Source organism: Microcebus murinus, chromosome 31 (assembly GCF_040939455.1).
Source record: "Microcebus murinus isolate Inina chromosome 31, M.murinus_Inina_mat1.0, whole genome shotgun sequence".
In the NCBI taxonomy this organism is placed as follows: Eukaryota; Metazoa; Chordata; class Mammalia; order Primates; family Cheirogaleidae; genus Microcebus; species Microcebus murinus.
This window is the reverse complement of record NC_134134.1, coordinates 4,033,356-4,321,713: the sequence shown is the minus strand read 5'-3', so window position 1 is coordinate 4,321,713 and position 288,358 is coordinate 4,033,356. Positions and strand designations below refer to the sequence as shown.

Sequence of the window (288,358 nt, the reverse complement as noted above, 5' to 3'; positions counted from 1 at the left end):
TAATGTAGAGTGCTGACAATACCTTTAGTTATAATAGACATCTTATTGGACATGGGGGAACTTACACTGAAAGAAATGCTCCAATATTTTCTCAAACATTGTTCAACATCACAGAAAGTTTAAAGAATAGAAACCTTACAAATATAATGAATGTGAAAAATATTTATACAAACGATACACCTTAGACAACAAAGAATTGATAATTAAAGCTCCTCTACAGATATAATAAGTTTCGGAACGCATTTAATGAAGAATCAAGTCTAAACAGATAGAGTTCTCACAGGGCAATGCACTGAGTCACTAACACATTCCAACATTTCTTTAAACCAGGTTTTTGATTATAGAGAACAACCCAGTTAAAATAGTTAGTTGATTTATTTGTTGTCAGCTTTAAAAAGACAGAGATTTTTTAGAGTTATAATTACATGTAAAACACACTTTTTGTCAGGATAGGGTGAAAATGTAATAAAGTAAAATTTTTTGCTATTTTTGACATGCAAATACTGATGTTATTCAACTTTATATACAGTAGATGGTATTCTTTCATTCTTAGCGTGTATGTGAATATGTGTGTGGTTAATGATAGCTACATCACATTTATTAGAAGCCTTTCTGTATTAAGCGGGCATTATACATATTCTTTTCCATGGAAAATTAAAAACACCGAAATGTAAGATTTATGAGATGGAGAGGTACTATGGAGTTTTCTTATAAAAAAGAGTAATTTAAGTGATGTATGATGTAGGTATACAGACTAATATTCTTCTCATTATAATCGGAATGAAAAAATTACAATATTAAAAATAACTTGTGTTAGTATTGCACATTATGATAATAAAATAGAATGAAATTAGGAATATTTTTAGACTACATGTAAACTTAATTTGTTTCATTAAATTAAAAATAATTTTAATGTGTCAAAAATGTTGTAGATTGAATGAACTGTTATTTTGCACCAACTTTAACCTATCCCATGTTACTCAAAGTTGGAGGAAATCAATTGTAAAAATGTACTGTTGGGTTACACAGTGAAATGACATCATTTGTGATCCTTTTTATCAGTGGCTCTACTTTGAAGAATAATGTTCCCAGTGCTTTTTAAAATTACATTTATAATTACATTGTTACTGTAATGCTTATAATAAAGATTTTGAACTTAATGAAAAGCTATACATTTCTGAACACAGAATGACTAGTGATTACATTCTATCCTACATTTTTCTTTCAACATCCAACCTGCCTGGCCAGTGAAACAGAAATAAGCATCTTTTTTATTTCTATTGAATCAAATATACAAATACATCACAGTTAAGTTGAACTATAGTTGTAGTATATTTACAGACTAAGGAATTATGTTTGTGTGAATGTGGATGTATACTTATTTTGAACAAAAAAGAAGAAATGTTAGTAAAAATAGGTAATTTAAATGTGTTGAGAATTTACTAGCAAATTAGAAACTTCAACGATTCTGAAAGGAAATAGTTTGTTTGCTTTACGTTGAATTAATTGTTTAAAAACCTAAAGCTTCTGAATTGGAACCTGCCCATGCCTATCCTCTGTTCTTAAATGCTTATTATTCTTGCTAGGCCTAGTATGTTATTTTATTATTTCAAAGTTCATTTAGTATCATTTATATGACCAGATCTGCAATTACAACAAGGATTATTATAAAACTTAATGGTGCCCATAAAATTATCTGAAGGTATGAGTAATTCCACATTGCAGTAATTTCACTTTACTTAGTACATTGTATGTTTTCATACTAATTTGGGAAGCATATTGAAAGCACTTTTTGGTTACTGTTTCTTTTACTTTTGGTGCTCGAACCAATTGATTTCTTGACATTATCAGGCTACTTTGTTCAGGTAAATACTAAGAAGGATTTATAAATTATGGAGTTTTTATATTTAAATAGAAGAAATAAGTACAGGACAGTGTTAGATATGTAATAGATGCTTTATAATTAGCAATCAATATTTCTGTGGGAGTGAGCTTGTGGCTCCAGATAAGAGATTGAAAATATCCAGTGTAAAAAAAGTCACTGATTTTGTATGTGGAGCGAAGGGACCTGCAGAACAACCAACTCTGGGAATTTATAAGTGGAAATTCTGCTTCTTTCATTGCATAATTACCTCTAGTTCTTTGCCATTTTTTATCTTCATTCCCTTCTACAACTGTATCTAAGCCTTTCTTCTTTCCACCTGTGCTTGGGCTACAATATTTTCACTGTTGTACTCACCTCCGACCAGTTCACATAGTACTTTAAATGTTCTGATGAGAAGTGTAGAATTTTTTTCATTTGGTGAAAAAAAATTTTAACTAGAGAGCTTGAGGCCATTCATAGGGTATACTTATAGCATTCTGATTACTTAATTAAGATTAGAGCATCAGTGTCCTAAAGTTAAATTAAGAACCTTAAAGGCCAAAAAAGATAAACAATTCTGAGTGCCAGAGGATTAAATCAAAAACACAGTGTTGTTTGCTTTGTATAAGCAAAATGTTAATAGATCCTAACATATAATGTCATAAATATGAAAATAAGTAAGTAAAGCATTAATAAGTGTGTGATGCATATGGTAAGTACTATATAAAGAAACATGAGAATCTGGCAATCTCTCAATAGGGATTTCAGGTACATAAAGAGGATTGAATTTAATTTTCTATGAATTACTTACAGTACAACATATGCATCCATCTAGAATCTACTTATGAGTGTGTATTTTCAGTGTTAGAATATAATAGAATGATTTCTCTGGATTGAAAATATTTGGAATAATCTTTCTTTATCTGATATTTCAATCTTAGAGAATTTATTTTACATAACTTTATCTTCCTTAATTTTAGTAGGTGCAGGGCACAGTACACAGTTCTCATTTTTAGTCATCTAACTGTGGGCAACACTTTGTTCATTCTCCCTAATGGAATCTCAGGGGTCATGGCCACTTCTTATTGAAAATTGCATTAGTGATTTTGGATGCAGTCCTGTTTTTTATGTCTCAGTAGCCAGAGTTGAGACAGTGAGCACCACATATCTCTGTAGTCTCTTCCATAACATAATCATCAACACCAGGAAGTCCAGGTGTCTTTAGCTTCAAATAAAATCGTTAAAGCCCCTTTCATGTTCTGTGCTGCATTATGAACCTGCTGGTTAATATCAGAGTTCCCTTGCTTACCACTGACAAATGGAATGACAAAAGCAGCACTCTCACTCTGTTGCCTTGGTTATAGTGCCATGGCCTCAGCCTAGCTCACAGCAACCTCAAACTCTTGGGCTCAAGCAATCCTTCTCCCTCAGCCTCCCTGGTAGATGGGACTACAGGCATATGCCACAATGCCCTGCTTATTTTTCTATACATTTTTATTTGGCCGATTAATTTCTTTTTATTTTTAGTAGAGACACAGTCTCATTCTTGCTCAGGCTGGTTTCAAACTCCTTGAGTGATCCTCCTGCCTTGGCCTCCCAGAGTGCCAGGATTACAGGTGTGAGCCACTGCTACCAGCCATGACAAACTGTCATTACACAAAGAGCTCGATTAAATAATTGGCTCAATTAGAACTGTTAATCCCTTGCGATTGGAAATCTTTTGTACAAACAGTTATATCTTCACATAAATTTTTATAGTTCACCACTTGGTGCAGGGAAAAGATCCATCAGCAACCCTAGCTAAATGGGTCTACAGACCCACGAATAAAATTTTCTGACTCAAATTATGGGCCAGGAATATTGGTTTGACATTAATGCACAATTAAAATATGATCAGGCTATTTCTGAAATTCAACAGTGCTGTATTAAAGTAGGGAAAAGATAGCTTCTATTAGGCTGTATCTTTCTATATAAATGTTAAACAAAACATTAATGAAACTTACATAGATTTAATTGCTAAATTGCAAGAAATATCAGGTTCAAGAAATAGTAAGTCCTCCTAATTTAAGCAATATCACTTTACATATACTGACTTTTAATAATGTTAATTCTAAATGCCAGCAGCTTTATGCCCAGCAAAATTAAGCAGCATGGTGCCACCGCTGCCATGGCTGCTGAGCCACCCAGGCCGTGGCTGTGCTCAGCCAGGCAGCCCAGCACCAGCTCCCCACCACCACACCCCAGTGGCACCTTATGGCCCAAGGGGAGCACCTGGCTGTGGAATGAACTTTTAAGAAATTGCTAAAAGGTCTGATCAGACATTTAAAATGCAACTTTGGCTGAGACTCTTGCCCCAAAAGGTAATTTCAGAGAACAAAGATCATCTTGTGACAATGGACTCTTAACACCATCTACTGAGATTTATATAACTATAGATATATGTGGCCTGATCCTACAAGCACATTAATATTAGTTAATAATTTGGTCATATCTCTGTTACATTAAAAAGAGTAATAATACATTTAGATATAATTGATTCAGCTTATTCGAATGAAATTTCCGTTATGATGAGTTTCACTTCCAATTTTGTAATTCAGGCTAGAGACTGTATTGCACAACTTCTGCTATTAATATGCAAATTTAAAAATCTAATGTTTTAAGACAAGGAGGTTCTGGAAGTACTGCAATGAAAGTATATTGGCAAACTTTATTAATGACCAAAAACCTCATTTAGAAATTAAGCTAAATGACAAATTTTTTGTTGGACTTATAAATACTGGAACTGATATTAAAATTTACCTAAAGGTTTTTGGCTAAGGATTGGCATATTATAATAATGGATTTAAAAAACAGTTTTTACTATCCTTTTGCAAATATCTGATAGAAAAAAATTTGCCTTCACCATACCTGCTTTAAACCATCAACAGCCAACTAAACAGTATCAATGGAATGAAAGGGAAACAATCTATACAAAAATTTTTAATAAAAATGTTTTAAAACAAAAGTATTAGTTTTATTAAAAGATAATTTTGTTTAATTTATTGATTTTTTTAAAACCACTTGGTTTATTTAATGATATAAGCAGAAGAATAAAAGTACAGTGCAGACTTGTCACACACACAGTCAGCCAGCACACATTTACCCAACACACACATCTCCGTACTGTGTCAGGCATTAGTAATGCAGAGATTGATCAGATATATTTGTTGATTTTAAGTAACTTACATATAAAAATACATTTAGTAAAGTACCTATAGATTTCAGGTAGAGCATAGCACAAATAAACATAAAAATGTGGGCCATAAAGTCTGGAAAAAATTGTTAGATGGTCTCCAGACAGATTGTAAAAATGGGAGGGAGGAAGCTTTCAGGTAAAAGAGCAGGAGGTAATAAGGGAGGAATTATGGAGTACATTGTTGGACTTTTAAAACTGCAGAAATGTCTACAGAGCTCATATGTTCAACACTGTGTTTTGCAGTCCTAAACACATTCTACAACACATTGCTACTGAATTAAGAAATGAATGAATAAAAATACAGTGAGTAAAATCACAGGCTTTAAAGTCAGTATTTAGGTATTTAATAAAACCAGGGTTCCTTCTTTCTCTCTGCTGGAGATACTTTTGTTATTGTCTGTTTAAAAAATAAACTATGCTATACAAAGTATCTAGAAGAATCAAATTCATAGAAGCAAAAAGTAAAATGGTTGTGCCAGGGACTGGAAGAATGGAAAAATGGAGTTATGTTTAATTGTTGTTCGGGGAAAAAAAGTTCTCAAAATTTCTTTCACATAGTGTAAATATGCTTCACACTACTGTACTGCATACCTAACAAGTGTAAGATGGTAAATATTATATTGGGTGTATTTTATCAAAATTTCAAATTTTAAATGACCTATATAGTCACCAAGTGATTTAGAATAGAACAGGGTTATTCTGTTCATATGATCACATTGGTGATATTGGCCACATTGTCCAGAATGTTCTCTCAGCCATGAACCCCCATTTTTGTTTTCATTTTTGCTTTTTGTCAGATAGTCCTAGAGGTTTTTTATTCTATGTATGTACTTAAAAGTGGGAGAGGTTTTAGACCTCTTCAAAATCTTTTTTAGAAAATAGATATCCAAGCTGAGGTCCAATATTATGTCCATTACCTTGTGGGTTTGCCCTCCACAGCAAGCCCTTTCCTGGCAGTATCTATGGGCAGCTCTAGTAACAAGGCAGGTCCTCAGAAGCCAGGGCATGTGAGTGGAGTAAGAAGAGAGTGGAGCATGAAATAAGATCCTGAGAGGTGAAAACATGGTGGAATGGATGCAGACAGGAAAATGGGTTGCCTGAGTGAGCTCTACCCCAGCAGGGGAGTAGCACAGGAATGCTTTTTTTCTCAGGACAGCAAAAGAACCTGGACCAGGCCAACTGTCAGAGAGTACTGAGAGAGCCCTGGACTGGATCAAGCAGTGGCAAGGCCACCATGGCACACCAGAGGGAGAAGGTGATCTAAGATGATATTCATCAGAACTATATTGATCGCATGTCGGGAGGATGAGAGGATGGAGGAGGGGATGGGTATATACACACCTAATGGTTGCAGTGCTCACTGTCTGGGGGATGGACACACTTGAAGCTCTGACTCATGTGGAGCAAAGGCCATATACATAACCTAAACACTTTTACACCTGTAATATGCTGAAAAAATATTAAAAGATAACTAAATCTTGTGGGACAAGTACCACAAGGAGCTACTTGTGGTTTCTAACCCAGAAAATCTAAACTCAGCATTACAGAAATCACCTCCCAAAGTGAGAGATGTAGTGATTGGTACAATGGGTAAGAGTGGGGAGGGTACCCCAAGAAGGAGGCATCAGGGGCTGAGGGATGGGGTTGCAGGTGACAGTGAAAGAGAAGACACCTTTTTGCACACCCCAACCGCTTTCATAGACTTCAAAAATAATAAATTTGGAAGGGGCCCTCATTCCACATTACATTACACACATTAGCATTATTAAAATTCATCCACAATGTGATTCAATAATATTGTTGTAGGAAAAAAACAGAATGGCTTTGATACTATTTCTTTGCAAATAATTATATTTTGCAAGGTTTTTATGTTTTTTTGTGTGTGTATTTTGGTTTCTTTTTAACAACCTAGAGGTTTTACATCAGGCTTCTGATATTGTTTTAGATCTTTGAAAGCTCACAGGTAGTAACTTTTTGAGGTGCATTGCTCCCCAGATTAAAAAAAAAAACAACTTACCCTCCACTCTTCACTGTGCACACTCATTGGGCAATTTTATCTAGTCCTGTCACTTCAGCTTCCCCTAAATGCTACAAGTGCTAAAATGCAGCTTCAGGTCCACATGCTAAACTACCACCCAAAGGTGGTTGCCTTCCCTGGGCAACCCATACTCACACTTAGCAGGTGGAAAGCTAGGCTCACTCTGTTTTTTCTTTCACAACTCCATGTGGTACTTCAGAACATCTTGTCTCAGGAGAAGACACCACAATGATTCATCCTCTGAATTTGTAAGCCCAAGAGTCATTATGAAGCCATATCCTTCACTTGATATTCTTAACCACTTCGGTACTGTGCTTACTGGCCCTTAAACCTTGGCCTCTGCCAACACTCATACTCTGCCCGATAGTTTGTGCTATACATTGATGACAAATCCGTTTTGCTCTTGTGTGATGAGGAAAGCTTTAAAGCACTGAAAGGTTGCTTTAAATTATAGGCAGCTTTAGGAAAATAATTATAATCACTCATAGTAAGGACTTGTTAAAAGGTCACAGATTTGTAGTAACTTATTTGCTGAACATACACACTGCAACTACAGAGATAAAAGCTGTAAAAGTAAAAGCTTTTGACTGTCGCCTAAAGTCTACCTCAGCTGTGCACCTTCATATCAGGGCTGTTGGCTAAAGTCAATACTCAGCTGTCCGTTTTCCTCTGTGACTGTTGACTATAGTCGATGCTCCTATAGAAGTGGTAAGTAGGCTTAAGTCCCATTGATTCCTTAATATTTCTCTTACCTGCTTCATATGTTCCTACCTCAGTAAAAAATACCATCGTGCACTTCATCTCACCTCTAATAGTACCTGAAACTATCTCTCTCCTTCATCAATGCCAAAGCCTCAGCAGGGCCCTAGTCACTGCCACCTTGATTGGTCTGATGGGTTCCCAACTATGCTTTCCCTCTGAAAGTTGGCCCCTCCAACCCATCTTCTACACCTCTACTAGCTAGAGGGATGCTAAAGGCCAGTTTTATCACATCAATCCCTCCGCAAAATTCTTCAGAGCCTCCACAGATTCTGCTCTATCAGAATCAATATATAAAGCTCCTTTGTATTGAACTCTAATTCCTGATAGTTTCCTTCCATACTCTCCTTCATCACTCCACCTGTGTTATTTTCATAAATGTTTAAGTATCTACTATGCAGCAGCCACTGCTGAAGAATCCTACACATGACCCATGCTGTCTCACCATTTACAAATAAATGGATTTCCTAATTACACCATGCCATTTTCTACTACTTTACCTATGCAAACATTGTTTTTTTTTTCTTCCTGAACTCCTTCTCCAACTCCTCCTGTGCCTAATTAACTACAGTCCATAGAAGCCTGACTACAAAGATAAAATGTAATGTGTTTTCTTTATTTATAACTTACCTGGTTTCCTTTAGGAGCCCTTGTCACAAATTTCAGGAAAAAACTTAAGTCCAATTCCCACTTTACAAATGAGAAATCTGAAAGTCAGTAAGAATAAAGAACTTGTTCAAAGTTATACAGCAAGTAGAGGAGCTTGATTTGCCCAAAAGTGGTACTTATAAGTATGCTATACAGCTTCTTTCGAATGGATTGATTATGGAAGTTTTTGCACTGCTTACAGGAGCATTCTGCTGTGAAGAAGCTTTGCTATATGTTGAGTGGAAAAAATTTGGTCAATTGAACCAATTTAATTAATCTCTTATGGCAATTTTAAGACTTTATAAGGAAGCACAATCTCTCACTTAATATCCCTTAGGTAAATGATACATTGAGGTAAAGTGAGAGACTACTAGAACTTGGATTGATGTTTACTTTTATCCTTAAATGTAGTGATGATGCTTTGCTAATATACTGATAATAGTAAATAAAGACTCTCTATATGCATGAATTAGGGATGCATGCCCCAAAGATGTTTACTGATACTAGTTTGAGATAAACAGTATAGGGATTCCTGTTGTCTACTGACCTCTGCTCACTTCCTTCTACTCTCCACCAAGCTCAATCCACTTGAGCCACAACTCACCAAGCTCACACTCAGGTTCTATCCACATATCCTCACACAGTGCACTCACTACCTTCATCCAGGCCCCTGCTCAAATGGATCTCCCTAGGGGAACATCGCCCACACCCCACCCCACCATCAACTCTCCCTCCATTACCCTGCTTTACTCCTCTCCATCACAGTTACATTTACCAGCCATTATATATTTGTGTGAATCACAACAAACAGAATGAAAGCTCAGGGATCCTGGGAGCCTTCTCTGTTTTGTTTCCAGCCTTTTCTCCAGTGCAGTAGGAATTATGACCTGAATGGATGAATGTAGATTTTGCTCTTCTGTTACCATGTTCACTCCTGAGTGTAGATCATTTTTTGGCTAAACTTGTTTGGCTGCCTTGTGGGTTTGTCTTATCTATAGGCCAGTACAGTCTCTTCCTGTGGTTGGTTTCTGCTTGGCATCTAAGAGAACATTCTTCAATACTGAATATATTCTGTATCCATGCTGTAGTATAAGTTGTAGCCTTTAACTACATGTTGCTCTTTAGCACTTGAAAAGTGTCTAGTGTAACTAAGCACTGAATTTTTTATTGTATTTATTTCTTCAGAATGTTTACTGTAATTATGAGAGGATTTCAATTTCTAGAACTTTACTTAAGGAAAAAATATTTCAAAAGTACATGTTCAAATTCAACAGTGATTATGATCTCTCAATTTGGCAAGTGTCATATTCTAGAACTCTTTCATGATTCCTTAGTAAATGATGGTGAAATGCAAATGTTATTATTTACTGAAACTAAAGGCAAAGGGCATGACAAAAATGAAATGAACGGGAACCTCTTCGGATCCCTCAGGATTCTTCTTAGAAAATAGGGAATATACCATATTTAAATTTCCACTGAAAATCCAAATCTAAAACAAGGAAACATATTCATTGAAATGGTGGGATTTACCATATAGAGAGAGACATATTCATATGCATTTAACTATACAGCCAGATATTTTGAAGAACAGATCATATATAGAAACAAATGATCCTGTCTTGAAAGTTGGCATGTAAATGGGTCATTTTCTTCCTTTTATTCATTTGTGTATTTGTACTCCAATAGAATATATTTGGAATGTGGCTTATTTGTGAGCTATATCAAATATCCATTTCTTATTCCTGTGCAATCATCTCATTTTGTCATTGTTATTTATTTTGCTATATTTTTGTTTTGAATTGACAAATAATTGTATATGTATATGTCAGACACAGTGTGATGATTTTATCTAGGCCTACTTGGGGAAAGATATGATAAAACTAATTGACATTTCTCAAAAGACAGAAATGAATTGTCAACAGATATATGTCAAAATGCTCAACCTATCTAATCATCATGGAAATGAAAGTTGAAGCCATAATGAGCTATTACCTCACACCTGTGAGAATGCCTACTCTCAATATGTGAGAATACTAAGTGCTGCTGAGGATGAGGGGAAAAGGAAACACTTGAATATTGTTGCTGTGAATATAAATTACGGCAGCCAAATTTATCTGTATTTCAATAAATTTAGGGGGTACCAGTAGAGTTTTTTTTTTGATGAATGTATGAATTATATAGTGTTAAATTCAGGACATTGAGTGTATCATTCACTCAACAAATATAGGTTTCACCCAGTAGGTAAGATTTGATTGAACAATCCCAATCACCCTCCTCCCTTCTGAGTCTTAAAAATCTATTTTCTCATTACAGCCAATGTAGAAAATAGTATAGAGATTCCTCAAAAATGAAAATTGAGTTACCATATGATCCATCACTCCCATATCTTCATGCATATTCAATTGAAGCAAAACCAGTATGTAGAAGACATATCTGTCCTTCCATATTCATTACAACAATATTCATTCTAGTCTAGGTATAGAAGCAGCTTAAGTGTCCACCAGCACATGAATGGATAAAGAAAATGAGCTGCATTTACACAATGAGCCTTCAAATGGAATGAAATTCTGTCATTTGTGACAACATGTTTTGAACTGGAGGACATGATGCTAAGTAAAGTAAACCAAGCAAAGAAAGACAAATACAGTATGATCTCACTTATATGTAGAATCTAAAGGAAGCTGATTTCATAGTGGGAAGTGTGGTGAACACAGAGAGTGGGATTAGGAAAGTGAAAATCAAAGGGTACAAAGTATCAGTTTGTGCCATTTTTAAAATTCATAGACCTCTAAATAGAAGAACCATGCTATCTTTACATAATTATCTCTATTAAAATGTAGTAATCTTCCAATGGTACCATTATAGACAATATAATAATTTATATTTTTTAATGTACAATTTTTCCTAAATTATAAATTTACCCTAAAGTCACCATAACCCTAACTTCCTGGCATAAAATTACTAAATCAAAATTTATTGATATATTTATAATTTTTAAATAAGCTTGAAATTTTACCTGAAGTTACTTTGAAATGATTACTTAATTGACCTTTGTATTTGCTTTGTGACTCAATATTGGGTATTTTTATGAAGTTTAGGAAAGATGTATGGTTTTTATTTTTATTTTTTTCTTTCAAGAAAATATGAGAGTATAAACATTTTAGTCGCATTATATATATTTGCCTCTCCCTAGCAAAGGTTAGAGGTATGCTATTCTGCTCCATGATGATCAAGGCGTCTTTCAGATGTGGGTCTATCCCCAAACATCTAAATTCCTGGTGAACACTACCACCATTTGTGCACTGTAGTGTTAATCATTCAGTACCAATTTCATGGTGAGTACATGTGCAGTCCATTCTTCTGATCTTGTGTTACTTCACTACTGATAAAGGACTCACTGAATCCACAAAAATATAAGCAGTGTTAGCTCACTGTCATTTGTTAAAATTGAGTAATATTTCATTGTATACATATACCAAATGTTAATAATCCACTCATGAGTTGACGGGTTCTTGGGTAGTTTTAATTTTTTAAATTTAAAATGGTAACATGCTCATTAATTTTATTTCATCAGACTTTATATCTTTAGGGGTGTAGGTTCTTTTCAAATATTCAAAAGGTGTCCTGAAAATTTCATCACACTATGGGATATCCCGCTAAGAAAGCTCATGGTGGAGGGTGAACTGCAATGCAGATTAAAGCTAATGACATATTAATTACCCTTAGGATACCCTAGGTCACCTTGAAAATCTTATTATGCCTTGGCTAGGGAAATGCTAGATTGATAAAGCATTCCCTCCTTCCTTAGGTGTAGAAGTGGCTCAGGGTTGAATTAAGGGTGGAGCAGCACTGAAATCGAATGGCAGCCTTATCCATCTCCCCAGGTGGAGCAATTGCTGCGAACAGCACCAAAACAGGGCACCATTGAACCAAGAAGAGCCAGAGATCCTAACTATTTGCCTAAGACTTGTAAATACTTTTTAAAGATTTTAAAATGTTTTTTAAAGAAATGCTTTATCTGAAATTAAAACATCTCTTCAAAATGAAATATCAAGGAAGATAGTTCCCTATCCCACAATTTCCATATGAAAATGGGATCATAATTTCATTGAGCACCTAGCTTTAAGTTGCAAAATTATCTCCTCCTGCATTGATTTAAGACACTTGATTTTTATTTGAATTTAACCAATTACCAAAACAAAGAGAGTCTCACTAATTACCAAGTAAGTTTACGGTGCACCCGTTATGACAAATAGGGCTGTCTAGTCTTTTTTTTTCTTTCTTGAAAGCTAATTATTATTTATCTAGACAACATGTATGTAAAGTTATGATTTGCTTAGCTATGTTAAGTAACGACTTTATGTGTGCCTTTGACATCTCTCAGTGGATTGGCACTGTGCACATCACATACTGCTTTAATTCAGTAATAAAAGTGTTTTCTTTTAATTCCCTTTTAAGTTTGTGGAGAGGTTTTCTTATTTGGAGACTCTTGACTTTTAATATTTTGGAAACACTTTCCAGAATTAAAATTATTCCATAAAATTCAATCCTTATAAGGAAACACTTTATATTGTTAAAGCTAGTACAGGAATGTGGTTACCTATTAAATGAATAGAATTTGGCAGTAAACCCCAGCAATACATGGTTTGGATAAACCCACATTCTTAATTGTACAAAAAGATTTATTGGACTATTGATAGCAGCTACTTTGGGAATTATTGTTTTCACTGCATCTGCCACCAGGGCTGGTGTAGCATTACACCAAATAGCTAATAAGTACTTCTTTCTCTAAATGCATCTCACATCTTTAGCACTGAAATGGATTCAGTGACCATAGGGCTCAGACACAAATGGGAACAAGATAATGCACTCTGGGTTGGACACATAAACTCCCTTTCTGCCTTCTCTTCTTGCCCAAATGCCAGGAAATGTGCAGTGAGTTTTACTGAATCCATGCCTCTCTAGAGACCTAACTCTGAAGCACTGAATTCAGAATCCAAAGTCTGTGTTTCCTCAGAAAGCATTAAAGCATGATCCAAAAAGGAATTTCTCTTCCTGTTTTGCTTCCCTCTATTTAAATCCAAAGAATAAAAAAGTTCAATCCAAACTAGACCTGGCCTCAACCTGGAATTCACAAGACAGGGACATACTTTGGATTGAGTATGTATTAAAAACTCAGGGGAGACATGTGCTGCAGTGTAAGAGATCAACATGGACTTGTAAGTTGACTTTTAAAGGACCTTTTTGGGGTGAGTGTAAACAATTTCTAGATCTTGTCTAGTGTTGTATTATAGTAGTGTGAGAAGAAAAGAAAGGCTGGCACTGCATCTAAAATTTTCTGTAAATTTTGGGACACTTACTACTAACCTTTTCTGGTATGAAGAGGATTACATCACACAATGTAAAGGCTTCTTCACAGTGCAACAAACCATACTTCTGAGCACATAGCACATGCTCAGTAGACATTGCATTATGGTTCACTTCACTTTGGAAATTAAGTATATGTTGTGATGAGTGTTGGGCAAAAGGCAGTATGTATGCTGTGCTTGCTGTCTCTACCTGAGTGCTACTAATAATGGATCTAGGTTGAGCAACATCAGCACTAAAAGGTGCCCTGACAAAGAACCCAATTAATGTACCCCTTCCACAACAGCAGACATTTCTTAGAATGAGGCCCACAGTACCACATGATTTATATTCACAGTGATGTTTCTGAGACAATTTTAAGGTAATTACCTCTGAGCCCAGGCTTTCAATTAGGATAACCTGGCTAGATTGAAGAAACACCATCATCTGCCTGCTGGGCTGGGTGGGAACATCCATGTGGTTTTAATTGTGCTCCAAATAATTCTAATTTGATACCAGGGTCAAGTATTAGCACTCCTGCATATATTCATGAAAATTGAGTTTAACCTTTGTTCTCAAGGAAAGTCACAGGTTCTGCTCTCTAAGGTTTGGTAGAGGCAGATCAGTGTGGCCCAGATTCCAATTCCTGTAGCAGAAACTATTGGCACCTGTAGCCGGAGAAGGTAACCAGAAGAAAAGACAGGAGAACCTCTCATTTTGGTCTCCCTGAATGAGCAGATCATAGCTGATTCTTTCCTGTGACCAAGAATAAGTGAGTGTAGTCCTTCTGCATTTTATGTTCCTCCTACTTGTGAGTGTTGTGGAAAAAGGAAAGAAATTGTGCTGACTCCATTAAGGGAAGTCTCAAGATTTAATTTTAATTGTTCCACACAATCTCACCTGCTAAGACATTTCAGAGTAGGAGAAGAGAAAGAAGAAATGGCTGGTTTTCAGGTACGTGTATCCCAGATTAGGGGTTGTGTCCACTATTTCTTCCAGAAAGCCTTGTAGAAGTTTAATTTTTTGAACTTGTAAACCTTTCCTTCTTTACTTTTGATGTTTATGCCTAATAAGTTTTGTAACTACATTTTTTTTTCTTCTTATGGTAGTCAAGGTTCTCTGGGAAATCCTTCCTCCCTATATAAGAGAGCCTGCTGTATATTCTCTCCCACAAGCTTGTTACTACAATAACCATGTTTCATAAGAAATATATGACATGTAATATTAAAAATGTTTCCATCGTGACAGGTCAAGATAGCATAGTGTGAATTTGTGAGATTCCCATTGGGAATAGGATAGAGTTTTTGGATTTGAGTGAGGAAAGGAAACAAGTACTCTCAAAGTTTGAACTGGATGCTTCATCATCTCTACGTAATATATTATTAGGAAAGTTCAGAAAGAAGAAAGCATTGATTGCCTAAGATAACCAGAAAATTATGGAAAAACTATAAAAGACTTGCTCCGTATGATGCTAAAGTGTTTACATACATTATTAAAGATAACAAAACATGGGAAGTATCTGTATCTGAAATTTGCATAAATCTGATGATTCTTCATGGTTACATATTGTTGGCCATCCATCCCAGCAGTGATTTTGTATCCTCCTCTTTGCAACAATGCCTAACACGAATTCATTCTGCTAAAGTTATGCTAATTTCATTCACTTGCTTAACATGCTTTCTGACAGATTCATCCAATATAAAGTTAATTGTTTTTTTGTTTATCATTAAGGGTCTTGTGGAGATTTACTTTCTGATGTGCATGAGCCATCACATTTAATCTAGAAGCTCTAATTTCTTCTTATAGCTTGCTTTGAAAACTGAGGGATATTATCTGTGTTCTGTTCAGATGAACTGAGATATATTCAAAGTCTACCACTTACTGGATATTGACAAAATACTCTCCTTAGGCAAGAAGCATTGTTATCAGTAGTTATATTATGTGAAATGCAGAGATTCAGACCCCACCCCAGATCGCCTGAATCAGAAGCTGTATTTTAACAAAATCTCCAGTTCTTTACTGTACTTGTAAAAATTACGTGATACCTTCTAACTCTCTATGATCCTGTATGTGAGAAATATGCACAATTTATTGATGTGATATAAATATAACACCCAAAAATTTATATTACTGTAGTAGGGCCCTTAATTTTGTATTAAATACTTTATCATCCATAGCAGAATCATATGCACACAGATTCATACATCTTTTTTGATCCTCATTCCAGCGGATAAGAGAATATGTTCAAGAATATCAATGTGCTAGAGAATATCTTATTGGATAATTCCAGTACTTCATGTGTCAGAAACAGTTCTCATAACTCATTTTCCTTGTAGTCAAGTGAATAACTCTCTCTATGGCCACTTGGGAAATATGTGTCTTTTTACAGGAGATGGTGACATTTCAGGACGTGGCTGTAGAATTCTCTCCAGAGGAGTGGGCAAGACTTGACAATGATCAGCGGAATTTGTATAGGGATGTGATGTTAGAGAACTATGGAAACCTGGTCTCCCTTGGTGAGGATCACTTATATACAGAATTTCTATTCCACATTAAGGCCATTCTTTTTTTATTAATAGTTTCTTAAAAGTTTCTACTTTACATGAATAAATTTTATTTTATTTTATTTATTTATATTTTAGCATGTTATGGGGATACAAGTGTTAAGGTCACTTATATTGCCCATGCCCCCCTCCCCCCTGAAATAAGAGCTTCAAACATGTCCAATCCCCAAACGTTGCACATCTTACACATTGTCGTTGTATATACCTATCCCCTCCTCCCCCCTCCCACCATCCCAACACCAGATAAATGTTACTCCTATATGTCCACTTAAGTGTTGATCCATTAATACCAATTTGCTGGTGAGTACATGTGGTGCTGGTTTTTCCATTCTTGAGATACTTCACTTAGTAGAATGGGTTCCAGCTGTATCCAGGAATATACGAGAGGTGCTATATCATCATTGTTTCTTAAAAGTGAGTAGTATTCCATGGTAGACATATACCTCATTTTATTAATCCATTCATGAATTGATGAGCACTTGGGTTGTTTCCATAGCTTCACAATTGTGAATTGTGCTGCTATAAACATTCGAGTGCAGATGTCTTTTCATAAAATGACTTTTGATCTTTTGGGTAGATGCTCAGTAATTGAATTGCTGGATCAAATGGTAGATCTACTTGTATCGCTTTGAGGTTTCTCCATATTGCTTTCCACAGAGGCCGAATCAGTTTGCAGTCCCACTAGCAGTGTTGGAGTGTTTCTATCTCCAAATCTATGCCAATATTTATTGTTAGGGGACTTTTTACTGGAAGGTCATTCTTACTGGAGATAAGTGATACTTCATTGCAGTATGTTCAACATCTCTGATCATCAGTGAAATGCAAATCATTTTATTCTTTCTGTATTTTTATTTTCTGATCTGTTCTATGTCTATTTTGTATAATATTAGAATCCAAGGTGCAGAATAACATGGCAGCATTTCAATTTCTCTACATTCTCAACATATGTATGTATGTATGTATGTGTATATATATTTACTTATTTAAAAGTTCTCAATGTAGTCAAAAAGTCCCCAAACAGCAAATGCTGGCATGGATGCAGAGACAGAAGAACACTCCTACACTGCTGGTGGGACTGCAAACTAGTTCAACCTCTGTGGAAAGCAACGTGAATGAATTTCATATCCATATTTTAAAGAAAATTTGAAGATTTTGGTGCATAACATGAGACATCTAATGATTTTATTTTATCTTGAACCTTTCCCTTTGTTGGGATTTCACACTAGATTAGTGGTTACTCTAGAAATCAGGGTATAAAATTGTTGTCTGCACCTTGGAGTAGAATTTCCAACTCTTATTTATTTGGTGCTAGTGGGAATTGGTGCTCTAGTCATAAATTAGATCAGTTTTTTATCATTCTACAGGGTTTGTGAGAAAGCAATATGTCGCAAAGGAATTTTCTAGATTTTTCACTAATGTTCTCTCTACTAAGGATAGTACTGCATTAGTAATTGGAAACTCTTCAGCAAGAGTCATGTGAAATTTCTGTAATGAAACAGGTCTTGCCAAGTCAAAGCCAGAGCTGATCACATGCCTGGAGCGAAGGATAGAACCCTGGATTATGAAGAAAGAGGAAACAACAGCTAAATATCCAGGTAGGTGAGATTCAGTGAAGCAGATTAACAAGCGTTAGAGAACCAAAACTCAAGGAGGAAGGCAGATATTAAAAAGTGGGTTTGAATATTCTGCTCTTTGGAAATGATTTTTAGAAGGACATCTTCTGTCCCACGCTCTTAAACTCTCTAAGAACTCTACCCATGCAGTGATCTTCCTCAGAATTCAGTGAGAGCCAAACTTCTTGTCATGGCTTATAAGGGAATACATTATCTATTAGCATTTCTATTGGTTAGGAGTTAAATGACTATCTGTGCATATTTTGAAGACCATGACATTAAACCATCTTTTGATAGCCTTTCACTCTCCTGCTCTTTCTGGAGTACAGTGGCTGATCATAGCTCACTGCAACCTCAAACCTATGGGCTCCAGAGATCCTACAACCTCTGTCTTCCAAGTAACTAGATCTATGGGCATGAGCTACCATTTTGTTATTATTATTTTCTTATAAAAATGGAGTCTCCTCGTGTTGCTAGGGCTGGTATCAAGATCCTGGCTTCCTTCTTGCTTGGTCTTCCAAAGTGCTGGGATTATAAGGGTGATCCTCCATGACCAAGTCCATCTTTTAAGTACCTTTTGATGCCTCATTTCTGAAATGTGTAAAGGGGAATAGTGAAGATGTTGGGATTTGTTTCCGGAATGCAAGAAACACTAGGGAAAGATATTTATATTTTCTGCATCATGATTTCCAATTCTACGTTTTCAGAGGCAATCCTACAGAAAGTCAGATTCACTAATTTTGTACAAATGCATATCCTCTTCCTAAATGTAAAAATATCTAATGTTATTTGACTTAAAATAATCTTTTTCTAGTATAAAATGAGAGTAAAATTTCAACTTTATTATACCCAAATACCCAAACTATAATATAGTTTATTTTCTCTGTTCACCTTATATAATTATAATTCTTAAATACACTGTCTCATTCAGTGCTTCAAATAACTGAATATATTTATACTCCCAATTGATATATAATACTTTGATAACTTATGTTCTATAATTTCCTCCTATTTAGTAGTATCAGAAATGTGTCACTCATATGTGTGTGTGTGCATATATTTCTGTGTGTGGGGTGCTTAATGGGTGGAAGTCTCCACAAATAATATTTGTATAACTGCATAAATTTATTGTACACACTGTAGTGATCTGATGTGTGTATGAATGGTAAAACAATATAATTAAGGTAATAAACATATCCATCATCTCACATATTTATCATTTAATTATAGTGAGAACATTTATTAATAGTGAGTTCTATGGTCTTAAAAATTTTAAGCATATAAAAAATTATTAATAACTCTAATCATGTTGCCATACAATAGATCTCCAAGATCTATTCATCTTATAACTAAAAGATTTTACCCTTAAAATCTCCTCATTTTTCCTTACTCTACACCCTGGAAACCACTGTTGTACTCTTTACTTTTGTAAATTCAGCTTTAAAAGAATTATCCATAGCAGTATTTATCTTTCTGGGAATGGCTGATTTTACTTAGCATAATGCCTCCTATGACCATCCATGTTGTTGAAATGGCAGGATATTTATCATTTTCATGGCTTAGTAATAGTATATGGTATGTGTTTGTACAGTCATTTTTTATTCTATTCATCAAAGGAGGCATTTAGTTTGTTTCCATTTTCTTGGCTAATGTGCATAATGCTGCAATATACATGGGGGTGCAGAATCTTCTTCAGATACTGATTTTACATGAATATACTCATAGGTAGAATTGGTGAATGATGAGGCAGTTGTATTATTTACATTTTTTAACAAATCTGTATGATGACACTATCCATTTATAATCAATAACAGTCTACAGGTATGGATTTCCTGCACACCCTTGTCCTCACTTATTATGTCTCTTGTTTTGGACATTAGCCATTTTAAAAGTCTACAAATGTGAAGAATGTGGCAAAGCCTTTACCCAGTGCACACACCTTACTGAACATAAAAGAATTCATACAGGAGAGAAATCCTACAAATGTGAAGAATATGGCAAAGCCTTTAACCAGTGCACATACCTTACTCAACATAAAAGAATCCATAGTGGAGAGAAACCCTACAAATGTGAAGAATGTGGCAAAACCTTTACACGGTGCACACACCTTACTCGACATAAAAGAATCCATAGTGGAGAGAAACCCTACAAATGTGAAGAATGTGGCAAAGCCTTTTCCCAGTCCTCAATCCTTATTCAACATAAAAGAATACATACTGGAGAGAAACCCTACAAATGTGAAGAATGTGGCAAAACCTTTACACAGTGCCCACACCTTACTCGACATAAAAGAATCCATAATGGAGAGAAACCCTACAAATGTGAAGAATGTGGCAAAGCCTTTTCCCAGTCCTCAATCCTTATTCAACATAAAAGAATACATACTGGAGAGAAACCCTACAAATGTGAAGAATGTGGCAAAACCTTTACACGGTGCACATACCTTACTCAACATAAAAGAATGCATAATGTAGAGAAACCCTACAAATGTGAAGAATGTGGTAAAGCCTTCACCCAGTGTACAAAACTTACTCTACATAAAAGAAAGAATTCATATGGGTGAGAAACAATACAAATGCGAGGAATGTGGCAAAGCCTTTACCTGGTCCACAAACCTTACTCAACATAAAAGAATTCATACAGGAGAGAAACCCTACAAATGTGAAGAATGTGGCAAAGCCTTTATCCATTCCTCAATCCTTACTCGACATAAAAGAATCCACACTGGAGAGAAACCCTACAAATGTGAGGAATGTGTCAAAGCCTTTACCCTGTGCACAAACCTTACTCGACATAAAAGGATTCATACTGGAGAGAAACCCTACAAATGTGAAGAATGTGGCAAAGCCTTTACTTGGTGCACACACCTTACTCAACATAAAAGAATTCATACTGGAGAGAAACCCTAGAAAAGTATAGAATCTGGCAAAGCCTTTATCCAGCTAAAAGGCCTCACTCTACATAAATGAATCCATAGAGCAGAGAAACCATACAAATGTGAGGAATGTGGCAAAGCATTTTCCCAGTGCTCACACCTTAATCTACATAAAAGAATTCCTATCACTGAAAAATTTTACGAATGTGAGATTTGTGGCAAAGTCTTTAATATTTGTTCACATCTTATTCAACATCAAAGAAATCATACTAGATAAAAGTTAGATAAATGTAATGAGTATGTAAGTGCTTTACCAATGTATTTGCCTTAAAATGCACAACAGTACTGAAACTTAAATATAGTGATGTAGACTGCTGACAATACCTTTAGTTATAACAGATCTTACCGGATATGGGAGAACTTACACTGAAAGGAATGCTCCAATATATTCTCAAATATTGCTCAACATCAGAAAAATATTAAAGAATAGAAACCTTACAAATATAATGAGTGTGAAAAAATATTTATGCAAAAGATATACCTTAGAGAACACAAAAACAGTTGATACTTAAAACTACTTTAATAAATTTCAGAATGCAATTAATCAAGAATCAAGTATAAACATATATCTGATGACTTGCAGTACAATACACTAATGCACTAACACATTCAAACATTTATTTAAACCAGGTTGTTCATTATAAAGAACTACCCAGTTAAAATAGTTAGTTGATTTATTTGTATGTTAGCTTTAAAACGAGAGATATTTTCTGAGTTATAATTACATGTAAAATATACTTTCTTGTCAGTGTGGGGTGAAATTGTAATAAAGTATAATTTTGTTTTGCTATTTGTGACAAGCAAATACTGATATTATTCAACTTTAAATACAATCGATGGTATGCTTTCATTCTTAGCGTGCATGTGAATGTGTGTGGTTAATGATAGCTACATCACATTTATTAGAGGTCTTTCTATATTAGTAGGCATTATTCATGTACTTTTCTATGAAAAATTAAAAACACTGAAATGTAAGATTTACTAAATTGAGAGGTACTATGGAGTTTTCTTATAACAAACAGTATTTTAAGTGATGTATGATGTAGGTATACAGACTAATATTCTCCTCATTATAATCAGAATGAAAAAATTACAATATGAAAATAACTTGTTTTAATATTGCACATTACGATAATAAAATAGCATGAAATTTGGAATGTTTTTATATTGCATGTGAACTTAATTTGTTTCATTAAATTAAAAATATTTTTAATATGTCAAACATGTTGTAGATAGAATGAAGTGTTATTTTGCACCAACATTAATCTATCCCGTGTTACTCAAAGTTGGAGGTAATGGATTGTAAAAATGTACTTTTGGGTTACACAGTACAAAGACATCATTTGTGATCCTTTTTATTAGTTGCTCTACTTTGAAGAATATTGTTCCCAAAGCTTTTTTAATTATATTTATAATTATCTTGTTGCTGTAATGCTTATAATAAAGATTTTGCACTTAATGAAAAGCCATACATTCCTGAACATGGAATGACTAGTTGTTACATTTTATCCTACATTTTTCTTTCAACATGCAACCTGCCTGTCCAGTGAAACAGAAATAAGCATAATTTTTATTTACATTGAATCAAATATACAAATACATCACAGTTAAGTTGAACTATAGTTGTAGTATATTTACAGAGTAAGTAATTATGTTTGTATGACTGTGGATGTGTACTTATTTGGAACAGAAAAGAAGAAATATTAGACAAAATGGGTAATTTCAAAAGCATTGAAAATTTACTAGCAAACTAGAAACTTCAAAGATTCTGAAAGAAAATATTTTGTTTCCTTTATATTAAATTAATTGTTTAAAATCGTAAAGCTTCTGAATCAAAACCTGCCTATACCAATCCCCTGTTCTTACATGCTTGTTACCCATGCTAGGCCTACTATATTATTATTTCAAAGCTCGTTTAATATTGTTTATATGACCTGATCTGCAATTACAACAAGGATTGTTATAAAACTTAATGGTGCTCATAAAATTACATGAAGGTATGAGTAAATTCACAGTGTATTAATTTAATTTTACTTAGTACATTCCATATTGTAATCTTGAGGAATGTAATTTGATCATGGACACAAAGGTTTATTTTAGGGTTCTCCACTGTGTTCTTTCATCTCATTATTTGTTTTTGTGCCGGGACCATGTTGCTTTTATTCCTATAGATTTGTTTTCAAATCAAGAAGTGCAATGTCTGTGTTTGTATTTTCTAAAACCGTCTCAGTATTTATTGTTCCAACACACTTTAGAATTTATTTTTATATACCTCCAAAACAAGTATTAATGGAATATTATAGACATTGCATTAAATTTGTATATTACTGTGGATAGTATTGACATCTTAACAATTTTAAATTATCTGACCATTGAGCATGAATAACTTGAAGAGTGTATTTAATTTTGACATATTTTTCTATTAGCCAGTTTATGTTTTGCTTTTGATTTCTAGTTCCACTTTATTTTTGTCACAAAATATATGTTGTATATTTTTAGTCTTCTTCAATTTGATAAGACTTAAGTGTCCTAATAGCATTTGCCATGTATGATTGAAACTATTGTGTATTCTGCCTCTGTGGACTGAAGAGCTCTGAAAATGTCTTTTACATCTAAATGGTCTATAATGTTTTTCTCATTATCTGTTTTCTTATTGATCTTCTATCAAATCTTTGTACTTATTATTGAAAGTGAGATCTTGCAGTCTCCTATACCTATGTCTGATAGGGTTTTCCGAACATCTTCTTCTAGGATTCTTAAGGTTGCATGCCTTAGGTTTAAATCTGTTGTCCATCTTGAGTGGATATTTTGTGAGAGGTGAGAGGTAGGAAACCTGATTCAATCTTGTCCATGTAGCTATCCAGTTTTCCCAGAACCATTTATTGAAGAAAGAGTATTTTCGTCATTGCATATTTTTGTCTGCTTTATCAAAGATGAGGTTACTGTACACAGATGGTTTCATCCCTCAGTTGTATTCCAAATATTGATGATTCTGTTCTTGTGCCAGTGCCAGGCTGATTTAACTATTATTGCTTTATAGTACATCTTGATGTCAGGAAGACTGATGCCTCCAAGTTTGTTCTTTTTACTAAAGATTCTTTGGCTATAGAAGGTTTTTCTGGTTCCATAGAAAGTGAAGAATTATTTTTTCTAGATTAGTAAACCACGATGGTGGTACTTTGATGAGGATTGCATTAATTCTGTAGATCACTTTAGGTAATATTGACATTTTAACAATATTGATTCTACAATTCCTGAACAAGGTAGATTTTTCCATCTGTTTACATGTTCTACAATTTCCTTCTTTAGTGTCTCACAGTTCTCCTTATATAAGTCTTTCATATCTTTCATTAAATATACTCCTAGATACTTAATTTCCTTTGGGGCTATAGTAAAAGGTATTGTGCTTTTGATTTGAGTTTCTGCTTGATGGTTCTTCACATATATGAATGCTTCTGATTTGTATATATTGATTTTGTAACCTGAAACTTTTCCAAATTTATTTATCAAATCCCGGAGTCTCTTGGATGAATACATGGGGTTGCCTGGGTATAATGTATCATTGGTGAAGAGCAATAGTTTGATCTCATCTGCTCCCATTTGGATGCCCTTAATACCCCACTCTTGCCTGATTGCTATGGCTAGGACTTTGAGCACTATGTTCAATCGAAGAGGAGATAGTCAACATCCTTGTCTAGTTCCTGTTCAAAGAGGGAATGGTTTCAATTTTTCCCCATTCAGAATTATATTGGCAATGGGTTTGTCATAAATGGACTTGATCAATTTGAGGTATGAGAAGCCTATGTCTATTTTGTTAAGAGTATGTATCACAAAGGCGTGTTGGACTTTGTCACATATACTCCAAAGAGCATAAGACATTCTGTTATAAAGACATCTGCACTTGAATGTTTATGGTAGCACAATTCACTATTGTAAGTATATGGAAACAACCCAAGTGCCCATCAATTCATGAGTGAATAATTAAACTTTGGTATATATTTACAATGGGATATTACTCAATTCTAGGAAATGACAGAGAGCTAGAACCGCTTATACTATCCTGGATTAAGCTTAAGCCCATTATCCCAAGTGAGTTGACAAAAGATTAGGAAAATGGGTTCCACATGTACTTGCCATCAAAATGGTACTGACTGATAAATATTATGGTGCTCAAATTGTGATAGTGTTTACCAGGGATTCGGGGGGGGGTGGACCCACCTCTTAGGGATGTGGTTAGCATTTTGAAGGGCATACCTCTAACTCCTTCTAGGGAGAGGCAAAGATATAACATGTAAGAAAAAAGTAAAAAAAAAATGAAATATTTATTGGGTGTGAGGCAGGAGGGAGGAGAGGATGAGTGTGTACTTACATCATAAGTGCAACGCACACCACCGGGAGGTTGGAAGTGCTAGAAGGTCTGACTCGGCAGGGAGTGGGTGGTAAAGGCAATGTATCTAACCTTAACAATATTTGTATCCCAATAATATGATGAAATTAAAAAAAAAAAACTAAGACACACAAAAAATCAAATTCCCCTGGTCTTTAAAAAAATAATCTATTATGAATAAGTTGGTTTCATTCCAGAGATGTAGGCATGATTGAACGTAGGAAAATCTATAAATGTAACTATATACATAAAGGGGAAGTAAAAACAAAGACCATATAATCCTCTCAGAGACACAGAAAAAGAATTTGACAAAATCAGGCCTCTTTTGTGTAAGAATGCTTAACAAGATGGGCATTGAGGGGACTTACCTCAAAATGATAAAATTTTTATATCACAAACCCACAGTCAATCTCACACTGAACAGGGAAAAATTGAAAGCATTCCTGCTTATAAACAGATAATATATCCCTCTAAGTTCTTTTCAACATAGTACTGGAAATCTTAGCCAGAGCATCTGGCAAGAGAAGGAAATTAAGGGAATCTTGATCAGAATAGAAAAGGTCAAACCATCACTCTTTACAGATTAATGATCTTAGCAACACCAAAGATTCTGCCAAAAGCTACTGGAGTTGATAAATAAGTTCAGCAAAGTCTCAGCTTACAAAATCAATGTACACACAGATCAGTAACTTTCACATAGGTCAACAGCTGTGAAACTGAGAACCAAATCAAAGATGCATACCTTTGATAATTGTAACAAAGTAAATGAAATACATAGGAATATATTTACTAAGGATGAGAAGGACTTCTACAGGGAGAATTACAAAACACTGGGGAAGGAAATAGAAGAGAATAGAAACATACGGAAAGGAATTCCATGGTCATAGATAGGCAGAATCAACATTGTTAAAATGTATATACTACCCAAAGTAATCTACAGATTCAATACAATCCGTGTTAAAATAATAACATCATTTTTTTCAGATTTAGTAAAAGTAATTCTATAATTCATAGAACAGAGAAGACACAATAAAACAAAAACAACATTAAGGGAAATGAACAAATTAAGAGGCATCCGTTTACCAGACTTTAAGCTGTAGTAAAGACTATCATAACCAAAACAACATGGCACTGTCAAAGAACAGGACATAGAACAAAGGAACAGAACTGAGATCCCAGACATAAAACCATTCTCATATCACCATGTAATAGAAGACAAGAATGTGTATTGGGGAAAGGAATCCCTTTTGAATCAATGGTTCAGTGAAAATTGGATAGCCACATGTAGAAGAGTGAAACAGGATCCACACCTCTTATTTCTCACAAAAATCAACTCACAATGGATGAAAGACTTAATCCTATGGCATGAAACCATAAAGAATTCTAGAAGAAAATGTTGAAAATATTTTTACATACTTCAGCCTAGACAAAGAATTTATGAAGAATACCCCAAAGCAATCACATCACCAACAAAAATAAATAAATCAGGACTCCTCAAACTAAAAAGCTTCTACACAGCCATTAAAAGTATAACTAGAGCAAACAGACAACCTAGAGTATGGGAGAAAATATTTGCATGCTATATATCCAATAAATTGCTAATAACTAGAATGTATACATAAATCAAGAAAATCAGGAAGATAAAATCAAATAACCTGATTAAAAGTGTGCCAATATATGAACAGAAAGTTTTAAAAAGGACATGTACAATGGCCAAGATGCATATGAAAAAGTGTGAACATTTCTAATGAACAGGGAAGTGCAAATGAAAACCAAAGTGAGATATCCCTTACTCCAGTGGAGATGGCTTTTATTAATTAGCCCAAAGTAAGTGTAGGTGTGGATGTAGACAGGTAGGAACTAGTGGGACTGTAGACTGGTACAATCTCTCTGGAAAGTTATATGGAGACACATGGAAGTACTAAATTTAGAACTACCATTTAATCCAGAAATCGTACTGCTTGGTATCTAACCAATGTAAAAACGTCATCCTATAATAAATACATCAGCACTTGAATGTTTATAAGATCCAAATTTACAATTGCAAAGAGGTAGACACAACCTAGGTACTTATAAATACAATCATATAAATATATCTATAAATACATATAAAAGGTGATCTATGTATACCATGCAGTACTACTGAGCCTCAAATTCAGTGGCTAAATAACACCCTTTGTATTATCCTTGATTGTTCTAGAGGCCATTCTTTGAAGTAAACTATCACAAGAATGGAAAAACAAACACCACAAATAGTCACTATCAAATTGTCACTAATGGATCAACACATATGTGAACAAGTGGAAGTAAAATTCAGTGGGTATTGGGCAGTTGGAAGGAGGTGGAGGTGTTGGGAAAATTAACTCCTAATGGGTGTGGCGCATACGATTTGTGGATGGGCACAGTTGTAGCTTTGATCAGTTGGTGCAAAAGCAATATACGTAATCTAAATGATTTACTCTCATAATATTTTGAAATGAAAAAAAAATGTTGTAATCTGTAAGAAAGTTTTGAAAAGATCACTGCGTATCTCTTTAAGATATTAATTTTATATTAATTATTGTAAAATCACAAAAGTAGCAATCTTAATTACCTTTAGTTATTCACATCAGTCATGTTAGCTATATTTACAACATCATGCAATATATGTGTAGAATGTATGTATGAAGTAAAACTAAAATTCAGTACACCTGGGAAAAGTACCCATTTTGTCAATTGCCTAACTGCTGACAAAAAGCATTATGTTTTCTGTTCCTAGGAGCATAACAGCTTAGAAATATCCTATAAATATAATAAAAATACATCTGACTTATTGTGACTGACATTTCATTAAGCATAAAGTCATCAAGGTTTACCTATACTGTGGATGTTATCAGAGAATCTGTTTTATTAAGCTGAGAAATCATCCATTATTTCTACATTTCAAATTGTATTTATCTGTTCATTTGGCAAAGGCAGTTTATGTTGCTTTCATCTACAGACTTTTGTAAACGATGGTGAAATAAATATGCATATGAAGATAACTATTTATTTTACAATATATTCAAGAGTTTGTGTTTCTTTCTCATTCATTGGTCCAGATGTCTGTCTTTCTGCCATTAGATAACTTCATTGACTAATATATCTTTTTTTTTTCTATTTTTATTTCCGCATATCATGGGGGTAGAAATGTTTAGGTTAAGTGTGTTGCCTTCACCCCCGGAGTCAGAGTTTTAAGCGTGTCCATGCCCTGATGGTGCACATCACACTCATTATGTTTGTATATCCCCAACCCCTCCTCCCCCTTCCACCTGCCCGACATGCGATGAATGTTATTCCTATATGTTTACTTAGGTGTTGATCAGTGAAACCAATTTGCTGGTCAGTACATGTGGTGCTTATTTTTCCATTCTTGGGATATTTCACTTAGGATAATGGGGTTCAGCACTATCCAGGATATTACAAGAGGTGCTATACCATTGTTATTTCTTATAGCTGAATAGTACTCCAAAGTATACATTTTTAATGTTTTAAAATGGGTAAGCATGGGACCTATAGCATTGCTTCTCTTTGTGATGACTGCTCACATCTTTGTGGTCTCTTGAGATTTCATATTAGTTTTGGGTTTGCTATTTCTATTTTTGAAAAAATGAAATTGAGAATTTGAAAGGAATTGTATTTAATCAGTAGATCACTTTGGACATCTTCACAACATTAGGTCTTCTTCCCTTGAACAAGAAAGTGTTCAAGAGTGTGTTGTTTATTTTCCTATGCTTTTGAATTTCTCTGTGTTTTTTGTGTCACTTATCTACAGTTTCATTTCATTCTGATCAGAAATTGTGTAAAATTTCAATTTTCAAAAATTGGTTAAGACATGTTTTGTGTCTGAACAGGTAGATTTTGTAGGAAGAATTTTTATGAGCTATCAAGAATATTGTATATTCTGTTATTATTTAGCAGAGTGTTCTCTATATATGTGTGAGGTCTTGTTGCTCTCTAGTGTTTTCAAATCTCCTGTTTTCTTACTAGTAATTTGACTGTCTTTATTAGTATTGAAAGTGGAATACCATGCTATCCTATTATTTTTATGTCCATTTCTTCCTTCAATTGTGTCAATGCTTTTTATATATTTGAGAACATTTATGCGAGAAATAGATAGATATCAGATATATCTATTATATTTAAAGGGTTCACAATGAATGGCCTCTTTTTATATTAAATGTCCTTGTTTATCTCGTGTGGCAGTTTTGACTTAAAGTATATTTTATAAACTATAACATTTTGCGCTTCAAAAGTCATGTGCCTAATATAATTTTGAACTCCACTGTTCTTGTATGCTGAGCATTTTCATGGTATGTCTTGTTATTTCCTGTCACTTTTTGTCTATTGCTTTCACCAGGTATGAAGTCAAGTCTCTTTAGAGAGAATAGAGTTGGACTTTTTAATTTCTTTATTTAACTGTGTCTTCTGAGTAGAAATACTAGTACATAAATATTTGCATAATTGTCTAAAAGGGACGGATTCAAAATAGCCCTAATATTAATTGTTTATTTAACTTCTGTCACTATTTAGTCTTTCTTTCCACTCCTTTTCTCCTCATTCCACCTCACTGATTTTTAGTGATATATTTTGTTTCTGTGGCCACCTTCATTTGTGTATTGCTTTAAACATTTTTCTGGTGTTCACTGTGAGAATTACCTAAAATCTTTTGAAGTTGCAACTTATGTTAAACTCGTGACTACTTAACTTCAATTGTACATAAAAATTCATAATATTTATATCTGCCCTCAACTTCATGATATAGATGTCAGTAATTATGTCTCTTTACATTATGTCAATTAACATGTGGGAATGATCATTTTTACTTTGTCTTTCAAATTTGATAGCATAATTAAATGTTTTTGCACCATCAATATAATACTGCAGAATTTTATTTTTGATATGTGCATATCTTTCCCAGAATGTTATGTAATTGTCTTGGAAGATTGAAACCAGACATTCAAAGGCCATCAAAAACCAGATGTATGGACACATGTGCCATTGGTTTGAGTCTCTTTTGAAAGGGAATCCAGGAAATGGAATTTTACTGCTAAAGTGAGAACTCTGTATCAGTGGGGAGGAAGAGTTTTGCTGGGTAAATATAACAAATGTTCCTTCCCCTTCCATATGGTTCTTGGTGTCATACTCATCTGGGGTGCCATGAAATATTGTCACTTATGACTTCTCAATGAATCATGTTTGCAAATATATTTTGAAGGTCATACATCTATGATGGAAGTAAGACTATGGTATTCTATTGCACTTTCTTGCTAATGTGCTTGTTATAGTTTTGTATATTAAAATTATGAAGTATATTTACCTAAGTATAACTAGTGAGATACTTTGTTATTTTCATTTCTTTCAGAAATCTCTTCCCATTGCACTGAAGACCCAATGCCAGAGCAGGGCATAAAACATTCATTCCAGATATCAATAATAAGACTATACGGAAGCTCTGACCAGGAAAATGTACTTTTAAGAAAAGACTGGGAGTGTGTTGATGAGTGTAAGAGGCAGAAAATAGGTTATGATGGTCTTATCCAATGTTTGTCGGGTAACAATAGGAAAATCTTGAAAGGTTATAAATGTATAAAAATGTTTAGCAAGCCCTCAAATCTAAATAAACCTAAGATAAGACATACTGGAGAGAAAAGTTTCAAACATAATGAATATGGCAAACCTTTTATGCACAGCTCAAAAGTTCTTGGACATAGGAAATTTCACACTATAGACAAACCCAGCAAGTGTGAAGAATGTGGAAAACCCTTTAACTGCTACACAAATCTCGCTATACATAGGAGAATTCACAAAGGAGAGAACCCCTACAAATGTGAAGAATGTAGCAAAGCTTTTACCCATTGCTCAATCCTTACTCAACATAAAAGAATTCATAATGGAGAGAAAACATACAAATGTGAAGAATGTGGCAAAGCCTTTACCCAGAGCACACACCTTACTCAACATAAAAGAATTCATAGTGGAGAGAAACCCTACAAATGCGAAGAATGTGGCAAAGCCTTTATCAAGATTGGAGACCTCAATCGACATAAACGAATTCATACAGGAGACAAACCCTACAAATGTGAAGAATGTGGCAAAGCCTTTACCTGGTGCTCAACCCTAACTCTACATAAAATAATTCATACTGGAGAGAAACCCTACAAATGTGAAGAATGTGGCAAGGCCTTTACCCAGTGCACAAAACTTACACAACATAAAAGAATTCATAGTGGAGAGAAACCCTACAAATGTGAGGAATGTGGCAAAGCCTTTAACAACATTGGACATGTCCATCGACATAAACGAATTCATACAGGAGAGAAACCCTACAAATGTGAAGAATGTGGCAAAGCCTTTACCCAGTGCTCAACCCTTACTCTACACAAAAGAATTCATACTGGAGAGAAACCCTACAAATGTGAAGAATGTGGCAAAGCCTTTAACAAGATTGGACATGTCCATCGACATAAACGAATTCACACAGGAGAGAAACCCTACAAATGTGAGTTATGTAGCAAAGCCTTTACCTGGTGCTCAACCCTTACTCTACACAAAAGAATTCATAGTGGAGAGAAACCCCACAAATGTGAAGAATGTGGCAAAGCCTTTATCCACAGCACACACCTTACTGAACATAAAAGGATTCATAGTGGAGAGAAACCATTCCAGTGTGAAGAATGTGGCAAAGCCTTTATCAAGAATGGAGACCTCAATCGACATAAACGAATTCATAGTGGAGAGAAACCCTACAAATGTGAGGAATGTGGCAAAGCCTTTACCCGGTGCAGAGAACTTACACAACATAAAAGAATTCATAGTGAAGAGAACCCCTACAAATGTGAAGAATGTGGCAAAGCCTTTACCCAGAGCACACACCTTACTGAACATAAAAGAATTCACAGTGGAGAGAAACCCTACAAATGTGAAGAATGTGGCAAAGCCTTTAACAAGATTGGACATGTCAATCGACATAAACGAATTCATACAGGAGAGAAACCCTACAAATGTGAGGAATGTGGCAAAGCCTTTACCCGGTGCTCAACACTTACTCTTCATAAAAGAAATCATAATGGCGAGAAGCCCTACAAATTTAAGGATTGTGGCAAAGCTTCTATCCATTGCTCACACCTTAATCTATATGAAAGAGTTCATAACAGAAAAAAATTGTATAAATGAAAATTGTGACAGTCTTTAATAACTGCTCCAATCTTACTCATCATCAAAGAAATCATACTAGATATAAGTGAGATAAATGCAATGACTTTGGAAGTACTTTCCCAAAATATTAGCTTTAAAATGCACAACAGTACTTATATAAACAATAATAATGTAGAGTGCCAACAATATCTTGAGTTATGACAGAGATTTTATTAGACATGGGAGAACTTTCACTGAAATTAATTCTCCAATATTTTCTGAAACATTGCTCAACATCACAAAAATTTTCATAGATAGAAACCTTACAAATATAATGAATGTGAACAAATATTTATGAAAAAGGTATACCTTAGAGAACAACAAAGAACTGATACTTAAAACTCCTTTACAGATATAATAAATTTCAGAACACATATAATCAATATTAAGTCTAAACAGATATCAGAGGACTCACAGGAAAATGTGCTGAGGCACTAACACATTTAACATTTCTTTAAACCAGGTTGTTGAGTATAGAGAATAACTCTGTTAAAATAGTTAGATAAATTATTTTTATATCAGTTTTAAAAATGAGAGATTTTTTGAAAATTATAATGATGTGTAAAATATACTTTCTCATCAGGGTGATATGCAAATGCAATAAATTATAATTTTTTTGCAACCTTTGACAAGGAAATACTGATGTTATTCAACTTTAAAAACAGTAGATGCTATGCTTCATTTTTAGTGTGTATGTGAATGTCTACGGTTAATGATAGCTACATCACAGTTATTAGAAGTCTTTGTGTATTAAGTACATATCATTCATATACTTTTCCATAGAAAACTAAAATCACTGAAATGTAAGATGTATGAAATGGAGAGGTGCTGTGTGGTAGACTTCTAACAAACAGTATTTCAAGTGATATATGATGTAGGTATACAGATTAATATCCTTCTCATTAAAATCAGAATAAAACAATGACAATATTACAAATAATTTGTTTTACTAATTGTACATTCGAATAATGAAACAGTGAATTTTTAAATATTTTTAGATTACATGTAAACCTAATTTGTTTTATTAAATTAAGAAAGGTTTTTGTTGTGTCAAACGTGTTGTAGATTGAATGAACTGTTAGTTTGTTACCAACATTAACCTATTCCATGTTACTCAAAGTTGGAGGCAATGGATTGTAAAAATGTACTATTGGGTTACACAGTAAAATTAAATCGTTTGTGATCTTTTTTTCAGTGGCTTCAAATTTCTAATTCTTTGAAGAATAATGTTCCCACAAGTTTTATTTTTTATTATTTTTATAATTCATTGTCACTGTAATGCTTATAATAAAGTTTGTCCACTTAATGAAAAGCCATATATTTCTGAACACTGAATGAGTACTTGTTACATTTTATGGTACGTTTTTCTTTAACATGTTTAACATGCCACCCGTCTGGCCAGTTAAACAGAAATAAACACACTTTTTTATTTATACTGAATCAAATACACAAATACATCACGTATAAGATGAACTTTGGTTGCAGTAGATTTATAGAGTAAGTAATTATGTTTGTGTGAATATGGATGTATACTTATTTTGAAAAGAAAAGTAGAAATATTGAGAAAAATAGTTAATTTCATAATTGTTCAGAATACACTAGCAAACTCCACAGACTCTGAGAGCAATTTTTTTTGCTTTATGTTGAATGAATTTGTTTAAAATTCTAAAGTCTCTAATTCAGAACCTGCCCATGCCTATCTTCTGTTCTTACACAGTTATTACTCATGCTAGGCTTAATATATTATTTTATTAATTGAAAGTTTGTATTTATTGTATATATGACCTACTCTGCAATTATAAGAATGATTTTTATAAAATTTAATTGCGGCTCCAGGTAAGAGATTGAAATGTCCAGGGTGAAAAATGTCACTGATTTTCATGTGGAGTGATAAGACCTGCAGAACAAACAACTCTCAGAATTTATCAGTGGGAATTCAGCTTCTTTCATTTCTTAATTATTTCCAGTGGTTTTTTTTTTTTTTTTTTTTTGGTCTCTTTTTATCTTCATTTCCTTCTACAAATGTATCTATGCCATTCTTTTTTCTGCCTGCACTTGGGCTACAATATTCTCACTGTTGTACTCACCTGCTGAGAGTTCACATAATACTTTAAATGTTCTGATGAGAATTGTAGAATTAATTTAATTTGGTGAAAAACATTTAACTATAGAATTTGAGGGAATTTATTGGCTATACATGCAGTATTCTGATTACTTAATTAAGATTAGAGAGATTCAGAATCCTAAGCTTAAAGTAAGAGCCTTAAGAACAAAGACAGATATACAATTCTGAATGCCAGAGGATTAAATCAAGAACTCAGTGTTGTTTGCTTTGTAAAAGCAAACTGTTATTAGATCCTAACATATAATGCCATAAATATGAAAATAATTTCAATAAGTAAAGCATAAATAAGTGTGTGATGCATACAGTAAGTACTATATAAAGAAACATGAGAATCTGGCAATCTCTTAATAGAGAGTTTGGGTAAATAAAGAAGTTTGAATTTAATTTTCTATAAAGTACTTATAGTACAACATATGCATCCATCTAGAATCTACTTATGAGTGTGTATTTTCAGGGTTAGAATATAATAGAATTATTTCTGTGTATTTAAAATATTTGGAATACTATTTATCTGATATTTCAATCTAGAGAATTTATTTTACATGACTTTATCTTCCTTTATTTTCGTGGGTGTAGTACACAGTGCACAGTTCTCATTTTTAGTCATCTAACTTTGACAAACGATTCGGTCATTCTCTCTAGAGGAATCTCATGGATCATAGCTGCTTTTTGATTGAAAATTTCATTAGTGATTTTGGATGCAATCCTGCTTTCTATGTTCACAGTGGCCAGAGGGGAGACAGTGAGCACCACATACATCTTTAGTCTCTTTCATAACATAATCATCAGCACCAGGAAGTCCAGGCATCTTTAGCTTCAAATAAAATTGTTAAAGCCCCTTTCCTCTTCTGTGCTGCATTATTAATCTGTTGGTAAATATCAGAGTTCCTTTGTTTATGAATGACAGGTGGAATGACAAAAACAGCACACTTACTCTGTTGCCCAGGCTAGAGTGCCATGGCATCAGCCTAGCTCACAGCAACCTCAAACTCTTGGGCTCAAGCAATCCTTCTGCCTTAGCTTCCCTAGTAGCTGGGATTACAGCCATATGCCACAATGCCCTGCTGATTTATCTACATATTTTTATTTGGCTGATTAATTTCTTTCTACTTTTAGTCCAGACACAGTCTTGCTCTTGCTCAGGCTGGTTTCAAACTCCTGACCTTGAGTGATCCTCCTGCCTTAGCTTCCCAGAGTGCTAGGATTACAGGTGTGAGCCACTGCACCCGGTCAGCACAAACTCTTTACACCACTAACTCGTTTAAAGAATTGGCTCAAATGGAAAGAATAATTCCTTGGGTTTGGAAATCTCTTGTGCGAACCATTATATCTCCGTGTAAATTTTTAAAGTTCACCACTTAGTGCAGGGATTAGATATGTCAGAAACCCTAGCTAAATGAGTCCACGGACCCACCAGTAAAAATTGATGGCACAAATGATGGGACAGGAAATTTGGTTTGATATTAATGCTTAACTAAAATATGATGATCAAGCTATTTCTCAAATTCAACAGTGCTGTATTAAAGAATGGAAAAAGATAGCTGCTCTTAGACTGTAGCTTCGTATATAAATGTTAAACAAAATGTTAATGAAACTCATGTAGATTTTATTGCTAGATTGTAAGAAACATATGGTGCAAGAAATGGTTAGTCCTCCTAATTTAAGAAATATGGTTTGACATATATTGGCTTTTAATAATGTTAAATCTAAATGCCAGCGGCTTTATGCCCAGCAAAATTAAAGTGCATGGTGCCACCGCTGCCATGGCTGCTGAGCCACCAATGCTGTGGCTGTGCTCAGCCAGGCAGCCCGGCACCAGCTCCCCACCACCGCACCCCAATGACACCTTATGGAGGAAGGGGATCACCTGGCTGCTGAAAAAACTTTTAAGAATTTGCCATTATTTGTCCTGGTCCAACAGGCACATTAATATTAATAATTTGGTCATATTTTTGTTACATGAAAAGGAGTATTAATACATTTAGGTGTAATTGATTCAGCTTATTCAAAAGAAATTTCAGTTATCAAGGAAAATAGCTCCCTATCCCACAATTTCCATCTGAAGATGGGATCCAAAGTGCAGTGAGCACCTACCTTTAAGTTGCAAAATTATCTCCTCCTGTATTAATTTCAGAAGCTTGTTTTTTTATTGGAATTTAACCAATTATCAAAAAAAGAGAGTCTCACTAATTACCCAGTAAGTTTATGGTGCACTGTTTAGGACAAATAGGGCTGTCTAGACTTCTTTCTTCAAAGCTAATTATTATTCATCTAGATAACATTTATGTAAAAGTTAGGATATGCTTAGTTATGTACAGGAACAACTTTATGTGTCCCTTTGCAATCTCTCAGTGTATTGGCACTGTGCACATCACATTGTGATTTGAGTAATAAAAGGGTTTCTTTTAATTCTCTTTTACCTTTGTGGAGTGGTTTTCTTAGTTTGATACTCTTTACTATTAATACTTCCTGAACACTTTCCAGAATTAAAACTGCAACATAAACATAAAATGTGCCCACCACTTCTAAATTAGAAGGGCTTTGAACACTAGATTCCTTCTTGAGCTTCCAGTCTGTAACCAGCAAGTCTGCAGCAGAGAGCTTCACTGTCCCCACATCTGAACACAGTGAGTTCTCTAGACCTCTTTGGTGTCTACTGTCCCTCTGGAGTATAGTTAGACCAGATTCCCGTGAATACACTCCCATAGGATAATAATTAGTAGTTCTATCCTTTCTGTAAATGCATCTCACATCTTTAGAACTTATATGGATTCAGATACCATCGGCCTCAAACACAAATGGGAATAATATTATGCACACTGAATTGGACACATAAACTCCCTTTCTGCCTTCAATTCTTGCCCAAATGCAAGGAAATGGGCAGTGAGCCCTACTGAATTCATGCCTCTCTAGAGACCTAAATCTGCAGCTCTGAACTCTGAATCCAAGGTCTCAGTTTCCTCAGGATGCATTAGAGCAGCTTCCAAAGAGGAATTTCTCTTCCTGTTTTCCTTCCCCCTCTGTAAAAGCGAAGAATACACAAATTTGATCCAAACTAAACCTGGCCTCAACCTGGAATTTGCAAGAAAGGGACACGCTTTGGACTGAGGATGGATCAAAATCTCCGGGGAGAAATATGCTGCAGTGTAAGAGATCAACATGGACTTGTAAGCAGACGTTGAAAAGACCTATTAGGGATAAGTGTAAACAATCTTCCAGATCTTGTGTAGTGTCATATTATAGTTGCATGAGGAGAAAAGAAAGGCTGGCACCACATCTAAATTTTTCTGTAAATTATTGAACACTTATTACTCACCTTTTCTTGTATAATGAGGATTAAATCACACAATGTAAAGGCTTCTTCACAGTGCAACAAACCATACTTCTGAGCACATAGCACATGCTCAGTAGACATTGCATTATGCTGCTCTTCATATGGATATTAAGTATATGTTGTGATGAGTGTTGGGCAAAAGGCAGTATGCATGCTGTGCTTGCTGTCTCTACTGAGTGCTCCCAATAATGGATCTATGTTGAGCAACATCAGCACTAAAAGGGACATGGCTAAGAACCCAATTAATGTGCCCCTTCCACACCAGCAGACCACAATTCTTAGAGTGAGGCCTACAGTACCACATGATTTATATTCACATTGATGTTTCAGACACAAATTTAAGGTAATTACCTTTCAGCTAGGCTTTCAATTAGGATAACCTGGCTAGATTGAAGAAACACCATCACCTGCCTGTTGGGCTGGATGGGAACATCCATGTGGTTTTAATTGTGCCCCAACTAATTCTAATTTGATAACAGGTCAAGCATTAGGATTCCTGCATATATTCATGAGAATTGGGTTTAGCCTTTGTTGTAGAGGAAAGTCACAGGTTCTGCTCTCTTGGGCTTGTTAGAGGCAGATCACTGTGGTCAGATTCCCATTCCTGTAGCAGAAACTCCTGGCACCTGTAGCAGGGGAAGGTAACCAGAATAAAAAACAGAAGAACCTCACATTTCCGTCTCCATGAATGAGCTGATCATAGCTGACTCTTTACTGTGAGCAAGAGTAATTGAGTGTAGCCCTTCTGCATTTTATGTTCCTCCTGCTTGTGAATGTGGTGGAAACAAGGGATGAAATGTGCTCACTGCTTTAAGTGCAGTCTCAACATTTACTTCTAATTGTTCTACAAAATCTCAGCTGAAAAGAAATTTCAGAGTAGAAGAAGAGGAAGAAGAAATGGCTGGTTTTCAGGTAAGTGTGTCCCAGATTAGAGGTTGTGTCCACTGTTTCTCCTAGAAAGTCATGTAGAACTTCAGTTCTTTGAACTTGTAAACCTTTAATTTTTACTTCTGTTGTGTATGCCTAAGAAGTTTGTAAGTACATTTTTTTTTCTTACTTCTTATGATAGTCAAGAAGCTCTGGAAAATCCTTCCTTCCTATATAACAGAGCCTGCTCTACATTCTCGCCCAGAAGCTTCCTAATACAATAACCAAATTTTATAAGAACTGTATGATATGTAATATGAAAATGTGCCCATTGTGACAGGTCAAGATAGAATAGTGTGGATGTCTGAAATTCCTGTTGGGCATTGGATATAGTCTTTGAATTTGAGTGAAGAGGGGAAACATGTACTCTCAAAGATTTATCTGGTTGCTTTATCAGCTATACATAAAATATCATTAGGAGAATTTAGGAAGATGATAGCATTGATTGTGTAGGATAACCAGAAAATTATGGAAAAAAAGGAAAATAGAAGACTTACTCTGTGTGATGCTAAAGTATTTACATACATTATTAAAGATAACAAAACATGGGAAACATCTGTATCTGAAATTTGCATACAACTGATGAATTTTCATGGTTACATATTGTTGGCCACTACTATCCCAGCGGTGATTTTGTATTCTACTCTTTGCAATGATGCCTAACAACAATTTGTCCCACTAAAGTGATATTAATTACATTCACTTGCTTAAGATGCTCTCTGAGAGATTGTTCCCATATAAAGTTAATTGTTTTTTTTCTCTTTATCATTAAGTGTCTCATGGAGATTTACTGAGTGATGTGCATGAAGGATCATATTTAATCTGGAAGCTCCCCTTTCTTCTTGTAGCTTGCTTTGAAAAATGAAGGCTATCATCTGTGTTCTGTTCTGATGAACTGAGATAAATTCTACCTTTTACTGGATGTTGACAACATACTCTCCTTAGGCAAGAAGCATTGATATCAGCAGTTATATCATGTGCCATGCAGAGATTCAGACCCCACCCCAGATCTCCTGAATCAGAATCTGTATTTTAACAAAATCTCTAGTTCTTCATTGTACTCGTAAAAATTAGGTGATACCTTCTAACTCACTATGTTTCTCTATGTGAGAAATATGCACAATTTATCAATGTTTTGTAAACATAACACCCATATATTTATATTACTGTTGTAAGGCTCTTAATTTTGTATTCAGTGATTTATCATCCAAAGCATAATCATATGCACACTTTTTCATACATCTTTTGTGATCCTCATTCCAGCGGATAAGAGAATATGTTCAAGAATATCAATGTGCTAAAAATTATCTTATTGGATAATTGCAGTCACTCATATGTCAGAAACAGTTCTCATAACTCATTTTGCTTGCAGTCAAATTAAGAACTCTCTCTATGACCACTTGGGAAATATGTGTCTTTTTACAGGAGCTGGTGACATTCAGGGATGTGGCTGTAGAATTCTCTCCAGAAGAGTGGGCATGCCTTGACAATGCTCAGCGGAATTTGTATAGGGATGTGATGTTAGAGAACTATGGAAACCTGGTCTCCCTTGGTGAGGATCACTTATGTACAGAATTCCTGTTTCACATTAAGGCTATTATTATTTTATTGATAGTTTCTTAAAGGTTTCTACTTTACATGAATGAATTTTTTTTATTTTTATTTTAGTGTATTATGGGGGTACAAGTGTTAAGGTTACTTATATTGCCCATGCCCCCCTGCCCCCTTGAGTAAGAGCTTCAAGCATGTCCATCCCCCAAACATTGCACATCTTACTCCTTGCGGTTGTATACACCCATCCCCTCCTCCTCCCTCCCACCCTCCTGACATCTGATAAATGTTACTCATATGTGTCCCCTTAGGTGTTGATCCGTTAATACTAATTTGCTGGTGAGTATATGTGGTGCTGGTTTTTCCATTCTTGAGATACTTCACTTAGTAGAATGTGTTCCAGCTGTATCCAGGAATATATGAGAGGTGCTATATCACCATTGTTTCTTAAAGCTGAGTAGTATCCCATGGTATTACATATACCACATTTTATTAATCCACTCATGAATTAATGGGCTCTTGGGTTCTTTCCATAGCTTCACAATTGTAAATTGTGCTGCTATAAACATTGGAGTGCAGATGTCTTTTTCATAAAGTGACTTTTGATCTTATGGGTACATGCCCAGTAGTGGGATTGCTGGATCCAATGGTAGATCTACTTGTATCTCTTTGAGGTATCTCCATATTGCTTTCTACAGAGGCTGAACCAGTTTGCAGTCCCAATAGCAGTGTAGAAATGTTCCTATCTCTCCACATCTGTGCCAATATTTTTTGTTAGGGGACTTTTTACTGGAAGGTCATTCTTACTGGAGATAAGTGATATCTCATTGCAGTATGTTCAACATCTCTGATCATCAGGGAAATGCAAATTATTTTATTCTTTCTGTATTTTTAATTTCTGATCTGTTCTATGTCTATTTTGTATAATATTAGAATCCAAGGTTCAGAATAACATTACAGCATTTCAATTCCTCTACATTCTCAACATATGTATGTATGTATGTATGTGTATATATATTTACTTATTTAAAAGTTCTCAATGTAATCAAAAAGTCCCCAAACAGCAAATGCTGGCATGGATGCAGAGACAGAGGAACACTCCTACACTGCTGGTGGGACTGCAAACTAGTTCAACCTCTGTGGAAAGCAACATGAATGAATTTTATATCCGTGCTTTTAAAGAAAATTTGAAGATTTTGGTGCATAAAATAAAATCATTAGATGTCTCATGTTATCTTGAAACTTTCCCTTTTTTGGGATTTCACACTAGATCAGTGGTTACTCTAAAAATCAGGATATGTAATTGTTGTCTGCACCTTGGAATAGAATTTCCCACTCTTATTTATTGGTGCTAGTGGGAATTCGTGCTTTAGTCACAAATTAGATCAATTTTTTATCATTCTAAAGGGTCTGTGAGAAAGCAATATGTTGCAAAGGAATTTTCTACATTCTTCTCTAATGTTCTCTCTACTAAGGATAGTACTGCATTAGTAATTGGAAAGTCTTCCGCAAGAGTCATGTGAAATTTTTCCAATGAAACAGGTCTTGCTGAGTCAAAGCCAGAGCTGATCACATGCCTGGAGCAAAGTATGGAACCCTGGATTATGAAGAAAGAGGAAGCAACAGCTAAATATCCAGGTAGGTGAGATTCACTGAAGCAGATTAACAGATGTTAGAGAGCCAAAACTCAAGGAGGAAGGCAGATATTAAAAAGTGCGTTTGAATATTCTGCTCTTTTGGAAATGATTTTTAGAAGCCTGTGTCTCACAGAATTATTTATCTCACAGAAGGACATCTTCTGTCCCACCCTCTTAAACTCTCTAAGAACTCTACCCATGCAGTGATCTTCCTTAGAATTCAGTGAGAGCCAAACTTCTTGTCATGGCTTATAAGGGACTACATTATCTATTAGCATTTCTATTGGTTAGGAGTTAAGGGACTGTCTGTGCATATTTTGAAGACCATGACATTAAACCATCATTTGACAGCCTTTCGCTCTCCTGCCCTTTCTGGGGTACAGTAGCTGATCATAGCTCACTGCAACCTCAAATATAGGGGCTCCAGGGATCCTACTACCTCTGTCTTCCAAGTAGCTAGAACTATGGGCATGAGCTACCATGGCCAACCATTTTTTTATTATTATTATTTTCTTGTAAAAATGGAGTCTCCTTATGTTGCTAGGGCTGGTATAAGATCCTGGCCTCAAGTGATCCTTCTTGCTTGGCCTCCAAAAGTGCTGGGATTATAGGTGTGCTCCTCCATGCCCTGCTCCCTGTTTTAAGTTCCTATTGATGCCTCATTTCTGAAATGTATAAAGGGGAACAGTGGAGATATTTGGATTTTTTTCAGTAATACCAGAAACACTAGGGATAGATAGTCATATTTTATGCATCATGATTTCCAATTCTGTTTTCAGAGGCAATTCTACAGAAAGTCAGGCTCATTAATTTTGTACAAATGCATAGCCTCTGCCTAAATGTAAGAAAATCTAATGTTATTTCACTTCTAAGGAATCTTTTTCTAGTATAGAATAAGAGTAAATTTTCAACTTTGTTATACCGAAATACCAAAATTATAATATAGTTTATTTGCCCTGCTCACCTTATAGAAATCCTAATTATACTGTCTCATTCAGTGCTTCACATACATGAATATATTTATACTCCCAATTGATTAATAATATTTTGATAACTTATATTCCATAATTTCCCCTATTTGGTAGCATCAGAATCATGTCATTTTTATGTGTGTATGTGTGCATATATTTCTGTATGGGGGGTGTTTAATGGGTGGAAGTTTCCACAAATAAGAATTGTATCACTCTATATATTTATTGTATACACTGTAGTGATCTGATATGTGTATAAATGGTAAAACAATATAATTAAAGAAATAAACTGTTCCATCATCTCACATATTTACCATATGATTATAGTGAGAACATTTATTAATAGTAAGGTCTATGGTCTTAACCAATTTTAAGCATATACAATATTATTAATAACCCTAGTCATGTTGCCATACAACAGATCTCCAAGATCTATTCATCTTACAACTAAAAGATTTTACCCTTAAACATCTCCTCATTTTTCCTGACTCTACACCCTGGTAACCACTGTTGTACTCTTTATTTTTGTAAATTCAACTCTTTAAAAATAATTATCCATAGCAATATTTATCTTTCTGGGAATGGCTGATTTTACTTAGCATAATGCCTACTATGTCCATCCATGTTGTTGAAATGGCAGGATATTCATCATTTTCATGGCTTAGTAATATTCTATGGTATATGTTTCTGCAGTCATTTTTTAATCTATTCATCAAATCAGGCATTTAGTTTGTTTCCATTTTCTTGGCATATGTGCATAATGCTGCGATATATATGGCTGTGCAGAATCTTCTTAAGATACTGATTTTACATGGATATACTCATAGGTAGAATTGGTGAATGATTCACCAGTTGTGTTATTTATATTTTTAACAAATCTCTATGATGAAACTATCCATTTACAATCAATAACAGTGTACAGGGATTGCTTTCCTGCACACTCTTGTCCACACTTGTTATGTCTCTTCTTTTGGACATTGGCCATTTTAACAGTTGGGAGGTGAAACCTTACACTTTTCATTTATATTTACATGATGTTTTGGTGATGCTGAGTTACTCTTTGTGTTTCCTGTTGTAAACTGGTATGTTGTCTTTGAAAATAATCTCCATAAAATTTGCTTATTTTTAAGTGGGTGAAGACATTGTTTTGCATTTGAAAAATATGAGTTTCCTACATATTTTGTGTGTTAACGTATTATACAATATGAAATTGAAAATATTTTCTCCCATGCTATATGTTTTCTTATTTTGTTTTTCCCTTGCTGTGCAGAGGATTTTAAGTTTGATGCAGGCCAAATTGTTTATATTTTGTTCCAGTGCTTATTTAGTCATATAAAAAAAAAAAAAGAAAAAAGAATATTGCCAGTCGTAGGTCAAGGTTTTCCCATATTTCTTCTTTTCTTTATACTTTTATGGTTTTTTTAGAAATATTACAGTTTTATGTCTCCCATTTAAATCCTTATTACATCTAGAGTTAGTTTTTGGGTATCATATAAGAAAAAATAGTCTGCTTTTATTCATTTGTTTTTGGGTATTTAGTTTTCCAGCACCAAGCATTGAAGAGCCACACTTTCTGTATTGTGCATTGCTAGTGCCTAGATAAATGTTACTTGACCTTATATGTTTCGGTTTATTTCTGATGTCTCCATTATCTTCCACTGTTATTTCTTTTGGTTTTTAGGCACATATTTTGCTGTTTTTATTACTCCTGCCTTAAAATTTACTTTGAAATCTGAATGTGTGATGCTGGTTTTCTTCTTTCTCATTATTGCATAGGGCTCCTCAAAGATATTTCTGATATCATAGAAATATTAGGAATTTTTTGGTTAATACTGTCAAGTAATGCCCATGGAATATTTATAGGAATTGCATTGAATGTATATATTTTTTGGATAATATCTTTCTATTTACTCATGTCATCTTCAATTTCTTTTATTAATATATTATAGTACTCAGTGTAGAGGGTTTTTTTTTAACGTTTGGTTAAATTTTTTTCTTAGAAATCTGTTATCTTGATGGTATTGTACATGAGAATGTTTTCCTTTTTTATTGTCTACTTTATTGGTGTATAGAAAAGCAACTGATATCTGTATGTAAATTTTACATCCTGTGACTTAACTGGGGGGTTTTATTACTTTATAAAGCTTTCTTCCTATCTTCTTTATGGGTTTTGATATATAAGATAATGTCATCTGCAAATGGTGTTATTTTTACTTTTTGCTTTCTAATTTGAGTGGATCTTGTCATGTTCTTGCCAAAGTTTTCTGCTTAGGTCTTGTAGTAATATGATAAAATACTAGTATTTTCAGTGGTTGCACATTATGCTTATGGTGGTATGTGTGCATATGAAGGATTAAATACCTTTCTCAGTTTTTATAAACTGGTTTAGAAAGGTAAAGATTTTTTTTTCTTTTGAGTAGTTGGGCTAAAGGTATCTCTACTGAGTTTTCAATGAAGTTTCCGTAGCTAGGTCACAAGACTGCCGCTTGCTCTGCAGTGGAGTCTGCATCTGGTGGGCAAGTTCCAAAGGGCTTGGATGGTTTCCAATCCTCTCTTGTTTCTGGGTAAACTGGTTGCCTTCAGGGTTTGCATGTGTATGACACATACTAGGCCATGGTTGTTCATTTCAGTCTGCATATTTTAGGGCCAATACCATAAGTGTGTGTGGGCGTGTCTCCCAATGAGTACCTTGGAAGTGTCCCTGCAGGTCACTGTGTGGATCTATGCCCTAAAAGAACTGGATATGGACTGTAGTTCAGACTGCTTTAGCAGTCACAGTCTGCTTTACAGATGATAGCAAGACCAAGGTATTCAGGTCTGCCTCCATGGCTGCAGATAGCTGTGTCTCTCCCAAAGTCTCTGGATGAGCAGCACCACTCCCACTTTGCCAAAGGGAACCACTGGAGACTCTGTGTATCCAAGATAATGACCCATGTTGCAGTCTGTATTCAGGACAATGGGTCCTTAAGTTTGTCACCTAGATGGGAGCCTGAATATTCTAAATGACCCTTCCAGAACTATGGTTCCACTAGAGTTTAATGCCCTCCATTTAATTCTTCAAATTCAGATAATTGTAATTTTCCTTGGATGCCTGCCAAATTTTTGTTGTTCTTTGGGAAAGAAAAAAAAAAAAAACAAGTGGATCCTTCCCCTCCCACCATATAGCTGATTTGTTCTCCTTATATATTTTAAATTTGTGATCTGTTATAATTTAATTTTTATAAATTTTAGACTCAAAAGTTCAGAATAACATAACAGCATTTCAAATTCTCTACATTCTCACCATATGTATGTGACGGCTTATGGTTTTATTTATTTAAAAGTTCTCAATGTAATGGATATGAGGTGATATCTCATTGTGATTTTTTTTTTGTATTTTTCTAAAGATTAACAATTTTTAGGATGCTTTCATTTTATGTTTGGCCATTAGCATATCTTATTTTAAGAAATGCCGGATCAATCTATTGTCCATTTGTTAGTCAAGTTGTTCACATTTGTTTTTGAATTTTAATCATTGTTCATATATTCACGATTTTAAATTCTAACAAATATGTGATTTGCATCTATTTTTACCCATTTTGTAGGAGGCATTTTTACTCCACTAAGTTTTCATTTCTGCAAAACATTTGAAGTGTGATACATTCCCATTTTTCTTCTCTTCCTTTTTCTTGATTATGCATTTGATGTTACATCTACTAAAACAGTGCCAGGACCAATATCATGATGTTTCCCTTATATTTTTTCTAAGACTTTTATACATGTATTTCTTATGTTTTAATATTTAATTTACTTGAGGTATATTCTAAATAGTGCAAGGGAAGGTACCAACATCATTTTTTTTCTATCACAAATATTCAGTTTTCTACAACATTTGTTGAAGTGACTCTTCTTTTTCATTGCATGGTCATTGCAATCTTGATTAACATAATTTTGGTTATGGACACAAAGGTTTATTTCTGGGATCTCCATTCTGTTGTTTCATCTCATTGTTTGTTATTGTGCCAGTAGATTGTTTTGTTATTCCTGTAGATTTGTTTTGAAATCAAGAAGTGCTATGCCTCCTTGTTTGTATTTCTAAAACAGTCTGGCTATTTATTGTTCCAATACGCTTTAGAATTTAGTTTTATATATCTTCAAAAGAAGTATGATAGGACTATTATAGACATTGATTCAATTTGTATATCACTGTGGAGTATTGACATCTTAATTTTTTAAATCATCTGACCATTGAGCTGAATGCATTAAAAAGTGTGTTTAATTTTGACTTATTTTTGTATTAGCAAGTTTGTGTTGTGCTTTTGATTTCTAGTTCCATTTCATTCATGTCAAAAAATATATGTTGTATGTTTTTAGGATTCTTCGACTTGATAAGACTTAAGTGTCCTAACAGCATTTATCATTTATGATTGAAACCATAGTGTATTCTGCTGCTTTTGACTGAAGAGCTCTGTAAATATCTTTTACGTTCAACTGGTCTATAATGTCTTACCCATTTTCTGTTTTCTTATTTATGTCCTGTCAAATTTTTGTATTCATCATTGAATGTGAGGTCTTACAGTCTCCTATAACTAGTGTGTTGCTAGGTATTTCTTGCAATACTTCTGTCCATAATTTTGTGCATATTTTCTTAATATGTTTAGAAACCCAGTTATATAATATATATTTAAAAATATATATGCAACAATATGTACATTACATGTATATCATCTATGTGTATTCTGTGCCATAGATTTCTCCTAAATGACCCATTTTTTCATTATAAAAGTCTTTGTGTCTTCTGATGGTTTTTGACTTAAAGTATATTTTCTTTAATTATGGCCACAATATCGTCCTCTTATTATTTATGTAGATTTTTTTTTTACAATTACTTCCAACCAGTTTGACTTTTTAGAGCTAAAGGAAGGCTTTTGTAGGTGGCATATTGTAGGGTTCTCTTTGTTTTTTATTCATACATTTATCTTATTTTTCATTAGAGAATCTAAACCATTTATATTTAATGAAACTCCTGAAGGAAGAGTGTGTTGTTTCCATTATTCAAAAACTGAAATTGAGAATTTGAAAGAATTGCATTTAATCTGTAGACCAATCTGGACATCTTCACAACATTAGGTCTTCTTCCCTTGAAGAAGAATGTATTCAAGAGTGTGTTGTTTATTTTCCTATATTTGTGAATTTTTCTGTGTTTCTTCTATTATTTATTTTCAGTTTCATTCCATTCTAGTCAAAAATTAAAGGTAGTAAAATTTCAATTTTCTAAAATTGGTTAAGACTTGTGGCTGAACAGGTAGTTTTTTAGGAAGAATGTTTTATGAGCTATCAAGGAGATTGTGTGTTCTACTATTATTCTGTAGAGTGTTTCTAATATATCTGTTAGATCTAACTGCTATGTAGTGTTTTCAAATCTTTTGTTTTCTTATTAATAATTTGACTGGTTTTATTATTATTGAAAGTGGAATAGAATATCAAAGTATCGTATTATTTTGATGTCCATTTCTTGCTTCATTTCTGTCAATGCTTTTTAAAAATATATTTGAGAACCTTGATGTGAGATAAAGATAGATATCATATAAATGTATTATTTTCAAGGCCCTCCATGAATGACCACTTTTTATATTTATTGCCCTTTTTGTCTCTTGTGACAGTTTTGACTTAAAGTATATTTTAAAAATTATAACGTTTTTCACTTTAAAATGATGTGCCTAATATAATTTTGAACTCCACTGCTCTTTGATGCTAAATGTTTTTCTGATATATCTTGCTATATCCTGCCAGTTGTAGTCTATTGTTCTCACCAGGTTTGAAGTCAAGTCGCTTTAGATAGAATATAGTTGGATTTTTTTTAACTATTTAACTGTGCCTTCTGACTGGAAACAGTAGTACATAAATATTTCCATAATTTTATCAAAGGAAGGAGTTACAATTTCTCTTATGTTAATTATTTTATATAACTTTTGTCACTGTATTTTCTTTCTTTCTTCTCCTTCTGTCCTGCATTGTGCCTCACTGATTTTTAGTGACATATTTTGATTCTTTGCCTACCTTTATTTTATCTCTATAAACATTTTTTTTCTGATGTTCACTGTGAGAACTACATAAAATCTTTGAACTTACCACTTATGTTAAATGAATAACTACTTCAGTTGCATATAAAAATTCTTAATCTTTACATCTGCCCTCACCTTTATGATATCGATGTCAATAATTATGTCTTTTTATATTGTATAGAAATTAACACATGGCAATGATCCTTTTTTTATTTTGCCTTTCAAATTTTATAGCATAATTAAATATTTTGCACCATCATTATGATAATGCAGAATTTTATTCTTAATGTGTGCATATTTTTCTCAGAGAGTTATGTAGTTGTCAAGGGAGGTGGAAACCAGCCTTTGGAAAGGCCACAAAAAACACATGTGGGGACATATGCCCATAGTTTCATTCTCTTTTGAAAGGGAATCCAGGAGATGGGATTTTACTACTAAAGTGATAACTCAGTGTCAGCATGGAGGAAGGGCTATGGTGGGTAAATGCAACAAAGTTTCCTTCCCCTTCCTGTGGTTCTTGGTATTTTTCTCAATTGGGGTGCTATGAACTATTAGCAGTTATGATTTCTAAAAGAATCATGGTTGCAAGTATATTTTTAAGATCATACATCTATGATGCAAGTAAGGCCATGGTATTCTATTGTGCTTTCTTGCTAATGTGCTTTCTATAGTTTTATATATTCAAATTGTGAGGTATATTCACCTGAATCTGGTTAGTGAGATACATTGTTATTTTCATTTCTTTCAGAACTATCTCACTATTGCACCAAAGACCTATTACCAGAGCAGGGCACAAAAGACCCCTTTAAGAAATCAATAACGAGACTATATGGAAGCTGTGTCCTTGAAAATATATACTTAAGAAGAGATGGGGAGTGTGTGGCTGAGTGTAAAAAGCAGAAAGTATGTTCTGATGGTCTTACCCAAAGTTTGTCAACTTGCCGTAGAAAAATCTTCAAAAGTGACAAATGTATAAAAGTCTTTAGCAAATCATCAAGTCTAAATAGACACAAGACAAGACATACTGGAGAGAAAAGTTTCAAACTTAAAGAATGTAGCAAAACATTTAACCACAGCTCTAATGTTTCTGGACATAGGAAAATACATACCACACAGAAATCCTACAAGTGTGAAGAATGTGGAAAACCCTTTAACTGTTGCTCAAAACTTATTATACATAGGAGAATTCACACTGGAAAGAAACCCTACAAATGTGAAGAATGTGGCAAACCCTTTACCCAGTGCATACACCTTACTCAACATAAAAGAATCCATACTGGAGAGAAACCCTACAAATGTGAAGAATGTGGCAAGGCCTTTACCTGTTGCACAAACCTTACTCTACATAAAAGAATTCATAAGGGAGTGAAACCCTACAAATGTGAAGAATGTGACAAAGCCTTTAACCGGTCCTCAATCCTTACTCAACATAAAAGAATTCATACTGGAGAGAAACCCTACAAATGTAGAGAATGTGGCAAAGCCTTTACCTGGTGCACAAACCTTACTGTACATAAAAGAATTCATACTGGAGAGAAACCCTACAAATGTGAAGAATGTGGCAAAGCCTTTAACCAGTCCTCAATCCTTACTCGACATAAAAAAATTCATACTGGAGAGAAACCCTACAAATGTGAAGAATTTGGCAAAGCCTTTAACCAGTCCTCAGTCCTTACTCTACATAAAATAATTCATACTGGAGAGAAACCCTACAAATGTGAAGAATGTGGCAAAGCCTTTACCCAGTGGTCAAGCCTTACTCAACATAAAAGAATTCATGCTGAAGGTAAACCCTAAAATGTTGTAGTATGTGGCAAAGTCTTTTACCAGCTCAGAGATGTCACTCTACATAAATGAATCCATACAGGAGAGAAACCATACAAATGTGAGGAATGTGGCAAAGCATTTTCCCAGTGCTCACACCTTAATATTCATAAAACAATGCATAACAGAGAAAAATTCTATGAATGTGAGAATTGTGGCAAAGTCTTTAATAACTGCTCGCATTTTATTCAACACCAAATACATTATACTATATAAAAGTGAGATAAATATAATGAGTATGGAAGTGCTTTCCCTAAGTATTAGCTTTAAAATGCACAACAGTACTTAAACTTAAAGTAAACAATCATAATGTGGAGTGCTGACAATACCTTTAGTTACAACAGAGATCTTACTGGACATGGGAGAACTTACATTGAAAAAAATGCTCCAATATATTCTCCAACATTGCTCAACATCACAAAAATTTTAAGAGACAGACACCTTACAAATATAATGAATGTGAAAAAATATTTATGCAAAAGATATACCTTAGAGAACCACACAGAATTGATAGTTAAAATTACTCTACAGATATAATGAATTTCAGAACACATTTCATGAAGAATCAAGTCTAAGCAAATATCAGAGGACTAACAGTGTAATACACTAATGCACTAACACATTCACAAATTTCTTTAAACAAGGTTGTTGATTATAGAGTACCACCCAGTTAAAATAGTTAGTTGATTTACTTGTATGTCAGCTTTAAAAAGAGAGAGATTTTGTGAGAGTTATAATTACATGTAAAATATACTTTCTGGTCAGGGTAGGGTAAAAATATAAAAGGTATAATTTTTTTTTTCCTTTTTGACAAGCAAATACTAATGTTATTCAACTTTAAATACAGTAGATGGTATGTTTTCATTCTAAGCGTGTATGTGAATGTGTGTGGTTAATGATAGCTACATCTCATTTATTAGTAGTCTTTGTGTATTCAGTAGGCATTATTCATGTACTTTTCCATGGGAAATTAAAATCACTGAAATGTAAGATTTATGAAATGGAGAGGTACTATGGATATTTTTTATAATGAACAGTATTTCAAGTGATGTATGATGTAGGTATACAGACTAATATTCCTCTCATTATAATCAGAATGAAAAATTAGAATATTAGAAATAACTTGTTTTAATATTGTCTATTATGATAGATAATAAAATCGAATGAAATTTGGAATATTTTTAGATTACATGTAAACTTAATTTCTTTCATTAGATTAAAAATAATTTTAATGTGTCAAACATGTTGTAGATTGAATGAAGTGTTATTTTTGCACCAACTTTAACCTATCCAATGTTACTCAAAGTTGGAGATAATGGATTGTAAAAATGTACTGTGGGGTTACAGAGTAAAAAGACATCACTTGCGATCCTTTTTATCAGTGTCTCTACTTGGAAGAATAATGTTCCCAAAGCTCTTTTTCATTATATTTATAATTACATTGTTACTATAATGCTTATAATAAAGATTTTGTACTTAATGAAAAGCCATACATTTCTTAACACACCATGACTACTTATTACATTCTATCCTGCATTTTTCTTTAAGTTGCAAAATTATCTCCTCCTGCAATAACTTCACAGGCATGTATTTTATTTGAAATTAACCAATTACCAAAAAAAGAAAGTCTCACTGATAACCAAGTAAGTTTAGGGTGCACCGTTTATGACAAATAGGGCTGTCCAGGCTTCTTTCTTCTTTGTTCACAGAAAATTATTATCTAGATAACATGTATGTAAAAGGATTTGCCTAGCTATGTCCAGTAACAACTTTATGTTGTACCTTTGAAATGTCTCAGTGGATTGGCACTGTGCACATCACATTCTGCTTTAATTGAGTGATAGGAGGGTTTTTTTTTTCAATTCTCTTTTAACTTTGTGGATAGGTTTTCTGAGTTGGAGACTCTTTACTTTTAATATCTCCTGAACACTTTCCAGAATTAAAAATGCAACATAAACATAAAATGTGCCCACCACTTCTAAATTAGAAGGGCTTTGGACACTAGATTCCTTCTTGGGCTTCCAGTCTGTAACCTGCAAGTCTGCAACACAGAGCTTCACTGTCCCCACATCTGCAAACAGTAAGTTCTCTAGGCCTCTTTGGTGTCTACTGTCCCTCCAGAGCATACTTAGACCAGATTCCTGTGAATACCCTCTCACAGGATAAAAATCAGTAGTTATATCCTTTCTCTAAATGCATCTCACATCTTTAGAACTGAAATGGATTCAGAGGCCATGGGGCTCAGACAGAAATGGGAACAAGATACAGTGCACTGTGTGTGACACGTAAACTCCCTTTCTGCTTTCTGTATTGCCCAAATGCCAGGAAGTGTGCATGAGTGCTACTGAATCCATGCCTCTTTAGAGACCTAAATCTGCAGATTTGAATTCTGAATGAAAGGTCTAAGGTTCCTCAAGATGCATTAGACAGGTTCCAAAGAGGAAATTCTCTTCCTGTTTTCCTTCCCTCTCTGTAAAAGCAAAGGATACACAAGTGTGTACACACGTTGTATACACATGTTGTGTATCCATTGCTTTTACAGAGGGAAGGAAACTAGACTTGGCCTCAACCGAGAATTCGCAACACAGGGACATACTCTGGAATAAGGATGTACCAAAAACTCAGGGAAGACATATGCTGCAGTGTTAGAGATCAACATGGACTTGTAAGTTGAGTTTGAAAAAACCTTTTTGGGGTGAGTGTAGACAATTTTCTAGATCTTCTGTAATGTCGTATTATAATGTCTTATAATGTCTTGTATTATAATGTCTTGTGTAATGTCATATTATAATTGTGTTAGAGGAATAGAAAGGCTGGCACCACATCTAAATTTTTCTGTAAATTATTGGGCACTTACTACTCACCTTTTCTGGCACAGCAAGGATGAAATCACACAATGTAAAGCCTTCTTTACAGTGCAACATACTATACTTCTGAGCACATAGCACGTGCTCAGTAGACATTGCATTATGCTGCTCTTCACTTTGGAAATTAAGCATATGTTGTGATGAGTGTAGGGCAAAAGGCAGTATGTATGCTGTGCTTGCTGTCTCTACCTGAGTTCTAATAATAATGGATCTAGATTGAACAACATCACCACTAAAAGGGGACATGTCAAAGAACTCAATTAATGTACCCCTTCCACACCACCAGACCACATTTCTTAGAGTGAGGCCCACAGTACCACATGATTTATATTCACAGTGATGTTTCAGAGACAATTTTAAGATAATTACCTCTGAGCCCAGGCTTTCAGTTAGGATAACCTGGCCAGATTGAAGAAACACCATCACCTGCCTGTTGGACTGGGTGGGAACATCCATGTGGTTTTAATTGTGCCCCACTAAATTCTAATTTGATACCAGCGTCAAGCATTAGGACTTCTGCATATATTCATGTGAATTGAGTTTAGCCTTTGTTTTAGAGGGAAGTCACAGGTTCTGCTCTCTTGGGTTTGGTAGAGGCAGATCAGTTTGGTACAGATTCCCATTCCTGTAGCAGAATCTCCTGGCACCTGTAGCTAGAGGAGGTAACCAGAAGAAAAGACAGAAGACCCTCACTTTTTGGTCTCCATAAAGGAGCTTATCATAGCTGAATTTTTTTATGACTAAGAACAAGTGAGTGTAGCCTTTCTGCATTTTATGTTCCTCTTGCTTGTGAATATTGTGGAAACAAGGGAACAAATTCTGCTGACTCCTTTAAGCGTAGTCTGAAGATTTAATTATAATTGTTCTACACAATCTCACCTGAAAAGGAATTTCAGAGTAGGAGAAGAGGAAGAAGAAATGGCTGGTTTTCAGGTAAGTGTGTCCTAATTTAGGGGTTGTGTCTACTCTTTCTCCTAGAAAGTCATGTAGAACTTTAGTTTTTTGAACTTGTAAAATTTACTTCTTTACTTCTGATATATATGCCTAAAAAGTTTTGTAACTACATGTTTTTCTTTATTCTTATGATAGTCAAGGAGCTCTGGAAAATCCTTCCTCCCTATATAGCAGAACCTGCTCTATATTCTCTCCCACAAGCTTCTTACTACAATAACCAAGTTTCATAAGAACTGTATGACATGTAATATTGAAAATGTTCCCATTGTGACAGGTCAAGATGGAATAGTGTGAATGTCTGAGATTTGTCCTGAGGATGGGATAGAGGCTTTGGATTTGAGTGAGGAAGGGAAACATGTACTCTCAATGTTTGATCTGGATGCTTCATTAGCTCTGCATAAAATATCATTAGGACAATTTAGAAAGAGGATAGCATTGATTGAAAAGAATAATTATGGAGAAAAGAGAAAATAGAAGACTTGCTCTGCATGATGCTAAAGTATTTACATACATTATTAAAGATAACAAAATATAGGAAATATCTGTATCTGAAATTTGCATAAATTGATGATTCTTCATGGTTACATATTGTTGGCCACTACCATCCCAGCAGTGATTTGTGTCCTCCTCTTTGCAACGATGCCTAACACCAATTTGTGCAGCTAAAGTTATGTTAATTTCATTCACTTGCATAAGATGCTCTCTGACAGATTCATCCAATATAAAGTTAATTGTTTTTTTTCTTTATTGTTAAGAGTCTTGTGGAGATTTACTGACTGATGTGCATGAGGCATCACATTAAATCCAGAAGCTCTAATTTATTCTTATACATTGCTTTGAAAAATGAAGGCTATTATCTGTGTTCTGTTCAGATGAACTGAGATAAATTCAAAGTCTACCACTTATTGGATATTGACAATATACCCTCCTTAGGCAAGCAGCATTGTTATCAGTAGTTGTATTATGTGGCAGGCAGAGATTCAGACTACACCCCAGATCTACTGAATCAGAGCCTGCATTTAAAAAAAAAATCTCCAGGTCTTTATTGTACTGATCAAAATTATGTGATACTTTCTAAATCTCTATGTTTCCCTATGTGAGAAATATGCACAATTTACTGCTATGATGTAAATATAACACCTATAAATTTATATTACTGTACTGAGGCCTTTAATTTTGTATTAAATACTTTATCCTCTAAAGCAGAATCATATGCACACAGTTTCATACATCTTTTCTGATCCTCATTCCTGTGAATAAGAGAATATGTTCAAGAATATCAATATGCTAAAAAATATCACATTGGATAATTCTAGTCACTCATATGTCAGAAAAAGTTCTCATAACTTATTTTCCTTATAGTCAAATGAATAACTCTCTCTATGGCCACTTGGGAAATATGTGTCTTTTTACAGGAGATGGTGACATTTCAGGATGTGGCTGTAGAATTCTCTCCAGAAGAGTGGGCATGCCTTGACAATGCTCAGAGGAATTTGTATAGGGATGTGATGTTGGAGAACTATGGAAACCTGAACTCACTTGGTGAGGATCACTTAAGTACAGAATTCCTATTCCACATTAAGGCCATTAGTATATTTTGTATATAGTTCCTTAAAAGTATCTACTTTACATGAATGAATTTTATATCCATGCTTTTACAGAAAATTTGAAGAATGTTGTTGTGTAAAATAAAATCATTAGATGTCTCATGTTATGTTGAACCTTACCCTTTCTTGGAATGATATGTATATTTCACACTAGATTAGTAGTTACACTAGAAATCAGGGTATATAATTGTTGCCTGCACCTTAGAATAGAATTTCCACCTTTATTTATTTAGTGCTAGTGGGAATTGGTGCTCTAGTCATAAATTAGAAATAATTTTTTATCATTCTACAGGGTCTGTGAGAAAACAATATGTTTCAAAGGAAGTTTATAGAATCTCCTGTAATGTTGTGTTTACTAAGGATAATACTGCATTAGTAATTGGAAAGTCTTCAGTAAGAGTCATGTAAAATTTTTCTAATGAAACAGGTCTTGCTGTCTCAAAGCCAGAGCTGATTGCATGTCTGGAGCAAAGGATAGAGCCCTGGATTATGAAGAAAGAGGAAACAACAGTTAAATATCCAGGTAGGTGAGATTCAGTGAAGCACATAACAAATGTTAGAGAGGTATATCTCAAAGAGGAAGGCAGATATTAAAACGTGGCTTGGAATATTCTGTTCAGTTGGAAATGATTTTTAGAAGGCTGTGTAAGGTGCTCTTTATCTTCCAGAAGGACATCTTTTGTCCCAGGCTCTTAAACTCTCTAAGAATTCTACCCATGCAGTGATCATCCTTAGAAGTCAGTGAGAGCCATACTTCTTGTGATAGCTTATAAAGGACTACATTATCTATTAGCATTTCTATTGTTTAGGAGTTATGGGACTATTCTGTGCATATTTTGAAGACCACTACATTAAACCATCCTTTAACAGGGTTTTGCTCTCCTGCCATTTCTTAAGTACAGTGGCTGATCATAGCTCACTGCAAACTCAAACATCTGGGCTCCAGGGATCCTAAAACCTCTGTCTTCCAAGTAGCTAGAACTATGGGCATGAGCTACCATGGCCAGCCATTATTTTTCATTATTATTATTATCTGGTAAAAATGGAATCTCCTTATGTTGCTAGGGCTGGTATAAAATCCTGGCCTCAAGTGATCCTTCTTGCTTGGCCTCCAAAAGTGCTGGGATTATAGGTGTGATCCTCCATGCCTAGCTCCATGTTTTAAGTTCCTTTTGATGTGTCATTTCTGAAATGTGTAAAGGGGAATAGTGGAGATATTTGGATTTGTTTCTGTAATACCAGAAACCCTAGGGACAGATAGTCATATTTTCTGCATCATGATTTCCAATTCTAAGTTTTCAGAGGCAAGTCTACAGAAAGTGAGGCTCACTAACTTTGTACAAATGCATAGCCTCTGCCTAAATGTAAGAAAATCTAATGTTATTTCACTTCTAAGTAATCTTTTTCTAGTATAAGTAAGAGTAAATTTTCAACTTTATTATAGCCAAATACCAAAACTATAATATAGTTTATTTTGCGCTCTCACCCTATAAAATTCCAAAATAATCTGTCTCATTCAGTGCTTCACATACATGAATATATTTATATTCCCAATTGATTCACACTATTTTGATAACTTATATTCCATAATTTCCCCCTGTTTAGTAGCATCAGAATTGTGCCATTCATATGTGTGTATGTGTGCATATATTTCTGTGTATGGGATGTTTAATGGGTGGAAGTTTCCACAAATAAGAATTGTATAACTGTATATATTTATTGTACACACTGTAGTGATCAGATGTGTGTATAAATAGTAAAACAATATATTAAAGGGCATAAACTATTCCATCATCTCACATATTTACCATTTAATTATACTGAGAAAATTTATTAATAGAGAGGTCTATGGTCTTAACAAATTTTAAGCATATAAAACATTATTAATAACCCTAATCATGTTGCCATACAATAGATCTCCAAGATCTATTCATCTTATAACTAAAAGATTTTACTCTTAAACATCTCCTCATTTTTCCTGACTCTACACCCTGGAAACCACTGTTGTACTCTTTATTTTTGTAAATTCAACTTTTTAAAAATAATTATCCATAGCAGTATTTATCTTTCTGGGAATGGCTGATTTTACTTAACATAATGCCTACTATGTCCATCTATGTTGTTGAAATGGCAGGATATTTATCATTTTCATGTCTTAGTAATATTATATGGTATGTGTTTGTGCAGTCATTTTTTAATCTATTCATCAAAGCAGGCATTTAGTTTGTTTCCATTTTCTTTGAAAATGTGCATAATGGTGCGATATATATGGGGTGCAAAATCTTCTTCAGATACTGATATTACATGGTTATAGGTAGAATTGGTGAATGATAAGGCAGTTGTGTTATTTATATTTTTAACAAATCTCTATGACAACACTATCCATTTACAATCAGTAACAGTCTATAGGGATTGATTTCCTGCACACTCTTGTCCTCACATGTTATGTCTCTTGTTTCAAACATTAGCCATTTAACACTTGTGCGGTGATCCCTTATCATAGTTTTCATTTGTGTTTACAAGATGTTTTGGTTATGCTGTGTTACTCTTCATGTTTCCTGTTGAAAACTGGTATGTTTTCTTTGAAAATAATCTACATAAACTTTTGCTTATTTTTAAGTGGGTGATGACATTGTTTTGCATTTGAAAAATATGAGTTTCCTATATATTTTGGGTGTTAACATTTTATTCAATATAAACATTGAAAATATTTTCCCCCATCCTATATATTTTCTTATTTTGTTTTTTTCCTTGCTGTGCAGAGGATTTTAAGTTTGATGCAGCCAAAATTGTTCATATTTTGGTCCAGTGCTTATTGTGTCATATCCAAAAAAAAGATAATTGCAAGTCTTAGGTCAAGGTTTTCTCATATTTCTCCTTTTCTTTATACAATTTTTCTAAGATACATTACAGTTTTATATCTTCCATTTAAATCTTTATTACATATGGAGTTACATTTTGGGTGTCATATAAGAAAAAAATAGTCTGCTTTTATTCATTAGTTTTTGGGTATCCAGTTTTCAAGCACCAAGCATTGAAGAGCCATACTTTCTGCATTGTGCATTACTAGTGCCCACATAAATGTTACTTGACCTTATATGTTTTGGTTTATTTCTGAGTTCTCCAATCTCTCCCATTGTTATTTGTGTTGGATTTTAGGCACATATTTAGCTGTTTTTATTACTCCCACCTTAAAATTTATTTTGAAATCTGAAAGTGTGATGCTGGAACCTTTTTTCTTCTTTCTAATTATGTATAGGGTTCATTAATGGTGTTTGTGAGATCATATAAATATTAGAATTTTTGGTTAATACTGTCAAGTAATGCCCCTGGAATTTTGATAGGGAGTGCATTGAATGTATACATTCTTTTGGATAATATATTTCTATTTCCTCATGTCATCTTCAATTTCTTTTATTAATATCATAGAGTAGTCAGTGTAAGAGGTTTTTTTAACCAAATGTTAATTTTTTTTCTCAGAAATCTATTATCTTGATGGTATTGTACATGAGAGTATTTTCCTTTTTTATTGTGTACTTTATTGGTGTATAGAAAAGAAACTGATATCTGTATGTAAATTTTACATCCCGTGACTTAAGTGGGGGTTTTATTACTTTTAAAGCTTTCTTCCTATCTTCTTTATTGTTCTTCATATATATGATAATGTCATCTGCAAATAGTGTTATTTTTATTTTTTCCTTTCTAATTTGAGTGGATCTGGTCATGTTATTGCCTAATTTTTCTGCTTAGGTCTTGTAGTAATTTGATAAAATAGAAGCATTAAGAGAGGTTACACATTAACCTTATATTGGTATCTGTGCATATGAAGGATTAAATAGCTTTCCCAGATTTTATAAACTGGTTTTGGAAGGTAAAGATTTTTTTCTTTTGAGTATTTGGGCTAAAGGAATCTCCACTGGGTTTACAATGAAGAGTTTCTGTAGCTAGGTCACAAGGCTGCCCCTTGCTCTGCAGTGGAGTCTGCATCTGGTGGGCCAGTTCCAAAGGGCTTGGATAGTTTCCAATCCTCTCTTGTTTCTGGGTAAACTGGTTGCCTTCAGGATTAGGATGTGTATGCCACATACTAGGGTATGGTTGTGCATTTCAGTCTGCATATTTTAGGGCTGATACTATATGTGTGGCTGAGTGTGGCTCCCAACGAGTACCTTGGAAGAGTCCCTGCAGGTCGCTGTGTGGATCTATGCACTGAAAGAACTGGACATGGACTATAGTTCAGACTGCTGTAACAGAGTCACAGTTCTGCTTTACAGATGATAGCAAGACCAAGTTATTCAAGTCTGCCTCCATGGCTGCAGATAGCTGTGTCTCTCCCAAAGTCTCTGGATGAGCAGCACCACTCCAACTTTGTCACAGGGAACCATTGGAGACTGCATATCTAAGATGGTTGACCCATGTTGCAGTCTGTATTCAGGACAATGGGTCCTTAAGTTTGTCAGCTGGATGAGAGCCTGAATATTCTAAATCACCTTCCCAGATCTATGGTTCCACTAGAGTTTAATGACCTTCCATTTAAGTCTCCAAATTCAGATAATTGTAATTTTCCATGGATGGCTGTCAAATTTTTTTGTTCTTTGGGGGAAAAACAAGTGCATCCTTCTTTACCCACCATAGAGCTGATTTTGATTCCTCATATATTTTAAATTTGTGATCTGTTCTATTTCAATTTTTTTTGTAATTTTTAGAATCAAAGGCTCAGAATAACATGGCAGCATTTCCCTTTCTATACATTCTCACCATATGTATGTATTTGCATAGGCTTTTATTTACTTTTAAGTTCTCAATGTAATGCATGTGAGATGGTAAATCATTGTGATATTGTTTTGATTTCTCTATAGTTTAATAATTTTTAGGATGCTTTCAAATTATGTTTGTCCATTAGTATATCTTCCTTGCAGAAATGCCAGAAGAATCTATTGTCCATTTATTAGTCAAACTATTCACCATTGTTTTTGAATTTTAATCATTTTTTACTTATTCACCATGTTAACTTCAATCAAATATTTGATTTGCATCTATTTTTACCCATTTAAAAGGAGGCATTTTTACTCTACTAAGTTTTTCCTTTCTGCAAAAAAATTTGAAGTGTGATACAATCCCATTTTTCTTCTCTTCCTTTTTCTTTATTATGCATTTCATGTTACATCTACTAAAACAGTGTCAGGATCTTAACAATTTTAAATCATCTGACCATTGAGCATGAGTGCATTAAAGAATGTGTTTAATTTTGACATATTTTTGTATTAGCCAGTTTATATTGTGCTTTTGATTTCTAGTTCCACTTCAATTTTGTCAAAAAATATATGTTGTATGATTTTAGGGTTCTTCAACTTGATAAGACTTAAGTGTCCTAATAGCATTTACCATGTATGATTGAAACCATAGTGTATTCTGCTGCTTTTGACTGCAGACCTCTTTAAATGTCTTTTACATCTAACTAGTCTATAATGTCTTTCCCATTATCTGTTTTCTTATTTATCTTCTGTCAAATTTTTGTATTCATCATTGAAATCATATATATGAGGCATAGTCTTATATATTCATCATTGAAATAATCACATATCATGCAAAGCCCTGATATATAATATATATTTAAAAAATATCTAACCTAAAATGTGTACATTACATGTATATCATCTGTCTATGTGTGTTCTGTGCTATAGATTTCTCCTAAATGACCGATTTTGTCATTATAAAAGTCTTTGTCTCTTCTGATGGTTTTTGACTTAAAGTGTATTTTCTTTAATTATGGCCACAATATCGTCTTCCTATTATTTATGTAGTGTTTTTTACATTACTTTCAACCATTTGACTTTTTAGAGCTTTTAAAGGAAGGATTTTGTAGGTGGCATATTGTAGAGTTCTGTTTGTTTTTATACATACATTCATCTTATTTTTCATTTGAGAGACTAAACCATTTACATTTAATGAAACTTCTGAAGGAAAAGTTTGCTGTTTCTATTATTCAAAAACTGAAATTGAGAATTTGAAAGGAATTGCATTTAATCTGTAGATCAATCTGGATATCTTCACAACATTAGGTCTTCTTCTGTTGAAGAAGAACGTATTCAAGAGTGTGTTGTTTATTTTCCTATATTTGTAAATTTTTCTGTGTTTCTTCTATTATTTATTTTCAGTTTCATTCCATTCTAGTCAAAAATTAAAGTGAGTAAAATTTCAATTTTCTAAAATTGGTTAAGACATGTGGCTGAACAGGTAGTTTTTTAGGAAGAACGTTTTATGAGCTATCAATGAGATTGTATATTCTACTATTATTCTGTAGAGTGTTTCCAATATATCTGTTAGGTCTAATTGCTCTGTAGTGTTTTCAAATCTTTTGTTTTCTTATTAATAATTGACTGGTTTTATTATTATTGAAAGTGGAATAGAATATCAAAGTATCGTATTACTTTGTTGTCCATTTCTTGCTTCATTTCTGTCAATGCTTTTTAAAAATATATTTGATAACCTTGATGTGAGATAAAGATAGATATCATATAAATGTATTATTTTCATAGGCCCTCCATGAATGACCACTTTTTATATTTATTGCCTTTTTTTTCTCTTGTGACAGTTTTGACTTAAAGTATATTTTAAAAATTATAACGTTTTTTACTTCAAAATAATGTGCCTAATATAATTTTGAACTCCACTGCTCTTAGATGCTAAATGTTTTTCTGATATATCTTGCTATATCCTTCTAGTTGTAGTCTATTGTTCTCACCAGGAATTAAGTCAAGTCGCTTTAGATAGAATATAGTTGGATTTTTTTTAACTCTTTCTTTAACTGTGCCTCTGACTGGAAACACTACTACATAAAATTTACGTAATTTTCTCAAAGGAAGGACTTACAATTTCTCTTATGTTAATTGTTTTATATAACTTTTGTCACTGTCTTTTCTTTCTTTCTCTCCTTCTGTCCTGCATTGTGCCTCACTGATTTTTAGTGACATATTTTGTTTCTTTGCCTAGCTTTCTTTTATCTCTATAAACATTTTTTCTGATGTTCACTGTAAGAACTACTTAAAATCTTTGAACTTACTGCTTATGTTAAATGAATAACTACTTCAGTTGCATATAAAAATTTTTAATCTTTACATCTGCCCTCACCTTTATGATATCAATGTCAATAATTATGTCCTTTAATATAGTATAGAAATTAACACATGGCAATGATCTTTTTTTATTTTGCCTTTCAAATTTTATAGCATAATTAAATATTTTGCCCAACATCATTATGATATTCCAGAATTTTATTCTTAATATGTGGATATTTTTCTCAGAGAGTTATGTAGTTGTCAAGGGAGGTGGAAACCAGCCTTTGGAAAGGCCACAAAAAACACATGTGTGGACATGTGCCCATAGTTTCATTCTCTTTTGAAAGGGAATCCAGGAGATGGGATTTTACTACTAAAGTGATAACTCAGTGTCAGCATGGAGGAAGGGCTTTGGTGGGTAAATGCAACAAAGTTTCCTTCCCTTCCTGTGGTTCTTGGTGTTTTTCTCAGTTGGGGTGCTATGAACTATTAGCAGTTATGATTTGTAAAAGAATCATGGTTGTAAGTATGTTTTTAAGGTCATACATCTATGATGGAAGTAAGACCATGGTATTCTATTGTGCTTTCTTGCTAACGTGCTATGTATAGTTTTATATATTCAAATTGTGAAGTATATTAACCTGAGTCTGGTTAGTGAGATACTTTGTTATTTTCATTTCTTTCAGAGCTGTCTCACTATTGCACCAAAGACCAATTACCAGAGCAGGGCATTAAAGACCCCTTTCAGAAATCAATAATGAGACTATATGGAAGCCGTGGCCTTGAAAATATACACTTAAGAAGAGACTGGGAGTGTGTGGCTGAGTGTAAGAAGCAGAAAGTATGTTCTGATGGTCTTACCCAATGTTTGTCAACTTGCCATAGAAAAATCGTCCAATGTAATAAATGTATAAATGTCTTTAGCAAATCATCAAATCTAAATAACCACAAGACAAGACATACTGGAGAGAAAAGTTTCAAACTTAAAGAATGTAGCAAAACTTTTAACCAGAGTTCTAATGTTTCTGGACATAGAAAAATTCATACCACAGAGAAATCCTACAAGTGTGAAGAATGTGGAAAACCCTTTAACTGTTGCTCAAAACTTATTATACATAGGAGAATTCACACTGGAGAGAAACCCTACAAATGTGAAGAATGTGGCAAAGCCTTTACCTGTTGCACAAACCTTACTATACATAAAAGAATTCATACTGGACAGAAACCCTACAAATGTGAAGAATGTGGCAAAGCCTTTAACCAGTTCTCAATCCTTACTCATCATAAAAGAATCCATACTGGAGAGAAACCCTACAAATGTGATGAATGTGACAAAGCTTTTAACCTGTTCTCAAGCCTTACTCAACATAAAAGAATTCATACTGGAGAGAAACCCTACAAATGTGAAGAATGTGGCAAAGCCTTTACCTGTTGCACAAACCTTACTGTACATAAAAGAATTCATACTGGAGAGAAACCCTACAAATGTGAAGAATGTGGCAAAGCCTTTAACCGGTCCTCAATCCTTACCCTACATAAAAGAATCCATACTGGAGAGAAACCCTACAAATGTGAAAAATGTGACAAAGCCTTTATCCAGTTCTCAAGCCTTAGTCAACATAAAAGAATTCATACTGGCGAGAAACCCTACAAATGTGAAGAATGTGGCAAAGCCTTTAACTCGTCCTCAACCCTTATTCTACATAAAAGAATTCATACTGCAGAGAAACCCTACAAATGTGAAGAATGTGGCAAAGCCTTTAACCAGTCTTCAAACCTTACTCAACATAAAAGAATTCATACTGGAGAGAAACCCTACAAATGTGAAGAATGTGGCAAAGCATTTACCCAGTGTTCAGGCCTTACTCAACATAAAAGAATTCATACTGGAGGTAAACCCTAAAATGTTGTAGAATGTGGCAAAGTCTTTTACCAGCTCAGAGACTTCACTCTACATAAATGAATCCATACAGGAGAGAAACCATACAAATGTGAGGAATGTGGCGAAGCATTTTCCCAGTCCTCACACCTTAATCTTCATAAAAAAAGGCATAACAGAGAAAAATTCCATGAATGTGAGAATTGTGGCAAAGTCTTTAATAACTGCTCACATTTTATTCAACACCAAATACATTATACTTGATAAAAGTGAGATAAATGTAATCAGTATGGAAGTGCTTTCCCTAAGTATTAGCTTTAAAATGCACAACAGTACTTATACTTAAAGTAAACAATCATAATGTGGAGTGCTGACAATACTTTTAGTTACAACAGAGATCTTACTGGACATGGGAGAACTTACACTGAAAAAAATGCTCCAAAATTTCTCCAACATTCCTCAACATCACAAAAATTTTAAGAGACAGACATCTTAGAAATACAATGAATGTGAAAAAATATTTATGCAAAAGATATACTTTAGAGAACCACAAAGAATTGATAGTTAAAATTACTCTACAGATATAATGAATTTCAGAACACATTTCATGAAGAATCAAGTCTAAACAAATATCAGAGGACTCACAGTGTAATACACTAATGCACTAACACATTCAAAAATTTCTTTAAACCAGGTTGTTGATTACAGAGTACCACCCAGTTAAAATAGTTAGTTGATTTACTTGTATGTCAGTTTTAAAAAGAGAGAGATTTTGTGAGAGTTATAATTACATGTAAAATATACTTTCTGGTCAGGGTAGGGTAAAAATATAAAAGGCATAATTTTTTTTCCTTATTGACAAGCAAATACTAGTGTTATTCAACTTTAAATACAGTAGATGGTATGTTTTCATTCTAACCGTGTATGTGAATGTGTGTAGTTAATGATAGCTACATCGCATTTATTAGTAGTCTTTGTGTATTCAGTAGGCATTATTCATGTACTTTTCCATGGGAAATTAAAATCACTGAAATGTAAGATTTATGAAGTGGAGAGGTACTATGGATTTTTCTTATAACAAACAGTATCTCAAGTGATGTATGATGTGGGTATACAGGCTAATATTCTTCTCATTATAATCAGAATGAAAAATTACAATATTAGAAATAACTTGTTTTAATATTATACATTATGATAGATAATAAAATCAAATGAAATTTGGAATATTTTTAGATTACATGAAAACTTAATTTGTTTCATTAGATTAAAAATAATTTTAATGTGTCAAACATGTTGTAGATTCAACAAAGTGTTATTTTTGCACCAACTTTAACCTATCCAATGTTACTCAAAGTTGGAGATAATGTGTTGTAAAAATGTACTGTGGGGTTACAGAGTAAAAATACATCACTTGTGATCCATTTTATCAGTGTCTCTACTTTGAAGAATAATGTTCCCAAAGCTCTTTTTCATTTTATGTATAATTACATTGTTACTATAATGCTTATAATAAAGATTTTGTACTTAATGAAAAGCCATACATTTCTTAACACACCATGACTACATATTACATTCTATCCTGCATTTTTCTTTAAGTTGCAAAATTATCTTCTCCTGCAATAACTTCACACCCATGTATTTTATTTGAAATTAACCAATTACCAAAAAAAGAAAGTCTCACTGATAACCAAGTAAGTTTAGGGTGTACCGTTTATGACAAATAGGGCTTTCCAGTCTTTTTTCTTCTTTGTTCACAGAAAATTATTATCTAGATAACATGTATGTAAAAGGATTTGCCTAGCTATGTCCAGTAACAACTTTATATTGTGCCTTTGAAATGTCTCAGTGGATTGGTACTGTGCATATCACATTCTGCTTTAATTGAGAGATAAAAGGGTTTTCTTTCAATTCTCTTTTAACTTTGTGGATAGGTTTTCTGAGTTGGAGACTCTTTACTTTTAATATTTCCTGAACACTTTCCAGAATTAAAAATGCAACATAAACATAAAATGTGCCCACCACTTCTAAATTAGAAGGGCTTTGAACACTAGATTCCTTCTTGAGCTTCCAGTCTGTAACCTGCAAGTCTGCAGCACAGAGCTTCACTGTCCCCACATCTGCACACAGTAAGTTCTCTAGGCCTCTTTGATGTCTACTGTCCCTCCGGAGCATACTTAGACCAGATTCCTGTGAATACCCCCTCATAGGATAAAAATCAGTAGTTTCGTCCTTTCTCTAAATGCATCTCACATCTTTAGAACTGAAATGGATTCAGAGACCATGGGGCTCAGACAGAAATGGGAACAAGATACTGTGCACTGTGTGTGACACATAAACTCCCTTTCTGCTTTCTGTTTTGCCCAAATGCCAGGAAGTGTGTATGAGTGCTACTGAATCCATGCCTCTTTAGAGACCTAAATCTGCAGATTTGAATTCTGAATGAAAGGTCTAAGGTTCCTCAAGATGCATTAGACAGGTTGCAAAGAGGAATTTCTCTTCCTGTTTTCCTTCCCTCTCTGTAAAAGCAAAGGATACACAAGTGTATACACATGTATACACACGTTGTATACACATGTTGTGTATCCTTTGCTTTTACAGAGAGGGAAGGAAACTAGCCCTGCCTCAACCTAGAATTCGCAAGACAGGGACATAATCTGGAATAGGGATGTACCAAAAACTCAGGGGAGACATATGCTGCAGTGTTAGAGATCAACATGGACTTGTAAGTTGAGTTTGAAAAAACCTTTTTGGGGTGAGTGTAGACAATTTTCTAGATCTTCTGTAATGTCGTATTATAATGTCTTATAATGTTTTGTATTATAATGTCTTGTGTAATGTCGTATTATAATTGTGTTAGAAGAATAGAAAGGCTGACACCACATCTAAAATTTTCTGTAAATTATTGGACACTTAGTACTCACCTTTTCTGGCACAGCAAGGATTAAATCACACAATGTAAAGGCTTCTTTACAGTGCAACATACTATACTTCTGAGCACATAGCACATGCTCAGTAGACATTGCATTATGCTGCTCTTCACTTTGGAAATTAAGTATATGTTGTTATGAGTGTAGGGCAAAAGACAGTATGTATGCTGTGCTTGCTGCCTTTACCTGAGTTCCAATAATAATGGATCTAGATTGAACAACATAACCACTAAAAGAGGACATGTCAAAGAACCCAATTAATGTCCCCCTTCCACACCACCAGACCACATTTCTTAGAGTGAGGCCCACAGTACCACATGATTTATATTCACAGTGATGTGTCAGAGACAATTTTAAGATAATTACCTCTCAGCCCAGGCTTTCAGTTAGGATAACCTGGCTAGATGAAGAAACACCATCACCTGCCTGTTGGGCTGGGTGGGAACATCCATGTGGTTTTAATTGTGCCCCACAAACTCTAATTTGATATCAGCGTCAAGCATTAGCACTTCTGCATATATTCATGTGAATTGAGTTTAGCCTTTGTTCTAGAGGGAAGTCACAGGTTCTGCTCTCTTGGGTTTGGTAGAGGCAGCTCAGTTTGGTCCAGATTCCCATTCCTGTAGCAGAATCTCCTGGCACCTGTAGCAGGGGGAGGTAACCGGAAGAAAATACAGAAGAACCTCACATTTTGGTCTCCATAAAGGAGCTGATCATAGCTGAATCTTTTCTATGACTAAGAACAAGTGAGTGTAGCCTTTCTGCATTTTATGTTCCTCCTGCTTGTGAATATTGTGGAAACAAGGGAACAAATTGTGCTGACTCCTTTAAGCGTAGTCTGAAGATTTGATTATAATCATTCTACACAATCTCACCAGAAACGGAATTTCAGAGTAGGAGAAGAGGGAAAAGAAATGGCTGGTTTTCAGGTAAGTGTGTCCCAATTTAGGGGTTGTGTCCACTCTTTCTCCTAGAAAGTCATGTAGAACTTCAATTTTTTGAACTTGTAAACCTTTACTTCTTTACTTCTGATGTATATGCCTAAAAAGTTTTGTAACTACATTTTTTTCTTTCTTCTTATGATAGTCAAGGAGCTCTGGAAAATCCTTCCTCCCTATATAACAGAACCTGCTCTATATTCTCTCCCACAAGCTTCTTACTACAATAACCAAGTTTCATAAGAACTGTATGACATGTAATATTGAAAATGTTCCCATTGTGACAGGTCAAGATAGAATAGTGGGAATGTCTGAGATTCATCCTGGGGATGGGATAGAGTCTTTGGATTTGAGTGAGGAAGAGAAACATGTACTCTCAATGTTTGATCTGGATGCTTCATTAGCTCTACATAAATGTCATTAGGACAATTTAGAAAGAGGATAGCATTGATTGAAAAGAATAACCAGAAAATTATGGAGAAAAGAGAAAATAGAAGACTTGCTCTGTATGATGGTAAAGTATTTACATACATTATTAAAGATAACAGCCGGGCGGGGTGGCTCACACCTGTAATCCTAGCTCTCTGGGAGGCCGAGGTGGGTGGATTGCTCAAGGTCAGTAGTTCAAAACCATCCTGAGCAAGAGCGAGACCCCGTCTCTACTATAAATAGAAAGAAATTAATTGGCCAACTGATTATATATATATATATATATATATATATATATATATAGCCGGGCATGGTGGCGCATGCCTGTAGTCCCAGCTACTCAGGAGGCTGAGGCAGAAGGATCACTCGAGCCCAGGAGTTTGAGGTTGCTGTGAGCTAGGCTGACGCCACAGCACTCACTCTAGCCTGGATAACAAAGCGAGACTCTGTCTCAAAAAAAAAAAAAAAGATAACAAAATATAGGAAGTATCTGTATCTGAAATTTGCATAAATTGATGATTCTTCATGGTTACATATTGTTGGCAATTACCATCTCAGCAGTGATTTGTATTCTCCTCTTTGCAATGGTGCCTAACACCAATTGGTGCAGCTAAAGTTACGTTAATTTCATTCACTTGCTTAAGATGCTCTCTGACAGATTCATCCAATATAAAGTTGATTTTTTTTTCTTTAATGTTAAGTGTCCTGTAGAGATTTACTGACTGATGTGCATGAGCCATCACATTAAATCCGGAAGCTCTAATTTGTTCTTATACATTGCTTTGAAAAATGAGGGCTATTATCTGTGTTCTGTTCAGGTGAACTGAGATAAATTCAAAGTCTACCACTTACTGGATATTGACAATATACTCTCCTTAGGCAAGAAGCATTGTTATCAGTAGTTATATTATGTGACATGCTGAGATTCAGACCACACCCCAGATCTACTGAATCAGAGTCTGTATTTAAAAAAAAATCTCCAGTTCTTTATTGTACTGATCAAAATTAGGTGATACTTTCTAAATCTCTGTTTCCCTATGTGAGAAATATGCACAATTTATTGATATGATGTAAATATAACACCCATAAATTTATATTACTGTAGTGAGGCCCTTAATTTTGTATTAAATACTTTATAATCCAAATCAGAATCATATGCACGCAGTTTCATACATCTTTTCTGATCCTCATTCCTCTGAATAAGAGAATATGTTCAAGAATATCAATATGCTAAAAAATATCTTATTGGATAATTCTAGTCACTCATACGTCAGAAACAGTTCTCATAACTTATTTTCCTTGTAGTGAAATGAATAACTGTCTCTATGGCCACTTGGAAAATATGTGTCTTTTTTACAGGAGATGGTGACATTCAGGGATGTGGCTGTAGAATTCTCTCCAGAGGAGTGGGCATGCCTTGACAATGCTCAGCAGAATTTGTATAGGGATGTGATGTTAGAGAACTACAGAAACCTGGTCTCCCTTGGTGAGGATCACTTATATACACCATTCCTATTCCACATTAAAGCCATTAATTTATTTTTGTAGATAGTTTCTTAAAAAGTTTCTACTTTACATGAATGAATTGTATATCAATGCTTTTAAAGAAAATTTGACGATTTTTGGTGTACAAAATGAACTCATTAGATGTCTCATGTTATCTTGAACATTTCCTTTTTTTGGGCTGATATGTATATTTCAAACTAGATTAGGGGTTACTCTAGAAATCAGGGTATGTAATTGTTGCCCATACCTTAGAATAGAATTTCCACCTCTTATTTATTTAGTGCTAGTGGGAATTAATGCTCTAGTCACAAATTAGAAATAATTTTTTATCATCCTACAAGGTCTATGAGAAAACAATGTCTTGCAAAGGAATGTCTATAATATTCTATAATGTTCTCTCTGCTAAGGATAGTACTGCATTAATAATTGGAAAGACTTCAGCAAGAGTCATGTTAATTTGTTTTTGTTTTTTTTTTTTTTATAAAACAGGTCTTGTTGTCTCAAAACCAGAGCTGATCACATGTCTGGAGCAAAGCATAGAGCCCTGGATTATGAAGAAAGAGGAAACAACAGCCAAATATCCAGGTAGGTGTGATTCAGTGAAGCAGATAACAAATGTTTGAGAGGTAAAGCTCAAGGAGGAAGGCAGATATTAAAAAGTGGCTTGGAATATTCTGCTGTGTTGGCAATGATTTTTAGAAGCCTGTGTATGTTTCTCTTTAACTTACAGAAGGACATCTTCTGTCCCATGCTCTTAAACTCTCTACAAAGTCTACCCATGCACTGATTTTCCTTAGAATTCAGTAAGAGCCAAACTTCTTGTCATGGCTTATAAGGGACTCTATTATCTGTCTCTATTTCTATTGCATGTGGGGATATGAGAATATCTGTACATATTTTGAAGACCTCTACATTAAATCATCTTTTGACAGAGTTTTGCTCTGTTGCCCCTTCTGGAGTATAGTGGCTGATCATAGCTCACTGCAACCTCAAACTTCTGTGCTCCAGGGATCCTACTACTTTAGTCTTCTAAGTAGCTAGGACTAACTATGTTCAGGAGTTACCATTGCAAGCTATTTTTTGTTAGTAATAGTTTTTTTTAAAAAAAATGGAGTCTCCTTATGTTGCTTGGGCTGGTTTCAAGATTCTGGCCTCAAGTGTTCCTCTTTCCTTGGCCTCCCAAAGTGCTGGGATTATAAGTGTGATCCACCATACCCAGCTCCATGTTTTAAGTTCCTTTTGTTGCCTCATAACTGTAATTTATAAAGTGGAATATTAGAGATATTAGGATTTGTTTCAGTCATGCTAGAAACACTAGGGACAGATGTTCATATTGTCTGCATCATAATTTCCAATTCCAAGGTTTCAGAGGCAATCCTACAGAAATTCAGACTCATTAATTTTATACAAATACATAGCGTCTTCCTAAACATAAGAACACCTAATGTTATTTCACTTCTAAATATCCTTTTTTCTAGTAGAAAATAAGAGTAAAATTACAACTTTTTTAGACCATAGTTTCCAAGCAGTAATATAGTTTATTTTGCATACTCACCTCATAGAATTCTTAAACATACTGTCCCATTGAGTGCTTCAAATTGCTAAATATGTTTATAATCACAATTGATACATAATATTTTGATAACTTATATTTTGTAATTTTCCCCTAATTAGTACCATCAGGAATGTGTGATTCCTATGTGCATATGTGTGCGTATATATGTGTGTGTGTGTGTATTTGTGTGGTGTGTGTGTCTAACAGGTGTACTTTTACACAAATAAGAATTGTATAACTGTATACATTTATTTTTTATGCAGTAATGATTTGATGTGTGTATACATTGTAAAATAATAGAGTTAAAGTGATAAACATATCCATCATCTCTCACATTTATAATTTATTTATAGTGAGAACATTTACTTATAGTGAGGTCTATGTTATTAACAAGTTTCATGTATATAAATTATTTTTAATAACTGTAACCATGATGCTGTGCATTAGTTCTCCAAGAATTATAACTAAAAGTTATTTCCCTTAAACATCTGCCCACTTTTCTTGCCTCTGCACTCTGGAAACCAATGTTGTACTATTTATTTTTATAAGTTCAACTTTTTTATATTACCTATAGCAGTATTTATGTTTCTGGGAATGGCTTATTTTACTTAGCATAATCCCTACCATGTCCATACATGTTGTTGAAATGGCAGGATATTTATCATTTTTATGACTTAATAATATTCTATTGTATGTGTTTGTATACTCATTGTTTAGCTTTTTCATCATAAACAGTCATTTAGTTTGTTTCCATTTTATTGGCACATGTGCATAATGCTGTGATATACATGGAGGTGCAGAATCTTCCTAAGATACTGATTTTACATCTTTGGTTATACTCATAAGTAGAATTGATGGATGATAAGGCTATTCTCTTTTTTACAATTGTTAATGAATCTCTATGATGACAGTACCAACTTACAATCAATAACAGTGTACAGGGATTGCTTTCCTGCACACTCTTGCCCACACTTGTTATATCTCTTCTTTTGGACATTACCCATATTAACAGTTGGGAGGGGATACCTTAAAAAAATTTTGATTTGTGTTTGCATGACGTTGTAGTGATGCTGAGTTTTTCTTCATGTTGCTTGTTGTAAACTTGTAGGTTTTCTGTGAGAAAAATCTACACAATATTTTTCTTGTTTTTGATTGGGTAATGATGTTGAAGATAATATTGTTTTTGCTTTTGATTAATAGGAGTTTCCTTTATATTTTGGGCATTAACATATTATAGAATATAAAGTGTGAAAATATTTTCTCCTATCTTAAGTTTTCTTATTTTTTTCTTTTCCTTGCTGTACAGAGGATTTGAACTTTGATGCAGCTCATATTTTTTATATTTTTTCCAGTGCTTATTTTGTCATATATATCCCCCCCAAAGAAAAACAAAAAACAAAATTTCAAGACATATATCATGGTTGTCCCATATTTCTTCTTTTCACTTATGCTTTTTTTTTAAAGAAACATTACAGTTTTAAGTGTACCATTTAAATATTTAATACATCTCAAGTTAGTTTTGGCGTATCATGTAAGAAAAAATAGTCTACTTTTATTAATTTGTTTGTGGGTATCCAGTTTTCCAGCACCAAGCATTGAAGACACCATACTTCCTACATTCACATTGCTAGTGCCATAGATAAAGATTAGTTACCTTATATGTTTCCGTTAATTTCTGAGCTCTCCATTCTCTTCCTTTTTGTGCTTTTTAAATACTCATATTTTGTTGTTTTTATTACTGTCATCTTGACATACACTTAAAAATCATAAAGTGTGATGCTAGAACCTTTTCTCTTCTTTCTAAACATTGTTTTGGCTCATCAAAGTATTTGTGATATGGTACAAATATTAGGAATTTCTTTGTTGATACTATGTGTAATACCACTAGAATTTTGATAGGGAGTGGATTGAACGTATGCATTGTTTTGGATAATATCTTTCTATTTACTCATGTCTTATTCAATTTCCTTTATTAATATCTTCTAGTAGTGAGTGCAAATGATCTTTTTTACCACTTGGTTAAATTTATATCTTAGAAATCTATTATCTAGATGCTATTGTAATTGACAGTGTTTTCTTTACTTAATGGATAGTTTGCTAGTGTATAGAAAAACAACTGATATTTGTATGTAAATTTTATGTCCTGTGAATAGCTGAGTTGTTTTACTACTTTATAATTTTTTTTCTATCTTCTTTATGGTTTTTGATATATAAGATAATGTCATCTGCAAACAGTGTTAGTTTTACTCTTCTGTTTATAATTTGAGTGGATTCTTCTTATGTTGTTGCCTAAAATTTCTGATTAGATCTTGTAGTAATATGATAAAATAGATGTGTTAAGAGTCGTTGCATATTATCTTTATATTGGTATCTGTGCATGTGAAGGATTACTTTTCCAGTTTTTATAAAGTGATTTTGGAAGGTAAAGATGTTTTCTTTAGGGTTCTGGGTTTTCAATGGATAGTTGCTGTAGCTCGGTAACAAGACTGCCCCTTGCTCTGCAGTGGAGTCTGCGTTTGGTGTGCTAGTTCTGAAGCACTTGGGCCACTTTCAATCCTCTCTTGTTTCTGGGTAAACTGCATTCCTTCAGGAGTTTGATCTGTATGACACCAATTAGGGCCTGGTTGTATAGTGACTCTGCATATGGTGGGGCTGATACCAGCTGTGTGGGTGGGTGTGGCTACTAATGAGTACCTTGGAAGTTACCCTTCAGTTCACCATGTGGATCTACATACTAAGAAAACTGGACATGGACTGTAGTTGAGACTGCTGTAGCATAGTCACAGGTCTGCTTCACAGATGATAGCAAGACCAAGTAATACAGGCCTGCCTTCATGGCTGCACATAGGTGTGTCTCTCCTAAAGTCACTGGATGAGCAGTACCACTCCAACTTTGTCACAGGGAACCATTGGAACCTCTGCACATTCCTGTTGGTTGACTCATGTTATAGTCTGTAGTGAGGACAAGGAATCCTTAATTTTGCCAACTGGATGAGAACCTGAATATTGAAAATGACTTCCTAGATCTGTGGTACCTCTATGGTTTAATGACCATCCATTTAAGTCCCCAAATTCACATAAATGTAATTTTCCGTGGATAGCTGCCAAATTTTTGTTTTTTGGGATAAAACAACTGGATATTTTCCACCCGACCATATTGCTCATTTGATTCTTTTTTTTTTTTTATTTTGGCATATTATGGGGGTACAGATTTTAAGGTTTCAATAAATGCCCACTTCCCCCCCTCCCCCCAAAAGTCTGAATCTCCATCATGACCATCCCCCAGATGGTGCACATCTCACTCATTATGTATGTATATACCCGCCCCCATCCCCCCTCCCCCTTCCCACCTGCCCAATACCCTATTACTGTAGTACCTATGTGTCCACTTAGGTGCTACTCAGTTAATACCAGTTTGCTGGAGAATATATCTGGTGCTTGTTTTTCCATTCTTGAGATACTTCACTTAGTAGTATGGGTTCCAGCTCTAACCAGGAAAATATAAGATGTGCTATATCACCATTGTTTCTTAGAGCTGAATAGTACTCCATGATATACATATACCACATTTTATTAATCCATTCTTGGATTGATGGGCACTTGGGCTGTTTCCACAGCCTTGCAATTATGAATTGTGCTGCTATAAACATTCAAGTGCAGGTGTCTTTTTTGTAGAGTGTCATTGGATCTTTTCGGTAGATGCCCAGCAATGGGATTGCTGGATCAAATGGTAGATTCACTTGTATTGCTTTAAGGTATCTCCATATTGCTTTCCACAGAGGTTGAACTAGTTTGCAGTCCCACCAGCAGTGTAGGAGTGTTCCTCTCTCTCCGCAACCACGCCAGCATTTATTGTTTGGAGATTTTTTGAGAAAGGCCATTCTCGCTGGGTTTAAGTGATAGCTCATTGTGGTTTTGATTTGCATTTCCCTAATGATTAGGGATGTTGAGCATTTTTTCATATGTTTGTTAGCCATTCTTCTATCTTCTTTAGAAAAATTTCTGTTCAAGTCCTTTGCCCACTTTTTAATGGGGTTATTTGATTTTTCCTTCCTGATTTTCATGAGTTTTAAGTATATTCTAGTTATCAGTCCCTTATCGGATGCATAGGATGCAAAAATTTTCTCCCATTCTGTAGGTTGTCTGTTTACTTTCATGATTCTTTATGTATTTTTAAGTTCTGATCTGTTCCATGTCTATGTCTTATAATATTAGAATCCAAGGTTGAGAAAAACATGGGAGCATTTCAATTTCTCTACATTGTCAACCTATGTATGTATGTGTATATATATTTACTTATTTAAAACTTCTCAATGTAATGGATGTGAGGTAATATCCCATTGTGATTTTGCTTGCATTTCTCTAAAGATTAATAATTTTGAGGACCATTTCAAATTCTGTTTGGCCATTTGTATATCTGCTTTTCAGAAATGCCAGATCAATCCATTGTCCATTATTTAATCAAGTCATTCATTTTTGTTGTTGAGTTGTAGTCATTTTTATATATTGAGGATGTAATCTATTATGGTTAAGTGGGCTTTATCCGAGAGATGTAGGCATGGTTAAACATAGGCAAATACATAAATGTAATTATATACATAAAAGGAAAGTAAAAACAAAGACCATATAATCCTCTCAAGAGATACAGAAAAAGCATTTAACAAAATCAGGCCTCTTTGGTGTAAGAATGCTTAACAAGATAGGCATTGAGGGGACTTACCTCAAAATGATAAAGGTCGTATATGACAAACCCCCAGTCAATCTCACACTGAACAGAGAAAATTTGAAAGCATTCCTGCTTATAAACAGATAATATATCCCTTTAAGTTATTGTAAACATAGTACTGGAAATCATTGCCAGAGCTTCTGGCAAGGGAAAGAAACTAAGGGAGTCTCAATCAGAGCAGAAGAGGTCAAACCATCACACTTTACAGATTAATGATCTCAGAAAACACCAAAGAGTCTGCCAAAAGCTACTGGAGTTGATACATAAGTTCAGCAAAGTCTCAGGTTACAAAGTCAATGTACACAAATCAGGAACTTTCTCATAGGCCAACAACTGTGAAACTGAGAACCAAATCAAAGATGAATGCCTTTCATAATTGAAACAAAGCAAATGAAATACTTAGGAATATATTTACTAAGGATGAGAAGGACTTCTACAGGGAGAATTATAAAACACTGAGGAAGGAAATAGAAGAGAATAGAAACATATGGAAAAGCATCCCATGGTCAAAGATAGGCAAAATCAACATTGTTAGAATATCTATACTACCCAAAGTAATCTACAGATTGAATACAATTTGTGTTAAACTAATAACATCATTGTTTACAGATTTAGAAATGTAATTCTATACTTTATATGGTACAAGAGAAGGCCCCATAAAACAAAAACAACACTGAGGAACATGAACAAATTGAGAGGCATCTGTTTACTAGACTTTCAGCTATAGTACAAGGCTATCGTAACCAAAACAGCATGGCATTGTCACAAGAACAGGAAATAGAACAAAGGAACAGAACTGAGATCACAGATATAAAACCATCATCATATAGCCATGGAATAGCAGACAAGAGCGTGTACAGGGGAAAGAAATCCCTTTTGAATAAATGGTCCAGTGAAAATTGGATAGCCACATGTAGAAGAGTGAAACAGGATCCACACCTCTCATCTCTCACAAAAATCAACTCACAATGGATGAAAGACTTTATCCTATGGCATAAAACCATAGAATTTTAGAAGAAACTGTTGAAAATGCTCTTACATACTTAAGCCTAGACAAAAAATTTAGGAAGAATACCCCCAAATCAATCACACCACCAACAAAAATAAATAAATCAGGCCTCATCATACTAAAAAGTTCCTACACAGCCATTAAAAGTATAACTAGAGCAAGCAGACAACCTTGAGAATGGGAGAAAATATTTGCATGCTATATATTCAATATATTGCTAATAGCTAGAATTTATACATAAGTCCAGGAACTCAGTAAGATAAAATCAAACAACCTGATTAAAAGCGTGCCAATATATGAACAGAAAGTTTTAAAAAGGACATGTACTATGGCCAAGAAGCATATGAAAAAAGTGTGTACATCTCTATTCATCAAGGAAATGCAAATGAAAACCAAAGCGAGATATCTCTTTACTCCAGTGAAAATGGCTTTTATCAATAAGCCCAAAGTAAGTGTAGGTGTGGATGTAGAGAGGTAGGAAGACTTATATACTACTAGTGGGACTGCAAACTGGTACAATCTCTCTGGAAAGTTATATGGAGACACAGGAAAGTACTAAATTTAGAACATCCATTTGATCCAGAAATCCCACTACTTGCTATCTAACCAATGTAAAAACATCATCCTATAATAAATACATCTGCACTTGAATGTTTATAACATCAAAATTTACAATTGCAAAGAGGTAGAAACATCCTTAGTACTTATAAATACATTAATATAAATATATCTATAAATAAATATAAAATGTGATATATGTATACCATGGAGTACTACGGAGCCTCAAATTCAGTGGCTAAATGACACCCTTCTATATTATCCTTGATTGTGCTAGAGGCCTTTCTTTAAAGTAAACTATCACAAGAATGGAAAAACAAGCACCCCAAATAGTCCCTATCAAATTGTTACCAATCGATCAACACATATGTGAACAAATGGAAGTAAATTTCAGTGGGTATTGGGCTGTTGAAAGGGGAAGAAGGTGTTGGGAAAATCCACTCCTAATGAGTGTGGTGCACACGATCTGTGGATGGGCACAGTTGTAGCTCTGATCAGTCGATGCAAAAGCAATATACATATTCTAAATGATTTACTCCCATAATATTTTGAAATTAAAAAAACAATTTTGTAATATGTAAGAAAGTTTTGAAAAGTTCATCTCTGTATCTCTTTAAGATATTCTTTTTATTTTAATTATTGTAAAATCACAAAAATTGAAAGCTTATTTACTTTTAGTTGTTAACATCAGTCATGTGAGCTATATTTACATCATCATGTACCATATTGTCTGGAATGTATGTACTAAGTAAATGTGAATTTCAGTACACATGAGAAAACTACCTGTTTTGCCCATTGCCTAACTGCTGACAAAAAGCATTATGTTTTCTGTTCCTAGCAGTGTAACAGCTTAGAAATATCCTATACATACAATCAAAATACATCTGTCTTATTGTGATTGAGGTTTCATTAAGCATATTGTCATCGAGGTTTATCTATATTGTGGATGTTATTAGAGAATCTGTTTTTTCTTAAACTGAGAAATACTCCATTATTTCTACATTTCAAATAGTATTTATCTGTTCATTTGGCAAAGGCACTTTGGGTTGCTATCATCCACTGGCTTTTGTGAATTATGGTGAAATAAATATGCATATGAATATAACTCTTTATTTTACAATATATGCAAGAGCTTATTTGTGTTTCTTTCTCGTTCATTGGTCCAGTTGTCTCTTCCATTAGATAACTTCTTTGACTACTGTATCTTTTTTTTTTATTTTTCTATTTTTATTTCAGCATATCATGGGGGTAGAAATGTTTAGGTTATGTGTGTTGCCTTCACCCCGGAGTCAGAGTTTTAAGTGTGTCCATGCCCAGATGGTGCACATCAAACTCGTTATGTTTGTATATACCCATCCCCTCCTCCCCCTCCTACGTGCCTGACACCCAATAAATGTTATTCCTATATGTCCACTTAGGTGTTGATCAGTGAAACCAATTTGCTGGTGAGTACATGTGGTGCTTATTTTTTCATTCTTGGGATACTTCACTTAGGATAATGGGGTTCAGTTCTATCCAGGATATTACAAGAGGTGCTATATTAGTGTTGTTTCTTATAGCTGAATACTCCAAAGTACTCCAAAGTATACATTTTTAAAGTTTTAAAATGGGTAAGTGTGGTACCTATAGCATTGCTTCTCTTTTTGGTGATTGTTCACATCTTTGTGGTCTCTTGAGATTTCATATTATTTTGGGGTTTGCTATTTCTATTTTTGAAAAAATGAAATTGAGAATTTGAAAGGAATTGTATTTAATGTGTAGATCACTTTGGACATCTTCACAACATTAGGTCGTCTTCCCTTGAACAAGAACATGTACAAGAGTATGTTGTTTATTTTCCTATGCTTTTGAATTTCTCTGTGTTTTTTGTGTCACTTATCTACAGTTTCATTTCATTCTGATCAGAAATTGTGTAAAATTTCAATTTTCAAATATTGGTTAAGACATGTTTTGTGTCTGAACAGGTAGATATTGTAGGAAGAATTTTTATGAGCTATCAAGAATATTGTATATTCTGTTATTATTTTGCAGAGTGTTCTCTATATATGTGTGAGGTCTTGTTGCTCTCTAGTGTTTTCAAATCTCCTGTTTTCTTACTAGTAATTTGACTGTCTTTATTAGTATTGAGAGTGGAATACCATGCTATCCTATTATTTTTATGTCCATTTCTTGCTTTAATTGTGTCAATGCTTTTTATATATTTGAGAACCTTTATGTGAGATATAGATAGATATCAGATATATCTATTATATTTAAAGGGTTCTCAGTGAAAGGCCTATTTTTATATTAAATGTCCTTGTTTATCTCTTATGGCAGTTTTGACTTAAAGTATATTTTATAAACTATAACATTTTGCACTTCAAAAGTCATGTGCCTAATATAATTTTGAACTCCACTGCTCTTGTATGCTGAGCATTTTCATGGTATGTCTTGTTATTTCCTGTCACTTTTTGTCTATTGCTTTCACCAGATATGAAGTCAAGTCTCTTTAGAGAGAATAGAGTTGGACTTTTTAATTTCTTTATTTAACTGTGTCTTCTGAGTAGAAATACTAGTACATAAATATTTGCATAATTGTCTAAAAGGGACGGATTCAAAATAGCCCTAATATTAATTGTTTATGTAACTTTTGTCACTATTTAGTCTTTCTTTCCACTCCTTTTCTCCTCATTCCACCTCACTGATTTTTAGTGATATATTTTGCTTCTGTGGCCACCTTCATTTGTGTATTGCTTTAAACATTTTTCTGGTGTTCACTGTGAGAATTACCTAAAATTTTTGAAGTTGCAACTTATGTTAAACTCGTGACTACTTAACTTCAATTGTACATAAAAATTCATAATATTTATATCTGCCCTCAACTTCATGATATAGATGTCAGTAATTACGTCTCTTTACATTATGTCAATTAACATGTGGGAATGATCATTTTTACTTTGTCTTTCAAATTTGATAGCATAATTAAATGTTTTTGCACCATCAATATAATACAGCAGAATTTTATTTTTGATATGTGCATATCTTTCCCTGAATGTTATGTAATTGTCTTGGAAGACAGAAACCAGACATTCAAAGGCCATCAAAAACCAGATGTATGGACACATGTGCCATTGGTTTGACTCTCTTTTGAAAGGGAATCCAGAAAATGGAATTTTACTGCTAAAGTGAGAACTCTGTATGAGTGGGGAGGAAGAGTTTTGCTGCGTAAATATAACAAATGTTCCTTTCCCTTCCATATGGTTCTTGGTGTCATACTCATCTGGGGTGCCATGAAATATTATCACTTATGACTTCTCAATGAATCATGTTTGCAAATATATTTTGAAGGTAATACATCTATGATGGAAGTAAGACTATGGTATTCTATTGCACTTTCTTGCTAATGTGCTTGTCATAGTTTTGTATATTAAAATTATGAAGTATATTTACATAAGTATAACTAGTGAGATACTTTGTTATTTTCATTTCTTTCAGAAATCTCTTCCCATTGCACTGAAGACCCAATGCCAGAGCAGGGCATAAAACATTCATTCCAAATATCAATAATAAGACTATGCGGAAGCTCTGACCAGGAAAATGTACTTTTAAGAAAAGACTGGGAGTGTGTTGATGAGTGTAAGAGGCAGAAAGTAGGTTATGATGGTCTTATCCAATGTTTGTCAGGTAACAATAGGAAAATCTTGAAAGGTTATAAATGTATAAAAATGTTTAGCAAGTCCTCAAATCTAAATAAACCTAAGATAAGACATACTGGAGAGAAAAGTTTCAAACATAATGAATGTGGCAAACCTTTTATGCACAGCTCAAAAGTTCTTGGACATAGGAAATTTCACACTATAGACAAACCCAGCAAGTGTGAAGAATGTGGAAAACCCTTTAACTGCTACACAAATCTCACTATACATAGGAGAATTCACAAAGGAGAGAACCCCTACAAATGTGAAGAATGTAGCAAAGCTTTTACCCATTGCTCAATCCTTACTCAACATAAAAGAATTCATAACGGAGAGAAAACATACAAATGTGAAGAATGTGGCAAAGCCTTTACCCAGAGCACACACCTTACTCAACATAAAAGAATTCATAGTGGAGAGAAACCCTACAAATGCGAAGAATGTGGCAAAGCCTTTATCAAGATTGGAGACCTCAATCGACATAAACGAATTCATACAGGAGACAAACCCTACAAATGTGAAGAATGTGGCAAAGCCTTTACCTGGTGGTCAACCCTAACTCGACATAAAATAATTCATACTGGAGAGAAACCATACAAATGTGAAGAATGTGGCAAGGCCTTTACCCAGTGCACAAAACTTACACAACATAAAAGAATTCATAGTGGAGAGAAACCCTACAAATGTGAAGAATGTGGCAAGGCCTTTACCCAGAGCACATATCTTACTGAACACAAAAGAATTCATAGTGGAGAGAAACCCTACAAATGTGAGGAATGTGGCAAAGCCTTTAACAACATTGGACATGTCCATCGACATAAACGAATTCATACAGGAGAGAAACCCTACAAATGTGAAGAATGTGGCAAAGCCTTTACCTGGTGCTCAACCCTTACTCTACACAAAAGAATTCATACTGGAGAGAAACCCTACAAATGTGAAGAATGTGGCAAAGCCTTTAACAAGATTGGACATGTCCATCGACATAAACGAATTCACACAGGAGAGAAACCCTACAAATGTGAGTTATGTAGCAAAGCCTTTACCTGGTGCTCAACCCTTACTCTACACAAAAGAATTCATAGTGGAGAGAAACCCCACAAATGTGAAGAATGTGGCAAAGCCTTTATCCACAGCACACACCTTACTGAACATAAAAGGATTCATAGTGGAGAGAAACCATTCCAATGTGAAGAATGTGGCAAAGCCTTTACCCAGAGCACACACCTTACTGAACATAAAAGAATTCACAGTGGAGAGAAACCCTACAAATGTGAAGAATGTGGCAAAGCCTTTAACAAGATTGGACATGTCAATCGACATAAACGAATTCATACAGGAGAGAAACCCTACAAATGTGAGGAATGTGGCAAAGCCTTTTCCCGGTGCTCAACACTTACTCTTCATAAAAGAAATCATAATGGCGAGAAGCCCTACAAATTTGAGGATTGTGGCAAAGCTTCTATCCAGTGCTCACACCTTAATCTATATGAAAGAGTTCATAACACAAAAAAATTGTATAAATGAAAATTGTGACAGTCTTTAATAACTGCTCCAATCTTACTCATCATCAAAGAAATCATACTAGATATAAGGGAGATAAATGCAATGACTTTGGAAGTACTTTCCCAAAATATTAGCTTTAAAATTCACAACAGTACTTATATAAACAATAATAATGTAGAGTGCCAACAATATCTTGAGTTATGACAGAGATTTTATTAGACATGGGAGAACTTTCAATGAAATTAATTCTCCAATATTTTCTGAAACATTGCTCAACATCACAAAAATTTTCATAGATAGAAACCTTACAAATATAATGAATGTGAACAAATATTTATGAAAAAGGTATACCTTAGAGAACAACAAAGAACTGATACTTAAACCTCCTTTACAGATATAATAAATTTCAGAACACATATAATCAATATTAAGTCTAAAGAGATATCAGAGGACTCACAGGAAAATGTGCTGAGGCACTAACACATTTAAACATTTCTTTAAACCAGGTTGTTGAGTATAGAGAATAACTCTGTTAAAATAGTTAGATAAATTATTTTTATATCAGTTTTAAAAATGAGAGATTTTTTGAAAATTATAATGATGTGTAAAATATACTTTCTCATCAGGGTGATATGCAAATGCAATAAATTATAATTTTTTTGCAACCTTTGACAAGGAAATACTGATGTTATTCAACTTTAAAAACAGTAGATGCTATGCTTCATTTTTAGTGTGTATGTGAATGTCTACGGTTAATGATAGCTACATCACAGTTATTAGAAGTCTTTGTGTATTAAGTACATATCATTCATATACTTTTCCATAGAAAACTAAAATCACTGAAATGTAAGATGTATGAAATGGAGAGGTGCTGTGTGGTAGACTTCTAACAGTATTTCAAGTGATATATGATGTAGGTATACAGATTAATATCCTCATTAAAATCAGAATAAAACAATGACAATATTACAAGTAATTTGTTTTACTAATTGTACATTCGAATAATGAAACAGTGAATTTTTAAATATTTTTAGATTACATGTAAACCTAATTTGTTTTATTAAATTAAAAAAGGTTTTTGTTGTGTCAAACGTGTTGTAGATTGAATGAACTGTTAGTTTGTTACCAACATTAACCTATTCCATGTTACTGAAAGTTGGAGGCAATGGATTGCAAAAATGTACTATTGGGTTACACAGTAAAATTGAATCGTTTGTGATCTTTTTTTCAGTGGCTTCAAATTTCTAATTCTTTGAAGAATAATGTTCCCACAAGTTTTATTTTTTATTATTTTTATAATTCATTGTCACTGTAATGCTTATAATAAAGTTTGTCCACTTAATGAAAAGCCATATATTTCTGAACACTGAATGAGTACTTGTTACATTTTATGCTACGTTTTTCTTTCAACATGCCACCCGTCTGGCCAGTTAAACAGAAAAAAACACACTTTTTTATTTATACTGAATCAAATACACAAATGCATCACGTATAAGATGAACTTTGGTTGCAGTAGATTTATAGAGTAAGTAATTATGTTTGTGTGAATATGGATGTATACTTATTTTGAAAAGAAAAGTAGAAATATTGAGAAAAATAGTTAATTTCATAATTGTTCAGAATACACTAGCAAACTCCACAGACTCTGAGAGCAATTTTTTTTGCTTTATGTTGAATGAATTTGTTTAAAATTCTAAAGTCTCTAATTCAGAACCTGCCCATGCCTATCTTCTGTTCTTACACGGTTATTACTCATGCTAGGCTTAATATATTATTTTATTAATTGAAAGTTTGTATTTATTGTATATATGACCTACTCTGCAATTATAAGAATGATTTTTATAAAATTTAATTGCGGCTCCAGGTAAGAGATTGAAATGTCCAGGGTGAAAAATGTCACTGATTTTCATGTGGAGTGATGAGACCTGCAGAACAAACAACTCTCAGAATTTATCAGTGGGAATTCAGCTTCTTTCATTTCTTAATTATTTCTAGTGGTTTTTTTTTTTTTGGTCTCTTTTTATCTTCATTTCCTTCTACAAATGTATCTATGCCATTCTTTTTTCTGCCTGCACTTGGGCTACAATATTCTCAATGTTGTACTCACCTGCTGAGAGTTCACATAATACTTTAAATGTTCTGATGAGAATTGTAGAATTAATTTAATTTGGTGAAAAACATTTAACTATAGAATTTGAGGGAATTTATTGGCTATACATGCAGTATTCTGATTACTTAATTAAGATTAGAGAGATTCAGAATCCTAAGCTTAAAGTAAGAGCCTTAAGAACAAAGACAGATATACAATTCTGAATGCCAGAGGATTAAATCAAGAACTCAGTATTGTTTGCTTTGTAAAAGCAAACTGTTATTAGATCCTAACATATAATGCCATAAATATGAAAATAATTTCAATAAGTAAAGCATAAATAAGTGTGTGATGCATACAGTAAGTACTATATAAAGAAACATGAGAATCTGGCAATCTCTTAATAGAGAGTTTGGGTAAATAAAGAAGTTTGAATTTAATTTTCTATAAAGTACTTATAATACAACATATGAATCCATCTAGAATCTACTTATGAGTGTGTATTTTCAGGGTTAGTATATAATAGAATTATTTCTGTGTATTTAAAATATTTGGAATACTATTTATCTGATATTTCAATCTAGAGAATTTATTTTACATGACTTTATTTTCCTTTATTTTAGTGAGTGAAGTAAACAGTGCACAGTTCTCATTTTTAGTCATCTAACTTTGACAAACGATTCGGTCATTCTCTCTAGAGGAATCTCATGGATCATAGCTGCTTTTTGATTGAAAATTTCATTAGTGATTTTGGATGCAATCCTGCTTCCTATGTTCCCAGTGGCCAGAGAAGAGACAGTGAGCACCACATACATCTTTAGTCTCTTTCATAACATAATCATCAGCACCAGGAAGAACAGGCGTCTTTAGCTTCAAATAAAATTGTTAAAGCCCCTTTCCTCTTCTGTGCTGCATTATTAATCTGTTGGTAAATATCAGAGTTCCCTTGTTTATGAATGACAGGTGGAATGACAAAAACAGCACTCTCACTCTGTTGCCCAGTCTAGAGTGCCATGGCATCAGCCTAGCTCACAGCAACCTCAAACTCTTGGGCTCAAGCAATCCTTCTGCCTTAGCTTCCCTAGTAGCTGGGATTACAGCCATATGCCACAATGCCCTGCTGATTTATCTATATATTTTTATTTGGCTGATTAATTTCTTTCTACTTTTAGTCCAGACACAGTCTTGCTCTTGCTCAGGCTGGTTTCAAACTCCTGACCTTGAGTGATCCTCCTGCCTTAGCTTCCCAGAGTGCTAGGATTACAGGTGTGAGCCACTGCACCCGGTCAGCACAAACTCTTTACACCACTAACTCGTTTAAAGAATTGGCTCAAATGGAAAGAATAATTCCTTGGGTTTGGAAATCTCTTGTGCGAACCATTATATCTCCGTGTAAATTTTTAAAGTTCACCACTTAGTGCAGGGATTAGATATGTCAGAAACCCTAGCTAAATGAGTCCACGGACCCACCAGTAAAAATTGATGGCACAAATGATGGGACAGGAAATTTGGTTTGATATTAATGCTTAACTAAAATATGATGATCAAGCTATTTCTCAAATTCAACAGTGCTGTATTAAAGAATGGAAAAAGATAGCTTCTCTTAGACTGTAGCTTCCTATATAAATGTTAAACAAAATGTTAATGAAACTCATGTAGATTTTATTGCTAGATTGTAAGAAACATATGGTGCAAGAAATGATTAGTCCTCCTAATTTAAGAAATATAGTTTGACATATATTGGCTTTTAATAATGTTAAATCTAAATGCCAGCGGCTTTATGCCCAGCAAAATTAAAGTGCATGGTGCCACCGCTGCCATGGCTGCTGAGCCACCAATGCTGTGGCTGTGCTCAGCCAGGCAGCCCGGCACCAGCTCCCCACCACCGCACCCCAATGACACCTTATGGAGGAAGGGGATCACCTGGCTGCTGAAAAAACTTTTAAGAATTTGCCATTATTTGTCCTGGTCCAACAGGCACATTAATATTAATAATTTGGTCATATTTTTGTTACATGAAAAGGAGTATTAATACATTTAGGTGTAATTGATTCAGCTTATTCAAAAGAAATTTCAGTTATCAAGGAAAATAGCTCCCTATCCCACAATTTTCATCTGAAGATGGGATCCAAAGTGCAGTGAGCACCTACCTTTAAGTTGCAAAATTATCTCCTCCTGTATTAATTTCAGAAGCTTGTTTTTTTATTGGAATTTAACCAATTATCTAAAAAAGAGAGTCTCACTAATTACCCAGTAAGTTTATGGTGCACTGTTTAGGACAAATAGGGCTGTCTAGACTTCTTTCTTCAAAGCTAATTATTATTCATCTAGATAACATTTATGTAAAAGTTAGGATATGCTTAGTTATGTACAGGAACAACTTTATGTGTCCCTTTGCAATCTCTCAGTGTATTGGCACTGTGCACATCACATTGTGATTTGAGTAATAAAAGGGTTTCTTTTAATTCTCTTTTACCTTTGTGGAGTGGTTTTCTTAGTTTGATACTCTTTACTATTAATACTTCCTGAACACTTTCCAGAATTAAAACTGCAACATAAACATAAAATGTGCCCACCACTTCTAAATTAGAAGGGCTTTGAACACTAGATTCCTTCTTGAGCTTCCAGTCTGTAACCAGCAAGTCTGCAGCAGAGAGCTTCACTGTCCCCACATCTGAACACAGTGAGTTCTCTAGACCTCTTTGGTGTCTACTGTCCCTCTGGAGTATAGTTAGACCAGATTCCCGTGAATACACTCTCATAGGATAATAATTAGTAGTTCTATCCTTTCTGTAAATGCATCTCACATCTTTAGAACTTATATGGATTCAGATACCATCGGCCTCAAGCACAAATGGGAACAATATTATGCACACTGAATTGGACACATAAACTCCCTTTCTGCCTTCAATTCTTGCCCAAATGCAAGGAAATGGGCAGTGAGCCCTACTGAATTCATGCCTCTCTAGAGACATAAATCTGCAGCTCTGAACTCGGAATCCAAGGTCTGAGGTTCCTCAGGATGCATTAGAGCAGCTTCCAAAGAGGAATTTCTCTTCCTGTTTTCCTTCCCTCTCTGTAAAAGCAAAGAATACACAAATTTGATCCAAACTAAACCTGGCCTCAACCTGGAATTTGCAAGACAGGGACACGCTTTGGACTGAGGATGGATCAAAATCTCCGGGCAGAAATATGCTGCAGTGTAAGAGATCAACATGGACTTGTAAGCGGACGTTGAAAAGACCTATTAGGGATAACTGTAAACAATCTTCCAGATCTTGTGTAGTGTCATATTATAGTTGCATGAGGAGAAAAGAAAGGCTGGCACCACATCTAAATTTTTCTGTAAATTATTGAACACTTATTACTCACCTTTTCTTGTATAATGAGGATTAAATCACACAATGTAAAGGCTTCTTCACAGTGCAACAAACCATACTTCTGAGCACATAGGACATGCTCAGTAGACATTGCATTATGCTGCTCTTCATATGCATATTAAGTATATGCTGTGATGAGTGTTGGGCAAAAGGCAGTATGCATGCTGTGCTTGCTGTCTCTACTGAGTGCTACCAATAATGGATCTATGTTGAGCAACATCAGCACTAAAAGGGACATGGCTAAGAACCCAATTAATGTGCCCCTTCCACCCCAGGAGACCACAATTCTTAGAATGAGGCCTACAGTACCACATGATTTATATTCACATTGATGTTTCAGACACAAATTTAAGGTAATTACCTTTCAGCTAGGCTTTCAATTAGAATAACCTGGCTAGATTGAAGAAACACCATCACCTGCCTGTTGGGCTGGATGGGAACATCCATGTGGTTTTAATTGTGCCCCAACTAATTCTAATTTGATAACAGGTCAAGCATTAGTATTCCTGCATATATTCATGAGAATTGGGTTTAGCCTTTGTTGTAGAGGAAAGTCACAGGTTCTGCTCTCTAGGGCTTGTTAGAGGCAGATCACTGTGGTCAGATTCCCATTCCTGTAGCAGAAACTCCTGGCACCTGTAGCCGGGGAAGGTAACCAGAATAAAAAACAGGAGAACCTCACATTTTGGTCTCCATGAATGAGCTGATCATAGCTGACTCTTTACTGTGAGCAAGAGTAATTGAGTGTAGCCCTTCTGCATTTTATGTTCCTCCTGCTTGTCAATGTGGTGGAAACAAGGGATGAAATTGTGCTCACTCCTTTAAGTGCAGTCTCAACATTTAATTCTAATTGTTTTACAAAATCTCAGCTGAAAAGAAATTTCAGAGTAGGAGAAGAAGAAGAAGAAATGGCTGGTTTTCAGGTAAGTGTGTCCCAGATTAGAGGTTGTGTCCACTGTTTCTCCTAGAAAGTCATGTAGAACTTCAGTTTTTTGAACTTGTAAACCTTTAATTTTTTACTTTTGTTGTGTATGCCTAAGAAGTTTGTAAGTACATTTTTTTTTCTTTCTTCTTATGATAGTCAAGAAGCTCTGGAAAATCCTTCCTTCCTATATAACAGAGCCTGCTCTACATTCTCGTCCAGAAGCTTCCTAATACAATAACCCGATTTTATAAGAACTGTATGATATGTAATATGAAAATGTTCCCATTGTGACAGGTCAAGATAGAATAGTGTGGATGTCTGAAATTCCTGTTGGGCATTGGATATAGTCTTTGAATTTGAGTGAAGAGGGGGAACATGTACTCTCAAAGTTTTATCTGGTTGCTTTATCAGCTATACATAAAATATCATTAGGAGAATTTGGGAAGAGGATAGCATTGATTGTGTAGGATAACCAGAAAATTATGGAAAAAAAGGAAAATAGAAGACTTACTCTGTGTGATGCTGAAGTATTTACATACATTATTAAAGATAACAAAACATGGGAAACATCTGTATCTGAAATTTGCATACAACTGATGAATTTTCATGGTTACATATTGTTGGCCACTACTATCCCAGCAGTGATTTTGTATTCTACTCTTTGCAATGATGCCTAACAACAATTTGTCCCACTAAAGTGATATTAACTACATTCACTTGCTTAAGATGCTCTCTGAGAGATTGTTCCCATATAAAGTTAATTGTTTTTTTTTCTCTTTATCATTAAGTGTCTCATGGAGATTTACTGAGTGATGTGCATGAAGGATCATATTTAATCTGGAAGCTCCCCTTTCTTCTTATAGCTTGCTTTGAAAAATGAGGGCTATCATCTGTGTTCTGTTCTGATGAACTGAGATAAATTCTACCTTTTACTGGATGTTGACAACATACTCTCCTTAGGCAAGAAGCATTGATATCAGCAGTTATATCATGTGCCATGCAGAGATTCAGACCCCACCCCAGATCTCCTGAATCAGAATATGTATTTTAACAAAATCTCTAGTTCTTCATTGTACTCATAAAAATTAGGTGATACTTTCTAACTCACTATGTTTCTCTATGTGAGAAATATGCACAATTTATCAATGTGATGTAAATATAACACCCATAAATTTATATTACTGTTGTAAGGCCCTTAATTGTGTATTCAATGATTTATCATCCAAAGCATAATCATGTGCACACTTTTTCATACATCTTTTGTGATCCTCATTCCAGCGGATAAGAGAATATGTTCAAGAATATCAATGTGCTAAAAATTATCTTATTGGATAATTGCAGTCACTCATATGTCAAAAACAGTTCTCATAACTCATTTTGCTTGCAGTCAAATTAAGAACTCTCTCTATGACCACTTGGGAAATATGTGTCTTTTTATAGGAGCTGGTGACATTCAGGGATGTGGCTGTAGAATTCTCTCCAGAGGAGTGGGCATGCCTTGACAATGCTCAGAGGAATTTGTATAGAAATGTAATGTTGGAGAACTATGGAAATCTGGTCTCCCTTGGTGAGGATCACTTATATACAGAATTCATATTCCACATTAAGGCCATTACTTTTTTATTGATAGTTTCTTAAAGGTTTCTACTTTACATGAATGAATTTTATTTATTTTATTTTTATTTTAGTGTATTATGGGGGTACAAGTCTTAAGGTTACTTATATTGCCCATGCCCCCCTCCCCACTTGAGTAAGAGTTTCAATCATGTCCATCCTCCAAACATTGCACATCTTATTCGTTGTGGTTGTATACACCCATCCCCTCCTCCTCCCTCCCACCCTCCTGACACCTGATAAATGTTACTCATATGTGTCCCCTTAGGTGTTGATCCGTTAATACTAATTTGCTGGTGAGTACATGTGGTGCTGGTTTTTCCATTCTTGAGATACTTCACTTAGTAGAATGGGTTCCAGCTGTATCCAGGAATATATGAGAGGTGCTATAGCACCATTGTTTCTTAAAGCTTAATAGTATCCCATGGTATACATATACCACATTATATTAATCCACTCATAAATTGATGGGCACTTGGGTTGTTTCCATAGCTTCACAATTGTGAATTGTGCTGCTATAAACATTCGAGTGCAGATGTCTTTTTCATAAAGTGACTTTTGATCTTATGGGTAGATGCCCAGTAGTGGAATTGCTGGATCAAATGGTAGATCTACGTGTATTGCTTTGAAGTATCTCTATATTGCTTTCCACAGAAGCTGAACCAGTTTGCAGTCCCACTAGCAGTGTAGAAGTGTTCCTATCTCTCCACATCTATGCCAATATTTATTGTTTGGGGACTTTTTACTGGAAGGTCATTCTTACTAGAGATAAATGATATCTTATTGCACTATGCTCAACATCTCTGATCATCAGGGAAATGCAAATCATTTTATTCTTAATGTCTTTTTAATTTTTGATCTGTTCTATGTCTATGTTGTATAATATTAGAATCCAAGGTTCAGAATAACATGGCAGCATTTCAATTTCTCTACATTCTCAACATATTTATGTATGTATGTATGTATGTGTATATACATTTACTTATTTAAAAGTTCTCAATGTAATCCAAACGTTCCCAGACAGCAAATGTTGGTGTGGATGCAGAGAGAGAGGAATGCTCCTACACTGCTGGTGGGACTGCAAACTAGTTCAACCTCTGTGGAAAGCAACATGAATGAATATTATATCCATGCTTTTAAAGAAAATTTGAAGATTTTGGTCCATAAAATAAAATCATTAGATGTCTCATGTATCTTGAACCTTTCCCTTTGTTGGGATTTCACACTAGATTAGTGGTTACTCTAGAAATCAGGGTATATAATTGTTGTCTGCACCTTGGAATAGAATTTCCACCTCTTATTTATTTGGTGCTAGTGGGAATTGGTGCTCTAGTCATAAATTAGATCAATTTTTTATTATTCTATAGGGTCTGTGAGAAAGCAATATGTTGGAAAGGAATTTTCTAGAATCTTCTCTAATGTTCTCTCTACTAAGGATAGTACTGCATTAGTAATTGGAAAGTCTTCAACTAGAGTCATGTAAAACTTTTCTAATGAAACAGGTCTTGCTGAGTCAAAGCCAGAGCTGATCACATGCCTGGAGCAAAGGATAGAGCCCTGGATTATGAATAAAGAGGAAACAACAGCTAAATATCCAGGTAGGTGAGATTCAGTGAAGCAGATTAACGAATGTTGGAGAGTCAAAGGTCAAGGAAGAAGGCAGATATTAAAAAATGTCTTGGAATATTCTGCCCTGTTAGAAATGATTTTTAAAAGCCTGTGTATGTTGCTCTTTATTTTCCAGAAGGACATCTTTTGTCCCAGGCTCTTAAACTCTCAAAGAACTCTACCCATGAAGTGATCACTCTTAGAAGTCAGTGAGAACCAAACTTCTTGTCATGGCTTATAAGGGACTCCATTATCTATCAGCATTTCTATTGTTTAGGAGTTATGGGACTATCTGTGCATATTTTGAAGACCACTACATCGAACCATCTTTTGACAGGGTTTTGCTCTCCTGCCATCGCTTGAGTACAGGGACTGATCATAGCTCACTGCAAACTCAAACATCTGGGCTCCAGGGATCCTAAAACCTCTGTCTACCAAGTAGCTATAACTATGGGCATGAGCTACCATGGCCAGCCATTTATTATTATTATTATTATTTTCTGGTAAAAATGGAATCTCCTTATGTTCCTAGGGCTGGTATTAAGATCCTGGCCTCAAGTGATCCTTCTTGCTTGGCCTCAAATTGCTGGGATTATAGGTGTGATCCTCCATCCCCAGCTCCATGTTTTAAGTTCCTTCTGATGCCTCATTTCTGAAATGTGTAAAGGGGAACTGTGGAGATATTTAGATTTGTTTCTGTAATACCAGAAACACTAGGGACAGATAGTCATATTTTATGCATCATGATTTCCAATTCTAAGTTTTCAGAGACAATTCTACAGAAAGTCAGGCTCACTAATTTTGTGCAAATGCATAACCTCTGCCTAAAATTAAAAATTCTAATGTTATTTCACTTCTAAATAATTTTTTCTAGTATAAATAAGAGTACATTTTCAACTTTATTATAGCCAAATACCAAAACTATAATATAGTTTATTTTGCATGCTCCCTTATAGAATTCCTAAATATACTGTTTCATTCAGTGCTTCATATACATGAATATACTTATGCTCCCAATTGATTCATAATATTTTGATAACTTATATTCCATAATTTCCCCCTGTTTAGTAGCATCAGAATTGTGTCATTCATATGTGTGTATGTGTGTATACATTTCTCTGTGTGGGGTGTTTAATGGGTGGAAGTTTCCACAAATAATAATCATATAACTGTATATATTTATTGTACACACTGTAGTGATCTGATATGTGTATAAATAGTAAAACAATATAATTAAGGTAATAAACTGTTCCATCATCTCACATATTTACCATTTAATTATAGTGAGAACATTTATTAATAGTGAGGTCTATGGTCTTAACAAATTTTAAGCATATACATTATTAATAACTCTAATCATGTTGCCATACAATAGATCTCCAAGATCTATTCATCTTATAACTAAAAGATTTTACCCTTAAACATCTCCTCATTTTTTCTGACTCTATATCCTGGAAACCACTGTTGTACTCTTTATTTTTGTAAATTCATCTTTTTAAAAATAATTATCCAGAGCAGTATTTATCTTTCTGGGAATGGCTGATTTTACTTAGCATAATGCCTACCATGTCCATCCATGTTGTTGAAATGGCAGGATATTTATAATTTTCATGGCTTAGTAATGGTATATGGTATGTTTGTACAGGCATTTTTAAATCTATTAATCAAAGCAGGCATTTAGTTTGTTTTTATTTTCTTGGCAAATGTGCATAATGCTGCGATATATATAGGGGCGCACAATCTTCTTGAGATACTGATTTTACGTGGTTATACTCATAGGTAGAATTGGTGAATAATAAGGCAGTTGTATTATTTACATTTTTTGACAAATCTCTATGATGACACTATCCATTTACAATCAATAACAGTCTACAGGGATTGATTTCCTGCACATTCTTGTCCTCACTTGTTATGTCTCTTGTTTTGGACACTAGCCATTTTAGCACTTGTGAGGTCATACCTTATCATAGTTTTCATTTGTGTTTATATGATGTTTTGGTGATGCTGAGTTACTCTAGGTGTTTCCTGTTGTAAACTGGTATGTTTTCTTTGAAAATAATCTACATAAACTTTTGCTTATATTTAAGTGTGTGATGACATTGTTTTGCATTTGAAAAATATGAGTTTCCTATATATTTTGGATATTAAAATATTATACAATATAAACTTTGAAAATATATTCTCCCATCGTATATGCTTTCTATTTTTTTTCTTGCTGTACAGAGGATTTTAAGTTTGATGCAGGCCAAATCTTTCCAATTTTGTTCCAGTGCACATTGTTTCATATCCAAAAAAAAAAAAAAAATTGCAAGTCTTATGTCAAGGCTTTCCCATATTTCTTCTTTTCTTTATACTATTTTTTTAGAAACATTACAGTTTTATGTCTTCCATTTAAATCTTTATTACATTTGGAGTTAGTTTGTGGGTGCCATATAAGAAACAATAGTCTTCTTTTATTCATTTGTTTTTGGGTATCCAGTTTTCCAGCACCAAACATTGAAGAGCCATACTTTCTGCATTGTGCATTGCTAGTGCCTAGATAAATGTTACTTGATCTTGTAAGTTTTGGTTTATTTCTGAGCTCTCCATTCTCCTCCATTGTTATTTGTGATGGTTTTTATGCACATATTTTGCTGATTTTATTACTGCCACCTTAAAATTTAGTTTGAAATCAGAAAGTGTGATGCTGGAACCTTTTTCTTCTTTCTCATTATTGTATAGGGCTCATCAATGGTATTTGAGAGATCATACAAATATTAGAAGTTTTTGGTTAATACTGTCAAGTAATGCCCCTGGAATTTGGATAGGGAGTGCATTGAATGTATACATTGTTTTGGATAATATCATTCTATTCACTCATGCCATCTTCAATTTCTTTTTTTAATATCTTATGGTAGTCAGGGTAAAGGGTTTTTTTTAAGCACTTTAGTTAAATTTATTTCTTAGACATCTATTTTCTTGATGATATTATAAATGAGTGTTTTCCTTTTTCATTGTCTGCTTTATTAGTGTATAGAAAAACAACTGCTATCTATATGTAAATTTTATATCCTGTGACTTAACTGAGAGGTTTTATTACTTTTATAGCTTTCTTCCTTTCTTCTTTATGGTTTTTGATCTATAAGATAATGTCATCTGTAAACAGTGTTATTTTTAGTTTTTCTTTTCTAATTTGAGTGGATCTTGTCATGTTCTTGCCAAACATTTCTACTTTGGTGGTGTAGTCACATGATAAAATAGTAGCATTAACAGTGGTTGCACATTATACTTATGGTGGTATGTGTGCATATGAAGGATTAAATACCTTTCCCAGGTTTTATAAACTGGATTTGGAAGGTAAAGATTTTTTTCTTTTGAGTACTTAGACTAAAGGTATGTCCACTGGGTTTTCAATGAAGAGTGGCTGTAGCTAGGACACAAGTCTACCCCTAGTTCTGCAGTGGAGTCTGCATCTGGTGGGCCAGTTCCAAAGAGCTTGGGTGGTTTCAATACTCTCTTGTTTCTGGGTAAATTGGTTGCCTTCAGGATTTGGATGTGTATGACACATACTAGGGTATGGTTGTTCATTTCAGTCTGCATATTTTAGGGCTAATACCATAAGCATGGGTGGGCGTGGCTCCCAATGAGTACCTTGGAAGAGTCCCTGCAGGTTGCTGTGTGGATCTATGCACTGAAAGAACTGGACATGGACTATAGTTGAGACAGCTGTAGCAGAGTCACAGTTCTGCTTTACAGATGATAGCAAGCCCAAGTTATTCAGGTCTGCCTCCATGGCTGCAGATAGCTGTGTCTATCCCAAAGTCTCTGGATGAGCAGCACCACTCCCACTTTGTCACAGGGAACCATCGGAGACTCTGTGTATCCAAGATGGTTGACCCATGTTGCAGTCTGTATTCAGGACAATAGGTCCTTAAGTTTGTCAGCTGGATGAGAGCCTGAATATTCTAAATGACCCCCCCAGATCTATGGTTCCACTATAGTTTAATAACCTTCCATTTAAGTCCCCAAATTTTCCGTGGAAGGCTGCCAAATTTTTGTTGATCTTTGGGAAAGAGTAAAATAAAACAAGTGGATCCTTCCCCTCCTACCATATAGCTGATTTCCTCTCCTTATATATTTTAAATTTATGATGTGTTGTATTTCAATTTTTATAATTTTTAGAATCAAAGGTTCAGAATGACATAGCAGCATTTTAGTTTCTCTATATTCTCACCATATGTATGTACCTGCATATGCTTTTACTTATTTAAAAGTTCTCAATGTAATGGTTGTGAGGTGATATCTCATTGTGTTTTTGTTTTGCATGTATCTAAAGATTAACAATTTTTAGATTGCTTTCAAATTATGTTTGGCCATTAGTATATCTTCTTTGCAGAAATGCCAGATCAATGTATTGTCCATTAGTTAGTCAAGTTATTCACCTTTGTTTTTGAATTTTAATCATTGTTCATTTATTCACGATGTTCGCTTCTATCAAATATGTGATTTGCATCTATTTTACCCCATTTTGTAGGCGGCATTCTTACTCAACTAAGTTTTTCCCCTGTGCAGAATGATAGAATCTCATTTTTCTTCTCTTCCTTTTTCTTGATTATGCATTTGATGTTACATCTGCTAAAACACTGCCAGGACCAATATCCTGTTGTTTCCTTTACATTTTCTCTAAGAGTTTTATACATGTATTTCTTATGTTTTAATATTTAATTTATTTAAGATATATTCTATATAGTGCAAGGGAAGGTACCAACATCATTTTTTTCTCCCATAAGTATTCAGTTTTCTACAACATTTGTTGAAGTGACTCTTCTTTTTCATTGCATGGTCATTGTAATCTTGAGGAACTTAATTTTGTCATGGACACAAAGGTTTATTTCTGGGTTCTCCATTCTGTTGTTTCATCTCATTATTTGTCTTTGTGCAGTAGCACGTTATTTTATTCCTGTAGATTTGTTTTCAAATCAAGAAGTGCTATTACTCCTTGTTTGTATTTCTAAAACCGTCTGGCTATTTATTGTTCCAATACACTTTTCAATTTATTTTTATGTATTCTCAAAACAAGTATGATAGGACTATTATAGACATTGATTACATTTGTATGTCATTGTGGATAGTATTGACATCTTAACTTTTAAAAATCATCTGACCATTGAACATGAATGCATTAAAGATTGTGTTGAATTTTGACATATTTTTGTATTAGTGAGTTTGTGTTGTGCTTTTGATTTCTAGTTTTGATTTCTAGTTCCACTTCATTTATGTCAAAAAATATATGTTGTATGTTTTTAGGTTTCTTCAACTTCATGAGACTTAAGTGTCCTAACAACATTTGCCATGTATGATTGAAACTATAGTGTATTCTGCTGCTTTTGACTGAAGAGCTCTGTAAATATCTTTTACATCTAACTGGTCTATAAATTTTTCCCATTATCTGTTTTCTTATTTATCTTTTGTCAAATTTTTGTATTCATCATTGAAAGTGAGGTCTTGCAGTCTCTATAACTAGTGTGTTGCTAGGTGTTCCTTGGCACACTTCTGTCCATACTTTTATTCATTTTTTCTTAACATATTTAGAAGCACTGATATATAATATATTTTTTAAAACATCCATGCTAAAATATGTATATTCCATGTATATTATCTGTGTATGTGTATTCTGTACCATAGATATCTCCTAAATGACCCATTTTGTCCTTATAAAAATCTTTGTCACTTTCAAAGGTTTTTGACTTAAAGTGTATTGTCTTTAATTATGGCCAAGATATCCTCCTTTTATTTTTTATGTAGATTTTTTTTACAATTACTTTTAACCAGTTTGACTTTTTAGAGGTAAAGGACGGCATATTGTAGGGTTCTGTTTGTATTTATTGATACATTCATCTTATTTTTCATTAGAGAGTCTAAACAATTTATATTTAATGAAACTTCTGAAGGAAGAGTTTGCTGTTTTTTTATTATTCAAAAACTGAAATTGAGAATTTGAAAGGAATTGCATTTAATCTGTAGGTCAATTTGGACATCTTCACAACAGTAGGTCTTATTCCCTTGAAGAAGAACATATTCAAGAGTGTGTTGTTGATTTTCTTATATTTGTGAATTTTTCTATGTTTCTTCTATAATTCATTTTCAGTTTCATTCCATTCTAGTCAAAAATTAAAGTGTGTAAAATTTCAACTTTCTAAAATTGGGTAAGACTTGTGGCTGAACAGGTAGTTTTTTAGGAAGAATGTTTTATGAGCTATCAAGAAGATTGTATATTCTGCTATTATTGTGTAGAGTGTTTCCAATACATCTGTTAGGTCTAATTGCTCTATAGTGTTTTCAAATATTTTGTTTTCTTATTAAATATTTGACTGGTTTTATTATTATTGAAAGTAGAATATCAAAATATCCTATTATTTTGCTGTCCCTTTCTTTCTTCAATTCTGTCAATGCTATTTAAAATATATTTGAAAACCTTGATGTGAGATAATGATAGATATCATATATATGTATTATTTTCATAAGCCCTCAGTGAATGACCACTTTTTATATTTAATGCCCTTGTTTGTCTCTTGTGACAGTTTTTACTTAAACTATATTTTAAAAATTATAATGTTTTTCACTTCAAAATAATGTGTCTAATATAATTTTGAACTCCACTGCTCTTAGATGCTAAATGTTTTCCTGATATATCTTGCTATATTCTGCAAGTTTTAGTCTATTGTTCTCACCAGGTATGAAGTCAAGTCACTTTAGATACAATATAGTTGGATTTTTTAAGTGCCTTTATTTAACTGTGTCTTCTGACTGGAAACACTAGTACATAAATATTTATATAATTTTCTCAAAGGAAGGATTTACAATTTCTATAATGCTAATTGTTTTATATGACTTTTGTCACTATCTTTTCTTTCTTTCCTCTCCTTCTGTTCTGCATTGTACCCCACTGATTTTTAGTGACATATTTTGTTTCTTTTCCTAGCTTTTTTTATCTCTATAAACATTTTTTTGATGTTCACCATGAGAACTATGAAAAATCTTTTGAACTTGCAACTTATGTTAAATGGATAACTACTTAACTTCGGTTGCATACAAAAATTCTTAATCTTTACCTCTGCCCTCACCTTTATGATATCGATGTCAATAATTAATTCTCTTTATATTGTGTACAAATTAACACATGGAAATAATAATTTTCTTATTTTGCCTTTCAAATTTTTTTTTTAATTTTGACATATTATGGGGGTACAGATATTAAGGTTTCAATAAATGCCCATTTCCCCCCCTCCCCCCAAAAGTCTGAGTCTCCATCAGGACCATCCCCCAGATGGTGCACATCTCACTCATTATGTATGTATATACCCGCCCCCCTCCCCCTCCCGCCTGCCCAATACCCTATTACTGTAGCACCTATGTGTCTACTTAGGTGCTACTCAGTTAATACCAGTTTGCTGGAGAATATATCTGGTGCTTGTTTTTCCATTCTTGGGATACTTCACTTAGTAGTATGGGTTCCAGCTCTAACCAGGAAAATATAAGATGTGCTATATCACCATTGTTTCTTAGAGCTGAATAGTACTCCATGGTATACATATACCACATTTTATTAATCCATTCTTGGATTGATGGGCACTTGGGCTGTTTCCACAGCTTTGCAATTATGAATTGTGCTGCTATAAACATTCGAGTGCAGGTGTCTTTTTTGTAGAGTGTCACTGGATCATTTGGGTAGATGCCCAGCAATGGGATTGCTGGATCAAATGGTAGATTCACTTGTATCGCTTTAAGGTATCTCCATATTGCTTTCCACAGAGGTTGAACTAGTTTGCAGTCCCACCAGCAGTGTAGGAGTGTTCCTCTCTTTCCGCAACCACGCCAGCATTTATTGTTTGGAGATTTTTTGATAAAGGCCATTCTCACTGGGGTTAAGTGATATCTCATTGTGGTTGTCATTTGCATTTCCCTGATGGTTAGAGATGTTGAGCATTTCTTCATATGTTTGTTGGCCATTCTTCTGTCTTCTTTAGAAAAATTTCTGTTCAAGTGCTTTGCCCACTTTTTAATGGGGTTATTTGATTTTTTCTTCCTAATTTTCGTGAGTTCTAAGTATATTCTAGTTATCAGTCCCTTATCGGATGCATAGGATGCAAAAATTTTCTCCCATTCTGTAGGTTGTCTGTTTACTTTCATGACTATTTCTTTGGCTGTGCAGAAGCTTTGTAGTTTGATCATGTCCCATTTATTTATTTTTGTTGCTGCTGTGATTGCCTTTGGGGACTTCTTCATAAAGTCTTTGCCCAGGCCGATGTCTAGGAGAGTGTTTCCAACTTTTTCCTCTAGAGTTCTAATAGTTTCATACCTTAGGTTTAAGTCAGTTATCCAGCGTGAGTTGGTTTTTGTGAAAGGTGAAAGGTGTGGGTCCTGTTTTAGCCTTCTATAGGTGGCTATCCAGTTTTCCCAGCACCATTTATTGAAGAGGGATTCTTTTCCCCAGCGTATGTTTTTGTCTGCTTTGTCAAAGATTAGATGGCTATATGAGGATGGTTTTATATCAGGATTCTCACATCTGTTCCACTGGTCAATATTCCTGTTTTTGTGCCAATACCATATTGTTTTAATTACTACAGCTTTGTAGTATAGTTTGATATCTGGCATATTAATGCCTCCTATTTTGTTTTTGTTGCCTAGAATTGCTCTTGATATTCGGGGTCTTCTTTGGTTCCATACGAAGCGTAAAATTATTTTTTCTATATCTGTGAAGAATGCTGATGGGATTTTAATAGGTATTGCATTGAATCTGTAGATCAGTTTGGATAGCATAGACATTTTGATGATATTGAGTCTGCCGATCCATGAGCATGGTATGGATTTCCATCTGTTTACATCCTCTGCTATTTCCTTCCACAGTGTTTAATAGTTCTCCCTGTAGAGATCTTTTACCTCTTTGGTTAAATATATTCCTAGGTACTTTAATTTCTTTGTTGCTATTGTGAAGGGAATTGAGTCTTTGATCTGGTTCTCAATTACATTGTTGTTGGCGTATATGAATGCCTCTGATTTCTGTGTATTGATACTGTATCCTGAGACTTTACTAAATTCATTGATCAGTTCCAGGAGTTTCTTGGTTGAATCCTTGGGGTTTTGTAGATACAATATCATACCATCAGCAAACAGTGAAAGTTTGATCTCTTCTGCCCCTATTTGGATACCTTTGATTCCATTTTCCCGTCTGATCGCTGTAGCCAAGACTTCCAGCACTATGTTGAACAGAAGTGGAGATAGTGGGCAGCCTTGTCTGGTTCCAGTTCTAAGTGGGAATGATTTCAATCTTTCTCCATTCAGTATGATGTTGGCTATGGGTCTGTCATATATGGCTTGTATCATTTTTAGGTATGTCCCTTCTATGCCTATTTTCTTAAGTGTTCGTATCATGAAAGGGTGTTGAATTTTGTCAAAACTTTTTCTGCATCTATTGAAAGAATCATGTGGTCTTTGTTTTTGCTTCTGTTTATGTGGTGAATTGCATTTATAGATTTACGTATGTTGAACCATCCCTGCATCCCTGGGATGAAGCCCACTTGGTCGTGGTGGATTATTTTTTTGATAAGTGTCTGTATTCGGTTAGCTAAGATTTTGTTGAAAATTTTTGCATCTATATTCATTAGGGATATTGGTCTGTAGTTTTCTTTTTTTGTTGCATCCTTTCCTGGTTTTGGTATCAGAGTAATATTCGCTTCATAAAAGGTGTCGGAGAGGTTTCCGTTCTTCTCGATGTTGTGGAATAGTTTCTGCAAGATAGGTACTAGTTCTTCTTTGTAAGTATGGTAAAATTCAGGTGTGAAGCCATCTGGACCGGGACTTTTCTTTTTAGGGAGATTTTTAATTGCTGTTTCTATTTCAGCTGTTGAGATTGGTCTGTTCAGGGAATCTATTTCTTCCTGGTTGAGCCTAGGCAGGCTGTGTGTTTCTAGAAATTTGTCGATTTCCTCCACATTTTCCAGTTTGTGCATAAAGAATTTTGTAGTATTCATAAATTGTATCTTGTATTTCTTTGGCATCAGTTGTGATATCTCCTTTTTTATTCCTGATGGAGCTTATTAGAGATTTCTCTTTTCTGCTTTTCGTTAGCTTAGCCAATGTTGTGTCAATTTTGTTTATTTTTTCAAAGAACCAACTTTTTGTTTTATTAATCTCCTGAATAGCTTTCCTGTTTTCAATTTAGTTTAGTTCTGATTTGATCTTGTTGATTTCACTTCTTCTGCTGGGTTTGGGGTTGGTCTGTTCTTCTTTTTCTAGCTCTTTGAGTCGTTTCATTAGATTGTCTATTTGTGATCTTCTTGTCTTTTGGTTATAGGCATTTATGGAGATAAACTTTCCTCTGAGAACTGCTTTAGCTGTGTCCCAGAGGAGTTGATAACTTGTCTCTGCATTGTCGTTTTCTTCATAGAACTTTTTTATTTCCGTCTTGATTTCTTTATTGATGAAGTCATCATTTAGTAGGAGGTTGTTTAATTTCCACGTTTTTGTGTAGAAATGTGAGTTTCTGTTGGGGTTGATTTCTAGTTTTATTCCACTGTGATCTGAGAAGGTACATGGTATGATTTCTATTTTTTTAAATTTCTTGAGATTTTCTTTGTTTCCTAGGATATGGTCAATCTTAGAGAATGTCCCGTGAGCTGATGAGAAGAACGTATATTCAGTGGATTTTGGGTAGAATGTTCTGTAAATGTCAGTCAGACCCAACTGTTTTAGAGTTTTGTTGAATTCCATTATTTCTTTATTAATTTTCTGTTTGGAGGATCTGTCTTGTGCCGTCAGTGGGGTGTTGAAATCTCCGGCGATTATGGAGTTGCTTAATCCCTTTGCTTAGCTCCAGTAAGGTTTGCTTTATGAATCTGGGTGCACCTAAGTTGGGTGCATATATATTTAAAATTGTTATCTCTTCTTGTTGGACTGTGCTCTTCACCTTTATATAATGACCCTCTTTGTCTTTTACTACTTTTGTTGGTTTAAAAACTAAATCGTCTGAAATTAGAACTGCCACATCAGCCTTCTTTTGGCTTCTATTTGCTTGGAATATTGATCTCCACCTTTTTATTTTTAGTCTATATGCATCCTTTTAGGTTAGATGTGTTTCCTGAAGACAGCATATACTTGGCCTGTATTTTCTTATCCATTCAGCCAGCCTATGTCTCTTGAGTGGAGAGTTTAAGCCATTCACATTTATTGAGAGAACTGATAGGTAAGGTATATTACTGATCATTCTGTTGGGTTGGATGTTGTTGCTATGATTTCTGTCTTGAGCCATTGTAATATCTGGCCTTTAATATCTCTGGGTTTTGGTTGTTTTTATATTCGTGGGTTATTATTATAATGTTCCATGCGTAACGCTGATTTAAGTACTTCTTGTAGGGCTGGTCTTGTCTTGGTGAATTCTCTGAGCCTTTGCTTGTCTGAGAATGTTTTTATTTCTCCTTCATATACGAAGCTTAGTTTTACAGGGAATAATATTCTAGGCTGGGCATTGTTTTATTTCAAAAGAGTGAGAATGGGGCCCCAGTCTCTCCTTGCTTGTAAAGTCTCATTAGAGAAGTCTGATGTTATTCGAATTGGCTTTCTCTTGTATGTTACTTGCTTCTTTTGTCTTACAGCTTTTAGAAGGGCCTCTTTAGTTGATACTTTGGTCCGTCTGATGACTGCATGTCGTGACGTCTTCCTGTTTGCGTTGAATCTCCCTGGGGTCCTCTGAGCTTCTTGAACTTGTATATCAAGATTTTGAGCAAGGCCTGGAAAATTTTCCTCTATTATATCTTCAAACGGCTTGTCCAACCCTTGAGTGTTGTCTTCTTCCCCTTCTTGTAACCCTATGACCCTCACATTAGGTTTCTTCACAAAATCCCACAGCTCTTGTAGGCTTTGCTCTTTTCTCTTGTTTCTCTGCTCTATTGCTGTGACTGATTTATTTAATTGGAGGGTGTTATCTTCAAGCTCTGAGATTCTTTCTTCTGTTTGATCTACCCTGTTCTTGAGACTTTCCACTGTATTTTGTAGTTCCTTGAATTGATTCTTCATTTCCAGGAGTTCGGTTACACTTTTCTTCAATGTGTCTATTTCTTTTCTTATATCCTGGAGACTTAGTGGTTTCTTGGTGTTGGTTATTGAGTTGTTGTTGCAGCTGGGTGAGTGTTCTTATGTTCCATATACGAAATTCCTCTTCTGTCATATTGGTAGCCTGATTTTGGTCGGTGTCCGTTTCTAGGGGGCTGGTGCTCCTCTTTGGGGGTGTGTTTTCCGTTTGGTTCTTCATATTTCCTGAGTTCTTTTGCTGCTTTCTTCCCATGTCGATCATTTGTTGTTTCTTTCCTTAGGTTACTGATTGGGTATTCACACACCTTGTTTAGTTTCTGAGGCCTTAGGTGGTGCCTGTGGGTGAAATTGGACCACTCCTTGTATATTGAGTCAGTGGGTGCCGTGGAAAGGCTGTGCAAGATGCCGTCCCTGTCAGTAGGTGGCATTTGCTTGGAAGAACAGGCTATGGTGTTGATTTTGAGTCCTGTTATCAGCTCTCGTTCTGGGCGGAGATTGGGTGGGTAAGCCTTCCCTCAGGCCGTTAGCAGGGGTCAAAGTTCTGTGCTCTGCATCCAGGGAAAGCTGTCAGGGTGGGGCTGGAATGGTCCCGCCCAGCCACAAAGTCTGGGTGTGGGTGTGGGGCTGTCTGAGACCCGCAGTCTGCAGCAGGCCTCACTTCTTTCCACCCTCCCCAACTCCGCAGCTACTCCTGGGCCTCTGCCAGCAGGCCAGACCACAAGCCGCCAGGCCTCCCCGGACTGTGATGCCGGTGGGGAGGTTCCCTGCACAGGAACGCCACCTGGGTTGGGCGCACGGCCTCCTCCTGGGAGGAGGGTTGCCCTGTAGGACTCCGATCCACCCCGGGAGGCACAGAGACCTCAGTAGGCTGTTCACGTATAACCCTTCTGTGCCCCGGGCAATGCTAGCCCTTGGTGCAGGGGATCTGGTCTGCAGGTCCGACCTCTGGGTCCCAGAGTTCAAACTGTATTCCCACCAGGGAGAGGATTTCTGGTCCTAATTCACCCACAGGGAGCCCAAGCTGGGTCTATGTCTCTCAGCCTCTGAGTCGGCACCGTTTTCCTGGGAACACGGTGCCAGCAGCACCTGGGAGGGCGGGCGGGGTCCCAAATGGGAAGGTCCCATTCCCTGGGCGTGCCTCCGGCTGGTGGATGTATTGTCTCTCTGGGCAGCCGCGGGTAGTGTCGGCTGAGGGGAGGAGGAGGCAATATGGCGCCTGCCGCGCGGCTCGGGTCCGTGCACACGGAGGTGCCCGGAGGAAGTTGGGAACCTGGTGCCACGTTTGCTACAGGCTCACCGTTGGCAGGCGGTGGCAGTCTCTGGGCTGGTGTCCGCAGGTCTCTCCACCCACTGCGGAGCCCACCAGCAGTCCCGAATGCAGGGGAGGGGAAACAGCAAATCCACATACCCTTGCCGCTGGTCTCTGGGCTGCTCCGGTGGTCTCAGCCTCCAGTTCTCCTCCGCAGCCTCCTCCCGTGGAGTCTCTGGGGGTCTCAGGTACCCCTCCTTCCGGCCCTTGTCCGCTGTATGCTCGTCTTCTTGCTTCTTTCCTCTAGTTTCTGCTAGAATCTGTCTTTTCTGCAGAGACCCTCTGTCTGGAGGTGTTATTCATCCGCCATCTTGTTCCGCCCCACTGCCTTTCAAATTTTATAGCATAATTAAGATTTTGCACCAACATTATGATAATGCAGAATTTTATTCTTGATATATGCATATTTTTCCCATAGAGTTATGTAGTTTTCCTGGAAGATAGAAACTACTCTTTGGAAAGGCTATGAAAAAACAGATATGTTGACATTTGCCTATAGTTTCATTCTCTTTTGGTAGGAAATCTAGGACATGGATTTTTCTACTAAAGTCATAAATCAGTATCAGCATGGAGGAAGGGCTTTGGTGGGTAAATGCAACAAAGTTTCCTTCCCCTTCCATGTGGTTTTTGGTGTTATTCTAATTTAGATATCTATGAACAATTAGAAGTTATGATTTTTAAAAGAATCATGGTTGTCAGTATATTTTTAAGGTCATACATCTATGATAGTATATATGACAGTATATTTTTAAGGTCATACATGGATGATAGATACCCTTGCTAATTTGCTTTCTACAGTTTTATATATTCAAATTGTGAAATATATTCACCTGAGTCTAGTCAGTGAGATACTTTGTTATTTTCATTTCTTTCAGAACTGTCTTCCCATTCCACCAAAGACCTACTGCCAGAGCAAGCCATAAAAGATCCATTTCAGAAATCAATACTGAGACTATATGGAAGCTGTAGCCTTGAAAATGTACACTTAAAAAGAGAATGGGATTGTGTGGTTGAGTGTAAGAAGCAGAAAATATGTTCTGATGGTCTTACCCAATGTCTGTCAACTTGCCATAGAAAAATCTTCAAATGTTATAAATGTATAAAAGTCTTTAGTAAATCATCAAATCTAAATAGACATAAAACAAGACATACTGGAGAAAAAAGATTCAAACTTAATGAATGTGCCAAAATGTTTAATCACAGCTCTAATGTATCTGGACATAGGAAATTTCATACGACAGAGAAATCCTACAGGTGTGAAGAATGTGGAAAATCCTTTAACTGTTGCTCAAAACTTATTATACATGGGAGAATTCACACTGAAGAGAAGCCCTACAAATGTGAAGAATGTGGCAAAGCCTTTAACCAGTCCTCAATACTTACTCAACATAAAAGAATCCACACTGGAGAGAAACCCTACAAATGTTATGAATGTGGCAAAGCCTTTCCCCAGCATATAATCCTTACTCTACATAAAAGAATTCATATGGGAATGAAACCATACAAATGTAAAGAATGTGGCAAATTCTTTAACCAGTGCACACACCCTACTCAACATAAAAGAATCCATAGTGAAGAGAAACCCCACAAATGTGAAGAATGTGGCAAAGCCTTTGACCGGTGTACAAATCTTACTCTACATAAAAGAATGCATATGGGAGAGAAACCATACAAATGTGAAGAATGTGGCAAAGCATTTACCCAGTGCATACAGCTTTCTCAACATAAAAGAATCCATTCTGGAGAGAAACCCTACAAATGTGAAGAATGTGGAAAAGCCTTTACCCAGTGCACATACCTTACTGAACATAAAAGAATTCATACAGGAGAGAAACCTTACAAATGTGAGGAATGTGGCAAATCCTTTACCCAGTCCTCAACCCTTACTCAACATAAAAGGATCCATACTGGAGAGAAACCCTACAAATGTGAAGAATGTGGCAAAGCCTTTGCCTGGCGTACAAGCCTTACTCTACATAAAAGAATTCATATGGGAGAGAAACCATACAAATGTGAAGAGTGTGGAAAAGCCTTTACCCAGTGCACAAACCTTACTCAACATAAAATAATTCATACTGGAGAGAAGCCCCACAAATGTGAAGAATGTGGCAAAGCCTTTAAGCACTCCTCAAACCTTACTCAACATAAAAGAATTCATACTGGAGAGAAACCCTACAAATGTGAAGAATGTGGCAAAGCATTTACCCAGTGCACACACCTTACTCGACATAAAAGAATCCATACTGGAGAGAAACCCTAAAAATGTAAGAATGTGGCAAAGCCTTTACCAGGCTAAGAGACCTCACTCTACCTAAATGAATCCATACAGGAAAGAAACCATACAAATGTGAGGAATGTGGCAAAACATTGTCCCATTGCTCACACCTCTATATAAAAGAATTCATATTAGAGAAAATTTCTACAAATGTGTATATTGTGGCAAAATCTTTAAAAACTGCTCACATTTTATCGAACATCAAAGAAATCATACTAGATAAATGTTAGATAAATGTAATGTGTATGGAATTGCTTTCCCAAAGTATTAGCCTTAAAATGCACAACAGTACTTACAGTAAACTATAATAATGTAGAGAGCTGACAATAGCTTTAGTTATAACAGAGATCTTATTGGACATGGGAGAACTTACACTGAAAGAAATGCCCCAATATTTTCTCAAACATTGCTCAACATCACAAAAATTTTAAGGAATAGAAATCTTACAAATATAATGAATGTGAAAATATATTTATGCAAAAGATACACCTTAGAGAACAATAAAAATTTGATACTTAATACTACAATACAGATATAATAAATTTCAGAACCACTTAGTCAAGAATCAAGTCTAAACAGATATCAGAGGACTCACAGGGCAATGCACTGAGTCACTAAAATATTCTCACATTTCTTTAAACCAAGTTTTTTATTATAGAGAACACCCAGTTAAAATAGTTAGTTGATTTTTTTTGTATGTCAGCTTTAAAAAAGTGGGAGATTTTTTGAGAGTTATAATTACATGTAATATACACTTTCTGGTCAGTGTGCGGTTTAAATGTAATAAAGTATAATTTTTTGCTATTTTTGACATGCAAATACTGATGTTTTTCAACTTTAAATATACCAGATGTTATGCTTTCATTCTTTGCGTGTATGTGAATGTGTGTGGTTAATGATAGCTACATCACATTTATTCTATCTTAAGAATACAGTCTTTCTATATTAAGTACTCATTATTCATGTACTTTTCCATGGAAAATTGAAAACACTAATATGTAAGATTTATGAAATGGAGAGGTACTATGGAGTTTTCTTATAACAAACAGTATTTCAAGTGATGTATGATGTAGGTATACAGACTCATATTCTACTCATTATAATCAGAATGAAAAAATGACAATATTAGAAATAAATTGTTTTATAATTGCACATTACAATAATAAAGTAGAATGATATTTGGAATGTTTTTAGATAACATGTAAACTTAATATGTTTCATTAAATTAAAAATATTTTTAATGTGTCAAACATTTTGTAGATAGAATGAAGTGTTATTTGCACCAAATTTAACCTATCCCATGTTAGTCATAGTTGGAGATAATGGATTGTAAAATTGTACTGTTGGGTTACACAGTACAAAGACATCATTTGTGATCCTTTTTATCAGTGGCTCTACTTTGAAGAATAATGTTTCCAAAGCTTTTTTTCATTATATTTATAATTACATTGTTGCTCTAATACTTATAATAAAGATTTTGCACTTAATGAAAAGCCATACATTTCTGAACATGGAATGAGTACTTGTTAATTTCTAGCCTACATTTTTCTTTCAATATGCAACCTTCCTGCCAGTGAAACAGATAAGCTTATTTTTTATTTATATTGAATCAAATATATAAATACATCACAGGTAAGTTGAACTATAGTTGTAGCATACTTACAGAGTAAGTAATTATGTTTGTGTGACTGTGGATGTACACTTATTTTGAGCAGAAAAGAAGAAATATTAGACAAAATGGGTAATTTCAACAGTGTAGAGAATTTATTAGCAAATTAGAAACTTACAAGTTTCTGAAAATAGATATTTTGTTCGCTTTATTTGAATTAATTGTTTAAAACCCTAAAGCTTCAGAATGGGAACTTGCCCATGCCTATCCCCTGTTATTACATGCTTATTACTCATGCTAGGCCAACTATGTTATTTTATTATTTCAAAGTTCATTAAGTATTGTGTATATGACCAGTTCAGAAATTACAGCAAGGATTGTTATAAAACTTAATGGTGCTCATAAAATTACCTGAAGGTATGAATAATTCCACCGTGTAATTTAATTTTAGTTAGTACATTCTATATTTTCATTCTAATTAGGGAAGCATATTGAAAGCACTTTTTGGTTACTTTTTCTTTTAATTTGGTCATAGAACTATTTGATTTATTGAGTTTATCAGGCTACTTTGTTCAGGTAAACACTAGAAGGATTTATAAATTATGGGGTTGAATTTATATTTAAATAGGAGAAATAAGTACAGGATAGTGTTAGATATCTAATAGATGCTTCATAATTACCAGTCAATATTTCTGTGGGAGTGAGCTAGTGGCTCCAGAGAAGAAATTGAATATGTCCAGGGTAAAAAAGTCATTGATTTTGCCTGTGGAGTGAAGAGACAAACAGAACAACCAACTCTCAGATTTTATAAATGCAAATACTGCTTCTTTCATTTCATAATTATCTCCAGTTTTTTGCCATTTATTTTATAATTTGTGCAGTTATTGATACTGCCTTTGTTAGACGAATTGATTCTATTCAATTTTTTCTTAGTCCAAACATAACATATCATCCAGACTGCCTCACAAAACAAATTGTAAGGTGGAGCAAGATGGCGGACGAATAACACCGCCAGACAGAGTGTCTCTGCAGAAAAGACAGATTCTAGCAGAAATTAGAGGAAAGAAGCAAGAAGACGAGCATACAGCGGACGAGGGCCGAAGGAGGGGTACCTGAGACCCAGAGAGACTCCACGGGAGGAGGCTGCGGAGGAGAACTGGAGGCTGAGACCACCGGAGCAGCCCAGAGACCAACGGCAAGGGTATGTGGATTTGCTGTTTCCCCTCCCCTGCATTTGGGACTGCTGGTGGGCTTCCCAATGGGTGGAGAGACCTGCGGACATCAGCCCAGAGACCGCTGCCGCCAGCCAGTGGTGAGCCTGTAGCAGACGTGGCAACAGGTTCCCAACTTCCTCCGGGCAGCTCCGGGTGCACAGACCCGAGCCGCACGGCAGGTGCAATATTGCCTCCTCCTCCCCTCCGCCAGCCCTACCCACAGATGCCCAGAGAGACAATACAGCCACCAGCCAGAGGCACCTCCAGGGAACGGGACCTTCCCTTTTGAGACCCTACAGCTGACTCAGGGGAACTCAGACTGTGAGCTCCCTACCTGCCCGCCCTCCCAGGTGCAGCTGGCACGGAGTTCCCAGGAAAACGGTGCAGACTCAGAGGCTGAGAGACATAGACCCAGCTTGGGCTCCCTGTGGGTGAATTAGGACCGGAAATCCTCTCCCTGGTGGGGATACAGTTTGAACTCTGGGACCCAGAGGTGGGACCTGCAGACCAGATCCCCTGCACCGAGGGCTAGCATTGCCCAGGGCACAGAGAGGTTATACGTGAACAGCCTACTGGGGTGTGTGTGCCTACGGGGGTGGATTAGCAAGCTAGAGGGCAACCCTCCTCCCAGGAGGAGGCCGTGTGCCTAACCCAGGTGGCATTCCATTGCAGGGAACCTCCCCGTGGGCATGACAGTCCGGAGAGGCCTGGTGGCTTGTGGTCTGGCCTGCTGGCAGAGGCCCAGGAGTAGCTGCGGAATTGAGGAAGGTGGAAAGAAGTGTGGCCCCCTCCAGACTGCGGGTATCAGACAGCCACACCACAACACGCAGACTTTCTGGCTGAGCAGGACCATTCAGCCCCACCCTGACAGCTTTCCCTGGAAGCAGAGCACAGAATTTTGACCCCTGCTAATGGCCTGAGGGCAGGCTTACCCAACCCAGCTCCGCCCAGAACAAAAGCAGATAACAGGACACAAAATCAACAGCATAGCCTGTTCCTCCAAGCAAAGGCCACCTACTGACAGGGACGGCATCCTGCACAGCCTTTCCACGGCACCCACTGACTCAATATACAGGGAGTGGTCCAATTTCACCCACAGACACCACCTAAAGCCTCAGAAACTAAACAAGGTGTGTGAATACCCAAACAATAACTTAAGGAAAGAAACAACAACTGATCGACATGGGAATAAATCAGCGAAAGAACTCAGGAAATTTGAAGAACCAAACGGAAAACACACCCCAAAGAGGAGCACCAGCCCCCTAGAAAAGGACACCGACCAAAATCAGGCAACCAATATGACAGAAGAGTAATTTCATATGTGGATCATAAGAACATTCACCCAGCTGCAACAACAACTGAATAACCAACACAAAGAAACCACAAAAAGCCTCCAGGATATGGGAAAAGAAATAGACACAATGAAGAAATGTGTAACCGAACTCCTGGAAATGAAGAATCAATTCTAGGGACTACAAAATACAGTGGAAAGTCTCAAGAACACGGTAGATCAAACAGAAGAAAGAATCTCAGAGCTTGAAGATAACTCCCTCCAATTAAAAAAATCAGTCACAGAAATAAAGCAGAGAAACAAAAAAAAAAGAGCAAAGGCTACAAGAGCTGTGGGATTATGTGAAGAAACCTAATGTGAGGGTCATAAGGTTACAAGAAGGGGATGAAGACAACACTCAAGGGTTGGACAAGCCGTTTGAAGATATAATAGAGGAAAATTTTCCAGGCCTTGCTCAAAATCTTGATATACAAGTTCAAGAAGCTCAGAGGACGCTTGGGAGATGCAACACAAACAGGAAGACTTCACGACATGCAATCATCAGACTGACCAAAGTATCAACTAAAGAGGCCTTTCTAAGAGCTGTAAGACAAAAGAAGCAAGTAACATACAAGGGAAAGCCAATTCAAATAACATCAGACTTCTCTAATGAGACTTTACAAGCAAGGAGAGACTGGGGCCCCATTCTCACTCTTTTGAAACAATACAATGCCCAGCCTAGAATATTATTCCCTGCAAAACTAAGCTTCGTTTATGAAGGAGAAATAAAAACATTCTCAGACAAGCAAAGGCTCAGAGAATTCACCAAGACAAGACCAGCCCTACAAGAAGTACTTAAAACAGCGTTACGCACGGAACATCATAATAATAACCCACGAATATAAAAACAACCAAAACCCAGAGATATTAAAGGCCAGATATTACAATGGCTCAAGACAGAAATCATAGCAACAACATCCAACCCAACAGAATGATCAGTAATCTACCTTACCTATCAGTTCTCTCAATAAATGTGAATGGCTTAAACTCTCCACTCAAGAGACATAGGCTGGCTGAATGGATAAGAAAATACAGGCCAAGTATATGCTGTCTTCAGGAAACACATCTAACCTGCAAGGATGCATATAGACTAAAAATAAAAGGGTGGAGATCAATATTCCAAGCAAATAGAAGCCAAAAGAAGGCTGGTATGGCAGTTCTAATTTCAGACGATTTAGTTTTTAAACCAACAAAAGTAGTGAAAGACAAAGAGGGTCATTATATAATGGTGAAGGGCACAGTTCAAAAAGAAGAGATAACAATTTTAAATATATATGCACCCAACTTAGGTGCACCCAGATTCATAAAGCAAACCTTACTGGAGCTAAGCAAAGGGATTAATAGCAACTCCATAATCGCTGGAGATTTCATCACCCCACTGACGGCACGAGACAGATCCTCCAAACAGAAAATTAATAAAGAAATAATGGAGTTAAACAAAACTCTAGAACAATTCGGTGTGACTGACATTTACAGAACATTCTACCCAAAATCCACTGAATATACATTCTTCTCATCAGCTCACGGGACATTCTCTAAGATTGACCATATCCTAAGACACAAAGTAAACCTCAAGAAATTTAAAAAAAATAGAAATCATACCATGTACCTTCTCAGATCACAGTAGAATAAAACTAGAAATCAACCCTAACAGAAACTCACATTTCTACACAAAAACGCGGAAATTAAACAACCTCCTACTAAATGATGACTTCATCAATGAAGAAATCAAGACGGAAATAAAAAAATTCTATGAAGAAAACGACAATGCAGAGACAAGTTATCAACTCCTCTGGGACACAGCTAAAGCAGTTCTGAGAGGAAGGTTTATCTCCATAAATGCCTATAACCAAAAGACAAGAAGATCACAAATAGACAATCTAATGAAACGACTCAAAGAGCTGGGAAAACAAGAACAGACCAACCCCAAACTCAGCAGAAGAAGTGAAATCAACAAGATCAAATCAGAACTAAAGGAAATTGAAAACAGGGAAGCTATTCAGGAGATCAATAAAACAAAAGTTGGTTCTTTGAAAAAATAAACAAATTTGACACACCATTGGCTAACCTAACGAAAAGTAGAAAAGAGAAATCTCTAATAAGCTCCATCAGGAATAAAAAAGGAGATATCACAACTGATCCCAAAGAGATACAAGATACAATTTATGAATACTACAAAAATCTTTATGCACACAAAATGGAAAATGTGGAGGAAATGGACAAATTTCTAGAAACTCACAGCCTCCCTAGGCTCAATCATGAAGAAATAGATTCCTTGAACAGACCAATCTCAACAGCTGAAATAGAAACAGCAATTAAAAATCTCCCTAAAAAGAAAAGTCCCGGTCCAGATGGCTTCACACCTGAATTTTACCACACTTACAAAGAAGAACTAGTACTTATCTTGCAGAAACTATTCCACAACATCGAGAAGAACGGAAACCTCCCCGACACCTTTTATGAAGCGAATATTACTCTGATACCAAAACCAGGAAAGGATGCAACAAAAAAAGAAAACTACAGACCAATATCCCTAATGAATATAGATGCAAAAATTTTCAACAAAATCTTAGCTAACCGAATACAGACACTTATCAAAAAAATAATCCACCACGACCAAGTGGGCTTCATCCCAGGGATGCAGGGATGGTTCAACATACGTAAATCTATAAATGCAATTCACCACATAAACAGAAGCAAAAACAAAGACCACATGATTCTTTCAATAGATGCAGAAAAAGCTTTTGACAAAATTCAACACCCTTTCATGATACGAACACTTAAGAAAACAGGCATAGAAGGGACATACCTAAAAATGAACCAAGCCATATATGACAGTCCCATAGCCAAGATCATACTGAATGAGGAAAAATTGAAATCATTCCCACTTAGATCTGGAACCAGACAAGGCTGCCCTCGCTCTACACTTCTATTCAACCATAGTGCTAGAAGTCTTGGCTACAGCAATCAGACAGGAAAATGGAATCAAAGGTATCCAAATAGGGGCAGAAGAGATCAAACTTTCACTGTTTGCTGAAGACATAATATTGTATCTAGAAAACACCAAAGATTCAACCAAGAAACTCCTGGAACTCATCAATGAATTTAGTAAAGTCTCAGGATACAGTATCAATACACAGAAATCAGAGGCATTCATATACGCCAACAACAATCTAATTGAGAACCAAATCAAGACTCAATTGCCTTCACAATAGCAACAAAGAAATAAAGTACCTAGGAATATACTTAACCAAGGAGGTAAAAGACCTCTACATGGAGAAATATGAAACCCTGAGGAAGGAAATAGCAGAGGATGTAAACAGATGGAAATCCATAACATACTTGTGGATTGGCAGACTCAACATCATCAAAATGTCTATACTACCCAAATTGATATACAGATTCAATGCAATACCTATTAAAATCCCATCAGCATACTTCACAGATGTAGAAAAAATAATTTTATGCTTTGTATGGAACCAAAGAAGACCCTGAATATCAAGAGCAATTCTAGGCAACAAAAACAAAATGGGAGGCATTAATATGCCAGATATCAAACTATACTACAAAGCTGTAGTAATTAAATCAATATGGTATTGGCACAAAAATAGGAATATTGACCAGTGGAACAGATGTGAGAATCCTGATATAAAACCATCCTCTTATAGCCATCTAATCTTTGACAAAGCAGACAAAAACATATGCTGGGGAAAAGAATCCCTTTTCACTAAATGGTGCTGGGAAAACTGGATCGCGACCTGTAGAAGGCTAAAACAGGAACCACACCTTTCACCTCTCACAAAAACCAACTCACGCTGGATAACAGACTTAAACCTAAGGTATGAAACTATTAGAACTCTAGAGGAAAAAGTTGGAAACACTCTCCTAGACATCGGCCTGGGCAAAGACTTTATGAAGAAGTCCCCAAAGGCAATCACAGCAGCAACAAAAATAAATAAATGGGACATGATCAAACTACAAAGCTTCTGCACAGCCAAAGAAATAGTCATGAAAGTAAACAGACAACCTACAGAATGGGAGAAAAATTTTGCATCCTATGCATCTGATAAGGGACTGATAACTAGAATGTACTTAGAACTCACGAAATCAGGAAGAAAACATCAAATAACCCCATTAAAAAGTGGGCAAAGGACTTGAACAGAAACTTTTCTAAAGAAGACAGAAGAATGGTCAACAAACATATGAAAAGATGCTCAACATCTCTAATCATCAGGGAAATGCAAATCAAAACCACAATGAGCTATCACTTAAACCCAGTGAGAATGGCCTTTATCAAATAGTCTCCAAGCAATAAATGCTGGCGTGGTTGCGCAGAGAGAGGAATACTCCTACACTGCTGGTGGGACTGCAAACTAGTTCAACCTCTGTGGAAAGCAATATGGAGATATATTAAAGTGATACAAGTGATTCTACCATTTGATCCAGCAATCCCATTACTGGGAATCTGCCCAAAGGTCCAATGACACTCTACAAAAAAGACACCTGCACTTGATTGTTTAAGGCAGCACAATTCATAATTGCAAGGCTGTGGAAACAGCCCAAGTGCCCATCAATCCAAGAATGGATGAAAAAAATGTGGTATATGTATATCATGGAGTACTATTCAGCTCTAAGAAACAATGGTGACATAGCACATCTTATATTTTACTGATTAGAGCTGGAACCCATACTATTAAGTGACGTTTCCTAAGCATGGAAAAACAAGCACCACATATACTCACCAGCAAATTGGTATTAACTGAACAGCACCTAAGTGGTCACATAGGGACTATAGTAATAGGGTATTGGGCAGGGGGGAGGAGGGAGGGGGGCGGGTATATACATACATAATGAGTGAGATGTGCACCATCTGGGGGATGGTCATGATGGAGACTCAGATTTTTTTTGGGGGGGGAAATGGGCATTTATTAAAACCTTAATATCTGTACCCCCATAATATGCCGAAATAAAAAAAAAAAAACACAAATTGTAAACACACATGGATGTTCTGGGCCAATCGTTTCCAGATTTTTGAATTTCACAGACTAGTGAACTTACAGGAAATACGAATGAAGGAGGTGCCCTGCGTTTGTTAGTATTTCTTTTCTTTTTTTTTTTAGTTTGGCTTGGAGGAACAGTCTATGCTGTTGATTTTGTGTCCTGTTATCAGCTGTTGTTCTGGGTGGTGCTGGGTTGGGTAAGCCTGCCCTCAGGCAGTTAGCAGGGGTCAAAGTTCTGTTCTCTGCTTCCAGGGAAAGCTGTCAGGGTGGGGCTAGAATGGTCCTGCTCAGCCAGAAAGTCTGGGTGTGGGGGTGGGATTGTCTGAGACCTGTAGTCTGGAGAGGGCCTCGCTTCTTTCCACCCTCCCCAACTCCGCAGCTACTCCTGAGCCTCTGCCAGCAGGCCAGACCACAAGCCACCAGGCCTCCCCGGACTGTGATGCCAGCGGGGAGGTTCCCTGCACAGGAACGCCACCTGGGTTAGGCACACGGCCTCCTCCTGGGAGGAGGGTTGCCCTCTAGGACGCTGATCCACCCCTGGAGGCACACACACCTCAGTAGGCTGTTCACGTATAACCCTTCTGTGCCCTGGGCAATGCTAGCCCTCAGTGCAGGGGATCTGGTCTGCAGATCCCACCTCTGGGTCCCAGAGTTCAAACTGTATTTCCACCAGGGAGAGGATTTCCAGTCCCAATTCACCCACAGGGAGCCCAAGCTGGGTCTATGTCTCTCAGCCTCTGAGTCAGCACCGTTTTCCTGGGAACTACGTGCCAGCAGCACCTGGGAGGGCAGGCAGGTAGGGAGCTCACAGTCTGAGTTCCCCTGAGTCAGCTGTAGGGTCCCAAAAGGGAAGGTCCCATTCCCTGGAGGTGCCTCTGGCTGGTGGCTGTATTGTCTCTCTGGGCATCCGTGGGTAGGGCCGGCGGAGGGGAGGAGGAGGCAATATGGCGCCTGCCGTGCGGCTCGGGTCTGTGCACACGAAGGTGCCCGGAGGATGTTGGGAACCTGGTGCCACGTCTGCTACAGGCTCACCGCTGGCTGGCGGCGGCGGTCTCTGGGCTGATGTCCGCAGGTCTCTCCACCCACTGGGAAGCCCACCAGCAGTCCCAAATGCAGGGGAAGGGAAACAGCAAATCCACCTACCCTTGCCGCTGGTCTCTGGGCTGCTCCGGTGGTCTCAGCCTCCAGTTCTCCTTCGCAGCCTCCTCCAGTGGTGTCTCAGGTACCCCTCCTTCCGGCCCTCATCCGCTGTATGCTCATCTTCTTGCTTCTTTCCTCTAATTTCTGCTAGAATCTGTCCTTTCTGCAGAGACACTCTATCGGGCGGTGTTATTTGTCCGTCATCTTGCTCCACCCTCTTTTTTGCCATTTTTTATATTCATTCCCTTCTACAACTGTATCTAAGCCATTCTTCTTTCTGCCTGTGCTGGGGCTACAATATTCTCACTGTTATAGTCACCCCCAGCCAGTTCACACAGTATTTAAATTGTTTGATGATAAGTGTAGCGTATTTTTAATTAGGAAGAAAAAAACATTTTAACTAGAAATCCTGAGACCAGTTACAGGCTATACATATAGTATTCTGATTATTTAATTAAGATTAGAGAAATTCATTGTCCTAAGGTTAAAGTAAGAGCCTTAAAGTCCAATGAAAGATAAACAATTCTGAAGGCCAGAGGAGTAAATCAAGAACTCTGCATTTTTTGCTTAGTAAAAGCAAACTGTTACTAGATCCTGACATATAATGCCATAAATATGAAAATAATTACACTAAGTGAAGCATTAATAAGTGTGTGATGCATATGGTAAATACTATATAAAGAAATATGAGAATTTCACAATCTCTTAATAGGGAGTTTAAATAGCTCTGAATTTAATTTTCTCTGAATTACTTATAGTACAACATATGCATCCATCTAGAATCTATTTATGAGTGTGTATTTCAGTGTTAGAATATAATAGAATGCTTTCTCTGGATTGAAAATATTTGAAATAATCTTTATTTATCTGATGTTTCAATCTTAGAGAATTTATTTTACATAATTTTATCTCCCTTTATTTTAGCAGGTGCAAGGCACAGTACAGAGTTCTCATTTTTAGTCATCTAACTGTGGCCAACAATTCGGTCATTCTCTCTAAAGGAATCTCAGGGATCATCACCACTTTTTGATTGAAATTTTCATTACTGATTTTGGAGGCAACCCTGTTTTGTATGCTCACAGTGACCAGAGTTGAGACAGTGAGCACCACACACCTCTTCAGTCTCTTCCATAACACGATCATCAGCACCAGGAAGTCCAGGTGTCTTTAGCTTTAAGTGAAAGCATTAAAACCCCTTTGATGTTCTATCCTGGATTATAAGTCGGCTGGTAAATATCAGAGTTCTATTGCTTAGGACTGACAAATGGAATGATAAAAACAGCATTCTCACTCTGTTGCCTTGGCTAGAGTGCCATGGCATCATCCTAGCTCATAGTAACCTCAAACTCTTGGGCTCAAGCAATCCTTCTGTCTCAGCCTCCCTAGTAGCTGAGACTACAGGTGTTTGCCACAATCCCCTGCTAATTTTTCTGTATATTTTTATTTGGCATATTAATTACTTTCAATTTTTAGTAGACACATGGTCTAATTCTGGCTCAGGGTGGTTTCAAACTCCTGACCTTGATGGATGCTCCTGCTTAGCCTCCCAGAATTCTAGGATTACATGTGTGAGCCACTTGGCACAGCCAGCACAAACTCTATTTCCACCAACAGCTCACTTAAAGAATTGGCTCAATTAGAAAAGTTAATTCCTTGGGATTGGAAATCTTCTGTTCCAACAGTTATATCTTCACCTAAATTTTTATAGTTCACCACTTGGGGCAGGGAAAAGATGCATCAGCAACCCTAGCTAAATGGGTCTACAGACCCACCAATACAAATTTCTGACACAAATTACGGGTCAGGAAATTTGGTTTGGTATTAATGCACAATTAAATTATGATGATCAGGCTATTTTGCAAATTCAACAGTGCTGTATTAAAGTGTGGAAAAAGATAGCTTCTCTTAGGCTGTATCTTCCTAAATAAATGTTAAACAAAATGTTAATGAAACTTATGTAGATTTAATTGCTAAATTGCAAGAAATATCAGGTGCAAGCAATGATTAGTCCTTCTAATTTAAGAAATATGATATTAGTACATTGGCTTTTAATAATGTTAATTCTAAATGCCAGCAGCTTTATGCCCAGCATAAGGAAACATCATGGTGCCACCGCTGCCATGGCTGCTGAGCCACCCGGGCTATGGCTGTGCTCAGCCAGGCACCCCAGCACCAGCTCCCCACCACCACACCCCAATGGCACCTTATGTAGCAACTGGGGCACCTGGCTGCTGAAAAAACTTTTAAGAAATTCCCAAAAGGTTTGCTCAGACATTTAAAAGGCAACTTTTGGCTGAGACTGTTGGCACAAAAGGTAATTTTAGAGAAAAAAACCATCTTGTGACAATGGCCTGTTAATACCATCTACATATATATATATATACATATATATATATATCTACTGATATATATATCAGTATATATATATTAGTTATATATATAATCATTTATATATATATATATATATTTTAGTAGATTATATAGCTTGCTGGACTCTGAAAATTGCAGAAATGTCTACAGAACTCATATGTTCAACACTGTTTTTCACTCCTAGACACATTGTAGAATATATTCCTTCCTCAATGAAAGAATGAGTGAATGAATAAAATATATAGTGGAGAACATCACAGACCTTAACGTCAGTGTTTAGGTACTTACTAAAACCAGGGGTGGCTTTATTCTCTACTGGAGGTACTTTTGTTTTTGTATTTAAAAAATACCTATATTATAAAAAGTATCTAGAAAAATAAAATTCATAGAAATGAAAATTAAAATGGTGGTGCCAGGGACTGAACAAATGGAAAAATGGAGCTATGTTTACTGGGTGTAAAAAAGTTCTGCAAATTTCTTTCACATAGTGTGAATATACTTAACACTACTGTACTGTATACCTAACAATGTGTAAGATGGCAAATATTATATTGGGTGCATTTTACCACAATTACAAATTGTAAATTACCTATATAGTCACCAAGTGGTTTAGAATAGGACAGGGTTATTCTTTCTATATTATCACATTGGTGATATTGGCCACATTGGCCAGAATGTTTTCTCAGTCATGAACCCCCATTTTTGTTTTCATTTTTGCTTTTATTCAGATAACTCATAGAGGGTTTTGATTCTATGTATGTGCTTAAAATTGGGAGAGGTTTTATTCCTCTTTCAAAAAATTTTTTTAGAAAATAGATATCCAATCTGAGTTGCAATATTATGTCCATTACCTTGTGGGTTTGCCCTACACAGCAAGCCCTTTCCTTGCAGCATTCAGGGGCAGTTCTAGTAACAAGGCAGGTCCTCAGAAGCCAGAGCATGTGAGCGGAGCAAGAAGAGGGTGGGGCATGAAAGAAGATCCTGAGAGGTGAGAACATGGTGGAAGGGGTGTAGACAGAAAAATGGGTGACCTGAGTGATCTCTACTCCAGCTGAGGAGAAGCAAAGGAATGCTTTTGTCTCAGGACAGCAGAAGACCCTGGACCAGGCCAACTGCCAGAGAGTACTGAGAGAGGCCTGGACTGGATCAAGCAGTGGCAAGGCCACCATGGCACACCAGAGAGAGAAGGTGATCTGAGATGATATTTATCAGAACTAAATTGATGTTGTGCCAGGTGGCTTAGAAGGTGGAGAATGGGCTGGGTATACATACACCTAATGCTTGCAGTGCTCACCATCTGGGGGATCAACATAATGGAAGCTCTGACTCATGTGGGGCAACGGTCATATACATAATGTAAACATTTTACTCCTATAATATGCTGAAATAAAAAAAAAATTAAAAAGACCTCAATCTTTTCGGAAAGGTACTACAAGGAGCTACTAACCCAAAATGTCTATACTCATCATTACAGAAATGCCCTCCAAAAGTGAGAGACATGGTGATTGGTACAATGGGCAAGAGTGGCGAGGGCACCCCAGGAAGGAGGAGTCAGGGGTGAGGATGGGGGTTGCAGGTGATAGTGAAAGAGAAGATGTCTTTTTGCACACCCCAACCTCTTTCATAGACTTCTAAAATAGTAAATTTGGAAGGGGTGTCTCATTCCATATGGTAAGTAGGCTTAAATCCCATCAATTCCTTAATATTTCTCTTACCTGACTCCTATTTTCTTACCTCAGTAAAAAATACCATTCTGCACCTCATCTCACTTCTAATATTACCTGAATCTACCTCTCTCCTTCCTCAATGCCAAAGCCTCAACAGGGCCCTAGTCACTGCCACCTTGACTGGTCTGATGGGTTCCCAACTATGCTTTTCCCCTGAAAGTTGGCTCCTCCAACCCATCCCCTACACCACTACTAGCTAGAGGGATGCTAAACAGCCAGTTTTAACACATCAATCCCTCCATAAAATTCTTCAGAGCCCTCCACAGTCTCTGAGCTTTCATAATCAGTATATAAAGCTCCTTTGGATTGGACTCTAATTCCTGATAGTTTCCTTCCATACTCTCCTTCATTATTCCGCCTGTGTTATTTTCATAAATGTTTAAGTATCTACTATGCACTAGCCACTGCTGAAGGATCCTACATATGGCCCATGCTCTCTCACCATTTACAAATAAATGGAATTCCTAATTACACCATGCCATTTTCTACTACTTTACCTATACAAACATTGTTTTTTTTTTAAATTCCTGAACTCCTTCTCCAACTCCTGTGCCTAATTAACTACAGTCCATAGAAGCCTGACTACAAAGATAAAATATAGTGTGGTTTTTTTTTACTTATAACTTACCTGGTTTTCTTTAGGAGCCTCCAGTCACAAATTTCAGGGAAAAAAAAAATTAAGTCTAATTCCCATTTTACAAATGAGAAAACAGAGTCATACCACTGTTAGTATCACTGAAAAAAAAAAAAAAAAAAAAAAAAAAAAAAAAAAAAAGAAAACAGAGTCAGTAAGCATAAAGAACTCGTTCAAAGTTATATACCAAGTATAGGAGCTTGATTTGCCCAAAAGTGGTACTTATAAGTATGCCATATGCCTTCTTTCCAAATGGCTTGTTTATGGAAATTTCGCATTACTTACAGGAGCTTTTGGCTGTGAAGAAGTTTTGCTATATGCTGAGTGGCAAAAATTTGGTCCATTCAACCAATTTAATTAATCCCTTCTGGCAACTTTAAGACTTTATAAGGAAGCACAATCACTCAATTAATGTCCCTTAGGCAAATGATACATTGGGGTAAAGTGAGAGAATACTAGAACTTGTATAGATGTTTACTTTTTTTTTTTTATAGATGTTTACTTTTATCCTTAAATGTAGTGATGATGCTTTGCTAATATACTGATACTAGTAAATAAAGAGTATATGTATGAATTTTGGGGGTGTATGCCCCAAAGTATTTTACTCTAGGAGTTTGAGAGAAATAGTATAAGGACCCTGTTCTCTACTGACATCTGCAGCTTTCTTTCTATTCTCCACACAAATTGCACCACTTGAGCCAAAAGTCACCAAGCTCACACTCAGTTTCTTCCCACATATCCTCACACAGTGACCTAACTACCTTCATCCAGGCCCCTGCTCAAATGGATCTCCCTAGGGGCACAACACCCACACCGCACCCCACCATCAACTCTCCTTCCACTATTCCTGCTTTACTCCTCTCCATCACAGTTACATTTACCTGACATTATATATTTGTGCCCATCACTACAAACAGAATGAAAGCTTACAAAGCCTGGGAGTCTTCTCTGTTTTGTTTCCAGCCTTTTCTCCAGTGCAGTAGGAATTATGACCTGAATGGATGAATGTAGATTTTGCTCTTCTGTTACCATGTACACTCCTGAGTGTAGATCATTCTTTGGCTATACTTGTTTGGCTGTCCTGTGGGTTTGTCTTATGTATAGGCCAGTACAGTGTGATCCCATGGCTGGCGTCTGCTTGGCATCCAAGAGAACATTCTTCAATACTGAAAATGTTCAGTATCCATGCAGTGGTATAAGCTGTAGCCTTTAAACACATGTTGCTATTTAGTTCTAACTAGCTCTTAGTCTAGTGTAACTATATTATTGTATTTGGTTCTTCAGAATGTTTACTGTAATTGTGAGAGGATTTCAATTTCTAGAACTTTAATTAAGAAAAAAATATTTCAAAAGTACATGTTCAAATGCAACAGTGATTATGCTCTCTCCTCCAATGTGTCAAGTGTCATATTCTAGAACTCTTTTATGATTCCTTAGTAAATCCTGGTCAAAGGGAAATGTAATTATTTACTAAAACTAAAAGAAGAAGGGTAGGGCAAAAATGAATTTGAAGTGCTGGAAAGTGCCTTCTGATTTAGAGTAATTATGTACACATTGTGAATATATCTCTTTCAATCTATCTTGAAAGTTAACAAATAAGGAACAAGCATGGCAAAACAACCAGACATAAGGGGTGATGTCATCCTTTAGGCCTGTTTCATAGCCCCCAGGATTCCTGGCTTCTTTTTGTCCTCACCATGCCAGAACTCCTGGTCCTTTCTGGAAACACCACAGTCATCCTCCTCATTCGGCCCTACCCACCTCTCCACTGCCCTATATATTTTCTGATGAGCAAGCCATCCCTCATGTACCAGTTCTATATGTCCATGTTTGTTCCTCAAATGGCCCTCAAGTTTCTCTCTAGGAATCATCACATCTCTTGCACTGACTATAGCATTCATCTCTCCTCCTCATCACCCTGTTGGCAGCAGAATGTCAGATGCTGGCCGTCTTGGCTTAGGACTGAGACATGGCCATCTGTCACCCATTGCGCTACCCCATCCACATTTCCCATGTTCTCTGTGTTCTCCTGGTGCTTCCATCTTGGCTGAGCACATTGCTCAATGCCCTGATCTATGTGCTCTGCCCTCTGAATTTCCATTACTTCACATCCAGGGAAGGTCGTCATTTTGTTTCTGAAATCCCAGCTGTATTTGAACTAGTCTCTGATGACAATTACCTGTATATTTGGTCTTTTTATCCATGGAGTTATTTTTCTTTTCCCTCCTATATTAGCTATTATGGCCTCCTATGTATATATACAGTACACTCAACTGGTGACCGTCGCAAGCCTGGGGCACATGGAAACCCTGGCCATTTACTTCTTTCACACGCCCCTGGAGTCTCTATTCTATGTGGCTGCCATTACCAGATCTCTTCTACAAAAGTCTCATTCCCATAAACAGGAGAAGTGCTCTCTGTCATCTACACCAGCCTAATTCCAATGCTCAACCCTCTCATCTACAATCTGACAAATTGGGATGTCTTTGGGGCCCCAGGAGAGTTCTCAGAAAATAGGGAATATGAAATGCTTAACTTTCCACTGAAAATCCAAATCTAAAACAATGAAATCTGTACATTGAAATGTGAGATTTACCATATGTAGAGCAACATATTCAGATGAATTTAACTATAAAGCCAGATATTTTAAGAACAGATAATAGACAGAAAGAAATGATCCTGTCTTGAAAGTTGATATGCCAATTGGTCATTGTCTTCCTTTTATTGATTTTTGTTTTTGTACTCCAATATGATATATTTGGAATCTGGCTTATTTGTGTACTATATCCAATATCCATTTCTTATTCTTGTGCAATCATCTTATTTGATTATTTATTTATTTTGCTATATATTTGTTTTTAATTCACAAAAAAAATTGTATATTATATGTTGGACACAGTGTGATGATTGTATCTAGGCATACTTTGGAAAAGATACGATAAAACTACTTGAAATTTCTCAAAAGACAGAAATGAATTTTCAACAGATATATGTCTAAATGCTCAACATATCTAATCATCATGTCAATGAAAGCTAAAGCCACAACGAGCTATTACCTCACACCTATTAGAATGCCTATTCTCAATATGATGAATGTTAAGTGCTGATGAGGATCTGGAGAAAAGGAAACACTTGCATATTTTTGTTGTGAATATAAATTGTAACAGCCAAATTCATTTGTATTTCAATAAATTGAGGGGGGCCAGTGGTATTTTTTTCTTTTATGCATGTATGAATTATATAGTGCTAAATACGGGACATTTAGTGTGTCATTCATTCAATGAATATAGGTTTCACCCAGTAGATAAGATTTGATCCCTCAATCCTAATCATCCTTATCCCTCTGAGTCTTAAAAATCTATTTTCTCAATACAGCCATTGTAAAAAATAGCACAGAGATTTCTCAACACTGAATTACCATATGATCCATCTCTCCCATGTCTAGATGCATATTCAATTGAAGAAAAACCAGTATGTAGAAGATATGTCTATCCTTCCATATTCCATTACAACAATATTCATTCTAGCCCAAGAATACAAGCACAAGTGTCCAATAGCACATGAATGGATGAAGAAAATTAGGTGCATTTACACAATGAGCCTTCAAACAGAATTAAATTCTGTCATTTGTGATAACATGTTTTGAACAGGAGGACATGATGATAAGTAAAGTAAGCCAGGCACAAAAAGACAAATACTGTATGATCTCACTTTGGAATCAAAGAAAACTGATTTCATACTGGGAAATGTGGTTACAACAGAGAGTGGGATGGAGAAAGACAAAATCAAAGGGTACAAAGTATCAGTTTGTGCAGTTTGTTAAATTCATACACCTCTAAATAGAAGAACCATGGTATCCTTACATAATTATCTCTATTAAAATGTAGTGATCTTCTAATCCTACCATTAGAGACAATATAATAATTTATATTTTTAATGTATAATTTTTTCTAAATTATAATTTTCCCTAAAGTCACCCTAACTCTAACTTCCAGGCATGAGATTACTAAATCAAAATTTGTTGATACATTTATAATTTTAAATAAACTTGACTTTTTTGCTTAAGGTACTTTGAAATCATTGCTTGATTGACATTTATATTTGCTTTGTGAGTCAATTATTGGTATTTTTAAAAAGTTTTATATTTATACTTTATATACATTTATATTTATGGTATATTTATAAATACCAATACCAAAATATTGGTATTTTTTTTAAGTTTAGGAAAGAAGTATGGTTTTTATTTTTATTTTTATTTCAGAAATATGAAGGACACACATTTCAGTCACATTTTATAACTTTGCCTCTCCCTAGCAAGGGTTAGAGGTATACCCTTCCCTTCCATGGTGATCAAGGCATCCCTCAGATGTGGGTCTACCCCAAACTCCTGGTGAACACCACCACCATCTGAGCACTATTGTGTTAATCAGTCAGTACCAGTTTGATGGTGAGTACATGTGCAGCCCATTCTTCTGATCTTGTGTCACTTCGCTTCACATAATGGGCTCACTCAATCCAGGAAAATATAAGCAGTGTTAGCTCACTGTCATTTCTTAAAATTGATTAATATTTCATTGTAAACATATACCAAATATTAATAATCCACTCATGAGTTGGCAGGCTCTTGTGTGGTTTTTATTTTTTTACTTTAAATTTGTAACACACTCATTAATTTTATTTCATCAGAATTTGTATCATCGGAGGTATAGGTTCTTATCAAATAATCAAAAGGTGTCCTGAAAATTTCATCAAACTATAGGAGCTCCCTCTAAGAAACCCCATGGGGGAGGGTGAACTGCAATGCAGATTAAAGCTAATGACATATTAATTACCCTTAGCACACCCTAGGTCACATTGTAAATCTTATGCCTTGGCTAGGGAAACGCTAGATTGATAAAGCATTCCCTCCATCCTCAGGTGTAGAAGTGACTCAGGGTAGAATTAAGGATGGAGCAGCACTGAAATCGAATGGCAGCCTTATCCATCTCCCCAGGTGGAGCAATTGCTGGAAACAGCACCAAAACAGGGTACCATTGTCCCGAGAAGAGCCAGAGATCCAAACTATCTGCCTAAGATATGTATATCCTTTTGAAGATTTTTAAAAGTTTTTTTTTTATTATAACAAATGATTTTTCTGAAACTGAAAAACATCTCTTTGAAATAAAACATCAAGGAAGTTAGGTCCCTATCCCACAATTTCCATAGGAAGATGTGATCCTATCTTCAGTGAGCATCTAGATTTAAGTTGCAAAATTATCTCCTCCTGCATTGACTTCAGACACATGTATTTTATTTGAATTTAACCAATTACCAAAAAAATAAAGTCTCACTGAAAACCAAGTAAGTTTAGGGTGCACCGTTTATGACAAATAGGACTGTCCAGTCTTCTTTCTTCACAGAAAATTATTATTTATCTAGATAACATGTATGTAAAAGTTAGGATTTGCTTAGCTATGTACAGTAGCAACTTTGTGTGTGCCTTTGAAATGTCTCAGTGGATTGGAACTGTGCATATCACATTCTGCTTTAATTGAGTAATAAAAGAGTTTTCTTTCAATTCTCTTTTATCTTTGTGGAGAGGTTTTCTTAGTTGGAGACTTTTAATATTTCCTGAACACTTTTCAGAATTAAAAATGCAACATAAACATAAAATGTGCCCACCATTTCTAAATTAGAAGGGCTTTGAACACTAGATTCCTTCTTGAGCTTCCACTCTGTAACCTGCAAGTCTGCAGCACAGAGCTTCACTGTCCCCACATCTGCACACAGTAAGTTCTCTAGGCCTCTTTGGTGCCTATTGTCCCTCTGGAGCATACTTAGACCAGATTCCTGTGAATACCCTCTCATAGGATAAAAATCAGTAGTTCTATTCTTTCTCTAAATGCATCTCACATCTTTAGAACTGAAATGGATTCAGAGACCATGGGGCTCAGACAGAAATGGGAACAAGAAACTGTGCACTGTGTGTGATACATAAACTCCCTTTCTGCTTTCTGTTTTGCCCAAATGCCAGGAAGTGTGCATGAGTGCTACTGAATCCATGCCTCTTTAGAGACCTAAATCTGCAGATCTGAATTCTGAATGAAAAGTCTAAGGTTCCTCAAGATGCATTAGACAGGTTCCAAAGAGGAATTTCTCTTCCTGTTTTCCTTCCCTCTCTGTAAAAGCAAAGGATACACAAGTGTATACACACGTATACACACGTTGTATACACATGTTGTGTATCCTTTGCTTTTACAGAGAGGGAAGGAAACTAGACCTGGCCTCAACCTAGAATTCCCAAGACAGGGACATACTCTGGAATAAGGATGTGCCAAAAACTCAGGGGAGACATATGCTGCAGTGTTAGAGATCAACATGGACTTGTAAGTTGAGTTTGAAAAAACCATTTTGGGGTGAGTGTAGACAATTTTATAGATCTTCTGTAATGTCGTATTATAATGTCTTATAATGTCTTGCATTATAATGTCTTGTGTAATGTCATATTATAATTGTGTTAGAGGAATAGAAAGGCTGGCACCACATCTAAATTTTTCTGTAAATTATTGGACACTTACTACTCACCTTTTCTGGCACAGCAAGGATTAAATCACACAATGTAAAGGCTTCTTTACAGTGCAACATACTATACTTCTGAGCACATAGCACATGCTCAGTAGACATTGCATTATGCTGCTCTTCACTTTGGAAATGAAGTATATGTTGTGATGAGTGTAGGGCAAAAGGCAGTATGTATGTTGTGCTTGCTGTCTCTACCTGAGTTCTAATAATAATGGATCTAGATTGAACAACATCACCACTAAAAGGGGATATCTCAAAGAACCCAATTAATGTACCCCTTCCACACCACCAGACCACATTTCTTAGAGTGAGGTCCACAGTACCACATGGTTTATATTCACAGTGATGTTTCAGAGACAATTTTAAGGTAATTACCTCTCAGCCCAGGTTTCAGTTAGGATAACGTGGCTAGATTGAAGAAACACCATCACCTGCCTGTTGGGCTAGGTGGGAACATCCATTTGGTTTTAATTGTGCCCCACTAAATTCTAATTTGATACCAGCGTCAAGCATTAGGACTTCTGCATATATTCATGTGAATTGAGTTTAGCCTTTGTTCTAGAGGGAAGTCACAGGTTCTGCTCTCTTGGGTTTGGTAGAGGCAGATCAGTTTTGTACAGATTCCCATTCCTGTAGCAGAATCTCCTGGCACCTGTAGCAGGGGGAGGTAACCAGAAGAAAAGACAGAAGATCCTCACTTTTTGGTCTCCATAAAGGAGCTGATCATAGCTGAATCTTTTTTCTGACTAAGAACAAGTGAGTGTAGCCTTTCTGCATTTTATGTTCCTCCTGCTTGTGAATATTGTGGAAACAAGGGAAAAAATTGTGCTGACTCCTTTAAGCATAGTCTGAAGATTTAATTATAATTGTTCTACACAATCTCACCTGAAAAGGAATTTCAGAGTAGGAGAAGAGGAAGAAGAAATGGCTGGTTTTCAGGTAAGTGTGTCCTAATTTAGGGGTTCTGTCTACTCTTTCTCCTAGAAAGTCATGTAGAACTTTAGTTTTTTGAACTTGTAAAATTTACTTCTTTACTTTTGATGTATATGCCTAAAAAGTTTTGTAACTACATGTTTTTCTTTACTCTTATGATAGTCAAGGAGCTCTGGAAAATCCTTCCTCTCTATATAACAGAACCTGCTCTATATTCTCTCCTACAAGCTTCTTACTACAATAACCAAGTTTCATAAGAACTGTATGACACGTAATATTGAAAATGTTCCCATTGTGACAGGTCAAGATGGAATAGTGTGAATGTCTGAGATTCGTCCTGAGGATGGGATAGAGTCTTTGGATTTCAGTGAGGAAGAGAAACATGTACTCTCAATGTTTGATCTGGATGCTTCATTAGCTCTACATAAAATATCATTAGGACAATTTAGAAAGAGGATAGCATTGATTGAAAAGAATAATTATGGAGAAAAGAGAAAATAGAAGACTTGCTCTGTATGATGCTAAAGTATTTACATACATTATTAAAGATAACAAAATATAGGAAATATCTGTATCTGAAATTTCCATAAATTGATGATTCTTCATGGTTACATATTGTTGGCCACTACCATCCCAGCAGTGATTTGTGTCCTCCTCTTTGCAAGGATGCCTAACACCAATTTGTGCAGCTAAAGTTATGTTAATTTAATTCACTTGCTTAAGATGCTCTCTGACAGATTCATCCAATATAAAGTTAATTGTTTTCTTTTTCTTTATTGTTAAGAGTCTTGTGGAGATTTACTGACTGATGTGCATGAGGCATCACATTAAATCCAGAAGTTCTAATTTATTCTTATGCATTGCTTTGAAAAATGAAGGCTATTATCTGTGTTCTGTTCAGATGAACTGAGATAAATTCAAAGTCTACCACTTATTGGATATTGACAATATACCCTCCTTAGGCAAGCAGCATTGTTATCAGTAGTTGTATTATGTGACAGGCAGAGATTCAGACTACACCCCAGATCTACTGAATCAGAGCCTGCATTAAAAAAAAAATCTCCAGTTCTTTATTGTACTGATCAAAATTATGTGATACTTTCTAAATCTCTATGTTTCCCTATGTGAGAAATATGCACAATTTACTGCTATGATGTAAATATAACACCTATAAATTTATATTACTGTACTGAGGCCTTTAATTTTGTATTAAATACTTTATCATCTAAAGCAGAATCATATGCACACAGTTTCATACATCTTTTCTGATCCTCATTCCTGTGAATAAGAGAATATGTTCAAGAATATCAATATGCTAAAAAATATCACATTGGATAATTCTATTCACTCATATGTCAGAAACAGTTCTCATAACTTATTTTCCTTGTAGTCAAATGAATAACTCTCTCTATGGCCACTTGGGCCACATGTGTCTTTTTACAGGAGATGGTGACATTCCAGGATGTGGCTGTAGAATTCTCTCCAGAAGAGTGGGCATGCCTTGACAATGCTCAGAGGAATTTGTATAGGGATGTGATGTTGGAGAACTATGGAAACCTGGTCTCACTTGGTGAGGATCACTTAAGTACAGAATTCCTATTCCACATTAAGGCCATTAGTATATTTTGTAGATAGTTCCTTAAAAGTATCTACTTTACATGAATGAATTTTATATCCATGCTTTTACAGAAAATTTGAAGATTGTTGTTGTGTAAAATAAAATCATTAGATGTCTCATGTTATGTTGAACCTTACCCTTTCTTGGACTGATATGTATATTTCACACTAGATTAGTAGTTACACTAGAAATCATGGTATATAATTGTTGCCTGCACCTTAGAATAGAATTTCCACCTTTATTTATTTAGTGCTAGTGGGAATTGGTGCTCTAGTCATAAATTAGAAATAATTTTTTATCATTCTACAGGGTCTGTGAGAAAACAATATGTTGCAAAGGAATTTTATAGAATCTTCTGTAATGTTGTGTTTACTAAGGATAATACTGCATTAGTAATTGGAAAGTCTTCAGTAAGAGTCATGTAAAATTTTTCTAATGAAACAGGTCTTGCTGTCTCAAAGCCAGAGCTGATTGCATGTCTGGAGCAAAGGATAGAGCCCTGGATTATGAAGAAAGAGGAAACAACAGCTAAATATCCAGGTAGGTGAGATTCAGTGAAGCACATAACAAATGTTAGACAGGTATATCTCAAAGAGGAAGGCAGATATTAAAAAGTGGCTTGGAATATTCTGTTCAGTTGGGAATGATTTTTAGAAGCCTGTGTAAGGTGCTCTTTATCTTCCAGAAGGACATCTTTTGTCCCAGGCTCTTTAACTTTGTAAGAATTCTACCCATGAAGTGATCATCCTTAGAAGTCAGTGAGAGCCATACTTCTTGTGATAGCTTATAAGGGACTACATTATCTATTAGCATTTCTATTGTTTAGGAGTTATGGGACTATCTGTGCTTATTTTGAAGACCACTACATTAAACCATCCTTTGACAGGGTTTTGCTCTCCTGCCATTTCTTGAGTACAGTGGCTGATCATAGCTCACTGCAAACTCAAACATCTGGGCTCCAGGGATCCTAAAACCTCTGTCTTCCAAGTAGCTAGAACTATGGGCATGAGCTACCATGGCCAGCCATTATTTTTCATTATTATTATTATCTGGTAAAAATGGAATCTCCTTATGTTGCTAGGGCTGGTATAAAATCCTGGCCTCAAGTGATCCTTCTTGCTTGGCCTCCAAAAGTGCTGGGATTATACGTGTGATCCTCCATGCCCAGCTCCCCGTTTTAAGTTCCTTTTGATGCGTCATTTCTGAAATGTGTAAAGGGGAACAGTGGGGATATTTGGATTTGTTTCTGTAATACCAGAAACCCTAGGGACAGATAGTCATATTTTCTGCATCCTGATTTCCAATTCTAAGTTTTCAGAGGCAAGTCTACAGAAAGTGAGGCTCACTAACTTTGTACAAATGCATAGCCTCTGCCTAAATGTAAGAAAATCTAATGTTATTTCACTTCTAAGTAATCTTTTTCTAGTATAAATAAGAGTAAATTTTCAACTTTATTATAGCCAAATACCAAAACTATAATATAGTTTATTTTGCACTCTCACCCTATAGAATTCCAAAATAATCTGTCTCATTCAGTGCTTCACATACATGAATATATTTACATTCCCAATTGATTCACACTATTTTGATAACTTATATTCCATAATTTCCCCCTGTTTAGTAGCATCAGAATTGTGTCATTCATATGTGTGTATGTGTCCATATATTTCTGTGTATGGGGTGTTTAATGGGTGGAAGTTTCCACAAATAAGAATTGCATAACTGTATATATTTATTGTACACACTGTAGTGATCTGATGTGTGTATAAATTGTAAAACAATATAATAAAGTGAATAAATTATTCCATCATCTCACATATTTACCATTTAATTACACTGAGAAAATTTATTTATAGAGAGGTCTTTGGTCTTAACAAATTTTAAGCATATAAAACATTATTAATAACCCTAATCATGTTGCCATACAATAGATCTCCAAGATCTATTCATCTTATAAGTGAAAGATTTTACCCTTAAACATCTCCTCATTTTTTCTGACTCTACACCCTGGAAACCACTGTTGTACTCTTTATTTTTGTAAATTCAACTTTTTAAAAATAATTATCCATAGCAGTATTTATCTTTCTGGGAATGGCTGATTTTACTTAGCATAATGCCTACTATGTCCATGTATGTTGTTGAAATGGCAGGATATTTATCATTTTCATGGCTTAGTAATATTATATGGTATGTGTTTGTGCAGTCATTTTTTAATCTATTCATCAAAGCAGGCATTTAGTTTGTTTCCATTTTCTTGGAAAATGTGCATAATGGTGCGATATATATGGGGTGCAAAATCTTCTTCAGATACTGATTTTACATGGTTATAGGTAGAATTGGTGAATGATAAGGCAGTTGTGTTATTTATATTTTTAACAAATCTCTATGACGACACTATCCATTTATAATCAGTAACAGTCTATAGGCATTGATTTCCTGCACACTCTTGTCCTCACATGTTATGTCTCTTGTTTCAAACATTAGCCATTTAACACTTGTGCGGTAATCCCTTATCATAGTTTTCATTTGTGTTTACATGATGTTTTGGTTATGCTGTGTTACTCTTCATGTTTCCTGTTGAAAACTGGTATGTTTTCTTTGAAAATAATCTACATAAACTTTTGCTTATTTTTAAGTGGGTGATGACATTGTTTTGCATTTGAAAGATATGAGTTTCCTATATATTTTGGGTGTTAACATTTTATACAATATAAACATTAAAAATATTTTCTCCCATCCTATATATTTTCTTATTTTGTTTTTTCCTTGCTGTGCAGAGGATTTTAAGTTTGATGCAGCCAAAATTGTTCATATTTTTTGAGCTCCAAACATGGTTTAAAGTAAAAAGAAAAAAAAAATAAAAAAATAAAACAAAATTGTTCATATTTTGTTCCAGTGCTTATTGTGTCATATCCAAAAAAAAGATAATTGCAAGTCTTAGGTCAAGGTTTTCTCATATTTCTCCTTTTCTTTATACAATTTTTCTAAGATACATTACAGTTTTATATCTTCCATTTAAATCTTTATTACATATGGAGTTACATTTTGGGTGTCATATAAGAAAAAAATAGTCTGCTTTTATTCATTAGTTTTTGGGTATCCAGTTTTCAAGCACCAAGCATTGAAGAGCCATACTTTCTGCATTGTGCATTACTAGTGCCCACATAAATGTTACTTGACCTTATATGTTTTGGTTTATTTCTGAGTTCTCCATTCTCTCCCATTGTTATTTGTGTTGGATTTTAGGCACATATTTAGCTGTTTTTATTACTCCCACCTTAAAATTTATTTTGAAATCTGAAAGTGTGATGCTGGAACCTTTTTTCTTCTTTCTAATTATGTATAGGGTTCATTAATGGTGTTTGTGAGATCATATAAATATTAGAATTTTTGGTTAATACTGTCAAGTAATGCCCCTGGAATTTTGATAGGGAGTGCATTGAATGTATACATTCTTTTGGATAATATATTTCTATTTCCTCATGTCATCTTCAATTTCTTTTATTAATATCATAGAGTAGTCAGTGTAAGAGTTTTTTTTAACCAAATGTTAATTTTTTTTTCTCAGAAATCTATTATCTTGATGGTATTGTACATGAGAGTATTTTCCTTTTTTATTGTGTACTTTATTGGTGTATAGAAAAGAAACTGATATCTGTATGTAAATTTTACATCCCGTGACTTAAGTGGGGGTTTTATTACTTTTAAAGCTTTCTTCCTATCTTCTTTATTGTTCTTCATATATATGATAATGTCATCTGCAAATAGTGTTATTTTTATTTTTTCCTTTCTAATTTGAGTGGATCTGGTCATGTTATTGCCTAATTTTTCTGCTTAGGTCTTGTAGTAATTTGATAAAATAGAAGCATTAAGAGAGGTTACACATTAACCTTATATTGGTATCTGTGCATATGAAGGATTAAATAGCTTTCCCAGATTTTATAAACTGGTTTTGGAAGGTAAAGATTTTTTTCTTTTGAGTATTTGGGCTAAAGGAATCTCCACTGGGTTTACAATGAAGAGTTTCTGTAGCTAGGTCACAAGGCTGCCCCTTGCTCTGCAGTGGAGTCTGCATCTGGTGGGCCAGTTCCAAAGGGCTTGGATAGTTTCCAATCCTCTCTTGTTTCTGGGTAAACTGGTTGCCTTCAGGATTAGGATGTGTATGCCACATACTAGGGTATGGTTGTGCATTTCAGTCTGCATATTTTAGGGCTGATACTATATGTGTGGCTGAGTGTGGCTCCCAACGAGTACCTTGGAAGAGTCCCTGCAGGTCGCTGTGTGGATCTATGCACTGAAAGAACTGGACATGGACTATAGTTCAGACTGCTGTAACAGAGTCACAGTTCTGCTTTACAGATGATAGCAAGACCAAGTTATTCAAGTCTGCCTCCATGGCTGCAGATAGCTGTGTCTCTCCCAAAGTCTCTGGATGAGAAACACCACTCCAACTTTGTCACAGGGAACCATTGGAGACTGCATATCTAAGATGGTTGACCCATGTTGCAGTCTGTATTCAGGACAATGGGTCCTTAAGTTTGTCAGCTGGATGAGAGCCTGAATATTCTAAATCACCTTCCCAGATCTATGGTTCCACTAGAGTTTAATGACCTTCCATTTAAGTCCCCAAATTCAGATAATTGTAATTTTCCATGGATGGCTGTCAAATTTTTTTGTTCTTTGGGGGAAAAACAAGTGCATCCTTCTTTATCCACCATAGAGCTGATTTTGATTCCTCATATATTTTAAATTTGTGATCTGTTCTATTTCAATTTTTTTGTAATTTTTAGAATCAAAGGCTCAGAATAACATGGCAGCATTTCCCTTTCTATACATTCTCACCATATGTATGTATTTGCATAGGCTTTTATTTACTTTTAAGTTCTCAATGTAATGCATGTGAGATGGTAAATCATTGTGATATTGTTTTGATTTCTCTATAGTTTAATAATTTTTAGGATGCTTTCAAATTATGTTTGTCCATTAGTATACCTTCCTTGCAGAAATGCCAGAACAATCTATTGTCCATTTATTAGTCAAACTATTCACCATTGTTTTTGAATTTTAATCATTTTTTACTTATTCACCATGTTAACTTCAATCAAATATTTGATTTGCATCTATTTTTACCCATTTAAAAGGAGGCATTTTTACTCTACTAAGTTTTTCCTTTCTGCAAAAAAATTTGAAGTGTGATACAATCCCATTTTTCTTCTCTTCCTTTTTCTTTATTATGCATTTCATGTTACATCTACTAAAACAGTGTCAGGATCTTAACAATTTTAAATCATCTGACCATTGAGCATGAATGCATTAAAGAATGTGTTTAATTTTGACATATTTTTGTATTAGCCAGTTTATATTGTGCTTTTGATTTCTAGTTCCACTTCAATTTTGTCAAAAAATATATGTTGTATGATTTTAGGGTTCTTCAACTTGATAAGACTTAAGTGTCCTAATAGCATTTACCATGTATGATTGAAACCATAGTGTATTCTGCTGCTTTTGACTGCAGACCTCTTTAAATGTCTTTTACATCTAACTAGTCTATAATGTCTTTCCCATTATCTGTTTTCTTATTTATCTTCTGTCAAATTTTTGTATTCATCATTGAAATCATATATATGAGGCATAGCCTTATATATTCATCATTGAAATAATCACATATCATGCAAAGCCCTGATATATAATATATATTTTAAAAATATCTAACCTAAAATGTGTACATTACATGTATATCATCTGTCTATGTGTGTTCTGTGCTATAGATTTCTCCTAAATGACCGATTTTGTCATTATAAAAGTCTTTGTCTCTTCTGATGGTTTTTGACTTAAAGTGTATTTTCTTTAATTATGGCCACAATATCGTCTTCCTATTATTTATGTAGTGTTTTTTACATTACTTTCAACCATTTGACTTTTTAGAGCTTTTAAAGTAAGGATTTTGTAGGTGGCATATTGTAGAGTTCTGTTTGTTTTTATACATACATTCATCTTATTTTTCATTTGAGAGACTAAACCATTTACATTTAATGAAACTTCTGAAGGAAAAGTTTGCTGTTTCTATTATTCAAAAACTGAAATTGAGAATTTGAAAGGAATTGCATTTAATCTGTAGATCAATCTGGATATCTTCACAACATTAGGTCTTCTTCTGTTGAAGAAGAATGTATTCAAGAGTGTGTTGTTTATTTTCCTATATTTGTAAATTTTTCTGTGTTTCTTCTATTATTTATTTTCAGTTTCATTCCATTCTAGTCAAAAATTAAAGTGAGTAAAATTTCAATTTTCTAAAATTGGTTAAGACTTGTGGCTGAACAGGTAGTTTTTTAGGAAGAACGTTTTATGAGCTATCAATGAGATTGTATATTCTACTATTATTCTGTAGAGTGTTTCCAATATATCTGTTAGGTCTAATTGCTCTGTAGTGTTTTCAAATCTTTTGTTTTCTTATTAATAATTGACTGGTTTTATTATTATTGAAAGTGGAATAGAATATCAAAGTATCGTATTACTTTGTTGTCCATTTCTTGCTTCATTTCTGTCAATGCTTTTTAAAAATATATTTGATAACCTTGATGTGAGATAAAGATAGATATCATATAAATGTATTATTTTCATAGGCCCTCCATGAATGACCACTTTTTATATTTATTGCCTTTTTTTTCTCTTGTGACAGTTTTGACTTAAAGTATATTTTAAAAATTATAACGTTTTTTACTTCAAAATAATGTGCCTAATATAATTTTGAACTCCACTGCTCTTAGATGCTAAATGTTTTTCTGATATATCTTGCTATATCCTTCTAGTTGTAGTCTATTGTTCTCACCAGGAATTAAGTCAAGTCGCTTTAGATAGAATATAGTTGGATTTTTTTTAACTCTTTATTTAACTGTGCCTCTGACTGGAAACACTAGTACATAAAATTTACGTAATTTTCTCAAAGGAAGGACTTACAATTTCTCTTATGTTAATTGTTTTATATAACTTTTGTCACTGTCTTTTCTTTCTTTCTCTCCTTCTGTCCTGCATTGTGCCTCACTGATTTTTAGTGACATATTTTGTTTCTTTGCCTAGCTTTCTTTTATCTCTATAAACATTTTTTCTGATGTTCACTGTAAGAACTACTTAAAATCTTTGAACTTACTACTTATGTTAAATGAATAACTACTTCAGTTGCATATAAAAATTTTTAATCTTTACATCTGCCCTCACCTTTATGATATCAATGTCAATAATTATGTCCTTTAATATAGTATAGAAATTAACACATGGCAATGATCTTTTTTTATTTTGCCTTTCAAATTTTTTAGCATAATTAAATATTTTGCCCAACATCATTATGATATTCCAGAATTTTATTCTTAATATGTGGATATTTTTCTCAGAGAGTTATGTAGTTGTCAAGGGAGGTGGAAACCAGCCTTTGGAAAGGCCACAAAAAACACATGTGTGGACATGTGCCCATAGTTTCATTCTCTTTTGAAAGGGAATCCAGGAGATGGGATTTTACTACTAAAGTGATAACTCAGTGTCAGCATGGAGGAAGGGCTTTGGTGGGTAAATGCAACAAAGTTTCCTTCCCTTCCTGTGGTTCTTGGTGTTTTTCTCAGTTGGGGTGCTATGAACTATTAGCAGTTATGATTTGTAAAAGAATCATGGTTGTAAGTATGTTTTTAAGGTCATACATCTATGATGGAAGTAAGACCATGGTATTCTATTGTGCTTTCTTGCTAACGTGCTATGTATAGTTTTATATATTCAAATTGTGAAGTATATTAACCTGAGTCTGGTTAGTGAGATACTTTGTTATTTTCATTTCTTTCAGAACTGTCTCACTATTGCACCAAAGACCAATTACCAGAGCAGGGCATAAAAGACCCCTTTCAGAAATCAATAATGAGACTATATGGAAGCCGTGGCCTTGAAAATATACACTTAAGAAGAGACTGGGAGTGTGTGGCTGAGTGTAAGAAGCAGAAAGTATGTTCTGATGGTCTTACCCAATGTTTGTCAACTTGCCATAGAAAAATCGTCCAATGTAATAAATGTATAAATGTCTTTAGCAAATCATCAAATCTAAATAACCACAAGACAAGACATACTGGAGAGAAAAGTTTCAAACTTAAAGAATGTAGCAAAACTTTTAACCAGAGTTCTAATGTTTGTGGACATAGAAAAATTCATACCACAGAGAAATCCTACAAGTGTGAAGAATGTGGAAAACCCTTTAACTGTTGCTCAAAACTTATTATACATAGGAGAATTCACACTGGAGAGAAACCCTACAAATGTGAAGAATGTGGCAAAGCCTTTACCTGTTGCACAAACCTTACTATACATAAAAGAATTTATACTGGAGAGAAACCCTACAAATGTGAAGAATGTGGCAGAGCCTTTTCCTGGTGCACAAACCTTACTGTACATAAAAGAATTCATACTGGAGAGAAACCCTACAAATGTGGAGAATGTGGCAAAGCCTTTAACCAGTTCTCAATCCTTACTCATCATAAAAGAATTCATACTGGAGAGAAACCCTACAAATGTGATGAATGTGACAAAGCTTTTAACCTGTTCTCAAGCCTTACTCAACATAAAAGAATTCATACTGGAGAGAAACCCTACAAATGTGAAGAATGTGGCAAAGCCTTTTCCCAGTCCTCAATCCTTATTCAACATAAAAGAATACATACTGGAGAAAAACCCTACAAATGTGAAGAATGTGGCAAAACCTTTACACGGTGCACACACCTTACTCAACATAAAAGAATTCATACTGGAGAGAAACCCTACAAATGTGAAGAATGTGGCAAAGCCTTTACCTGTTGCTCAAACCTTACTCTACATAAAAGAATCCATACTGGAGAGAAACCCTACAAATGTGAAGAATGTGGCAAAGCCTTTAACCGGTCCTCAATCCTTACCCTACATAAAAGAATTCATACTGGAGAGAAATCCTACAAATGTGAAGAATGTGGCAAAGCCTTTAACCAGTCCTCAATCCTCACTCGACATAAAAAAAATTCATACTAGAGAGAAACCCTATAAATGTGAAGAATTTGGCAAAGCCTTTAACCAGTCCTCAGTCCTTACTCTACATAAAATAATTTATACTGGAGAGAAACCCTACAAATGTGAAGAATGTGGCAAAGCCTTTACCCAGTGGTCAAGCCTTACTCAACATAAAAGAATTCATACTGGAGTTAAACCCTAAAATGTTGTAGAATGTAACAAAAGTCTTTTTCCAGCTCAGAGACTTCACTCTACATAAATGAATCCATACAGGAGAGAAACCATACAAATGTGAGGAATGTGGCAAAGCATTTTTCCAGTGCTCACACCTTAGTCTTCATAAAATAATGCATAACAGAGAAAAATTCTATGAATGTGAGAATTGTGGCAAAGTCTTTAATAACTGCTCGCATTTTATTCAACACCAAATAAATTATACTAGATAAAAGTGAGATAAATGTAATGAGTATGGAAGTGCTTTCCCTAAGTATTAGCCTTAAAATGCACAACAGTACTTATACTTCAAGTAAACAATCATAATGGAGAGTGCTGACAATACTTTTAGTTATAACAGAGATCTTATTGGACATGGGAGAACTTACACTGAAAAAAATGCTCCAATACTTTCTCCAACTTTACTCAACATCACAAAAATTTTAAGAAATAGAGACCTTACAAATACAATGAATGTGAAAAAATATTTATGCCAAAGATATACCTTAGAGAACCACAAAGAATTGATACTTAAAAATACTCTACAGATATAATGAATTTCAGAATACATTTAATTAAGAATCAAGTCTAAACAAATATCAGAGGATTCACAGTGTAATACACTAATGCACTAAGACATTCACAAATTTCTTTAAACCAGGTTGTTGATTATAGAGTACCACCCAGTTAAAATAGTTAGTTGATTTACTTGTATGTCAGCTTTAAAAAGAGAGAGATTTTGTGAAAGTTATAATTACATGTAAAATATACTTTCTGGTCAGGGTAGGGTAAAAATATAAAAGGTAAATTTTTTTTTCCTTTTTGACAAGCAAATACTAATGTTATTCAACTTTAGATACAGTAGATGGTATGTTTTCATTCTTAGCGTGTATGTGAATGTGTGTGGTTAATGATAGCTACATCGCATTTATTAGTAGTCTTTGTGTATTCAGTAGGCATTATTCATGTACTTTTCCATGGGAAATTAAAATCACTGAAATGTAAGATTTTTGAAATCGAGAGGTACTATGGATATTTTTTTATAACAAACAGTATTTCAAGTGATGTATGATGTAGGTATACAGACTAATATTCTTCTCATTATAATCAGAATGAAAAAATTAGAATATTAGAAATTACTTGTTTTAATATTGTACATTATGATAATAAAATCGATTGAAATTTGGAATATTTTTAGATTACATTTAAACTTAATTTGTTTCATTAAATTAAAAGTAATTTTAATGTGTCAAACATGTTGTAGATTGAATGAAGTGTTATTTTGCACCACAATTAACCTATCCCATGTTACTCAAAGTTGGAGGTAATGGGTTGTAAAAATGTACTGTGGGGATACACAGTAACAAGACATCACTTGTGATCTTTTTTATCAGTGTCTCTGCTTTGAAGAATAATGTTCCCAAAGCTCTTTTTCATTATATTTATAATTACATTGTTACCATAATGCTTATAATAAACATTTTGTACTTAATGAAAAGCCATACATTTCTTAACACAGCATGACTAGTTATTACATTGTATCCTACATTTTTCCTTCAACATGCAACCTGCCTGGCCAATAAAACAGAAATAAGCATATTTTTATTTATATTGAATCAAATATACAAATACATCATGGTTAAGTTGAACTATAGTTGTAGTATATTTACAGAGTAAGTAATTATGTTTGTGTGAATGTGGATGTATACCTATTTCAACAGAAAAAAAGAAATATTAGAAAAGATGGATAATTTCAAAAGTGTTGAGAATTTACTAGCAAACTAGAAACTTCAAAGATTCTGAAAGGAAATATTTTGTTCACTTTATGTTGAATTAATTCTTTAAAACCCTAAAGCTTCTGAATGGGAACCTGCCCATGCCAATCCTCTGTTCTTACATGCTTATTACTCATGCTAGGCCACCTATGTTATTTTATTATTTCAAAGTTCATTAAATACCATTTATGTGACCTGATCTACAATTACAACAAGGATGGTTATAAAACTTCATGGTGCTCATAAAATTACCTAAAGGTGTGAGTAATTCCACATTGTAGTAATTACATTTTACTTAGTACATTCTATATTTTCATACTAATTTGGGAAGGATATTGAAAGAACATTCTGGTTACTGTTTCTTTTACTTTGGGTTATCGAACTAATTGATTTATTGACTTTATCAGGCTACTTTGTTCAGGTAAACACTCAGAAGGATTTATAAATTATGGAGTTGATTTTATATTTAAATAGAAGAAATAAGTACAGGACATTGTTAGATATTTAATAGATGCTTTATAATTAGCAGTCAATATTTCTGTAGGAGTGAGCTTGTGGCTCCAGAGAAGAGATTGAAAATGTCCAGGGTAAAAAATCACTGATTTTGCATGTAGAGTGAAGGAACTTGCAAAACAACCAACTCTTGAAATTTATAAGTGGAAATTCTGCTTCTTTCATTTCATAATTATCTCGAGTTTTTTGTCATTTTTTATCTGCATTCCCTTCTACAACTCTATCTAAGCCATTGTTCTTTCCATCTGTGCTTGGGCTATAATATTCTCACTGTTGTACTCAAGCCTGGCCAGTTCACACAATACTTTAAAAGTTCTGATGAGAAGTGTAGAATTTTTTTAGTTTGGTGAACAAAAATTTTAGCTAGACAGCTTGAGGCCATTTATAGGCTATACATACAGCATTCTCATAACTTAAGTAAAATTAGAGAGGTTCAGTGTCCTAAGGTTAAAGTAAGAGCCTTAAAGGCCAAAGAAAGATAAACAGTTCTGAAGGCCAGAGGAGTAAATAAAGAACTCAGCATTGTGTTCTTTTGTAAAAAGCAAACTGTTATTAGATCCTAACATATAATGTCATAAATATGAAAATAATTACAATAAATGAAGCATTAATAAGTGTGTGATGCATATGGTAAGTTCTATAAAAAGAAATATGAGAATTTGGCAATCTCTTAATAGGAAGTTTAGGTAAAGAGCATTGGATTTAATTTTCTATTAATTATAGTACAACATATGCATCCATCTAGAATCTACTTTTGAGTGTGTATTTTCAGTGTTAGAATATAATGGAATGATTTCTCTGCATTGAAAATGTTTGGAATAATCTTTCTTTACCTGATATTTCAATCTTAGAGAATTTATTTTACATAACTTTATCTTCCTTTATTTTAGTAGTTGGAGTGTGCAGTACACACTTCACATTCTTAGTTATCTAACATTGGCCAATAATTTGGTCATTCTCCCTAGAGGAATCTCAGGGATCATGGCCACTTTTTGATTGAAAATTTCATCAGTGATTTTGGATGCAATCCTGTTTTCGATGCTCACAGTGGCCAGAGGTGAGACAGTGAGCACCACATACATCTTTAGTCTCTTCCATAACATAATCATCAGCACCAGGAAGTCCAGGTGTCTTTAGCTTCAAATAAAATCGTTAAAGCACCTTTCATGTTCTGTGCTGGATTATGAACCTGCTGGTAAATATCAGAGTTCCCTTGCTTACGACTGACAAATGGAATGACAGAAGCAGCACTCTCACTCTGTTGCCTGGGTTAGAGTGCCATGGCATCAGCCTAGCTTACAGCAACCTCAAACTCTTGGGCTGAAGCAATCTTTCTGCCTCAGCCTCCCTAGTAGCTGGGACTACAAGCATATGCCACAATGCCCTGCTGATTTCTCTATATATTTTTATTTGGACAATTAATTACTTTCTATTTTTAGTGGAGACATGGTCAAGGTCTTGCTCAGGCTGGTTTCAAACTCCTGACCTTGAGTGATTCTCCTGCCTTGGTCTCCCAGAATGCTAGCATTACAGGTGTGAGCCACTGTGCACAGCCAGCACAAACTCTCTTGACACCCTGAGCTCGATTAAACAAGTAGTTCAAATAGAAAGGTTAATTCCTTGGGTTTGGAAATCTCCTGTGTGAACAGTTATATCTCTGCCTAAATTTTTCCAGTTAATCACTTGGTGCAGGGATAATATGTGTCAGAAACCCTAGCTAAATGTGTCCGCGGACCCACCAGTAAAAATTTCTGGCACAAATTACGGGTCAGGAATATTGGTTTGATATTAATGCTCAACTAAAATATGATGATCAGGCTATTTCTCATATACAAAAGTGCTGTATTAAAGTATGGAAAAAGATACCTTCTCTTAGACTGTAGCTTCCTATATAAATGTTAAAATGTTAATGAAACTCATGTAGATTTTATTGCTAGATTGCAAGAAAGATATGGTGCAAGAAATGGTTAGTCCTCCTAATTGAAGGAATATGATTTTACATATATCGGCTTTTAATAATGTTAAATCTAAATGCCATTGGCATTATGCCCAGCAAAATTAAGCAGCATGGTGCCACCACTGCCATGGCTGCTGAGCCACCCAGCCTGTGGCTGTGCTCAGCCAGGCAGCCCAGCACCAGCTCCCCACCACTGCACCCCAGTGGCACATTGTGTAGCAAGTGGAGCACCTGGCTGCTGAAAAATCTTTTAAGAATTTGCCTAAAGATCCAGTCAGACATTTAAAATGCAACTTTTGGCTGAGACTGTTGGCCCAAAAGGTAATTTCCCAGAACAAAGACCATCTTGTGACAATACATATACCTACCTATGTATTTGTCCTGGTCCTACAGGCACATTAATATTAATTAATAATTTGGTCCTATTTCTGTTACATGAAAAAGAGTATTAATACATCTAGGAATAATTGATTCAGCTTATTCAAAAGAAATTTCAGTTATGATGAGTTTCACTTCCAATTATACTATTCAGGTGGGAGACTGTATTGCACAATTTCTGCTAGTACTTAATATGTAAATTAAATCTAATGTTTTAAGACAAGGTGGTTTTGGAAGTACTGGAATAAATGTATATTAGGAAACTTTTATTAATGACCAAAAACCTCAATTAGAAATTAAGCTAAATGGCAAATCTTTTGGTGGACTTATAGATACTGGAAGTGATGTTACAATTTTTCTAAAGATTTGTGGCTAAGGATTGATATATTATAATTATAGATTTAAACAATTGTTTTTTAGTATCCTTTTGCAAATATCTGATAGAGAAAAATTTGCCTTCACCATACCTGCTTTAAACAATTAACAGCCAACTAAACGGTATCAATGGAATGAAAGGGAAACAATTCTATACAAAAAATTTTAACAAAAATGATTTAAAACAAAAGTATTAGATTTATTAAAAGATAATTTTGTTTAACTTATTGGTTTTTGAAGCTACTTATATTCAATATATACATGGTCATTAAAATTAATTGGATGTACAAGTTAAAGGTTATAAAACATTTATAAAAGTCTTAACTTACAGGCAAATTGGTTAGAATGATATAGATTTGTTTATAAGATTTTATTAAAATTAACTATCATTGATACACTAATAGAATGAAATTTGGTTTTCTCTTTCAATATAGATTGTCATATGATATGAATAGAAATAACAAGATTTTGTATTCACCTTTTAATAAATTGCGAAAATGAAGGCAAAGAAAAAAAGACAGACTCAGCCTGCTTTTTAACTTGTACTATAGTCTGTCTATTAGGTCTTATACTTGTTTGAAAAACTGAGTGTCCTCTCTCAAGGAATGGGATTTTTGCATTTTGAAAAATATTTGAATTATTGGTTTGGCTATAATTTTATAGGAACCTATAAACTTGTTTCATGATGACAAGAGTCTTATGATAAAAAATTCATGACTTCCTGCTTTTTAAGCTTTCATTAAAATTTAATGTTACTAAAAATAAGAATTCTGGTCAATGCATGTAATTCTACATATAAGATACACCATAGAATAAGATGTTTTTAATAGAAAAAAGTATAAAAGAAAAAGAATGTGTTCTTGTTAGAATATATATTTTGTCGAATTCATCGGTTATTTAAAGATTGAATCAAAATAAATTTAAAAACAAAAGAAAAAGAAAATTCAACTTGTGAGTAAGAAAAAGATGTAAGAAGTCAAAGAATATGACATTTTATTTAGAAAGTTTATGAAAAAGATAATGTAAAGGAAGGATGTTTCATAGAATTTTTTGTCCTAAAATGACTGGTTATTTAGGAAAAAGGAGTTAGGACAAAACACAAAGTTTTAAGGTATGTTTTATAGATGCTGCGTGATACATGCAAGATGGGATAAAGTTTATGAAAGGAAATGTATTAGGGAATTTTGACTAAAACAAAGGTTTCTGTTAATATTAATATAAGATGGCATAATCTATTCATCTTAATTCTTTAACATGTTTTCATTTTAATTTAAAAATTATGACTACATAAGGTTCTTCTTTAATTTTGGTAACTAACCTAAAAAACAGCAATAGACTGAAACAAATGAGTGCCAAGATCCTTAAAAACAATATTATTCCTCTTACTAATTGACAAATTCAAATAGCTTGTCAGCGAAATCTGGATTGGCAATCAGATATATCTGCTTTTATAGAAAAAATTGCTAATCACTGTCCCAAAAATAAATTATTCAGATTTCACATTTAACTCAATAGATATTACCTACAATAGTAAAAAACATACTCATCAAACCTTAAAATATATGCTATTTAAACAAAAAGGGGGAGGTATATGATCCCCCAGAGATAGAATAAATTAAGCCTTATTTAACTTTTTTGAGTTATCATAAAAAAGATACTTTAACAACAGTATAAGGTATTGGAAAGGGAGTCATCCACCAGATTCTTTTCTCACCAGCCTATCTGGTGGAAAGGTGATACAGAAGAATAAATGGAAAGAAGGATGGGCAAAGGTGTGGGGGAGAGGTTTTGGCTTGTGTTTTGACAGATGATGGACAAACAGTCTGCATTCCAAGCAGAAGACTCAAACCCAGAGTGGAAACACGAGGTGAAAAATGGAAGAGACCACCAGAAGTGAACAAAGCCCTGGCTGAGGGCTTTAAAAGGATGAAAATAAAGAATAGGAAGTGCTGAAGCAAGAAAACATGTCAGCCATCGATCATGACATGCGGACAGCTGAAGAGGACCTATGAAGAAGCCGAGTATTGAAGTTGATGTCTGCACCTAAAACATCTGTAAACCTCTTTCTTGCCATGATCTGCATAGTGAGCATGGCGGTAAGAATGTCTGATAACCACACTTATCATTACTGGGCCTATATTCCCAATCCAACTTTAAATAAGATTGTCAATTGGGCTGGCATTCCTTTCCTAGTATTTAATAATGATTCTAATTGGCTACCAGGACCTTACGATTATTGTGGTCCAATGAAACTCCATGAATAGGACACTTTAATTAATAAATATGAGTTCAAACAGAAGGCCCTCCCATATGTATTGGTAAAGGTATTCACTGTTTAAAACCTGCTACTCAAATCTGGCTAGTCACCTGCAACTCTACCGGTGGCAAAACGAAAGCCTGGTTATTTCTTTTAACTGTCTCCTTTTTTTTTGCTTCTGGACATACTACATTTGCATCTACAGATATACCCATCTGTAAGGAGGTAGTAATTTCTGACCCTAAATCCTGGGTACAATGGAGAAATTGTAAAAGTCACATGGGACACATTCTTACTGGGTCACGTTCCTGTGGTTATGTATTAGACTGGAGTCCCCACGGACATCCTGCCTCATCTTACAAACTTAAAAACTTCATTGGAACAAAACTGCCACCTCGATGTATGTAACAGACACTGACTTTGAAAGTCATATTACATGGCTCAATTATGGTATGAGCACTCCAGCTCCCCATAATTTAGATGACCCTATTCATCAGCAACTGTTGAAATTATTGGCTGCTTTACACCCTTTGCAGGCCTGGATTACCACAAGCACATTAGATATAAACAGTAGCCAAGAGTGGAATTTTTACCTAAACTCTACTCATTATATTCAAGCTTGTGTTAAATTGCCTTACTTATTCATGATTGGACATGCTATCTATGATGCACCTTCCTTCCTAGTGACTTGTAACAGCTGTTCCTATTTTTCTGTATTGATTATTCCATAAAATTTAATCCTCATAAAGAAACATTTTATATTCTTAAAGCCAGAACAGGTCTGTGGTTACCTGTTAAAATGAATAGAGTTTGGCAGGAAACCCCAGCAAAGTTTGCTTTGGATAAACTACTTAACCACATTCTTCTTTAAAATTTTTTTTTTATTTTTTATTTTTTTTGAGACAGAGTCTCGCTTGTTGCCCAGGCTAGAGTGAGTGCCATGGCGTCAGCCTAGCTCACAGCAACCTCAAACTCCTGGGCTCAAGCAATCCTTCTGCCTCAGCCTCCCAAGTAGCTGGGACTACAGGCATGCACCACCATGCCCGGCTAATTTTTTGCATATATATTAGTTGGCCAATTAATTTCTTTCTATTTCTAGTAGAGACGGGGTCTTGCTCTTGCTCAGGCTGGTTTAGAACTCCTGACCTTGAGCAATCCGCCCGCCTCGGCCTCCCAGAGTGCTAGGATTACAGGCGTGAGCCACCGCGCCCGGCCTTAACCACATTCTTAAACTTACAAAAAAATTTATTGGTTTATTAATAGCAGCTACTTTGCAAATTATTGCTGTCACTGCATCTGCCATCATGGCTGGTGTACCATTACAACAAACAGCTGAAGCTACTGAATTTGTTCAAAATTGGCATTACAAATCAAATCAATTATGGTTCAAACAGAATCAAATTGACAGCAAATTGGCTGCTTAAGTGGCTGACTTACAACAAGCAGTCACCTTACTGGGAGACCAGGTCATAAGTCTGCAAAAGCAACTTAGGCTCTGTTGTGATTGGAATATCACTCAATTTGTATTTCTCTCTCTCTCTCTCTGTATATACACACACATACATAATCAAACTGTATTTCCTTGGGAAAACATTAAAAAACATCTAATCCATCAAGAAAAATCTGACTGAACAGTTAGGACATTTACAACCAAATATATTAAATACCTTCTGTCACAAACTGAATTTGCTCTCTAAAGCTGACATTTTTAATGACATCTTATTTTGTTTGGAGTCAGGTGATTCACTTTCTCATCTTAAAATCTGTAAAAATTCCACCAAATTAACTTGTGACATTATTTTAATCATTTACTTGTGCTTATTTATAATCTGTCAAAAACTCCAAAAAAACAGCAGAGGACTGACACATTACCATGATAGACATACAACTGCATGAACTTATTTCTAATAAAAATAAAAAGGGGGAATTTCTTGGAAAAATATGTTTGAGTAATTTATTATATGTAGCTCATATGACCATTATTTCCTTGTGTTGCCCTATGTTACTATATTAAAGACAGAAACAGGGGTTGGCAGGGTTTTGCCCTGAAGGAAGTAGGAAGTCAATGGTACACTTATCATAAGCTGCTATCAAAGAAGGCTCTCATGGTTCCAGTAGGGATGATTTCCAGAAAGGCTTCCTGGTATCTCAAAATCTGTGAGCTTTCCTGTTCCCTTATAGACAAGGCAGGGCAAATATCAATTACAGGATGGGAGCCAGAGATAATGACTGCCCTTTGCCCGGAGACAGGCCCCTGTGTTCTAAACAACCTGTTTTATAATGATCTGTTCCCTCCTCTCTCCTGACCATCTACCTTTAAGTCCAAAACAACTCAATCAAAAAAATATAGGGTCACTATACCTCTTTTGTTTACCTTTGTTAATTGATGACTACCTCTTAAAACTTAGAAGTTAGCCCTTGAAAGACTTTGTACCTATTTTTCACCTAGATAGAATTGAAACCCTTTGAGAAGAATTTTGACCCCAACCCACTGTCTGCCATAGTAACTGTATTCACTGATATTTAAATATGTTACCCTGAAACCTGGTAATTAATATTTGTGATTATAAAAATCTATGTAAATCTAACCATGTTGCTAGACATTCATGGGGATATGTCTAGTCTCCTGGATAAGCCCACTGTTATATGTGATCTTTTTATATAAAACTGTAAACTGTTTTTATACAGAATATACAGAAACCTTAGTCTCTGTATATTCTTTTATTCTATTTCCTATCAATTTTCTTATCCTCTGTGGTAACCCCGATCTAAGGTGACCTGGCTTGGTGGAGAAAAGCAACTGATCTCCTCATAGCTCTGTCTCAACTCTCCTCCACATTCTATCCCACCTGGGATGTGAATCATCCCTTTGTCCAGCCTGTCCACACTGCATATGTAACTTGTTTCATTAGTCACTGAGTTGCTATGTCAGATGTCAGATTGTCTATCATGGTACCAAAGTGTTTGTTTTCAAGTAACACTTATTTTACTTAATAACGAACACAGAACATAAGAGTAATAATTTTGGTATACTGTTGTAATTGCTCTCTATTTTTATTTATTTATTTTTAGATTTTTTTAAATTTCAGCATATAATGGGGGTAAAGATTTTAAGGTTTCAATAAATGCCCTTTCTCCCCTCCCCCCACAAGTCTGAGTCTCCAGCATGACCATCCCCCAGATGGTGCACATCTCACTCATTATGTATGTATATACCCTCCCCCCTCCCCCCTGCCCAATACCCTATTACTGGAGTACCTATGTTTCCACTTAGGTACTGCTCAGTTAATACCAGTTTGCTGGTGAGTATATGTGGTGCTTGCTTTTCCATTCTTGGGATACTATATTTTTTCTTATGAGAGTACAAACATTTTCATCGCATTTAATATCGTTGTCTCTCCCTAGCAAGGGTTAGAGGTACACCCTTCCCCTCCATGAGGGTCAAGGCATCCCTCAGGTGTGGGTCTACCCCCAAACTCCCGAATCCCTGGTGAAAACCACCTCCATTTGAGCACCGTACTGTTAATCATTCAGTACCAATTTGAAGGTGAGTGCATGTGGAGCCCATTCTTCCAATCTTGTGTCACTTCACTTCAGATATGGGCTCACTCAACCCAGGAAAATATAAGTGGTGCTAGCTCATTGTCATTTCTTAAAATTGACTAATAGGTCATTGCAAACATATAGCAAATATTAATAATCCACTAATGAATTGATGGGCTCTTGGGTGTTTTTTATTTTTTTACTTTAAAATTGTAACATGCTCATTAATTTTATTTTATCAGTATTTGTATCTTCAGAGGTGTAGGTTCTTATCAAATAATCAACAGGTGTCCTGAAAATTTCATCAAACTATAGGAGCCCCCTTTAAGAAAGCCCATGGAGGGGGTAAACTGCAATGCAGATTAAAGCTAATTACATATTAATTACACTTAGGATACCTTAGGTCACTTTGTAAATCTTATTATGCCTTGTCTGGGGAAACATTAGATTGATAAAGGATTCCCTCCTTCCTCAGGTTTAGAAGTGGCTCAGGGTAGAATTAAAGGTTGATCACCACTAAAATATCATGGCAGCCTTAGCCATTTCCCCAGGTGGAGCAATTGCTGGAAACACCACCAAAACAGGGCACCATTGTCCCGAGAAGATCCAAGATCCTAACTATCTGCCTAAGATTTGTAAATCCTTTTGAAAGATTTTTAAAATGGTTATTTTTTAAGAAATACTTTTTTTTCTGAAACTGAGAAACATCTCTTTGAAATCAAATATTAGGGAAGCTAGTTCCATATCCCACAATTTCCATATGAATATGGGATCCTAACTTCAGTGAGCACCTTGCTTTAAGTTGCAAAATTATCTCCTCCTGCATTGACTTGAGACACTTGTATTTTATTTCAATGTAACCAATTACCAAAAAAATAGAATCTCGCTAAGTAGCAGGTAAGTTTACAGTGCACTCTTTATTAAAAATAGGGCTGGGCTGTTTAGACTTCTTTCTTCTTTCTTCAAAGCTAATTATTATTTATCTAGATAACATGTATGTAAACGATATGATTTGCTTAGTTATATACAGTAACGACTTTATGTGTGCCTTTGAAATCTCTCAGTGGATTGCCACTGTGCACATCACATTCTGCTTTAATTGAGCAATAAAAGGGTTTTCTTTTAATTCTCAAAATAACTTTGTGGAGAGGTTTTCTGAGTTGGAGACTCTTTACTTTTAATATTTCCTGAACACTTTCCATAATTAAAAATGCAACATAAACATAAAATGTGCCCACCACTTCTAAATTAGAAGGACATTGAACACTAGATTCCTTCTTGAGCTTCCAGTCTGTAACCTGCAAGTCTGCAGCACAGAGCTTCACTGTCCCCACATCTGCACACAGTAAGTTCTCTAGGCCTTTTTGGTGTCTACTGTCTCTCCAGAGCATACTTAGGCCAGATCCTGTGAATACACTCTCATAGGATAAAACTCAGTAGATCTATTCTTTCTCTAAATGCATCTCACATCTTTATCACTGAAATAGACTCAGAAACCCTGAGGCTCAGACACAAATGGGAAAAAGGTAATGCACTCTGGCTTGGACACATAAACTCCCTTTCTGCCTTCTCTTCTTGCCCCAATGCCAGGAAATGTGCAGTGAGTGCTACTGAATCCATGCCTCCCTGGAGACCCAAATCTGCAGCTCTGAATTCTGAATCCAATGTCTGAGGTTTCTCAGGATGCATAAGAGCAGCTTCCAAAGAGGAATTTCTTGTAGCAGAAAATCCTGGGATCTGTAGCAGGGTGAGGTAACCAGAAGAAAAGACAGGAGAATCTCACATTTTGGTCTCCATGAAAGAGCTGATCATAGCTGAATCTTCCCTTTCAGTAAGAAAAAGTGAGTGTAGCCTTTCTTCATTTTGTGTTCCTCCTGCTTGTGAATCTTGTGGAAACAAGGGAAGAAATTGTGCTGACTTCCTTCAGGACAATCTGAAGATGTAATTCTAATTGTTCTACACTATCTCACCTGAAAAGAGATTTCAGAGTAGGAGACGAGGGAGCAGAAATGGCTGGTTTTCGGGAAAGTGTGTCCCAGATTAGGGGTTGTGTCCACTATTTCTCCTAGAAAGTCTTGTAGAACTTCAATTTTTTGAATTTATAAACCTTCACTTCTTTACTTCTCATGTGTATGACTAATAAGTTTTATAAGTAAATTTTTTTATTTCTTCTTATGATAATCAAGGAGCTTTGGAAAATCCTTTATCCCTATTTAACAGAGCCAGCTGTATATTCTCTCCCACAAGCTTCTTAATACAATAACCAAGTTTTATAAGAAATGTATGACATGTAATATTGAAAATTTTCCCATTGTGAAAGGTCAAGATAGAATGGTGTGAATATCTGAGATTCCCATTAGGTATGGGATAGAGTCTTTAGATTTGAGTGAGGAAGGGAAACATGTACTCTCAAAGTTTGATCTGGATGCTTCATCAGCTCTCCATAAAATATTATTAAGAAAATTCAGAAAGAGGATAACATTGATTGGCTAATATAATCAGAAAATTATGGGAAAAATAGAAAACAGTAGACTTGCTCTGTATGATGCTAAAGTATTTACATACATTTTAAATGATAATGAACCATGGGAAGTATCTGTATCTGAAATTTGCATAAAACTGATGATTCTTCATGGTTACATATTGTTGGCCACTATCATCCCAGTAGTAATTTTGAATCCTCCTCTTTGCAAGGGTGCCTAACACCAATGTGTCCCACTGAAGATATATTAATTTCATTCACTTTCTTAAGATTCTCTCTGACAGATTTTTTCCATATAAAGTTATTTTTTTTCTTTGTCACTAAGTGTCTCATGGAGATTTACTGACTATTGTGAATGAAGAATCACATTTAATCTGGAAGCTCCTCTTTCTTCGTATAGCTTGCTTTAAAAAATGAGGACTATCATCTGTGTTCTGTTCAGATGAATTGAGATAAATTCAAAGTCTACCACTTACTGGACATTGACAAAATACTCTACTTAGGCAAGAAGCATTGTTATCAATAGCTTTATTATGTGACATGCAGAGATTCAGACCTCACCCCAGATCTACTGAATCAGATTCTGTAATTTAAGAAAATCTCCAGTTCTTTATTGTACTTTAAAATATTAGGTGGTACTTTGTAACTCTCTGTTTCTCTATGTGAGAAATATGTACAATTTATTGACATGATGTAATATAACATGCATAAATTTATATTACTGTTGTAAGCCCTTAATTTTGTATTAGACACTTTATCAAACAAAGCAGAATCATATGCACACAGATTCATGCATCTTTTGAGATCCTCATTCCTGTGAAAAAGAGAAAATATGAAAGAATATTACTGTGCTAAAATATATCTTATTGGATAATTCCAGTCACTCATATGTCAGAAAAAGTTCTCACATCTCATTTTCCTTGTGGTCAAATTAAGAACTCTCTCTATGGCCACTTGGGAAATATGTGTCTTTTTACAGGAGATGGTGACATTCAGGGATGTGGCTGTAGAATTCTCTCCAGAAGAGTGGGCATGCCTTGACAATGCTCAGCGGAATTTGTATAGGGATGTGATGCTAGAGAACTACGGAAACCTGGTCTCCCTTGGTGAGGATCACTTATATACAGAATTCCTATTCCACATTAAGGCCATTATTTTATTTTGTAGATAGTTTCTTAAAAGTTTCTGCTTTACATGAATGAATTTTATATCCCTTCTTTTAAAGAAAATTTGAGAATTTTTGGTGTATCCAATAAAATCATTAAATGTGTCATGTTATCTTGAACCTTTCCCTTTCTTTGGCTGATATGGACATTTCACAGTAGATTAGTAGTTACTTTAGAAATCAGGGTATATAGTTGTTGCCTGCACCTTAGAATAGAATTTTCACCTCTTATTTATTTGGTGCTAGTGGGAATTGGTGTTCTAGTCATAAATAAGAAATATTTTTTTTTATCATTCTACAGGGTCTCTGAGAAAATGATATCTTGCAGAGGAATTTTCTAGAATTGTCTATAATGTTCTGTGTACTAAGGATAGTACTGCGTTAGTAATTGGAAAGTCTTCAGCAAGAGTCACGTGAAATTTTTCTAATAATACAGGTCTTGCCATCTCAAAGCCAGAGCTGATCACATGCCTGGAGCAAAGGATAGAGCCCTGGATTATGAAGAAAGAGGAAACAACAGCTAAATATCCAGGTAGGTGAGATCCAGTGAAGCAGATAACAAATGTTAGAGAACCAAAGCTCAAGGAGGAAGGCAGATTTCAAAAGAGTGGCTTGGAATATTCTGCTCTGTTGGAAATGATTTTAGGAAGCCTGTGTATGTTTCTATTCATCTTCCAGAAGGACATCTTCTTTCCCAAGATTATAACTCTCTAAGAACTCTACCCATGCAGTGATCTTCCTTAGAATTCAGTGAGAGCCAAACTGTCAATGGCTTGTAAGGGACTACATTATCTATCAGTATTTCTATTATTTAGGGGTTATGGACCCATCTGTACATATTTTGAAGACTTCTATATTAAACCATCTTTTGACAGGTTTTTGCCCTCCTGCCCTTTCTGGAGTACAGTGGCTGATCATAGCTCACTACAACCTCAAACCTCTGGGCTCCTGGGATCCTACAACCTCTGTCTTCCAAGTAGCTAGAACTATGGGCATGAGTTACCATGGCCAGCCCTTTTTATTATTATTACTTTATTATAAAAATGGAGTCTCCTCAGGTTGCTACTCCTGGTATCAAGATCCTGGTCTCAAGTGACCCTTCTCCTTGGCCTCCCAAAGTCCTTGGATTATAGGCATTATCCTTCCTACCCATCTCCATGTTTTAAGTCCTTTTTGATGCCTCATTTCTGAAATGTGTAAAGGGGAATAGTGGAGATATTGGGATTTGTTTCTGGAATGCTAGAAACACTAGGGACATATATTCATATTTTATGCATCATGATTTCCAATTCTAAGTTTTCAGAGGCAATCCTACAGAAAGTCGGACTCACTAATTTTAGATAAATTCATATCCTCTTACTCAATGTAAGAAAATATAATGTTATTTCACTTCTAAATACTCCTTTTGTTATATAAAATAAGAGTAAATTTTCAACTTTATTATACCCAAATTCCCAAACTATAATATAGTTTATTTTCCCTTCTCACCTTATGAAATTCTTACATATACTGTCTCATTCAGTGCTTCAAATAGCTTAATATATTTATACTCCTAATTGATACATAATACGTTGATAACTTATATTCCATATTTTTCCCCTATTTAGTAGCATCAGAAATGCGTCATTCATATGTGTGTATGTGTGCATATATTTCTCTGTGTGTGGTGTTTAATGGTGAAAGTTTCCACAAATAAAAATTGTATAACTGTATATATTTATTGTAGACACTGTAGTGAACTGATGCGTGTATAAATGGTAAAACAATATAATTAAAGTAATAAACTATTCCATCATCTCACATAGTTACCATTTAATTATAGTGAGAACATTTATTAATAGTGAGGTCTATGGTCTAAACAAATTTTAAGCATATAAAACATTGTTAATAACTCTAATCACGATGCCATATATTAGATCCCAAGATCTATTCATCTTATAACTAAAAGATTTTACCCTTAAATATCTCCTCACTTTTCGTGACTCCACACTCTGGAAACCACTGTTGTACTCTTTATTTTTGTAAATTCAACTTTTTAAAAAATTATCTATAGCAGAATTCATCTTTTTTGGAATGGCTGATTTTACTTAGCATAATACCCACTACGTCCATCCATGTTGTTGAAATGGAAAGATATTTATCATTTTCATGGGTTAGTAAATTATATGGTATGTGTTTGTACAGTCATTTTTTAGTCTATTCATCATAAGCAGGCATTTAGTTTGTTTTCATTTTCTTGGCAAATGTGCATAATGCTGCAATATATATGGGTGTGCAGAATCTTCTTAAGATACTGATTTTACATGGTTATACTCATAGGTAGAATTGGTGAATGAAAAGGGAGTTGTATTATTTACATTCTTTAACAAACCTCTACGATGACACTATCCATTTACAATCAATAACAATCTACAGGGATTGATTTCCTGCACACTCTTGTCCACACTTGTTATGTCTCTTCTTTTGAACATTAGCCATTTTAACAGTTGTGAGGTGATACCTTATCATAGTTGTCATTTGTGTTAACTTCTATCAATTATGTGATTTGCATCTATTTTAACCCATTTTTTTTTTTTTTTTGAGACAGAGCCTCACTTTTGTTGCCCAGGCTAGAGTGAGTGCCGTGGCGTCAGCCTAGCTCACAGCAACCTCAAACTCCTGGGCTCAAGCGATCCTCCTGCCTCAGCCTCCCAAGTAGCTGGGACTACAGGCATGTGCCACCATGCCCGGCTAATTTTTTGTATATATATTTTTAGTTGGTCAATTAATTTCTTTCTATTTTTAGTAGAGACGGGGTCTCGCTCAGGATGGTTTCGAACTCCCAACCTCGAGCAATCCGCCCGCCTCGGCCTCCCAGAGTGCTAGGATTACAGGCGTGAACCACCGCGCCCGGCCTATTTTAACCCATTTTTTAAGAGGCATTTTTAGTCCACTAAGTTTTTCCTTTCTGCAAAAAATTTGAAGTGTGATACCATCCCATTTTTCTTCTCTTCCTTTTTCATGATTATGCATTTGATGTTACATCTGCTAAAACAGTGCGAGGACCAATATTGTGATGTTTCCCTTATGTTATTTCTAAGAGTTTTATTAATGTATTTCTCATGTTTAAGTATTGAATTTATTTAAGATATATTCTATATAGTGCAAGGGAAGGTACCAACATCTGGTTTTTCTCTCATAAATATTCAGTTTTCTACAACATTTGTTTAAGGGACTCTTCTCTTTCATTGCATGGCCATTGCAATCTTGAGGAACATAATTTTGGTCATGGACACAAAAGTTTATTTCTGGTTCTCCATTCTGTTGTTTCATCTCATTATTTCTCCTTGTGCCAGTTGCTCATTTTTTTATTCCTATAGATTTGTTTTTAGATCAAGAAGTGCTATTCCTCCTTGTTTGTATTTCTAAAACAGTCTGGCAATTTTTTGTTCTAATACACTTTAGAATTTATTTTTATATATCTCTAAAACAAGTATAATTGAACTATTATAGACATTGATTAAATTTGTATATCACTGTGGATAGTATTGACATCTTAAAAATTTTAAATCATCTGATCATTGAGCATGAATGCATTAAAGAGTGTGTTTAATTTTGACATATTTTTGTATTAGCCAGTTTGTACTGTGCTTTTGATTTCTAGTTTCACTTCAATTTTGTCAAAAAATATATGTTGTATGATTTTAGAGTTTTTCAACTTGATAAGACTTAACTGTCATAATAGCATTTACCATGTATGATTGAAACCATAGTGTATTCTGCTGCTTTTGACTGAAGACCTCTTTAAATGTCTTTTACATCTAACTAGTCTTTCCCATTATCTGTTTACTTATTTATCTTCTGTCAAATTTTTGTATTCATCATTGAAATCATATATATGAGGCATAGCCTTATATATTCATCATTGATATAATCATATATCATGCAAAGCCCTGATATATAATATATATTTAAATAATATCTAACCTAAAATGTGTACATTACATGTATATCATCTGTCTATTTGTGTTCTGTGCTATAGATTTCTTCTAAATGACCCATTTTGTCATTATAAAAGTCTTTGTCTCTTCTGATGGCTTTTGACTTAAAGTGTATTTTCTTTAATTATTGCCACAATATCCTCCTCCTATTATTTATGTAGTGTTTTTTACATTACTTTCAACCATTTGACTTTTTAGAGCTTTTAAAGGAAGGATTTTGTAGGTGGCATATTGTAGAGTTCTGTTTGTTTTTATACATACATTCATCTTATATTTCATTTGAGAGACTAAACCATTTACATTTAATGAAACTTCTGAAGGAAGAGTCTACTGTTTCTATTATTCAAAAACTGAAATTGAGAATTTGAAAGGAATTGCATTTAATCTGTAGATCAATCTGGGCATCTTCACAACATTAGGTCTTCTTCCGTTGAAGAAGAACGTATTCAAGAGTGTGTTGTTTATTTTCCTATATTTGTAAATTTTTCTGTGTTTCTTCTATTATTTATTTACAGTTTCATTCCATTCTAGTCAAAAATTAAAGTGAGTAAAATTTCAATTTTCTAAAATTGGTTAAGACTTGTGGCTGAACAGGTAGTTTTTTAGGAAGAACGTTTTATGAGCTATCAATGAGATTGTATATTCTACTATTATTCTGTAGAGTGTTTCCAATATATCTGTTAGGTCTAATTGCTCTGTAGTGTTTTCAAATCTTTTGTTTTCTTATTAATAATTGACTGGTTTTATTATTATTGAAAGTGGAATAGAATATCAAAGTAACGTATTATTTTGTTGTCTATTTCTTGCTTCATTTCTGTCAATGCTTTATAAAAATATATTTGATAACCTTGATGTGAGATAAAGATAGATATCATATAAATGTATTATTGTCATAGGCCCTCCGTGAATGACCACTTTTTATATTTATTGCCCTTTTTTCTCTTGTGACAGTTTTGACTTAAAGTATATTTTAAAAATCATAACGTTTTTTACTTCAAAATAATGTACATAATATAATTTTGAACTCCTCTGCTCTTAGATGCTAAATGTTTTTCTGATATATCTTGCTATATCCTTCCAGTTGTAGTCCATTGTTCTCACCAGGATTTAAGTGAAGTCGCTTTAGATAGAATATAGTTGGATTTTTTTTTAACTCTTTATTTAACTGTGCCTTCTGACTGGAAAAACTAGTACATAAAATTTATGTAATTTTCTCAAAGGAAGGACTTACAATTTATCTTATGTTAATAGTTGTATATAACTTTTGTCACTGTCTTTTCTTTCTTTCCTCTCCTTCTGTCCTGCATTGTGCCTCACTGATTTTTAGTGACATATTTTGTTTCTTTGCCTAGCTTTCTTTTATCTCTATAAACATTTTTTTCTGATGTTCACTGTGAGAACTACATAAAATCTTTTGAACGTACTACTTATGTTAAATGAATAACTACTTCAGTTGCATATAAAAATTCTTAATCTTTATATCTTCCCTCACCTTTATGATATCAATGTCAATAATTATGTCTTTTTATATTGTATAGAAATTAACACATGGCAATGATCCTTTTTTTATTTTGCCTTTCAAATTTTTTAGCATAATTAAATATTTTGCACCATCATTATGATAATGCAGAATTTTATTCTTAATATGTGCATATTTTTCTCAGAGAGTTATGTAGTTGTCAAGGGAGGTGGAAACCAGCCTTTGGAAAGGCCACAAAAAACACATGTGTGGACATGTGCCCATAGTTTCATTCTCTTTTGAAAGGGAATCCAGGAGATGGGATTTTACTACTAAAGTGATAACTCAGTGTCAGCATGGAGGAAGGGCTTTGGTGGGTAAATGCAACAAAGTTTCCTTCCCCTTCCTGTGGTTCTTGGTGTTTTTCTCAATTGGGGTGCTATGAACTATTAGCAGTTATGATTTCTAAAAGAATCATGGTTGCAAGTATATTTTTAAGGTCACACATCTATGATGCAAGTAAGACCATGGTATTCATTGTGCTTTCTTGCTAATGTTCTTTCTACAGTTTTATATATTCAAATTGTGAAATATATTCACCTGAGTCTGGTTAGTGAGATACTTTGTTATTTTCATTTCTTTCAGAACTATCTCACTATTGCAGCAAAGACTTGTTACCAGAACAGGGCATAAACGACCCCTTTCAGAAATCAATAATGAGACTATATGGAAGCTCTGGCCTTGAAAATACACACTTAAGAAGAGACTGGGAGTGTGTGGGTGAGTGTAAGAGGCAGAAAGTATGTTCTGATGGTCTTACCCAATGTTTGTCAACTTGTCATAGAAAAATCTTCAAAAGTTACAAATGTATAAAAGTCTTTAACAAATCATCAAACCTAAATAGACACAAGACAAGACATACTGGAGAGAAAAGTTCCAAACTTAAAGAATGTAGCAAAACTTTTAACCACAGCTCTAATGTTTCTGGACATAGAAAAATTCATACCACAGAGAAATCCTACAAGTGTGAAGAATGTGGAAAACCTTTTAACTGTTGCTCAAAACTTATTATACATAGGAGAATTCACACTGGAGAGAAACCCTACAAATGTGAAGAATGTGGTAAAGCCTTTACCCAGTGCATACACCTTACTCAAAATAAAAGAATCCATACTGGAGAGAAACCCTACAAATGTGAAGAATGTGACAAAGCCTTTATCCAGTTCTCAATCCTTAGTCAACATAAAAGAATTCATACTGGAGAGAAACCCTACAAATGTGAAGAATGTGGCAAAGCCTTTAACTGGTCCTCAACCCTTATTCTACATAAAAGAATTCATACTGGAGAGAAACCCTACAAATGTGAAGAATGTGGCAAAGCCTTTAACCATTCCTTAATCCTTACTCAACATAAAAAAATTCATACTGGAGAGAAACCCTACAAATGTGAAGAATGTGGCAAAGCCTTTAACCGGTCCTCAAACCTTACTCAACATAAAAGAATTCATACTGGAGAGAAACCCTACAAATGTGAAGAATGTGGCAAAGCCTTTAACTTGTCCTCAACCCTTATTCTACATAAAATAATTCATACTGGAGAGAAACCCTACAAATGTGAAGAATGTGGCAAAGCCTTTAACTTGTCCTCAACCCTTATTCTACATAAAAGAATTCATACTGGAGAGAAACCCTACAAATGTGAAGAATGTGACAAAGCCTTTATCCAGTTCTCAATCCTTAGTCAACATAAAAGAATTCATACTGGAGAGAAACCCTACAAATGTGAAGAATGTGGCAAAGCCTTTAACCAGTCCTCAATCCTTACTCGACATAAAAGAATTCATACTGGAGAGAAACCCTACAAATGTGAAGAATGTGGCAAAGCCTTTACCCAGTGTTCAGGCCTTACTCAACATAAAAGAATTCATACTGGAGAGAAACCCTAAAATGTTGTAGAATGTGGCAAAGGCTTTATCCAGCTCCGAGACTTCACTCTACATAAATGAATCCATACAGGAGAGAAACCATAGAAATGTGAGAAATGTGGCAAAGCATTTTCCCAGTGCTCACACCTTAATCTTCTTAGAAGAATGCATAACAGAGAAAAAATCCATGAATGTGAGAATTGTGGCAAAGTCTTTAATAACTGCTCGCATTTTATTCAACACCAAATAAATTATACTAGATAAAAGTGAGATAAATGTAATGAGTATGGAAGTACTTTCCCTAAGTATTAGCTTTAAAATGCACAACAGTACTTATACTTAAAGTAAACAATCATAATGTAGAGTGCTGACAATACCTTTTGTTACAACAGAGATCTTATTGGACATGGGAGAACTTACACTGAAAAAAATGCTCCAATATTTTCCCCAACATTGCTCAACATCACAAAAATTTTAAGAGATAGACACCTTACAAATATAATGAATGTGAAAAAATATTTATGCAAAAGATATACCTTAGAGAACCACAAAGAATTGATAGTTAAAATTACTCTACAGATATAATGAATTTCAGAACACATTTCATGAAGAATCAAGTCTAAACAAATATCAGAGGATTCACAGTGCAATACACTAATGCACTAACACATTCACAAATTTCTTTAAACCAGGTTGTTGATTATAGAGTACCACCCAGTTAAAATAGTTAGTTGATTTACTTGTATGTCAGCTTTAAAAAGAGAGAGATTTTTTGAGAGTTATAATTACATGTAAAATATACTTTCTGGTCAGGGTAGGGTAAAAATATAAAAGGTATAATTTTTTTTCCTTTTTGACAAGCAAATACTAATGTTATTCAACTTTAATACAGTAGATGGTATGTTTTCATTCTTAGCCTGTATGTGACTGTGTGTGGTTAATGATAGCTACATTGCATTTATTAGTAGTCTTTGTGTATTCAGTAGGCATTATTCATGTACTTTTCCATGGGAAATTAAAATCACTGAAATGTAAGATTTATGAAATGGAGAGGTACTATGGATATTTTTTATAATAAACAGTATTTCAAGTGATGTATGATGTAGGTATACAGACTAATATTCTTCTCATTATAATCAGAATGAAAAAATTAGAATATTATAAATCACTTGTTTTAATATTGTACATTATGATAGATAATAAAATCGAATGAAATTTGGAATATTTTTAGATTACATGTAAACTTAATTGGTTTCATTAAATTAAAAGTAATTTTAATGTGTCAAACATGTTGTAGATTGAATGAAGTGTTATTTTGCACCACAATTAACCTATCCCATGTTACTCAAAGTTGGAGGTAATGGGTTGTAAAAATGTACTGTGGGGTTACACAGTAACAAGACATCACTTGTGATCCTTTTTATCAGTGTCTCTACTTTGAAGAATAATGTTCCCAAAGCTCTTTTTCATTATATGTATAATTACATTGTTACTATAATGCTTATAATAAAGATTTTGCACTTAATGAAAAGCCATACATTTCTTAACACAGCATGACTAGTTATTACATTGTATCCTACATTTTTCCTTCAACATGCAACCTGCCTGGCCAATAAAACAGAAATAAGAATATTTTTATTTATATTGAATCAAATATACAAATACATCATGGTTAAGTTGAACTATAGTTGTAGTATATTTACAGAGTAAGTAATTATGTTTGTGTGAATGTGGATGTATACCTATTTCAACAGAAAAAAAGAAATATTAGAAAAGATGGATAATTTCAAAAGTGTTGAGAATTTACTAGCAAACTAGAAACTTCAAAGATTCTGAAAGGAAATATTTTGTTCACTTTATGTTGAATTAATTGTTTAAAACCCTAAAGCTTCTGAATGGGAACTTGCCCATGCCAATCCTCTGTTCTTACATGCTTATTACTCATGCTAGGCCACCTATGTTATTTTATTATTTCAAAGTTCATTAAATACCATTTATGTGACCTGATCTGCAATTACAACAAGGATTGTTATGAAACTTCATGGTGCTCATAAAATTACCTAAAGGTGTGAGTAATTCCACATTGTAGTAATTACATTTTACTTAGTACATTCTATATTTTCATACTAATTTGGGAAGGATATTGAAAGAACATTCTGGTTACTGTTTCTTTTACTTTGGGTTATCGAACTAATTGATTTATTGACTTTATCAGGCTACTTTGTTCAGGTAAACACTCAGAAGGATTTATAAATTATGGAGTTGATTTTATATTTAAATAGAAGAAATAAGTACAGGACATTGTTAGATATTTAATAGATGCTTTATAATTAGCAGTCAATATTTCTGTAGGAGTGAGCTTGTGGCTCCATAGAAGAGATTGAAAATGTCCAAGGTAAAAAATCACTGATTTTGCATGTAGAGCGAAGGAACTGGCAGAACAACCAACTCTTGAAATTTATAAGTGGAAATTCTGCTTCTTTTATTTCATAATTATCTCAAGTTTTTTGGCATTTTTTATCTGCATTCCCTTCTACAACTCTATCTAAGCCATTCTTCTTTCCATCTGTGCTTGGGCTATAATATTCTCACTGTTGTACTCAAGCCTGGCCAGTTCACACAATACTTTAAAAGTTCTGATGAGAAGTGCAGAATTTTTTTAGTTTGGTGAACAAAAATTTTAGCTAGACAGCTTGAGGCCATTTATAGGCTATATATACAGCATTCTCATAACTTAAGTAAAATTAGAGAGGTTCAGTGTCCTAAGGTTAAAGTAAGAGCCTTAAAGGCCAAAGAATGATAAACAATTCTGAAGTCCAGAGGAGTAAATCAAGAACTCAGCATTGTTTTCTTTTGTAAAAGCAAACTGTTACTAGATCCTAACATATAACGTCATAAATATGAAAATAATTGCAATAAGTGAAGGATTAATAAGTGTGTGATGTATATTTTAAGTACTATATAAAGAAATATGAGAATTTGGCAATCTCTTACTAGGGAGTTTAGGTAAAGAGCTTTGGATTTAATTTTCTATTAATTATAGTACAACATATGCATCCATCTAGAATCTACTTTTGAGTGTGTATTTTCAGTGTTAGAATATAATGGAATGATTTCTCTGCATTGAAAATATTTGGAATAATCTTTCTTTACCTGATATTTCAATCTTAGAGAATTTATTTTACATAACTTTATCTTCCTTTATTTTAGTAGTTGGAGTGTGCAGTACACACTTCACATTCTTAGTCATCAAACATTGGCCAATAATTTGGTCATTCTCCCTAGAGGAATCTCAGGGATCATGGCCACTTTTTGATTGAAAATTTCATCAGTGATTTTGGATGCAATCCTGTTTTTGATGCTCACAGTGGCCAGAGGTGAGACAGTGAGCACCACATACATCTTTAGTCTCTTCCATAACATAATCATCAGGACCAGGAAATCTAGGTGTCTTTAGCTTCAAATAAAATCGTTAAAGCCCCTTTCATGTTCTGTGCTTCATTATGAACCTGCTGGTAAATATCAGAGTTCCCTTGCTTACAACTGACAAATGGAATGACAAAAGCAGCACTCTCACTCTGTTGCCTGGGCTAGAGTGCCATGGCATCAGCCTAGCTCACGGCAACCTCACACTCTTGGGCTCAAGCAATCCTTCTGCCTCAGCCTCCCTGGTAGATGGGACTACAGGCATATGCCACAATGCCCTGCATATTTTTCTATATTCTTTTATTTGGCTGATTAATTTCTTTTTATTTTTAGTAGAGACACAGCCTCATTCTTGCTCAGGCTGGTTTCAAACTCCTGACCTTGAGTGATCCTCCTGCTTTGGCCTCCCAGAGTGCCAGGATTACAGGTATGAGCCACTGCTCCCAGCCAACACAAACTGTCATTACACAAAGAACTCGATTAAAGAATTGGCTCAATTAGAAATGTTAATCCTTTGCGATTGGAAATCTTTCGTGCAAACAGTTATATCTTCGCCTAAATTTTTATAGTTCACCACTTGGTGCAGGGAAAAGATGCATCAGCAACCCTAGTTAAATGAGTCTAGAGACCTATGAATTAAAATTTCTGACTCAAATTATGGGCCAGGAATATTGGTTTGATATTAATGCGCAATTAAAATATGATGATCAGGCTATTTCTCAAATTCAACAGTGCTGTATTAAAGTAGGGAAAAGATAGCTTCTCTTAGGCTGTATCTTTCCATATAAATGTTAAACAAAATGTTAATGAAACTTATATAGATTTAATTGCTAAATTGCAAGAAATATCAGGTTCAAGAAATAGTAAGTCCTCCTAATTTAAGCAATATCACTTTACATATACTGGCTTTTAATAATGTTAATTCTAAATGCCAGCAGCTTTATGTCCAGCAAAATTAAACTGCATGGTGCCACCACTGCCATGGCTGCTGAGCCACCCAGGCTGTGGCTGTGCTCAGCCAGGCAGCCCAGCACCAGCTCCCCACCACCGCACCCCAGTGGCACCTTATGGCGCAAGGGGAGCACCTGGCTGTGGAAAGAACTTTTAAGAAATTGCTAAAAGGTCTGATTAGACATTTAAAATGCAACTTTGGCTGAGACTCTTGCCCCAAAAGGTAATTTCAGAGAACAAAGATTATCTTGTGACAATGGACTCTTAACATTATCTACTGAGATATATATAACTATAGATATATTTGGCCTGATCTTACAAGCATATTAATATTAGTTAATAATTTGGTCATATTTCTGTTACATTAAAAAGAGTAATAATACATTTAGGTATAATTGATTCAGCTTATTCGAATGAAATTTCCGTTATGATGAGTTTCACTTCCGATTATGTTATTCAGGCTAGAGACTGTATTGCACAACTTCTGCTATTAATATGCAAATTAAAAAATCTAATGTTTTAAGACAAGGAGGTTCTGGAAGTACTGGAACAAAAGTATATTGGCAAACTTTATTAATGACTAAAAACCTCAATTAGAAATTCAGCTAAATGACAAATCTTTTGTTTAATTTATAAATACTGGAACTGATATTAAAATTTATCTAAAGGTTTTTGGCTAAGGATTGGCATATTATAATAATAGATTTAAAAGATTTTTTTTACTATCCTTTTGCAAATATCTGATAGAAAAAAATTTGCCTTCACCATAGCTGCTTTAAACAATCAACAGCCAACTAAACATTATGAATGGAATGAAAGGGAAATAATTCTATACAAAAATTTTTAATGAAAATGATTTAAAACAAAAGTATTAGTTTTATTAAAAGATAATTTTGTTTAATTTATTGATTTTTTAAGCACTTGGTTTATGTAATGATATAAGCAGAAGAATAAAAGTACAGTGCTGACTTGTCACACAGTCAGCCAGCACACACTTACCCAACACACACATTTCCATACTATGTCAGACATTAGTAATGCAGAGATTGATCAGATATATTTGTTCATTTTAAGTAACTTACATATAAAAATACATTTAGTAAAGTACCTCTAGATTTCAGGTAGAGCATAGCACAAGTAAACATAAAAATGTGGGCCATAAAGTCTGGAAAAATTGTTGTATGTTCTCCAGACAGATGTTAAAAATGGGAGGGAGGAAGCCTTCAGGTAAAACAGCAGGAGGTAATAAGGGAGGCATTATGGGATAGATTGTTGGACTCTTAAAACTGCATAAATGTCTACTAGCTCATATATTCAACACTGTGTTTTTCAGTCTAAACACATTGTGGAACACATTGCTTCCTGAATTAATAAATGAATGAATAAAAATGCAGTGAGGAGGCCGGGCGCGGTGGCTCACGCCTGTAATCCTAGCACTCTGGGAGGCCGAGGCGGGCGGATTGCTCGAGGTCAAGAGTTCGAAACCAGCCTGAGCAAGAGCGAGACCCCGTCTCTACTATAAATAGAAAGAAATTAATTGGCCAACTAATATATATATATATATATATAAATTAGCCGGGCATGGTGGCGCATGCCTGTAGTCCCAGCTACTCAGGAGGCTGAGGCAGAAGGATTACTTGAGCCCAGGAGTTTGAGGTTGCTGTGAGCTAGGCTGACGCCATGGCACTCACTATAGCCTGGGCAACAAGCGAGACTCTGTCTCAAAAAAAAAAAAAAAAAAAAAAAATGCAGTGAGGAAAATCACAGCCCTTAAAGTCAGTATTTAGGTACTTACTAAAACCAGTGGTTTCTTCTTTCTCTCTACTGGAGATACTTTTGTTATTGTGTGTTTAAAAAATAAACTATGTTATCCAAAGTATTTAGAAGAATCAAATTCATAGAAGCAAAAAGTAAAATGGTTGTGCCAGGGACTGGAAGAATGGAGAAATGGAGTTATGTTTAATCGGTGTTCGAGGAAAAAAAGTTCTCGAAATTTCTTTCACATAGTGTGAACATGCTTAACACTACTGTACTGCATACCTAACAAGTGTAAGATGGTAAATATTATATTGGGTGTATTTTACCACAATTAACAATTTTAAATTACCTATATAGTCAGCAAGTGATTAAGAATAGGACAGGATTGTTCTGTCTATATTATCACATTGGTGACGTTGGCCACATTGGCCAGAATTTTTCTCAGTCATGAAATCCTCATTTTTGTTTTCATTTTTAGTTTTTGTCAGATAGTCCTAGAGGGTTTGGATTCTAAGTATCTGCTTAAATTTGGGGGAGGTTTTAGACCTCTCCCAAAATATATTTAAAAAAATAAATACCCAAGCTGAGGTCCAATATTATGTCCATTACCTTGTGGGTTTGCCCTATAGAGCAGCTCTTTCCTGGCAGTATTCATGGGAAGTTCTAGTAACAAGGCAGGTCCTCAGAAGCCAGGGCATGTGATTGGAGCTTGAAGAGGGTGGGACATGAAATAAGATCCTGGGAGGTGAGAACATGGTGGAAAGGATGCTGACAGTGAAGTGAGTGACCTCTTTGAGGTCTACCCCAGCAGAGGAGTAGCACAGAAATGCTTTTTTCTGGAGACAGCAGAAGACCCTGGAGCAGGTCAGCTGCCAGAGAGTACTGAGAGAGTCCTGGACTGGATCAACCAGAGGCAAGGCCACCATGGCACACTAGAAGGAGAAGGTGATCTAAGATAATGTTCATCACATCTAAATTCATTGGGTGTTGGGCTAATGGGAGGGTGGAGGAGGGGACAGGTATATACACACCTAATGGCTGCAGTGCTCACCATCTTGGGGATGGACACACTTGAAGCTCTGACTCAGGTGAGACAAAGGCCATGTACATAACCTCAACATTTTTACCATTGTAATATGCTGAAATAAAAAAAAAATTTATAAAGTGCTAAATCTATTGGGAAAAGTACCACAAGGGACTACTAGCCCAGAAAGTCTACACTGAGTATTACAGGAATTTCCTTGAAAAATGAGGGATGTGGTGAGGTGTAGAATGGGCAAGAGTGGGGAGAACACCCCAGGTAGGAGGAGTCAGAGGCTGAGGGATGGGTGTTGCAGGTACTAGTGAAATCGAAGATGCATTTTCACATACCCCAACCTCTTTCATAGACTTCGAGAATAATAAATTGGAAGTGGTCTCATGCCACATTACATTAGACATATTAGCTATATGAAAAGTCATACACATCATCATTCAATAATTTTGTTGTAGGAAAAGGGCAGAATGACTTTTAAGAATATGTCTTTGGAAATAATTATATTTTGCAAGATTTTTATGTTTCTTTTTTTTTTTTTTTTTTTGTATTTTTGTTTTTAACCACTTCAGTATGGTGCTCACTGGCCCCGAAACCTTGCCAACATGGCACTCATATCTACACGATAGTTGGTGCTTTGCATTGACGACGAATCCATTTTGTTCTTGTGTGATGAGGAAAGATATAAAACACTGAAAGCTTGATTTACTTTACAGGCAGCTTTACTTGTAAATCAGAATAGGTAACATATACATATATATTTTTATTACATTATTTTTAAATGTTCACAATTTTATTTTGATAAATGAAAAATTAGAAAAGTCATGTCATGCTGTTCGTTTAGTTGATGCTCGGCTGTGCACCTTCCTATCACCGCTGTCGGCTAAGTTGCTGTGCATGTTCATCTGTGGCTATGGACTATAGTCGATGCTCAGCTGTGCGCATTCATCTGTGGATATCAACTGTAGTTAACACTCGTACCAAAGTGGTTAATAAGCTAGAGATTTTATATCAGGCTTCTGATATTGTGTTACATCTTTGAAAGTTCAGAGATAGCAGCCTCTAGTGCTGTGTTGCTCCCCTGATAAAACAACCTTACCCTCCACTCTTCACTGTGCACACATCTTAAGCAGTTTTATCTCATCTTGTCACATCAGCACCCCTAAATGCTACAAGTGCTAAAATGCAGCTTCAGGTCCACACACCAAACCACCTCTCAGCTGCCTTCCCTGGGGAACCCATAGGAAACTCACACTTACCAGGTAGAAAGCTAGGCTCACTCTGCAGCTTCTTTCACAACCCCCTGTGGTACTTCAGAATATATCGTCATAGCAAAAGACACCACAATCATTCACCCTCTCGTTTGGAAGGCTAAGTGTCATTGTCAAGGCCTATCCTTCACTCCATATTCTTAAGTAGGCGTAAGTCCCATGGATTACTTAACATTTCTCTTACCTCACCCATGTGTTCTAACCTCAGAAAAAGACACCCTTGTACACATCATCTCACCTCTAATATTACCTGAATGTACCTCTCTCATTTCTCAATACCAAAGCCCCAGCAGGGCCCTAGTCACTGCCACGTTGATTGGTCTGATAGGTTCCCAACTGTTCTTTTTCCCTGCAAGTTGGCCCCTGTAACTCATCCCCTAAAACTCTAGTAGCTACAAGATTGCCAAAATGCAAGTTTTATCACCTCTATTCCTCCCTAAACTCCTTCAGAGCCCCCCCCCCCAGTTTCTAGGTTATCAGAATCAGCGTATAAAGTTCATTTGGATCGGGCTCTGATTCCTGCATAGTTTCCTCCCATACTCCCTTCCATCACTCCGCCTGTGTTATTTTCATAAATGTTCAAGTATCCACTATGCACCAGCCACTGCTGAAGGATCCTACACATGTCCCATACTCTCTCACCATTTACAAATAAATGGATTTCCTAAAACACCATGCCATTTTCTACTACTTAACCTATACAAACATTGATTTTTTTTCTTCCTGAACATCTTCTACAACTCCTGTGCCTAATTAACTACAGTGCATAGAAGCCTGACTACAGTGATAAAATGTAGTGTGTTTTCTTTACTTACAACATACTTGGTGTTCTTTAGGAGCCCCCTGTCACAAACTTCAGGAAAAAAAATTAAGTCAAATTCTCATTTTACAAATGAGAAAACTGAGAGTCAGTAAGCATAAATAACTTGCTCAAATTTATACAGCAAGTAGAGGAGTTTGATTTGCCCAAAAGTGGTACTTATGAGTATATTATAAAGCATCTTTCCAAATGGCTTGTTTATGGAAGTATTTGCGCTACTTACAGGGGCTTTCTGCTGTCAAGAAGCTTTGCTATATGCTAAATGGCAAAAATTTGGTCTATACAAGCAGTTTAATTAAACCCTTCTGGCAACTTTGAGACTTTATAAGGAAGCACCATTGCTCACTTAATGTCCCCTAGACAAATGATACATTGCGGTAAAGTGAGAGAATACCAGAACTTGTATTGATGTTTACTTGTATCCTTAAATGTAGTGATGATGCTTTGCTAATATACTGATAATAGTAAATAAAGACTCTCTATATGCATGAATTAGGGGTGCATGCCCTAAAGTTTTTTACTGGTAGGAGTTTGAGATAAAAAGTATAGGGTCCCCTGATCTCTACTGACCTCTGTCCATTTCATTCTACTCACCACCCAACTCATTCCACTGGAGCCACAACTCACCAAGCTCACACTCAGGTTCTTCCCACATATCCTCACACAGTGACCTCACTACCTTCATCCAGGCCCCTGCTCAAATGGATCTCCCTAGGGGGACATCACCCATACCCCACCCCACCTTTAATGCTCCCTCCAATTATCCTGCTTTAGTTCTCTCCCTCACAGCTGCATTTACCTGAAATTATATTTTGTGTAAATCACCAAAAACAGAATGAAAGCTCAGGGAGCCTGGGAGCCTTCTCTGCTTTGTTTCCCACGTTTTCTCCAGTGCAGTAGGAATTATGACCTGAATGGATGAATGTAGATTTTGCTCTTCTGTTACCATGTACACTCTTGAGTGTAGGTCATTCTTTTGCTAAACTTGTTTGGCTGCCTTGTGGGTTTGTCTTATGTATAGGCCAGTATTGTCTCTCCCAGTGGCTGGTTTTTGCTAGGCATCCAAGAGAACATTCTTCAATACTGAAAAAGTTTAGTATCCATGCTGTAGTATAAACTGTAGCCTTTAACTACATGTTGATATTTAGCTCTTGAAAACTGTCTACTGTAACTAAACACTGAATTTTTTTATTGTATTTAGTTCTTAAGAATGTTTACTGTAATTGTGAGAGGATTTCAATTTCTAGAACTTAAGGAAAAATATTTCAAAAGTACATGTTCAAATTCAACAGTGATTATGATCTCTCTTTTAATGTGGCAAGTGTCATATTCTAGAACTTTTTCATGATTCCTTAGTAAATGATGGTGAAATGCAAATGTTATTATTTACTGAAACTAAAGCCAAAGGGCATGACAAAAATGAAATGAACGGGAACATCTTCAGATCCCTCAGGATTCTTTTTAGAAAATAGGGAATATACCATATTTAACTTTCCACTGAAAATCCAAATCTAAAACAAGGGAACATATTCATTGAAATGGTGGGATTTGCCATATAGAGAGAGACATATTCATATGCATTTAACTATAAAGCCAAATATTTTGAGGAACAGATCAATATACAGAAAGAAATGACCCTGTCTTGAAAGTTGGTATGTAAATGGGTCATTTTCTTCCTTTTATTCATTTCTGTATTTGTACTCCAATAGAATATATATGGAATGTGGCTTATTTGTGAACTATATCAAATATCCATTTCTTATTCTTATGCAATCATCTTATTTGGTCATTGTTATTTATTTTGCTATATATTTTGTTTTGAATTGACAAATTATTGTATATGTATATGTCAGACACAGTGTGATGATTTTATCTAGGCCTACTTGGGGAAAGATATGATAAAACTAATTGACATTTCTCAAAAGACAGAAATGAATATTCAACAGATATATGCCAAAATGCTCAACCTATCTAATCATCATGGAAATGAAAGTTGAAGCCACAATGAGCTGTTATCTCATACCTGTGAGAATGCCTACTCTCAATATGTGAGAATGCTAAGTGCTGCTGAGGATGAGGAGAAAAGGAAAACCTTGAATATTGTTGCTGTGAATATAAATTAGGACAGCCAAATTTATTTGTATTTCAATAAATTTAGGGGGTGCCAGTAGAGTTTTTTTCCTTGATGAATGTATGAATTATATAGTGTTAAATTCAGGACATTTAGTGTATCATTCATTCAACGAATATAGGTTTCACCCAGTAGATAAGATTTGATTGAACAATCCCAATCACCCTCCTCCCTTCTGAGTCTTAAAAATCTATTTTCTCATTACAGCCAATGTAGAAAATAGTATAGAGATTCCTCAACAATGAAAATTGAATGACCATATGATTCATCACTCCCAATTCTTCATGCATATTCAATTGAAGCAAAACCAGTATGTAGAAGACATATCTGTCCTTCCATATTCTTTACAATAATATTCATTCTATTGTAGGTATAGAAGCAGCTTAAGTGTCCACCAGCACATGAGTGGATAAAGAAAATGAGGTGCAGTTACACAATGAGCCTTCAAATGGAATGAAATTCTGTCATTTGTGACATGTTTTGAAAGTAAGCCAGGCACAGAAAGACAAATACTGTATGATCTCACTTATCTGTGGAATGTAAAGAAAGCTGATTTCATAGTAGGAAGTGTGGTAACCACAGAGAGTGGGATTAGGAAAGTGAAAATCAAAGCGTACAAAGTATCAGTTTGTGTCTTTTTAAAAATTCATAGACCTCTAAATAGAGGAACCATGGTATCCTTATATAATTATCTCTATTAAAATGTAGTAATCTTCCAATGGTACCATTATAGACAATATAATACTTTATATTTATTAATGTACAACTTTTCCTAAATTATAAATTTACCCTAAAGTCACCCTAACCCTAACTTCCTGGCATGAGATTACTCAATCAACATTTATTGATATATTTATAATTTTTAAATATGCTTGAAATTTTAGCTTAAGTTACTTTGAAATGATTACTTGATTGACCTTTGTATTTGCTTTGTGACTCAATATTGTGTATTTTTATGAAGTTTAGAAAAGATGTATGGTTTGTATTTTTATTTTTTTCAAGAAAATATGAGAGTACAAATATTTTAGTCACATTATATATCTTTGCCTCTCCCTAGCAAAGCTTAGAGGCATGCCATTCTGCTCCATGATGATCAAGACATCTTTCAGATGTGGGTCTATCCCCAAACACCCCAAACATGTTACTCCTATATGTCCACTTAAGTGTTGATCCGTTAATACCAATTTGCTGGTGAGTACATATGGTGCTGGTTTTTCCATTCTTGAGATACTTCACTTAGTAGAATGGGTTCCAGCTGTATCCAGGAATATACGAGAGGTGCTATATCATCGTTGTTTCTTAAAACTGAGTAGTATCCCGTGGTATACATAGACCTCATTTTATTAATCCATTCATGAATCGACGGGCACTTGGGTTGTTTCCATAGCTTCATGATTGTGAATTGTGCTGCTAAAAACATTCGAGTGCAGGTGTCTTTTCATAAAATGACTTTTGAACTTTTGGGTAGACGCTCAGTAATTGAATTGCTGGATCAAATGGTAGATCAACTTGTATCGCTTTGAGGTTTCTCCATATTGCCTTCCACAGAGGCTGAATCAGTTTGCAGTCCCACTAGCAGTGTAGGAGTGTTCCCATCTCCAAATCTATGCCAATATTTATTGTTAGGGGACTTTTTACTGGAAGGTCATTCTCACTGGAGATAAGTGATATCTCATTGCAGTATGTTCAACATCTCTGATCATCAGGGAAATGCAAATCATTTTATTCTTTCTGTATTTTCTGATCTGTTGTATGTCTATTTTGTATACTATTAGAATCCAAGGTTCAGAATAACATGGCAGCATTTCAATTTCTCTACATTCTCAACATATGAATGTATGTATGTATGTGTATATATATATACTTATTTAGAAGTTCTCAATGTAATCAAAAAGTCCCCAAACAGCAAATGCTGGCGTGGATGCGGAGACAGAAGAACACTTCTACACTGCTGGTGGGATTGCAAACTAGTTCAACGTCTGTGGAAAGCAATGTGCATGAATTTCATATCCATATTTTAAAGAAAATTTGAAGATTTTGGTGCATAAAATAAAATCATTAGATGTCTCATGTTATCTTGAACCTTTCCCTTTGTTGGGATTTCACACTAGATTAGTGGTTACTCTAGAATTCAGGGTATAAAATTGTTGTCTGCACCTTGGAATAGAATTTCATACACTTATTTATTTGGTGCTAGTGGGAATTGGTGCTCTAGTCATAAATTAGATCAATTTTTTACCATTCTACAGGGTCTGTGAGAAAGTAATATGTTGCAAAGGAATTTTCTAGAATCTTCACTAATGTTCTCTCTACTAAGGATAGTACTGCATTAGTAATTGGAAAGTCTTCAGCAAGAGTCATGTGAAATTTCTCTAATGAAACAGGTCTTGCCAAGTCAAAGCCAGAGCTGATCACATGCCTGGAGCAAAGGATAGAACCCTGGATTATGAAGAAAGAGGAAACAACAGGTAAATATCCAGGTAGGTGAGATTCAGTGAAGCAGATTAACAAATGTTAGAGAGCCAAAACTCAAGGAGGAAGGCAGATATTAAAAAGTGGGTTTGAATATTCTGCTCTTTTGGAAATGATTTTTAGAAGCCTGTGTATGTTTCTCTTTATCTCACAGAAGGACATCTTCTGTCCCACGCTCTTAAACTCTATAAGAACTCTATCCATGCAGTGATCTTCCTTAGAATTCAGTGAGAGCCAAACTTGTTGTCATGGCTTATAAGGGAATACATTATCTGTCAGCATTTCTATTGCTTAGGAGTTATGGGACTATCTGCATATTTTAAAGACCATGACATTAAACCATCTTTGACAATATTTCGGTTTTCTGTCCTTTCTGGAGTACAGTGGCTGATCATAGCTCACTGCAACCTCAAACCTATGGGCTCCAGAGATCCTACAACCTCTGTCTTCCAAGTAACTAGATCTATGGGCATGAGCTACCATTTTGTTATTATTATTTTCTTATAAAAATGGAGTCTCCTCATGTTGCTAGGGCTGGTATCAAGATCCTGGCTTCCTTCTTGCTTGGTCTCCCAAAGTGCTGGGATTATCAGGGTGATCCTCCATGCCCAGGTCCATGTTTTATGTTCCTTTTGATGCCTCATTTCTGAAATGTGGAAAGGGGAATAGTGAAGATGTTGGGATTTGTTTCTGGAATGCAAGAAACACTAGGGAAAGATATTTATATTTTCTGCATCATGATTTCCAATTCTACTTTTTCAGAGGCAATCCTACAGAAAGTCAGATTCACTAATTTTGTACAAATGCATATCCTCTTCCTAAATGTAAAAATATCTAATGTTATTTGACTTAAAATAATCTTTTTCTAGTATAAAATGAGAGTAAAATTTCAGCTTTATTATACCCAAATACCCAAACTATAATATAGTTTATTTTCTCTGTTCACCTTATATAATTCTTAACTACACTGTCTCATTCAGTGCTTCAAATAACTAAATATATTTATACTCCCAATTGATATATAATACTTTGATAACTTATGTTCCATAATTTCCTCCTATTTAGTAGCATCAAAAATGTGTCACTCATATGTGTGTGTGTGCATATATTTCTGTGTGTGGGGTGTTTAATGGGTCGAAGTCTCCACAAATAATATTTGTATAACTGCATAAATTTATTGTATACACTGTAGTGATCTGATGTGTGTATGAATGGTAAAACAATATAATTAAGGTAATAAACATATCCATCATCTCACATATTTATCATTTAATTATAGTGAGAACATTTATTAATAGTGAGTTCTATGGTCTTAAAAATTTTAAGCGTATAAAACATTATTAATAACTCTAATCATGTTGCCATACAATAGATCTCCAAGATCTATTCATCTTATAACTAAAAGATTTTACCCTTAAAAATCTCCTCATTTTTCCTTAATCTACACCCTGGAAACCACTGTTGTACTCTTTACTTTTGTAAATTCAACTTTTTAAAAATAATTATCCATAGCAGTATTTATCTTTCTGGGAATGGCTGATTTTACTTAGCATAATGCCTCCTATGTCCATCCATGTTGTTGAAATGGCAGCATATTTATCATTTTCATGGCATAGTAATATTATATGGTATGTGTTTGTACAGTCATTTTTTATTCTATTCATCAAAGCAGGCATTTAGTTGGTTTCCATTTTCTTGACTAATGTGCATAATGCTGCAATATATATGGGGGTGCAGAATCTCCTTCAGATACTGATTTTACATGAGTATACTCATAGGTAGAATTGGTGAATGACGAGGCAGTTGTATTATTTACATTTTTTAACAAATATGTATGATGACACTATCCATTTATAATCAATACCAGTCTACAGGGATGGATTTCCTGCACACTCTTGTCCTCACTTATTCTGTCTCTTGTTTTGGACATTAGCCATTTTAAAAGTCTACAAATGTGAAGAATGTGGCAAAGCCTTTACCCAGTGCACAAACCATACTCGACATAAAAGCATCCATTCTAGAAAGAAATCCTACAAATGTGAAGACTGTGGCAAAGCCTTTAACCAGTGCACATACCTTACTCAACATAAAAGAATCCATAGTGGAGAGAAACCCTACAAATGTGAAGAATGTGGCAACGCCTTTTCCCAGTCCTCAATCCTTATTCAACATAAAAGAATACATACTGGAGAAAAACCGTACAAATGTGAAGAATGTGGCAAAACCTTTACACAGTGCGCACACCTTACTCAACATAAAAGAATCCATAATGGAGAGAAACCCTACAAATGTGCAGAATGTGGCAAAGCCTTTTCCCAGTCCTCAATCCTTATTCAACATAAAAGAATACATACTGGAGAAAAACCCTACAAATGTGAAGAATGTGGCAAAACCTTTACTTGGTGCACACAACTTACTCGACATAAAAGAATCCATAATGGAGAGAAACCCTACAAATGTGAAGAATGTTGCAAAGCCTTTTGCCAGTCCTCAATCCTTATTCAACATAAAAGAATACATACTGGAGAAAAACCCTACAAATGTGAAGAATGTGGCAAAACCTTTACACAGTGCACACACCTTACTCAACATAAAAGAATCCATAATGGAGAGAAACCCTACAAATGTGAAGAATGTGGCAAAGCCTTTTCCCAGTCCTCAATCCTTATTCAACATAAAAGAATACATACTGGAGAAAAATCCTACAAATGTGAAGAATGTGGCAAAACCTTTACACGGTGCACACACCTTACTCAACATAAAAGAATCCATAATGGAGAGTAACCCTACAAATGTGAAGAATGTGGTAAAGCCTTCACCCAGTGTACAAAACTTACTCTACATAAAAGAATTCATATGGGAGAGAAACGATACAAATGCAAGCAATGTGGCAAAGCCTTTACTCAGTGCACACACCTTACTATACATAAAAGAATCCATACTGGAGAGCAACCCTACAAATGTGAAGAATGTGGCAAAGCCTTTAACCATTCCTCAATCCTTACTCGACATAAAAGAATCCACACTGGAGAGAAACCCTACAAATGTGAGGAATGTGTCAAAGCCTTTACCCAGTGCACACACCTTACTCGACATAAAAGGATTCATACTGGAGAGAAACCCTACAAATGTGAAGAATGTGGCAAAGCCTTTACTTGGTGCACACACTTTACTCAACATAAAAGAATTCATACTGGAGAGAAACCCTAGAAAAGTATAGAATCTGGCAAAGCCTTTATCCAGCTAAAAGGCCTCACTCTACATAAATGAATCCATAGAGCAGAGAAACCATACAAATGTGAAGAATGTGGCAAAGCATTTTCCCAGTGCTCACACCTTAATCTACATAAAAGAATTCCTATCACTGAAAAATTTTACGAATGTGAGATTTGTGGCAAAGTCTTTAATATTTGTTCACATCTTATTCAACATCAAGGAAATCATACTAGATAAAAGTTAGATAAATGTAATGAGTATGTAAGTGCTTTACCAATGTATTTGCCTTAAAATGCACAACAGTACTGAAACTTAAATATAATGATGTAGACTGCTGACAATACCTTTAGTTATAACAGATCTTACCGGATATGGGAGAACTTACACTGAAAGAAATGCTCCAATATATTCTCAAATATTGCTCAACATCAGAAAAATATTAAAGAATAGAAACCTTACAAATATAATGAACGTGAAAAAATATTTATGCAAAAGATATACCTTAGAGAACACAAAAACAGTTGATACTTAAAACTACTTTAATAAATTTCAGAATGCAATTAATCAAGAATCAAGTATAAACATATATCCGATGACTCGCAGTGCAATACACTAATGCACTAACACATTCACACATTTCTTTAAACCAGGTTGTTCATTATAAAGAACTACCCAGTTAAAATAGTTAGTTGATTTATTTGTATGTTAGCTTTAATACGAGAGAGATTTTCTGAGAGTTATAATTACATGTAAAATATACTTTCTTGTCAGTGTGGGGTGAAATTGTAATAAAGTATAATTTTGTTTTGCTATTTGTGACAAGCAAACACTGATATTATTCAACTTTAAATACAATCGATGGTATCCTTTCATTCTTAGCGTGCATGTGAATGTGTGTGGTTAATGATAGCTACATCACATTTATTAGAGGTCTTTCTGTATTAGTAGGCATTATTCATGTACTTTTCTATGAAAAATTAAAAACACTGAAATGTAAGATTTACTAAATTGAGAGGTACTATGGAGTTTTCTTATAACAAACAGTATTTTAAGTGATGTATGATGTAGGTATACAGACTAATATTCTCGTCATTATAATCAGAATGAAAAAAATTACAATATGAAAAATAACTTGTTTTAATATAGCACATTCCTATAATAAAATAGAATGAAATTTGGAATGTTTTTAGATTGCATGTGAACTTAATTTGTTTCATTAAATTAAAAATATTTTTAATATGTCAAACATGTTGTAGATAGAATGAAGTGTTATTTTGCACCAACATTAATCTATCCCGTGTTACTCAAAGTTGGAGGTAATGGATTGTAAAAATGTACTTTTGGGTTACACAGTACAAAGACATCATTTGTGATCCTTTTTATTAGTTGCTCTACTTTGAAGAATATTGTTCCCAAAGCTTTTTTTTATTATATTTATAATTATCTTGTTGCTGTAATGCTTATAATAAAGATTTTGCACTTAATGAAAAGCCATACATTCCTGAACATGGAATGACTAGTTGTTACATTTTATCCTACATTTTTCTTTCAACATGCAACCTGCCTGTCCAGTGAAACAGAAATAAGCATAATTTTTATTTACATTGAATCAAATATACAAATACATCACCGTTAAGTTGAACTATAGTTGTAGTATATTTACAGAGTAAGTAATTATGTTTGTATGACTGTGGATGTGTACTTATTTGGAACAGAAAAGAAGAAATATTAGACAAAATGGGTAATTTCAAAAGCATTGAAAATTTACTAGCAAACTAGAAACTTCAAAGATTCTGAAAGAAAATATTTTGTTTCCTTTATATTAAATTAATTGTTTAAAATCGTAAAGCTTCTGAATCGAAACCTGCCTATACAATCCCCTGTTCTTACATGCTTGTTACCCATGCTAGGCCTACTATATTATTATTTCAAAGCTCATTTAATATTGTTTATATGACCTGATCTGCAATTACAACAAGGATTGTTATAAAACTTAATGGTGCTCATAAAATTACCTGAAGGTATGAGTAAATTCACAGTGTATTAATTTAATTTTACTTAGTACATTCCATATTGTAATCTTGAGGAATGTAATTTGATCATGGACACAAAGGTTTATTTTAGGGTTCTCCACTGTGTTCTTTCATCTCATTATTTGTTTTTGTGCCGGGACCATGTTGCTTTTATTCCTATAGATTTGTTTTCAAATCAAGAAGTGCAATGTCTGTGTTTGTATTTTCTAAAACCGTCTCAGTATTTATTGTTCCAACACACTTTAGAATTTATTTTTATATACCTCCAAAACAAGTATTAATGGAATATTATAGACATTGCATTAAATTTGTATATTACTGTGGATAGTATTGACATCTTAACAATTTTAAATTATCTGACCATTGAGCATGAATACCTTGAAGAGTGTATTTAATTTTGACATATTTTTCTATTAGCCAGTTTATGTTTTGCTTTTGATTTCTAGTTCCACTTTATTTTTGTCACAAAATATATGTTGTATATTTTTAGTCTTCTTCAATTTGATAAGACTTAAGTGTCCTAATAGCATTTGCCATGTATGATAGAAACTATTGTGTATTCTGCCTCTGTGGACTGAAGAGCTCTGAAAATGTCTTTTACATCTAAATGGTCTATAATGTTTTTCTCATTATCTGTTTTCTTATTGATCTTCTATCAAATCTTTGTACTTATTATTGAAAGTGAGATCTTGCAGTCTCCTATACCTATGTCTGATAGGGTTTTCCGAACATCTTCTTCTAGGATTCTTAAGGTTGCATGCCTTAGGTTTAAATCTGTTGTCCATCTTGAGTGGATATTTTGTGAGAGGTGAGAGGTAGGAACCCTGATTCAATCTTGTCCATGTAGCTATCCAGTTTTCCCAGAACCATTTATTGAAGAGAGAGTATTTTCGTCATTGCATATTTTTGTCTGCTTTATCAAAGATGAGGTTACTGTACACAGATGGTTTCATCCCTCAGTTGTATTCCAAATATTGATGATTCTGTTCTTGTGCCAGTGCCAGGCTGATTTAACTATTATTGCTTTATAGTACATCTTGATGTCAGGAAGACTGATGCCTCCAAGTTTGTTCTTTTTACTAAAGATTCTTTGGCTATAGAAGGTTTTTCTGGTTCCATAGAAAGTGAAGAATTGTTTTTTCTAGATTAGTAAACCATGATGGTGGTACTTTGATGAGGATTGCATTAATTCTGTAGATCACTTTAGGTAATATTGACATTTTAACAATATTGATTCTACAATTCCTGAACAAGGTAGATTTTTCCATCTGTTTACATGTTCTACAATTTCCTTCTTTAGTGTCTCACAGTTCTCCTTATATAAGTCTTTCATATCTTTCATTAAATATACTCCTAGATACTTAATTTCCTTTGGGGCTATAGTAAAAGGTATTGTGCTTTTGATTTGAGTTTCTGCTTGATGGTTCTTGGCATATATGAATGCTTCTGATTTGTATATATTGATTTTGTAACCTGAAACTTTTCCAAATTCATTTATCAAATCCTGGAGTCTCTTGGATGAATACATGGGGTTGCCTGGGTATAATGTATCATTGGTGACGAGCAATAGTTTGATCTCATCTGCTCCCACTTGGATGCCCTTAATACCCCACTCTTGCCTGATTGCTATGGCTAGGACTTTGAGCACTATGTTCAATAGAAGAGGAGATAGTCAACATCCTTGTCTAGTTCCAGTTCAAAGAGGGAATGGTTTCAATTTTTCCCCATTCAGAATTATATTGGCAATGGGATTGTCATAAATGGACTTGATCAATTTGAGGTATGAGAAGCCTATGTCTATTTTGTTAAGAGTATGTATCACAAAGGCGTGTTGGACTTTGTCACATATACTCCAAAGTGCATGAGACATTCTGTTATAAAGACATCTGCACTTGAATGTTTATGGTAGCACAATTCACTATTGTAAGTATATGGAAACAACCCAAGTGCCCATCAATTCATGAGTGAATAATTAAACTTTGGTATACATTTACAATGGGATATTACTCAATTCTAGGAAACGACAGAGAGCTAGAACTGCTTATACTATCCTGGATTAAGCTTAAGCCCATTATCCCAAGTGAGTTGACAAAAGATTAGGAAAATGGGTTCCACATGTACTTGCCATCAAAATGGTACTGACTGATAAAAATTATGGTGCTCAAATTATGATAGTGTTTACCAGGGATTTGGGGGGGGGTGGACCCACCTCTTAGGGATGTGGTTAGCTTTTTGAAGGGCATACCTCTAACTCCTTCTAGGGAGAGGCAAAGATATAACATGTAAGAAAAAGTAAAAAAAAAATGAAATATTTATTGGGTGTGAGGCAGGAGGGAGGAGAGGATGAGTGTGTACTTACATCATAAGTGCAATGCACACCACCGGGAGGTTGGAAGTGCTAGAAGGTCTGACTCGGCAGGGAGTGGGTGGTAAAGGCAATGTATCTAACCTTAACAATATTTGTATCCCAATAATATGATGAAATTAAAAAAAAAAAAAACTAAGACACACAAAAAATCAAATTCCCCTGGTCTTTAAAAAAATAATCTATTATGAATAAGTTGGCTTCATCCCAGAGATGTAGGCATGATTGAACGTAGGAAAATCTATAAATGTAACTATATACATAAAGGGGAAGTAAAAACAAAGACCATATAATCCTCTCAGAGACACAGAAAAAGAATTTGACAAAATCAGGCCTCTTTTGTGTAAGAATGCTTAACAAGATGGGCATTGAGGGGACTTACCTCAAAATGATAAAATTCTTATATCACAAACCCACAGTCAATCTCACACTGAACAGGGAAAAATTGAAAGCATTCCTGCTTATAAACAGATAATATATCCCTCTAAGTTCTTTTCAACATAGTACTGGAAATCTTAGCCAGAGCATCTGGCAAGGAAAGGAAATTAAGGGAATCTTGATCAGAATAGAAGAGGTCAAACCATCACTCTTTACAGATTAATGATCTTAGCAACACCAAAGATTCTGCCAAAAGCTACTGGAGTTGATAAATAAGTTCAGCAAAGTCTCAGCTTACAAAATCAATGTACACACAGATCAGTAACTTTCACATAGGTCAACAGCTGTGAAACTGAGAACCAAATCAAAGATGCATACCTTTGATAATTGTAACAAAGTAAATGAAATACATAGGAATATATTTACTAAAGATGAGAAGGACTTCTACAGGGAGAATTACAAAACACTGAGGAAGGAAATAGAAGAGAATAGAAACATACAGAAAGGAATTCCATGGTCATAGATAGGCAGAATCAACATTGTTAAAATGTATATACTACCCAAAGTAGTCTACAGATTCAATACAATTCGTGTTAAAATAATAACATTTTTTTCAGATTTAGTAAAAGTAATTCTATAATTCATAGAACAGAGAAGACACAATAAAACAAACACAACATTAAGGGAAATGAACAAATTAAGAGGCATCCGTTTACCAGACTTTAAGCTGTAGTAAAGACTATCATAACCAAAACAACATGGCACTGTCAAAAGAACAGGACATAGAACAAAGGAACAGAACTGAGATCCCAGACATAAAACCATTCTCATATCACCATGTAATAGAAGACAAGAATGTGTATTGGGGAAAGGAATCCCTTTTGAATCAATGGTTCAGTGAAAATTGGATAGCCACATGTAGAAGAGTGAAACAGGATCCACACCTCTTATTTCTCACAAAAATCAACTCACAATGGATGAAAGACTTAATCCTATGGCAGGAAACCATAAGAATTCTGGAAGAAAATGTTGAAAATATTCTTACATACTTCAGCCTAGACAAAGAATTTATGAAGAATACCCCAAAGCAATCACATCACCAACAAAAATAAATAAATCAGGACTCCTCAAACTAAAAAGCTTCTACACAGCCATTAAAAGTATAACTAGAGCAAACAGACAACCTAGAGAATGGGAGAAAATATTTGCATGCTATATATCCAATAAATTGCTAATAACTAGAATGTATACATAAATCAAGAAAATCAGGAAGATAAAATCAAATAACCTGATTAAAAGTGTGCCAATATATGAACAGAAAGTTTTAAAAAGGACATGTACGATGGCCAAGATGCATATGAAAAAGTGTGTACATTTCTAATGAACACGGAAGTGCAAATAAAAACCAAAGTGAGATATCCCTTACTCCAGTGAAGATGGCTTTTATTAATTAGCCCAAAATAAGTGTAGGTGTGGATGTAGACAGGTTGGAACTAGTGGGACTGTAAACTGGTACAATCTCTCTGGAAAGTTATATGGAGACACATGGAAGTACTAAATTTAGAACTACCATTTAATCCAGAAATCCTACTACTTGGTATCTAACCAATGTAAAAACGTCATCCTATAGTAAATACATCTGCACTTGAATGTTTATAAGATCCAAATTTACAATTGCAAAGAGGTAGACACAACCTAGGTACTTATAAATACATTCATATAAATATATCTATAAATACATATAAAAGGTGATCTATGTATACCATGCAGTACTACCGAGCCTCAAATTCAGTGGCTAAATAGCACCCCTTGTATTATCCTTGATTGTTCTAGAGGCCATTTTTTGAAGTAAACTATCACAAGAATGGAAAACAAACACCACAAATAGTCACTATCAAATTGTCACTAATGAATCAACACATATGTGAACAAATGGAAGTAAAATTCAGTGGGTATTGGGCAGTTGGAAGGAGGTGGAGGTGTTGGGAAAATTAACTCCTAATGGGTGTGGTGCATACGATTTGTGGATGGGCACAGTTGTAGCTTTGATCAGTTGGTGCAAAAGCAATATACGTAATCTAAATGATTTACTCTCATAATATTTTGAAATGAAAAAAAAAATTTTGTAATCTGTAAGAAAGTTTTGAAAAGATCACTGCGTATCTCTTTAAGATATTAATTTTATATTAATTATTGTAAAATCACAAAAGTAGCAATCTTAATTACCTTTAGTTATTCACATCAGTCATGTTAGCTATATTTACAACATCATGCAATATATGTGTAGAATGTATGTGTGAAGTAAAACTAAAATTCAGTACACCTGGGAAAAGTACCCATTTTGTCAATTGCCTAACTGCTGACAAAAAGCATTATGTTTTCTGTTCCTAGGAGCATAACAGCTTAGAAATATCCTATAAATATAATAAAAATACATCTGACTAATTGTGACTGACATTTCATTAAGCATAAAGTCATCAAGGTTTACCTATACTGTGGATGTTATCAGAGAATCTGTTTTATTAAGCTGAGAAATCATCCATTATTTCTACATTTCAAATTGTATTTATCTGTTCATTTGGCAAAGGCAGTTTATGTTGCTTTCATCTACAGACTTTCATAAACGATGGTGAAATAAATATGCATATGAAGATAACTATTTATTTTACAATATATGCAAGAGTTTGTGTTTCTTTCTCATTCATTGGTCCAGATGTCTGTCTTTCTGCCATTAGATAACTTCATTGACTAATATATCATTTTTTTTTCTATTTTTATTTCAGCATATCAAGGGGGTAGAAATGTTTAGGTTAAGTGTGTTGCCTTCACCCCCGGAGTCAGAGTTTTAAGCGTGTCCATGCCCTGATGATGCACATCACACTCATTATGTTTGTATATCCCCAACCCCTCCTCCCCCTTCCACCTGCCCGACATGCGATGAATGTTATTCCTATATGTTTACTTAGGTGTTGATCAGTGAAACCAATTTGCTGGTCAGTACATGTGGTGCTTATTTTTCCATTCTTGGGATATTTCACTTAGGATAATGGGGTTCAGCACTATCCAGGATATTACAAGAGGTGCTATACCATTGTTATTTCTTATAGCTGAATAGTACTCCAAAGTATACATTTTTAATGTTTTATAATGGGTAAGCGTGGGACCTATAGCATTGCTTCTCTTTGTGATGACTGCTCACCTCTTTGTGGTCTCTTGAGATTTCATATTATTTTGGGGTTTGCTATTTCTATTTTTGAAAAAATGAAATTGAGAATTTGAAAGGAATTGTATTTAATCAGTAGATCACTTTGGACATCTTCACAACATTAGGTCTTCTTCCCTTGAACAAGAAAGTGTTCAAGAGTGTGTTGTTTATTTTCCTTATGCTTTTGAATTTCTCTGTGTTTTTTGTGTCACTTATCTATAGTTTCATTTCATTCTGATCAGAAATTGTGTAAAATTTCAATTTTCAAAAATTGGTTAAGACATGTTTTGTGTATGAACAGGTACATTTTGTAGGAAGAATTTTTATGAGCTATCAAGAATATTGTATATTCTGTTATTATTTAGCAGAGTGTTCTCTATATATGTGTGAGGTCTTGTTGCTCTCTAGTGTTTTCAAATCTCCTGTTTTCTTACTAGTAATTTGACTGTCTTTATTAGTATTTAAAGTGGAATACCATGCTATCCTATTATTTTTATGTCCATTTCTTTCTTCAATTGTGTCAATGCTTTTTATATATTTGAGAACATTTATGCGAGAAATAGATAGATATCAGATATATCTATTATATTTAAAGGGTTCTCAATGAATGACCTCTTTTTATATTAAATGTCCTTCTTTATCTCTTGTGGCAGTTTCGACTTAAAGTATATTTTATAAACTATAACATTTTGTGCTTCAAAAGTCATGTGCCTAATATAATTTTGAACTCCACTGCTCTAGTATGCTGAGCATTTTCATGGTATGTCTTGTTATTTCCTGTCACTTTTTGTCTATTGCTTTCACCAGGTATGAAGTCAAGTCTCTTTAGAGAGAATAGAGTTGGACTTTTTAATTTCTTTATTTAACTGTGTCTTCTGAGGAGAAATACTAGTACATAAATATTTGCATAATTGTCTAAAAGGGACGGATTCAAAATTGCCCTAATATTAATTGTTTATTTAACTTCTGTCACTATTTAGTCTTTCTTTCCACTCCTTTTCTCCTCATTCCACCTCACTGATTTTTAGTGATATATTTTGTTTCTGTGGCCACCTTCATTTGTGTATTGCTTTAAACATTTTTCTGGTGTTCACTGTGAGAATTACCTAAAATTTTGAAGTTGCAACTTATGTTAAACTCGTGACTACTTAACTTCAATTGTACATAAAAATTCATAATATTTATATCTGCCCTCAACTTCATGATATAGATGTCAGTAATTATGTCTCTTTACATTATGTCAATTAACATGTGGGAATGATCATTTTTACTTTGTCTTTCAAATTTGATAGCATAATTAAATGTTTTTGCACCATCAATATAATACTGCAGAATTTTATTTTTGATATGTGCATATCTTTCCCAGAATGTTATGTAATTGTCTTGGAAGATAGAAACCAGACATTCAAAGGCCATCAAAAACCAGATGTATGGACACATGTGCCATTGGTTTGAGTCTCTTTTGAAAGGGAATCCAGGAAATGGAATTTTACTGCTAAAGTGAGAACTCGGTATCAGTGGGGAGGAAGAGTTTTGCTGGGTAAATATAACAAATGTTCCTTCCCCTTCCATATGGTTCTTGGTGTCATACTCATCTGGGGTGCCATGAAATATTATCACTTATGACTTCTCAATGAATCATGTTTGCAAATATATTTTGAATGTCATACATCTATGATGGAAGTAAGACTATGGTATTCTATTGCACTTTCTTGCTAATGTGCTTGTTATAGTTTTGTATATTAAAATTATGAAGTATATTTACCTAAGTATAACTAGTGAGATACTTTGTTATTTTCATTTCTTTCAGAACTCTCTTCCAATTGCACTGAAGACCCAATGCCAGAGCAAGGCATAAAACATTCATTCCAGATATCAATAATAAGACTATACGGAAGCTGTGACCAGGAAAATGTACTTTTAAGAAAAGACTGAGAGTGTGTTGATGAGTGTAAGAGGCAGAAAGTAGGTTATGATGGTCTTATCCAATGTTTGTCAGGTAACAATAGGAAAATCTTGAAAGGTTATAAATGTATAAAAATGTTTAGCAAGTCCTCAAATCTAAATAAACCTAAGATAAGACATACTGGAGAGAAAAGTTTCAAACATAATGAATGTGGCAAACCTTTTATGCACAGCTCAAAAGTTCTTGGACATAGGAAATTTCACACTATAGACAAACCCAGCAAGTGTGAAGAATGTGCAAAACCTTATAACTGCTACCCAAATCTCACTATACATAGGAGAATTCACACAGGAGAGAAACCCTACAAATGTGAAGAATGTAGCAAAGCTTTTACCCATTGCTCAATCGTTACTGAACATAAAAGAATTCATAATGGAGAGAAAACATACAAATGTGAAGAATGTGGCAAAGCCTTTACCCAGAGCACACACCTTACTCAACATAAAAGAATTCATAGTGGAGAGAAACCTTACAAATGTGAAGAATGTGGCAAAGCCTTTATCAAGATTGGAGACCTCAATCGATATAAACGAATTCATACAGGAGACAAACCCTACAAATGTGAGGAATGTGGCAAAGCCTTTACCTGGTGCTCAAGCCTAACTGTACATAAAATAATTCATACTGGAGAGAAACCATACAAATGTGAAGAATGTGGCAAAGCCTTTACCCAGTGCAGAAAACTTACACAACATAAAAGAATTCATAGTGGAGAGAAACCCTACAAATGTGAAGAATGTGGCAAGGCCTTTACCCAGAGCACATACCTTACTGAACATAAAAGAATTCATAGTGGAGAGAAACCCTACAAATGTGAAGAATGTGGCAAAGCCTTTACCCAGAGCACACACCTTAATGAACATAAAAGAATTCACAGTGGAGAGAAACCCTACAAATGTGAAGAATGTGGCAAAGCCTTTAACAAGATTGGACATGTCAATCGACATAAACGAATTCATACAGGAGAGAAACCCTACAAATGTGAGGAATGTGGCAAAGCCTTTACCCAGTGCTCAACACTTACTCTTCATAAAAGAAATCATAATGGAGAGAAACCCTACAAATTTGAGGATTGTGGCAAAGCTTTTATCCAGTGCTCACACCTTAATCTATATGAAAGAGTTCATAACAGAAAAAAATTGTATAAATGTGAAAATTGTGACAAAGTCTTTAATAACTGCTCCAATCTTACTCATCATCAAAGAAATCATACTAGATATAAGTGAGATAAATGCAATGACTTTGGAGGTACTTTCCTAAAATATTAGCTTTAAAATGCACAACAGTACTTATATTTATGTAAACAATAATGTAGAGTGCTGACAATATCTTGAGTTATGAGAGAGATTTTATTGGACATGGGAGAACTTTCACTGACAGTAATTCTCTAATATTTTCTGAAACATTGATCAACATCACAAAAATTTTCATAGATAGAAACCTTACAAATATAATGAATGTGAACAAATATTAATGAAAAAGGTATACCTTAGAGAACAACAAAGAATTGATACTTAAAATTCCTTTACAGATATAATAAATTTCAGAACAGATTTAATCAACATTAAGTCTAAACAGATATCAGAGGACTCACAGGAAAATGTGCTAAGGCACTAACACATTTAAACATTTCTTTAAACCATGTTGTTGAGTATAGAGAATTACCCTGTTAAAATAGATCACTTATTTGTATGTCAGTTTTAAAAACAAGAGATTTTTTGAAAATTATAATGTTTAAAATATACTTTCTCATCAGGGTGGGATGCAAATGCAATAAAGTATATTTTTTTGCAACCTTTGACAAGGAAATACTGATGTTATTCAACTTTAAAAACAGTAGATGCTATGCTTCATTTTTAGTGTGTATGTGAATGTCTATGGTTAATGATAGCTGTGTCACAGATATTAGAAGTCTGTGTGTATAAAGTACACATCATTCCTGTACTTTTCCATAGAAAACTAAAATCACTGAAATGTAAGATGTATGAAATGGATAGGTGCTGTGTGGTAGACTTCTAAAAAATAGTATTTCAAGTGATATATGATGTAGGTATACAGACTAATATCCTTCTCTTTAAAATCAGAATGACATGATGACAATATCACCAATAATTTGTTTTACTAATTGCACATTAGAATAATGAAACAATGAATTTTTAAATATTTTTAAATTACATGTAAACTTAATTTGTTTTATTAAATTAAAAAATGTTTTTATTGTGTCAAACATGTTTTAGATTGAATGAACTGTTATTTTGCTACCAACATTCACCTATTCCATGTTACTCAAAGTTGGAGGCAATGGGTTATAAAAATGTACTATTGGGTTACACCGTAAAATTAAATCATTTGTGATCCTTTTTTCAGTGGATTCAAATTTCTAATTATTTGAAGAATAATGTTCCCACAAGTTTTATTTTTATTATTTTTATAATTCCATTGTAACTGTAATGCTTATAATAAAGTTTGTACATTTAATGAAAAGCCATATATTTCTGAATACTGAATGAGTACTTGTTACATTTTATGCTACATTTTTCTTTCAACATGCAACCTGTCAGGCCAGTGAAACAGAAATAAACACACTTTTTTATTTATACTGAATCAAATATACAAATACATCACGTATAAGGTGAACTTTGGTTGCAGATTTATAGAGTAAGTAATTATGTTTGTGTGAATATGGATGTATACTTATTTTGAAAAGAAAAGAAGAAATATTGAAAAAATAGGTAATTTCATAAATGTTCATAATTTACTAGCAAACTAGAAATTCCACAGATTCTGAGAGCAAATTTGTTTTTTGCTTTATGTTGAATGAATTTATTTAAAATTCTAAAGTCTCTAATTCAGAACCTGCCCATGCATATCTTCTGTTCTTACATGGTTATTACTTATGCTATGCTTAATATATCATTTTATTATTTCAAAGTTCGTTATGTATTGTATATATGACCTGCTCTGCAATCATAAGAATGCTTTTTATAAAATTTAATTGTGGCTCCAGGTAATAGATTGAAATGTCCAGGGTGGAAAAATGTCACTGATTTGCATGTGGAGTGATGAGACCTGCAGAGAAAACAACTCTGAGAATTTATAAGTGAGAATTCTGTTTCTTTCATTTCATATTTATTTCCAGTGTTTTTTTTCTATCTTTTTGTCTTCATTCTCTTCTACAAATGTATCTAAGCCATTTTTCTTTCTGCCTGCACTTTGGCTACAATATTCTCACTGTTGTACTCACCCCCTGTGAGTTCACATAACACTTTAAAAGTTTTAATGAGAATTGTAGAATTATTTATTTTGGTGAAAAAAAGTTTAACTAGAGAGTTTGAGGTCATTTATAGGCTATACATGCAGCATTCTGATTACTTAATTAAGATTCTAGAGATTCAGAATCTTAAGCTTAAAGTAAGAGCCTTAAGTACAAAGACAGATAAATAATTCAGAATGCCAGAGGATTAAATCTGGAACTCAGTATTGTTTGCTTTGTAAAAGCAAACTGTTATTAGATCCTACCATATAATGCCATAGATATGAAAATAATTACAATAAGTAAAGCATTAATAAGTGTGTGATGCATATGGTAAGTACTATATAAAGAAACATGAGAATCTGGCAATCTCTTAATAGAGAGTTTAGGTATATAAAGAAGTTTTAATTTAATGTTCTATGAAGTACTTGTAGTACAACATATGCATCCATCTAGAATGTACTTATGAGTGTGTATTTTCATGTTAGAATATAATAGATTGATTTCTGTGCATTTAAAATATTTGGAATAATATTTCTTTATCTGATATTTCAATCTGGAGAAGTCATTTTACATGACTTTATCTTCCTTTATTTTACTGGGTGCAGTGCGCAGTGGACAGTTCTCATTTTTAGTCATGTAACAGTGGCCAACAATTTGGTCATTCTTTCTAGAGGAATCTGAGGGATCATGGCTGCTTTTTGATTGAAAATTTCATTAGTGATTTTGGATGCAATCATGTTTTCTATGCTCACAGTGGCCAGAAGTGAGACAGTGAGTACCACATACATCTTTAGTCTCTTCCATAACATAATCATCAGCACCAGGAAGTCCAGGTGTCTTTAGCTTCAAATAAAATCATTAAAGCCCCTTTCATGTTTTGTGCTGGATTATGAACCTGCTGGTAAATATCAGAGTTCCCTTGCTTAGGACTGACAAATGGAATGACAAAAACAGCACTCTCACTCTGTTGCCTGGGCTAGAGTGCCCTGGCATCAGCCTAGCTCACAGCAACCTCACACTCTTGCGCTCAAGCAATCGTTCCGCCTCAGCCTACCTGGTTGATGGGACTATAGGCATATGCCACAATGCCCTGCTTATTTTTCTATATATTTTTATTTGGCCAATTAATTTCTTTTTATTTTTAGTAGAGACACAGTCTCATTCTTTCTCAGGCTGGTTTCAAACTCCTGACCTTGAGTGATCTTCCTGCTTTGGCCTCCCAGAGTGCCAGGATTACAGGTATGAGCCACTGCTCCCAGCCAACACAAACTGTCATTACACAAAGAGTTCGATTAAAGAATTGGCTCAATTAGAAATGTTAATCCCTTGAGATTGGAAATCTTTTGTGCAAACAGTTATATCTTCACCTAAAGTTTTATAGTTTGCCACTTGGTGCAGGGAAAACATGCATCAGCAACCCTAGCTAAATGGGTCTACGGACCCACCAATAAAAATTTCTGACTCAAATTATGGGCCATAAATATTGGTTTGATATTAATGCACAATTAAAATATGATCAGGCTATTTCTCAAATTCAACAGTGCTGTATCAATGTATGGAAAAAGATAGCTTCTCTTAGACTGTAGCTTCCTAAAAAAATGTTAAATATAATGTTAATAAAACTCATGTAGATTTTATTGCTAGATTGCAAGAAAGATATGGTGCAAGACATGTTTAGTCCTTCTAATTTAGGAAATATGCTTTTACATATATTGGCTTTTAATAATGTTAATTCTAAATGCCAGCAGCTTTATGCCCAGCAAAATTAAACAGCATGGTGCCACCGCTGCCATGGCTGCTGGACCACCCAGGCTGTGGCTGTCCTCATCCAGGAAGCCCAGCACCAGCTCCCCACCACCACACTCCAATGGCACCTTATGGCCCAAGGGGAGCACCTGGCTGTGGAAAGAACTTTTATGAAATTGCTACAAGGTCTGATCAGACATTTAAAATGCAACTTTGGCTGAGACTCTTGGCCCAAAAGGTAATTTCAGAGAACAAAGATCATCTTGTGACAATGGACTCTTAACACCATCTACTGAGATATACATACCTATAGATATATTTGGCCTGATCCTACAAGCACATTAATATTAGTTAATAATTTGGTCATAGTACTGTTACATTAAAAAGAGTAATAATACATTTAGGTATAATTGATTCAGCTTATTTGAATGAAGTTTCAATTATGATGAGTTTCACTTCTGATTGTTATTCAGGTTAGAGACTGTATTGCACAACTTCTGCTATTAATATGCAAATTTAAAAATCTAATGTTTTAAGACAAGGAGGTTTTAGAAGCACTGGAACAAAAGTATATTGGCAAACTTTATTAATGACCAAATACCTCAATTAGAAATTCAGCTAAATGACAAATCTTTTGTTGAACTTATAAATACTGGAACTGATATTAAAATTTATCTAAAGTTTTTTTGGCTAAGGATTGGCATATTATAATAATAGATTTAAAAGACTGCTTTTACTATCCTTTTGCAAATATCTGATAGAAAAATATTTGCCTTCACCATACCTGCTTTAAACCATCAACAGCCAACTAAACAGTATCAATGGAATGAAAGGGAAACAATTCTATACAAAAATTTTTAATAAAAATGTTTTAAAACAAAAGTATTAGTTTTATTAAAAGATAATTTTGTTTAATTTATTGATTTTTTTAACCACTTGGTTTATGTAATGATATAAGCAGAAGAATAAAAGTACAGTGCTGACTTGTCACACACACAGCCAGCACACATTTACCCAACACACACATCTTCATACTGTGTCAGACATTAGTAATGCAGAGATTGATCAGATATATTTGTTGATTTTAAGTAACTTACATATAAAAATACATTTAGTAAAGTACCTATAGATTTCAGGTAGAGCATAGCACAAATAAACATAAAAATGTGGGCCATAAAGTATGGAAAAAATTGTTGTATGTTCTCCAGACAAATGATAAAAATGGGAGGGAGGAAGCCTTCAGGTAAAAGAGCAAGAGGTAATAAGGGAGGAATTATGGAATAGGTTGTTGGACTCTTAAAACTGCATAAATATGTACAGAGCTCATATGTTCAACACTGTGTTTTTCAGTCCTAAACACATTGTAGATCACATTGCTTCCTGAATTAATAAATGAATGAATAAAAATACAGTGAGGAAAATCACAGGCTTTAAAGTCAGTATTTAGGTACTTACTAAAACCAGGGGTTCCTTCTTTCTCTCTGCTGGAGATATTTTGTTATTGTCTGTTTAAAAAATAAACTATGCTATACAAAGTATTTAGAATAATCAAATTCATAGAAGCAAAAAGTAAAATGGTTGTGCCAGGGACTGGAAGAATGGAGAAATGGAGTTATGTTTAATTGGTGTGCTGGAAAAAAAGTTCTCGAAATTTCTTTCACATAGTGTGAATATGCTTAACACTACTGTACTGCATACCTAACAAGTGTAAGATGGTAAATATTATATTGGGTGTATTTTACCACAATTAACAATTTGAAATTACCTATTTAGTCAGCAAGTGATTTAGAATAGGACAGGGTTATTCTGTCTATATTATCAGATTGGTGATATTGGCCACATTGGCCAGAATATTTCCTCAGTCATGAAATCCCCATTTTTGTTTTCATTTTTGGTTTTTATCAGATAGTCCTATAGGGTTTTGATTCTAGGTATCTGTTTAAAAGTGGGAGAGGTTTTAGACCTCTCCCAGAATCTTTAAAAAAAAATAAATACCCAAGCTGAGGTCCAATATTATGTTCATTACCTTGTGGGTTTGCCCTACACAGCAAGATCTTTACTGGCAGTATTCAGGGGAAGTTCTAGTAACAAGGCAGGTCCTCAGAAGCCAGGGCATGTGATTGGAGCTAGAAGAGGGTGGAACATGAAATGAGATCCTGGGAGGTGAGCACATGGTGGAAATGATGCTGACAGTGTAGTGAGTGACCTCTTTGAGGTCTACCCCAGCAGGGGAGTAATACAGGAATGCTTTTTTCTGGAGACAGCAGAAGACCCTGGAGCAGGTCAGCTTCCAGAGAGTACTGAGAGAGTCCTGGACTGGTTCAACCAGAGGCAAGGCCACCATGGCATACTAGAAGGAGAAGGTGATCTAAGATAATGTTCATCACAACTAAATTCACTGGGTGTTGGGCTAGTGGGAGAATGGAGGAGGGGACGGGTATATACACACCTAATGGCTGCAGTGCTCACTATCTTGGGGATGGACACACTTGAAGCTCTGACTCAGGTTAGACAAAGGCCATATGCATAACCTGAACATTTTTACCATTGTAATATGCTGAAATAAAAAAAAATTAAAAAGAGCTAAATCTTGTGGGGAAAGTACCACAAGGGACTACTAACCCAGAAAGTCTACACTGAGTATTACAGGAATTTCCTTGAAAAATGAGGGATGTGCTGAGGTGTAGAATGGGCAAGAGTTGGGAGAACACCCCAGGAAGGAGGAGTCAGAGACTGAGGGATGGGTTTTGCAGGTGCCAGTGACAGTGAAGATGCATTTTCACATACCCCAACCTCTTTTATAGACTTCAAGAATAATAAATTTGGAAGGGGTCTCATCCCACATTACATTAGACATATTAGCTATTCATCCACCTCATGATGCAATAATTTTGTCGTGGGAAAAGAGCAGAATGGCTTTTAAGAATATTTCTTTGGAAATAATTATATTTTGCAAGATTTTTATGGTTTTTTTTTGTATTTTTGTTTGTTTTTAACCACTTCAGTATGGTGCTCACCAGCCCTGAAACCTTGTCCACAGGTGGCACTCATAGTCTGCAAGATAGTTTGTGCTTTGCATTGATGACGAATCCATTTTGCTCTTGTGTGATGAGGAAAGCTTGAAAGCACGGAAATCTTGATTTACTTTACAGGCAGCTTTACTTGTAATGTAAATCAGAATAGATAATATATACATATATGTTTTCATTATATTATTTTTAAATGTTCACAATTTTATTTTGGTAAATGAAAAATTAGTAAAGTCATATCATGGCTGTCGGCTAAAGTCGCTGTGCACATTCATCTGTGGCTATCAACTATAGTCAACACTTGTGTCAAAGTGGTTAATAAGCTAGAGATTTTACATCAGCCATCTTATATGGTCTTAGATCTTTAAAAGTGCAGAGATAGTAGCCTCTAGTGCTGTGTTTCTCCCCTGATAAATCAACCTTACCCTCCACTCTTCACTGTGCACATGCATAAGCAGTTTTATTTCATGCTGTCACATCAGCACTCCCTAAATGCTACAAGTGCTAAAATGCAGTTTCAGATGCACACACCAAACCACCTCTCAGCTGCCTCTTTCATGATTCCTTAGTAAACCCTAGTGAAATGCAAATGTAACTATTTACTAAAACTAAAGGAAAAGGGCAGGGAAAAAAGGAATTTGAAGTGTTGGAAATTGCCTTGTGATTTAATTTGGTGTAATTATGTACAGATTGTGGACATAAAACTCTTTCAAACTGTCTTCAAAGTTAACACCTAAGGAACAAGCATGACAGAACAACCAAACATCAAGGGTGATGTCATCCTTTAGGCCTGTTTCACAGACCTCAGGATCCCTGGCTTCTTTTTTGTCCTCACCATGCTGGAACTCCTGGTCCTTTCTGGAAACACCACCGTCATCCTCCTCATTTGGCGCTAACCACCTGTCCACTGCTCTACATATTTTCTGATCAGCAAGCCATCCGTCATGTTCCAGTACCATATGTCCATGTTTGTTCCTCAAATTTCTCTCAACTATCTCTCTAGGGATCATCACATCTCTCTCACTGACGGTGGCATTCATCTCTTCCTCCTCATCACCCTGTTGGTAGCAGAGTGTCAGATGCTGGCCGTCCTGTCTGAGGATGGCTACGTGGTCATCTGTAACCTATAGTGCTACCCCACCCACATTCCCCATTATTTCTGTGTTCTCCTGGTGCTTCCATCTTGGCTGAGCGTAGTGCTCAATGCCTTGATCCATGTGCTCTGCCCTGTGACCCTCCATTACCTCACATCCAGGGAAGGTCATCATTTTTTTTTCTCATTTCCCAGCTGTATGTAAAATAATCTCTGCTGACACTTCCCTCTACATAAGCATCTTTTTATCCATGGTGTTATTTTTCTCTTCCCTCCTATCTTAGGTATTCTGGCCTCCTATGTATTTATACTGTCCACTCAACTGGTGACAGTATCAAGCCTGGGGCACATGGAAACCCTGGCTACTTACTTCTCTCACATTCCCCTGGAGTCTGTATTCTATGTGGCTGCCATTACCAAATCCTTCTAAAAAGTCTCATTCTCCTGAGCAGGAGAAGTGGTCTCTGTCATCTACACCATCCTAATGCCAATGCTCAAAGCTCTCTTCTACAATCTGACAAATGGGGATGTTTCTGGAGCCCCCTGGAGAGTTCTCAGAAAATAGGATATATGACATATTTAACTTTCCACCGAAAATCCAAATCTAAAACAATGAAACACATACATTGAAGTGGTGAGATTTACCAAATGTAGAGAGACATATTCATATGCATTTAACTATAAAGCCAGATATTTTGAGGAACAGATAATAGACACAAAGAAATGATCCCATCTTGAAAGTTGATATGTAAATTGGTCATTTTCTTCTTTTTATTCATTTCTGTATTGGTATTCCAAACTAAAATATTTAGAATGTGATGTATTTGTGTACTGTATCAAATACTCATTTCTTATTCCTGTGCAATCATCTTATTTAGTCATTCTTATTTATTTTGCTATACTTTTGTTTCTCATTGACAAATAATTGTATATGTATATGTCAGAAACAGTGTGATAATTTTATCTAGGCATACTTTGGGAAAGATATCATGAAACTTATTGGCATTTCTCAAAAGACAGAAATGAATGTTCAACAGATATATGTCAAAATGCTCAACCTATCTAATCATCATGGAAATGAAAGTTAAAGCCACAATGAGCTATTACCTAAAAACTGTGAGAATGCCTATTCTCAATATGATGAATGTTAAGTGCTGGTGAGGATGTGGAGGAAAGGAAACACTCGCATATTGTTGCTGTGAATATAAATTAAGACAGTCAAATTTATTTGTATTTCAATAAATTAAGGGGGTACCAGTCCTGTTTTTTTCTTTGAGGAATGTATGAATTATATGTTGTTAAATTCAGGACATTTAGTGTATCATTCATTCAACAAATATAGGTTTTACCCAGTAGATAAGATTTGATCCCTCAATCCCAACCGCCATCCTCCCTTCTGAGTCTTAAAAATATATTTCTCAATACAGCCATTGTAGAAAATAGTATAGAGATTCCTCAACAATGAAAATTGAATGACCATATGATCCATCACTCCCATTTCTAGATGTATATTCAATTGAAGTAAAACCAGTATGTAGAAGATCTATCTGTACTTCCATACTCATTACAACAATATTCATTCTATTCTAGGTATAGAAGCAGCTTAGGTGTCCACCAGCACATGAGTGGATAAAGAAAATGAGGTGCATTTACACAATGAGCCTTCACACAGAATGAAATTCTGTCATTTGAGACAACATATTTTGAACTGGAGGACATGATGCTAAGTAAAGTAAGCCAGGCACAGAAAGACAAATACTGTATGATCTCACTTATCTGTGGAATCTAAAGAAAGCTGATTTCTTAGTGGGAAATGTGGTTACCACAGAGAGTGGGATGGGGAAAGAGAAAATCAAAGGATACAAAGTATGTTTGTGCATTTTTTAAATTTCATAGACCTCTAAATAGAAGAACCATGGTATCCTTACACAATTATCTCTATTAAAATGTAGTAATCTTCTAATGCTACCATTATAGAAAATATAATAATTTATATTTTTTAATGTATAATTCTTATTAAATTTTGAATTTTCCCTATAGTCACCCTAACACTAACTTCCTGGCAAGAGGTTACTAAATCAAAATTTATTGATACATTTATAATTTGTAAGTAAACTTCACTTTTTTGCTTAAGTTACTGTGAAATCATTACTTGATTCACCTTTATATTTGCTTTGTGACTCAACATTTGGTATTTTTATAAAGTTTAGGGGAGATGTATGGTTTTTATTTTTATGTTTTTATTTCAAGAAAATATGACAGTAAAAATATTTTAGTCACATTTTATATCTTTGCCTCTCTGCAGCAAGGGTTGTAATTATGCCCTTCCCCTCCATGATGATCAAGGCATGCCTCAGATGAGGGTCTACTTCCAAATCCCTAAATCCCTGGTGAACACCACCACCATTTGAGCACCACAGTGTTAATCAGTCAGAACAATTTGATGTGTGAGTAACATGAGGAGCCCTTTCTTCTGATCTTGTGTCACTTCACTTCGGATAATGGGCTCACTCAATCCAGGAAAATATAAGCAGTGCTAACTCATTAATCAGTCAGAACCAATTTGATGGTGAGAACATGTGGAGCCCATTATTCTGATCTTGTGTCATTTCACTTCGGATAATGGGCTCACTCAATCCAGGGAAATATAAGCAGTGCTAGTTCACTGTCATTTCTTAAAATTGAGTAATATTTCATCGTAAACATATAATAAATACTAATAATCCACTCATGAATTCACAGGTTTTTGGGTGGCTTTTATTTTTTTACTTTAAAATTGTAACATGCTCATTAACTTTATTTCATCAGAATTTGTATATTTAGAGGTGTAGGTTCTTATTAAACAGGTGTTTTGAAAATGTCACCAAACTCTAGGTGCTCCCTCTAAGAGAGTCCATGGGGGAGGGTGAACTGCAATGCAGATTCAAGTTAATGACATATTAATTACCCTTAGGATACCCTAGTTCACTTTGTAAGTCTTATTTTGCCTTGTCTGGGGAAACGCTAGATTGATAAACCATTCCCTTCTTCCTCAGGTGTAGAAGTGGCTGAGGGTAGAATTAAAGGTTGAGCAGCACTGAAATAGAATGGTAGCCTTATCCATCTCCCCAGGTGGAGCAATTGCTGGAAACAGCACCAAAAACAGGGCACCATTGTCCTGAGAAGAGCCAGAGACCCTAACTATCTGCCTAAGATTTGTAAATCCTTTTGAAAGATTTTTTAAATGTTTTTTTAAAGGTTTTTCTGAAACTGAGAAACATATCTTTGAATGAAATATCAAGGAAAATATTTCCCTATCTGACAATTTCCACATGAAGATGGGATCCTAACTTCAGTGAGCATCTAGTTTTAAGTTGCAACATTATCTCCTCATGCATTGACTTGAGACATTTGTATTTTATTTGAATTTAACCAATTCCCCCAAAAAGAGAGTCTCACTAATTACCAAGTAAGTTTATGTTTCACTCTATGTGACAAATAGGGCTGTCTAGTCTTCTTTCTTCTTTCTTCAAAGCTAATTATTACTTATCGAGATGACATGTATGTAAAGTTAGGAGATGCTTAGTTACATACAGTAACGACCTTATGTGTGCCTTTGAAATCTCTCATTGGATTGGCACTGTGCACATCACATTCTGCTTTAATTGAGTAATAAAAGGGTTTTCTTTTAATTCCCTTTTAACTTTGTGGAGAGGTTTTCTTATTTGGAGACTGTTGACTTATATTTCCTGAACACTTTCCATAATTAAAAATGCAACAGAAACATAAAATGTGCCCACCACTTCTAAATTAGAAGGGCTTTGAACACTAGATTCCTTCTTGAGCTTCCAGTCTATAACCTGCAAGTCTGCAGCTCAGAGCTTCACTGTCCCCACATCTGCACATGGTAAGGTCTCTAGGCCTCTTTGGTGTCTACTGGCCCTCCAGAGCATACTTAGACCAGATTCCTGTGAATACACTCTTATAGGATAAAAATCATTATTCTATATTTTCTCTAAATGCAACTGACATCTTTAGAAATTAAATGGTTTCAGAGGCCTTGGGCTCTAACACAAATGGGAACAACATAATATGCACTGGATAGGACATGTAAACTCACTTTCTGCATTCTGTTCTTGTCCAAATGCCATGAAATGTTCAGTGAGTGCTATTGAATCCATGCCTCTCCAGTGACCTATTCTGCAGATGTGAATTCTGAATACAAGTTCTGAGGTTGCTCACGATGCATTAGTTCAGGTTCCAAAGAGAAATTTCTCTTCCTGTTTTCCTTCCCTCTCTATTAAAGCAAAAAATTTATCAGTTTGATCCAAACTAGATCTGGCCTCAACCTGGAATTCAAAAGACAGGGACATATTTTGGACTGAGTTTGTACCCCAAACTCAGGGAAGACATATGCTGCAGTGTAAGAGATCAACATGGGCATGTAAGTTGACTTTGAAAGGATCTTTTTGTGGTGAGTGTAAACAATTTTCTAGATTTTGTGTAGTGTTGTATTATAGTTGTTTGAGAAGAGCAGAAACTCTGGCACCACATCTAAATGTTTCTGTAAATTATTAGACACTTACTACTCATTTTTTCTGGTATAATAATGATTAAATAACACAATGTACAGGCTTCTTCACAGTGCAACAAATCATACTTCTGAGCACATAGCACATGCTCAGTAGACATTGCGTTATGGTTCACTTCACTTTGGTAATTAAGTATATGTTGTGATGAGTTTTGGGCAAAAGGCAGTATGTATGCTGTGCTTGCTGTCTCTACCTGAGTATTACTAATAATGGATCTAGGTTGAGCAACATCAGCACTAAAAGGGACATGGCTAAGAACCCAATTAATGTACCCCTTCTATACCAGCAGACCACAATTCTTAGAGTGAGGACAACAGTACCACATGATTTATATTCACATTGATGTTTCAGAGACAAATTTAAGGTAATTACCTTTCATCCCAGGCTTTCAATTAGGATAACCTGGCTAGATTGAAGAAACAACATCACCTGCCTTTTGGGCTGTATGGGAACTTCCATGTGGTTTTAATTGTGTTGCAAATAATTCTAATTTGATACTAGGGTCAAGCATTAGGACTCCTGCATATATTCATGAGAATTGAGTTTAACCTTTGTTCTAGAGGATAGTCACAGTTTCTGCTCTCTTGGGCTTGGTAGAGGCAGATCAGTGTGGTCCAGATTCCCATTCCTGTAGCAGAAACTCCTTTCACCTGTAGCAGGGGAAGGTAACCAGAATAAAAAACAGGAGAACCTCACATTTTGGTCTCCATGAATAAGCTGATCATAGCTGACTCTTTACTGTGAGCAAGAAAAAGTGAGTGTAGCCCTTCTGCATTTTATGTTCCTCCTGCTTGTGAATGTGGTGGAAACAAGGGAAGAAATTGTGCTGACTCCTTTCAGGGCTGTCTCAAGATTTAATTCTAATTGTTTTCCACAAAACCACCTGAAAAGAAATTTCAGAGTAGGGGAAGAGGAAGAAGAAATGGCTGGTTTTCAGGTAAGTGTGTCCCAGATTAGGGATTGTGTCCACTGTTTGTCCTAGAAAGTCATGTAGAACTTCAGTTTTTTGAACTTGTAAAGCTTTACTTCTTTACTTCTTATGTGTATGCCTAAGAAGTTTTGTAAATACATTTTTTGCTTGCTTCTTATGATAGTCAAGGAACCCTGGAAAATCCTTCCTCCCTATATAACAAAGCCTGCCCCACATTCTTTCCCACAGGCTTCATACAACAATAACCAAGTTTCATAAGAAAGGTATGACATGTAATATTGAAAATGTTCCCATTTTGACAGATCAAGATAGAATAGTGTGGATGTCTGAGATTCCTGTTGGAGATTGGATATAGTCTTTGAATTTGAGTGAAGAGAGGGAACAAGTACTCTCAAAGTTTTATCTGGATGCTTCATCAGCTCTACATAAAATAATATTAGGAGAATTCAGGAAGAGGATAGCATTGATTGCCTAGGATATTCAGAAAATCATAGAAAAAAGAGAAAATAGAAGACTTGTTCTGTATGATGCTAAAGTATTTACATACATTATTAAAGATAACAAAACATGGGAAGCGTCTCTATCTGAAATTTTCATAAAACTGATGATTCCTCATGATTACATATTGTTGGCCACTACCATGCCAGCAGTGATTTTGCATTCTTCTCTTTTCAAGGGTGCCTAACATCAATTTGTCCCACTAAAGTTATGTTAATTTCATTCACTTGCTTAAGATGCTCTCTGACAGATTCCTTGAATCTAAAGTTAATTGTTTTTTCTTTATCATTAAATGTCTCATGGAGATTTACTGACTGTTGTGAATGAACCATCACATTTAATTGGAAGCTCCCCTTTCTTCTTATAGCTTGCTTTGAAAAATGAGGGCTTTTATTTGTGTTCTGTTCAGATGACCTGAGATAAATTGAAAGTATACCATTTACTGCATGTTGACAAAATACTCTCCTTAGGCAAGAAACATTGATATCAGCAGTTATATCATGTGACATGCAGAGATTCAGACCCCACCCTTGATCTCCTGAATCAGAATCTGTATTTTAACAAAATCTCTAGTTTTTCATTGTACTTGTAAAAATTAAGTGATACCTTCTAACTCTCTGTTTCTCTATGTGAGAAATATGCACAATTTATCAATGTGATGTAAATATAACACACATAAATTTATATTACTGTTATAAGTCCCTTAATTTTGCATTCAATGATTTATCATCAAAAGCATAATAATATGCACATTTTTTTCATACATCTTTTGTGATCCTCATTCCAGCAGATAAGACAATATGTTCAAGGATGTCAGTGTGCTAAAAATTATCTTATTGGACAATTCCAGTCACTGATATGTCAGAAACAGTTCTCATAACTCATTTTGCTTGTAGTCAAATTAATCAATCTCTCTATGGCCACTTGGGAAATATGTGTCTTTTTATAGGACATGGTGACATTCAGGGATGTGGCTGTAGAATTCTCTCCAGAAGAGTGGGCATGCCTTGACAATGCTCAGAGGAATTTGTACAGGGATGTGATGTTGGAGAACTATGAAAACTTGGTCTCCCTCGGTGAGGATCATTTATATACACAATTCCTATTCCACATTAAGAACATTATTATTATTTTTTTTGGATAGTTTCTCAAAAGTTTCTACTTTACATAAATGAATTTTATTTATTTATTTATTTATTTATTTATATTTTAGCATGTTATGGAGTGCAAGTGTTAAGGTTACTTATATTGCCCATGCCCCCTCCCCTCTGGAGTAAGAGCTTCAAACATGTCCATTCCCCAAATGTTGCACATCTTACTCATTGTCATTGTATACACCCATCCCCTCCTCCCCCATCCCAACCTCCTGACACCCCATAAATGTTACTCCTATATGTCCACTTAGGTGTTGATCCTTTAATACTAATTTGCTTGTGAGTACATGTGGTGCTGGTTTTTCCATTCTTGAGATACTTCACTTAGTAGAATGGGTTCTAGCTGTATTCAGGAATATACAAGAGGTGCTATATCACCATTGTTTCTTAAAACTGAGTAGTACTCCATGGTATACATATACCACATTTTATTAATCCATTCATGAATTGATGGGCACTTGGGTTGTTTCCATAGCTTCACAATTGTGAATTGTGCTGCTATAAACATTAGAGTGCAGGTGTCTTTTTCATAAAATGACTTTTGATCTTTTGGGTAGATGCCCAGTAGTGGAATTGCTGGATCAAATTGTAGATCTGCTTGTATTGCTTTGAGATATCTCCATATTGCTTTTCACAGAGGTTGAATCAGTTTGCAGTCCCACTAGCAGTGTAGGCGGGTTCCTCTCTTTCCACATCTATGCCAATATATATTGTTAGGAAACTTTTTACTGGAAGGTCATTCTTACTAGAGATAAGTGATATCTCATTGCAGTATGTTCAACATCTCTGATCATCAGGGTAATGCAAATTATTTTATTCTTTCTGTATTTTTAATTTCTGATCTGTTCTATGTCTATTTTGTATAATATTAGAATCCATGGTTCAGAATAACATGGCAGTATTTCAATTTCTCTACATTCTCAACATATGTATGTATGTATGTATATATATATTTACTTATTTAAAAGTTCTCAATGCAAGAAAAAAGTCCCCAAACAGCAAATGCTGGTGTGGATGTGGAGACAGAGGAGCATTCCTATACTGCTGGTGGGACTGCAAACTGGTTCAACCTCTGTGGAAAGCAACATGAATGAATTTTATATCCATGCTTTTAAAGAAAATTGGAAGATTTTGGTGCATAAAATAAAATCATTAGATGTCTCATGTTATCTTGAACCTTTCCCTTTGTTGGGATTTCACACTAGATTAGTGGTTACTCTAGAAATCAGGGTATATAATTGTTGTCTGCACCTTGGAATAGAATTTCCACCTCTTATTTATTTGGTGCTAGTGGGAATTCGTGCTTTAGTCACAAATTAGATCAATTTTTTATCATTCTACAGGGTCTGTGAGAAAGCAATATGTTGCAAAGGAATTTTCTAGAATCTTATCTAATGTTCTCTCTACTAAGGATAGTACTGCATTAGTAATTGGAAAGTCTTCAGCAAGAGTCATGTGAAATTTTTCTAATGAAACAGGTCTTGCTGAGTCAAAGCCAGAGCTGATCACATGCCTGGAGCAAAGTATGGAACCCTGGATTATGAAGAAAGAGGAAGCAACAGCTAAATATCCAGGTAGGTGAGATTCACTGAAGCAGATTAACAGATGTTAGAGAGCCAAAACTCAAGGAGGAAGGCAGATATTAAAAAGTGCGTTTGAATATTCTGCTCTTTTGGAAATGATTTTTAGAAGCCTGTGTCTCACAGAATTCTTTATCTCACAGAAGGACATCTTCTGTCCCATGCTCTTAAACTCTCTAAGAACTCTACCCATGCAGTGATCTTCCTTAGAATTCAGTGAGAGCCAAACTTCTTGTCATGGCTTATAAGGGACTGCATTATCTATTAGCATTTCTATTGCTTAGGTGTTATGGGACTATCTGTGCATATTTTGAAGACCATGACATGAAACCATCTTTTGACAGCCTTTTGCTCTGCTGCCCTTTCTGGAGTACAGTGGCTGATCATAGCTCACTGCAATCTCAAATATAGGAGCTCCAGGGATCCTACTACCTCTGTCTTCCAAGTAGCTAGAACTATGGGCATGAACTACCATGGCCAACCATTTTATTATTATTATTATTTTCTTGTAAAAATGGAATCTCCTTATGTTGCTATGGCTAGTATAAGATCCTGGCCTCAAGTGATCCTTCTTGATTGGCCTCCCAAAGTGCTGGGATTATAGGTGTGCTCCTCCATGCCCTGCTCCCTGTTTTAATTTCCTATTGATGCCTCATTTCTGAAATGTATAAAAGGGAACAGTGGAGATATTTGGATTTTTTTCAGTAATACCAGAAACACTAGGGACAGATAGTCATATTTTATGCATCATGATTTCCAATTCTAAGTTTTCACAGGCAATTCTACAGAAAGTCAGGCTCACTAATTTTGTACAAATGTATAGCCTCTGCCTAAATGTAAGAAAATCTAATGTTATTTCACTTCTAAGGAATCTTTTTCTAGTATAGAATAAGAGTAAATTTTCAACTTTGTTATACTGAAATACCAAAACTATAATATAGTTTATTTGCCCTGCTCACCTTATAGAAATCCTAAATATACTGTCTCATTCAGTGCTTCACATACATGCATATATTTATACTCCCAATTGATTAATAATATTTTGATAACTTATATTCCATAATTTCCCCCTATTTGGTAGCATCAGAATCATGTCATTTATATGTGTGTATGTGTGCATATATTTCTGTGGGGGGGTGTTTAATGGGTGGAAGTTTCCACAAATAAGAATTGTATCACTGTATATATTTATTGTATACACTGTAGTGATCTGATGTGTGTATAAATGGTAAAACAATATAATTAAAGAAATAAACTGTTCCATCATCTCACATATTTACCATTTAATTATACTGAGAACATTTATTAATAGTGAGGTCTATGGTCTTAACCAATTTTAAGCATATAAAATATTATTAATAACCCTAATCATGTTGCCATACAATAGATTTCCAAGATCTATTCATCTTATAACTAAAAGATTTTACCCTTAAACATGTTCTCATTTTTCCTGACTCTACACCCTGGAAACCACTGTTGTACTCTTTATTTTTGTAAATTCAACTCTTTAAAAATAATTATCCATAGCAATATTTATCTTTCTGGGAATGGCTGATTTTACCTAGCATAATGCCTACTATGTCCATCGATGTTGTTGAAATGGCAGGATATTTATCATTTTCATGGCTTAGTAATATTCTATGGTATATGTTTGTGCAGTCATTTTTTAATCTATTCATCAAATCAGGCATTTAGTTTGTTTCCATTTTCTTGGCAAATGTGCATAATGCTGCGATATATATGGCTGTGCAAATCTTCTTAAGATACTGATTTTACATGGATATACTCATAGGTATTATTGGTGAATCATAAGCCAGTTGCGTTATTTATATTTTTAACAAATCTCTATGATGACACTATCCATTTACAATCAATAACAGTGTACAGGGATTGCTTTCCTGCACACTCTTGTCCACACTTGTTATGTCTCTTCTTTTGGACATTAGCCATTTTAACAGTTGGGAGGTGAAATCTTACACTTTTCATTTATATTTACATGATGTTTTGGTGATGCTGAGTTACTCTTTGTGTTTCCTGTTGTACACTGGTATGTTGTCTTTGAAATTAATCTACATAAACTTTTGCTTATTTTTAAGTAGATGAAGACATTGTTTTGCATTTGAAAAATATGAATTTCCTACATATTTTGTGTGTTAATGTATTATACAATATGAAATTGAAAATATTTTCTCCCATGCTATATGTTTTCTTATTTTGTTTTTCCCTTGCTGTGCAGAGGATTTTAAGTTTGATGCAGGCCAAATTGTTTATATTTTGTTCCAGTGCTTATTTAGTCATATAAAAAGAAAAAAGAAAAAAGAATATTGCCAGTCGTATGTCAAGGTTTTCCCATATTTCTTCTTTTCATTATACTTTTATGTTTTTTTTAGAAATATTACAGTTTTATGTCTCCCATTTAAATCTTTATTACATCTAGAGTTAGTTTTGGGTATCATATAAGAAAAAATAGTCTGCTTTTATTCATTTGTTTTTGGGTATTTAGTTTTCCAGCACCAAGCATTGAAGAGCCACACTTTCTGTATTGTGCATTGCTAGTGCCTAGATAAATGTTACTTGACCTTATATGTTTCGGTTTATTTCTGATGTCTCCATTATCTTCCATTGTTATTTCTTTTGGTTTTTAGGCACATATTTTGCTGTTTTTATTACTCCCGCCTTAAAATTTAGTTTGAAATCTGAATGTGTGATGCTGGTTTTCTTCTTTCTCATTATTGCATAGGGCTCCTCAAAGATATTTCTGATATCATAGAAATATTAGGAATTTTTTGGTTAATACTGTCAAGTAATGCCCATGGAATATTTATAGGAATTGCATTGAATGTATATATTTTTTGGATAATATCTTTCTATTTACTCATGTCATCTTCAATTTCTTTTATTAATATCTTATAGTACTCAGTGTAGAGGTGTTTTTTTTTTAACCTTTGGTTAAATTTTTTCTTAGAAATCTGTTATCTTGATGGTATTGTACATGAAAATGTTTTCTTTTTTTATTGTACACTTTATTGGTGTATAGAAAAGCAACTGATAGCTGTATGTAAATTTTGCATCCTGTGACTTAACTGGGGAGTTTTATTACTTTATAAATCTTTCTTACTATCTTCTTTATGGGTTTTGATATATAAGATAATGTCATCTGCAAATGGTGTTATTTTTACTTTTTGCTTTCTAATTTGAGTGGATCTTGTCACGTCCTTGCCAAACTTTTCTGCTTAGGTCTTGTAGTAATATGATAAAATAGTAGTATTTTCAGTGGTTGCACACTATGCTTATGGTGGTATGTGTGCATATGAAGGATTAAATACCTTTCTCAGTTTTTATAAACTGGTTTAGAAAGGTAAAGATTTTTTTCTTTTGAGTACTTGGGCTAAAGGTATCTCTACTGAGTTTTCAATGAAGTTTCCGTAGCTAGGTCACAAGACTGCCGCTTGCTCTGCAGTGGAGTCTGCATCTGGTGGGCAAGTTCCAAAGGGCTTGGATGGTTTTCAATCCTCTCTTGTTTCTGGGTAAACTGGTTGCCTTCAGGGTTTGCATGTGTATGACACATACTAGGGCATGGTTGTTCATTTCAGTCTGCATATTTTAGGGCCAATACCATAAGTGTGGGTGGGCGTGTCTCCCAATGAGTACCTTGGAAGTGTCCCTGCAGGTCACTGTGTGGATCTATGCCCTAAAAGAACTGGCTATGGACTGTAGTTCAGACTGCTTTAGCAGAGTCACAGTTCTGCTTTACAGATGATAGCAAGACCAAGTTATTCAGGTCTGCCTCCATGGCTGCAGATAGCTGTGTCTCTCCCAAAGTCTCTGGATGAGCAGCACCACTCCCTCTTTGCCACAGGGAACCACTGGAGACTCTGTGTATCCAAGATGATGACCCATGTTGCAGTCTGTATTCAGGACAATGGGTCCTTAAGTTTGTCACCTAGATGGGAGCCTGAATATTCTAAATGACCCTTCCAGATCTATGGTTCCACTAGAGTTTAATGCCGTCCATTTAAGTCTTCAAATTCAGATAATTGTAATTTTCCTTGGATGCCTGCCAAATTTTTGTTGTTCTTTGGGAAAGAAAAAAAACCAAGTGAATCCTTCCCCTCCCACCATATAGCTGATTTGTTCTCCTTATATATTTTAAACTTGTGATGTGTTATAATTAATTTTTTATAATTTTTAGAATCAAAAGTTCAAAATAACAACAGCATTTCAATTTCTCTACATATGTATGTGACAGCATATGGTTTTATTTATTTAAAAGTTCTCAATGTAATGGATATGAGGTGATATCTCATTGATTTTTTTTTTTTGCATTTTTCTAAAGATTAACAATTTTTAGGATGCTTTCATTTTATGTTTGGCCATTAGTATATCTTATTTTAAGAAATGCCAGATCAATCTATTGTCCATTTGTTAGTCAAGCTGTTCACATTTGTTTTTGAATTTTAATCATTTTTCATATATTCACGATTTTAAATTCTAACAAATATGTGATTTGCATCTATTTTTACCCATTTTGTAGGAGGCATTTTTACTCTAGTAAGTTTTTCCTTTCTTCAAATTTCAAGTGTGATACAATCTCATTTTTCTTCTCTTCCTTTTTCTTGATTATGCATTTGATGTTACATCTATTAAAACAGTGCCAGGACCAATATCATGATGTTTCCCTTATATTTTCTCTAAGAGTTTTATACATGTATTTCTTATGTTTTAATATTTAATTTACTTGAGATATATTCTAAATAGTGCAAGGGAAGGTACCAACATCATTTTTTTTTTATCACAAATAAAAAATTCAGTTTTCTACAACATTTGTTGAAGTGACTCTTCTTTTTCATTGCATGGTCATTGCAATCTTGATTAACATAATTTTGGTCATGGACACAAAGGTTTATTTCTGGGATCTCCATTCTGTTGTTTCATCTCATTGTTTGTTATTGTGCCAGTAGATTGTTTTGTTATTCCTGTAGATTTGTTTTGAAATCAAGAAGTGCTATGCCTCCTTGTTTGTATTTCTAAAACAGTCTGGCTATTTATTGTTCCAATACGCTTTAGAATTTAGTTTTATATATCTTCAAAAGAAGTATGATAGGACTATTATAGACATTGATTCAATTTGTATATCACTGTGGAGTATTGACATCTTAATTTTCTAAATCATCTGACCATTGAGCTGAATGCATTAAAAAGTGTGTTTAATTTTGACTTATTTTTGTATTAGCGAGTTTGTGTTGTGCTTTTGATTTCTAGTTCCACTTCATTCATGTCAAAAAATGTATGTTGTATGTTTTTAGGATTCTTCGACTTGATAAGACTTAAGTGTCCTAACAGCATTTATCATGTATGATTGAAACCATAGTGTATTCTGCCGCTTTTGACTGAAGAGCTCTGTAAATATCATTTACATTCAACTGGTCTATAATGTCTTACCCATTTTCTGTTTTCTTATTTATGTCCTGTCAAATTTTTGTATTCATCATTGAATGTGAGGTCTTACAGTCTCCTATAACTAGTGTGTTGCCAGGTATTTCTTGCAATACTTCTGTCCATACTTTTGTGCATATTTTCTTAATATGTTTAGAAACCTAGTTATATAATATATATTTAAAAATATATATGCAACAATATGTACATTACATGTATATCATCTATGTGTATTCTGTGCCATAGATTTCTCCTAAATGACCCATTTTTTCATTATAAAAGTCTTTGTGTATTCTGATGGTTTTTCACTTAAAGTATATTTTCTTTAATTATGGCCACAATATCGTCCTCTTATTGTTTATGTAGATTTTTTTTTACAATTACTTCCAACCAGTTTGACTTTTTAGAGCTAAAGGAAGGCTTTTGTAGGTGGCTGATTGTAGGGTTCTCTTTGTTGTTGTTGTTTTTTTTTTTTTGAGACAGAGTCTCGCTTTGTTGCCCAGGCTAGAGTGAGTGCCATGGCGTCAGCCTAGCTCACAGCAACCTCAAACTCCTGGGCTCAAGGGATCCTCCTGCCTCAGCCTCCCAAGTAGCTGGGACTACAGGCATTCGCCACCATGCCCGGCTAATTTTTTGTATATATTAGTTGGCCAATTAATTTCTTTCTATTTATAGTAGAGACGGGGTCTCGCTCTTGCTCAGGCTGGTTTCGAACTCCTGACCTCGAGCAATCCGCCCGCCTTGGCCTCCCAGAGAGCTAGGATTACAGGCGTGAGCCACCGTGCCCGGCCTTTCTTTGTTTTTTATTCATACATTTATCTTATTTTTCATTAGAGAATCTAAACCATTTATATTTAATGAAACTCCTGAAGGAAGAGTGTGTTGTTTCCATTATTCAAAAACTGAAATTGAGAATTTGAAAGAATTGCATTTAATCTGTAGACCAATCTGTACATCTTCGCAACATTAGGTCTTCTTCCCTTGAAGAAGAATGTATTCAAGATTGTGTTGTTTATTTTCCTATATTTGTGAATTTTTCTGTGTTTCTTCTATTATTTATTTTCAGTTTCATTCCATTCTAGTCAAAAATTAAAGTTAGTAAAATTTCAATTTTCTAAAATTGGTTAAGACTTGTGGCTGAACAGGTAGTTTTTTAGGAAGAACGTTTTATGAGCTATCATGGAGATTGTGTGTTCTACTATTATTCTGTAGAGTGTTTCTAATATATCTGTTAGATCTAACTGCTATGTAGTGTTTTCAAATCTTTTGTTTTCTTATTAATAATTTGACTGGTTGTATTATTATTGAAAGTGGAATAGAATATCAAAGTATCGTATTATTTTGATGTCCATTTCTTGTTTCATTTCTGTCAATGCTTTTTAAAAATATATTTGAGAACCTTGATGTGAGATAAAGATAGATATCATATAAATGTATTATTTTCAAGGCCCTCTGTGAATGACCACTTTTTATATTTATTGCCCTTTTTGTCTCTTGTGACAGTTTTGACTTAAAGTATATTTTAAAAATTATATAACATTTTTCACTTTAAAATAATGTGCCTAATATAATTTTGAACTCCACTGCTCTTTGATGCTAAATGTTTTTCTGCTATATTTTGCTATATCTTGCCAGTTGTAGTCAATTGTTCTCACCAGGTTTGAAGTCAAGGTGCTTTAAATAGAATATTGTTGGTTTTTTTTTAACTCTTTATTTAACTGTGCCTTATGACTGGAAACACTAGTACATAAATATTTCCATAATTTTCCCAAAGGAAGGACTTACAATTTCTCTTATGTTAATTATTTTGTATACCATTTTTCACTGTCTTTTCTTTCTTTCCTCTCCTTTTGTCCTGCATTGTGCCTCAATGATTTTTAGTGACATATTTTGTTTCTTTGCCTAGCTTTCTTTTTTCTCTATAAACATTTTTTTCTGATGTTCACTGTGAGAACTATATAAAACCTTTTGAACTTGCGACTTATGTTAAATGAATAACTTCTTCAGTTGCATATAAAAATTCTTAATCTTTACATCTGCCCTTACCTTTATGATATCGATGTCAGTAATTATGTCTTTTTATATTGTATAGAAACTAACACATGGCAATGATCATTTTTTTTATTTTGCCTTTCAAATTTTATAGCATAATTAAATATTTTGCACCATCATTATGATAATGCAGAATTTTATTCTTAATATGTGCATATTTTTCTCAGAGAGTTATGTAGTTGTCAAGGGAGGTGGAAACCAGCCTTTGGAAAGGCCACAAAAAACACATGTGTGGACATGTGCCCATAGTTTCATTCTCTTTTGAAAGGGAATCCAGGAGATGGGATTTTACTACTAAAGTGATAACTTAGTATCAGCATGGAGGAAGGGCTTTGGTGGGTAAATGCAACAAAGTTTCCTTCCCTTCCTGTGGTTCTTGGTGTTTTTCTCAGTTGGGGTGCTATCAACTATTAGCAGTTATGATTTCTAAAAGAATCATAGTTGTAAGTATATTTTTAAGGTCATACATCTATGATGCAAGTAAGACCATGGTATTCTATTGTGCTTTCTTGCTAATGTGCTTTGTATAGTTTTATATATTCAAATTGTGAAGTATATTCACCTGAGTCTGGTTAGTGAGATACTTTGTTATTTTCATTTCTTTCAGAACTATCTCACTATTGCACCAAAGACCTATTACCAGAGCAGGGCATAAAAGACCCCTTTCAGAAATCAATAATGAGACTATATGGAAGCTGTGGCCTTGAAAATACACACTTAAGAAGAGACTGGGAGTGTGTGGTTGAGTGTAAGAAGCAGAAAGTATGTTCTGATGGTCTTACCCAATGTTTGTCAACTTGCCACAGAAAAATCGTCCAATGTAATAAATGTAAAAATGTCTTTAGCAAATCATCAAATCTAAATAAACACAAGACAAGACATACTGGAGAGAAAAGTTTCAAACTTAAAGAATGTAGCAAAACTTTTAACCACAGCTCTAATGTTTCTGGACATAGAAAAATTCATACCACAGAGAAATCCTACAAGTGTGAAGAATGTGGAAAACCATATAACTGTTGCTCAAAACTTATTATACATACGAGAATTCACACTGGAGAGAAACCCTACAAATGTGGAGAATGTGGCAAAGCCTTTAACCAGTTCTCAATCCTTACTCAACATAAAAGAATCCATACTGGAGAGAAACCTTACAAATGTGATGAATGTGAGAAAGCCTTTAACCTGTTCTCAAACCTTACTCAACATAAAAGAATTCATACTGGAGAAAAACCCTACAAATGTGAAGAATGTGGCAAAGCCTTTACCAGGTGGTCAAACCTTACTCAACATAAAAGAATTCATACTGGAGAGAAACCCTACAAATGTGAAGAATGTGGCAAAGCCTTTACCAGGTGGTCAAGCCTTATTCAACATAAAAGAATTCATACTGGAGAGAAACCCTACAAATGTGAAGAATGTGGCAAAGCCTTTAACCGGTCCTCAATCCTTACTCTACATAAAAGAATTCATACTGGAGAGAAACCCTACAAATGTGAAGAATGTGGCAAAGCCTTTACCCAGTGCACACACCTTACTCAACATAAAAGATTCCATACTGGAGAGAAACCCTACAAATGTGAAGAATGTGGCAAAGCCTTTACCCAGTGCATACACCTTACTCAACATAAAAGAATCCATACTGGAGAGAAACCCTACAAATGTGAAGAATGTGGCAAAACCTTTACCACATGGTCAAGCCTTACTCAACATAAAAGAATTCATACTGGTGAGAAACCCTAAAAATGTGAAGAATGTGGCAAAGCCTTTAACCAGTCCTCAATCCTTACTCGACACATAAAAAAATTCATACTGGAGAGAAACCCTACAAATGTGAAGAATTTGGTAAAGCCTTTAACCAGTCCTCAGTCCTTACTCTACATAAAAGAATTCATACTGGAGAGAAACCCTACCAATGTGAAGAATGTTGCAAAGCCTTTACCTGGTGGTCAAGCCTTACTCAACATAAAAGAATTCATACTAGAGGTAAACCCTAAAATCTTGTAGAATGTGGCAAAGTCTTTAACCAGCTCAGAGACTTCACTCTATATAAATGAATCCATACAGGAGAGAAACCATACAAATGTGAGGAATGTGACAAAGTATTTTCCCAGTGCTTACACTTTAATCTTCATAAAAGAATGCATAACGGAGAAAAATTTTATGAATGTGAGAATTGTGGCAAAGTCTTTAAGAACTGCTCGCATTTTATTCAACACCAAATAAATTATACTAGATAAAAGTGAGATAAATGTAATGAGTATGGAAGTGCTTTCCCTAAGTATTAGCCTTAAAATGCACAACAGTACTTATACTTAAAGTAAACAATCATAATGTAGAGTGCTGACAATACCTTTAGTTATAACAGAGATCTCACTGGACATGGGAGAACTTACACTGAAAAAGTGCTCCAATATTGTCTCCAACATTGTTCAACATCACAAAAATTTTAAGAATTAGAGACCTTACAAATATAATGAATGTGAAAAAATATTTATGCAAAAGATATACCTTAGAGAACCACAAAGAATTGATAGTTAAAATTACAGATATAATGAATTTCAGAACACATTTCATGAAGAATCAAGTCTAAACAAATATCAGAGGACTCACAGTGCAATGCACTAATGCACTAACACATTCACAAATTTCTTTAAACCAGGTTGCTGATTATAGAGTACTACCCAGTTAAAATAGTTAGTTGATTTACTTGTATGTCAGCTTTAAAAAAAGAGAGATTTTATGAGAGTTATAATTACATGTAAAATATACTTTCTGGTCAGGGTAGGGTAAAAATATAAAAGGTAAATTTTTTTTTTCCTTTTTGACAAGCAAATACTGATGTTATTCAACTTTAGATACAGTAGATGGTATGCTTTCATTCTTAGCGTGTATGTGAATGTGTGTGGTTAATGATAGCTACATCTCATTTATTAGTAGTCTTTGTGTATTCAGTAGGCATTATTCATGTACTTTTCCATGGGAAATTAAAATCACTGAAATGTAAGATTTTTGAAATCGAGAGGTACTATGGATATTTTTTATAACAAACAGTATTTCAAATGATGTATGATGTAGGTATACAGACTAATATTCTTCTCATTATAATCAGAATGAAAAAAGTAGAATATTAGAAATCACTTGTTTTAATATTGTACATTATGATAGATAATAAAATCGAATGAAATTTGGAATATTTTTAGATTACATGTAAACTTAATCTGTTTCATTAAATTAAAAGTAATTTTAATGTGTCAAACATGTTGTAGATTGAATGAAGTGTTATTTTGCACCACAATTAACCTATCCCATGTTACTCAAAGTTGGAGGTAATGGGTTGTAAAAATGTACTGTGGGGTTACACAGTAACAAGACATCACCTGTGATCCTTTTTATCAGTCTCTCTACTTTGAAGAATAATGTTCCCAAAGCTCTTTTTCATTATATGTATAATTACATTGTTACTATAATGCTTATAATAAAGATTTTGGACTTAATGAAAAGCCATACATTTCTTAACACAGCATGACTAGTTATTACATTGTATCCTACATTTTTCCTTCAACATGCAACCTGCCTGGCCAATAAAACAGAAATAAGCATATTTTTATTTATATTGAATCAAATATACAAATACATCATGGTTAAGTTGAACTATAGTTGTAGTATATTTACAGAGTAAGTAATTATATTTGTGTGAATGTGGATGTATACCTATTTCAACAGAAAAAAAGAAATATTAGAAAAGATGGATAATTTCAAAAGTGTTGAGAATTTACTAGCAAACTAGAAACTTCAAAGATTCTGAAAGGAAATATTTTGTTCACTTTATGTTGAATTAATTGTTTAAAACCCTAAAGCTTCTAAATGGGAACCTGCCCATGCCAATCCTCTGTTCTTACATGCTTATTACTCATGCTAGGGCATCTATGTTATTTTATTATTTCAAAGTTCATTAAATACCATTTATGTGACCTGATCTACAATTACAACAAGGATTGTTATAAAACTTCATGTTGCTCATAAAATTACCTAAAGGTGTGAGTAATTCCACATTGTAGTAATTACATTTTACTTAGTAAATTCTATATTTTCATACTAATTTGGGAAGGATATTGAAAGAACATTCTGGTTACTGTTTCTTTTACTTTGGGTTATCGAACTAATTGATTTATTGACTTTATCAGGCTACTTTGTTCAGGTAAACACTCAGAAGGATATATAAATTATGGAGTTGATTTTATATTTAAATAGAAGAAATAAGTACAGGACATTGTTAGATATTTAATAGATGCTTTATAATTAGCAGTCAATATTTCTGTAGGAGAGAGCTTGTGACTCCAGAGAAGAGATTGAAAATGTCCAGGGTAAAAAATCACTGATTTTGCATGTAGAGCGAAGGAACTGGCAGAAAACCAACTCTTGGAATTTATAAGTGGAAATTCTGCTTCTTTCATTTCATAATTATCTCAAGTTTTTTGGCATTTTTTATGTGCATTCCCTTCTACAACTCTATCTAAGCCATTCTTCTTTCCATCTGTGCTTGGGCTATAATATTCTCACTGTTGCACTCAAGCCTGGCCAGTTCACACAATACTTTAAAAGTTCTGATGAGAAGTGCAGAATTTTTTTAGTTTGGTGAACAAAAATTTTAGCTAAACAGCTTGAGGCCATTTATAGTCTATACATACAGCATTCTCATAACTTAAGTAAAATTAGAGAGGTTCAGTGTCCTAAGGTTAAAGTAAGAGCCTTAAAGGCCAAAGAAAGATGAACAATTCTGAAGTCCAGAGGAGTAAATCAAGAATTCAGCATTGTTTTCTTTTGTAAAAGCAAACTGTTACTAGATCCTAACATATAACGTCATAAATATGAAAATAATTACAATAAGTGAAGGATTAATAAGTGTGTGATGCATATCTTAAGTACTATATAAAGAAATATGAGAATTTGGCAATCTCTTAATAGGGAGTTTAGGTAAAGAGCTTTGGATTTAATTTTCTATTAATTATAGTACAACATATGCATCCATCTAGAATCGAGTTTTGAGTGTGTATTTTCAGTGTTAGAATATAATGGAATGATTTCTCTGCATTGAAAATGTTTGGAATAATCTTTCTTTACCTGATATTTCAATCTTAGAGAATTTATTTTACATAACTTTATCTTCCTTTATTTTAGTAGTTGGAGTGTGCAGTACACACTTCACATTCTTAGTCATCTAACATTGGCCAATAATTTGGTCATTCTCCCTAGAGGAATCTCAGGGATCATGGCCACTTTTTGATTGAAAATTTCATCAGTGATTTTGGATGCAATCCTGTTTTGGATGCTCACAGTGGCCAGAGGTGAGACAGTGAGCACCACATACATCTTTAGTCTCTTCCATAACATAATCATCAGCACCAGGAAATCTAGGTGTCTTTAGCTTCAAATAAAATCGTTAAAGCCCCTTTCATGTTCTGTGCTGCATTATGAACCTGCTGGTAAATATCAGAGTTCCCTTGCTTACAACTGACAAATGGAATGACAAAAGCAGCACTCTCACTCTGTTGCCTGGGCTAGAGTGCCATGGCATCAGCCTAGCTCACAGCAACCTCACACTCTTGGGCTCAAGCAATCCTTCTGCCTCAGCCTCCCTGGTAGATGGGACTACAGGCATATGCCACAATGCCCTGCGTATTTTTCTATATACTTTTATTTGGCTGATTAATTTCTTTTTATTTTTAGTATAGACACAGCCTCATTCTTGCTCAGGCTGGTTTCAAACTCCTGACCTTGAGTGATCCTCCTGCTTTGGCCTCCCAGAGTGCCAGGATTACAGGTATTAGCCACTGCTCCCAGCCAACACAAACTGTCATTACACAAAGAACTCGATTAAAGAATTGGCTCAATTAGAAATGTTAATCCTTTGCGATTGGAAATCTTTCGTGCAAACAGTTATATCTTCGCCTAATTTTTTTTTTTTTTTTCAGACAGAGTCTCACTTTGTTGCCCAGGCTAGAGTGAGTGCCGTGGCGTCAGCCTGGCTCACAGCAACCTCAATCTCCGGGGCTCAGCGATCCTACTGCCTCAGCCTCCCGAGTAGCTGGGACTACAGGCATGCGCCACCATGCCCGGCTAATTTTTTGTATATATATTTTTAGTTGGTCAAATAATTTATTTCTATTTTTGGTAGAGACGGGGTCTCGCTCAGGCTGGTTTCGAACTCCTGACCTGGAGCAATCCACCCGCCTCGGCCTCCCAAAGTGCTAGGATTACAGGCGTGAGCCACCGCGCCCGGCCCTCTTCGCCTAAATTTTTATAGTTCACCACTTGGTGCAGGGAAAAGATGCATCAGCAACCCTAGTTAAATGGGTCTAGAGACCTACGAATTAAAATTTCTGACTCAAATTATGGGCCAGGAATATTGGTTTGATATTAATGCGCAATTAAAATATGATGATCAAGCTATTTCTCAAATTCAACAGTGCTGTATTAAAGTAGGGAAAAGATAGCTTCTCTTAGGCTGTATCTTTCCATATAAATGTTAAACAAAATGTTAATGAAACTTATATAGATTTAATTGCTAAATTGCAAGAAATATCAGGTTCAAGAAATGGTAAGTCCTCGTAATTTAAGAAATATCACTTTACGTATTGGCTTTTAATAATGTTAATTCTAAATGCCAGCAGCTTTATGTCCAGCAAAATTAAACAGCATGGTGCCACCACTGCCATGGCTGCTGAGCCACCCAGGCTGTGGCTGTGCTCAGCCAGGCAGCCCAGCACCAGCTCCCCACCTCCGCACCCCAATGGCACCTTATGGCCCAAGGGGAGCACCTACGTGCGGAAAAAACTTTTAAGAAATTGCCAAAAGGTCTGATCAGACATTTAAAATGCAACTTTGGCTGAGACTATTGGCCCAAATGGTAATTTCAGAGAACAAAGACCATCTTGTGACAATGGATTCTTAACACCATCAACTGAGATTTATATACCTATAGATATATTTGGCCTGATCCTACAAGCACATTAATATTAGTTAATAATTTGGTCATTTTTCTGTTACATTAAAAAGAGTAATAATACATTTAGGTATAATTGATTCAGCTTATTCGAATGAAATTTCAGTTATGATGATTTTCACTTCTGATTATGTTATTCAGGCTAGAGAACCTATTGCACAACTTCTGCTATTAATATGCAAATTAAAAAATCTAATGTTTTAAGACAAGGAGGTTTTGGAAGTACTGGAATAAAAGTTTATTGGCAAACTTTATTAATGACCAAAAACCTCAATTAGAAATTAAGCTAAATGACAAATCTTTTGTTGGATTTATAAATACTGGAACTGATATTAAAATTTATCTAAAGGTTTTTGGCTAAGGATTGGCATATTATAATAATAGATTTAAAAGACTGTTCTTACTATCCTTTTGCAAATTCTGATAGAAAAAAATTTGCCTTCATCATAGCTGCTTTAAACAATCAACAGCCAACTAAACAGTATCAATGGAATGGAAGGGAAACAATTTTCTATACAAAAATTTTTAATGAAAATGATTTAAAACAAAATTATTAGTTTTATTAAAAGATGATTTTGTTTAATTTATTGATTTTTTTAAACCACTTGGTTTATGTAATGAGATAAGCAGAAAATAAAAGTACAGTGCTGACTTGTCACACAGTCAGCCAGCACACGCTTACCCAACACACACATCTCCATACTATGTCAGACATTAGTAATGCAGAGATTGATCAGATATATTTGTTTATTTTAAGTAATTTACATATAAAAATACATTTAATAAAGTACCTATAGGTTTCAGGTAGAGCATAGCATAAATAGACATAAAAATGTGGGCCATAAAGTATGGAAAAAATTGTTGTATGTTCTCCAGACATATGTTAAAAATGGTAAGGAGGAGGCCTTCAGGTAAAAGAGCAGGAGGTAATAAGGGAGGAATTATGGAATAGATTGTCGGACTCTTAAAACTGCAGAAATGTCTACAGAACTCATATGTTCAACACTGTGTTTTTCAGTCCTAAATACATTGTAGATCACATTGCTTCCTGAATTAATAAATGAATGAATAAAAATACAGTGAGGAAAATCACAGGCCTTAAAGTCAGTATTTAGGTACTTACTAAAACCAGGGGTTCCTTCTTTCTCTCTGCTGGAGATACGTTTGTTATTATCTGTTTAAAAAATAAACTATGTTATACAAAGTATTTAGAAGAATCAAATTCATAGAAGCAAAAATTAAAATGGTTGTGCCAGGGACTGGAACAATGGAGAAATGGAGTTATGTTTAATCGGTGTTCCGGAAAAAAAGTTCTCAAAATTTCTTTCACATAGTGTGAATATGCTTATAACTACTGTACTGCATACCTAACAAGTGTAAGATGGTGCATATTTTATTGGGTTTATTTTACCACAATTTCAAAATTTAAATTACCTATATAGTCACCAAGTGATTCAGAATAGGACACGGTTATTCTGTCTATATGATCACATTGGTGATATTGGCCACATTGGCCACAATGTTTTCTCAGTCATGAACCCCCTTCTTTGTTTTCATTTTTGCTTTTTGTCAGATAGTCCTAGAGGGTTTTGATTCTAGGTATCTGCTTAAAAGTGGGGGAGGTTTTAGACCTCTCCCAAAATCTTTTTAAAAAAATAAATACCCAAGCTGAGGTCCAATATTATGTCCATTACCTTGTGGGTTTGCCCTACACAGCAAGCCCTTTCCTGGCAGTATTCAGAGGAAGTTCTAGTAACAAGGCAGGTCCTCAGAAGCCAGGGCATGTGATTGGAGCTAGAAGAGTGTGGGACATGAAATAAGATCCTGGGAGGTGAGAACATGGTGGAAAGGATGCTGACAGTGAAGTGAGTGACCTCTTTGAGGTCTACCCCAGCAGGGGAGTAGCACAGGAATGCTTTTTTTCTGGAGACAGCAGAAGACCCTGGAGCAGGTCAGCTGCCAGAGAGTACTGAGAGAGCCCTGGACTGGATCAACCAGAGGCAAGGCCACCATGGTGCACTAGAATGAGAAGGTGATCTAAGATAATGTTCATCACAACTAAATTCATTGGGTGTTGGGCTAATGGGAGGGTGGAGGAGGGGCCGGGTATATACACACCTAATGGCTGCAGTGATGGACACACTTGAATCTCTGACTCAGGTGAGACAAATGCCATGTACATAACCTGAACATTTTTACTATTGTAATATGCTGAAACAAAAAAAAAAAATTTAAAAAAGAGCTAAATCTATTGGGAAAAGTACCACAAGGGACTACTAACCCAGAAAGTCTACACTCAGTATTACAGGAATCTCCTCCAAAAGTGAGGAATATGGTGAGGTGTAGAATGGGCAAGAGTGGGGAGAACACCCCAGGAAGGAGGAGTCAGGGGCTGAGGGACGGGGGTTGAAAGTGCTAGTGAAAGTGAAGATGCATTGTCACACACCCCAACCTCTGTCATGGACTTCAAGAATAATAAATTTGGAAGGGGTCTCATCCCACATTACATTAGACATATTAGCTATATTCAAATTCATCCACAACATGATTCAATAATTTTGTTGTAGGAAAAGAGCAGAATGCCTTTTAAGAATATTTCTTTGGAAATAATTATATTTTGCAAGATTTTTATGTTTCTTTTTTTTGTATTTTTGTTTGTTTTTAACCTCTTCAATATGGTGCTCACTGGCCCCGAAACCTTGCCCACAGCCGTCACTCATAGTCTGCATGATAGTTTGTGCTTTGCATTGACAACGAATCCATTTTGCTGTTGTGTGATGATAAAAGCATGAAAGCACTGAAAGCTTGAATTAATTTAAAGGCAGCTTTACTTGTAATGTAAACCAGAATAGGTAACATATACATATCTGTTTTCATTACGTTATTTTTAAATGTTCAAGATTTTATTTTGATAAATGAAAAATTAGAAAAGTCATGTCACGGCTGTTCGTTTAGTTGATGCTCAGCTGTGCGCCTTCCTATCACCACTGTCGGCTAAGGTCCTGTGCATGTTCATCTGTGGCTATGGACTATAGTTGATGCTCAGCTGTGCGCGTTCATCTGTGGATATCAACTGTAGTTAACACTCGTACTGAAGTGGTTAATAAGCTAGAGATTTTATATCAGGCTTCTGATATTGTGTTAGATCTTTGAAAGTCCACAGGTAGTAGCCTCTAGTGCTGTGTTGCTCCCCTGATAAAACAACCTTACCCTCCACTCTTCACTGTGCACACGCCTTAAGCAGCTTTATCTCATCCTGTCACATCAGCACCCCCTAAATGCAACAAGTGCTAAATGCAGCTTCAGATCCACACACCAAACCACCTCTCAGCTGCCTTCCCTGGGCAACCCATAGGAAACTCACACCATGTAGAAAGCTAAGCTCACTCTGCAGCTTCTTTCACAACCCCCTGTGGTACTTTAGAACATATTGTCACAGAAAAAAAAAACACCACAATAATTCACTCTCTCAATTTGGAAGCCTAAGTGCCATTATCAAGGCTTATCCTTCACACCCTATTCTTAAGTAGGCATAAGTCCCACTCATTCCTGAAAATTTCTCTTACCTGACCCATTTGTTTCTACCTCAGAAAAAGGCACCATTGTGCACATCATCTTACCTCTAATATTACCTCAATCTATGCCTCTCCTTCCTCAATACCAAAGCCTCAGCAGGACCCTAGTCAGTGGCATGTTGATTGGTCTGATGGGTTCCCAACTGTTCTTTATCTTTGCAAGTTGGCCCCTCCAAATTATTCCCTACTCTAGCTAGTAGATTATTTATCTACTAGCTAGAGGATTGCCAAAATGCCAGTTTTATCACCTCAGTTCCCCCATAAACTCCTTCAGAGGCCCCCACAGTTTCTGGGCTATCAGATCAGTGTATAAAGCTCATTTGGATTGGGCTCTGATTCCTGCATAGTGTCATCCCATACTCCCCTCCATCACTCCGCCTGTGTTATTTTCATAAATGTTTAAGTATCTAGGATGCACCAGCCACTGCTGAAGGATCCTACACATATCCCATGCTCTCTCACCATTTACATATAAATGGAATTACTAAATTTACCATGCCATTTTCTACTACTTTACCTATACAAGCATTTTTTTTCTTCCTGAACTCCTTCTCCACCACCTGTGCTTAATTAACTACAGTCCATAGAAGCCTGACTACAGAGATAAAATGTAGTGTGTTTTCTTTACTTACAGCTTACCGGGTTTACCTTAGGAGCCCCTAGTGACTAAATTCAGGAAAAAAATTAAGTCTAGTTCCCACTTTACAAATGAGAAAAGTGAGAGTCAGTAAGCATAAAGAACTTCTTGAAAGTTATACAGCAGTGGAGGAGCTTGATTTGGCCAAAAGTGGTACTTATAACCATGCTACACAGCTTATTTCCAAATGGATCGGTTATGGACGTTTTTGCACTGCTTACAGGGGCTTTCTGCTGTGAAGAAGCTTTGCTATATGCTGAATGGCAAAAGTTTGCTCCATTCAAACAATTTAATTAATCCCTTTTGGAAACTTTAAGACTTTATAAGGAAGCACAATCACTCACTTAATGTCCCTTAGGCAAATGATACATTGGGATATAGTGAGAGAATACTAGAACTTGTATTGATGTTTACTTTTATCCTTAAATGTAGTGATGATGCTTTGCTAATATACTGATCATAGTAAATAAAGACTCTCAATATGCATTAATTAGGGGTGCATACCCCAAAGGCTTTTACTGGTAGGAGTTTGAGATAAGCAGTATAGAGTCCCTGTTCTCTACTGTCCCCTGCTCATTTCCTTCTACTCTCCATGAAGCTCACTCCACTTGATCCACATCTCACCAAGCTCACCCTCAGGTTCTTCCCACATATCCTCACTCAGTGCACTCACTACCTTCATCCAGGTCTCTGCTCTGATGGATCTCCCTAGGGGCAAATCACCCACACCCCACCCCACCATCAACTCTCCCTCCACTTATCCTGCTTTACTCCACTCCATCACAGTTACATTTACCTGACAGTATATATTTGTGTGAATCAACACAAACAGAATGAAAGCTCAGGGAGCCTGGGAGCCTTCTCTGTTTTGTTTCCAGCCTTTTCTCCAGTACAGTAGGAATTATGACCTGAATGGATGAATGTAGATTTTGCTCTTCTGGTACCATGTACACTCCTGAGTGTAGATCATTCTTTGGCTAAACTTGTTTGGCTGCCTTGTGGGTTTTTCTTATCTATAGGCCAGTACTTTATCTTCCCATGGCTGGTGTCTGCTTGGCATCCATGAGATCATTCTTCAATACTGAAAATGTTTGATATCCATGCTGAAGTATAAGCTGTAGCCTTTAACCACATGTTGTTACTAAGCTCTTGAAAAGTGTTTAGTGTAACTAAAACACTGCATTTTTTATTCTATTTAGTTCTTAAGAATGTTTACTGTAATTATGAGAGGATTTCAATTTCTAGAACTTTAATTAAGAAAAAAACATTTCAAAAGTACATGTTGAAATGCAACAGTGCTTATGCCCTCTCTTCCAATGTGTCAAGGCTCATATTCTAGAACTATTTTATGATACTGTAGTAAATCTTGGTGAAATGCAAATGTAATTATTTACTGAAACTAAAAGAAGAAGGGCAGGGCAAAAATGAATTTGAAGTGCTGGAAATTGCCTTGTGACTAAATTCGGTGTAATTATGTACAGATTGTGAACATAATGCTCTTTCAAACATTCTTCACAGTTAACAAAAAAGGAAAAAGCACAGCAGAACAACCTGACATCAAGGGTTGCGTCATCTTTTAGTCCTGTTTCACAGAACCCAGGATCCCTGGCTTCTTTTTGTCCTCGCCATGCTGGAACTCCTGATCCTTTCTGGAAACATCACAGTAATCCTCCTCATTCGGCCCTACTCACCTCTCCAGTGCAATATATATTTTCTGATCAGCAAGCCATCTGTCATGTAGCAATTCTATATGTACATGTTTGTTCCTCAGATGGCCCTCAACTTTCTCTCTAGGGATCATCACATCTCTCTCACTGACTTTGACATTCATTTCTTCCTTCTCATCATCTTGTCAGCAGCAGAGTGTCAGATGCTGGCCGTCCTGGCTTAGCACTGCTACGTGGCCATCTGTCACCCATTGTGATACCCCATCCACATTCCCCATGTCCTCTGTGTTCTCCTGGTGCAGGCATCTTGGCTGAGGGTAGTGCTCAATGCATTCATATCTGTGCTCTGCCCTCTGACTTTCCATTACTTCACTTCCAGGGAAGGTCGTCATTTTGTTTCTGTGATCCCAGCTGTATTTAAACTGGTCTCTGTTGACACTTCCCTCTATATCAGGGTCTTTTTATCCATGGTGTTAGTTTTCTCTTCCCTCCTATTTTAGCTATTATGGCCTCCTATGTATTTATACTGTCCACTCGACTGGTGACAGTCTCAGGCCAGGGACACATGGAAACCCTGGTTACTTCTCTCACATGGCCCTGGAGTCTCTATTCTATGTGGGTGCCCTTCGCAAGTACCTTCTACAAAAGTCTCATTCCCCTGAGAAGATGAAATGGTCTCTGTCATCTATACCATACTAATGACAATGATCAACCCTCTCATCTATAATCTGACAAATGGGGGTGTCTTTGGACCCCCCAGTAGAGTTCTCAGAAAATAGGAATATGACATATTTAACTTTCCACTAAAATCCAAATCTAAAACAATGAAACACATACATTGAAATGGTGGGATTTACCATATGTAGAGAGACATATTCATATGCATTTAACTATAAAGCCAGATATTTTGAGGAACAGATAACAGACAAAAAGAAATGATCCTCTCTTGAAAGTTGATATGTAAATAGGTCATTTTCTTCCTGTTACTCATTTCTGTATTTGTACTCCAATATAATATATTTGGAATGTGGCTTATTCATGTACTATATCGAATATCCATTTCTTATTCCTATGCAATCATCTTATTGGTAATTGCTATTTATTTTTATATTTTGTTTTTAATTGACAAATAATTTTTTATGTATAAGTCGGACACAGTGTGATGGTTTTATCTAGGCATACTTTGGGAAAGAAATGATAAAAATAATTGACATTTCTCAAAAGAGACTAATGAATGTTCAACAGATTTAAGTCAAAATGCTCAACCTATCTAATTATCATGGAAATTAAAGTTAAAGCCACAATGAGCTATTACCTCACACCTATGATAATCCCTATTCTCAATATGATGAATACTAAGTGCTGGTGAGGACGATGAGAAAAGGAAACACTTCCATATTGTTGCTGTGAATATAAATTAGGACAAGCAAATTTATTTCTATTTCAATAAATTTATGGGGTACCAGTCATGTTCTGTTTTTTTTTTCTTTGATGAATGTATGAATTATACAGTGTTAAATTCAGGACATTTAGTGTATCATTCATTCAATGAATATAGGTTTCACCCAGTACATGAGATTTGATCCCTCAATTCCAATCACCATCCTCCCTTCTGAGTCTTAAAAATCAATTTTCTCATTAGCGCCAATGTAGAGAATAGTATAGAGATTTCTCAACAATGAGAATTGAATTACTATATGATCCATCACTCCCAATTCTTCATGCATATTCAATTGAAGCAAAACCAGTATGTAGAAGATATATCTGTCCTTCCATGTTCATTACAACAATATTCATTCTAGCCCAGGTATAGAAGCAGCTTAAGTGTCCACCAGCACATGAGTGGATGAAGAAAATGAGGTGAATTTACACAATGAGCCTTCAAACAGAATGAAATTCTGTCATTTGTGACAACATGTTTTTAACTGGAGGACATGATGCTAAGTAAAGTAAGCCAGGTACAGAAAGACAAACACTGTATGATCTCACTTATCTGTGGAATCTAAAGAAAGCTGATTTCTTAGTGGGAAGTGTGGTCACCACAGAGAATAGGATGGGGAAAGAGAAAATCAAAGGGTTCAAAGTATCAGTTTGTGCATTTTTAAATATTCATAGACCTCTAAAAAGAAATACCATGATATCCTTACGTAATTATATCCATTAAAATGTAGTTATCTTCTAATGCTACCATTATAGACAATATACTAAATTATATATTTTAACGTATAATTTTTCTTAAATTTGAAATTTTTCTAAAGTCACCCTAACCCAAAGTACCTGGCATGAGATTACTACATCAAAATTTATTGATGCATTTATAATTTTTAAATAAACTTGACTTTTTGCTTAAGTGACTTTGAAATCATTACTTGTTTGACCTTTATATTTGCTTTGTGACTCAATATTTGGAATTTTTATAAAATTTAGGAAAGATGTATGTTTTTTATTTTTATATTTTTTATTTCAAAAAATATGAGAGTACAAATATTTTAGTCACATTTTATAGCTTTGCCTCTCCCTAACAAGGGTCAGAGGTGTGCCCTTCCCCTCCATGATGATCAAGGCATCTTTCAGATGTGGGCTTACCCAAAACCCCTGAATCCCTCTTGAACACCACCACAATTTGAGCACCATAGTGTTAATCAGTCAGTACCAACTTGATGGCAAGTACATGTGGAGCCATTCTTCTGATCTTGTGTCACTTCACTTTGGATAATGGGCTCACTCAATCCAGGAAAATATAAGCAGTCCTGGCTCACTGTCATTTGTTAAAATTGAGTAATATTTCATTGTAAACATATACCAAATATTAATAATCCACTCATGAATTGATGGGCTCATGTGTGGTTTTTATTTTTTTATTTTAAAATTCTAACATGCTCATTAATTTCATTTCATCAGAATTTGTATCTTCGAAGGTGTTGGTTCTCATCAAATAATCAACAGGTGTCCTGAAAATTTCATCAAACTATAGGAGCTCCCTCTAGGAAACCCCATGGGGGAGGGTGAACTGCAATGCAGATTGAAGCTAATGGCATATTAATTTCCCTTAGGATACCCTAGGTCACTTTGTAAATCTTATTATGCCTTGGCTGGGGAAACATCAGATTGATAAAACATTTCCTTGGTCCTCAGGTAAGAAGTGGCTCAGGGTAGAATGAAGGGTTGAGCAGCACCAAAATGGAATGAAAGACTTATCCATCTCCCCAGGTGGAGCAATTTCTGGAAACAGCACCAAAACGTGGCACCATTGTCCTAAGAAGAGCCAGAGATCCTAACTATCTGCCTAAGATTTGTAAATCTTTTTGAAACATTTTTTAAAAGAATTTTTTCAAGAAATGCTTTATCTGAAACTGAGAAACATTATTTTGAAATGAAATATCAACAAAGATATTTCCCTATTCCACAATTTCCATATGAATATGGAATCCTAACTTCAGTGAGCACCTATCTTTAAGTTTCAAAATTTTCTCCTCCTGCATTGATTGAGACACCAGTTTTTATTAGAATTTAACTAATTATGAAAAAAAGAGAGTCTCACTAATTACCAAGTAAGTGTAGGGTGCACTGTTTATGATGAATAGGGCTGTCCAGTCTTCTTTCTTTTTTCTTCAAAGTAAATTATTTATCTAGATTACATGTATGTAAAAGTTAGGATTTCCTTAGTTATGTACAGTAACGACTTTATGTGTGCCTTTGAAATCTCTCAGTGTATTGGCACTGCACACATCACATTCTGCTTTAATTGAGTAATAAAAGGGTTCTCTTTTAAATCTCTTTTAACTTTGTGGAGAGGTTTTCTGAGTTGGAGACTCTTTACTTTTAATATTTCCTGAACACTTTCCAGAATTAAAAATGCAACATAAACATAAAATGTGCCCACCACTTCTAACTTAGTAGGTCTTAGGACATGAGATTCCTTCTTGAGCTTCCAGTCTATAACCTGCAACTCTGCAGCACAGGGCTTCACTGTCCCCACATCTGCACACAGTAAGTTCTCTAGGCCTCTTTGGTATGTACTGTCCCTCTTGGGCATACTTAGACCAGATTCCTGTGAATACACTCTCATAGGATAATAATCACTAGTTCTATTCTTTCTCTAAATGCATCTCACATCTTTAAAACTGAAATGGATTAAGAGACCATAGGGCCCAGACACAAACGGGAGCAAGATAATGTGCACTGGGTTCGACACATAAACTCCCTTTCTGCCTTCTTTTTGCCCAAATGCCAGGAAATGTGCAGTGAGTGGTACTGAATTCATGCCTCTCTAGAGACCTAAATCTGCAGCTCTGAATTCTGAATCCAAGGTCTGAGGTTCCTCAGGAAGCTAGAGCAGGTTCAAAGGAGGAATTTATCTTCCTGTTTTCCTTCTCTCTCTGTATAAGCAAAGATTATACCAGATTGAACAAAAATAGACTGGGCCTCTACCTGGAATTCGCAACACAGGAAAAGACGTTAGACTGAGAATGCACCAAAATCTCAGGGAGACATATACTGCAGTGTAAGAGATCAACAAGGACTTGTAAGTTGACTTTTAAAGGACCCTTTTGGGGTGTGTGTAGACAATTTTCTAGATCTTGTGTAGTATTGTATTATAGTTGTGTGTGAAGAATGGAAATGCTGGCACCACATCTAAATTTTTCTGTAAATTATTGGACACTTACTAGTCACCTTTTGTGGAATAATAAGGATTAAATCACACAATGTAAAGGCTTCTCCACAGTGCAACAAACCATACTTCTAATCAAATAGCACATGCTCGGTAGACATTGCATTATGCTGCTCTTCACTTTGGATATTAGGTATATGTTGTGATGAGTGTTGGGCAAAAGGCAGTATGTATGCTGTGCTTACTGTCTCTACCTGAGTGCTACTAATAATGGATTCAGGTTGACCAACAGCAGCACTAAAAGGGGACCTGACAAAGAACCCAAATAGTGTATACCTTCCACACCAGCCGACCACAATTCTTAGAGTGAGGCACACATTATCACATCATTTACATTCACATTGATATTTCAGAGACAATTTTAAAGTAATTACCTCTCAACCCCGACTTTCAATTAGGATAACCGGGCTAGATTGAAGAAACACCATCACCTGCATGTTGGGCTGGGTGGGAACATCCATGTGGTTTTAATTGTGCCCCACATAATTCTAATTTGATACCAGGGTCAAGCATTAGGACTTCTGCATATATTCATGTGAATTGAGTTTTGCCTCTGTTCCTGAAGAAAGTCACAGGTTCTGCTCTCTTGGGTTTGGTAGCGGCAGATCAGTGTGGTCCATATTTCCATTCCTGTTGCAGAAACTCCCGGCACCTGTAGCAGGGGGAGGTAACCGGAAGAAAAGACAGGAGAACCTCACATTATGGTCTCCATGAATGGGCTGATCATAGCCGACTCTTTACTGTGAGCAAGAAAAAGTGAGTGTAGCCCTTCTGCATTTTAAGGTCCTCCTGCTTGTGAGTGTTGTAGAAACAAGGAAAGAAATTGTGCTGACTCCTTTCTGGGAAGTCTCAAGATTTAATTGTAATTGTTCTACACAATCTCACCTGAAAAGAAATTTGAAAGTAGGAGAAGAGGAAAAAGAAATGGCTTGTTTTCAGGTACGTGTTTCCCAGATTAGGGGTTGTGTCAACTCTTTCTCCTAGAATGTAATGTAGAACGTCAATTTTTTGAACTTGTAAACCATTACTTCTTTACTTCTGATGTGTATGCCTTATAAGTTTTGCAACTATATTATTTTCTATTTTTTCTTATGATAGTCAAGGAGCTCTGGAAAATCCATCCTCCATATCTAACAGAGCCTGCTCTACATTCTCTCCCATAAGCTTCTTAATACAATAGCCAAGTTGTATAAGAAGCGTATGACATGTAATATTGAAAATATACTCATTGTGACAGGTCCAGATAGAATAGTATGAATATCTGAGATTCCTACTGGGGATGGGATAGAGTCTTTGGATTTGAGTGAGTATGGGAAACATGTACTCTCAAAGTTTGATCTGGATGCTTCATCACCTCTACGTAAAATAGTATTAGGAAAATTGAGAAAGACGATAACATTGGTTGTCTAGGATAACCAGAAAATTATGGAAAAAAGAGAAAATAGAAGACTCGCTCTGTATGATGCTACAGTATTTACATACATTATTAAAGATAACAAATCATGAAAAGTATCTGTATCTGAAATTGGCATATAACTTATGATTCTTCATTGTTACATATTGTTGGCCACTACCATCCCAGCAGTGGTTTGGTATCCTCCTCTGTGCAATGGTGCCTAATACCAATTTGTCCCTCTAAATTTATGTTAATTTCATTCACTTGGTTAAGATGCTCTCTGACAGATTTTTCCCATATACAGTTAATTGTTTTTTGTTTTTTGTCTTTATCATTAAGTGTCTCATGGAGATTTACTCACTGTTGTTAATGAACAATCACATTTAATCTGGAAGCTCCCCTTTCTTCTTATAGCTTGCTTTGAAAAATTAGGGCTATCATCTGTGTTCTGTTCAGATGAATTGAGATAAATTCAAAGTCTACCACTTTTACTGGATGTTGACAAAATACTCTCCTTAGGCAAGAAGCATTGTTATCAATAGTTTTATTATGTGACATGCAGAGATTCAGACCTCACCTCAGATCTACTGTATCAGACTCTGTACTTTGACAAAATCTCCAGTTCATTATTGTACTTGTTAAAATTAGGTGATACTTTCTAACTCTGTATGTTTCTCTATGTGAGAAATACGCACAATTTATTGACATGATGTAAATAAAACACCAATAAATTTATATTACTTCTGTAAGGCCCTTAATTTTGTATTAGATACTTTATCATCCAAAGAAGAATCATATGCACACAGATTCATACATCTTTTGGGATCTTCATTCCTGTGAAAAAGAGAATATATTAAATAATATCATTGTGCTAAAATATAACTTATTGGATAATTCCAGTCACTCATATGTCAGAAACAATTCTCACAACTCATTTTTCTTGTAGTCAAATTAAGAACTCTCTATATGACCACTTGGGAAATATGTGTCTTTTTACAGGAGATGGTGACATTCAGGGATGTGGCTGTAGAATTCTCTCCAGAGGAGTGGGCATGCCTTGATAATGCTCAGCGGAATTTATATAGGGATGTAATGTTAGAGAACTATGGAAACCTGGTCTCCCTTGGTAAGGATCATTTATATACAGAATTCCTATTCCACATTAAGGCCATTATTTTATTTTTGTAGATAGTTTCTTAAAAGTTTCTACTTTACATGAATGAATTTTATATCCCTTCTTTTAAAGAAAATTTGAAGATTTTTGGTGTATTAAATAAAATCATTAGATGTCTCATGTTATCTTGAATGTTTCCCTTTCTTTGGGTGATATGTATATTTCACAGTAGATTAGTAGTTACTCTAGAAATCAGGGTATATCATTGTTGCCTGCACCTTAGAATATAATTTACACCTCTTATTTATGTGGTGCTCGTTGGAATTGGTGCTGTAGTCATAAATTAGAAGTAATTTTTTTATTATTCTACAGTGTCTGTGAGAAAACAATATCTTGCAAAGGAATTTTCTAGAATCTTCTATAGTGTTCTCTCTACTAAGGATAGTACTGCATTAGTAATTGGAAAGTTTTCAGCAAGAGTCATGTGAAATTTTTCTAATAAAACAGGTCTTGGCTTCTCAAAGCCAGAACTGATCACATGCCTGGAGCAAAGAATAGAGCCCTGGATTATGAAGAAAGAGGAAACAACAGCTAAATATCCAGGTAGGTGAGATTTAGTGAAGCAGATTAACAAATGTTAGAGAGCCAAAGCTCAAGGATGAAGGCAGATATATAAAAGTGGGTTTGAATATTCTGCTCTTTTGGAAATGATTTTTAGAAGCCTGTGTATGTTTCTCTTTATCTCACAGAAGGAATTCTTCTGTCCCATGCTCTTAAACTCTCTCAGAACTCTACCCATGCAGTGATCTTCCTTAGAATTCAGTGAGAGCCAAACTTCTTGTCTTGGCTTATAAGGGACTACATTATCTATTAGCATTTCTATTGGTTAGGAGTTATGGGACTATCTGTGCATATTTTGAAGACCATGACATTAAACCATCATTTGACAGCCTTTCACTTTCCTGCCCTTTCTGGAGTACAGTGGCTGATCATAGCTCACTGCAACCTCAAACATAGGGGCTCCAGGGATCCTACCACCTCTGTCTTCTAAGTAGCTAGAACAATGGGCATGAGCTACCATGGCCAGCCATTTCTTAGGTGTTATTATTTTCTTGTAAAAATGGAGTCTCCTTATGTTGCTAGGGCTGCTATCAAGATCCTGGCCTCAAGTGATCCTTCCCCCTTGGCCTCCCAAAGTGCTAGTATTATAGGTGTGATTCACCATGCCCAGCTCCATGTTTTAAGTTCCTTTGGATGCCTCATTACTGAAATGTGTAAAGAGGAATAGTGGAGATATTGGCACTTGTTTCTGGAATGCCAGAAGCACTAAGGACACAAGTTCATATTTTATGCATCATGATTTCCAATTCTTAGTTTCCAGAGGCAATCCTACAGGAAGTCAGATTCACTAATTTTGGACAAATACATAGCCTCCTCCTAAATGTAAGAAAATCTAATGTTATTTCACTTGTAAATACTTTTTTTCTTGTATAAAATAAGAGTAAATTTTCAACTTTATTATACCCAAATTCCCAAACTAATAATATTGTTTATTTTCCCTGCTCACCTTCCATTTAAATCTTTATTACATCTGGAGTTAGTTTTTGGGTATCATATAAGAAACAGTAGTCTGCTTTTATTCATTTGTTTTTGGGTATCCAGTTTTCCAGCACCAAGCATTGAAGAGCCATACTTCCTGCATTGTGCATTGCTAGTGCCTAGATAAATGTTACTTGACCTTATATGTTTTGGTTTATTTCTGAGCTCTCCATTCTCCTCCATTGTTATTTGTGTTGGTTTTTATGCACATATTTTGCTGTTTTTATTACTCCCACCTTAAAATTTAGTTTGAAATCAGAAAGTGCAATGCTGGAACCTTTTTTATTCTTTCTCATTATTATATAGGGCTCATCAATGGTATTTGTGAGATCATACAAATATTAGAAGTTTTTGGTTAATACTGTCAAGTAATGCCCCTGGAATTTTGATAGGGAGTGCATTGAATGTATACATTGTTTTGGATAATATCATTCTATTCACTCATGCCATCTTCACTTTCTTTTATTAATATCTTATAGTACTCAGGGGAAAGGGATTTTTTAACCACTTTAGTTAAATTTATTTCTTAGACATCTATTTTCTTGATGGTATTGTAAATGAGAGTGTTTTCCTTTTTCATTGTCTACTTTATTAGTATATAGAAAAACAACTGCTATCTGTATGTAAATTTTACATTCTGCGACTTAACTGAGAGGTTTTATTACTTTTATAGCTTTCTTCCTTTCTTCTTTATGGCTTTTGATCTATAAGATATTGTCGTCTGTAAACAGTGTTATTTTTACCTTTTCCTTTCTAATTTGAGTGGATTTTGTCATATTCTTGCCAAACATTTCTGCTTAGGTGTTGTAGTCACATAATAAAATAGCATTAACAGTGGTTGCACATTATACTTATGATGGTATCTGTGCATATGAAGGATTAAATACCTTTCCCAGTTTAAACTGGTTTTGGAAGGTAAAGATTTTTTTCTTTTGAGTACTTGGACTAAAGGTATCTCCACTGGGTTTTCAATGAAGAGTTGCTGTAGCTAGGACACAAGTCTGCCCCTTGTTCTGCAGTGGAGTCTGCATCTGGTGGGCCAGTTCTAAAGGGCTTGGGTGGTTTTCAATCCTCTCTTGTTTCTGGGTAAATTGGTTGCCTTCAGAATTTGGATGTGTATGACACATACTAGGGTATGGTTGTGGATTTCAGTCTGCATATTTTAGGGCTAATTCCATATGTGTGGCTGGGTGTGCCTCCCAACGAGAACCTTGGAAGAGTCCCTGCAGGTCACTGTGTGGATCTATGCACTGAAAGAACTGGACATGGATTATAGATGAGACAGCTGTAGCAGAGTCACAGTTCTGCTTTACAGATGATAGCAAGCCCAAGTTATTCAGGTCTGCCTCCATGGCTGCAGATAGCTGTGTCTCTCCCAAGTCTCTGGATGAGCAGCACCACTCCAAGTTTGCCACAGGGAACCATTGGAGACTCTGTGTATCCAAGATGGTTGACCCATGTTGCAGTCTGTATTCAGAACAATGGGTCCTTAAGTTTGTCACCTGGATGAGAGCCTGAATATTCTAAATGACCCTCCCAGATCTATTGTTCCAATAGAGTTTAATGACTTTCCATTTAAGTACTCAAATTCAGATAATTGTAATTTTCCGTGGATGCCTGCCAAATTTTTGTTGTTCTTTACGGATAAAAACAAGTGCATCCTTCCCCTCCCTCCATATAGCTGATTTCCTCTCCTTATATATCTTAAATTTGTGATCTGTTCTATTTAAATTTTTATAGTTTTTAGAATCAAAGGCTCAGAATAACATGGCAGCATTTCAATTTCTCTACATTGTCACCATATGTATATATTTGCATATGATTTTATTTATTTAAAAGTTCTCAATGTAATGCATGTCAGGTGGTATCTCATTGTGATATTGTTTTGCATTTCTCTAGTGATTAATAATTTTTACGATGCTTCCAAATTATGTTTGGCCATTAGTATATCTTTGTTGCAGAAATGACAGATCAATCTATTGTCCATTTGTTAGTCAAGCTGTTCACATTTGTTTTTGAATTTTAATCAGTGTTTATTTATTCACGATGTTAACTTCTATCAAATATGTGATTTGCATCTATTTTAACCCATTTTGTAGGAGGCATTGTTACTCCACTATGTTTTTCCTTTCTGCAAAAAATTTGAAGTGTGATACAATCCCATTTTACTTCTCTCCATTTTTATGGATTGTGCATTTGATGTTACCTCTACTAAAACGATGCCAGGACATATATCATGTTGTTTCCCTTATATTTTCTCTATGAATTTTATACATCTATTTCTCTTGTTTAAGTACTTAATTTATTTAAGGTATAATCTATATAGTGCAAGGGAAGATACCAACATCATTTTTTTCTCTCATAAATATTCAGTTTTCTACAACATTCATTTATGGGACTGTTCTCTTGCATTGCATAGTCATTGCAATCTTGATTAACTTAATTTTGGTCATGGAATACAAAGGTTTATATCTGGATTATCCATTCTGTTATTTCATCTCATTATTTGTCATTGTGCCAGTAGCACGTTTTTTTAATCCTGTAGATTTGTTTTCAAAACAAGAAGTGCTATACCTCCTTGTTTGTATTTCTAAAACAGTCTGGCTATTTTTTGTTCCAATATACTTTAGAATTTATTTTTATATATCTTCAAAACAAGTATGATAGGACCATATAGACATTGATTAAATTTGTATATCACTGTGGATAGTATTGACATCCTAACAATTTTAAATCATCTGACCGTTGAGCATGAATGTATTAAAGAGTGTTTAATTTTGACATATTTTTGTATTAACCAGTTTGTGTTGTCATTTTGACTTCTGGTTCCACTTCCTTTTTGTCAAAAATTATATATTGTATATTTTTAGGTTTCTTCAACTTGATAAGACTCAAGTATCCTAACAGCATTTGCCATGTATGTTTGAAACTATAGTGTATTCTGCTGATTTTGAATGTAGAGCTCTGTAAATGTCTTTTCCATCTAACTGGTCTCTAATGTTTTCCCCGTTATCTGTTTTCTTATTTATCTTCTGTCAAGTTTTTGTATTCACCATTGAAAGTGAGGTCTTGCAGTCTCCTATAACTAGTGTGTTGCTAGGTGTTTCTTGCCACACTTCTGTCCATACTATGGTTCATATTCCCTTAATATATTTAGAAGCCCTGATATATGATGTATTTTTTAAAATATCTATGCTAAAATATGTACATTACATGTATGTCATCTGTCTATGTATAGTATGTGCCATATATTTCTCCTAAATGACCCATTTTGTCATAAAATCTTTGTCTCTTCTGATAGTTTTTGACTTAAAGTGTATTTTCTTTAATTATGGCCACAATATTCTCCTCTTATTACTGTAGATATTTTTTTACAATTACTTTCAGCCAGTTTGATTTTTTAGAGCTAAAGAAAGGCTTTTGTAGGTGGCATGCTTTTATTCATATGTTCATCTTATTTTTCATTATACAGTCTAAACCATTTATATTTAATGAAACTTCTGAAGGAAGACTTTGTTCTTTTTTATTATTCAAAAACTGAAATTGAGAATTTGAAAGGAATTGCATTTAATCTGTAGATCAATTTGGATATCTTCACAATATTCTGTATTCTTCCCTTGAAGAAGAACGTATTCATGAGTGTTTTGTTTATTTTCCTATATTTGTTAATTTTTCTGTGTTTCTTCGAGTATTTATTTTCAGTCTCATTCCATTCTAGTCCAAAATTAAAGTCTGTAAAATTTCAATTTTCTAAAATTGGATAAGACTTGTGGCTGAACAGGTAGTTTTTTAGGAAGAACGTTTTATAAGCTATGAAGAAGATTGCATATTCTACTATTATTCTGTTAGGTGTTTCCAATATATCTGTTAGGTCTAATTACTGTATATTGTTTTCAAATATTTTGTTTCCTTATTAATAATCTGACTGGCTTTATTATTATTGAAAGTTGAATATCAAAGTATCCTATTATTTTTGCTGTCCTTTTCTTCAATTCTGTCAATGCTATATAAAATATATTTGAAAACCTTGATGTGAGATAAAGATAGATATCCTATATATGTATTATTTTCATAAGCCCTCAGTGAATGTCCACTTTTTATATTTAATGCCCTTATTTGTCTATTGTGACAGTTTTGACTTAAAGTATATTTTAAAAATTATAACATTTTTCACTTCAAAAGTAATGTGCCTAATATAATTTTGAACTCCACTGCTCTTAGACGCTAAATATTTTCCTGATATATCTTGGTATATCCTGCCAGTTTTAGTCTATTATTCTCACCAGGTGTGAAGCCAAGTCACTTTAGATACAATATAGTTGGATTTTGTAATCCTCTTATTTAACTGTGGCTTCTGACTGGAAACAGTAGTACACAAATATTTACAAAATTTCTCAAAGGAAGGACTTATAATTTCCCTAATGTTAATTGTTTTATATAACTTTTATCACTATCTTTTCTTTGTTTCATCTCCTTCTTTCCTTCATTGTGCCTCACTGCTTTTAGTGGCATATTTTGTTTCTTTGCCTAGCTTTCTTTTTTTATCTCTACAAACATTTTTCCTGATGTTCACTGTGAGAACTACCTAAAATCTTTTACTTGCAACTAATGTTAAATGGATAACTACTTAACTTTGGTTGCATACAAAAATTCTTAATCTTTACCTCAGCCCTCACCTTTATGATATTGATGTCAATAATTACATCTCTTCATATTGTATGCAAATTAACACATGGAAATAATAATTTTTTATTTTGCCTTTCAAATTTTATAGCATAATTAAATATTTTGCACCAACATTATGATATTGCAGAATTTTATTTTTGATATGTGCATATTTTTCCAAGAGAAATATGTAGTTGTCCTGGGAGATAGAGACCAGCCTTTGGAAAGGCTATAAAAAAACAGATGTGTGGACATATACCTACAGTTTCATTCTTTTGTGATAGGAAATCCAGGACATGGGATTTTTCTACTAAAGCGATAACTCAGTATCAGCATGGAGGAAGGGCTATGGTGGGTAAATGCAACAAAGTTTCCTTCTCCTTCCATGTGGTTTTTGGTGTTCTTCTAATTTGGGTTTCTATGAACAATTGGCAGTTACGATTTCTAAAAGAATCATGGTTGTCAGTATATTTTTAAGGTCATACATCTATGATAGTATATATGACAGTATATTTTTAAGGTCATACATCAATGATAGATACTGTTGCTAAAGTGCTTTCTACACTTTTATATATTCAAATTGTGAAATATATTCACCTGAGTCTAGTTAGTGAGATACTTCATTATTTTCGTTTCTTTCAGAACTGTCTTCCCATTCCACCAAAGACCTATTGCCAGAGCAAGGCATAAAAGACCCATTTCAGAAATCAATACTGAGACTATATGGAAGCCGTGGCCTTGAAAATGTACACTTAAAAAGAGAATGGGATTGTGTGGTTGAGTGTAAGAAGCAGAAAGTATGTTCTGATGGTCTTACCCAATGTCTGTCAAGTAGCCATAGAAAAATCTTCAAATGTTATAAATGCATAAAAGTCTTTAGTAAATCATCAAATCTAAATAGACATAATAAAAGACATATTGGAGAAAAAAGATTCAAACTTGATGAATGTGGCAAAATTTTTAATCACAGCTCTAATGTATCTGGACATACGAAATTTCATACGACAGAGAAATCCTACAAGTGTGAAGAATGTGGAAAATCCTTTAACTGTTGCTCAAAACTTATTATACATGGGAGAATTCACACTGGAGAGAAGCCCTACAAATGTGAAGAATGTGGCAAAGCCTTTGTCTCGTGTACAAAACTTACTGTACATAAAAGAATTCATATGGGAGAGAAACCCTACAAATGTAAAGAATGTGGCAAAGCCTTTGCCCAGTGTACAAATCTTACTCTACATAAAAGAATGCATATGGGAGAGAAACCATACAAATGTGAAGAATGTGGCAAAGCATTTACCCAGTGCATACAGCTTTCTCGACATAAAAGAATCCATTCTGGAGAGAAACCCTACAAATGTGAAGAATGTGGAAAAGCCTTTACCCAGTGCACATACCTTACTAAACATAAAAGAATTCATACAGGAGAAAAACCTTACAAATGTGAGGAATGTGGCAAATCTTTTACCCAGTCCTCAACCCTTACTCAACATAAAAGGATCCATACTGGAGAGAAACCCTACAAATGTGAAGAATGTGGCAAAGCCTTTACCTGGTGTGCAAGCCTTACTCTACATAAAAGAATTCATATGGGAGAGAAACCATACAAATGTGAAGAATGTGGAAAAGCCTTTACCCAGTGCACAAACCTTACTAAACATAAAATAATTCATACTGGAGAGAAGCCCCACAAATGTGAAGAATGTGGCAAAGCCTTTAAGCAGTCCTCAATCCTTACTCAACATAAAAGGACCCATACTGGAGAGAAACCCTACAAATGTGAAGAATGTGGCAAAGCCTTTGCCTCGTGTACAAAACTTACTGTACATAAAAGAATTCATATGGGACAGAAACCATACAAATGTGAAGAATGTGGCAAAGCATTTACCCAGTGCACACATCTTACTCGACATAAAAGTATCCATACTGGAGGGAAACCCTACATATGTGAAGAATGTGGAAAAGCCTTTACCCAGTCCTCAACACTTAGTCAACATAAAAGAATTCATACTGGAGAGAAACCCTACAAGTGTGAAGAATGTGGCAAAGCATTTACCCAGTGCACACACCTTACTCGACATAAAAGAACCCATACTGGAGAGAAACCCTAAAAATGTAAGAATGTGGCAAAGCCTTTACCAGGCTAAGAGACCTCACTCTACCTAAATGAATCCATACAGAAGAGAAACCATACAAATGTGAGGAATGTGGCAAAACATTGTCCCAGTGCTCACACCTCTACATAAAAGAATTCATATCAGAGAAAATTTCTACAAATGTGGATGTTGTGGCAAAATCTTTAAAAACTGCTCACATTTTATCGAACATCAAAGAAATCATACTAGATAAATGTTAGATAAATGTAATGTGTATGGAATTGCTTTCCCAAAGTATTAGCCTTAAAATGCACAACAGTACTTACAGTAAACTATAATAATGTAGAGAGCTGACAATAGCTTTAGTTATAACAGAGATCTTATTGGACATGGGAGAACTTACACTGAAAGAAATGCTCCAATATTTTCTCAAACATTGCTCAACATCACAAAAATTTTAAGGAATAGAAATCTTACAAATATAATGAATGTGAAAATATATTTATGCAAAAGATACACCTTAGAGAACTACAAGAATTTGATACTTAAAACTACAATACAGATGTAATAAATTTCAGAACGCACTTAATCAAGAATCAAGTCTAAACAGATATCAGAGGACTCACAGGGCAATGCACTGAGTCACTAAAATATTCTCACATTTCTTTAAACCAAGTTTTTTATTATAGAGAACACCCAGTTAAAATAGTTAGTTGATTTTTTTGTATGTCAGCTTTAAAAATGTGGGAGATTTTTTGAGAGTTATAATTACATGTAATATACACTTTCTGGTCAGTGTGCGGTTTAAATGTAATAAAGTATAATTTTTTGGTATTTTTGACATGCAAATACTGATTTTTTTCAACTTTAAATATACCAGATGGTATGCTTTCATTCTTTGCGTGTATGTGAATGTGTGTGTTTAATGATATCTACATCACATTTATTCTATCTTAAGAATACAGTCTTTCTATATTAAGTAGGCATTATTCATGTACTTTTCCATGGAAAATTGAAAACACTGAAATGTAAGATTTATGAAATGGAGAGGTACTATGGAGTTTTCTTATAACAAACAGTATTTCAAGTGATGTATGATGTAGGTATACAGACTCATATTCTTCTCATTATAATCAGAATGAAAAAATGACAATATTAGAAATAAATTGTTTTATAATTGCACATTACAATAATAAAGTAGAATGATATTTGGAATGTTTTTAGATAACATGTAAACTTAATGTGTTTCATTAAATTAAAAATATTTTTAATGTGTCAAACATGTTGTAGATAGAATGAAGTGTTATTTTGCACCAACTTTAACCTATCCCATGTTAGTCGTAGTTGGAGATCATGAATTGTAAAACTGTACCGTTTGGTTACACAGTACAAACATCATTTGTGATCCTTTTTATCAGTGGCTCTACTTTGAAGAATAATGTTTCCAAAGCTTTTATTCATTATATTTATAATTACATTGTTGCTGTAATGCTTATAATAAAGATTTTTGCACTTAATGAAAAGCCATACATTTCTGAACCTGGAATGAGTAGTTGTTACATTCTATCTTATATTTTTCTTTCAACATGCGACCTTCCTGCCAGTGAAACAGAAATAAGCATATTTTTTATTTATATTGAATCAAGTATATAAATACATCACAGTTATGTTGAATTATAGTTGTAACATATTTACAGAATAAGTAATTATGTTTGTGTGACTGTGGATGTATACTTATTTTGAGCAGAAAAGAAGAAATATTAGACAAAATGGGTAATTTCAAAAGTGTCGAGGATTTACTAGCAAATTAGAAACTTCAAAGATTCAGAAAGGAGATATTTTGTTTGCTTTATTTGAATTAATTGTTTAAAACCCTAAAGCTTCTGAATGGGAACTTGCCCATGCCAATCCCCTGTTCTTACATGCTTATTACTCATGCTAGGCCTACTATGATATTTTATTATTTCAAAGTTCATTAAGTATTGTTTATATGACCAGATCTGAAATTACAACAAGGATTGTTATAAAACTTAATGGTGCTCGTAAAATTACCTGAAGGTATGAATAAATCCACCGTGTAGTAATTTAATTTTACTTAGTACATTCTATATTCTAACTAGGGAAGCATATTGAAAGCACTTTTTGGTTACTTTTTTTTTTTTACTTTTGGTCATAGAACTGTTTGATTTATTGACTTTATCAGGCTACTTTGTTCAGGTAAACACTAGAAGGATTTATAAATTATGGAGTTGATTTTATATTTCAATAGGAGAAATAAGTACAGGATAGTGTTAGATATCTAATAGATGCTTCATAATTAGCAGTCAATATTTCTGTGGGAGTGAGCTTGTGGCTCCAGAGAAGAAATTGAATATGTCCAGGGTAAAAATGTCATTGATTTTGCCTGTGGAGTGAAAGGACAAACAGAACAACCAACCCTCAGATTTTATAAGTGCAAATTCTGCTTCTTTCATTTCATTTCTCCAGTTTTTTGCCATTTTTTATCTTCATTCCCTTCTACAACTGTATCTAAGCCATTCTTCTTTCTGCCTGTGCTTGGGCTATAATATTCTTACTGTTGTACTCACCCCCAGCCAGTTCACACAGCATTTAAAATTTTTGATGAGAAGTGTAGAGTATTTTTAATTTGGAGGAAAAAAACATTTTAACTAGAAATCCTGAGACCATTTACAGGCTATACATATAGCATTCTGATTATTTAATTAAGCTTAGAGAAATTCATTGTCCTAAGGTTAAAATAAGAGCATTAAAGTCCAATGAAAGATAAACAATTCTGAAGGCCAGAGGAGTAAATCAAGAACTCAGCATTTTTTGCTTAGTAAAAGCAAACTGTTACCAGATCCTGACATATAATGCCATAAATATGAAAATAATTACAATAAGTGAAGCATTAAAAAATGTGTGATGCATATGGTAAGTACTATATAAAGAAATATGAGAATTTCACAATCTCTTAATACGGAGTTTAGGTAAATAAAGAGCACTGAATTTAATTTTCTATGAATTCCTTATAGTACATCATATGCATCCATCTAGAATCTACTGATGAGTGTGTATTTTCAGTGTTAGAATATAATAGAATGCTTTGTCTGGATTGAAAATATTTGAAATAATCTTTCTTTATCTGATATTTCAATCTTAGAGAATTTATTTTACATAATGTTATCTCCCTTTATTTTAGCAGGTGCAGGGCACAGTACCGAGTTCTCATTTTTAGTCATCTAACTGTGGCCAACAATTCAGTCATTCTCTCTAGCGGAATCTCAGGGATCATCACCACTTTTTGATTGAAATTTTCATTACTGATTTTGGATGCAATCCTGTTTTGCATGCTCACAGTGACCAGAGTTGAGACAGTGAGCACCACATACCTCTTCAGTCTCTTCCATAACACGATAATTAGCACCAGGAAGTCCAGGTGTCTTTAGCTTTAAGTAAAAGCATTAAAACCCCTTTGATGTTCTATCCTGGATTATAAGTCGGCTGGTAAATATCAGAGTTCCATTGCTTAAGACTGACAAATGGAATGATAAAAACAGCATTCTCACTCTGTTGCCTTGGCTAGAGTACCATGGCATCATCCTAGCTCATAGTAACCTCAACCTCTTGGGCTCAAACAATCCTTCTGTCTCAGCCTCCCTAGTAGCTGGGACTACAGGTGTTTGCCACAATGCCCTGCTAATTTTTCTATATATTTTTATTTGGCAGATTAATTACTTTCAATTTTTAGTAGAGACATGGTCTAACAGTGGCTCAGGCTGGTTTCAAACTCCTGACCTTGATTGATGCTCCTGCTTGGCCTCCCAGAGTGCTAGGATTACCGGTGTGAGCCACTTGGCACAGACAGCACAAACTCTATTTCCACCAACAGCTCACTTAAAGAATTGGCTCAATTAGAAAAGTTAATTCCTTGGGATTGGAAATCTTCTGTTCCAACAGTTAGATCTTCACCTAAATTTTTATAGTTCATCACTTGGGGCAGGGAAAAGATGCATCAGCAACCCTAGCTAAATGGGTCTACAAACCCACCAATACAAATTTCTGACACAAATTACGGGTCAGGAAATTTGGTTTGGTATTAATGCACAATTAAATTATGATGATCAGGCTATTTCTCAAATTCAACAGTGCTGTATTAAAGTATGGAAAAAGATACCTTCTCTTAGACTGTAGCTTCCTATATAAATGTTAAACAAAATGTTAATGAAACTCATGTAGATTTTATTGCTAGATTGCAAGAAAGATATGGTGCAAGAAATGGTTAGTCCTCCTAATTTAAGGAATAGTATTTTACATATATTGGCTTTTCATAATGTTAAATCTAAATGCCAACGGCATTATGCCCAGCGAAATTAAGCAGCATGGTGCCACCGCTGCCATGGCTGCTGAGCCATCAAGGTGGTGGCTGTGCTCAGCCAGGCAGCCCAGCACCAGCTCCCCACCACCGCACCCCAATGGCACCTTATGTAGCAAGTGGAGCACCTGGTGGCTGAAAAAACTTTTAAGAAATTGCCAAAAGGTTTGCTCAGACATTTAAAATGCAACTTTTGGCTGAGAGTGTTGGCACAAAAGGTAATTTTAGAGAACAAAACCATCTTGTGACAATGGCCTGTTAATACCATCTACTGAAATATATATATATATATCAGTTATATATATCAGTTATATATATCAGTTATACATATATAATCAGTTATATATATCATATATATATATATATTAGTAGATGATATAGCTTGCTGGACTCTGAAAATTGCAGAAATGTCTACAGAACTCATATGTTCAACACTATGTTTTTCAGTCCTAGACACATTGTAGAATATATTCCTTCCTCAATGAAAGAATGAGTGAATGAATAAAATATACAGTGGAGAACATCACAGACCTTAACCTCAGTATTTAGGTACTTACTAAAACCAGGGGTGGCTTTATTCTCTGCTGGAGATACTTTTGTTTTAGTATTTAAAAAATACCTATATTATACAAACTATCTAGAAAAATCAAATTCATAGAAACAAAAATTAAAATAGTGGTGCCAGGGACTGAACAAATGGAAAAATGGAGCTATGTTTACTGGGTGTAAAAAAGTTCTGCATATTTCTTTCACATAGTGTGATTATACTTAACACTACTGTACTGCATACCTAACAATGTGTAAGATGGCAAATATTATATTGGGTGCATTTTACCCAATTTCAAATTGTAAATTGCCTATATATTCACCAAGTGGTTTAGAATAGGACAGGGTCATTCTTTCTATATTATCACATTGGTGATATTGGCCACATTGGCCAGAATGTTTTCTCAGTCATGAACCCCCATTTTTGTTTACATTTTTGCTTTTATTCAGATAACCCATAGAGGGTTTTGATTCTATGTATGTGCTTAAAATTGGGAGAGGTTTTAGACCTCTTTCAAAATAGTTTTTTTAGAAAATAGGTATCCAAGCTGAGTTCCAATATTATGTCCATTACCTTGTGGGTTTGCCCTACACAGCAAGCCCTTTCCTTGCAGCATTCAGGGGCAGTTCTAGTAACAAGGCAGGTCCTCAGAAGCCAGAGCATGTGAGTGGAGCAAGAAGAGGGTGGGGCATGAAATAAGATCCTGAGAGGTGAGAACATGGTGGAAGGGGTGTAGACAGGAAAATGAGTGACCTGAGTGAACTCTACTCCAGCAGAGGAGAAGCACAGGAATGCTTTTGTCTCAGGACAGCAGAAGACCCTGGACCAGGTCAACTGCCAGAGAGTACTGAGAGAGCCCTGGACTGGATCAAGCAGTGGCAAGGCCACCATGGCACACCAGAGGGAGAAGGTGATCTAAGACGATATTCATCAGAACTAAATTGATCTTGTGTCAGGTGGCTTAGAGGGTGGAGGATGGGATGAGTATATACACACCTAATGCTTGCAGTGCTCACCGTCTGGGGGATCAACATAATGGAAGCTCTGACTCATGTGGGGCAAAGGCCATATACATAATGTAAACATTTTTACCCCTGTAATATGCTGAAATAAAAAAAAATTAAAAAGACCTCAATCTTTTGGGAAAGGTACTACAAGGAGCTACTAACCCAAAATGTCTATACTCATCATTACAGAAATGCCCTCCAAAAGTGAGAGACATGGTGATTGGTACAATGTGCAAGAGTGGCAAGGGCACCCCAGGAAGGAGGAGTCAGGGGTGAGGATGGGGGTTGCAGGTGATAGTGAAAGAGAAGACGTCTTTTTGCACACCCCAACCTCTTTCATAGACTTCAAAAATAGTAAATTTGGAAGGGGTGTCTCATTCCATATCACAGTGGTAAGTAGGCTTAAATCCCATCAATTCCTTAATATTTCTCTTACCTGACTCCTATGTTCTTACCTCAGTAAAAAATACCATTCTGCACTTCATCTCACTTCTAATATTACCTGAATCTACCTCTCTCCTTCCTCAATGCCAAAGCCTCAGCAGGGCCCTAGTCACTGCCACCTTGACTGGTCTGATGGGTTTCCAACTATGCTTTTCCCCTGAAAGTTGGCTCCTCCAACCCATCCCCTACACCACTACTAGCTAGAGGGATGCTAAACAGCCAGTTTTAACACATCAATCCCTCCATAAAATTCTTCAGAGCCCTCCACAGTCTCTGAGCTTTCATAATCAGTATATAAAGCTCCTTTGGATTGGACTCTAATTCCTGATAGTTTCTTTCCATACTCTCCTTCATCATTCCGCCTGTGTTATTTTCATAAATGTTTAAGTATCTACTATGCAGCAGCCACTGCTGAAGGATCCTACACATGACCATGCTCTCTTACCATTTACAAATAAATGGAATTCCTAATTACACCATGCCATTTTCTACTACTTTACCTATACAAACATTGTGGTTTTTTTTTTTTTTATTCCTGAACCCCTTCTCCAACTCCTGTGCCTAATTAACTACAGTCCATAGAAGCCTGACTACAGAGATAAAATATAGTGTGTTTTCTTTACTTATAACTTACCTGGTTTTCTTTAGGAGCCTCCAGCCACAAATTTCAGGAAAAAATTTAAGTCCAATTCCTATTTTACAAATGAGAAAACTGAGAGTCAGTAAGCATAAAGAACTCGTTCAAAGTTATATACCAAGTAGAGGAGCTTGAGTTGCCCAAAAGTGGTACTTATAAGTATGCCATATGCCTCTTTTCCAAATGACTTGTTTATGGAAATTTTTGCATTACTTATAGGAGCTTTTGGCTGTGAAGAAGTTTTGCTATATACTGAGTGGCAAAAATTTGGTCCATTCAACCAATTTAATTAATCCCTTCTGACAACTTTAAGACTTTAAAGGAAGCACAATCACTTAATTAATGTCCCTTAGGCAAATGATACATTGGGGTAAAGTGAGAGAATACTAGAACTTGTATAGATGTTTACTTTTATCCTTAAATGTAGTGATGATGCTTTGCTAATATACTGATACTAGTAAATAAAGAGTATATGTATGAATTATAGGGGTGCATGCCCCAAAGTATTTTACTCTAGGAGTTTGAGAGAAATAGTATAAGGACCCTGTTCTCTACTGACATCTGCACCTTTCTTTCTATTCTCCACACAAATCACACCACTTGAGCCAAAACTCACCACGCTCATACTCAGTTTCTTCCCACATATCCTCACACAGTGACCTAACTACCTTCATCCAGGCCCCTGCTCAAATGGATCTCCCTAGGGGCACAACACCCACACCCCACGCCACCATCAACTCTCCTTCCACTATTCCTGCTTTACTCCTCTCCATCACAGTTACATTTACCTGACATTATATATTTGTGCCCATCACTACAAACAGAATGAAAGCTTACAAAGCCTGGGAGTCTTCTCTGTTTTGTTTCCAGCCTTTTCTGCAGTGCAGTAGAAATTATGACCTGAATGGATGAATGTAGGTTTTGCCCTTCTGTTACCATGTACACTCCTGAGTGTAGATCATTCTTTGGCTATACTTGTTTGGCTGCTCTGTGGGTTAGTCTTATGTATAGGCCAGTACAGTGTGATCCCATGGCTGGTGTCTGCTTGGCATCCAACAGAACATTCTTCAATACTGAAAATGTTCGGTATCCATGCAGTGGTATAAGCTGTAGCCTTTAAACACATGTTGCTATTTAGTTCTAACTAGCTCATAGTCTAGTGTAACTAAATTATTGTATTTGGTTCTTCTGATGTTTACTGTAATTGTGAGAGGTTTTCAATTTCTATAACTTTAATTAAGGAAAAATATATCAAAAGTACATGTTCAAATGCAACAGTGCTTATGTTCTCTCTTCCATTGTGGCAAGTGTCATATTCTAGAACCCTTTTATGATTCCTTAGTAAATCCTGATGAAAGGGAAATATAATTATTTATTGAAACTAAAAGAAGAAGGGGAGGGCAAAAAATGATTTTGAAGTGCTGAAAAGTGCCTTGTGATTTAATTTAGAGTAATTATGTACAGATTGTGAATATATCTCTTTCAATCTGTTTTCAAAGTTAACAAATAAGGAACAAGCAAGGCAGAACAACAAACATCAAGGGTTGTGTCATCCTTTAGGCCTGTTTCACAGCCCCCAGGATCCCTGGCTCCTTTTTGTCCTCACCATGCTGGAATTCCTGGTCTTTTCTGGAAACACCACAGTCATTCTTCTCATTCAGCCCTACCCTCCTCTCCACTGCCTTATATATTTTCTGATGAGCAAGCCATCCCTCATGTACCAGTTCTATATGTCCATGTTTGTTCCTCAAATGGCCCTCTAATTTCTCTCTAGGGATCATCACATCTCTCACACTGACTATGGAATTCATCTCTTCCTCCTCATCACCCTGTTGGCAACAGAGTGTCAAATGCTGGCCATCCTGGCTTAGGACGGCTACCTGGCCATCTGTAACCCATTGTGCTACTCAATGCACGTTACCCATGTTCTCTGTACTCTCCTGATGCTTCCATCTTGGCTGAGGACAGTGCTCAATGCCTTGATCCATGTGCTCTGCCCTCTGACTTTCCATTTCTTCACCTCCAGGGAAGGTCATCATTTAATTTCTGAGATCCCAGCTGTATTTAAACTAGTCTCTGCTGACACTTTATAAGGGTCTTTTTATCCATGGTGTTATTTTTCTACTCCCTCCTATCTTAGCTATTATGGCCTTCTATGTATTCATTGTGTCCACTCAATTGGTGACAATCTTAAGTCTGGGGCACATGGAAACCCTGGCTACTCACTTTCCTCACATACCCCTGGAGTCTCTATTCGATGTGGCTGCCATTATCAAGTCCCTTCTACAAAAGTCTCATTCCACCGAGCAGGAGAACTGGTCTCTGTCATCTACACCATCCTAAATCCAATGCTTAACCCGTTCATCTACAATATGACAAACGGGAGCCCCTAGGAGAGTTCTCAGAAAATAGGCAATATGACATATTTAACTTTCCACTGAAAATCCAGATCTAAAACAATGAAACATATACATTGAAATGGTGGGATTTACCATATGTAGAGAGACATATTCACATGCATTTAACTATAAAGCCAGATAATTTGAGGAACAATAACAGACAAATAGAAATGATTGTGTCTTGAAAGTTGATATGTAAATTGGTCATTTGCTTTCTTTTATTCATTTCTCTATTTGTACTTCAATGTAATACCTTTGGAATGTGGCTTATTTGTGTACTATATCAAATATCCATTTGTTATTCCTGTTCAAAAATCTTATTGGGTCATTGTTATTTATTTTGCTATATATTTGTTTTTAATTGAGAAATAATTGTATATGTATATGTTGGACACAGTGTGATGATTTTATCTAGGTATACTTTGGGAAGGACATGATAAAGCTAATTGACATTTCTCAAAAGACAGAAATGAATTTTCAACAGATATGTGTCGAAATGCTCAACCTATCTAATCATCATGGAAATGAAAGATAAAGCCACAATGAGCTATTACCTCACACCTGTGAGAATGCCTGTTCTCAATATGATGAATGCTAAGTGCTTGTGAGGATGAGGAGAAACTGAAACACTTGCATAATGTTGCTGTGAATATAAATTAGGACAGCCAATTTTATTTGTATTTCAATTAATTTAGGAGGTACCAGTCATGTTCATTGATTTGATGAACCTATGAATTATATACTGTTAAATTCAGGACATTTAGTGTATCATTCATTGAACAAATATAGGTTTCACCCAGTAGATAATATTTGATCCCTCAATCCCAATCACCCTCCTCCCTTATGAGTCTTGAAAAATGTATTTTCTCATTACAGCCAATGTAGAAAATAGTATAGAGATTTCTCAACAATGAAAATTGGGTTACTATATGACCCATCACTCCCAATTCTAGATGCATATTCCATTGAAGCAAAAACAGAATGTAGAAGATATATCTGTCCTTCCATATTCATTACAACAATATTCATTCTAGCCCAGGTATACAAGCACAAGAGTCCAATAGCACATGAATGGATGAAGAAAATGAGGTGCATTTACACAATGAGCCTTCAAACAGAATGAAATTCTGTCATTTGTGACCACATGTTTTGAATTGGAGGACATGATGCTAAGTAAAGTAAGCCAGGCACAGAAAGACAAATACTGTATGATCTCACTTATCCATGGAATCAAAATAGCTGATTTCATACTGGGAAGTGTGGTTACAACATAGGGTGGGATGGAGAAAGAGAAAATCCAAGGGTACAAAGTATCAGTTTGTGCATTTTTTTAAATTCCTAGACCTCTAAATAGAAGAACCATGGTATCCTTACATAATTATCTCTATTAAAATGTAGTAATCTTCTCATGCTACCATTATAGGCGACATAATAATTTATATTTTTAATGCATAATTTTCCCTACATTTTACATTTTCACTAAAGTCACCCTAACCATAAATTCCTAGCATGAGATTACTAAATCAAAATTTATTCATACATTTATAATTTTTAAATAAACTTGACTTTTTTGCTGAAGTAACTTTGAAATCATTGCTTGATTGATGTTTATATTTTCTTTGTGACTCAATATTTGGTATTTTTAAAAAGTTTAGAAAACATGTATGGTTTTTATTTTTTTTTATTTGAGAAAATATGAGAGTACAAACATTTCAGTCACATTTTATATCTGTGCCTCTCACTAGCAAGGGTTAGAGTTATGCCCTTCCCCTCCATGATGATCAGGGCATCCCTCAGATGTGGGTCTATTCCCAAACTCCTGAATCCCTGGTGAACACCCACCACCATCTGAGCACTATACTGTTAATCAGTCAGTACCAATTTTATGGCGAATACATGTGCAGCCCTTTCTTCTGATCTTGTGTCACTTCACTTCTGATAATGGGCTCATTAAATCCAGGAGAATATAAGCGGTGCTAGTTCACTGTCATTTCTTAAAATTGAGTAATATTTCATTGTAAACATATAGTAAATATTAATAATCCACTCATGAGTTGATGGGCTCTTGGGTGGTTTTTATTTTTTTACTTTAAAATGGTAACATGCTCATTAATTTTATTTTATCAGAATTTGTATCTTCAGAGGTGTAGGTTCTTATCCAATAATCAACACGCGTCTTGAAAATGTCATCAAACTATAGGAGCTCCCTCCAAGAAAGCCCATGAGGAGGGTGAATTGAAATGCAGATTAAAGCTAATGACATATTAATTACCCTTAGGATACCCTAGATCACTTTGTAAATCTTATTATGCCTGGGCTGGGGAAAGGCTAGATTGATAAAACATTCCCTCCTTTCTCAGGTGTACAAGCAGATCAGGGTCGAACTAAGGATGGAGCAGCACCAATATCCAATGGCAGCCTTATCCATCTCCCCAGGTGGAGCAATGGCTGGAAACAGCACCAAAACAGGGCACCATTGTCCCAAGAAAAGTCAGAGATCTTAACTATCTGCCTAAGATATTCTTTTGAAAGACTTTTGAAAAGGATTTTTTTAAGAAATGTTTTTTCTGAAACTGAGAAATATCTCTTTGGAATGAAATATCAAGGAAGATAGTTCCCTATCCCACAATTTACATATGAAGACGGGATCCTAACTTCAGTGAGCACTGAGCTTAAGTTGCAAAATTATCTCCTCCTGCATTGACTTGAGATACTTGTTTTTTATTTGAATTTAACCAATTACCAAAAAAAGAGCCTCACTAATTACCAAGTAAGTTTATGGTGCACTGTTTATGACAAACAGGGCTGTGTAGACTTCTTTCTTCTTTCATCAAAGCTAATTACTATTTATCTAGACAACATGTATGTAAAAGTTAGGATTTGCATAGTTAGGTACAGTAACAACTTTATGTGTGCCTTTGAAATGTCTCATTGGATTGGCACTGTACACATCACATTACGCTTTAATTGAATAATAAAAGGGTTTTCTTTTAATTCTCTTTTAACTTTGTGGTAAGGTTTCTGAGTTGGATACCCTTTACTTTTAATATTTCCTGAACACTTTCCAGAATTGCAAATGCAACATAAACGTAAAATGTGCCCACCACTTCTCAATTAGAAGGGCTTTGAACACTAGATTCCTTCTTGAGCTCGCAGTATGTAACCTGCAAGTGTGCAACACAGAGCCTCACTGACCCACATCTGCATACAGTAAGTTCTCTAGGCCTCTTTGGTGTCTACTGTCCCTCCAGAGCATACTTAGACCATATTCCTGTGAATACACTCTCATAGGATAATAACCAGTAGTTCTATCCTTTTTCTAAATGCATCTCACATCTTTAGCACTGAAATGGATTCAGAGACGATCGGCCCCAGACACAAATGAGAACAAGATTATGCACACTGAATTGGACACATAAACCCCCTTTCTGCTTTCTCTTCTTGCCCAAATGCAAGGAAATGTGCAGTGAGCCCTACTGAATCCATGCCTCTCTAGGGACTTAAATCTGCAGCTCTGAATTCTGAATCCAAGGTCTGAGGTTCCTCAGGATGCATTAGAGCAGGTTGCAAAGAGGAATTTCTCTTCCTGTTTTATTTCCTTCTCTGTAAATGCAAAGAATACAAAAGTTCAGTGCAAACTAGGCCTGGCCTCAACCTGGAATTTGCAATAAAGGGACATGATTTGGACTGAGGATGGACCAAAAATCTCAGGGGAGGCATATGCTGCAGTGTAAGAGATTACCAGGGACTCGTAAGTTGACTTTGAAAGGACCTATTTGGGGTGAGTGTAAACAATTTTCTAGATCTTGTGTCTTGTCATATTATAGTTGTGTGAGAAGAATAGAAATGCTGGCACCACATCTAAATGTTTCTGTAAATTATTGTACACTTACTACTCACCTTTTCTGGCATAACAAGGATTAAATCTCACAATGTAAATGCTCTTCACAGTGCAACAAACTATACTTCTGAGCACATAGCACATGCTCAGTAGACATTGCATTATGCTGCACTTCGCATTGGAAATTAAGTATATGTTGTGATGAGAGTTGGGCAAAAGGCAGTATATGTATGCTGTGCTTGCTGTCACTATCTCAGTACTACTAATATTGGATCAAGTTTGAGCAACATCAGGACTAAAAGGGGACATAATAAGTAACCCAATTAATGTAGCCCTTCCACACCAGCAGATCACAATTCGTAGAGTGAGGCCCACAGTACCACATGATTTACATTCACATTGATGTTTCAGAGACAATTTTAAGGTAATTACCTCTGAGCCCAGGCTTTCAATTAGGATAATCTGGCTGGATTGAAAAAACACCATCACCTGCCTTTTGAGCTGGATGGGAACATCCTTGTGGTTTTAATTGTGCCCCACAAAATTCTAATTTGATACCAGCGTCAAGCATTAGGACTTCTGCATATATTCATGTGAATTGAGTTTAGCCTTTGTTTTAGAGGGAAGTCACAGGTTCTGCTCTCTGGGTTTGGTAGAGGCAGATCAGTTTGGCTCAGATTCCCATTCCTGTAGCAAAAACTCCTGGCACCTGTAGCAGGGGAAGGTAACCGGAAGAAAAGATAGGATTTTGGTCTACATGAAGGAGCTGATCATAGCTGAATCTTTTCTATGACCAAGAACAAGTGAGTGTAGCTTTTCTGCATTTTATGTTCCTCCTGCTTGTGAATATAGTGGAAGCAAGGGAAAAAATTGTGCTGACTCCTTTAAGCGTAGTCTGAAGGTTTAATTATAATCGTTCTACACAATCTCACCTGAAAAGGAATTTCAGAGTAGAAGAAGAGGGAGAAGAAATGGCTGGTTTTCAGGTAAGTGTGTCCCAATTAAGGGGTTGTGTCTACTCTTTCTCCTAGAAAGTCATGTATAACCTCAATTTTTTGAACTTGTAAACCTTTACTTCTTTACTTCTGATGTATATGCCTAAAAAGTTTTGTAACTACATGGTTTTCTTTCTTCTTATGATAGTCAAGGAGCTCTGGAAAATCCTTCCTCCCTATATAACAGAACCTGCTCTATATTCTCTCCTACAAGCTTCTTACTACAATAACCAAGTTTCATAAGAACTGTATGACATGTAATATTGAAAATGTTCCCATTGTGACAGGTCAAGATGGAATAGTGTGAATGTCTGAGATTCGTCCTGGGGATGGGATAGAGTCTTTGGATTTGAGTGAGGAAGGGAAACATGTACTCTCAATGTTTGATCTGGATGCTTCATTAGCTGTACATAAAATATCCTTAGGAAAATTTCGAAAGACGATAGCATTGATTGAAAAGAATAACCAGAAAATTATGGAGAAAAGCGAAAATAGAAGAGTTGCTCTGTATGATACTAAACTATTTAGATACATTATTAAAGATAACAAAATATAGGAAGTATCAGTATCTGAAATTTGTATAAATTGATGATTCTTCATGGTTACATATTGTTGGCCACTACCATCCCAGCAGTGATCTGTGTCCTCCTCTTTGCAACGATGCCTAACACCAATTTGTGCAGCTAAAGTTATGTTAATTTCATTCACTTGCTTAAGATGCTCTCTGACAGATTCATCCAATATAAAGTTAATTGTTTTTTTTTTCTTTATTGTTAAGTGTCTTGTGGAGATTTATTGACTGATGTGCATGAGGCATCACATTAAATCCGGAAGCTCTAATTTATTCTTATACATTGCTTTGAAAAATGAGGGCTATTATCTGTGTTCTGTTCAGATGAACTGAGATAAATTCAAAGTCTACCACTTATTGGATATTGACGATATACCCTCCTTAGGCAAGCAGCATTGTTATCAGTAGTTGTATTATGTGACAGGCAGAGATTCAGACTACACCCCAGATCTACTGAATCAGAGCCTGCATTTAAAAAAAAATTTCCAGTTCTTTATTGTACTGATCAAAATTAGGTGATACTTTCTAAATCTCTATGTTTCCCTATGTGACAAATATGCACAATTTACTGATATGATGTAAATATAACACCCATAAATTTATATTACTGTACTGAGGCCTTTAATTTTGTATTAAATACTTTATCCTCTAAAGCAGAATCATATTCACACAGTTTCATACATCTTTTCTGATCCTCATTCCTGTGAATAAAAGAATATGTTCAAGAATATCAATATGCAAAAAATATCACATTGGATAATTCTAGTCACTCACATGTCAGAAAAAGTTCTCATAACTTATTTTCCTTGTAGTCAAATGAATAACTCTCTCTATGGCCACTTGGGAAATCTATGTCTTTTTACAGGAGATGGTGACATTCAGGGATGTGGCTGTAGAATTCTCTCCAGAAGAGTGGGCATGCCTTGACAATGCTCAGCGGAATTTGTATAGGGATGTGATGTTGGAGAACTATGGAAACCTGGTCTCCCTTGGTGAGGATCACTTATGTACAGAATTCCTATTCCACATTAAGGTCATTAATTTATTTTTGTAGGTAGTTTCTTAAAAGTTTCTACTTTATATGAATGAATTGTATATCCCCGCTTATAAAGAAAATTTGAAGTTTTGGTGTACAAAATAAAATCATTAGATGTCTCAGGTTATCTTGAACATTTCCTTTTCTTGGGCTGATAGGTATATTTCACACTAGATTAGTAGTTACTCTAGAAATCAGGGTATATACTTCTTGCCTGCAAGTTAGAATAGAATTTCCACCTCTTATTTATTTGGTGCTAGTGGGAATTGGTGCTCTAGTCATAAATTAGAAATAATTTTTTATCATTCTACAAGGTCTGTGAGAAAACAATATCTTGCAAAGGAATTTGTAGAATATTCTATAATGTTCTCTCTGCTAAGGATAGTACTGCATTAGTAATTGGAAAGACTTCAGCAACAGTCATGTGAATTTTTTTTTTTTTTTTATAAAACAGGTCTTGTTGTCTCAAAGCCAGAGCTGATCACATGTCTGGAGCAAAGGATAGAGCCCTGGATTATGAAGAAAGAGGAAACAACAGCCAAATATCCAGGTAGGTGTGATTCAGTGAAGCATATAACAAATGTTTGAGAGGTAAAGCTCAAGGAGGAAGGCAGATATTAAAAAGTGGCTTGGAATATTCTGCTGTGTTGGCAATGATTTTTAGAAGCCTGTGTTTGTTTCTATTTAACTTACAGAAGGACATCTTCTGTCCCATGCTCTTAAACTCTCTACAAAGTCTACCCATGCACTGATTTTCCTTAGAATTCAGTAAGAGCCAAACTTCTTGTCATGGCTTATAAGGGACTCTATTATCTGTCTCTATTTCTATTGCATGTGGGGATATGAGAATATCTGTACATATTTTGAAGACCTCTACATTAAATCATCTTTTGACAGAGTTTTGCTCTGCTGCCCCTTCTGGAGTATAGTAGCTGATCATAGCTCACTGCATCCTCAAACTTCTGTGCTCCAGGGATCCTACTACTTTAGTCTTCTAAGTAGCTAGGACTAACTATGTTCAGGAGTTACCATTGCAAGCTATTTTTTGTTATTAATAGTTTTTTTTTTTTTAAATGGAGTCTCCTTATGTTGCTTGGGCTGGTTTCAAGATTCTGGCCTCAAGTGTTCCTCTTTCCTTGGCCTCCCAAAGTGCTGGGATTATAAGTGTGATCCACCATACCCAGCTCCATGTTTTAAGTTCCTTTTGTTGCCTCATAACTGTAATTTATAAAGTGGAATATTAGAGATATTAGGATTTGTTTCAGTCATGCTAGAAACACTAGGGACAGATGTTCATATTGTCTGCATCATAATTTCCAATTCCAAGGTTTCAGAGGCAATCCTACAGAAATTCAGACTCATTAATTTTATACAAATACATAGCCTCTTCCTAAACATAAGAAAATCTAATGTTATTTCACTTCTAAATATCCTTTTTTCTAGTAGAAAATAAGAGTAAAATTACAACTTTATTAGACCATAGTTTCCAAGCAGTAATATAGTTTATTTTGCATACTCACCTCATAGAATTCTTAAACATACTGTCCCATTGAGTGCTTCAAATTGCTAAATATGTTTATAATCACAATTGATACATAGTATTTGATAACTTATATTTTGTAATTTTCCCCTAATTAGTACCATCAGGAATGTGTGATTCCTATGTGCATATGTGTGCGTATATATGTGTGTGTGTATTTGTGTGTGTGGTGTGTGTGTCTAACAGGTGTACTTTTACACAAATAAGAATTGTATAACTGTATACATTTATTTTTTATGCAGTAATGATTTGATGTGTGTATACATTGTAAAATAATAGAGTTAAAGTGATAAACATATCCATCATCTCTCACATTTATAATTTATTTATAGTGAGAACATTTACTTATAGTGAGGTCTATGTTCTTAACAAGTTTCATGTATATAAATTATTTTTAATAACTGTAACCATGATGCTGTGCATTAGTTCTCCAAGAATTATAACTAAAAGTTATTTCCCTTAAACATCTGCCCACTTTTCTTGCCTCTGCACTCTGGAAACCAATGTTGTACTATTTATTTTTATAAGTTCAACTTTTTTATATTACCTATAGCAGTATTTATGTTTCTGGGAGTGGCTTATTTTACTTAGCATAATCCCTACCATGTCCATACATGTTGTTGAAATGGCAGGATACTTATCATTTTTATGACTTAATAATATTCTATTGTATGTGTTTGTATACTCATTTTTTAGCCTTTTCATCATAAACAGTCATTTAGTTTGTTTCCATTTTATTGGCACATGTGCATAATGCTGTGATATACATGGAGGTGCAGAATCTTCCTAAGATACTGATTTTACATCTTTGGTTATACTCATAAGTAGAATTGATGGATGATAAGGCTGTTCTCTTTTTTACAATTGTTAATGAATCTCTATGATGACAGTACCAATTTACAATCAATAACAGTGTACAGGGATTGCTTTCCTGCACAGTCTTGCCCACACTTGTTATGTCTCTTCTTTTGGACATTACCCATATTAACAGTTGGGAGGGTATACCTTAACAAAATTTTGATTTGTGATTGCATGACGTTGCAGTGATGCTGAGTTTTTCTTCATGTTGCTTGTTATAAATTTGTAGGTTTTCTGTGAGATAGATCTACACAATATTTTTCTTGTTTTTGGTTGGGTAATGATGGTGAAGATAATATTGTTTTTGCTTTTGATTAATAGGAGTTTCCTATATATTTTGGGTATTAACATATTTTAGAATATAAAGTGTGAAAATACTTTCTCCTATCTTATGTTTTCTTATTTTTTTTCTTTTCCTTGCTGTACAGAGGATTTGAACTTTGATGCAGCTCATATTTTTTATATTTTGTTCCAGTTCTTATTTTGTCATACCTCCCCCTGAAAAAAAAAATTTCAAGACATATATAACAGTTGTCCCATATTTCTTCTTTTCACTTACGCTTTTATTTTTAAAGAAACATTACAGTTTTAAGTCTACCATTTAAACCTTTAATACATCTCAAGTTCGTTTTGGTGTATCATGTAAGAAAAAATAGTCTACTTTTATTAATTTGTTTGTGGGTATCCAGTTTTCCAGCACCAAGCATTGAAGAGACCATACTTCCTGCATTCACAGTGCTAGTGCCATAAAGATTAGTTACCTTATATGTTTCCGTTAATTTCTGAGCTCTCCATTCTCTTCCTTTTCTTTTTGTGCCTTTTTTATACACATATTTTGTTGTTTTTATTACTGTCATCTTGACACACACTTAAAAATCAGAAAGTGTGATGCCAGAACCTTTTCTCTTCTTTCTAGACATTGTTTTGGCTCATCAAAGTATTTGTGATATGGTACAAATATTAGGAATTTTTTAGTGAATACTATGTGTAATACCACTAGAATTTTGATAGGGAGTGGATTGAATGTATGCATTGTTTTGGATAATATATTTCTATTTACTCATGTCTTATTCAATTTCCTTTATTAATATCTTCTAGTAGTGAGTGCAAAGGATCTTTTTTACCACTTGGTTAAATTTATATCTTAGAAATCTATTATCTTGATGCTATTGTAATTGACAGTGTTTTCTTTACTTAATGGATAGTTTGCTAGTGTATAGAAAAACAACTGATATATGTATGTAAATTTTATGTCCTGTGAATAGCTGAGTTGTTTTACTACTTTATAATTTTTTTCTATCTTCTTTATGGCTTTTGATATATAAGATAATGTCATCTGCAAACAGTGTTAGTTTTACTCTTCTGTTTATAATTTGAGTGGATTCTTCCTATGTTGTTGCCTAAAATTTCTGATTAGATCTTGTAGTAATATGATAAAATAGATGTGTTAAGAGTCGTTGCATATTATCTTTATATTGGTATCTGTGCATGTGAAGGATTACTTTTCCAGTTTTTATAAAGTGATTTTGGAAGGTAAAGCTGTTTTCTTTAGGGTTCTGGGTTTTCAATGGATAGTTGCTGTAGCTCGGTAACAAGACTGCCCCTTGCTCTGCAGTGGAGTCTGCGTTTGGTGTGCTAGTTCTGAAGCACATGGGCCATTTTCAATCCTCTCTTGTTTCTGGGTAAACTGCATTCCTTCAGGAGTTTGATCTGTATGACACCAATTAGGGCCTGGTTGTATAGTGACTCTGCATATGGTGGAGCTGATACCAGCTGTGTGGGTGGGTGTGGCTACCAATGAGTACCTTGGAAGTTACCCTTCAGTTCACCATGTGCATCTACATACTAAAAAAACTGGACATGGACTGTAGTTGAGACTGCTATAGCAGAGTCACAGGTCTGCTTCACAGATGATAGCAAGACCAAGTAATACAGGCCTGCCTTCATGGCTGCACATAGGTGTGTCTCTCCTAAAGTCACTGGATGAGCAGTACCACTCCAACTTTGTCACAGGGAACCATTGGAACCTCTGTGCATTCCTGATGGTTGACTCATGTTATAGTCTGTAGTGAGGACAAGGAGTCCTTAATTTTGCCAACTGGATGAGAACCTGAATATTGAAAATGACTTCCTAGATCTGTGGTACCTCTATGGTTTAATGACCATTCATTTAAGTCCCCAAATTCACATAAATGTAATTTTCTGTGGATAGCTGCCAAATTTTTGTTTTTTGGGATAAAACAACTGGATACTTTCCACCCGACCATATTGCTCTTTTTTTTTTTTTATTTTGGTTTTTTATTTTTATTTTTATTTTTTTTTATTGGCTTTCTTTTTTAATTTCTTTTTATTGGCTTTTCTTTTTTTTATTTTGGCATATTATGGGGGTACAGATTTTAAAGTTTCAATAAATGCCCATTTCCCCCCCTCCCCCCAAAAGTCTGAATCTCCATCATGACTATCCCCCAGATGGTGCACATCTCACTCATTATGTATGTATATACCCACCCCCCTCCCCCCTCCTACTTGCCCAATACCCTATTACTGTAGTACCTATGTGTCCACTTAGGTGCTACTCAGTTAATACCAGCTTGCTGGAGAATATATCTGGTGCTTGTTTTTCCATTCTTGAGATACTTCACTTAGTAGTATGGGTTCCAGCTCTAACCAGGAAAATATAAGATGTGCTATATCACCATTGTTTCTTAGAGCTGAATAGTACTCCATGATATACATATACCACATTTTATTAATCCATTCTTGGATTGATGGGCACTTGGGCTGTTTCCACAGCCTTGCAATTATGAATTGTGCTGCTATAAACATTCGAGTGCAGGTGTCTTTTTTGTAGAGTGTCATTGGATCATTTGGGTAGATGCCCAGCAATGGGATTGCTGGATCAAATGGTAGATTCACTTGTATCGCTTTAAGGTATCTCCATATTGCTTTCCACAGAGGTTGAACTAGTTTGCAGTCCCACCAGCAGTGTAGGAGTGTTCCTCTCTCTCCTCAACCACGCCAGCATTTATTGTTTGGAGATTTTTTTATAAAGGCCATTCTCACTGGGGTTAAGTGATATCTCATTGTGGTTTTGATTTGTATTTCCCTAATGATTAGGGATGTTGAGCATTTTTTCATATGTTTGTTAGCCATTCTTCTGTCTTCTTTAGAAAAGTTTCTGTTCAAGTCCTTTGCCCACTTTTTAATGGGGTTATTTGATTTTTCCTTCCTGATTTTCATGAGTTCTAAGTATATTCTAGTTATCAGTCCCTTATCGGATGCATAGGATGCAAAAATTTTCTCCCATTCTGTAGGTTGTCTGTTTACTTTCATGATTCTTTATGTATTTTTAAGTTCTGATCTGTTCCATGTCTATGTCTTATAACATTAGAATCCAAGGTTGAGAAAAACATGGGAGCATTTCAATTTCTCTACATTGTCAACATATGTATGTATGTGTATATATATTTACTTATTTAAAACTTCTCAATGTAATGGATGTGAGGTAATATCCCATTGTGATGTTGCTTTGCATTTCTCTAAAGATTAATAATTTGGAGGACCATTTCAAATTCTGTTTGGCCATTTGTATATCTGCTTTTCAGAAATGCCAGATCAATCCATTGTCCATTATTTAATCAAGTCATTCATTTTTGTTGTTGAGTTGTAGTCATTTTTAACCATAATAGATGTAATCTATTATGGTTAAGTGGGCTTCATCCGAGAGATGTAGGCATGGTTAAACATAGACAAATCCATAAATGTAATTATATACATAAAAGGAAAGTAAAAACAAAGACCATATAATATTCTCAAGAGACCCAGAAAAAGCATTTAACAAAATCAGGCCTCTTTGGTGTAAGAATGCTTAACAAGATAGGCATTGAGGGGACTTACTTCAAAATGATAAAGGTCATATATGACAAACCCCCAGTCAATCTCACACTGAACAGAGAAAATTTGAAAGCATTCCTGCTTATAAGCAGATAATATATCCCTTTAAGTTATTGTAAACATAGTACTGGAAATCATTGCCAGAGCTTCTGGCAAGGGAAGGAAACTAAGGGAGTCTCAATCAGAGCAGAAGAGGTCAAACCATCACACTTTACAGATTAATGATCTCAGAAAACACCAAAGAGTCTGCCAAAAGCTACTGGAGTTGATAAATAAGTTCAGCAAAGTCTCAGGTTACAAAATCAATGTACACAAATCAGGAACTTTCTCATAGGCCAACAACTGTGAAACTGAGAACCAAATCAAAGATGCATGCCTTTCATAATTGAAACAAAGCAAATGAAATACTTAGGAATATATTTACTACGGATGAGAAGGACTTCTACAGGGAGAATTATAAAACACTGAGGAAGGAAATAGAAGAGAATAGAAACATACAGAAAAGCATTCCATGGTCAAAGATAGGCAAAATCAACATTGTTAGAATATCTATACTACCCAAAGTAATCTACAGATTCAATACAATTTGTGTTAAACTAATAACATCATTGTTTACAGATTTAGAAAAGTAATTCTATACTTCATATGGTACAAGAGAAGGCCCCATAAAACAAAAACGACATTGAGGAGCATGAACAAATTGAGAGGCATCCCTTTACCAGACTTTAAGCTATAGTACAAGACTATCATAACCAAAACAGCATGGCATTGTCTCAAGAACAGGACATAGAACAAAAGACCAGAACCGAGAGCATAGATATAAAACCATCCTCATATAGCCATGGAACAGCAGACAAGAACATGTACAGGGGAAAGAAATCCCTTTTGAATAAATGGTCCAGTGAAATTTGGATAGACACATGTAGAAGAATGAAGCAGGATCCACACCTATAATCTCTCACAAAAATCAATTCACAATGGATGAAAGACTTTATCCTATGGCATAAAACCATAGAATTTTAGAAGAAAATGTTGAAAATGCTCTTAAATACTTCAGCCTAGACAAAAAATTTAGGAAGACTACCCCAAAATCAATCACACCACCAACAAAAATAAATAAATCAGGCGTCATCATACTAAAAAGTTTCTACACAGCCATTAAAAGTATAACTAGAGCAAACAAACAACCTAGAGAATGGGAGAAAATATTTGCATGGTATATATTCAATATATTGCTAATAGCTAGAATTTATACATAAGTCCAGGAACTCAGTAAGATAAAATCAAACAACCTGATTAAAAGCGTGCCAATATATGAACAGAAAGTTTTAAAAAGGACATGTACTATGGCCAAGAAGCATATGAAAAATGTGTGTACATCTCTATTCATCAAGGAAATGCAAATGAAACCAAACTGAGATATCCCTTAGCTCTAGTGAAAATGGCTTTTATCAATAAGCCAAAAATAAGTGTAGGTGTGGATGTAGAGAGTTAGGAACACTTATGTACTACTAGCAAGACTGCAACGTGGTACAATCTCTCTGGAAAGTTATATGGAGGCACAGGAAAGTACTAAATTTAGAACATCCATTTGATCCAGAAATCCCACTACTTGGTATCTAACCAATGTAAAAACGTCATCCTATAATAAATACATCTGCACTTGAATGTTCATAACATCAAAATTTACAATTGCAAAGAGGTAGAAACATCCTTGGTACTTATAAATACATTAATATAAATATATCTATAAATAAATATAAAATGTGATATATGTATACCATGGAGTACTACTGAGCCTCAAATTTAGTGGCTAAATGACACCCTTTTATATTATCCTTGATTATGCTGGAGGCCTTTCTTTAAAGTAAATTATCACAAGAATGGAAAAACAAGCACCACAAATAGTCCCTATCAAATTGTTACCAATCGATCAACACATATGTGAACAAATGGAAGTAAATTTCAGTGGGTATTGGGCTGCTGAAAGGGGGAGAAGGTGTTGGGAAAATCCACTCCTAATGAGTGTGGTGCACACGATCTGTGGATGGGCACAGTTGTAGCTCTGATCAGTCGATGCAAAAGCAATATACATATTCTAAATTATTTACTCCCATAATATTTTGAAATTAAAAAAAAACATTTTGTAATATGTAAGAAAGTTTTGAAAAGTTCATCTCTGTATCTCTTTAAGATATTCTTTTTTATTTTAATTATTGTAAAATCACAAAAATTGAAATCTTAATTACTTTTAGTTGTTAACATCAGTCATGTGAGCTATATTTACATCATCATGTACTATATTGTCTGGAATGTATGTACTAAGTAAATGTGAATTTCAGTACACATGAGAAAACTACCTGTTTTGCCCATTGCCTAACTGCTGACAAAAAGCATTATGTTTTCTGTTCCTAAGAGTGTAACAGCTTAGAAATATCCTATCCATACAATCAAAATACATCTGTCTTATTGTGACTGAGGTTCCATTAAGCATAATGTCATCGAGGTTTATCTATATTGTGGATGTTATTAGAGAATCTATTTTTTCTTAAGCTGAGAAATAATCCATTATTTCTACATTTCAAATAGTATTTATCTGTTCATTTGGCAAACGCAGTTTGGGTTGCTTTCATCTATTGACTTATGTGAATTATTGTGAAATAAATATGCATATGAATATAACTCTTTATTTTACAATATATGCAAGAGCTTATTTGTGTTTCTTTCTCATTCATTGGTCCAGGTGTCTCTGCCATTAGATAACTTCTTTGACTACTGTATCATTTTTTTTATTTTTCTATTTTTATTTCAGCATATCATGGGAGTAGAAATGTTTAGGTTATGTGTGTTGCCTTCACCCCAGAGTCAGAGTTTTAAGCATGTCCAAGCCCAGATGGTGCACATCAAACTCATTATGTTTGTATATACCCATCCCTTCCACCCCCTCCTACGTGCCCGACACCCGATAAATGTTATTCCTATATGTCCACTTAGGTGTTGATCAGTGAAACCAATTTGCTGGTGAGTACATGTGGTGCTTGTTTTTCCATTCTTGGGATACTTCACTTAGGATAATGGGGTTCAGCTCTATCCAGGAAATTACAAGAGGTGCATATCAGTGTTGTTTCTTATAGCTGAGTAGTATTCCAAAGTATATGTTTAATGTTTTAAAATGGGTAAGTGTGGTACCTATAGCATTGCTTCTCTTTTTGATGATTGTTCACATCTTTGTGGTCTCTTGAGATTTCATATTATTTTGGGGTTTGCTATTTCTGTTTTTGAAAAAAATGTAATAGAGAATTTGAAAGGAATTGTATTTAATCTGTAGATCACTTTGGACATTTTCACAACATTAGGTCTTCTTCCCTTGAACAAGAACATGTTCAAGAGTGTGTTGTTTATTTTCCTATACTTTTGAATTTCTCTGTGTTTTTTGTGTCACTTATCTACAGTTTCATTCCATTCTGGTGAGAAATTAAACTGTGTAAAATTTCAATTTTTGAAACTTGGTTAAGACATGTTTTCTGTCTGAACAGGTAGATTTGTAGGAAGAATTTTTATGAGCTATCAAGAATATTGTATATTTTATTATGTTCTATATATGTGTGAGGACTTATTGTTCTTTAGTGATTTCAACTCTCCTGTTTTCTTACTAGTAATTTGACTGACCTTATTAGTATTGAAAGTGGAATACCATGCTATCCTATTATTTTTATGTTCATTTCTTGCTTCAATGTTGTCAACACTTTTTATATATTTGAGAACCTTTATGCAAGACATAGATAGATATCAGATATATAAATTATATTTAAAGGGTTATCAGTGAATGACCTCCTTTTATATTAAATGTCCTTGTTTGTCTCTTGTGGCACTTTAGACTTAAAGTATATTTTATAAACTATAACATTTTGCACTTCAAAAGTCATGTGCCTAATATAATTTTGAACTCCACTGCTCTTCTGGTATGCTGAGCATTTTCGTGGTATGTCTTGTTATTTCCTGTCACTTTTTGTCTATTGCTTTCACCAGGTATGAAGTCAAGTCTCTTTAGAGAGAATATAGTTGGATTTTTTAATTTCTTTATTTAATTGTGTCTTCTGAGTAGAAATACTAGTACATAAATATTTGCATAATTGTTTAAAAGGGACGGATTCAAAATTGCCCTAATATTAATTGTTTATGTAACTTTTGTCACTATTTAGTCTTTCTTTCCACTCCTTTTCTCCTCATTCCACCTCACTGATTTTTATTGATATATTTTGTTTCTGTGGCCACCTTCATTTGTGTATTGCATTAAACATTTTTCTGGTGTTCACTGTGAGAATTACCTAAAATCTTTTGAAGCTGCAACTTATGTTAAACTGATAACTACTTAACTTCAATTGTACATAAAAATTCAAAATATTTATATCTGCCCTCAACTTCATGATATAGATGTCAGTAATTATGTCTCTTTACATTATGTCAATTAACATGTGGGAATGATCATTTTTATTTTGTCTTTCAAATTTGATAGCATAATTAAATGTTTTTGCACCATCAATATAATACTGCAGAATTTTATTTTTGATATGTGCATATCTTTCCCAGAATGTTATGTAGTCGTCTTGGAAGATAGAAACCAGACATTCAAAGGCCATCAAAAACCAGATGTATGGACACATGTGCCATTGGTTTGACTCTCTTTTGAAAGGGAATCCAGAAAATGGAATTTTACTGCTAAAGTGAGAACTGTATATGAGTGGGGAGGAAGAGTTTTGCTGGGTAAATGTAACATATGTCACTTCCCCTTCCATATGGTTCTTGGTGTCATACTCATCTGGGGTACCATGAAATATTACCACTTATGATTTCTCAATGAATCATGTTTGCAAATATATTTTGGAGGTCATATATCTATGATGGAAGTAAGACTATGGTATTCTATTGCACTTTCTTGCTAATGTGCTTGGTATAGTTTTGTATATTAAAATTATGAAGTATATTTACCTAAGTATAATTAGTGAGATCCTTTATTATTTTCATTTCTTTCAGAACTCTCTTCCCATTGCACTGAAGACCCAATGCCAGAGCAGGGCATAAAACATTCATTCCAGAAATCAATAATAAGACCGTACGGAAGCTCTGACCAAAAAAATGTACTTTTAAGAAAAGACTGGGAGTGTGTTGATGAGTGTAAGAGGCAGAAAGTATGTTATGATGGTCTTACCCAATGTTTGTCAGGTAACAATAGGAAAATCTTGAAAGGTTATAAATGTATAAAAATGTTTAGCAAGTCCTCAAATCTAAGTAAACCTAAGATAAGGCACACTGGAGAGAAAGGTTTCAAAGATAATGAATGTGGCAAACCTTTTATGCACAGCTCAAAAGTTCTTGGACATAGGAAATTTCACACCGTAGACAAACCCTCCAAGTGTGAAGAATGTGGAAAACCCTTTAACTGCTACACAAATCTCACTATACATAAGAGAATTCACACAGGAGAGAAACCCTACAAATGTGAAGAATGTGGCAAAGCTTTTACCCATTGCTCAATCCTTACTCAACATAAAAGAATTCATAATGGAGAGAAAACATACAAATGTGAAGAATGTGGCAAAGCCTTTACCCAGAGCACACACCTTGCTCAACATAAAAGAATTCATAGTGGAGAGAAACCCTACAAATGTGAAGAATGTGGCAAAGCCTTTATCAAGATTGGCGACCTCAATCGACATAAACGAATTCATACAGGAGAGAAACCCTACAAATGTGAAGAATGTGGCAAAGCCTTTATCAAGATTGGAGACCTCAATCGACATAAACGAATTCATACAGGAGAGAAACCCTACAAATGTGAAGAATGTGGCAAAGCCTTTATCAAGATTGGAGACCTCAATCGACATAAACGAATTCATACAGGAGAAAAACCCTACAAATGTGAGGAATGTGGCAAAGCCTATACCTGGTACTCAACCCTAACAATACATAAAATAATTCATACTGGAGAGAAACCATACAAATGTGAAGAATGTGGCAAGGCCTTTACCCAGAGCACATATCTTACTAAACACAGAAGAATTCATAGTGGAGAGAAACCCTACAAATGTGAAGAATGTGGCAAAGCCTTTAACAAGATTGGACATGTCCATCGACATAAACGAATTCATACAGGAGAGAAACCCTACAAATGTGAGGAATGTGGCAAAGCCTTTACTCAGAGCACACACCTTACTCAACATAAAAGAATTCATACTGGAGAGAAATCCTACAAATGTGAGGAATGTGGCAAAGCCTTTACCCAGAGCACACACCTGACTCAACATAAAAGAATTCATACTGGAGAGAAACCATACAAATGTGAAAAATGTGGCAAAGCCTTTAACAAGATTGGAGACCTCAATCGACATAAACGAATTCATACAGGAGAGAAACCTTACAAATGTGAGGAATGTGGCAAAGCCTTTACCTGGTGCTCAACACTTACTCTTCATAAAATAAATCATAATGGAGAGAAACCCTACTAGTGTGAAGAATCTTGCAAAGCCTATATCCGGTGTAGAGACCTCACTCAACATAAAAGATTTCATTCAGGAAAGAAATCATACAAATGTGAGGAATGTGGCAAAGCCTTTACCCGATACACACACTTTACTCTGGATAAATGAATTCATACTTGAGAGAAACCCTAGAAATGTGAGCAACGTGGAAAAGCCTTTTCCCAGTGCTCAATCTGTACACTATATAAAATAATTCATAGTGGAGAGAAACCATACAAATTTGAGGAATGTGGCAAAGCTTTTATCCAGTGCTCACACCTTAATCTATATGAAAGAGTTCATAACAGAAAAAAATTGTATAAATGTGAAAATTGTGACAAAGTCTTTAATAACTGCTCAATCTTACTCATCAAAGAAATCATACTAGATATAAGTGAGACAAATGCAATGACTTTGGAAGTACTTTCTCAAAATATTAGCTTTAAAATGCACAACAGTACTTATACTTATGTAAACAATAATAATGTAGAGTGCTGATAATATCTTGAGTTATAACAGACATTTTATTGGACATGGGAGAACTTTCACTGAAAGTAATTCTCCAATATTTTCTGAAACATTGATCAACATCACAAAAATTTTCATAGATAGAAACCTTACAAATATACTGAATGTGAACAAATATTTATGGAAAAGGTGTACATTAGAGAACAACAAAGAATTGATACTTAAAACTTCTTTACAGATATAATAAATTTCAGAACACATTTACTCAAAATTAAGTCTAAACAGATATCACAGGACTCACAGCAAAATGTGCTGAGGCACTAACACATTTAAACATTTCTTTAAACCATGTTGTTGAGTATAGAGAATAACTCTGTTAAAATAGTTAGATAACTTATTTTTATGGCAGTTTTAAAAGCACGAGATTTTTTGAAAATTATAATGATGTGTAAAATATACTTTCTTGTCAGGGTGGGATGCAAATTCAATAAAGTATAATTTTTTTTGCAACCTTTGACAAGGAAATACTGATGTTATTCAACTTTAAAAACAGTAGATGCTATGCTTCATTTTTAGTGTGTATGTGAATGTCTATGGTTAATGATAGCTACATCATTAGAAGTCTGTGTGTATTAAGTACACATCATTCATGTACTTTTCCATAGAAAACTAAAATCACTGAAATGTAAGATGTATGAAATGGAGAGGTGCTGTGTGGTAGACTTCTAAAAAACAGTATTTCAAGTGATATATGATGTAGGTATACACACTAATATCCTTCTCATTAAAATCAGAATGAAACGATGACAATATTACCAATAATTTGTTTTACTAATTGTGCATTAGAATAATGAAACAATGAATTTTTAAATATTTTTAGATTACATGTAAAGTTAATTTGTTTTATTAAATTAAAAAATGTTTTTATTGTGTCAAACGTGTTTTAGATTGAATGAACTGTAATTTTTCTACCAACATTAACCTATTCCATGTTACTCAAAGTTGGAGGCAATGGATTGTAAAAATGTACTATTGGGTTACACAGTAAAATTAAATCATTTATGATCCTTTCTTCAGTGACTTCAAATTTCTAATTCTTTGGAGAATAATGTCCCCACAAGTTTTACTTTTTATTATTTTTATAATTCCATTGTAACTGTAATGCTTCTAATAAAGTTTGTCCACTTAATGAAAAGCCATATATTTCTGAACACTGAATGCGTACTTGTTACATTTTATGCTACATTTTTCTTTTAATATGCAACCCATCTGGCCAGTGAAATAGAAATAAACACATTTTTTTTACTTATAATAAATCATATATATAAATACAGCACCTATAAGATGAACTTTAGTTGTAGTACATTTACAGAGTAAGTATTTTTGTATGAACATGGATGTGTACTTATTTTCAAAAGAAAAGAATAAATATTGAAAAAAATAGGTAATTTCATAATTGTTCACAATTTACTAGCAAACTAAAAACTCCATAGATTCTGAAAGCAAATTTTTTTTTTTGCTTTATGTTGAATTAATTTGTTTAAAATTGTAAAGTTTGGCCGGGCGCTGTGGCTCACGCCTGTAATCCTAGCTCTTGGGAGGCCGAGGCGGGCGGATTGCTCAAGGTCAGGAGTTCAAAACCAGCCTGAGCAAGAGTGAGACCCCGTCTCTACTATAAATACAAAGAAATTAATTGGCCAACTGATATATATATAAAAAATTAGCCGGGCATGGTGGCGCATGCCTGTAGTCCCAGCTACCCGGGAGGCTGAGGCAGAAGGATCACTCGAGCCCAGGAGTTTGAGGTTGCTGTGAGCTAGGCTGACGCCACGGCACTCACTCTAGCCTGGGCAACAAAGTGAGACTCTGTCTCAAAAAAAAAAAAAAAAATTGTAAAGTTTGTAGTTCACAACCTGACCATGCCAATCCTCTGTTCTCACATGCTTATTACTCATGCTAGGCCTATTATATTATTTCATTATTTCAAAGTTTGTTATGTATTGTATATGTTACATACGCTGCAATTATAAGAATGATTTTTATAAAATTTAATTGTGGCTCCTGGAAAGAGATTGAAATGTCCAGGGTGAAAAATGTCACTGATTTGCATGTGGAGTGAGGGGACCTGCAGAACAAACAACTCTCAGAATTTATAAGTGGGAATTCTGCTTCTTTCATTTCATAATTACCTCCAGTGTTGATTTTTTTGCTATCTTTTTATCTTCATTCCCTTCTACAAATGTATCTAAGGCATTCTTCTTTCTGCGTGCACTTGGGCTGCAACATTCTCACTGTTGTACTCACCCCCTGTGAGTTCACATAATACTTTAAAAGTTCTGATGAGAATTGTAGAATTATTTATTTTGGTGAAAAAAAGTTTAACTAGAGAGTTTGAGGCCATTTATTGGCTATACATGCAGCATTCTAATGACTTAATTAAGATTAGAGAGATTCTGAATCCTAAGCTTAAGGTAAGAGCCTTAAGTACAAAGACAGATAAAGAATTATGAATGCCAAAGGATTAAATCAGGAACTCAGTATTGTTTGCTTTGTAAAAGCAAACTGTTATTAGATCCTACCATATAATGCCATAAATATGAAAATAATTACAATAAGTAAAGCATTAATAAGTGTGAGATGCATATGGTAAGTACTATATAAAGAAACATGAGAATCTGGCAATCTCTTAATAGAGAGTTTAGGTATATAAAGAAGTTTGAATTTAATTTTCTATGAAGTACTTATAGTACAACATATGCATCCACTAGAATCTAATTATGAGTGTGTATTTTCAGTGTTAGAATAGAATGATTTCTGTGCATTTAAAGTATTTGGAATAATATTTCTTTTCTGATATTTCAATCTAGAGAATTTATTTTACATGACTTTATCTTCCTTTATTTTAGTGGGTGCAGTACCCAGTACACAGTTCTCATTTTTAGTCATCTAACTGTGGCCAACAATTTGGTCTTTCTCTGTAGAGGAATCTCAGGGTCATGGCTGCTTTTTGATTGACTATTTTATAAGTGACTTTGGATGCAATCCTGTTTTCTATGCTCACAGTGGCCAGAGGTGAGACAGTGAGCACCACATACCTCTTTAGTCTCTTCCATAACATAATCATCAGCACCAAAATGTCCAGGTGTCTTTAGTTTCAAATAAAAGCGTGAAAACCCCGTTCATGTTGTATGCTGGATTATGAGTCTGCTGGTAAATATCAGAGTTCCCTTGCTTACGACAGACAAATGGAATGACAAAAACAGCACTCTCACTCTGTTGCCTGGGCTAGAGTGCCATGGCATCAGCCTCGCTCACAGCAACCTCAAACTCTTGGGCTCAAGGGATCCTTCTGCCTCAGCCTCCCTAGTAGCTGGGACTACAGCCATATGGCACAATGCCCTGCTAATTTTTCTATGTATTTTATTTGGCGAATTAATTTCTATCTCTAGTAGAGACATGGAAATATTAATAAATATTTATTTTGTTTTATTTATCTCTTGTTTCTGTGCTAAAACTATTAAAATATATGACTTTGATTACTGTGGTTTTAATCTAAGTCTAAACATCTGATGCTGTAAATCCTTCTAATTTTTCTTCTTCTTGATTCTCATGTTATTGGCCCTTACTACTATGTACAATAAATTTTGAAACTGGCTAATCAGTTTCCACAAGCTACCTGCTAAAATTGTTTATTGTGGCTGTTTTAACCCATCAATGAATTTGGAGAGAACAGGCATATTAATAATATAAGAGAAACAAAACAAAACAAACAAAACACCAAGAAAACCCATCCAAACCCAAACTAAAGACCATAATAAAAAAGAAAGAATAAATGGGGAATACATATTTACAACTCATATCACAAAGGGGCTTAAATCTTCAATACATAAAGAACTCTGAGAAATTTATAAGAAAATAAATGGGTACAAAGTAGAATAATAACCCCCAGTTCACATAAAAAGAAATCTCAATAGATTGTAGAAGATGACAATATGCTAAGGCTCAGCATAATATGACAATGTTGTCAAATTCAAAGTTTGACAACACACTTTGGCACCATGTGGCCACATCTGAATGCACTGGTGTTGCCCACAGGCCCCAAAAAGCCTGGAGTACAAAGAGCAGGCAGAGACTGAAGCTGAAGGATCACATGGGGCTAGCTTGAAGAGCAGAGCTGTGGGTGCACTCTGCATGCCCACTCAAATTGGGACAGGAAACCTGGCTTCCCTATGCTTTATGTTCATGGCACAGGCCATGACAGGAGGCCTGTGCCCTCATGTGTGACTGTGCTCAGCCCATGCTGACATCCTATCTGCTGTTGATGAATCCCGACACCATGTCCTCACTCAATACACACTTCTTCAAATTCTCATTGTAGAATTGGGAAACTGAGGCACAGAATGAGGATGGCACTAGCCCATACCAAGGGGGTGGACAGACTCTGGAGCATTAGGAAGTACTCTGTCTTCCTAGGCCTTGGCCCACCTTTTTCCAGAAGGTTTTCTTTGCAAATGGAAGCATCCAAGAACCTGAAAGACCCTTTCTAACTGCCTCTCCACCTGAGGCCACTTCCCTTTACACATGAGTTCAGACAACCTCAATCTCCACAGGAGTTCATACAAACACACACATGCACAGTGTGTGCAGTGAATTCTCAGGTGAGGACCATGGATCTTGAGTAACAGGAGTAGACACTAGAGATATGAAAAGAGAAAAAGAAGATAAGTTGACGGTGGCAGTGCTATGAGGCAGGAACATCCACTTCCTAGCTACATGCCATGCAAAGGGACCAAGATTATGAGCAAGTGGAACCTCCAGGTCCCCAAAGTTCTATCTGGACTGGGGTCACAGAAAACACAACCTTGAGAGGGCAGGCCTTGCGTCCTGTCCTCAGTTTTGTGGCCTCTTGAAGCTAGCATGAGCCTGATGCACAAAAGATGTGGGAGAGAAACCCTGTTTCCTCCTGTATAAATTGGGGTGTTTGGGTAACACCAAGAGGTCACAATGATCATAAATAGCTTCTGGCCTTGGGTTTCATTGATGACTGACTCACTGTGCTCCGAGACTCTAGAAAAATGCATTTCCCTCCCTGGAGAACCTTCAGGGCTGAGAGAGTATTGGGAGCTTAAGAGACTGAAAATTTGGACCAGGGCAGAATGTTGGAGAGCACTGGACACCAAGTGTTATGTCCAGGGATTATACAAGGTCTTCTTGGGTCCTTCAGGTACTCATTTGGAAGCTGGTGGAAATCATTGCCCTGGCTGAGGTGACCATGCTTCATGAATAAGCTGCACACCCCAGGAGGTGGAAGCAAAGAGGGGACAAGGCAGGCTTCTAGTGTCCGTCTTCTTGTCTTTGGAGCAAGAAGATCCTGATCTTTGCCCCCTTGGAACCATGGAGAGCCACTGCCTTGTAGATCCTTAAATGCAAGTGGCTGCTTTGTTCCCTGATGCTCCTGCATGTTGGGCGCGGTGGCAGCGCCATTAAAAAATGGCGCTGATATCCGGTGCCTCGCCCTTGCTTCTCCCGCTGGTAAACAAGCTTTGCGCCTGTGTGTCGAATGTAACCAATGATATGAGTTTCCTGCTTTGCAGTGTATATAAGAAACTGCCCTTCCCCTTTTCTGGGTCTTCCGTAAAATGTAACCTAAGGGATCCCCCAATAAAGCACTGTCAGAAGGACTCCTGTTGCCGCGTCTTCCTTGCTGGCGAGGCGGGCGCGACAAGTGGTGCCGAAACCCGGGAACCGAAACAACTTTGAAGCACCAGCGGAGACGACCTCATTAGGAGGTGAGTTCAGAACTGACGTGCGGGACGGCCGTTCTCTCCCTTTCCCCAAGTCACTATGGGCAACATACCGCTTCGACGCTTTGTGTGGCCTCTGAAGAATCTTTTATCTAGTAATAGGATTCACATTGAGGATCGAGATTTAAAGAATTTTCTGAAGGAAGTGGACCGGATTGCTCCTTGGTTTTTATGCTCTGGTTCGCTGACGATAGCGTCCTGGAAAAAACTAGGGATAGACCTTAAGGGAGCATCAGATTTAAAACCCGGTGTGCTTCTGCTTCATAGATTGATTTTAGATTGTTTAAAATGTGATCCTCTCGGTTCTCAGAGTGCCGCAGAGCAATTGGCGGAAGTTCAGTCACAGTGTTCAGAAGGAGGAAGTGGGGGAGGTGCTGCAGCGATGAGTGAAAAGGAGAAGTTGCTAAACAAGTCACAAAGGCCGGGGACTAGCTCAGGGGCGTTGGCCACGCCCCTGCCCCCGGTGCCACAGTTTCCAGACTTGCACTTTGAGTCTCACTCGGACAAGTCTGAGTCCTCGTCCGAGTCTTCCGACTCCGAGGAAGGAGACCCTCCGTGCCCTACTTTCGCTGACTTAAGGAGGGAGCTCCGGCGGCTCAATGCACAGGAGGTGACATAGATCGCTCCTAAAACTGCTCCAGGTGCAGCGGGCGGAGGTGCTAAGTGGCCACCCCCTTATAGTCCAGAGACTAGACCTCTGGCGCCCCCTGGGCCGCCACGAAATCCTACATCTTTTTTGGCGCCTGAAACTGCTGCTGCCATGGATGCTGCTTCAGTTTTTCCTATCTTCATAGATCAGAATAATCAAAGATTTTGGCAACCTATAGATCAAAAGCAATTAAAAGAGTTAGCAGAGGTGGTCCGTAATTGGGGCCATGGCGCTGCTTATACTCTGGCTTTAGTTGAGCGCCAGGCCAACGGCGCCTTTACGCCCGACGATTGGAATAAACTCACTCGGGCTGTTTTGACCACAGGACAGTACCTTGATTGGAAGTCTATCTATTGTGAAGGCTGTCATGGGCAGGCTAGGCAAAATGCCACTCATGGGCAAGGAAAGGAACATTGGACTTACGATATGCTGACAGGACAGGGACAATGGGCCAATAATCAGACAGGTTACCCTGAGGAAGTGTATGTGCAAATTAATAGTATAGCTATCAAGGCATGGAAGAGCTTGCCCAACCGGGGTGAGGTTAGGGGAAACTTGACTAAGATTATTCAAGCCCCAGCCGAACCATTCTCTGATTTTGTAGCGCGCCTGGTAGAGGCGGCAGGAAAGATCTTTGGAGACCTAGAGACAGCTATGCCTTTAGTAGAGCAGCTAGTGTATGAGCAATGTACCACCGAGTGCAGAAATGCCATTGCTCCCTGGAAATCAAAGGGCTTGGAAAGCGGCTGCAGGGCTCACGTAGCCCTGTACCAGCATCGGGCAATAACTCTAGGCAAGGGCTGGGTTTTTCCTAGGGGCCACTGAGGAGCTTCTGCCCATACCCTGGAAAACAGACGAGCCAGTGTGGGTGCCTCAGTGGCCCTTGCCTAAAGAGAAGTTACATGCTGCCCGTGATTTAGTACAAGAACAGCTTACTCTTGGACATCTTGAACCCTCTCAATCTCCTTGGAATACTCCTATTTTTGTGATTAAGAAGAGGTCTGGTAAATGGAGACTGTTGCATGACCTTAGAGCAATTAATGCCCAGATGCAGCTTATGGGACCAGTTCAAAGAGGATTGCCCCTTCTCTCAGCATTGCCTAAACGTTGGAGCCTTATTATTATAGACATCAAAGACTGCTTCTTCTCTATTCCTCTGCATCCGCAGGATAAGAACAGATTTGCATTCACACTGCCCTCCACAAACCACGAGCAGCCTGATGCAAGATATCAATGGCAAGTTTTGCCACAGGGCATGGCTAACAGTCCCACTATGTGCCAACTTTATGTGGCCTCAGCTATCCAGCCGGTTAGGCAGAAGTTTTCAAAGGTAAAGATTATTCACTACATGGATGACATTCTCTTATGTCATCGTGATGAGGGCACGCTTCGCCAAGCTTACGCATCCCTTCAGGCTCACTTGAAAAGAAAAGGCTTGTTGATTGCCCCTGAAAAGGTGCAAGAGGGAGAGGTAGGCACGTTTCTTGGCAGTAATATTCTCCCTGACAAGATTGTGCCCCAAAGACTGCCCATCCGAAGAGATGCCTTGAGGACCTTAAACGATTTTCAGAAACTGCTAGGAGATATCAATTGGCTTCGACCTTTTTTATGTCTTACCACAGCAGAGCTGAAGCCATTATTTCAGATTCTAGAGGGAGACTCACACATCACGTCTCCTAGAGCTTTGACTCCTGAGGCCCTTAAGGCTCTTCATAGGGTTGAAGAAGCCATTCAAAAGGCGCAACTAGTGCGCATTCAACACCATGATCCTTTCTCCCTCTGTGTACTCCCTTCTCCTACGCTTCCTACGGCAGTGCTTTGGCAGGATGGTCCCCTTTTATGGGTGCATCCTCAAGCCTCTCCAGGAAAGGTGATTGGCCATTATCCTACCTGTGTGGCCGAGATGGCATTAAAGGGTATTAATTTGGCTGTTTCTCATTTCGGACGCTTTCCTGATAGCCTGATTTGTCCATATACTGCCAATCAGGTAAACACCTTATGTGCCACTCTTGATGTATGGGCCATATTAAGGTGCACTTTCCCAGGAAACATTGACAACCATTATCCCAAACATGCCTTGTTGCAGTTTGCAATGCAGAACGAGCTTATTTTCCCAAGAGTAACTTCGCTACAACCTTTGGTTGGAGCCTTGGATGTGTATACCGATGGCTCTAAGACAGGTATTGGGAGCTATGTCATTCAAGACAAGATATATACAAAACAGTTTGACTATTCTTCTCCTCAGCTAGTAGAGTGTGCCATAGTCGGTCTGGTTCTCAGTACTATCACTGAACCTATCAACATCATCTCAGACTCCTTTTATGTGGTCAACGCAGTTAAACAGTTAGAGAACTCCTTTCACATTCTTGCCAAAAGTACAGTCTTTTCTGTATTTACAAAAATTAGGAATACTATTCAAAACAGGAAAAACCCATTTTCTATTCAGCACATCAGAGCCCATTCTCTGCTACCAGGACCCATGGTGGCAAAGAACAACTTGGCAGACCGCGCCACTCGGGCCCTCTGGGTAGCAGACCCGCTTGTTGCTGCTGCTGAGTTTCACAAGTTGTATCACGTGCCAGCCGAAACTCTGCGCCTCAAGTTCAACATCTCTCGCGCTGAGTCTCGTGACATAGTTCTGCAGTGCGCACCTTGCGCTCCCTTTCGTTCTGTTACTCACACTGGGGTTAACCCCCGAGGGTTGCGCCCACTGCAACTTTGGCAGATGGATGTCACCCACATTCCTTCATTTGGCAAATTACAGTATGTGCATGTTTCTATTGATACCTGCTCAGGTGTCCTTCATGCCACTCCTCTGCCTGGGGAAAAGGCCAGTCAGGTAATTACCCACTGCCTAGAGGCTTGGGCAGCCTGGGGTAAACCCCAGATTGTTAAAACTGATAATGGCCCAGCCTATGCTTCCAAAGCTTTTCAACAATTTTGCACTCGCTTGGGTGTGGAGCACCGCACCGGTCTTCCCTACAACCCTCAAGCGCAAGGCATTGTGGAACGTGCCCATGGCACACTCAAAATGTATCTGCAAAAACAAAAAGGGGGAGATGCCTTACCGGCAATGGCACCAAAAGGACGCCTTTCCCTTGCTCTCTTTACTTTGAATTTTTTGAACCTAGATGCCAGAGGGCACTCCACCGCTGACAGGCATGTTGCACCTGGGCAGCCTAAGAAGGAGCTGGTAAAGTGGAAGGATGTGTTGTCTAACCAGTGGAAAGGCCCGGATCCGGTAGTGGCCAGATCCAGGGGATCTGTTTGTGTTTTCCCACAGGACCAAGAGAACCCTGTTTGGGTACCAGCCCGGCTGACCAGACTAGTCCGCCCAGATCCCAGTGACGATGAGCCCGTTGTGGTTGAGTCTGATAGTGGGCCTGGTGATGACGGAGACCAAGGCGGAGCCCAGGTGGGCGGTGATGGACGTCTTCCCGATGCCGATGCCGATCCGCCATGACTCCACCGTCTTTCCTCGTTTCCTCACCACCAACATCTCACTGGACCTGCCTTATGTTCCTTTCGACCCCGACCAGGCAAACTTTTCCCATAGCGCAAACATTACTATCCCAGGGTCACTTTGCTTTACCATTGTTTTTAATGACTCCCTCGCCCCTAACTGCCTCCGCTTGTATAGACAGGCGGGTATCTGGATTGATAAACCGTCTCCTAATCAAAATTCTTCTAATGGCACCGCTATGTTCGGTGTTTGGCCAGCTAGGGTTAATGGTAGCCTGGAATTGCAGCCTAAGTGGGAACCCAGATGCTATAGCCAAAGAAGTAGTAAGTCCCTCACACCTTGGACGGGGTGTCAGAGTAGATATGCATCCTGGGTGGTTGAGAATTTCTTTACCATGTCTCCCCCGATGCTTACATACTACAATGCCACCATACCAGGGAGCAATTACACCTTTCAAGCCCCTTTTTTAGTGGTCTCCGCTAACCCGTTCGATTTGTGGTTATTGTGTGGGATTAACGGTAGTTGCACTGACTTGGCACCGTTTTCTATGATTGCGGGAGGAAAGATAGAGACAGCAGAGTGGAGGTGGAATGATAGCTCCTACTTCGAGGATACATTGAACAAAACCAAGCCTTGGTCTAATATATCTTTTGCTCCCACCCCGGTTTGTGTTTGGCCACCTTTTATCTTCATTGTTACCAATCTGTCCACTGATGGCGACGTGTTATCCTGTTCCAATGCCACTTGTTTGTATACCCTTTGTTGGAATGCTACGCAACACTCCTCTGCATTTGTGGCGCGCTTACCTCGGTTCATCCCTGTTCCAGTTGAAGCGCCCTCATCGATGACGCTGTTCAGATACCGCCGTGACTTTGGTATAACAGCGGCCATAGTGACTGCCATAGGCATCGCTGTTGCTAGCGCTACAGCCGCCACTGTTGCACTGACGTCTACAGTTCAGACTGCCCAGGCTGTAAACAACCTGTCTGCGGGAGTGGCCACCGCTTTGGCGACCCAAGTGAATGTCAACTCGCAGCTTAAAGGAGGAATTATGATCATTAATCAAAGAGTGGACTTAGTCCAAGAACAAGTGGATTCGTTACTGCAGCTTGTGCAGCTGGGGTGCGAGCAGCGGTGGCCCGGTTTATGCGTCACCTCCATTCCCTATCATAATTTGTCCCGTGCAGCAAACTTGTCTCGCCGACTGCCCCATTACCTAATGTCTAATTGGTCTCATGGATTTGAGGGACTGTTACTTGAGTTACAGCAGTCCATTATTCATATTAATTCTACACGGGTTGATCTTGCTGTTGCTGAAGGTTTAACTAGCTGGATTTCACAAGCTGCCAATCATCTTAAGGAATGGGCTGGTATGGGCGCCTTGGCAGGTCTCCTTGCGCTTATTGCCATATTAGGGCTCACGTGTATTGTCAGAATGGCGCGTCAGAATCAACGTAATCAGATTTTAATGATTCAGGCTTTTGCTGCGTTAGAGCTTGGGCAAAACCCACAGGTTTGGCTGAACATGTTGAACTAGGGCGCTGTTATCGCCCCAGCAGCCCCCCGAGTTGGCTGTAAGGTTACTCCATGACGGGAATGCATGGGGCCCCATCATTGAGCGTCGTAGATTTGAGCCATGATGGGGAAGCAACCCATGTAGCCTAAGACAGAGGCCTTACCCATTTTGTTTGCCTGGCAGTCAGCCTTTGCACGCCTCCGAGTTCTGCTCATTGCACGAGGCAAGGTGACAGCTGTTGGCTATGAGGCTCTGCAGCCTTGATCGCTCTGTCGAAGGACGGGGCTGAGCGGCTGCTCAGTGCTCATTTATTAAATAAAACAGGGGGAGCTGTTGGGCGCGGTGGCAGCGCCATTAAAAAATGGCGCTGATATCCGGTGCCTCGCCCTTGCTTCTCCCGCTGGTAAACAAGCTTTGCGCCTGTGTGTCGAATGTAACCAATGATATGAGTTTCCTGCTTTGCAGTGTATATAAGAAACTGCCCTTCCCCTTTTCTGGGTCTTCCGTAAAATGTAACCTAAGGGATCCCCCAATAAAGCACTGTCAGAAGGACTCCTGTTGCCGCGTCTTCCTTGCTGGCGAGGCGGGCGCGACACCTGCATGGGGCTGCATTAAGAGTTCAGGCAACAGGAGGCAGCAAGCTCCTGTTTCTCTGGTTTTCCCTGAGCATGGCTGGAGCAGCTGGAGCCAGGGGAGACTCAGGCCAAGGTCGTTCTGTCTGTTCCTTCTCTCAGACCCAACTCGAACCTCCTGTTCTTACCAATGATGCCCACTTAATGATGTGGTCAAAATCAGCAAGGCATCTTTGAGATCCCCACATTAATTCACTCAGCAACACCACCCTGAGCATCACCTTGTGCCAGGTGCCCTGGTGGTCCAAGCATGTGGTCTACCCCAAGGAGCCCATAGTCTGAGCACAGCTGGACAAAATCACTAAAGCAAGTAGATGTGAAAAAAGAGAAGAAGTGCTATAGTGACAATAAAACATGAGGACGGCAGGGAGGGCTATGGGGTCACTGTGTTGGATCTAAAATGCCTCACTGAGGTGAAATGCTGTGACCAGAATGACAAATTCTGGAACTGCACAAGTGTGAAAACTGTGTATCAGGAACATGCCACTATGGGAGTAGACAGTCACTGGAAGAAGTGACTTTGCAGAGAAGGTAAAAAAAAAAAAAGGACAGTGTGGCTAGAGGCAGCCTGGGGGAGAGAGAAGCAAAGGAAGAATACTGGGGCTGCAAGATGAGAGGAGTGCCCTTCTCTTCTATGAAAACACTGCCCCCATAATGACCAACTTTACACAACAAATACCTAATACCTTATAATTTGTGTTTACTAAAATTTGGGCACAGCTTAGCAGGTGACTCTGCCTCAAGGTCTCCAAAGAGTCTGGGGCTGTGGTCTCAACTAAAGTTGGATTGTGAAAGAGTCAGCTTCCAAACTGATACATGTGGGGATTGGGAGGAATCCGTGTAGACTGAGAACCTGATTTTATTTTGGTTCTTTTAGTTTCACTCCCTCAGTTCTTTGCCATTCAGCATCTACAAAAAACAGCTCATATCACTAGAGCTTGCTTCACCAACTTTAAGGATACACTCAAGAGAGGGAAAGGTTAATGGATAGAACACATGAGAAAGGAAATAATATGGATATTAGTAGCTTTGTTCATAATCAATTTCTGGAATTCACAATGGACTGTCCTCCAAAAATGGATATGTTAAACTCCTTCTCCCCAGTGCAACCTAATTAGGAGATGAGTCCACTGGTAAATTATTATGTCCAAGGGTGGAGCCCTCATGCTTGGGTTTACTAGCTTTCTACAAGAAATCACAGAGAGCTCTCTTCTCTCTCTGCCAGGTGAGTATAAAACCTGCAACTAAGAGATGAAGTCTGCAACTAAGAGGAGAGTCCTCACCAGAGCCCAGCCAGGTTGAAACCCAGATGTTGAACATTTGGTCACCAGAACTGTGTGCAATTAAACTCTGTTGTTTATAAACTGCACAGTCTATGGTTCTTTGCTATAGCAGCCTGAAGTAACACAGAAGTAATAGCTAATCATTTGTGTGGCATTGTCTTAGTCAGAAGTGATTCATTAACCACAGATTGCTGTGAGCCTTTGTGGAGGCTGCACAGCACACAGGCTGAGATGAGGCACATGGATCTGATTCTAAATATAATGGGAGGGCGTTGGAACGTTCGATGTCAGAGGATGACAATGTTTGGATTTCATTTAATTTAAATTTCTTTCTTGTGCAGAATGAAAAATGAGGCTCAGAAAGGAAATGACTTTCCCCAGATCACACAGCTGGGCCCAGTCCTGTCTGAGGTGTATTCTATGCTGTCTTCCATCTCTAAATT

General features: G+C 35.4%; 2 protein-coding genes across 2 annotated transcripts in view; both read left to right on the top strand.

Annotated features, from left to right (window-relative positions):
• LOC109730341 (uncharacterized) overlaps window positions 1-109,458 on the top strand; it is a 153,225-nt gene extending 43,767 nt beyond the window's left edge. Inside the window, 9 exon segments of the mRNA XM_075998880.1 lie at window positions 20,637-20,905; window positions 31,328-31,909; window positions 40,363-40,535; window positions 50,733-50,958; window positions 64,616-65,392; window positions 83,204-83,667; window positions 83,836-84,086; window positions 92,359-92,368; window positions 108,913-109,458. Coding sequence (XP_075854995.1) covers window positions 20,637-20,905; window positions 31,328-31,909; window positions 40,363-40,535; window positions 50,733-50,958; window positions 64,616-65,392; window positions 83,204-83,667; window positions 83,836-84,086; window positions 92,359-92,368; window positions 108,913-109,458 — 3,298 coding nt within the window.
• Window positions 109,459-133,437: 23,979 nt separating this feature from the next.
• LOC142865690 (uncharacterized) lies at window positions 133,438-275,520 on the top strand. The gene is made up of 14 exons (XM_075998879.1): window positions 133,438-133,561; window positions 134,054-134,149; window positions 141,438-141,725; window positions 142,056-142,622; window positions 163,793-164,614; window positions 181,402-181,571; window positions 192,196-192,330; window positions 208,071-208,082; window positions 218,116-218,618; window positions 228,345-228,354; window positions 244,656-245,151; window positions 267,870-267,875; window positions 273,454-274,005; window positions 275,516-275,520. The coding sequence occupies exons 1-14, from the start codon at window positions 133,438-133,440 to the stop codon at window positions 275,518-275,520; spliced, it is 3,786 nt and encodes a 1,261-aa protein (XP_075854994.1).
• The last annotated feature ends 12,838 nt before the right edge of the window (window positions 275,521-288,358 follow it).

What these genes read in the sequence shown, in the direction of transcription:
- LOC142865690 (XM_075998879.1), top strand. Translation starts at nt 133,438, where the DNA reads ATGGTGACATTCCAGGATGTGGCTGTAGAATTCTCTCCAGAAGAGTGG. An exon ending in GTCCTCAATCCTCACTCGAC is followed by an intron (nt 142,623 to 163,792) that starts ATAAAAAAAATT and finishes AACTTATTATAC; the next exon opens with ATAGGAGAATTCACACTGGA. An exon ending in GTGAGGAATGTGTCAAAGCC is followed by an intron (nt 181,572 to 192,195) that starts TTTACCCAGTGC and finishes CTCAATCGATAT; the next exon opens with AAACGAATTCATACAGGAGA.